The sequence below is a fragment of the Xenopus tropicalis genome, chromosome 7 (assembly GCF_000004195.4).
Source record: "Xenopus tropicalis strain Nigerian chromosome 7, UCB_Xtro_10.0, whole genome shotgun sequence".
In the NCBI taxonomy this organism is placed as follows: domain Eukaryota; kingdom Metazoa; phylum Chordata; class Amphibia; order Anura; family Pipidae; genus Xenopus; species Xenopus tropicalis.
This window is the reverse complement of record NC_030683.2, coordinates 55,804,196-56,047,326: the sequence shown is the minus strand read 5'-3', so window position 1 is coordinate 56,047,326 and position 243,131 is coordinate 55,804,196. Positions and strand designations below refer to the sequence as shown.

General features: G+C 39.9%; 3 protein-coding genes across 5 annotated transcripts; 1 reads left to right on the top strand and 2 right to left on the bottom strand.

Annotated features, from left to right (window-relative positions):
- Nucleotides 1–8,480: 8,480 nt before the first annotated feature.
- clstn1 (calsyntenin 1) lies at nucleotides 8,481–153,066 on the bottom strand. The gene is made up of 17 exons (XM_002940310.5): nucleotides 152,508–153,066; nucleotides 143,671–143,793; nucleotides 132,302–132,497; nucleotides 126,616–126,824; nucleotides 125,188–125,337; nucleotides 124,903–125,088; nucleotides 106,665–106,913; nucleotides 104,823–104,941; nucleotides 88,352–88,514; nucleotides 81,149–81,306; nucleotides 78,288–78,436; nucleotides 76,417–76,634; nucleotides 54,092–54,262; nucleotides 37,854–37,999; nucleotides 20,842–20,977; nucleotides 11,487–11,671; nucleotides 8,481–10,008 (listed from the first exon to the last, which is right to left on the bottom strand). Exons 1-17 carry the CDS (start codon nucleotides 152,734–152,736, stop codon nucleotides 9,829–9,831), a joined length of 2,967 nt encoding a protein of 988 aa, XP_002940356.2. The 5' UTR covers nucleotides 152,737–153,066; the 3' UTR covers nucleotides 8,481–9,828.
- A 4,860-nt stretch (nucleotides 153,067–157,926) lies between these two features.
- med19 (mediator complex subunit 19) lies at nucleotides 157,927–193,013 on the bottom strand. 2 transcript variants are annotated; one of them, NM_001101806.1, is given in 6 exon segments: nucleotides 157,927–158,218; nucleotides 158,333–158,430; nucleotides 160,553–160,646; nucleotides 168,655–168,788; nucleotides 183,895–184,017; nucleotides 192,683–192,928. In NM_001101806.1, coding segments are annotated over 6 exon segments (750 nt in total). In that variant the 5' UTR covers nucleotides 192,927–192,928; the 3' UTR covers nucleotides 157,927–158,161.
- A 133-nt stretch (nucleotides 193,014–193,146) lies between these two features.
- On the top strand, nucleotides 193,147–240,553 carry tmx2 (thioredoxin related transmembrane protein 2). 2 transcript variants are annotated; one of them, XM_012966413.3, is made up of 8 exons: nucleotides 193,147–193,470; nucleotides 198,568–198,628; nucleotides 200,092–200,205; nucleotides 223,109–223,185; nucleotides 223,342–223,448; nucleotides 223,891–223,956; nucleotides 226,986–227,115; nucleotides 227,254–228,382. In XM_012966413.3, the coding sequence occupies exons 1-8, from the start codon at nucleotides 193,282–193,284 to the stop codon at nucleotides 227,353–227,355; spliced, it is 846 nt and encodes a 281-aa protein (XP_012821867.1). In that variant the 5' UTR covers nucleotides 193,147–193,281; the 3' UTR covers nucleotides 227,356–228,382. The 2 variants fall into 2 exon arrangements, with proteins under 2 accessions (XP_012821867.1, NP_001005010.1); NM_001005010.1 differs by lacking the exon at nucleotides 227,254–228,382 and adding an exon at nucleotides 240,061–240,553 and having other exon boundaries at nucleotides 193,169–193,470.
- The last annotated feature ends 2,578 nt before the right edge of the window (nucleotides 240,554–243,131 follow it).

Here is a 243,131-nt window from a genome sequence, read left to right as displayed (position 1 = left end):
TTCTTGTCACAGGGAAATGGACATTAAGCCAGTAACATAGGATGTCCGGGACACTGGACAATACAGGCTTTCTACCCAGGTAAACTTCAGGATACCCCCTTCCCTGATCTTAGCTAGTCGCCACCCCCCTTCTGTAATACCAAATAGGAGTCCACACACACAATAATGACACGACATAGCTTCCCCGTGCACCGTACTAGGTTAACCCACCGACGTTAAGATACCCCACACGCAATCGCAATCCGTGTGATTATCCCCACTCCAGCATGCACACCGCTCAGCTGGAATGTAACTATTAACCCCTCTTATGCCTGCACATAAGAGTCCTCCCGTCACTGACCTTCACGGGCACAACCTCGGACTGTTCACAGATACCAGTTATAGGGAAGCAACAGAAAACATAAATCAGGCAATAGATACCATGTGCAGGTTCAAGGAACAGGCTAGAGGAACCTGTCTTTGCTGGCTGCCAGGAAGCCACTGGGGACAACAGAGTAATCAACAATGGGATATGGGGATGACACGATAAGAAACTAAAATCTAGGTTCCTACCGTGTCCTGGAGGTGATCAGTCTCCATCCTGTCCCGTGTTAATTGTTCTGAATCCTTATGTTTGGCTTAAAGGCAGACAGGACCTGCAGCCTCACATTGGGCTCAAATTGTCAAGGACACAATTAGTCCTCACGGTATCTATTCCTGTCCGAATTAGTTCAGCAAAGCTTGTGGGTGCGCACCGGAAGAATCATACTGACACCAGGTTCAGTATTCCTTACAGGTTTCATCAGTAATGGATGGTGGTAATTTCTTAGAATTTTTTCTTATTTCCAAATTAAATGAAAATTAATTGCAACATTTCCGAAACAGGCTGTACTGGGATCAAGGTCGCTACAAAACCTTATTAGCTCATTCAGAGGTACTCCTTAATGTTGCAATTAATTTAGATGACCGGTTTAAAAATATAAGTATTACGATATTAAAACATTTACTTCTAAAGACGATAACAAAGACACAACACAGTAATTCACTCAACAGTATCGCAACAAGAGACCCGTGCTACCTAATGAGGCTAGAGGCTTACCAAAAACTCCTCATTACCTTTGGGTTTACCAAAAACGTATTATCCCTCGTCAGGGATATTTCCATATTAATAGCTTACCAAAAGCTATTTGCGCGCGCCCTAAACCTTAACCCTATATTGACAATACAGCATTAAGCATACACGGAGGGCAAGAAAAAAAATCGTCAAGAAGACTTACCACTCCATGCCACCTGCTGTATCTTGACACAAAAACTGTTAGGGTTTTACCAATTATTAGGACCACGGGCTCTCTTGTTGGTACACTGTCACGTGATACTGATCCGGGAACTTGCACAGAGAGACACAGAGAAGTAGTGAATCTCCTAACAAATCCCGTTTATTGATGGTTTTGCCACAGATCATATACATGTAGATAAAGTTATTCCATTATGCTTACGTAACATGGGGTGGGCACATATGCCTTGCAGTTATTAGCAGAAAACAGGAATTCATTTAGAGTAGCTGCTGAAACTTACTTTGGTTTATTAGCCTTGAGCATTTGCTGAGATCATCAAGGACAAAATAACAGAGACAGGATGGTCAAGGTAATCATAACAACTGAAGTAGCACAGACCGCCTTAGAATTGCGCATACATATGTTAACCCTTCACCAAGTACATACAAGCACCTTTACCAGATAGTATTGGTTGTCAGCAGAATGTAAACTCCAGTCAGAACCTGGGGAAGGCTGCTAATTGTGAGCACACAATATGAGAGAGGAAGGAGAAGCCATACTGCTGCAGCAGTGCAACACCCAACAGCTATGGAAGCACCTGGTGTAATAAAGAGCACAAATACACACTCACAAATAAAATATAAGAAATCACACAGCAAAAGGAGCACATGCACCTTACCAGATAGCAGTGAGTAGCCATTAGGATGGAACTCCCACCAGAACCCAGACTGCCTTCAGCTGAGGTACATAATTATCTCATCAGTATCCATGCTTCCCTTAGACACAGGACTCATACTCACCGGATTCAGGCTTAGCTGACATTAGCCTATATCCATACCCATGGCTCTTTAGTTTAAATCATTTCACAGGGTTATGACCTGTGTCCCTGTCGTGGCCCTCGGCTCGTGTGTCCGCTGGCCCGCTTGCCTTTGTTCTGGCCTTTTGGGGATTGCGCGGTGCTGGTCCTTGCCATTGCCTTGATTGTGTGGCCTTTGGTCCTTGTGTTATCCCTTGTAATGGCCTTTGGCTCATGCAGCCGTGGGTTTTGGTTTGGCCCTTTGCTTGCATGGCTGCAGGTCTTTGCTGTTGTGGACTTAATGGTCTCGATGCTTGTGGTTGCTGGCCTTTTCCAGGGGGATTGGGTCATGTGTTAGCGGGTCTCGATATAGCCTTTGGTGCTTGTGGATGCTTTCTTTTGCTCTGCCCTTTTGTGCCAAGGCTTTGCCTTGTTAATGGCCTTTTGTTGTCTTTTGGCCGGTGAGGCTTTTGGGTGTGGCTATGGCCATTGGCAAGCATGGTGGTCTGCCTTGTGGCAGTTCTTGAGAAGGCTAGGGTCATTACCGCTTGGGGCTTCAATGCTTGCTTGTAGGGTTGTCTTTTGCTGACTTGCACCAAAAGTTGGCATGCTTGGAGCTGGGTGCTCAAGCATAGATTCACATTTAGTATTTGGCAACAATTGGTTGATTTGGTGCTATTGCTTGTGTGCTAGCAATCTTTCTCTCTGGTGGTTTTGTGTAACACTTGTTTTGTGTTTATTGCCTGGCTTCTTTGCCAGTGGCTACATACTCTATGACTGATTGGTTCCAATGGTGTGCAGAATGGTTAGTTGATTTAGCATCAGCAGTTGCTTGCACAGTACTTGTACCTGTTGCTAGTTCATTAGCTTTTTAAGTTTGTTCCCCAATTTGGTTGGGCTTAGTGGGCTTTGTGTCCCTACACTGTGGGAAATCTGCACTTGCGTGTTGCATCAGCTGTGTTTTGGTGATGTTCTGGTAGGTGTTCACGGTTGTCTACTCTTTTGTGAGCTGTGGAGTAGATGCTTGCAGATGCCAAGCTTTATTTAGTAATGCCACAGGCTTGTGCTTAGGGTCAGATACATAGCCCCAGCACTAGTGGGTTTATGTATCCAAGTTGTTGTCAGTTTCTAGTGAGGATTACCAGGCCTACTAGCTGTGCAAGAGTAGTTATACTAGTGAGCTGGTTTATGCCAGGTAGTCGCTGCTAGTGAGTGCCTGTGTCTTGTGAAAGGCCGTATGTTCTGTGAGAGAACCCCTGTCGCAGGGAATTTTGTGCTTTGTTTTACTGAGTTTTATCAGCACCCCTGTCTCATCTATGGGATGTTGGCTTTGTTGTTTTGGCTTTTCTAGCTTCTGTTGGGTTTTGTACCTCTTGTTTTCCACCCCTTACTGTTTTTGGGGGCATGGCTTGGTAGATCCCATGTGCACTTACATGGAGGGATACAGAAGAATTAATCTTACCCTCTTATCGTAAATTGAATTTCTTCTAGTCCCAACGTGTCAGTATGGGGTTTCCCATCCCAATTTTGCTTCCTGCACTGCTATGGCAAAAGTAGTGGTGAGGAGGAAGTCAGGTGGTCTTAGAGCAGGATTCATTTTTATTGGCTATGGTATAGGTCCTACCTCCTGTCTGGGAGGGGCAATGCTGCCCCATGTGTACTGACATGTGGGGACTAAAAGAAATGGAATTTTCAACAAGAAGTAAAATTCTCTTTATCTTTACTGGAAAAAAAGTGAGGCACAATCTCATGAGCCTCAGGAGCACACAAATAAGAAAAGCAAACTAACTCTGGACTGTTTTGTCCTCTGAGGCCCCCTTTCAAGTCGCTGGCAGAGAAACAGGTTAGCGAGCAGCAAAGGAGGAAGCTGGCGTTCTAGCTATTACATTAGGTATTTGTTCACTAGTCTTTATATATTACATTTTTGCCTATACTGGAAACATTTTTTTATTGTGTACGGGTTATCTTTTTATGCAGGTTTTTTTTACAATAAACTATTCCTTTACCCAGCAAGTGGCAAGATCAAAGAGTCCTTTGAAATGGTTCCCGCTCTGCCACCTGTTCCTACGCCACCACCCGCCGCCTCCCTCCCATCAAACACAAACCCTGGAAGGGGGTGCACAGGTTGCTGACTGTGTGGTTGGGGGCGGAATTTTTTGTTAGCAGGAGCTCCCTATATTTATGCAAACTTTAAAAAAAAAAGCACTCCAAAAAATAAAGCTTTGAAAGGAGGAATAAATAGTATACCAAGGAAGGAGTATACACTGGGAGATATTCCAAGTATGTTTCAAGAAGAAAAAGAGCAGGTTAACAAGGGGATTTAAACCATCACGCAGTAGGCGCTGTATTAAGGTGTCCAGTAGTTTCAAGTTTATCTGTTTTAGAAAAGTTAATATATCAATTGTAATAGTACAGCAGTAATATATTTGATTTCATGCTTGCGTTATGGTATACAGTATGTAAGCTGCACACTGAAAACATTAAAAGAGAGAATTAGAGAACATATTAGTCATTAGGCAGTTTTTTTAATGCAACAAGAAAAGAGGGGAAAGAGGGGGCCATCTATCCAGCTCATAATTGGAAAGAGAAGTTTTTTTGGATATTTTATTTGCAGATGCCACAGGGCTTAAATCATTTAAACAATAACTTTGTATAATAAGTCACATCAAAGACATGATTCAAAGAATCCTACAGTATGTGATATTTTGTGATATTTTATGATATTGATTATTGTGTATTAACTAAACTCTTAATAGTGCTATAGTGCAATATACATGGTATTGCAGGTATAAGTGTAACTGTAAAAGCTGTATTAATACTACCCTGCTGGCCCTGTTGCCATTATACATTTAGTTAAATAATTGTACCACCTAAACTATCATAGGGAGTTATTCCTATTGGATGTTTTTTAATTGGTGTGTTTCTTTTTAATACTGTTGTGTCCAGCACTGCCTATGACAAAGTGCCATATGGGCACAAAACACATAAGGCAAGGAAGTGCGGGGTTCGTATGGGATTAATAAAAATAAAAAAAATAATACAAATAATCTTTGTTTTATTTTTTGGAGTGCTTTTTCTTTGAAAGTTTGCTGTGACTCCCCTGTGATACAGGGACTGTGTTTGCACTCCATCACTTTTTGATGTGTAAATATCCCTCAGTTTAAAAAAATAAATAAATTCCCTATATTTGTTTGTGAAAATGTATCCATGGAGGAATAAGAACAATTTATATTTATCATTATAGGGGCCCTGATTTTTTTTTTTAAAGAATTGCCACATGCTTTCTTTTTTTTTATCAATCAAAAAAAATCCCATCAAAAACTGACAGACTTGAGAACCAGAAATTTATTGTAGTCCATAGAATGTTCTATTTGGCTTCTTCCAATATTTAAATTTAAAATGCTAGATTCAATACTACAGTCAGCATAAGAATGTTTAGAATACATTAAAAGTTTGAACTTAAATTTAGTCAACATACAGTAATAACTGTGATATTAATAAGGACAGAACTACACATTAACATAAACATGACAATTTCCAGACATATATTACATTTTCCAACATTTCAGCTTGTCATCTACATTCTCAAAACCACTTCACTCATTTCTTATATTAAATTTAACAAATGACATCTCTGGTGTAAAATGAAACCAAATCAGCTTATCTGCAGGCTCTGTATGAGAACTTCTAAACAGTGGAGATAATACATTTCTTACATAAGCGGACAGAGTAATTGGATTACAATTAAACATGCAGATTAGCTTGTCTTTGTTCCAAATTTAAAATGAGTCCTACTTGCTTCATAGTATCAGTGGTGGCAACACCACATTTAGCAAGCAAACAATTACACCACTGCTCTTAAGATGACGCTAATATATATCTTTATATGCTGCTGACACACAGTCCCTGCCCAAGTGGCGTTTATAATCTAAAGTCTTGTTAGATGTATTGATGAGTGCATGTTCCCAAAAGCAGTAATATAAGAAATAAAAAACCAGCACTCTGAATGGTTTTAATTCCAAAAGGTTTTTTTTTTTTATTAAACCATAACCGTGTGCATCTACAAATTGAATTTGTATTTTAACCATTTGAAATTCTGGTGCTTAATTTAATATACATATAAAGTTAATACTATGCCCCCTACTGTAAAATATATGGATATTATAAGTCACGGAGGATTGTTATTCCCATATAAAGACACAAGGCCAGTCATGGAACTCCAAGGTGACTTCTAATATCCTTTTAATATTTTTTGCTTAAAGTGATTTTGTCATGATTTTTATGGTGTCGTTTTTATTACTAAATTACACTAAGTACATTGCAAATAATTAATTCTACTATTTACAATTTTATTCTTCAACCAATAAATGATCCTGAGCTTTCAGAAAGAGTCAGCATTCACAATGGAACTGTGCTTTTAGATATTGTTTCTCCTACTCATATCATATTGTTTCTGCTTTTAGAAGTTGTTTCCACTACTCATATCAACCACTAGGTGGAGATTGAGAGAATTTTTCACAAAATGTCATGGATCTGTTATATTTTTACCTTCCCATTGTCCTGCTGATAGGCTGCTTGGGGTGGTGGTGGATACCACTCCAACTTGCAGTGCAGAGTGACTGAAGCATATTAGAGCACAAGTCACATGGCTGAGGGTGCTTGGGAAAGTAACACAAATGTCCAGACAATATCAAAATTAATTTCAAAATTAAATATAAAAAAAAAAAAAATCTGTTAGCTCTTTTTAAAAACAGATATCAATGCAGGACAATTAATTTTCCCCTGACAGAATCCCTTTAAAATTGACTTTTATGGGATCAAAGATATTTTACTGGCAATGAGTGGCTCGTGTATTATATATATATAACTTTGACAAAGGCTGGTGTTTATATATATATATATATATATATATATATATATATATAAAGGGTGGCACACCGCTTCAATCCTTGTCCGGGGTGCTCGGTAAGAGTTTAAATATTGAAAAAAAGACCAGCAACACCGGATCTATTGCAAACAATTAATTATGTATTAAAAAAATGCATGAACAGCCAACGTTACGTTTCGATCCGACGGGGACCGAAACGTAACGTTGGTTGTTCATGCATTTTTTTAATACATAATTAATTGTTTGCAATAGATCCGGTGTTGCTGGTCTTTTTTTCATGTATTAAAAAAATGCATGAACAACCAACGTTACGTTTCGGTCCCCGTCGGATCGAAACGTAACGTTGGCTGTTCATGCATTTTTTTAATACATAATTGTTTGCAATAGATCCGGTGTTGCTGGTCTTTTTTTCAATATATATATATAATAGTTGCATAAATGTTCACAGCTTTTACAACAATGCAAAACTGTAGTATTCATACCTTATATGAGTTAAGCAAACCACACTGAATTAACCAGAAAGTTAAAGGGATACGGTCATGATTTTTATGGTGTACTTTTTATTTCTAAATGACACCGTTTGCATAGCAAATAATTCACTCTACCATTTTATTCTTGAAACAAAAAATGTATTTTTTTTATAGGTAAATATTGGTGTGTAGGCAGCCATCTCAAGCCATTGCGCCTGAGCTATCAGTAGGGGCCAGCACTACACACTAGTACTGCTTTCAGATAAGCTATTCCATGTAACTGGTGAGTCATGAGCCAGACTTTAGTGTTATTCTGATATCTACCACTTATGGCACAATAAGTGTCAGAGAGCTGTTATTTTGCTACCTTCCCATTGTTCTGCTGCTGCTGCTGGCTGGGTGGAAAGGGAGGAAAATGAAGACCATGGCTAGCCCCATGTAAATTTTCTAAATTACATATTAAAAAATCAGTTTGCGCTTTAAAAAATAGATGTCAATGCAGGATTCTTCTACCAACTGATGCATTTTGTAAAAAAAAAAAAAAAAGAAAACAATAAAAACAACATTTTCTAATGATAGTATTCCTTTAGCAATCATTTTCTAGGTGATGAAAGGATTCATTAAAATTTGCAACTAGGCTTTGGGCAACTACCCAAAGCATGCACTATAGAAAAACCTTTATTTTAGCAGAAATGACAATATCTTAATTTACCCAAAGAAACCTAAATGTAAACAATTCATTAGGTATATGGTACACAAAGAATTTTAATTACATCTATTCTGTAGAGTATAATCTCAGATATGAAAACAATTTAAATTGTACAGTCATTTTTTAATTCACCAAGAAGAATTTGCAGGTCATAGAATAGCAAGTATTACCCAAAACCAGAGATGTCCTTGGTGTGCCATGACACTCACAAATGTACTTTAGTATAAGTGGGCTTATTAGCAATATAGACACATTGCTATGGCTGTAACTAAAGTGCCATCATCCAAAAGCTAGAGCAGCAAACATACAAATAATTATTTGTAACACATGGTTCAGAGGTTGAGTTATTGCAGTAAAATTATGCCCCAGCAACCTTTAGAATGAGAGTAGCTGTTTAAAAAGCCTTCTCTAAACTCCTACGCACGCACATAATTTACGACGCCAGTGAGCTTGGCAAATTGTGGAATGTACAGACCATTGTATATACACAGGTTAACACTTGCTTGGCATTACACTCACACTCTTTTTTAAAAACATGCACAACTATTAATGTGCACATAGGCTTCAAGCAATTAGAAAGAAGAATATTGGTTATGTGCATGGATTTCATGCTTGCTATGACAGTAAATCATATAATTCAGCAGAACTCTTAAAACTGAGGCTGAAGGGGCATGTCATCAGATAATCTCCATGCTGCGAGTCCATGTCCTATTTACATAAAATAAATCAGGTTTTAATTATTTTAGTTTTGCTACAAAAGATACTAAAATGCTTATTCTCTGCACACTCAAACAATCTGGCATGCACTAATTTGTTTGGAAAAAAACAAAATCACTTGTCTATACTAAGTCCATATGCTTCTATTAAAGGGCCAGTAACACAAAAAAATCAAACAATTTTGTATATTGTTTATTATCTTGCACTGGTTAAAAAGTGTATGTGCTATAGACGGCCAATTATAGCTTACATAACCAAGCTACTATGTAGCCATAGAGCTGCCATTAAAGTTTAAATGGTGTTGTAGGGCCAACATTTACCTAGCAGATAAAAGTGAGCTTTTAGAATACAGTGGTTTAAGTTAATCAGTGGAGAGAAACTGGCTCTGTATACAGCCAAAGTATGAAAATCGTTCTCATGTTAAATTAGACTGTTGCTATTTGTAGTTGTTGGTCAAACAGATTTGAACAACACAAATTTAAATGTAAAAACAAAATAAATATATATATATATCCAATGTTCAGAATCTGCACACACAGGGCTTAGGAGCACTTTAAAGAAGTTTATTTAGTGACACAGTTCTTTAAACTGCTCCTAGGCCCTGTGTGTGCGGATTCTGAACACTGGATATCTACTTAGACGTTTTAAGAACAGCGCCCAGGCATAACAGTTCCTAATGACGTGAGTGACGACACCTCTCTCATATATAAACATTTTCCACTTCATGAAGTTACTGGTCTTTTAATTTATGCATCTTCAAAAGCCAGTAAGTAATGGAGAATAGCATGTGCCCCTCTTGTATTGAAACACTGGTAAGAGAGGAATAATATTTAAAATGGATGGACCACTGTTAACCTTAACACAAAAATAACAAAACCATGGGTATATTTCCATACATAGTTAATAGGAAAGCATGCCACAAGCCTCTGGAATGGTTGTTTACACTGTTAACAATTGGAATATTAGTGTTCATTGTGGCTCCAGGGTAACAAAGATTAAAAGGTTAAGGTGGAGTCATCCCATTCAAGCTGTTGCTGCTTATTTATATTCTGTTGATCGCCTTCTTGTTCCTCATCTTCTTCTTCACTGCACTCAGATTCTGCACTTGTGATATCATCATCATCTCCTTCTTCACTGTCCTCCTCCTCCCCACTGCTTTGCTGTCCTTCATATGTCTGCAGAATGAAGACAAAGGGTTACACAAATGTATATCTTTTTTAATTTAGGTATCAGGAGATATCTGTTAAACAATATGTCAATGCTGGGTTTGCTTACAAAATAGAGAAATGATGCATGGTGGGTGTAATTATATTATTTACAGTATATAGCACCATTGAAGCACAATACTGGAATGTATTTTAAATGACAATACTATGAGTTTGTGCCAGTATGGTTTAACATGAAATATGCTAAAGACTGCGGTAGTCTAACTTTCCGTGTAAGATTAATAGTTCACCCCCACTACTGTGTTATTGTTGAAAAAAGCACATTTTTCACAAATTGAACAGTAAAAAAAAAAACACTATTTGCTTTACCACCAGCACAAGATTTTTAGATTACATGCACGTGAGATGTTAGATGATTAGTTTATCCTACTATTGGGCCTCTGTGATCTGCAGACTCTATAAAGAAATGCAATCCCTTTACTAACCGCACAATTTGTACTACTGTTTTGTTGACATATGCAATTGCCTAAAAAGGTGGGCAGACTTGATACTGGGGTTGCAGTGGATTTTATCTACTTAAATTTTTCTAAACTATTTAATATGGTACCACACTGTTTACCGATTAAATTAGGGAATATTGGCCTTGAACATAACTACTAATATGTATAATACAATAATAATATAAAAGTGATGCAAGGGCACCCATTCCAATTAGAAGAAAGGAGGTTCCATCTAAATATTCTGAATTCAGGATTTTTACTGTGAAGTTGTGGAATTCCCTCCCTCAACCAGTCCTGCTAGCTGATACATTATAAAGCTTTAAGAAGGGGTTGGGTGGCTTTTTAGCAAGTGAGGGAATAAAGGGTTATGGGAGATAGCTCTTAGTACAAGTTGATCCAGGGACTGGTCCGATTGCCATCTTGGAGTCAGGAAGGATTTTTTCCCCCTCTGCAGCAATTTAGAGCAACTTTAGATGGGGTTTTTTTTTTTTTTTTTGCCTTCCTTTGGATCAACAACCAGTTATGCAGGTTATATATAGGCATTAAGGTTGAACTTACGTCGTCTTTTCAACCTAACTTACTATGTTACTATGTGATGCTAAAAAGAACTTTCTAATTTGGCTAATGTTGTTAGTTGAGTAACTCTGGGGTCTGTCCTTGATTGATTCATTTAGTTCATAAATTACCTAGAATTACCTACGGTAGAATTATAAATACTGTATCTAGTTTTGCTGATGATACTAGTTTTTCTAACTTTTTTTTGTATTTATATACTATACAATGTTTCCCTTTGTAAGGTAAAAGTGCCCCCCAGTAAAGAGAACAAATATTGACAGCAAATGAAGTGGGAAATATTGAACCTGATGGTTGGGAGGGTCAATATGATCCATTATGTTAATATGTATTATGTGGTAATAAATTGTACTAGGGTAGAATGCTTATCTCCATTTTTAGTTATCTTCCAGAAAGAGTCAGTGCATAACATACCTCCATTGGGTTGACTGTTATTGTAAGTGCTGAATCATCCCAGTCCATCTCATTTTCCTTGCCTCCTTCTTGGTCCCTTAACGCACGCTGATGGGTCACACGGATACGAAAGACTCCCAGTATAATCATGAAGACAAGGAAACTGACACAAACTACAATTACAATAGTAGCAGCGCTGGGGACAACTGTGGGAAAAAAAAAAAAAAAACTTTCTTTAGTTATTTGTGCACCATGTCAACATCATGATTCCAATATTTTCCATTTAAAATATTTGAACTTTTGCATTTTACACACTTATAAATAGGAATGTACCAAATCTAGGATTCGGTTTGGGATCCGGCCATGACTTTTTCATCAGGATTCAAATTCAGCAAGATCCATGTGTCTGGTCAAACTAAATCTGAAAAATCACATGACTTTTTGTCACAAACACAGAAGTTAAAAAATTTCCACCGTGTGCAAATCATGCAGTTCTCTTTAACTCTCCTATTTGAATATGGAGATTAAGATTCGGTATTTGAATCTTTCACAAAGTATTCAGGGTTCGGCCCAATCACAAAATAGTAGATTCAGTGCATTCAGTTTTCTGCTACAAACAAAAATGTTAAAAATGTAAAGATTTGCCAAGATTTTGCATGTTAACTCTTATAACAATTTTATTAAAACTTTAAACAAGGTTTTATATAACACTCATTCAGTTATATTATTTATCCTTCCTCAAAATATATGATGCAGAAAAAAAATATTTTGAGCCTCCTAAAACTGTCATTATAACAGAGATACAGCTTTTATTTCAGTCCAGCCTCTGAAGGGAAGGTCTCTTCATTCTCCCACAGGAAATGGTCACAGCCAGAACTGTCAACCTCTCCTATAATTCCGGGAGTTACCCGATTTTGGCACCTCTCCCCCAGTCTCCCGGCACCCCATATAATTCTCACTTCTGGTCACTTATCTGATACTGACACTATGTCATAGGATGCAGGGAGTTACAGAAACAAACACCACCACTGTTCTGTCTATGAAGATTCTCATTCATCCAGGTCATGATATACATCTAGTAGAATTAAATGTCAAACAACTGGACTTTTATAAGTTTTTTGGAAAATGTTTCACCACTCATCAAAGCAGCTTCTTCAGTTTAAATGACTGGTAGGGAATTCCCCGGCATTTAAACCCCTGAGGGTAGTACAGTCTGTAGGGAGTGTGTGGGGGGTCATAATATTATATCTCATAATTTACTGTAGATAATGTTTAACACAAGGAGAACACTACACAACTGTGCAAACAGTTGTGTCATTATATGGTAAATAGCTTACAAATTACATTGTCAGGGGGGTTGCATGCATTTGTTTATGTGTTAACAACAGTATAAAACATCAAAGCCACTTTTTGTGGAGGTGTGATTTTCCCAGGGAAAAGGTGGATAAGAGACCCTGGATGTTTGGACTTGCAGACAGTTAGGATTGAGGGACAGCCTTGTAACATCTGATGCTGGTTCCCTATGCTTCTATTTTTATGTGACTGTATTTATGCTGTATATTGTTCATTGAACGAGCAATAAATATACTTATTTTTCTATAAATATTGCGCGCCTAAAGATTATCATCATGCCCCTAGACAGACAAGTGAGTCGGCACTTGTATTAACAGTTTTATACTGCTAAATTGGTAAGCAGTACCCAGTAACCACTTCCGACACAGTCACATACATCCAATCACAATGGTTCCATTGAACGTTTGTGAAGATTCTCATTCATATAGATCATGTTATATCTGTAGTTATTCCCATTCTGAATTGAGAAAGCCAGTTGGATGACTGGTGAAACGTCTTCAAGAAACACACAGCAAGTCCAGTTGATGTGACTTATTACTACAGAGGTTCCATAGAACTTATTCAGTTAGGTGTTGGCTGAAACTCACAGGTGTAAGAAGTTATGATCCAGTCACAATGGTATGTCAGTGATGCAGGTGTTAATCTTTCAAAGTACTTGACTGTACGTGTGAATTGTTGAGAAACTGCTGGGATAAGGATGTCAAAGCGGCATTGTAAGTTGTTGATAAGCTGTGTCGCAGGCCCCCTACTCTGTTCAGGGATGGTTTTTTCAGTCTGACATAAATGGCCACTTTCACGCCTCTTTCAAACCATCTGTCTTCTCGGCCCAAATTAAATTATTTCAACCATGGAAATGTAATTTAATCTTTATTAAATCAACAACCACAATATTGATGATTTTATTCACATTTGTTAAGAGTCATTTAACTATTTGACACAGTTTGCCATTGTGTGCTTCAGATGATCATTTACTCTATGTCAAATTAAAATTTGTATATATGCAATTAAATATTAACAAGTGTGAATTAAATCATTAATTTGCAGGTAAGAATATGGGACTAATATTTCGTGTCAGGGCTTTATTTTAATAAAGGGGGAAAGCGCTAATTACATTTCAGTGGCTGAAAGAAAAAATGACAAAACCAAAGAAAAATAATGTAATTTGGGGGTGATATGAGGAACAAGCACTGAAGTTGGAGGGAGGAGAATGAAGGTACAAGGACTGAGGGACGAAGGAGGAGAGAGGAGGAGGGAGATGTGAAGGAGGAGATCTAAGGGACAAATGTGGAGGGGGAAGAAAGGAGGCACCAGCACAGAGCCAGGCACAGGAGAGTTTATTAACGCTTGCAGCATCAACCCTGTCCTATCTGACACTGTAGTTTGCCGAATGCCAATGAGTCTCTTGCACAGCCTGGGAAAGGATGTACCATAAAGTGGGACTAATAGGATTTGGGGGAATTTCTCAATAAATCTGCCCAAAAACACATCTTTTTTTAAGCACAATCCTTCTATATTTAGAGGAGTATAATGCACTGGCACATCCTTGTTTTTCACAAAATATGTCCCCTTCAGTTTAACAATCGTGACTTTAACGCTGTAGCAGCCAAAGCAGATGAAAGAGACTGAAAGAGCAGGTGGGGGCAGTTACATTCCCCCCAAACATTATAAAAAAATAAAAAGATGGACAAAAAGATATTCCACGTGCAGCACAGTGACGTGTTTTGACCACACCCACTCTGTGCTAATCAAATTGGAATGAAAAAATTCAAATTAAATAATTAAATTCTTTGTAATCAAATTAGTAATTGGCAAAAAGAAAGCCATAAAACTAATATAACTAAATCAGAAAATTATTAAATTATATCCCACTATAGTAATACCTAAATGAGCATTGGCCCGGGTGTATACACCCCATGCTGTCACCTGAAAGTTCACAGCCAATTCACACAAATAAGACGCAGTGAGGACTCACCAATGCTGATGAATGGTCTGGGTGCACAAAGCCCCGAACCCGTAGCCCAAAGGAGCTAAATCAATTCAACCAAAATGCAGCTTCAATAGCACACCGAACCGCCATGGCATATCATAAAACTTCAATCTTTATTCACATCCTTAAAACCATCACACCTGACGTGTTTTGTGCACAAGCGCACTTAGCCATAGGCGTACAACGAAGTGAAAAAACACAATTTAAATAGTCAATTAATTACTGACATCACACAATTAAAATCAAGAACAAAAGGAAAAAAAGGACAGCAAAAAAAGGTAAATTATACTGATATCCTAGCAAACTCACTTGGAGAGAACATAACAATTGATATCAAATATATGGGATACGTCGTGGCAGTAAAAGGGCTTAAATGCCAACGATGTGTCACATACGTCGTTGGCATTTAAAGGCTGCTCTCTGCAGCGGCGCCACAGCAGAGAGTTTCTAGTTATGACAGCCCCCTGGACAACGAGCCAGGGGGGCTTGTCATGTGGGTTCTGCGACACGATCGTCACAGGACCCCCCCAGGAAGCAGCAGACGCGATCGCATCGCGTCTGCTGCTTCCTGCTTCCCCACCTAGCGCTGGCCCACTGCAGTCTGGAGGAGAAGGCGATTGGGTCTTCAGGACAGGTAAGGTGTTTGGTTTTTTTTTTTGCATTTACACACTTACACACATTTATACACACTTACATACATTTACACTCACTTACAGCACACAATTTAGCAGTTTTTTTTTTTTTTCATTTTTCACACTTTTACACACTTATTTACACTCATATACACACTTACACACTGTCACACATGTATACACAAACACTGTTTTTTTTTTTTCATTTTACCACTTTGTTTTTAGTTTCTTTTACCTAAAAACTGTTTATTTTGACAGCGTGACTATTGGATCAGATATTCTGACCACTAATTACACTGTCATGTGACTTATTTTGTTGTTTCACTGATTTGCACAATTTTTGTGCATTTTATCCCTGTATAAGTGTTCCTAATCTGTTTTTAGCGTAGCTTTGCCAGGTGTAACTTTGGTGTACGCAAGAAATTGTGTGAGATAAATGCGGCAAATTGCAACATTTTTAGGCGATTTTCTGAAATGTCATAAAAACCAATAACTTTAGGAAAGCTCTGCAGATTGGTACTTTAGTGTAGAAAGGACTCTTTACCCTTGTTGGATTTGTCAGAATGTGTACTTTCCAAAAAGATATGGTTTTGTGGGGGTCTCTGTATAGTTAGGGGAAGTTTCGGCACATAATACACTGACAGGGGGCTCTGTGTGCAAAAGCTGAGCTGGCAGGTGAGAAATCCTTATGCGCTATTTTCATTTTGGGGTCAGTACATACCGCAGACTTTGGTATATCTATGCATATTGGGCATCAAACTGTTCAGTAGACCTTAGGTGTTCCTATTTAGGGTGATTTGTCTTTCACATTTCTTGATAAAGATCAGATAGAGATAAATGTGGCAAATTGCAAAATTTTTATGCGATTTTCTAAATGTCATATAAACCTGCAAACTTAGGAAAGCTTTACAGCTTGGTACTTTGGAGCAAAAAGAAATGTTTACCCATTATAGATTCGGGGGGGATGTGTACTTTCCAAAAATATATGGTTTTCTGGGGTGAGTGTACTTTTTTTGTAGCATTATCCCACATAAAGGATGTAAATGTGTTGATTTTGCAGGAGCTGAAATGACAGAAATGATAGATCATATGGGGGTATGTTCCCTACATGCCACATACTTAGGTAAACCTATACATATTGGGCATCAAACTGTTCAGTGGACCCCTGGCGTTCATATTTAGGGTGTTTTATTTGGTTACTTTATGACCTGTAGGAGATAAGATACTATAGACTGGAAGCTTTGAAGCGATTTTTAAAAAAAATCACAAATTTTGATAAAAACCAATAACTTTAGGAAAGCATTGCGACTTGATAGTTTGGAGTAGACAGACAGTTGTGTCTATTCTGTATTCCCCATTATCTGTTCTTTCCAAAAATGTACAATTTTCTGGGATAAACCTTCTGTTAGTGGAATTTTTGGCCTTGAAATCTAAAGTATGCAGCTTTCTGAAGCAGTGCTTTGGAAATTTGGTAGTGTACTGCTGGGAGTTTTTGACCTATATAAGTGACAAATCTCCATAAAACTATATATATTTGGTATTGGCACGTTCAGGAGACATGGGACTTTCCAAATCAGTTGTATATTTGTGCATAAAATAATTTTTGTTTCTAGTATGTGTGTTTATATTATGAAAAATTTGATTTTTTTTGCATTTTTAGACATTTAGAAGCCTTTATCTTGTTACAGAATTGGAATTACACCATATTTTGAAAGCAACAGAATTTGCAACAGTGTCTCATCCCCATTGCAACAGTTAATGCCCTTTTTTTTTATACAAGACAGCACTTTATTTGCTTTAGAAGCCACTGAATGACACAGCCTGGAATTGGCGTATGCCATCCCTCCGGCGATTTACATTTTCGCCGGTGGGATGGCAATCCGGGGAGATTAGTCGCCTGAGACACGGGAGATTTGTCGCGGGCGACTAATCTCCCCATGTGCCAGAGCCCTAAAAGTTATGTCTCACTGATAGGTCCTGAATATCAATATAAATAATCAACAATTTCCCAGTGCCTCATGGTCCCCATAATGTGCTCTCCCAATGCTCCTTACACCTACTCTGATGAAGCATCCAATGGTGGAGTGCATAAGGAGGGTGGAGTATGGGGACCATGAGGTATTTTTTTTGAAATTTTTTTGACAATTTGAGCCAATAAATGTTTGTTTGCTTCACTGGTAAAATTGTTGATTATTTGTATGATATAGACCCCCCTAATGTAAGCGAAGAAGAGAAGGCTCAGCTCCTGTTGCAAATAGAAAAGGCTGCTAGTTTGGGGCAAGTGATAATAATGGGGGATTTTAATTATCCTGATATTGACTGGAGCCATAGTACTGCCAGAACAGTAAATGGGAACAAGTTTATAAACTTGCTGCATGACAACTTTATGTCACAGGTTGTTCAGGAGCCAACCAGGAACCATGCTATATTGGATCTAGTATTCTCTAATGATCAAGAACGTATAGCAAATGTGCAAGTGGCTGAACCCCTGGGTAATAGTGACCATAATGTTATTTCATTTGATGTTTGGGCAACAAAGACCTTGAATTTTAGAAAAGCAAATTTTAGTTCCTTAAAGGAGAAGGAAAGGCTAATAAAGAGTTAATCCCAAGCTACAGGCATACCTTCAGTTGTCTCAATAGTGCCCTTAAGTCTCCCCATACTTCACCCGTTCAGAAGATCAGAAGCCAAACAGGAAAAAAAAACCGCTGAGCTGGGTAGAGAAGATTCCCATAATACAACGCTCCTTCAAGACTTGGCGACTTGTTACTGCAGGCGGCGCATGCGCACAAGGCAGGAGCGTCCGGTTGCCATGGCGACGCAGCGTTGCCGAACTCTGTGAGAAGCAGGTGGGGGAAGCGGGGGGGCAGGTGCTGCGAGCGGCGGAGGGTTTGTGGCAGGAGCAGGGGGGTTTGTGGAGCTTGGGGGGGTTTGTGGCAGGAGCGGGGAGCTGCGGAATCTTTGTGACAGGAGCGGGGAGTGGAGGGGGGGCTGGCTTGTGCTTTTCAGCCCATACAGACACGGTGGACAAGATGGCGGCGCCGTTCACTGAAACAAGTATGTAGGTTCTAGTATGTGTATCTCTGTAAATCTTTTATTAGGCAAGCCAGGAATATAGCGTTTTTACACAGCAATAGTAGTACTATTTAATAGTGTGCTTAATAGATTTTGACTTTCCTTCTCCTTTAAGGGCAGCGCTTCAGGGCATAGGCTGGGGCATTATGTTTTCTGATAAAAACACAGAGCAGAAATGGTTGTCAATTAAAATTATATTAAATTATTACTGTTCTCAATTTATTCCATTAATAAGTATATGTAGTGTTAAGAATTACCCTATTTGGCTTAATTCTGAGGTAAAGAAGTTAATAGGGAAAAAAAGGAAAGCTTTTAAGAAATATAAGTCAGAGGGGACAGAAGCTCCATTTAATTAATATAAACACTATATCAAATGTTGTAAAACAGCAATCTGGGAGGTAAAGATAGAAAATGAGGAGCGTATTGCAGCCGAGGCCAAGACTAACCCCAAAAAGATTTTTAAGTATATTAATAGTAAAAAGATGCAGGCTGAGCGTGTGTCCCACAAGATAAATGTAAACAAGACACCTGGGCCAGATGGAATACACCCTCGGGTACTGAGAGAGCTAGGGTCAGATTTACAGTGGCCTTTGTTTCTGATATTCTCAGACTCGCTTTCATCTGGTATGGTACCTAGGGATTGGGAGGAATGGATTGGCTAATGTCATGGATTGGAAGAATGGATTGGCTAATGTCATTCCTATATTATTATATGCCAGTAAGTTTGACATCCGTGGTGGGCAAGTTATTTGAAGGCTTGTTAAGGGATCATATACAAAATGATGTACTGGAGAATGGCATTATGAGCAGTAATCAGCATGGCTTTATGAAGGACAGGTCATGTCAGACCAATTTAATTGCTTTTTATGATGAGGTGAGTAAGAAGCTGGACAGTGGGAATGCAGTAGATATAATCTATTTGGATTTTGCCAAAGCATTTGATACCGTTCCCCACAAACGACTGCTTTCTAAACTAAGGTCTATTGGTCTTAGTGAAGTCGTTTGCACATGGATAGAAAACTGGCTACAGGATCGGTTACAGAGGGTGGTTGTTAATGGTACATTCTCTACTTAAATTAAGTTTCTTAATGGGGTCCCTCAGGGTTCTGTACTGGGTCCACTTTTGTTTAATTTGTTCATAAATGACTTAGGGGAGGGTATTATGAGTAATGTATCAGTGTTTGCAGATGACACAAAATTCTGCAGACCAGTCAATTCTATCCAGGATGTGACATCCTTGCGGCAGGATCTTGACCAACTGGCAATCTGGGTGGCTAAGTGGCAGGTCTTTCTGTGTAGGCACATGTAAAACCACTGGAACGCGCTGTAGTTTAAGCCTGGAGGGGAATCAGGGATCCTTAATAAGGGTTGCATGTAACTGTTAGTATTATGAGATTATTTTGCTTTCAAAGAAGACCAAGGCTCTAAATGGAATTTACTAATAGGGTAGGTAAAAGTATATGTCTGAATATTAGTGATCATGGTTCACAGTAATTAGGAAACCTGCAAATAATATATCAAGCAAAGACTTTTCAGGAATGTTGTAAAAAACTAATTCTGCAAAGATTTTGCAGCAGAAAAAGGAAATGCCACTTAAAGGAGAAGGAAAGGCTAATAAAGAGTTAAGTCTCCCCATACTTCACCCATTCAGAAGATCAGAAGCCAAAAAAACGCTGAGCTGGGTAGAGAAGATTCCCATAATGCCTCGCTTTTTCCAGGACTTGAGGACTCGTTTCTACAGGCAGCGCATAGACAGAGAGCAGAAGCGTCCGGTTGCCATGGCGACGCAGCGTTGCTGAGTTCTCTCACAAGCAGGAGGAGGAAAGGGGGGGGGGTGGGCTGGTGCTGCGAGGGAGATTGTTTGTGGCAGGAGCGGGGGGGTTTGTGGAGCTGCAGAAACTTTGTTACAGGAGCAGGGAGCCGGCTTGTGCTTTTCAGCCCATAGAGACACGCTGGATAAGATGGCGGCGCCGTTCACTGAAACAAGCATGTAAGTTCTAGTATGTGTATCTCTGTAATTCTTTCATTAGGCAAGCCAGGAATATAGCGATTTTACACAGCAATAGTAGTACTTTTTAATAAATGCTTAATAAATTTTGCCTTTCCTTCTCCTTTAAGTGAAAAAGATGTTGAACAATTGCTTGGCAGTTGGTAAATACATTTATGGAAATGCATCTGAAAGTAAAAAGGTTGCATTATCAGCAGAAAATTAGAGGCAAAACTATTAACAGGCATGAGACTAACCATACTACAATCAGGCAAATAGGAAAAATCATTTTTTTGTTAAATTGGATAACATTTATAAGGGGTGGATCATTAATTGTCTTACCTGATGAAGCATGAGGGTTAGCTATGTTGTGACCAGTCAAGTCTCCAAAAAGGGGATGCATTGGATGAACAAATTGGGGTTGAGCCATAATATGATTTGGAACCTCAACATGGCTGGCAGTGTGGATGACATTCACCTGGCATGGGGGCAATACAAAATGAGCTGAATAATGATAATAGGTGTTAACTGAAACAGTGGCTAACCATTACCAAACCCATGATTAACATTGCTGTATTTCCTACTTTTTTTTACTGATTACAGCTAAAAGAAAACAACAAAACCTGTTGTGAATGGACATCAAAAATTAAAGGAACAGTTAGTAACAACTAAAAGAATAAAAATTGTTGAAAACAATTAAAATATAATGTATTGTTGCCCTGCACTGGTAAAAGTTGTGTGTTTGCTTCAGAAAGAATACTATAGTATAGCAACATTAATAAGCTGCTGTGTAGCCATGGGGGCTGCCATTCTAGCAGGAAAAAAGGAGAAAAGGCACGGGTTACATAACCAAACAACAGACAAGTTCTGTAGAATACAATACGAATCTATACGTCTTACCTGTTATCTGCTATGTAACCTGTGCCTTTTTCTCCTTTTTTCAGTTTGAATGGCTGCCCAGCATCTTATTTATATAACCTATATAAGTGTTTCTGAAGCAAACACAAAACTTTTACCCATGCAGGGCAATAGTACATAATAAGGGGATTTTCGACTCACTGGAAAATCCTTCTCTCATAGGCCCGAACTGCCTGTGCAGACATCAGGAGTTTTGTCTTCATTCACCTCTGGAGGCAGGACAAAGTTCCATTCTATATATCGGTTGGCTTCACCTTCTACCTTCAGTTTGGTTGTTAAGCTCAGTTGGTGGATACGATACAGACAGAGAGGAGACTGAGAGACAACAGAGTAAATAGCAAGAAGAGAGGTCCCTGTGCCCATACTAAATCAGCCTGGTTATTTAAAGCTCAGTTTCTCACTCTACTGTGCATGTGCACCCAATTAAAGAACTAAGAAGCTCTAGAAGCCTAAAAAAAGGTCCAAATCTGTGTACCACATTTGGTTCGGCCAGTCTGGAGCTATTAGGATGGTAGTGGTGGTGCTGTTCTTTACTTTCCTGATTATTCTGGGTAGAAAGGCCAATGGTGGAAAGGCATACACCATCCTGAAGTTCCACAGGATGACCAGGGCATCTGCAAATGCTGCACCCAGGTCCCTTGTTCTTGGCATTGCATTTGGATACCAGGTTGTCCCTGTCTGGAGTTCCCCATCTGCAGACTAGCTGGTGGAACACCTCGGTGTTGAGGGACCATTCCCCATGGTCAATTTTCATTCTTCTTAAATAGTCCGTTTTACAGTTCTCCAGAGACTATGGAGATGCTGGGTACAGTGCGCTCTGCCCAAGTAAGAATTCGGGATACCTCTTGCATGGCTAGGCCGATTTGTGTGCCCCCCTGGTTGTTGACATATGCCACTGCTGTGGCATTGTCTGATTGTACCCTGACTGGGTGTGACCTGAGGAGCATGGACCAGCCCTCCAATGCCAAAGCCATTGCCTGAAGTTCTAGGTTGTTGAAGGGTAGAGTGCTCTTCTTCTGAGACCAAATCCCTTAAGAGGTGGGTTTTGGTAAACTGCCCCCCAGCGTCTTAGGCTTGCGTTCGTGGTCACAACTGTATGTTGGAGGTCTTTGTAGTTCCAGTTCCAATGTTTCAGAAAGTTACGATGTAAAGGTCATAGATGGAATCTGGCAGATGGGATCGCCTCCAATGCAGAAACTATAAAGCTCAACAGACGTAGACAGTCCTCGGCCGAGACCATCACCTTGGCTAGGAAGGACTGGGTCGTGGTTATTAACCAGTGCACTTTGTCCTGTGGCAAGGGTGCTGGAGTTGAATTGCAGTCCTAGGAAGAGTATGGTCTGACTTGGGCTGAGTGAGCTCTTGCAGTGGTTTTGTTATGGACTGTATATATAGGAGCCCGAAACTACCAGGGAATAACCTGTTAAGTGAGGCAGGAGAGCCCTGCTGACCCCAGTGTTCACGATGCCCTTTTGGGGCCCCAGGCTTTCTGCAGCAGGATAGACAGGGATCCTTACTCACGGCCAAGGTTATTTTCCAAAAGGCGGTACAGGAGGGATCAGATGGAATCAAAGTCAAAGTCAGGCAAAGGTCAGTGGCAGGCAGCAAGGATTGTAATCAAAAGGTCAGGCAAGTCAAAAACCAAGTAGTCAATCAATACAGAGCTTAGCAAGGAACGTAGGAAGACAGAACCAGCTTAGGCGATTCAAAACAAACAAGAAACCAGTTTTAAATTAAAATTTGGCAGCAAAAGTGACGTCACGACACAGCGATGCACATAACTGGGGAGCGCGCCTAAATGGAGGAGCCCGGGAACCGGTGTGCATAGATGTAAGTACGTGTGCCGCATGCCCGGGCCTCCTTACAGGTTTATTAGTCAACCATGTTTGTACCTGAAAGCAAGTTTGTATGTAGATACGGGATGACAAGGACCCCCAAGGGTCTGAGGTAGGCAATTATTGGGGTGAGCACCTTAGTAAATATGTGTGGAGAAGTATATAGGCCAAAGGGTACTGCTGTAAATTGATAGTGACTGTTGTTAATGGCAAATCTGAGAAATCTCTGAGAATCTTAATGCAGAAGTCATAAAGATCTGTGGTACTATGGCTGCTATCACTGACCGGACGGATTCCATCTTGAATTTTTTATTTGAGACCACAGGGTTCATAGGACCTCCTTCTTACAAACTAAAAAGATATTCAAATAGAAGCCTTTGTACGCTCTGTGTCTGGGGCCTCTGTTAACACGCCAGTCAACAAGAGAGTTTTGACTGCCTGTGGGAGTAGGTGAGTCCCTGTAGAAGAAAGGATAAATCTCCTTGGTAAGAGAGGCAGGGAAATGGTATCTTTTAGTTTTAAAAAATAATGCTCAGTACCCAGTCACGTGTGTTTCCCATATCCTGAAAAATGCCTGTAATCTGCCCCCCACAAAGTGTGTGATGGTTTGTTGGTTCCAGTCAGGCAGAGGTAGTTTAAGAGGTGGTGGGTTTTTTGCTGTTCCAGCCCTGTTAGTTCCATGATGATTTGACACTATTTTGATTTTTGTCAGTTAGGGGGCCCCGGAGTTAATACGAGAGGAGAGAAAATATGTCTCCTCCTGGAGTATCTGTTGGTTGTGTCTTTTTCTGGAGGTAAAAAGGTGACATTGGATATCATTTGCTTTAAATCGGGTCACAGCCATAAGGCGGGACTTTCCACTACCTTCTTGGTTGTAGTTTGAGCAGCTAGCTTTACCACCTCCATTGCATCGTCTGCTGTTTGGAGCTGCTGCCTTGAGGAAGGTGTATATCGGACCAATTCCTGTGCCCAATGTTTAGCTGTACAAGCTAGGCCTGCATATGCAGGTCTAAGTATGGCTGCTGCCTATACATAAGACCTTCCAAATACCAACTCCATGCCTCGGTCTAATGGATCTTTAAAATATGCTTCTGCCGAATCCACCTGGGGCTTTGTCCTACTTTTTTTTGGTGTTCATCTTGTAGCAGATAGGTCTTAAAAAAGACTCTGTTTAAAAGCAATACGTTGCTCTGGTTGCCCTCATTCAGTCTCTATTGCCAGTGTTATAGAGTTAAAAATTGGGAAGCCCCTAATAGCTTATCTGGTTTGGAAAGTGCTACTGTTTCATCCTACAATGCTACATGAGTCTGCATCATGTCTCTGAGCAGTTTCTGGATGTCTCAGGGTTAGCTGAGGAGGTCTTGGTGGTCAGATATGTCAGCTGCAGTGACATTTTCCTCCTCCTCTGAGTCTGCCGCTAGGCCTTCCTCAGAATCTGAGGGGGAAGTGGAAGTGGCTGGGGCTTTACGTCTTTTTTGTTCTTGTGCCGCCTGCATATGTGGTGGTAGGACAGAGTTCATTATCCACTGTAGAAATTCCTCAAACTGTGGCATACCTGAGCTGGTTCTTGGGATATTGGACCTTAGTCCAATGGCATTGGGGTGGTGGGCTCTGCCAAGGATGGTTGCGTGGCAGGTGGTAGTGGAAGTGTATTATTCACAGAGTATTAAATTGGGACCCTTTTGTAGTTGTGTCCAGGGTGGTTGTGGAGATAGGACAGGTGCTTCCTGTAAAGCTGAAGTCCTTCTTGTAGTTTTACGATCAGAGCAATAATTTCTCTCCAGTTTTTTAAGTAGCGCATGTCTTACATTAAGGCAGCGTATCTGTTTTTTTTTTCCTTTTTTCTGTCCGAACAACAGCTTTCAGTCCTTTCAGTGAGTCAGCTTCCTCCATTATAATACTCACAGGGTTACTAGTCTGCAGTGTCAATGTGGTTGATTGTATGGCAAATGTGGTAAACCTGCTGTGAAGAGGGAGAGCCTGTGGCCACCGTTGCTGTTAGCATTCTAAGAACGTTTAGCAAGGTGCAGTGTGATCGTGTTATGCAAATCTGTTCCTTGGCAGAAAACCTACTGCACACAAAACTTCCTGAAACGTTTCCTGGCAACTAGGATATGTGCACGGCTCATTTAATAAACCAAACTCCTACTGTGAAATGACATATCGAGAATAACTTCACTCTCTGGCCACTGACGCACCCCTTGAGGCAGTGCAATAGCAGATATTTAGAGCCTTCTCCTAGTTGTAACCACCACAGGGCAGAACACTGAAACTCCTCAACTCCACATTAAGCAGCTCTGCATGCTTTGGAGGTTGTGCGCCCAGGCTCACACGTGCCAGGATTACTGTTTGAGCAGGTCTGCATGCTCTAGTAATCTTTCAATGTCAGTATGTATCCAGCAGGAGTAGTCAGACCAAATATCATTAATGGACAGCCCTGCGTGTCCTGGAAGGCTGCATATGTGCTCAGATAATTCCACAGAAGAACAGCTCTGCGTGTCCAACTAGTCTGGAAATTTTGCACTATGGTCCTGGAGTCTTCTTCGTGAAATCACCAGATTGAAAATGATAATAAAAAGAGAGAAACCATATTAAGCAATAAATATTGTCCTTCAACTCTGAGGCAGGGCAAAGAACCAATGGTAGAAGGTGGATCTGACTGACATATACAGTACGAGGGACCAGGAGTCATCAACTTTCTGTCCTGCCTCCAGAGGTGAATGAAGAAAAAAAAACCCAACGTCTGCACTGACAGGAGGTCCGCTAGAGAAATATTAAAGGAGAAGGAAAGGAATTTTTGCATTTTACTGCCAATAGATTCGCCACATTAGTGCCACCTAGAACACTACATTTATTCTGTAGAGAGCATTACCATACCTGAGTAAAGAGCCCTATAAGCTTTCTCTGTTTGTTTAAGATTGCAGCTGCCTTGGTTCTCATAGTTTCCTGCTTACAGCTTAGCCGTTAAAGAGCTCAGATCACACATTCCTAAGGGTGGGGGGAGTGAGTTTTATGAATTCTTATGGGAGGGAAGAGCAGGAGGGAGGAGAGAACTGTGCACACTCTGGCCCCAGGAATGAAGGATTTTTCTGAGAGAGGAAGTCAGATACCCTAAGAACATGTTTACAAAAAAAAGGAGGAGAATTCCTGTGTTTCTTTTTATTGAGGACCATGATAGTGCAACTTTTCTGTGAGTGTTTATCGCTGTATTTTCATAGACCATTCTGATAAAGCTTACTTCGTTTTTACCTTTCCTTATCCTTTAATTATTTTGATACATTTTCATTTTTTGGTGTAACTGTTCCTTTAAGGCAACTTGTTACAACTGACAAGCTCACATTTAACCGTGGATATATTCAGACTTCAATATCTATCATTTTTAAGTCCCATTTCCATAAGGATGGAAATAAAACAGTGTTAAAATTGTGTAATCAAATTACACAAAATCTGGGCTCCATTATGGAAAATGGGGTTGCAAGAGTAAACTGTGTCTATGCACTACTTAAAGACCTTATCCATACACTTTGCATTTAAAACAAATTATGTACTCATCGTATGTTGGTTTCTAGCACTGATATTCCTTTGTCTAGATACATACACACATTCATACACTTTTTAGAGGTGTACACACAAGTATACACAAACATGCACACATATAATTTCTTTTTTTTTTTTTAGTTCCTTATTTTATCATTTTGTCTTTTGTTTTTCCCCTAAAAAAATCTTTATTTCACAGTGTGTTATTTTGTTATTTCATTGATTTGCCAAATTGTAATTCATTTTTTAAAAATGTTATTGCAGTTACACTTGCATGGTTGTTTTTTCACTGTTTTGGATTTGTCAGAATGTGTACTTTTCAAAAATATATGATTTTCTGGGGGTCTTTTGGCACATAATATGCAGTTGGGGGCTCTGTTTGCAGAAGCTGAGTTGGCAGGTGAAAAAATTCATATGCGCTCAGGGCCAGAACTAGGGGTAGGCAGAAGAGGCAGCTGCCTAGGGCACAACTATTGGGGGGCGTCAGGAAGGAGCTTCTCCTGGCTACCCCTGGTATGCTCTCTTTAGTCATTGTGGGGACAATGATCCATCGCGACACCCCCTCCCCCAACCCTGCTGCGTGTGCTTTGGCGCACATGCGCAGTCACGGGGATGGGGGGGCAGCTTGGCCACCCCTGTATGCGCTACTTTCATTTGGGGTCCGTACATAACCACATACTTTGGTAGATCGATGCATATTGGGCATCAAACTGTTCAGCAGACCTCTGGTGTTCATATTTAGGGTAATTTGACATTGTATGTAAAAAACTGTGTAAAATAAATGTGGCAAATTGCAACATTTTCAGAAATGTCGTCAAAACTGCTAAGTTTAGGACAGCTTTTGGTTTGGTAGTTTGGTGTAGAAAGATGTTCTTACCCATGTTTGATTTGTCAGAATGTGTACTTTTCAAAAATATATGGTTTTCTGGGGGTCTCCGTACAGTTAAGGGGTGTTACGGCACATAATATGCAGTCTGGGCTCTGTTAGTAGAAACTGAGTTGGCAGGCTAGAAAATTCACATGCATTACTTTAATTTGGTCTGTACATAACCACATACTTAAGTAAATCTATGCATATTGGGCATCAAACTGTTCAGTAAATCATTGGCTTTCATATTTGGAGTGATTTACATTTGTATGTAAGAAATTGTGTAAGATAAATGTGGCAAATTGCACCATTTTTAGGTGATTTTCAGAAAGGCCATAAAAAGATGCTAACTTCAGGAAAGCTGTGCAGATTGGTATTTTGGTGTAGAAAGGTGTCTTTACCCACATTAGGTTTGTCAGAATGTGTACTTTCCAAAACTATAGGGTTTTCAGGGGTTTCTGTTACTTTCTACAGTTAGTTGGTATTATAACACATAATTTGTAAGTAAGGGGTTTTGTTTGCAGAAACTGGCTGACGAGAAAATTCATAAACACTATTTTCATAGTTTTGATAATTTTTCGTGGCATTACGCCCATAAAATGCAGTAAATGTGTTGATTTTGCAGTAACTGAAATAACAGAAATTATACACCATATGGGGATATTTTAATTTTTTACCCCTACATGCCATATGCTTAGTAACATAGTAACATAGTAAGTTGGGTTGAAAAAAGACATACGTCCATCAAGTTCAACCATAATGCCTATATATAACCTGCCTAACTACTAGTTGATCCAGAGGAAGGCAAAAAAACCCCATCTGAAGCCTCTCTAATTTGCCACAGAGGGGAAAAAATTCCTTCCTGACTTCAAGATGGCGATCGGACCAGTCCCTGGATCAACTAGTACTAAGAGCTATCTCCCATAACCCTGTATTCCCTCACTTGCTAAGAATCCAGCCCCTTCTTAAAGTTATATAATGTATCAGCCAGCACGACTGATTCGGGGAGGGAATTCCAGAACTTCACAGCTCTCACTGTAAAAAATCCTTTCCGAATGTTTAAATGGAACCTCCCTTCTTCTAAACGAAGTGGGTGCCCTCGTGTCCGTTGGAAGGACCTACTGGTAAATAAAACATTAGAAAGGTTATTATATGATCCCTTTATATATTTATACATAGTTATCATGTCACCTCTTAAGCGCCTCTTCTCCAGTGTAAACAGACCCAACTTGGCCAGTCTTTCTTCATAACTGAGACTTTCCATACCCTTTACCAGCTTAGTTGCCCTTCTCTGGACCCTCTCTAACTCAATAATGTCCCGTTTGAGCACTGGAGACCAAAACGGAACAGCATATTCTAGATGGGGCCTTACCAGCGCTCTGTAAAGGGGAAGAATAACCCCCTCCTCCCGTGAATCTATACCCCTTTTAATACAGCTCAAAACCTTGTTTGCCCTTGCAGCTGCTGCCTGGCATTGCTTGCTACAGCCAAGTTTATTATCTACAAGGACTCCAAGGTCCTTCTCCATTAGGGATTTGCCTAGTGCAGTCCCATTAAGGGTATACGGGGCTTGCATATTTTTACATCCCAGGTGCATGACCTTACATTTATCCACATTAAATCTCATCTGCCACTTAGCTGCCCAGATTGCCAGTTGGTCAAGATCCTGCTGCAGGGATGTCACATCCTGGATAGAATTGACTGGTCTGCAGAGTTTTGTGTCATCTGCAAACACTGATACATTACTCATAATACCCTCCCCTAAGTCATTTATGAACAAATTAAACAAAAGTGGACCCAGTACAGAACCCTGAGGGACCCCACTGAGAACCTTACTCCAAGTAGAGAATGTACCATTAACAACCACCCTCTGTACCCGATCCTGTAGCCAGTTTTCTATCCATGTGCAAACGACTTCACTAAGACAAAATCCAAATAGATTATATCTACTGCATCCCCACTGTCCAGCTTCTTACTTACCTCATCATAAAAAGCAATTAAATTGGTCTGACATGACCTGTCCTTCATAAAGCCATGCTGATTACTGCTCATAATGGCATTCTCCACTACATAATTTTGAATGTGATCCCTTAACAAGCCTTCAAATAACTTGCCCACCACGGATGTCAAACTTACAGGCCTATAGTTGCCAGGCTGAGATCTTACTCCCTTTTTAAATATGGGAATGACATTCGCCTTCTTCCAATCCCTAGGTACCATACCTGATGAAAGAGAGTCTGAGAATATCAGAAACAAGGGCCACTGCAATTCTGCCCCTAGCTCTCTCAGTACCCGAGGGTGTATTCCATCTGGCCCAGGTGCCTTGTTTACATTTATCGTGTGTAACCCTTTAAGCACCATATCCTGTGCCAACCACTGTGTAGTTGGAGCTGAGGCAACAGTGCAGCTATTGGGTGGGACTTGGCACTCTGGCTCCTCTACTGTATACACAGAAGAAAAGAACTGGTTAAGCACATCTTCCTTTTCTGTATCCGCTGTAACCATATTGTTATTATAACTCAATGGGGCCACACCCTCAACCTGCATCTTTTAAGGTACACCTATGCACATTGGGCATCAAACTGTTTAATGGACCCCCAGCATTCATATTTAGGGTGTTTTATCTTGGTACCTAATGATATGTGGGAGATAAGATGCTTTAGATATATTGTTTTCTCAGGTAAACTAAAAGTACCCCCTAGGAAAGGCCCCAAAAGTGAAAGAGCGCAAAAAATTCAAAAACAGTCTGGCAATAAAAGTTCCACTTTGGCCAAATTGGCTGGCAGTTAAAGGGTTAAATTAACTTTTAGTATGGTGTAGAGAGTAATAGAGGTGAACAACCCCTTTAAAGGTGAAGCTCCCCTTTAACTAAGCTGCATGCAATATTAATTCATATTGATGTATAAACAATCCTATTGAGTTTATTTAATGCTTAAATTATTTTAGTAGACGTGAGGTATTGTGATCCAAAATGACAGGCAGGACCCATTATCTGGAAACCCCAGGTCCAGTGTTGGACTGGGATGACCAGGGGCCCATCAGAAAACCCTAGACCATGTGGCCCACTCTCCAAACTATTTTTCATTCTCTCCTGACTCAACCTCTATATTTTCCTAGTCTTTTATATTTACATACTATAATCTATTCTTCTGTATACTTAGTCTCTGTGTTCCCATAAAGAAATAGGGAATGACCATAAATTAGGTCAAATGGAAAGAGGCAGGAGGGCCCACAGACACCTGGGCCCACCGGGAGTTTTCCTGGTATCCCTGTGGGCCAGTCCAACACTGCCAGGTCCCAAGTATTCCGGATAATAGGTCCTATAACTGTAAATATATTGGCACCTTTGTACTTGCCCCTGAGCTTTCTTAAGTAGATCTAAGTTTAAAAGTTAAACCTTCTGGTCTAAATGAAACCTGCCAAAATGCTATATAGCAGTTCAGTTTAATTTGCCGAGTAACTTGCACATAAACCCACCCCTTTACTATTCCGATATTGTATCTCAAATTTAACCACAAATGTTTCATCCACATGTGACTTGTGCACTTGTACAAATTCTTGCTATCACCCCAATGCTTTGACTTTGCTCAGAAGTCCTTCCATATTTATGTAGTTTCTTTTACCACAGTAACTAGTTTGGGTGAGTTTTCTGTCACATGATAGTATCTAGTTGTCCTACATTTCTTAACTTTGTCCCTTTTTCTTCTATCCTCATTTTTTTACAGATGTATGTACTACAACTAATATAAGAACATTGTATATCTATGTAAAGCTAAAATTGTAGTTGAAAAAAAAAAAACTTAACTTAATACTGTCATGGGAAATATACTCTGAGTATAATCGCCAGTGAAGAAATTGCTGTGCATTTCCAGACCAAAACCCAAAGTGAATGGCAGAGGTTTAGGGGTCACTCAGATTGCTTTTCATTTAAAGAGATTCTGCCATGATTTTTATGGTGAACTTTGTATTTCTAAATTAAATGGTTTAAATTGCAAATAATACACTTTACCATCTGAAATTTTATTCTTGAACAAATGTATTTTTCCCTGTAATGCTGGTGTGTAGGCAGCCATCTCAGGTCACTTTGTTGATTCAGAGCTTTTAGTAGTAGCCAGCACTATACAATATACAGTAACTGCTTTTGATGTACTCTCAATTCGACCCTAGTCACATAATCCTTCTTGGGTGCTATTCTCATGTCTACCACTAGGTGGGACAAGTGAGCACATTTAGCAATGCAAACGATTTATAGCTTCACTTTGATCTTAACAATGCTGAAATCTTACCCAGGTTTCAGGAAACCTGCTTTTTGGAAGGGTAAGTGGGTCTGGGGTGTCACAAATCATTGCCTCTCATTGTATTAAAGTATTTGGGCTAAAGATCCCACAATACTTAATGATTTTGGGTACCACTAAACTCTGTCTCTCACTGTAGTATATGTATTTCGGGTACCACTACTTCTTACCCCTAACTGTACAATTTAGGATTTGGAGTTATTGTTAATAGAAATCAATGTGCCATTAGTAACAAGTACATACGGTCTGTATATTTCCTTTACTATACAAACTAATTGAGGCTAATGGCACATGGGGCAGTTTTTCCACAGTGTATTTTAGCTGACAGAGAATTGTCTGAAGTCATCCTAAAGTACAGGGATGCAGTATAGGCAGTTTTTCCTAGTTACCCACTCACTATCATTTAGGACAGAACCATCAGTGCCATTTGCCCTTGAAGGTCCTAACAGTCCAGGCAGCTAAATATTTTAGTAGAGGCATCAGGAAGCTACTATCTTGTTACCTTCCTATTGCTCTACTGATCAGCTGCTGGGGGAAAGGAGGGGGGTGATATCACTCCAACTCGAAGCCTAACAGTAAATGGTGAAGTTTATCAGAGCACAAGTCCCATGGCCTTGAGCACCTGGGGAAATATGAAATCTGTTTGCACTTTTACAAAACAGGTTTTTAGTGCAGGATTCTACTAAAGCTGCACTATTAACTGATATGGGTTTATTTTTTTATAATTGTTTTCAGCGACAGTATTCCTTTTACATTATTAGGAGAGATGATAGGGCCATTTTACATACCTCCCAACATTTAAAAAAATGTGAAGAGGGACAAAAAGAAATGCTGCATGTAGTGGCAATTTTTTTGACCACACCCATTTTTGCAACCACATCCCCAAAATACCAATCCCATTTAAAAAAATCTGGCAGGTTATTTAAATTTGAACACATTTCTGGGGGTTTTTGGGTCTTGTTTATGTGTTATTACAGTTTTGCTAAAAAAGGTGAAATTGTCCTTTAAGCTGTATCTAAGTGCAGGTGTTGCTTGTTAACTTTTCTGGGCTATCTGCCAAAAATTACTTACTGTATATACTCGAGTATAAGCCTAGTTTTTCAGCACCCAAAATGTGCTGAAAAAGTCACCCTCGTCTTATACTTGCGTCGGGTGCCATGGGTCCCTCCAGACAAGCACCCTCTCTCCTTTGTGTGCAAATTAGGCCACCTGCAACCAGACCCCTCCAGTGCCCTGGCTCGCTCTTAAATTCATCTTCATCTACCATCCTCACCTATCTCATTGTGCACTAGACATTGCACTTTATATTCTATATAAACTATATATAGTTTTGAAGGATTTTAACTCTTTGTGTTTTAGCTTGGTTGCTGATTGAGCTAAGGGGGTAGTACTCGTAAGTTATCATTGTTGATACCATATTGTTTTTGTTGACCCTCTTCTCCACATACAGAGCTAATTTACTGTTGATGCCTCATTTAGTGTAATTTTCTAGGTATTTATTTTGATTATTAAAACTTAGCAGTAGCTGCTGCATTTCCCACCCTAGGCTTATACTCGAGTCAATACTTTTTTCCAGTTTTCTTAGGTAAAATTAGGTACCTCGGCTTATATTCGGGTCGGCTTATACTCGACTATATACGGTAATTATGAGAAACATTGTATTTTTTTTAGCATTCAGTGCAGCAGATCAAAAAGAAATGAGGGGCCTTTCAGTAAGTATCTGGACTGTGGGTTGAGCTATCAAATTCGGGACTATCCTGTGAAAATCGGGACAGTTGGGAGGTATGATTTTGGCTGCTGCTGACTGCCAGTAGAAAAATGCAGTGTGTGACTTGGGCCCTTATAGAAGTTGCCTAACACTGCTAGTACAGGTTATTAAAATTTTCTAATGCACATTTTCAGTCAGAGAATAGTAAGCTACATGATTTCATTAGATTCCCTTCTAGCTACAATCTGCTGTCAAAAAAACAATGGTACAGTGAATTCCAAGAACAATATCCTCACATTCTAAATACATTATTCAGTGAATGAAAGTGAGAACTTTAGTGTCAAATTTAATATATACAGGAATGGGTAATGACTCCTGACAACAGAAAGCTGTCACAGCTTCCTAAAGGTAAAATTAGCATAGATGTTGTCTGCAATGCTGAATTCATGCTCCACCTACTGGAATATGTGAGAGTAGCATTCAACATTAGAATAAAACAGGGAAATTTTAATTGAATAGCTAAGGCAGTAGCTGCCTAAAAGAATTTGCATAATGCTGTGCTTAGGGCTAAGACAAGGAGCTATAAGTCAGCACAACTTTTAAAAAAACCCAGTTATGACAACTAATCTGGCGATTTAGCTTCCATAGATTAGTATACAAATCGCCCAGTGTGTTTTCACCCTTAACACTGGAATGGATACAAGTTTATAAACTAGTAGCATGACAATTGTATGTCACAGGTTTTCCAGGAGCCAACTAAAAACCATGCTGTACTGTATCTAGTGATCGCTAAAAACTAATTAACTACCCCAGAACGTATAGCAAATGTCAAGTGCTAGAACTCTTGGGTAATAGTGACCATCATGTCATCGAATTTAATGTTTAGTGCAAAAATGTTTGGTACACTGAGGCAACAAAGACTCTGAATTTCAAAAAGCTAGTTTTAGCTTCTTAAGGACAGTACTTCAGACCACAGATTTGGGTATTATGTTTTTTTGCTAAAAACATATCAAAAATGGTTGGCAATTAAAGTGATATTAATTTATTACTGTTTACAATATATTCCCTTAAGAAGTAAATGTAAGAGTGTTAATGACCACTCTATGTGGCTTAATTCAGAAGTAAATAAGTTAAGGGGAAACAAAGGAAGGCATTTAAAATCTAAAGTCAGAGGGGACCGAAGCTGCGCTCAATTAATATAAACACTATGACAAATGTTGTAAAACAGCAATTAGAAAGGCAAAGATAGAAAATGAGGACTGCATTGCGGCAGAGGCTAAGACTAAGCCCTCCAAATTTGTCAAGTATAGAGAAGGTAAAAAACTAGGTAAGTTTTATCAGAAAGGTCTATGTAAATATAGCCATAAACACTCACAGAAAAGCTGCACTGAGTCCTTTATCAAATGAAACAAAGGATTTCTGGTCTTTTTTTTTTTTGTTAACATGCTGTTCGGTATTATACTTCCTCTCCTTCAGAGTTAAGGCACAAGTCTGCGCAGCTCTCTCCCTCACTTTTTTTTGCTCCCCCTCACATAAGAATTCACAAGAATTCACTCCCCCATAAGAAAATGTGATCTGAGCAACCAGTGGCTAGAACTGCAGCAAAATTACAGAGACCAAGCTAAAATGGCAGCTACTTTCTTAAGCAAATAGAGGGAGCTTCTAGGGCTGTTTATTCAGGTATGGTAAAACTTTCTGCAGAATAAATATAGTGTTCTAGATGGCTAATGTGGCAAATCTACTGGCAGTAAAATGCCAAAATGACTTTCCTTCTCCTTTAATAGTGAAAAGATGTGGGTTAAAAATGTGGCTCCATTACTGGTAATAATGTGGTTATATTAGATACAATAAGCAAATGCTCTAAATTAGTTATTTTCTGAGAACAATGATGGTTCCTCTCAAACTAGTCAGTGGTTGACATGGTACATACAGGCTTACTCAAAATTAATGTAAACAAGGCAATAGGGCCAGATGGAAAACACTCTCGGGTACTGAGAAAGCTTAGTACAGTTTTTGCCAGGCCTCTGATTTTCTCACTTTCACATGGTATGGTAGCTATAGATTGGAGAAATCTGATTTAGTCTCTATATTTACAAGAGGATTACTATCTCAGCCTGGCATTTAAAGGTCAGAAAGTTTGACATCTGTGGTGGGTAAGCTATTTGAAGGCTTGTTAAGGTATTACTTTCAAAATTATAGTCTGAAGAATGGCATTATGAGCAGAAATTTGTATGGCTTTGTAAAGGATAATTTATGTCAGACAAATTTGATTGCTTTCAATAATGAGGTTAGTAAGAAGTTGGACAGTGGGGTAGTAGTAGAAGTTATTTGTTTGGAGTTTTCCAAATAATTTGAAACCAAGCCCCACAAATGACTACTTTTAAAGATAATGCCTGCTGGTCTTAGTAATCTTGTTTTTACATGGATAGTAAACTGGCTACAGAATTGTATACAGAGGGTAGGTGTTAATGGTAATGGTTTTCTATTTGAAGTAAGGTTCTTAGTGGGGTCTCACAGGGTTCTGCATTAAGCCAACATTAATTTGTTCATTAATAATTTAGGAGAAGGTATTGTAAGTAATGTATCAGTATTTTTAGATAACATAAAAACTATAGAGCCCAATTAATTCGATCCAGCATGTGGCTGGATCTTGACAAACTGACAATCTGGGCAGCTAAGTGGCAGATGAGATTTAATGTCGATAACTGTAAGGTCATGCACCTGGGATTTAAAAATGTATACGTCACTTATACTCTTAATGGGACTGCACTAGGCAAATCCACAATAGAAAAGGACCTGGGAGTCTTTGTAGATAATAAACGTGACTGTAGCAAGCAATGCCAGGCTGCAGCTGGAGGGACAAACAAGGTTCTGAGCTGTATTAAAAAGGGCATATATCATGGAAGGAGGGCTCATTCTTTCAGTTAATGGAGTACTGGTGATGCCCCATATATAGAATATGCAATGCAGTTTTGGTCTCCAGTGCTTACATGAGATATTATTGAATTAGAGAGGGTCCAAAGAAGAGAAACTAACCTGGCAATGGGTATGGAAGGTCTCAATTATGAAGAAAGTCTGGCCAAGTTGGGTTTGTTTACAGTGGAAAAGATTCGCTTAAGAGGGGATATGATAAATATGTATAAATCTACCAGGGATCATATCTATTAGATATCTATATATTAGACGACAGGAGGGTATTTTTACAGTGAAGTGGAATTCTCTCCCTGTACAATCTATTGTACTGCCAGATACATTTGATAGCTTCAAGAAGTGGTTGAAAATAGCTGTTAGTCTAGTTAAACTGGACTACCTTTTTTAACCTAATTTACTATGTTACTGTGATACTATATAATATATATACATAAATATAATATATTATTATTATTATTATTATTATATATTTGTGAAAATAAAAAGTCAAACTGTAGAATTATTTGCAAGATAGTGTAATACAAAATAAAAAATGACACCATCAAAATCACTAAAGCAAAATCCCTTAAATAAATTCCTCTTGTAAGCAAGGAAAAACCTATGGTTTAATAGAAGGGTTAGTATCAAAGCTGGAAGGAAAATGTGATTTAAGGCATTCAAGATAACTGGATCTCCTGAAATAAGTTTTGTTTTTTTGTATTTTTAAATACAAGGATGTCAGCAGAGCATGCAAAAAAGCAATCAGGCCAGCATCCCAGTACCTAATCATAAGAGAGTAGCACAGCAGAGTTAGCAGCCACCATGTCTGGCCTCTTTGTGTAAAGGTCAGCTTTGGAACCTGCTTCAACATGGTCACAAATACAGAGAGAATTAAAATGTGTTGATTTGCATGATAAAATAACCTTTTTAAAATAACCTTGTGATTTATAACAAGATTTATATCTAGTGGGTGCATAATGGCGCAGTGCCAGCCAAGCTCCATGTGCGCCTAAAAGCGCAGGCTGACAGCATTGAATGGAATGAGAGACAAGAGACACAACACCTTTTGCACATGATAAATGCTAGTGCTTGCTGCTGGGCACATATGTTTCACCTCACCCAGGGCCAGAACTAGGGGTACACATAAGAGGTAAGTGCTTGGCGCTCTCCCATTGTTGCACCATAGGCATGTTGTTCTTTTGCCTACCCCTAGTTCTGGCCCTGGTTATAAGCAAATATTCCAGGCACACCACATTCTTACACAGTAAGGTAGGTGTTCTCACCTCAACATGGAACTCATTACTAATGTATCGGCCATTTAGTTCAGAGCAGATCAGCTTAAACTTCCTGTCAAACAGAGAGACCGTATTCCAATTCCTGTAGCGAATTAGATGCAGTAATTCTTCATAATTTTCCATAGAATCAATACCTGCAAAAGAAACAAGATTTTTTTTTGTATTTTTTTTTTTTTTTTTTTAAGTACAATCATCGTATAAAATAGGAGTAAAAACATAGGTCTTCTGATCTGTCTGTGGTAGCACTGCATGATGCAGGTTCAGTATGCATTTACATAACTGTAACTATCTGCACACAGCCTTCAAATTCCAGAAAGAACTGATTAAATAACTTTAATTTTTTATTTTATTTATGACGTATGCGATTTATTAAGAATTCTAAAGCTTCAATATACATTTAGCCAATAAAAGGGCAACCATATGGGTGTTTGTGCTTCGCCCCTGTCCTGCGTCAGCGCGGCCATGTGTGTGCTTCGCTCAGGAGGACACACGACTTCCCCCCCCCCCGCGCCGCCCCAGCAAACAAACTCGGCGCGCATCCTGCCCCCCCCCCGTGCGCCATCCCACAAGCGCACACACTTGGCGCGCACACACATGCCCGTGCCGAGTGTGTGTACTTGTTGGGCGCCGCACGGGGGGGGGGGGACAGGATGCGCATCGAGTTTGTTTGCTGGGGAGGTGCGGGTGCAGGAGCCGGTAGGACAAATGCAGAAACATACAATATATCGCCCAATCTGCAGTTAACTTCGTTATAGTTTTCATGCACTTTGTCAGTGGTTCACCATCATGGCCTCTTCCAGGTATAATATATATATATATATATTTATATATATATATATATTTATATTTATTTATTGCAACTTTGGTGTGAGTGTGAAAGCCACAAGGCTTGGATATAGGATACTGGAGATGGCTCAAAATTTATAAGAATAGAATGAAATTATTGTATTTGATGCGCCGGTTGGACAAGGATGCATGGTGATATTGCTGCCTATACTGTCTCCTATGCAGTTCTGCAATGCAGTTCCTATTGGGCATAGGTATTACAGTTCATGTTGTGGTGCTAACAGCCGCATGTATTATCATAACGTATCTTAGGTCTGAATGTAAACTTAAATGAGATATTAACCTTTACAACCTTGCATATGGTTATCTTATGTTGGATGCCTCATTTTCCAGCCCATACCTTGTGTTTATTAATATGGTAGTCATGTAAGCACTTGTGAGTGTCCTTTTATTAAATAATTTGATTATTGAAACTTAGCAGTAGCGGCTGCATTTCCCACCCTATGCTTATACTTGAGTCAATAAGTTTTTCCAGTTTTCTTAGGTAAAATTAGGTACCTCGGCTTATACTCGGATCGGCTTATACTCGAGTATATATAGTCCCTTTGCTAAATGTATATTGAAGCAGTAGAATTCTTAATGAATCACATAAGTCAGTGTAGGACTGGCCAGAAGGGATGACTTTGACGTAGTTGGCCAGCTTGAAGTATATTGCAATATATGGACAAACAATCCCTGTTTTGCTTAAAGGGGATGGCATTTCTTTCTAGCTTAATGCACAGAATGTCTTAATGACTTATATATATTAATAATGGGTGAGTGCAGAGGATCTCTTGTTGTCTATATGTATTTTGTGTTCACAACCTCATTGCACCCCCGCCTAATGGTTTAAAATGTAGTGGTTGAGCACAACTTTCCCTTTTTTGCTATATTAATATATATATATATATATATATATATATATATATATATATGTATTACTCCTTCTGAAAAATTGACTTATTAAGCGCATGGAAGCCAATTTGCAGATCGGTGCATGTACTGTCATGTAAAAGAAGAGTACCCACCTCCCCCTCAGCTGGATTCAAAAGCAAGAGCTTGGTGGCAACTTAAATATTGGAAGGTAAAATATTAAAGGTAAAATCACTATTAAAATATTAAAGGTAAAAATATTAAAGGTAAAATCACTATTAAACTACTATTTAAAATTTTACTCTTGAATTTATAATTTTTTTTTAGTTGTACACTGGCTAAGGACACTTGGGAAAGTAAGAAAATGTCTATCCCCGTGTCAAATTTCAAAATTAAATATAAAAAAATCTGTTTGCTCTGTTGAATTTCAATGCAGGACGCTGAATTCCTGTGACAGAATCCCTTTAAGATTTACAGGCACACAAGGGACACCCCCTGTTACCAAAGGTTATATTTATGTAATTAAGTATATTTATTCTTCAATGCATATGTACATAAGTATTCCAGGTTATGAGGATTCATTAACATGTGTTTAATAAAATATACATTAATTGAAAAATTATTAACAATCTACTGTAATATTAAACAAATAATAATTAAGTAATATTACCCGAAACGATATTTTCTCTACACAATGTTGCATTGTTTTCTTAAATAAGGTAGTACTCATGGAAAAAATCATGTTTGCAGAAAAGAGTCAAGCATTTTATAGATATGATACATGCATTTTGTAAAGATACGATACATGCAAATCTTCCAAAGGTAACCGTTTTCCCACTCACTGTGGCCATGAGAACCCTTATGATTGGTCACAGGCAGATTGCTTGTGTCTTAAATGCACTACAGTTTTAAAGCTTTAAATACAAATATATATATATATATATATATATCGAACCAAGGGTGGCACACCGCTTCAATCCTTGTCCCAGGTGCACGGTAAAAGAATTTAAATATTGAAGAAAAGACCAGCAACACCGGATCTATTGCAAACAATCAATTATATATTGAAAAATACATGAACAGCCAACTATATAATATATATATTATTTCTAAAGACAACTTATTAAATAAATCTGCATATTGCCATCAAATGGATTTGTGTAAATATGGAAAAATTTATTGTACTGTGTTTGCAAAGGTCCATCAAGTTCCACCCCTCCAAATGAACCCCAGTGCACATATGATGAAAGTTTCTGCTGTCCCCTAAAAGATTTCAGTTTGTTTTTCAATTGAGTGGTACAGTTTATAGGTCACATTAAAGGTGGAAAAAGTTCTGAAATGATTTATCTTTGTCTCATTTTTGTACAGCACAGGAACCTGACATTTTACCAGGGGTGTGTAGCCTTTTTATATCCACTGTAGGTGAATTGTTTTATAGCCCGATTACATTGGTAACTTATGCACCAAAAACTTAGCAAACAGCCTTTTTTAAAACCTTCTTGAAAGTAAATCATTATTCAGGTCCTTTAATTATAATGCACCTACACTCCATTGGAGTTGTAAGCTATTTACAATACAATGACATAGCTATTGTAAATACATTTGCAAACTTCATTACCTATATTATCAGATATATATAATATAATGCAGATATAATATAAAGGCATGACCCCCCACACACTCCCTACAACTTTAACTAAGCAAACTGTAGAGAATTACTTTAAAAAAAAAATCAAGGTTCAGTTTCCTCTCCTATTACCCTTTGGGAAGCACACAAGACCTTAATTAGAGGTGAAATCATAAAAATATTGTCTACTGAGAAAATGCATACGCTCCAGAAAATTATAGAAATAGAATAAAAACTCTACAACACAGTTCAATGGACCAAGCAAACATTTTATACCCATAGCAAAAAGGTAGGAACACTTCGAGCTAGAAAGTTAAGCTGCTTATCATACACCACCACCCACTACAATTAGAACTAAACAGGAGTTCTTACAAGCAATCCATTAGAAATCCTTCAAGTATTCTCTGCATATTACTCCTCACAGTATGCATAACCAGACACTTTTCCTTCATCAATAGCTAATAAATTATTCTCCACCTTGCAACTCCCAAAAATTATCTATTACACAATCAGAAAACTTAAGACACCTAAATCACCACAGATGAGGTAACAAAAGCAATAAAAAAACATGAAAACAGCTTCATCTCCTGGCCCTGATGACTTCTCAAGTTATTTATATTACAAGAAAACTGGTTTCTCAACTGACTTCACTTAACAAACATGTTTAATTTGATCAGATCGGGCGATATATGCAATGACGAATACTTAAAAGCTCAACTAACATTTATACTGAAACAAATCAATTTAGAGCAAACAGGTTTTAAAAAGACAAACCACATACAATATTAGAAGAACTTTACAGCATACTACAAGCAACAAATCAAATCAAAAGGGTTGCTAGCTGTAGATATTCATAAAGTGTCTAACTCCATCTCATTGGCTTACCTCTACTATATTTTGGAAAAATGGGGAATTGGGCCATGCTTCCTTAAATCTTGAAAATATTTTATTGCTACCCTACAGTGATACCGAAAGGCGTTCATATATGGCAGATCATATTAATATAGAAAGAGGAACCAAGCAGGGTTGCCCCTTATCTCCAGTCTTATTTGTGCTTGCCATAGAACCCCTTGCTGAACTTATCAAGCAGGACAGCAACATCTCTGGACTACAAGTAGGACAACAAACCCACAAACAATGCCTATATGCTGATGATATTCTCATGATAATTTCTTAACCACTAACCTCACTAACTAATTTAATTTACCAATTAGACAGCTTTGCCAAAATTTCAGGATTAACGATAAATCACACTAAATTGGAAGCCCTTAACATTACATTTCCACAACCCACCATAAAATTACTGAAACTGAACTTTTTTCAAATGGCAAGACATTGCTATCCAGTGGAAACTGGAGCCTATAAAGTTTTAACACGTTGGTATATGGTTTACTCCCGCTTAAACAGAATAAACCCCCAATAAAATGGAAAATGTTTTAGGGGATGTGGCCAAAAGGGCTCTGTAATGCATATATGGTGGGAATGTCTGAAGGTTCTGGACCCAGATTTATAATATAATACTTTCAGTAACACAAACTAACCTTAAGAAAGATCCCCTGAACGTTTTACTCAACATGAAGATACTTAATATCAATAACCACACCAGAACACCAATAAGGTTTATTTCTCTTCGGCCCTGCAACTCAGAAATAAAAGGGCTGCTTTACCTTTTTCTTTCTTCTCTCTTCACAGATTTCAGATACTTATGAAGTAAATTGTTAACAAAAAGCAAATAAAAATCATTGAAAAGAAAGCTGAAGTAAATTGTTATTTGATGGCTGGACAGTCACCTGCAATTTTTTTTTTTTTTTTAATTTGAAAGTTTTTATTGATTTTTATAACAGAAGAAATAGAACAATCAACTTATTTGTCCAACATTTAGACAGCTTTTCTTACTTTTATATAATAAAGGCTTCAAAATTGATAACATATTGACTTTGTGCATCTTTTTTCCTTTTGTTTTCACGATTATTTCTCATTTCTATCGGGCTGTGGTTGATTGAGTAGAAAGGGTAATAGGGTAAGTTGGGTAGAAATGGGGGTATAGGGTTAGTGGTGTAAGAGGTAGGGGGTGACGGGGTAGAAGGAGGGTTAAAAGTTACCGGTTCTCAGTCAGTTTCTATGCGGTGCTTTCTGTCTGCTGGCTCTCCAGGTACTAGGCCCATGGATACCACTCCAGTTCTTCTTCGTAGCTCCTGTCCTGGAGTCTTTCTCTGACTGATTCCATGGCTTTGATCCAATTTATTTTAGTCACGTGCATTTTTTAATGTCACATATCAGAAAGTGGCCCTCCAGAACAAATGCCTCCAAACTTGGATAGAAATAATTGTTGTTTGGTCAAAACTTGAGGGCCATCTGGACAAATAAAATGTTCCTCCATGTAAGAAGATGCTGCCCCAGCTATTACAGAGGAGGTAACTGCTGTTTTGCTGGCATCCTAGTCAGGGCCAGACTAGCCAACGTGGCTATTGGGAAAACAATGCCAGTGAGCTCATCTGCCTTAAACTGTGTTTCTCCTTTACTATGGCACACATAACCCTCTTTTTATATATATTTTTTTTAACTTTTTATATTTTTCAGAACATTCATCTAAGCAAAGGAAGGCGGAGCAAGAAAAGCAGCATAGGCATACTCAGTAGTTTTATTGGTATGTCTGGAGTTAATGTGCTCATAATCTATTAATGCAGAGATCTTACTGGTATGTCTGGGGTTAATGTGCTCATTGTCCATTTTCTGTAGTGGTCATATTGGCATATGTGGGCAATTATGATTAAAGGGAGTGTAAAAGTGCAAGTGGACAAATATTTTTGGGTGGGACTAGAGCCTTATGTTCCCCCTAGTCCATTTTGTTGAGATGATCCATGCAGATGGTGCATGTGTTTGGAGGGCCTCTGGGGTGAAGCTCTTTTTTTTTTTTTTGAAAGGTGTATTTTATTAACTTTTCATACAAACAAAACACAAAACATCACATTTAACAATGCAATGAGGAAGACGCATTAGTCTTTCTTTTCCAGGTCTACCTTAAGGATTTGTTACCAATATTGAGTGGGTAGGTATGACATTACAGAGTGTGTAGCTGGCAGTAATTCCCGCATGTTGGATCCATCACCCTACTGAACATGTGTATTCAGGGTGTGGGAGAACAGGTTGGGAGGACGTTGGGGGGCTTATTATGTAACTGGGAGCAGGATCGTTCAGTTACCCTCTAGATCACACCAAGGGCCCCAGACTTTGTCAAATTTGTCAGGTGCGCCCCTAATTTCGTACGTGAGTTTATACAGAGGGGCAACCACATTCACTAAATTCTTCCAGGCTGTAATGGTGGGCAGGGTAGGGCCCATCCAATGCATAGCGACTGTTTTTTTTTGCATAGAACAATAATATTCTGTAGCGTGTCCGGGAGCTGTTTTGGGCAATTATGTTGTCTAGGACTCCTAGCAAGCAGGTTTCAGGTGCAGTCACATTGGGGAAGGCTAGGTTGTTTGATAGGTATTTAGTGACTGCTGACCAGAACTTAGCGATGTGGGGGCATGAACCGATCATATGAAAGAAGTTAGCAAGGCTTGCTGCACATCTCGGGCACTGATCTGTTGGGGTACGGCCCATCTGGCGCAGCCTTAATGGTGTGATATAGAGGTGATGAAAGGTTTTATACTGTATTAATCTGTCTTTAGTAGATATGAGACAGTTATACATAGAGTCTGTTGCCTCTTCCCAGTCATCTTGGGTGAGTGCTGGTATTTGGGAGGTCCACCATATTTGTGCGGAATTAAAGGGTTTGGGGCCTACTGAAAGTAAGTTTTGGTATAGATTTGAGGTGAGCTTTGCTGAGTTGTTAGAATGAAGGATTACCTCCACTGTTAATGAAGTGAGCTGTGGGGTGAGAGTGTCAAATTGGTCCCTGAACGCTGACCGCAGTTGCAGATATTTGTAAAAAGGGAGAGCAGGTTGTTGAGCTTTCTCTCGGATCTGTGCGTATGTTGGGAAGGTTGAGTGTTCTGTTAGATCTCCCAGATATTTGATATTGTGGCGAGGCCAATATATGTAGTTGTGTAGTGACCTAAGTTGTGGTAAGTATTGGTTACCCCAGAGAGGCAGCCTAGACGTAAGTAAGGGTGGCGGGTGTTTGAGTAGAGTGAGTGCGATGGTCCAAGCTTTATGCGGGATAGTTAAGGTTGTTGGTAGTGGGCCTGTGTCTTTAAGGTGTCGATATGGAAAGTTACTCAGTCCTTCCAGTGAGCCTAGTATTGTTGCCTGAAGCTGCATATTTGGATTATAAGGGTCATGAATAAAACACCAGTGTAGGTAGTGTATCTGCGAGGCTAGGTAGTAATGGTAAAAGTGAGGGAGGGCTAAGCCTCCTTCAGTTAGGGGAGCGCAAAGTTTCATCCAGGCCATTCTAGGGGGCCGATTGTTCCAGACAAATGGCAGGATAATCTGATTAAGCGTCTTAAAAAAGGTTTTAGGGATAAAGACCGGGGCGTTGTGTAGTATATATAGAAATTTGGGAAGATATATCATTTTTATTATATTTATGCGGCCCCAGAGTAAGGGGTCTAGGTTGAGTGACATGTATTTAGTAAAATCCACAGTTATCCAGACCCCCAAGTATTTAAATTGGTTGGCCCACTTCAGAGGTATATTGGGTACTACGGGTTGTGGTTGAAGCGGATCTACAGGACAAAGGATTGATTTATCCCAGTTGATTCGCAGACCGGAATAGTGGCCAAAGTTGTCCACTAGTTGCAACAGAGAGGTCAGCGAATCCCTGGGATCTGCAAGATATATTAGTAGGTCATCTGCATATAGTGATACTTTTTCCTTGATATTGCTGTACATAAGGCCCTTAATACCCGGGGTGTTTCTGATCAGTATGGCTAGGGGCTCTATTGCTAGGGAAAATAATATTGGTGAGAGGGGACAGCCTTGAAGAGTCCCTCTTTCCAGAGAGAATGGGAGAGATGTAATCCCATTTGCTCTGACTCTTGCTGTGGGACGTTGGTATAACAGCTTGATCCACTTTAAAAATGATTGGCCAAAGCCGAAGTTGGACAGGACCTCCCATAGGTATCCCCATTCAATTGAGTCAAAAGCTTTGGCGGAGTCAAGGGAGGCCACAGCTCTGGTGCCCGTCTCTAAGTGAGGGATTTGTAGGTTGGTAAAGAGTCTCCTTAGATTAATGTCAGTGGATCTCCCGGGCATAAAGCCTGATTGATCAGGATGTACAAGGTCAGGGACCACCCGTTGGAGCCTCACCGCCAGAATTTTGGCATCTGTGTTGATTAGAGAAATGGGGCGGTATGAGGAGCAGAGGGAAGGATCTTTAAGGGAAGGATCTTTAAGGGAAGGATCTTTACCCGGCTTCGGAATGACCACTATTAGCGCCTCAGCAAAGGAGGCGGGTGGGGTGAAGCTCTTCAGTGGCCCCAGATGCCAGTTGGACACTGTACCAAGATGCTATTGTACATAAAGAAATGGCCCTCCGGACCAGCAAAGGGGTAACGACTCTGTACTCACCGACCAAACATGGCAAACCGCTCACTCTACTGAAATAATGGAAACATTTTTAACCTCCACCACAAGAAAGGTTCAGAGCTGTACAATTGGCTAACTATATACAACATCAAGCAAAGCAATGTGAACACAATACCCTAAGAACATCAAGCCTGGAAGCTGTATGTCGACAATTCCCGCTACAATCGGCAACCCTCAGCTCAGTGTACAAAATTATCACTTGAGAAAAGAAATCATTTTTAAAAATTACTATTAGTTGCTTAAAAAGTGCTTGTGCGTGGGAGATGGCCTTCCCATAATTTGGAGCTTTTAGGATAATGGGTCTCCAAATAAGGCACAACAAATCTATATTCTTACTATTATTAAAATAACAGTGCTACATGTGCTTTTGACATTTAAACCCATGCTTTCAAGTCCAGACTTTCCTCCCATAGGGACTTAACTGATACTCCTCAGGGTCTGACTGAGCCAGCAGGAAAAAAATGGTAGGCCCCGGCCCTAACGGGCCCTGCCGATCAAGACTACAATATTACTTTCAGAAAGAATAATAAAATCCATCAGTATCCTTCTCAAACCCCTCATCAACATATTAAATTGCCTTCCTGCACTCTTTTTAGGACTTTCTTGACTTCTTTAAAAACAAAATAGGAGTTGATCTACAAGCAGATCCCTACCTGTACTAATACAAAGTATCCCATTCCTTCTAACCAAACACATTTCTGATTATCGCCTATTGTCCTCAATGCATTTCCCAAATTTTTGCCATTTCGCACATCACTAATCTCCATTATTACTCTGCGCAGACCTGAGGGTCATCCCTGTGGGATGATTTTTGTGTCTTTTTTGTTAGGTAAAAGGGGAGAACTGGAGTTGATTACATGTGTAGAAATGAAACATGCGACTGGGCACTGAACCCGTTTGAGCACTGGAGACCAGAACTGATCAGCATATTCTAGATAGGGCCTTACCAGCGCTCTGTAAAGGGGAAGAATAACACCCTCCTCCCATGAATCTATACCCCTTTTAATACAGCTTAAAACCTTGTTTGCCCTTGCAGCTGCTGCCTGGCATTGCTTGCTACAGCCAAGTTTATTATCTACAAGGACTCCAAGGTCCTTCTCCTTTATGGATTTGCCTAGTGCAGTCCCATTAAGGGTATAAGTGGCTTGCATATTTTTACATCCCAGGTGCATGACCTTACATTTATCCACATTAAATCTCATCTGCCACTTAGCCGCCCAGTTTGCCAGTTGGTCAAGATCCTGCTGCAAGGATGCCACATCCTGGATAGAATTGACTGGTCTGCAGAGTTTTGTGTCATCTACAAACACTGAAACATTGCTTGTAATACCCTCCCCTAAGTCATTTATGAACAAATTAAATAAAAGTGGACCCAGTACAGAAACCTGAGGGACCCCACCGAGAACCTTATGTAGGGGTTTTATAAAATAGGCCCCACAGGATGGATACCCCTAGGATAGGCCCCGGGAGGGTAATGGTTAAGGTACAATGGGTATAGCCTGGTATATCTATAGTTAATGGGGAGTATCCCCGCAGTTCGGGTTATGGCCACAGGGTGGTGCATAGGCCTATAAAATGGGAAACAGCCATGTGCTGTTAGCCATCTTAGTTTGGGAGTCTCTAGAGAGAGGAGCTCCCCTGTTAGTAGAGATAGTAGCTTCTCTGTGTTAGATCACTCTAGGAGTGAGATGTAGGGAGTGGTAGGTAAGAATGGCCCGCCATTTCCCCTCCAGGAGTGTAGAGGGATTAAGATCCCACCAGCATTACATCAGCTGGGAGTTTAGGGCACACAGTGTGTAGGTAAGGGAGAGATAGTCTCCAAGAGAAAGGAGGACCCTGCTAAAGAGTTCCTGGGTGTAGTACCGGGGGTGAGTCTTTGTGGAGGGTCTGCCTGGCGAGAGTACCGGGGAGAGCCCTAAGAGAGGGTCTCCTGGCGTGTAGTACCGGGGGGACCTCCTAGATGAGATCATTCTGGCGTGAGTACCCTGGGTACCTTTGAGAGAGGTTCTTTGTGCTATGATGTAACCTGTGGATGTGCCCTGACTGTCTGAGATACACTCCTGGAGAGGTCTGCCCAATAAAGATCAATCTGTTCATTGCAATCTGCTGTATTCCGTGTGTGTACCCAGGACCACTACAAGCTGGTAAGGAATTACCCCAGGGAGGGGTAAATTGGCCAGAAGCCACTGGATCCCATTGAGGGGTTAATACACCACATCAAGTCCCAGGGTGAGAGTTGTAGTTCTCCCATAGCAGAGCCCTGGGTGGAGGCACGCCATTTATCAGAGAAATCCCTGCCCCCATAGTAAGCGGGGCTCAGGACTCCTGAAAGCGCCAAGTAAAGTGACATATCAGCAGGTAGTGCCACAAGCGTTTGTAAAGTGGGCTACACTTACTCCAAGTAGAGAATGTACCATTAACAACCACCCTCTGTACCCGATCCTGTAGCCAGTTTTCTATCCATGTGCAAACGACTTCACTAAGACCAACAGACCTTAGTTTAGAAAGCAGTCGTTTGTGGGGAACGGTATCAAATGCTTTGGCAAAATCCAAATAGATTATATCTACTGCATCCCCACTGTCCAGCTTCTTACTTACCTCATCATAAAAAGCAATTAAATTGGTCTGACATGACCTGTCCTTCATAAAGCCATGCTGATTACTGCTCATAATGCCATTCTCCAGTACATCGTTTTGTATGTGATCCCTTAACAAGCCTTCAAATAACTTGCCCACCACGGATGTCAAACTTACAGGCCTATAATTGCCGGGCTGAGATCTTACTCCCTTTTTAAATATAGGGATGACATTTGCCTTCTTCCAATCCCTAGGTACCATACCTGATGAAAGCGAGTCTGAGAATATCAAAAACAAGGGCCACTGTAATTCTGACCCTAGCTCTCCATCTCCATGTATTCCATCTGGCCCAGGTGCCTTGTTTACATTTATCGTGTGTAACCCTTTAAGCACCATATCCTGTGTCAACCACTGTGTAGTTGGAGGCAACAGTGCAGCTATTGGGTGGGACTTGGCACTCTGGCTACTCTACTGTATACACAGAAGAAAAGAACTGGTTAAGCACATCTGCCTTTTCTGTATCCGCTGTAACCATATTGTTACTATAACTCAATGGGGCCACACCCTCAACCTGCATCTTTTTACTATTAATATACTTAAACTTTTTGGGGTTAGTCTTGGCCTCTGCCGCAATGTGCTCCTCATTTTCTATCCTTGCCTTCCGGATTGCTGTTTTACAACACTTGTTATATTGTTTATATTCATTAAACGCAGCTACTGTCCCCTCTGACTTATATTTCTTAAAAGCTTTCCTTTTTTTCCCTATTAACTTCTTTACCTCAGTGTTAAGCCACATAGGGTGATTCTTAACACTTTTCTTTTCACTTTTTCTTATTAATGGAATAAATTGAGAACAGTAATGATTTAATATAATTTTAAATGACAACTCCTCTGTGTTTTTATCAGAAAACATAATGCCCCAATCTATGCCCTGAAGCGCTACCCTTAAGGAGCTAAAATTTGCTTTTCTAAAATTCATTGTCTTTGTTGCCCCAGTGTAAATTTTTTTCCTGCACCAAACATCAAATGAAATAACATTATGGTCACTATTACCCAGGGGTTCAACCACTTGCACATTTGCTATATGTTCTGGGTCATTAGAGATCCCTAGATCCAATATAGCATGGTTCCTGGTTGGCTCCTCAACAACCTGTGACAAAGTTGTCATGCAGCAAGTTTATAAACTTGTTGCCATTTACTGTCCTGGCAGTACTATGGTTCCAGTCAATATCAGGATAATTAAAATCCCCCATTATCACTTGCCCCAAACTAGCAGCCTTTTCTATTTGCAACAGGAGCTGAGCCTCCTCCTCCTCCTCACTTACATTAGGGGGTCTATAGCATACCCCTACAATTAGTTTGGTAGATTCTTTACTATCTGTGAGAAGCTCAACCCATAAGGATTCAGCTCCCTCTGTTACCCCCATCACTACCTCTTTAATATTTGCTTTTAATTCCTGCTTAACAAACAGACACACTCCTCCTCCTTTTCTATTGCCCCTGTCCCTCTGAAACAATGTATAACCCCCAATATTAGCTGCCATAGACTGTGTTAGCCACTTTGCAAGTCTCTTGCTTACCTGAAAAAGATTATATAATATATATGTACAAATGTAAAGAACTTGAAGGACTGCAAATAAATAAAATGTGTTGAATATTTTGGGAATTATGCGAAAAATCAAATGTTTACTTGATAGGCTGTATAGTGATGGTATTATCATAGAGGAACTGTGTGAGTTTTTGACAGTCAAAAATCCGTGAAAACCAATGTTATACACTTTACCTAAAGTGCATAAAGATCCAATTTGTCCGCCAGGACGCCCTATAGTGTCGGGGGTAGATTCAGTGTTCTGCCCCTTAGCTATTATGTTGGACAAAGTTCTTTGATACAAATGTTACCATCGTATATAAGAGATATTGAGCATTTTTTGCAACGCTTACGTTCCCAGGAAGGTCTGAGGGAGGGGAATATAATTCTGGCAACATCCTCAAGCCCACACCAAGATGGAATCGAGGCATGTGAATGGATACTTAGGAAGCAGGCTCCTTATTCTGATGAGCAAATTTCCTTTTTTATCCAAGTTTTGGAGATTATATTGAGATGTAACTATTTCACTTATATGGATCAGTTTTATCTTCAGCTACGTGGAACTGCGATGGGATCTAACGCCGCTCCGTCATATGCCAATGCCTTTATGGCTAGGTTAGAAGATCAGTACATATATCATGATGTGGACTTTGCTGAACACTGTTTAGCTTGGTGGAGGTACATTGATGATGTCTTTGTACTCTGGCGGGGTGACGTTGGCTCCCTGAAACGGTTCCACAGTAGACTGAATGATATACATCCTTTTATCCTTGTCACTTACTCATGATCTCCAACAAATTCACTTTTTGGATGTGCGTATTTATAGAAATGTTGAAGGTTGTTTGTGTACCTCTTTATTTACTAAACCAACAGATCGAAATCAAATTTTGCACTTTAAAAGTGAACATCGACCACCTACAAAAAATTTAATTCTGGTGAGCCAATTATCTAGAGTTAAGAGGTTGGTGAGTGACACAGGGGAACGTGAAATACAGGAAGATAGGATGTGCAAAAAGTTTCGAGAAAGGGGATATCCCGAGAAGGTGATCAGTAAAGCACAGTATAGAGTTCAACATTCATCTAAGAGGAGAAAACAGGGACGTGGGCGGATACCTTTTGTCACACAGTACTCTGACTATAGTTAAAGTGTTTCTCAAATATTACGTAAACATTGGTATATTCTTAAAAGGGCATATCCATCGGTACAGGAATTTGAGGCACCCCCTTTGATCTCGTATCGTAGGGGGAGAACTATTGGTTCCTCAGTTACTTCCACTGTACTTAAAACTAAAAGTAAGCAAGGCCACACATTTTTGGGAGTGAAAACTAAGGTTATGTATGTTTGAATTGCACACAATGCCCATATGTTTTAAAAGGTAATAATTTTACACATCCGCATACAGGGCAGAAGGTGCAATTACGGGGGCATTTCACTTGTGTAACAAAATATGTAGTGTACATGTTGACCTGTCCGTGTGGCCTCATTTATGTAGGTGAGACCACACAGATGGTAAAATCACCTATTTCACAACATCGGTCGGCTATTTACTTAGGAAATACTACACTACTGGTTTCTAAACATTTTTGTGAGAGGGGTCACACATCCGAACAGCTTAGGTTCATGGTACTGGAATCTATACCCCCTTTAAAAAGAGGGGGTGATAGAGAACAAAGGGAAGTGTGGTGGATTAATAAACTACAATCGCTATTCCCTGTAGGATTAAACAAGGATTATGATTTGTTCCTCTTTCTGTAATTTATATATGCTCTGTAGAGATCTATACATACTAATAATGCCTTGTGATAGTAATGCATTATTCAAGATTTAAGGATGATTGCTATGGTAATATTTATTCTATGATGTAATTTCCTGTGTATCCCTTTAAATGTGATTCACTGGGTTGATCACAATATTACAGGCTTGATAAAGGGCATGTGTTTTATCCGAAACGTCGCATATGTGATTCTTTTTAGTACACTTTTTTGCAAATAATCCGTGTGCCGCATCTTTTTCAAATTTATCTATTGTGGAGGGATGTGACCGCGTCCTGTTGCAGAGCACCGGGATTCACATTATGGATGAGTGCAGTGACAGTGTTCTTTGAGGTATATATATGTGTTGTTTTTATAATGCTTCAGCTATAATGCTGACCTTATAGTGATGTTCATTTGGTTTCTCCAGAAAAGCTTTGGAAAAATAGCCCACATATGCCTTATCTTTAACTCTGTTGATTGTGTAGGATGGAAACATGCAGTGCTGCATGTCCATCTTTCCTAAATTTGTGATGAACGTCTTGATGAAATTAGTAAAAAAAGTTTTGATGAAATGTCTGTAAATCAAGATTCCGCATTTCAACACCTTATTTGCCACATAAGGTAACAAGACAAAACATTTTAAATATGAAAACCAGAAGTATGTTAAACAGTTTGATGCCCAATGTGCATAGATTTACCAAAATATGTGGCATTTAGAAAATAAACCTTGTGCATACTAATTTAATACATTTAATTCATTTTTAGCCACTTCAATAAAACACTGCCTGTTTCAGTATGTAAAAGCTGCAAAAACATCCACTGACACCAAAATACCTATATTTTTTGGAAAGTACACATTCTCCTGAATCCAGATTGCAGTTTCTCCTTCCTCTATAGTTATGCCACTGCTGTCAAGAAATTTATCCCACATGTTCTTAGCGGTTAAAGCCTTAAACCTAGCCTTGAAGGTCTCAGTGCTGGCATTTTACTTACCTTCCTACCAGCGTCCTAGGCATCCATTGATAACATTCCTGTCCGCACATGCTCAGCAGAGTAAACCCAGCGAGATACTCTACTGCACATACGCAAACTGCCAAAGGAATGAAGGTATGCGTCAGCAAGTCCCAATTTTTTGAATGCTAAGAAGGCCATTTGTGCTGACCTCTTGGGCATTACCTAAACTATGTGAAAAGCAAAGGCTCTGAAGGATAAACTGCCTGTTAATTTTTATGCCTGACACTTCAGCCTCTGACTGCTGAACAACCTGGCTGCTATCCATATCTAAATCAGGAACTCCTTCACAGATAAGTGATTTTTAATAATGTATGATAGTTTCAATGTAATAATGTATAATGTTTCTATAAGGAGAGGAGAGAAAGTATTAGCAGACAATGTTTTTTGTAGAATAATTTAACATCACATTAAAAGTTTGCAAAATATTCTGACCTGTGAGGCTAATGCCATAATTAGAGCTGCTTATCTCAATTCTTGTTTGCTGTAGATGAGTCACGTCCAGCTGAAGGCTCTCCTCCCCTGGGTTCAGCTCTTCTCCCATCACAACAACCTCACAAGTGTCCAAGTCGTGCACAATTTCTTCAGAGACTAGCGATTCTTGAACTAATGAGAGTTAAGCCAATTAATCCAAAAATGAAAACTTTAGAGTTCAAATAGTCATATTTAAATTTTTAATTGCTATTTAGCCTAAATTAGGGAAAATTGCTAGAAATGTTGCATTTTATACATTTAACCTACTGTATCAGACCAGTTTCAGCAGCCCTTTAACAGGAGCCACTGCTTGAAAACTGTATACAGTAACTCCCCATCTTGGATTTGGTAAGGCCATGTTTTGAGTGTCAGTAACACTGCATATGCTCAGTGTTCTCTGAGCAGCTGAGAAGCTCAACATAGGGGTCATCAAAAACCATCAAGTAAAGTTAGGTTCATTTGTCACAGGAGTTGTTGCTGCAGGCCTGAAAGCAATTTTAGGCTCTCTGATTGCCTCATTTTTAATAGATATCGGACCATTGGCGAGGTTTCAGAAAATTCTCACCCAAATATGAGTATTTTCAATCCATCATTTAAAAATCACCTGGCTGTTTTAAATGATTCCCACAGGCAACAATGCAGGTAGATGTTACAAATCATTTAAATAGTAGTACAGGGACAGGTCACTCAGTATAAGTTACCTTCTGTAAAAGGGGTTTGCACTGTTCCCATGTAGAGAATTAAAAAAATAAAATTAATAACATGGGAGATTTAAACGCACACATATCACATATTTCAAAAGTGGTAACATTTTTGGTCACAACCCCATTGAAACCCACATGAACTCAGGATAAGATCATAAATTGCATGCATAAATAAATAAAATAGGCCACAGGGGGCATTCACCGCACTTATTAAAAATACTCCTGAGGGAGAGACAGAAGTTGATTGTTAAAAAAGTCCTGCTAGCTCACAAAGGATCAGCTAACACAACTCATTTGCCCTTATAACAATTTGCCTCCATTTTGTTCTATTGTCCAAAAATTAGCTAGTCAGTGGCCTACAAGCATTTAGTTTGCTGCATAAGAGTACCAGCCTTTTCATTCATTCGGGTGCAGGCACAGGTAGGAGCGAATGTACGCCATATGCTCAGTGTGGCATCAGCTTAAACCTTGGGAATGCACTAGGCCTGCCCACAAAGCATCCTAAGGACAGGGGATTTTGGTCCACAGGACCTTTTTATTCTCCAGAACATTACTTCATATCTTGGAGTCTTTCAGTTTCAGCTCCTGGATTAGGTTGGGCACTGGCATGCAATTGTTGGTATACCATTACTGCCTGTGTTTTAATGACCTTCCTGTATTGCTGTCAGAGCATTTGGTGGCAAGTGCTTGTCCCCACCCCCCATCTCTGTGCCCTTCTGGCCTGTCTGGTGGCAGGGGTGTATGTGGCCCCTACACCTCTTTTTATTTTTACAGATGGTTAAGGGAGGCAGCAGTTAGCTTAGGGTCAGACAGTAAGGAGGCATAATTATTTAAGGGCCTGAGCCTTACTGCCTTCTGTTACTTTCTATTTGTCCCTAATGCAGGGGATATATGTTTTGTTTCAATGGAGGAAAGGTTCAGAATTTCCTTAGGTTACATAAGCAACCAATTTTAACCCTTCCAAGTAAAGCCAGCACACACAAATCTATACTGACCTATCTATGCACTCACATACATAAACCATACCAACATCAATACTAACTGTAGGTTTTAGTATCACTACAGCCTTGAATACTATGCTTGTTCAAGAACTCATCCAAGCCCCTCTAAAGGTGGCCATACACGGACCGATTTTTTACTTACAAACGACCGATTCCCGAACGATCCGATGCTATCGTTAAGTTATCGTATAGTTGGTGGTGTACGAACGATTGTCGGCCCACTAAACAAGCCGACATTATCGTCCCCAAAATCGATCGGCCAGGTTTAAAAATTTTGGTCGTTTAACGATAAAATCTGCCAGTTGGTGTGAGTGTCAGACATTTGTCTTTCAACGATTGTTCTCTGCGCATGTCACGATTGCCAGCAGCAGAAGTCAACGACATCGATCGTACGTAGATGTACGATCGTAGGTATTTTACGATAATGATGCGACAAAATCTTTCCCGAATTATCGTTGCCCGTGGATGGCATATCGTATGGGAACTCGATCGCCATACGATCGTTTGTCGATATAATCGTTCATCGCACAACGAGCGAAATCGCCTCGTGTATGGCCACCTTTAAAGGCATTAACAGAATCTGCCATCACATCATCACTAGGAAGGGCATTCCCCAACCTCACTGCCCTCACCGTGAAAAACCACCTACACTGAGCTGTATTAAAAGGGGTATAGGAGGGGGTTATTCGTCCCCTTTACAAAGCGCTGGTAAAGCCCCATCAAGAATATGCTGTTCAGTTTTGATCTCCAGGCAACTAAGCTGATAAAGGGTATGTATAGTCTCAGTTATGAAGAAAGACTGGCCAAGTTGGGTCTGTTTACACTGGAGAAGAGGCGCTTAAGAGGTGACATGATAACTATGTATAAATATATAAAGGGATCATATAATAACCTCTCTAATGTCTTATTTACCAGTAGGTCCTTCCAACGGACACGAGGGCACCCACTCCGTTTAGAAGAAGGGAGGTTCCATTTAAATATTCAAAAAGGTTTTTTTTACTGTGAGAGCTGTGAAGTTGTGGAATTCCCTCCCCGAATCAGTCGTGCTTGCTGATACATTATATAGCTTTAAGAAGGGGCTGAATGGATTCTTAGCAAGTGAGGGAATACAGGGTTATGGGAGATAGCTATTAGTACAAGTTGATCCAGGGACTGGTCTGATTGCCATCTTGGAGTCAGGAAGGAATTTTCCCCTCTGCGGCAAATTAGAGAGGCTTCAGATGGGGTTTTTTGCCTTCCTCTGGATCAACTAGAAGTTAGGCAGGTTATATATAGGCATTATGGTTGAACGTGATGGACGTATGTTACTGCTTCAAATGAAAGTACTCCTCTAATCTAAAGGGGTGGCCTCTGGTGCGCTGATTGTTTTTATAGGAAAAAGGAACACCCCCTATCTGCCTATAATCTTCTCTAATGGACTTGTACAAAGTAATCATGTCCCCTAGCAAACACCTTTTTTCCAGAGGAAACAACCCCAACCTTGATAGTCTAACCTCATAGCCACCCCAAAGGCCCCCACTGCAGTTTTTATTCTGGTAGTTTTAGAATCTTGTTACAAAGATGCCAGGGGGAGAGTGGGGTTGGTCTTTGGGGAGGGTTCTTCTGATGGGAGCAGATGGGAGGGGGTCATACTCGTGAATACTGCCATGGAGTTTGTCCAGGAAATTAAGTTTGTGGTAATTATGACACAATCTCTCCTTTTTTGGTATTAGATATACTTAGGGGCATATTTATTACAGCCTGTAAGCGAACATCACTGGTGATGTTGCGTTTAGCAACCAATCAACAATAAAAATTTAACAGTCACCTACAAGTTAGAAAAAAAAAAGTAAAGATCTAATTGGTTGCTTTGGGCAACATCACCAGTGATGTTTGCTTACACACTATAATAAATACAGCCATGGTACTTCCTTTATGCTAAATGCAAAGAAATACCCAAAACAGTATGTGCCACTTCCCACAGTATGATGTCTCCATTGTATTGTATTCAGAGAGCAGCACAGGCAGTTTAGGTGTTTATAGTAAATAATGCTACAGAAAAACAATATTATCAGAAATGAAAAACTAAGCAGTTCTGCAATCAAAACTGTCCAATAATAACACCAAAGTCCATTGTTATGTTACATATATGGTAAAACAATATCAAAAGCTACCTTTTATAAATCAAACACTACATTCCGCAGCATATAGTTGCACTGTGTTTTGAGATGCTGTCGCAAATTATGTGTATATTCAGCTGTGCAGCTTTTCAGTACCAGTTTCAGCTCTCATCAACTGCTCTCTCAGATTTCAACCACATTTATACGCTACCACAGTTACCCACAGGAAAGATGGTATATGTGGTATGCAGGATTGCAGAATATGTCAATGTTTGTGTTACCTACATGCCTTCTTACATATTTCCTTTGGGGTATAAATAAAAAAGTATATTGTCCCTAAAGATTAAGTGCCATCTGAGCAAACTCTCTAGGCAACTTGTCTCTAAGCTAAGGATAGAATACCCATGTATACTTTGTTAGTGGTATTCTAAAGGACCATGATGTGTTTTTATTCAGAAACACCTGGATATGATAGTTTTTGAAGTCTGATTTCTGTTGAAATAGACAACTGCTCAAATTTTGCTTTTTTATATATCTTATCTAGTCATTTTTGAGGGATAAGTATTATAGGAGCATTAAGTAAATGCCATTCCGGAGGTAAGTCAGAGGCTTATTCTGTGTCACCTATTTCCCAATATAGAAGGCCTGGGCTGGGGTTTCAGATGCTTTATGGTAGGGATGTACCAATCCCGAACCAAATCCTAATTAACATATGGTAATATGTGAAAAATTGCCACGCACAATTTTTTCGACCTGATCATTTAACCCTTTCCGAATGCTAATTTATGCTAATTCGGATTTGGATCTGCCAGGACTGTGGATTCGGCCAAAACCGAATCCTTAAAAAGAGCCTGGATTTGACCGAATCCCGAACCGAGTCCGGGAATTCGGTGCATCCCTACTTTATGGCCCAGGATCTGTGAGCACATCTGTAAAATTGTTGAAATGTTGTGCACATTCCAAGAAAATGTAGAGGATTGGGCCAATGTCTGACAGAGGTTGCTTGCTGATGGATATAGTATAGATAGATTAGTTTCAAATTTTGGGGGGTGTAGTACCATCTAGTTAACAACTTGTAATTTAATTATTGTATCATACAACAACTTGAACTGAACATCAAGCTGCATATCCCTAAATACCACTCCGACCTAAAGTAGGAGAGTTGTTAGGTTAGGCCTCCTTCTATTTCCTAAATGTTATAGAGCAGAAATAGCATATTTTGTTGGAGAAGTGCTACTAAACAATTGTTCAAAAGGAGTTACAGTAGATCCCTGCTCAAGCATCTGCTTCTGACTGAGAATATGAAGAAATGTTGATCATATTGGAATTTCTGAAGTTTATAATTTGGTCTAGCACGTCTTAATACACGTAATGCAGCCAATTGGCCTTGTTCGATCCCCTTTGCTAGATTCCCTGCTGCTTTTTTCCTATTGGTAGTCTTAATTCTAAGGGGGGGTAATGATTCCATACAAATTTGGTAATAGCCCATTGGAAGGCTTGCATCCAAAAATTGGTAGCGGAAAGCACTAAAACAAGTATAACAGACGAAGCATGATATTCATCTTAATGAGGTTTATCCTATCTAGTCAGAATAGTGTTTATTTAGACCACTTTGGTAAGTCTTTTTTAAATTAGTGAGTAATGCTTTGCAGTTAAGTTCAGCCCAATTCTCATAGTTTTTTTTTTTTTTAAATGGATATTCCTAAGTAAGTGAAATGCCTATTTGCTCGACTGTATGGAAAGTTTTGGGAAAGCCCTTAAGGTGGCCAAACATGTGGTCTTTCCTGTCCACTAATGTTAAAGGAGAAGGAAATGTTAGGCACCCCCAAGTGACTTAAATCGCTTGCCTTTAACCCCGGGCTGGTGCCCCTGTTAAGAGAGAACTGCACTAGCCGGGGGTAGGAGCGAGCGGTTCCTTCTTCCGCGTTGGCGTGCTGCGCATGCACATTAGAGCGAAAAGCCGAACTTTAACAACAAAGTCGGATTTTCATTTTAATGCGCATGCGCCGGCCCAGGGAATTTGCCGCAGAAGAAACGTGGAAGAAGCAGGCGCTCACTACAGGTACCCCGGGCTGGTGCGGTTTTCTCCTAACAGGGGCACCAGCCCGAGGTAAAGGTAAGCTATTTAAGTCACTTGGGGATGCCTAACATTTTGGCACCCCCAAGCCTTTCCTTTTCCATTAAGAGCTGAATCGTCAGTATGCAGGTAGAAACAAGAGAATTGTACCCTATCTGACAATTATGCATTAACACACAGCCAATGTTGGGTGCCTTTAAAATTTTCAGACTTGCCTGACTAATGAGACGACAGATATCCAAAGCTTTTGCTGCTTTTTTTTTGCCTAAAAAATGTTATTGTAATTGTGAATAGCGCATTCACTAACCACACTGTGCGATCCCTTTTGTATGTTATTTTGGTGATTGCATTTTTGGTTTATATTTAGGGTGTTTTATGATAGTGTGTTATAAAATGTGGGGCATATAATGGGGTAAACTGAAAGCTTTGAGACAATTTTCACAGATTACATTAAAACCACTAAATTTAGCATAGCTTTGCCGTTTGGTGATTTGACCATTTTAGATTCGGCAGAACGTGTATTTTCTGAAAACATGAGGTTTTCTGTGGTTAGCTTACTTATTTGCCACTTTTACCACACATAAATTAGGTAGTATAAATTCCAGATACTTTGGTAATCCTATACACAATAGGTATTAAACTGATCAGTGGACCCTTGGCATTTATATTTAGGAAGTTTTAACTTGTTACCTAATGCTATGTGGGAGAAGATGCTTGAAATTTGAAGCTTTGAGAGGTATTTTATTAAAACCAGCAATTTTGGGAAAGCAGTTACTCAGTAGTTTGGTACTTTGGTCTTTACTTCAGAATGTTTTTTCTTGGTACCTAATCCTTTGTGGAAGATACTAACTTGCAAAGTGATTTTTCAGAATCTTCATAATTTTTAAATAAAAAATTAATTTATTTTTAATAATCAAAACTGCAAAGTTCAGAAAAGTCTTGATGTTTGGAACTTAGAAATAGAAAGACATGATTCCCCATTTTTGATCCCACAGGATGTGTACTTTTAAAAAAAAAAAAAAAATTGCATGGGGTAAACCTACTGTTTCAGGATTTTTGGCTTTGGAATCTAAACTATACTGCTGTAAGTTTTTGATCTATAGGAGGGAGAAATCTCCATAAAAACTACATATATCTGGTATTGGCACGTTCAAGAGACATGACGGTATTCAAATCAGTTGAATTTTTATGCATTAAAAAAAATATATTTTTCTGGTATAAATCCCTATAGCATTCAAAATCGCAGTTTTTTGGTATTTAAAGTTCTAAATCTTGTTCTAGAAGTGGAAATACACAAAAACTCAGGCAGATTAAGAAAGCTCGGGTTCTCATGAAAAAAAAGATGCAGATTTTTACTAGGTAAACTGGAACTCCCTCCATGAAAGGCCCCTAAAGTGAGGGAGCACAAAATGTTCAAAAAATATCTGACACTTAGTGGAAACAAAATGTGAAAACTTCTTGTAGAGGATCCCATTAGATTTTATTTTTGGAAAATCATGGTGTAGCACTAACATGTGCCCCCGTTTAATTCTTGACCCCCAGGCTCATGTCTTTGATATATGTGTTTTATTTTTCTTTTGGTTTTCGCCTCATTCTTATCCTTTTTCTCCTCTCTTACCACAGCAAGGATCATCATAACCAGACAATTCTATTGCTATGCTATAACTGCTTTCATATAACTTCCAAGTATTTCTTTTGTGATGTGCCATGTAACTAGCCATTCTTAGTTACTTATGTTTTAATACTACATGTCATTTAAACTATTAAACAATACAAATAGTTAAAAAACAAACTTGCCAATATCATGTTTAAGGCATGATACTGTAAACACAGACCCACTTTCCTCAGTATAACAATGCACTATGCATATAGAGCATTTGAAGAAGGAATCATTAATGTGGACCCTTAAATAAAGGTTACCCTATAACCACCTTTTTATTGCAGACCATAAAACTCCTTGATAATTACATTTTATTTAAAAGTTTTGATGTCACAAGCTTTAATACTTCAGTAACATATGCTAATATACAACAAAACACATAGGCACTTTAACATGTACAGTCTGGTGCACAGTACAGGGGGATCTACGGAAGAGCACTGGGGCCACCAAAAAATGCGTCCCCTGAAACCACGCATGAATCAAGACGTGGATAACATCGTAAAGAAATGTTTCAAAAAAAGGCTATAGTGGTAAGTTTTAAATGCTTAAAACTAAGAAGGTGGTAAAAAACACTAAGAATGAGCTCCTGATCTAAGAGAATCCCATTTGTAACAGTATATGATACCAATGCAAAGACACACAAACGGTTAATATTAAAAGCTTGAGGGAATATTACAATCAGACCCCAAGAATGCCAATTGGTTTACACAAACTCCCATGTTTTTGGATAGACAGGGGAAGAAATATTATGGAACATTTAAAAGGGTAGTTCATCTTTAAGTTAACTTTTAGTATGTTAGAGAATCTGCAATTTTAGCAACTTTTCAACTGGTCTTCATTTTTTATTTTGCATAGTTTTCTATGATTTCTTCTGATTCTTTCTGGCTTTCAAATGGGGGTCACTAACCCCGGAGTCAAAAAACTTGCTAAAATTTTATATTTTTTATTACTTTTTAATTATCATCATCATTCTAACTAGGCCATCTCCTCTGCATAATGCAGCTCATTCAAAGCAGTGCCTGAATGCTAGGGTAATTTGGACCACAGCAACCATAGAACTTCTGAAATTCCAAACAGAAAAGCTGCTGAACAAAATAAATAAATAATTAAAAAATCACAAATAATAACAAATTAAACCGAAGTGCAAACTATCTCAATATAGCACCCTCAACAACATACTAAAAGTTCATCTAAAGGTGAACAACCCTTTTAACCCTAAGTGCCAGCAGAATTTTACATTTCGGTTACCCACAGTGCCAGACGTTTTGTAAACATTCTGTGCTCTCTTCATTTTAGTGGCATTTGCTGCATACTTCTCAACATTTTTTGCTGCAAAAATTTTTTGACCATGCCCATTTTTGCGACCACTCCCCCTAAATGCCACTCCCATTTGACTACATTTGGCAAGTTATTTAAAGTTTGAACACTTTTCTGGGGGTTTTGGGGTCTTGTTGTATGTGTTATCACAGTTTTGTTAAAAAAGCTGAAATTGCCCTTTAAGCTGCAAGTCTCAGTTCCCCCAAGAGACCTGTTTAGCCTATTAGTTACAATTGTATCTAAGTGCAGGTGTAGCGTGTTAACTTTCTGGGCGCAAAGCATTACAGCAGAATACGGCATACTTTAGATTCCACAGCCAAAAATCCTGGAACATTAGGTTTACCCCAGGAAACCATATATTTTTTAAAAGTACACATTCTGCCAAATCCAAAATGGGTTATCACATTTTTCAACTCATAAGTACAGGGGTAAAAACGCACAAAAAAAATACTCTGACCCCACAAAACCATATATTTTTGGAAAGTACACATTCAAGGTGAATTTAAAATGGGTCCCATGTCTTTCTACTCCAAACTACAGAGTCGCAATGCTTTCCCTAAATTGGAGGTTTTGATAAAATACCTGAAAATCGCCTCTAATCTTCCACTTTCAAGCACCTATCTTCCACATAGTATTAATTACCAAGAAAAAACATCCTAAATTTGAAAGCCAAGGTTCCACTTAACAGTTTGATGCCCATTGTACATAGGATCACCAAAGTATCTGGCATTTAGAGACCCCAAAAAGAAGTTAGTGCATACATATTTCATGGCATATAAATGGCATATAAATCAGGGGGTGTATTTTTTGGTAGTAGAAATATAGTGGTAAAAGTTGAAAATAAGTAAGTTGACCCCAGAAAACCTCATTTTCAGAAAATACATATTCTGCCGCATGTAAAATGGGTAAATATGTCTTTGTACGGCAAAGCAAAGCTAAATGTAGCAATTTTTATGTAATTTCTGAAAATTGTCTCTAAGCTTGCATTTTCCCTATTCTATATCCTACATTTTGTAACCAACATAAAACATTCTAATTATGAACGCCAGTGGCCTACTGAACAGTTTGATACCCAATATGCATAGATATACCAAACTATGTGGCGTACAGAGGCACCCAAATGAAAATAGTGCATATGAATTTTCAGGTCTGACGCGCTGGCCACAGCAATATAAGCACCTGCTATGTTTATTATGTGCCATAAAACCCACTTAAAATACGGTGACCCTAGAAAACCATATATTTTCCAAAAGTACACATTCTGACAAAACAAAAATGGGTAAATACATCTTTCTACTGCAAACTACCAAACTATAAAGCTATGCTAAACATAACGGTTTTTATGAAATTTCTGAAAATTGCATTTTACCCCATTATATACCCCACATAATGTTTCATCATAAATCTTTCTGAATATGAACTTCAGGGGTCTACTGAACAGTTTCATGCCCAATATGCGCAGATTTACCAAACTATATGGTGTACAGAGACACTTAAATCGATATAGAGCAGACAAAATTTGCATGGGCAGAGACAAGTAACAAACGACAATGTGAAATACAATAAAATCTCTAAAATCCAAAAAAAACACTACAATCATTTTTTTTTTGCCTACTGTAATCTACCGTCAGAATCACAGTTTGAGTATTTTGGCTTGGGCAAATTAGTCTTACGGACAAAATCAAGCGAACAACACCTATGCAGAACTGAAAAAGCAATAAAATGGCTAAAAATGTCATAAAAACACCAAAATAACATATAAAAGGTATTGCGCAGTGCGGTTAGCAAATATGCTATCTGCAATGGCGATAAAACATTTTTTTCAGGCAAAAAAATGCAATAAAAAAATATATATATCCAGTGTGCAAGTGTGTGCTTATACTTGCCAAAATGCGTGTTGTGTGCTTGTGCAAGTAAGTTTTTTCTGAGGGTAAAGAAAAGGAAACATTACTTGTTGGATTCTCATACAAGATTAAATAACACTGCTACTGGTACATACCCCTGGCCCAAGTATGGACACTGCAGTAGAATAATCAGAGGTGTGAAGTAAACATCTGCCTTCTTCTTTTGCCAGCTTTCAAATGGGGTTCACTGACCCCAGCAGTCATTAAACTTTGGCTCTCTAAGGGCTCTGGCACACGGGGAGATTAGTCGCCCGCGACAAATCTCCCTGTTCGCGGGCGACTAATCTTCCCAGATTGCCATCCCACCGGCGAAAATGTAAGTCGCCGGTGGGATGGCACACGCTGCGCAGGCGATTTCGGCAGGGAACTACCTTGTCCCTGCACATTTTAATTCGTATAGACATTATTTTGGGGAAATAAAGTCCGCAAGCAACGCTGACATGCAGGATTTTTCTTGCCAAGGCTGCAGACACTTCTGTATTCGGGAGTAACCATATTAGTCTAAACAAACAAAGAAAAGGGAGCACTTCAAGGGTGTTATCTTAACCCTTTAAGTGCCAGCAGAGTTTCACATTTTGGTTCCCCCTGTGCCAGATGTTTTGTAAACATTCAGTGCTCTATCATTATAGGGGCATTTACTGGGGGAAGGGTAAAGTTTAGGTAGGCAAACTATACATTGTTTTTTTTCAGGAGAGCCAGAGCTTTTGTGTATTTCCACTTCTGGAACAAGATTTAGAGCTTGAAATACAAAAAAAAAAAAAAAAAAAAGAAAAATTTATATTTTTAATGATATAGGGATTTATACCAGAAACAAATTTTATTTTATGGACAAAAATTCAACTGATTTGGAAAGCCCCATGTCTCCTGAATGTGCCAATGCCTGATATGTATAGTTTTATGAAGATTTCTGACTTCTATAGATCAAAAACTCCCAGCATTAAATTAACAAATTTTCAAAACATTACAGCAGAATACGGCATACTTTAGATTTCAAAGCCAAAAATCCTGAAACATTAGGTTTACCCCACGAAACCATATATTTCCGAAAATACACATTCTGACAAAACAAAAATGGGTAAATACATCTTTCTACCACAAACTACCAAACTACAAAGCTATGCTAAAAAGAATGGTTTTTATAAAATTTCTGAAAATCGTCACAAAGCTTGCATTTTGCCCCATTATGTACCTCCCATTTCGTAACGTACCAACATAAAATATGAATGCCAGGGATCTACTGAACAGTTTGATGTCCAATATGCATAGATTTACCAAACTACGTTGTGTACAAAGCGAGCCAAATTGAAATACAGCAGAAAAAATGTCCATGTGCAAAGACAAGTAACAAAGAACAATGTGAAATGCAATAAACTTTCTAAAATCACCCAAACAATCATTAAAATCAATGTTTGTTTTTTTCCTAGTGATATCTGCAGTCAGAATCAAAGTTTGAGTATTCTGGCTTGGGCAAATTAGTTTTACAGACAAAGTCAAGCGAACAACAACTATGCATAACTGAAAATGAAATAAAATGGCTACAAATGCAATAAAATGCCTAAAAATGCACCAAAATCACAGAAAATGTAATAAAAACACCATTGCACAATACCAAATTGCAAAGCTTTCCTAAAGTTATTGGTTTTTATCACAATTTGAACGCCAGGGGTCCACTGATCATTTTGATGCCCAATATGTATAGGTTTACCTAAGTATGTGGCATGTAGGGTCCCAATGTGAACATACCCCCATATGATCTGTCAGTCATTTCAGCTCCTGCAAAATCAACACATTTACATTATTTTATGTGGGATAAAGCTAGTAAACAGTACACTCACCCCAGAAAGCCATATATTTTTAGAAAGTACACATTCCCCTGAATCTAAAATGGGTACCTCTGTCTTTCTACTTCATAGTACCAAGCCACAAAGGTTTCCTAAATTTGGCGATTTTAAGGACATTTCAAAATATCAACTCAAAGTTTCCATTTTGCAGCATCTTATCACCCACATAGTATTGGTTTTTATCAAAATTTGAACACCAGGGGTCCACTGAATAGTTTGATACCCAATATGTATAGGTTTACCTAAGTATGTGGCATGTAGGGGCCCCAATGTAACATAGTAAGTTAGGTTGATAAAAAGACGTTCGTCCATCACATCCAACCATAATGCCTATATATAACCTGCCTAACTTCTAGTTGATCCAGAGGAAGGCAAAAAACCCCATCTGAAGCCTCTCTAATTTGCTGCAGAGGGGAAAAAATTCCTTCCTGACTCCAAGATGGCAATCGGACCAGTCCCTGGATCAACTTACATAGTAACATAGTAAGTTGGGTTGAAAAAAGACATACGTCCATCAAGTTCAACCATAATGCCTATACCTAACCTGCCTAACTACAAGTTGATCCAGAGGAAGGCAAAAAACCCCATCTGAAACCTCTCTAATTTGCCTCAGAGGGGAAAAAATTCCTTCCTGACTCCAAGATGGCAATCGGACCAGTCCCTGGATCAACTTGTACTAAGAGCTATCTCCCATAACCGTGTATTCCCTCACTTGCTAAGAATCCATCCAGCCCCTTCTTAAAGCTATATAATGTATCAGCCAGTACGACTGATTCGGGGAGGGAATTCCACAACTTCACAGCTCTCACTGTAAAAAATCCTTTCCAAATATTTAAATGGAACCTCCCTTCTTCTAAACGGAGTGGGTGCCCTCGTGTCCGTTGGAAGGACCTACTGGTAAATAAAACATTAGAGAGGTTATTATATGATCCCCTTATATATTTATACATAGTTATCATGTCACCTCTTAAGCGCCTCTTCTCCAGTGTAAACAGACCCAACTTGGCCAGTCTTTCTTCATAACTGAGACTTTCCATACCCTTTACCAGCTTAGTTGCCCTTCTCTGGACCCTCTCTAACTCAATAATGTCCCGTTTGAGCACTGGAGACCAAAACTGAACAGCATATTCTAGATGGGGCCTTACCAGCGCTCTGTAAAGGGGAAGAATAACCCCCTCCTCCCGTGAATCTATACCCCTTTTAATACAGCTCAAAACCTTGTTTGCCCTTGCAGCTGCTGCCTGGCATTGCTTGCTACAGCCAAGTTTATTATCTACAAGGACTCCAAGGTCCTTCTCCATTATGGATTTGCCTAGTGCAGTCCCATTAAGGGTATACGGGGCTTGCATATTTTTACATCCCAGGTGCATGACCTTACATTTATCCACATTAAATCTCATCTGCCACTTAGCTGCCCAGATTGCCAGTTGGTCAAGATCCTGCTGCAGGGATGTCACATCCTGGATAGAATTGACTGGTCTGCAGAGTTTTGTGTCATCTGCAAACACTGATACATTACTCATAATACCCTCCCCTAAGTCATTTATGAACAAATTAAACAAAAGTGGACCCAGTACAGAACCCTGAGGGACCCCACTGAGAACCTTACTCCAAGTAGAGAATGTGCCATTAACAACCACCCTCTGTACCCGATCCTGTAGCCAGTTTTCTATCCATGTGCAAACGACTTCACTAAGACCAATAGACCTTAGCTTAGAAAGCAGTCGTTTGTGGGGAACGGTATCAAATGCTTTGGCAAAATCCAAATAGATTATATCTACTGCATCCCCACTGTCCAGCTTCTTACTTACCTCATCATAAAAAGCAATTAAATTGGTCTGACATGACCTGTCCTTCATAAAGCCATGCTGATTACTGCTCATAATGCCATTCTCCACTACATAATTTTGAATGTGATCCCTTAACAAGCCTTCAAATAACTTGCCCACCACGGATGTCAAACTTACAGGCCTATAATTGCCAGGCTGAGATCTTACTCCCTTTTTAAATATGGGAGTGACATTCGCCTTCTTCCAATCCCTAGGTACCATACCTGATGAGAGCGAGTCTGAGAATATCAGAAACAAGGGCCACTGCAATTCTGCCCCTAGCTCTCTCAGTACCCGAGGGTGTATTCCATCTGGCCCCGGTGCCTTGTTTACATTTATCGTGTGTAACCCTTTAAGCACCATATCCTGTGCCAACCACTGTATAGTTGGAGCTGAGGCAACAGTGAAGCTATTGGGTGGGACTTGGCCCACTGGCTCCTCTACTGTATACACAGAAGAAAAGAACTGGTTAAGCACATCTGCCTTTTCTGTATCCGCTGTAACCATATTGTTATTATAACTCAATGGGGCCACACCCTCAACCTGCATCTTTTTACTATTAATATACTTAAAAAACTTTTTGGGGTTAGTCTTGGCCTCGGCCGCGATGCGCTCCTCATTTTCTATCTTTGCCTTCCGGATTGCTGTTTTACAACACTTGTTATAGTGTTTATATTCATTAAACGCAGCTACTGTCCCCTCTGACTTATATTTCTTAAAAGCTTTCCTTTTTTTCCCTATTAACTTCTTTACCTCAGAGTTAAGCCACATAGGGTGATTCTTAACACTTCTACTTTTTCTTATTAATGGAATGAATTGAGAACAGTAATGATTTAATATCATTTTAAATGCCAACCATTTCTGCTCTGTATTTTTATCAGAAAACATAATGCCCCAATCTATGCCCTGAAGCGCTGCCCTTAAGGAGCTAAAATTTGCCTTCCTAAAATTCAGTGTCTTTGTTGCCCCCGTGTAAATTTGTTTCCTGCACCAAACATCAAATGAAATAACATTATGGTCACTATTACCCAGGGGTTCAACCACTTGCACATTTGCTATACGTTCTGGGTCATTAGAGATCACTAGATCCAATATAGCATGGTTCCTGGTTGGCTCCTCAACAACCTGTGACATAAAATTGTCGTGCAGCAAGTTTATAAACTTGTTCCCATTTACTGTCCTGGCAGTACTATTGCCCCAGTCAATATCAGGGTAATTAAAATCCCCCATTATTATCACTTGCCCCAACCTAGCAGCCTTTTCTATTTGCAACAGGAGCTGGGCATCCTCCTCTTCGCTTACATTAGGGGGTCTATAGCATACCCCTACAATTAGTTTGGTAGATTCTTTACTATCTGTGAGAAGCTCAACCCATAAGGATTCAGCTCCCTCTGTTCCCCCCATAACTTCCTCCTTAATATTTGCTTTTAAGTCGTGCTTAATGAACAGACACACTCCTCCTCCTTTTCTATTGCCCCTGTCCCTCCGAAACAATGTATACCCCCCAATATTAACTGCCCAGTCATGAGACTCATTCAACCAAGTTTCAGCAACACCAATCACATCATATTTCCGCTCCAATGCCAGTACCTCCAGCTCTCCCATTTTACCAGTCAGACTCCTTGCATTGGTAAACATACATTTAATACTGGTTCCGGCGTGAGAATGACGTGTAAACAACTTATGGGCCTCCCTGCCATTATCAGTATCCCGAAGCAAGTCTCCTCCCCCAATTTCCCTTACTATGCCCACTACCTCATCTATCCTGTCTACCACAGAATTTCCCGCTGCACCCTCCCCCCCCACTCCTAGTTTAAAATCTCCTCCAACCCTCTAGCCATCTTTTCCCCCAAAGCAGCTGCCCCATCATCATTGAGGTGTAGCCCATCCCTGGCAAAGAGCCTGTAGCCGATTGAGAAATCAGCCCAGTTCTGGAGAAACCCAAAGCCCTCCTCCCTGCACCAATCTCTCAGCCACGCATTAATCTCCCTGAGCTCCCGCTGCCTTCTTAATGTTGCTCGTGGCACAGGTAATATCTCTGAGAAAATTACCTTGGAAGTCCTCGCCCTCAACTTTGCACCTAGCTTTTTAAAATCGTTCTTGAGGACTTCCCCCCCTCCTCTAACTTTGTCATTGGTACCTATGTGTACCAAGACCGCCGGGTCTTCCCCAGCCCCTCCCAACAATTTGTCCACTCGTTCCACCACATGCCGAACCCTAGCACCAGGCAAGCAACACACAGTTCGGCATGCAGGGTCTTTGCGACAAATTACCCTATCCACCTTTCTAATAATTGAATCCCCTACAACTATAACCTGCCTTCCCTTCCTAGCACTACTCCCCCCACCTGTATTAGAGGTGCCGGCTCCCAGGGTGCTCTGAGAGTCAGCCTGCTCCATACATGCTAGCTCAGAGCTGCCTTCCCCAGCATCTTCACCTAACGCGGCAAATCTGTTGGTTTGTACAAGCTTTGAACCAGCCCCCCTACCCTTGTGTCCCCTACTTCCCCTCTTAACTGTTACAAATTTGTCTCCCTCATTAACCTCCACTGTCCCTTTCCCCCCCCCCACTACACCGGCCCCTGCCAGTGGTTGCTCAGTGAGCCTCCTGTTCTCCCCCATGCTTGCAGCTGCCCTCAGTGCTGCCAGTTCCCCCCTTAGATTCTGCACCTCAGATTCCAAGAGGAAAACCCACCTGCATCTCTCACAAGTAAATGCTGCATGGAACTGCTGCTCCAGGACCACATACATGCGACAAGATGCACACTGAGTAACACCAGCAATCATACTGCAACTCATATTGCAACTGGGTACTTACAGTCTCCCGAGTGCAATCCCTTGTATAGTGCCTTTTAAGTTTCAAACGCCTTTTTTGTTTTTAACGCCTGCTATACACTTAAATCTATATGCAACACTTTAGATTACATGCAACTCTCGCTAGCAGCTCCCAAACTCGCTGTTCAGTCAGAAACTTATTGAGGTTCAAACCAAACAGCCAAATGTCTGTTGAGAATTTACCAGATTTACTCCACCCCCTTAATTAGTATGCTCAATCAGCCAGGTAGCACTTACAAGTCACACAGCAGTTAGTTAATTGCACTTACTTTCTCCTTTCAACCAGCACTCCCAGCATGCACAGTAAACCCCAAACGCCTTTTTTGTTTTTAACGCCTGCTATACACTTAAATTTACATGCAACACTTTAGATTACATGCAACTCTCGCTAGCAGCTCCCAAACTCGCTGTGCAGTCAGAAACTTATTGAGGTTCAAAAACTTGTACTAAGAGCTATCTCCCATAACCCCGTATTCCCTCACTTTCTAAGAAGCCATACAGCCCCTCCTTAAAGCTACGTAATGTATCAGCCAGCACAACTGAATATTTAAACGGAATCTCCCTTCTTCTAAACAGAGTAGGTGCCCTTGTGTACGTTGGAAGGACCTACTGGTAAATAAGACATTAGAGAGATTATTAAATGTTCCCCTTATATATTTATACTTAGTTATCATGTCACCTCTTAAGGGCCTCTTCTCCAGTGTACTTGGCCAGTCTTTTTTCATAACTGAGACTTTCCATACCCTTTACCAGCTTAGCTGTCCTTCTCTGGACCCTCTCTAATTCAAAAATGTCCCGTTTGAGCACTGGAGACCAAAACTGAACAGCATATTCTAGATGGGGCCCTTCCAGCACTCTGTAGCAAGCTGCTGCCTGGCATTGCTTGCTACAGCCAAGTTTATTATCTACAAGCACTCCAAGGTCCTTTTCCTTTATGGATTTGCCTAGTGCAGTCCCATTAAGGGTATAAGTGGCTTGCATATTTTTACATCCCAGGTGCATGACCTTGCATTTATCCACATTAAATCTCATCTGCCACTTAGCCGTCCAGATTGCCAGTCGGTCAAGATCCTGCTGCAAGGATGCCACATCCTGGATAGAATTGACTGGTCTGCAGAGTTTTGTGTCATCTGCAAATACTGATACATTACTTATAATACCCTCCCCTAAGACATTTATGAACAAGTTAAACAAAAGTGGACCCAGTACAGAACCCTGAGGGACCCCACTGAGAACCTTATTCCTAGTAGAGAATGTACCAATAACAACCACCCTCTGTACCCGATCCTGTATCCAGTTTTCTATCCATGTGCAAACGACTTCACTAAGACCAATAGACCTTAGTTTAGAAAGCAGTCGTTTGTGGGAAACGGTATCAAATGCTTTGGCAAAATCCAAATAGATTATATCTACTGCATCCCCACTGTCCAGCTTCTTACTGACCTCATCATAAAAAGCAATTAAATTGGTCTGACATGACCTGTCCTTCATAAAGCCATGCTGATTACTGCTCATAATGCCATTCTCCAGTACATAATTTTGTATGTGATCCCTTAACAAGCCTTCAAATAACTTGCCCGCCACGGATGTCAAACTTACAGACCTATAATTGCCAGGCAGAGATCTTACTCCCTTTTTAAATATAGGAATGACATTCGCCTTCTTCTAGTCCCTAGGTACCATACCTGATGAAAGAGAGTCTGAGAATATCAGAAACAAGGGCCACTGTAATTCTGCCCCTAGCTCCCTCATTACCCGAGGGTGTATTCCATCTGGCCCAGGTGCCTTGTTTACATTTATCTTGTGTAACCCTTTAAGCACCATATCCTGTGTCAACCACTGTGTAATTGGAGCTGAGGCAACAGTGCAGCTATTGGGTGGGACTTGGCACTCTGTACTGTACCTCTACTGTATACACAGAAGAAAAGAACTGGTTAAGCACATCTGCCTTTTCTGTATCCGCTGTAACCATATTGTTACTATAACTCAATGGGGCCACACCCTCAACCTGCATCTTTTTACTATTAATATACTTAAAAATCTTTTTGGGGTTAGTCTTGGCCTCTGCCGCAATGCACTCCTCATTTTCTATCTTTGCCTTCTGGATTGCTGTTTTACAACACTTATTATAGTGTTTATATTCATTAAACACAGCTACTGTCCCCTCTGACTTATATTTCTTAAAAGCTTTCCTTTTTTTCCCTATTAACTTCTTTACCTCAGTGTTAAGCCACATAGGGTGATTCTTAACACTTCTACTTTTTATTATTAATGGAATAAATTGAGAACAGTAATTATTTAATATTTTAAATGACAACCATTTCTGCTCTGTGTTTTTATCAGAAAACATAATGCCCCAATCTATGCCCTGAAGTGCTGCCCTTAAGGAGCTAAAATTTGCATTCTTAAAATTCAGCGTCTTCGTTGCCCCAGTGTAAATTTGTTTCCTGCACCAAACATCAAATGAAATAACATTATGGTCACTATTACCCAGGGGTTCAACCACTTGCACATTTGCTATACGTTCTGGGTCATTAGAGAACACTAAATCCAATATAGCATGGCTCCTGGTTGGCTCCTCAACAACCTGTGACAAAGTTGTCATGCAGCAAGTTTATAAACTTGTTCCCATTTACTGTCCTGTCAGTACTATGGCTCCAGTCAATATCAGGATAATTAAAATCCCCCATTATTATCACTTGCCCCAAACTAGCAGCCTTTTCTATTTGCAACAGGAGCTGAGCCTCCTCCTCCTCAATTACATTAGGGGGTCTATAGCATACCCCTACAATTAGTTTGGTAGATTCTTTACTATCTGTGAGAAGCTCAACCCATAAGGATGCAGCTCCCTCTGTTACCCCCATCACTTCCTCTTTAATATTTGCTTTTAATTCTTGCTTAACGAACAGACACACTCCTCCTCCTTTTCTACTGCCCCTGTCCCTCCGAACAAGTTAAACAAAAGTGGACCCAGTACAGAACCCTGAGGGAATGTACCATTAACAACCACCATCTGTAACCGATCCTGTAGCCAGTTTTCTATCCATGTGGACATACCCCATATGATCTGTTATTTCAGCTTCTGCAAAATCAACACATTTACATCCTTTATGTGGGATAATGCTACAAAAAAGTACACTCACCCCAAAAAGCCAATACACCATCCCCTGAATCTAAAATGTGTACCCATTTCTTTTTACTCCAAAGTGCCAAGCCACAAAACTTTCCTGAGTTTGACGATTTTTATGAAATTTCCAAAAATCCCCTCAAAACTTCAAATATGCAGCATCTTATTTTCTACAGGTCATTAGGTACCAAGATAAAACACCCTAAATATGAACACCATAGGTCTACTGAACAGTTTGATGCCCACTGTTTATCAAAGCACATGGCACTTAGAGACCCCCAAATATACCTTGTGCACACTAATTTCATGGCTTACCTTTACCTAATTCACAAACACATGGCAGGTTTATGAGGGGTAGGAGCTGTAGAAATGTAGGGTGACTCCTGAAAACCATATACAGGTATGGGACCCATTATCCAGAATGCTCAGGACCAAGGGTATTCTGGATAAGGGGTCTTTCCGTAATTTGGAACTCCGTATCTTAAGTCTACTAAAAAATCAATAAAACATTAATTAAACCCAATAGGATTGTTTTGCATCCAATAAGGATTATTTATATCTTAGTTGGGATCAATTACAAGGTACTGTTCTATTTATACAGAGAAAAAGGAAATCAGTTTAAAATTCTGAATTATTCTAGTAAAATGGAGTCTATGGGAGATGGGCTTTCCGTAATTCGGAGCTTTCTGGATAACGGGTTTCCGGATAAGGGATCCCATACCTGTACCGTATTTTCCGGCGTACAAGACGACTGGGCGTATAAGACGACCCCCAACTTTAATTCAGCCAACTTAAATTTTAAGCCAAGGACCAGTTTAATATCCCAAGGCAGTGTGCATAGTGAGTCAATGGCGCGTCTCAGACTTGCCAGGTCTGTCACAGGCAGCATTCGATATTGTTTTACTCTGTATCATAAGAATGGGCTTGGAGTTATTTTTACACAGTTCCAACAAAGGACTTGTTTGATAACTTAACTATGGACAATTTGGTTGAGTAAAGGTTAGCCCTTTTTACAATCTAAAATAATCTAACAATTATTTGTTATGTAACATTGTTTTATGTTATAAAAACCAAGTAAAATTAAAAGTAAAACATGTTATTTGCATAAGTATTCATTTCTATGCTTTGACATTTAAAAAACTTCCAATAATACTGTATGTTCTCAACTGGATTTAAATCAAGGAAATAACAGGGCTATTTTAGGACATTTACTACTTGTTTTTGAAGCATAGTTTTGCCTTGTGTTTGGTATCACATTATTACTGAAAACTGGGCTTTCGCCCATTCTTCTCTATGATGTTTAAAACTTTTTTACATGGTGACCAACTCTTAGGGAGATGGCACAGAGGGAAATTAGTCGCCCGCAGTTGAATCTGCGCTACTGCGGGTGACAAATCCCCCCACTGTTTAACATTGCGATCACTTAGCAATTGCAGAGGTCTGGCTTAATCGTGTGAAAATGCCTCCCTTCACATTTTCCTGCGATTAAGTCTGATACCTGTGAGTGCTAAGTTTTACTTGTGGCGATCGTCGTGTTATTCAATGGCATGTTGTTCTTGGAAACCACAGTAGTGCAGATTTAACCGTGGGCACAGTAGTGCAGATTTAAATGCAAAATAATTAATAAGGAATTATTTTAATTTACAATGCAACTCATTTGAACTCACAAACTATGTAGTCTGTCTAAGCTAATCTTTCCTATAACAAATACTGAAGTCCTTATTGACACAAATATCATACTTGCAGTGCATTAAAGTAAAAAAAAATCAGACAGAACAAAATATTAGTGTAGAATTTATTTAGCAAAATTACAAAATAAGTCAGTTATCTAAATACTTTTCCAAAGCAATGTGTCCGAACCAGGATGCACATTATATAGTCAGCTCAACTCACCTGTAGGATCTTCTCCATCACTTTCTATCTCTCTTGTAATTGTGCTGATTATATGCAACTCAGGGAACAGAGGCACCCCTCCATTACTCTCAAATTCTGAGGCAGAACGAGCAAAGTGGTCTATGCCTTTTATACTGATCCTGGGCTCCTCTGGCTGCAAGACTATGATATAACCTTCTACATCTGGTATGGTAATGCATGTCTCCTCATTGAAGCATCTACATAAAAATATAAATAAGGGTCACAAAGGCACATTTCGTAATAATATACTATTTAAACTGCTGATTTAGAAGTTATACAATTTTAATAATGTATTTATTTTTATTTTTTTTGCATATTGCTTATTGTCCCACTTCTAGTGTTCTGACGCATGTTACCATAGGGCAACTTGCTTTTGCAAGTTGTCTCATAGATTTTTTGGTATCATTAAACAATTGTAATTTGTTAGGGACACATTTTTGCAACAGCATCTTATGTTATACCATTCTTTGGCTTCAGAAATAAAGAGTCTCTCAAGATAAGACTAAAGGTACAGGTTTATCTATTCAAAACCCAAAAGTGAAAGAGTAAACTTAAACTCCTGTGAAAAGATGTGACATTTACAATTATCACACTGCTTAGTCCTTCTTGATTTTGCAACAACACACTGACTTCAAAAACACTCAATGTTTAAACACTGAGTAACAAATACCAGTATAACAAATAGTGCAGAGCCCTTCTGCCAACCCAATAGTGTACAGAATTCAATGAAGGCCACGGCCTTAAAGAATAAGTAAACCTTTTTTTTTTCTATCAGTAAAATTACTCTAAACAGCCTCCAGAATTACCTACCTTTGTCCCAGCATTCTCTCTGACCTGGTTCCGCAGTTAGAAGTTGATAGTTTTTCTTTGCTTTCTTGTGCAGAGTGAAGCCCCGCCCCCACTTCCTGTTCAGTTCTCTCTTCAATTCGACTACCTGTAGTCCACCTGGAGAGCCTTCTGTGCATGCCTGGAGGCAGCAAGAGCCAGTTTGTGCATTAGCAGGGTTTTTTTTTTTTTATGAGAGACCTGAACAGGAAGTGGGGGCGGGGCTTCACTCCGCACAAGTTACTGATAGAAAAAAAAAGGTTTACTTATTCTTTAAGAACGCTTTATGCGAATTATGTGTTGGCGAAAGACTAATTGATTTTAGCAGAATTTTAATGACAAAATTTGGCATAATAAGATTTTAGGGGGTGACCTAGTTTAATTGTACGAATATTCTCCTCACTTTTAATCTTTCTCATTTGATCTTATCTCTGTTTTCAAGTAATTAAATGAATTTTTGTTGAAGCATTGGCACTTTTCACAATGCAAAGCAAATTAATTTTTGATTACGTAAGAAGATTCTTAATTCATAGACTGACTATTCTATCAATTTTTTTATTACCTAATTAGTGATTCATTCGCAAGTTAATGAATTGACTTAAATGGGAATTATCATTAGTACTAGCACTTTACTGAATGCTGTACACTACTCGGTTGGCAGAAGGGATTTGCACTATTTGTGTGTTGTTGCTTAATCGACAACGACTAAGCAGTGTCATAATTTTAAATTTCACATCTTTATTTTTTAGTCAAATACTAAGCACTTTCTATGCCAGCTGTTGTTGCAAAATTCACAGGGGGTTAAGTGACTCTATTCACTGACTATATTCATATTAGTTTTGTGGATTGCCAAGCACAATCTTGTGGGAGCTACAGCAAGCATGTATATGATTAAACCAGCGTTGGCATTTTTTTCCCACAATAATTCCCACAATAATTAAAAACATTCTAGCTTGACTCTGCCTTGAACTTTAAGTGCATTATTTCTGTGTGTTTGGTATAACTTAAAAAGAACATATATATACCTTACACTGGTGGTGATTGTAAACCGCCTCATTCCAGGAGTGGGAAACTGGCGTGAATTGACATAGGAAACTTGCTGCATTGCCTGGTCACATTTATCAATTTCATTTCCTTCCAATGTCACATCAGAACGACTGGTGTTTAAGTTGATCTATGACATTATATAGAAAAGAAACATTATATATATATATATATATATATATTTTTTTTTTTTTTTTTAAATGAAGCATTTCAAAGACTTAGCAGACCAGTGCCATTTTATTAGTTGAATAAAGCTAGTATGCCATTTTCCAATTAACTTTTTCAATGCTAGTCAATATAGACTATTTGTACATGCTTTATGTCAAGCTTGGTATAGTGGCAGTATCCTGCAATACATAAGAGCTAATTTTCTATAAATAATAGTGCAAGTGCCGGAGTGCTAAGGAGCACAAATGTATGCCACTTATAGCCCATACACTAAAGACAATTACCACTAACCATATAAAGCGCAAACTTTCTCCATACATGGCAGTGGATTGAAAACAATGCACAAAGAAGGGGGATGCCAAAGGGAACCGCATACAGAAATGGCAAAAATGTTTGTGCTCCAATCCTAAATGAGTTGTGTAAGAGAGAGAGGTGTGATGTCTATAAGAAGCATTAGGGGTTAGCATGGTGCTTTGGACTTTTATGGGTCAGTGACATTATGAGGCATACCCTTTTGACTAGCTTTTGGCAAAATACAGCTTTTTTAAAAAAAAAAAAAAAAAATTCAAATTTTAACACAAATCAAAGTCTCATATAAACCACATTTTTCTAACTAAAAATAGAATTTTCCTAGCCTTTATATTTCAGAATTATTTTATATTTCAGAATTAGCTAAGTAAATTAATACCACATATTCAAAGAGTACCAAAAATTAGAATACAATAATAAAAACATGCAATGCAGGTAGGGACTGTGAAAAAGGGTCAGAATCCTGTCTTTTATCAGGAGTGGTCTTATATGTTAATTTGGCTTGAGGCTGCCAAGAGGATTTGAATGTCCTGCTTCAACTATAACATTGAGACCTCAAGGACTAACACCAGGAGCACTCCTGCTATGAAACAAGTTGTCAACTTTGCCTTAGGCGGCAGTGCACAACAGGTTACTAGGGGCAACAAAAATCCACTCCTGCTACCTTTAAGAGGCAAGTTCCATTGTCTAAACTGAAAAAATGGCTTGTCTAGTGCAGTCTGTGCAATTGCAATCTTTGGAAGATCATTTATACCTGGTAAGAGAACTGGCTTAACAATAAATTACAAAGAGTAGTGGTTAATGGAAAAAGTTTAACTGTTGGAGCAGTGTTACAAGAGTGGCATAGGAATTTGTCTTTGCTATCTGTAAAAATATATAAAGGGACCAAATAATAAACTCCCTGTTGCTTTATCTACACAAGGGTATACATTCCGATAAGAAGAAGGGAGGTTTCATCTTAATATTCCAATAATAAATAATTAAATTAAGAGCTCTGAAGTTGTGGAATTTGCTCCCTGAATCAGCTGTATTGGCAGATACATTAGATAGATTTAAGAAGCTGTTGAATGGCTTTTTAGCAAGTGAGGAAATATGGGATACTGAAAATAGCTCTTAGCACAAAGATTATCCAAGGACTGGTCTAAGTACCATCTTGGAATCAGAAAGTAAATTTAAAAACATATCATTAGGATCCTCTAGTAGGCTTTTTAGAATGCCATCCCATGAGAACACTTACCATAGCCGGTCTGCCTGTAAACTTTTTAATGTTTATTTCTGACTGCACAGCAATGTAGTTTATCTTCTCTCTGAGGTTTTAAATACTAACTCCTGAAAGTTCCAGTTACACTGAAAAAGCTTTCATGAACAGATTGTATATTTTGAGTTTTATGTCTGGGGTGTGTTTTTTTCCTGGTTGTCTTCCTGTGTGTTTGTTTGTGCCTGTCTTTGTCTCTGTGCCTCTGTGTTTGTATACAAGCTCTGTGCATTAGCCAGCATGCCGCAGAGGTTACTACTTTTCCCTCTGATACTTACAGGTAAGGAAGCTTTAGATCTAAGGTTACTATTAGGTTTTCCTTGTAACAGAGGAATCTCTTTAGCTGGTAAACTGTATGCCCCCCTCACTCATCCCCCATGACCCCTTGCTAATCCCACTGCCAGGTCTACACTAGCTCTCCCATAATACTCTAGCTCAACCCCCCCCACACCTTCCCCCGCAACTGACTGCTAAGTCTGCTTAACTGAACAAACTATGATGTCATGTTTGGGGCCATTTTTGAAAGGGGAAATGAATGTCACACTTTTCACTTTTGTCCTTGATAAATGCCCTAATGTGGGCTGAAACATTGGATACACAAGTATGCTAAATAAAAAATACTGATTCACACGAAATGTGCCATATGAACCTTTTTATAATATAAATTGACCAAGCACTGGTGATTGTGCAAGACCAGATTGAGTATGACACTTTCGAAAGTTATAACTACAGGGAACAGCACTCAGGTCTTGATAAATAAGTTTTATTTAACTAGCAGCCCTAGGGCTACAAGACCTGTTTAGTGCTGTACTTTGAACTTAAATTGATGTTAAAAGTTCATACTGTGCTTTATAACATATAGGTAATTATCTGACTTGAACAGCATGCTGCATGTTATCACTGGCCAGTGCTGCCTTCTGGGTGTGCTCCAATCAGGGGACCCATGGCAAAGGGGCCAAAGACCCAAAAGTACAGATTTGTGGGTCACAAATGTGTCAAAGCTTGTAGGGAGTGGGCCGAGATTACGAAGACCATGGGTGGGATTTATTTACTCTTATAAATATGCCTAATCGTGTTCCAAGCAGTTGTGCACAATTTGTGCTGCCTTACCTTTACAGCTTCCCCAATTCCATCCACAGTGTGCAATTCCAATCCCTCTTTGCAGGTATATAAACAATCTATAACTTTTTTGTTCTCCAGTTTCCCTGAATGGATCATTAGTCCTGCAAGGTTTCCACTGAAGAATTGACCCATCTGTCTTTCATCACCTTCAGAAAATAAAAGGAAAAAAAATGAAGCATTACATTGTTACATAATTCCATCAAGTTCAACCCTTCCAAGTAAACGCAGCACACGCAACCTATACTTACCAATCTATACACTTGCATACATAAACTATATATATACAAACATTAATACTAATGTAGATAATCAGTATCACAGTAGCCTTGGATATTATGCTTCTTCAAGAACTCATCCAGGCCCCTCTAAAAGGCATTAAAAGAATCTGCCATTACAACATCACTAGGTAGGGAATTCCACAACCTCACTGCCCTCACCGTAAAAAACCACCTACGCTGTTTCAAATGGAAGCTCTGTTCCTCTAATCTAAACGGGTGGCCTCTAGTGCATTGATTGTTTTTATGGGAAAAAAGAACATTCCCTATCTGCCTATAATCCCCTCTAATGTACTTGTACAGAGTAATCATGTCCTCTCGCAAGCGCCTCTTTTCCAGAGAAAACAACCCCAACCTCGACAGTCTAACCTCATAGCTTAAATCTTCCTTCCCCTTTACCAGTTTAGTTGCACGTCTCTGCACTCTCTCCAGCTCATTATTATCCTTCTTAAGGACTGGAGTCCAAAACTGCACTGCATACTCAAGGTGAGGCCTTACAAGAGACCTATAAAGAGGTAAAATTATGTTTTCATCCCTTGAGTCAATGCGCTTTTTTTTATATAAGACAGCACTTTATTTGCTTTAGTAGCCACCGAATGACACTGCCTGGAATAAGACAACTTATTATCTACAAAAAACCCCAGATCCTTCTCCATTAAGGATACCCCCAACAAACTACCATTTAGTAGATAGCGCACGTTTATATTATTTCTACCAAAGTGCATAACCTCATTTTCCAGTTTGCTGCCCAGTTTTCCAGTAAAGCGGCAGAATCCTGCACAATTTAGTCTCATTGGCAAAAATAGAAACAGTACTTTCTATGCCCACCTCCAGGTCATTAATAAACAAGTTAAAAAGCAAAGGACCAAGGACTGACCCCTGTGGTACTCCACTAACCACATTAGTGCAATTAGAAAATGTTATATTTACCACCACTCTTTGTAATCTATCCTTCAGCCAGTTCTCTATCCAATTACAAATATTATGTTCTAGGTCAATATTCCTCAATTTTATCATTAACCTTCTGTGAGGCACTGTATCCAAGTAGATGACATCAACTGCCATTCCAGCATCGAGGTTCCTGCTCACCTCCTCATAAAGGCGACTAAATTAGTCTAGCAAGATCTGTTACGCATAAAACCATGCTGGCACAAACTTATAGTATTGTGAACTGCAATGTATTCAAGTACTCTATCCCTTATTACCCCTTCCAAAAGCTTTCCTACTACCGATGTCAGACTAAGAGGCTAAGAACAGGATCCCTTTTTAAATAACGGCACCACATTAGCAATTCGCCAGTCTCTCGGCACCATACCAGACCTCAAAAAATCCTGAAAAATTAAGTAAAGAGGCTTGGTAATCACAGCGCTAAATTTGTTTAATACCCAGGGATGAAAACCATCCAGTCCTGGACCTTTGTTTACCTTTACATGTTCAAGTCTCTTTTGAATTTCCTCCCGAGTGACCCATGCGTCAGTAGCCAAATTACTAGAACTGGGCATATTAAAAGGGAAGCCTTCATTAGCTGGCTCCTCAGATGTATAGACAGATGAAAAATAAGAGTTCAAAATTTCTGCTTTTTTCCCTGTTCTCATCAACCAACTTACCCTCCCCCCCCCTTATAATAAGGTTCCCACCCCTTCTTGCTTCATTTTTTTACTATTTACATAATTAAAAAATAATTTTGGATTATTTTTACTCCTAACTGCAATACCTAACTGCAAATCTCTATTTTAGCTTGCCTGATTTTTTGCATGCTTTATTTGCTTCCTTGTAGTTTCCACTGTCCCAGCTCATTTGAATGCTTTAAAAGCATGTTTTTTCTTACCAACCTCAACACTAACACTTTTATTCAACCATAAAGGTTTTGCTTTTCGATGCCTCTCCTTGCTTACCAGGGAAATATACTGATCTGTATACTTGCAAAGCAATGTTTTAAAGATGTTCCATTTTCCTACTGAGGAGGAAAGACTAAAATGTGCACTTTAAAGGAGAAGGAAAGCCCAGCGTACCTGTAGCAAACGCTTCCTCGTTTCTCCTGTAGCAAGATCCCTGGGCCGGCGCATGCGCATTAGAGTGAAAAACTGACTTTCTTGTTAAAGTTCGGCTTTTCACTCTAATGCGCAATGCGCCAACATGGGCTGGTGCTGTTTTCTCCTAACAGGGGCACCAGCCCAGAGTACAATGTAGGCGATTAAAGTCACTTGGGGGTGTGTAACATTTTGGCACCCCCAAGTGACTTAGGCTTTCCTTCTCCTTTAAAGTGCACATTTTAGTCTTTCCTCCTCAGTGGACCTGCAATTTATTTGCTATTGACTCGGTTATTTTAGTGCCATCCCACTATTCCTAAAAACTATAAATTAACAACTTAGCAGCATGTACTAACAACCCACAAGACCAAACATCACTTTCACAGTGAATTCTTTATTTCATTCTCCTTTAAATGGGCGTTATTGGAGAATATAGCATACCTCCCAATATTTGAAAAAAAAAAAAAAAAAAGTAATGGTGAAATGGTGAAATTTTTTTGCCATGCCCATTTGTGCAACCATACCACCTAAATACCACTCCCATTTTACAAAATTTGGCAGCCTATTTAAAGTTTGAACACATTTCTGGGGGTTTTGGGGTCTTGTTTTATCTGTTATTACAGTTTTGCTAAAAAAGGTGAAATTGCCCTTTAACATACAAGTCTCAGTTCCTCTAAAACAGGGGTCCCCAACCGCCGGGCTGCGGTCTGCTTTGAAGAGGGCCGCCTCTGTTCCCGGGCGCAGCGAATATGCGCCGTACATGAAGCGTTGCGCTTATAAACGCACAAATAAATGCCCTGCTCGTAGAACAACAGGGTAAATGCGCTGCGCGTTTAAAGGCGCGGATTAACGCGCCACACATATAATGACGCGGATAAGCGCCACGCATATAATGACGCGGATAAGCGCCGCGCATATAAAGTCCCGCCCCCCACTGGTCCTTGGAAAAATTTTCCTGCTTCACACTGGTCCCTGGGGGAAAAAAGTTTGGGGACCACTGCTCTAAAAGACCTGTTTATCGTATTAGTTACAATTGTATTCAAGTGCAGGTGTTGCCTGTTAAGTAAAAACCTACTTATCTAATTAAGCTTGAGAAACTTTGATCTCCTGCACTGAATGCCAAAAAAGATACAATGGGATATGAGGGACTTTTCAATAAGAATCCAGGACTGCAGGCTGAGCTGTTAAAATCAGGACCGCAAAATTCCCGCAAAAATCTGGAAAGTTGGAAGGTAAGATTTAGTAATAATTATTGAGGCTGTTAACATAGATGGAGGGTCATATTTTTGTTTGAGAAGGGTAAAGTTGTCATACTTAGGATTACCAACTGATGAGCCTGCAGCATAAATGCAAACTTGTGATGCTTAAAGGAACAGTAACACCAAAGTATGAAAGTGTATAAAAGTAACGAGAAAGGGAAGTTTGGGAACAAACTTCATGTTGGTTTGAAAAATGTGAAGTCACTGAATTAAATCTGATCTGTTGTTGGCTCTGCCCACTTTTTCTAACCTTGGACCACAAAAACTGTGCAAAGTTTGGGTTTTAATAGTGTCTGAATGACAGCAATTCACTTCCCCTGGAAGTCAACGAGTGACATCTGATTGGCGGTTGGTGGCTCCACCCACTTTTTCTAACATGGAACTGCAGTTACCCAGTGATTAACTGCAAAGCTTAGGGACCCTAGGATTAATAGTTAAAAAAAACGGCAGCAGTTTAAATTTAAACCAATAAAACCCAAAAGGCAAATTGTGATTGGTGGTTGGTGGTGTGGGTGTGCCCTCTTTTTCTAACCTTGAGTTGAAGTCACTCAGTGACAAACAGTGGGCACCCTGGCATAAATAGTGTGAGAATTACAACATTTTACATTTAAACCAATAACATTTAATGGATGAAATCTGATTGGCTGTTATTGGGACAACCCACTTTCTTATTTTTGAACTGCAGTCCCCCAGTGACCAACTTTGCAACGTTTGGGGACTCAGGCATAAAAATTGTGGGACTAACAGCATTTTACATTTCACCATTTTAAATAGGTGAAATGAGATTAGCTGTTGGTGGCTCCGTCCATGTTTTCTAATTGTGAACAGCAAATAACCAGTGACAAACTTTGGAAAATTTAACAACCCTGGAATTAATACTTAAATAATGGCATCAGTTTAAATATAACCCAATGAAATTTAATGGGTGGAAATGGATTTGCTGTTGGTGGCTCCACCCACTTTTTCTAATCCTGAATATGTGGTCAGCCAGTGACTGACTGTGCAATTTTTGGGAACCCTGACATAAATAGTGTGAGAAAGGCAGCATTTTAAATTTAAAGAAAACAAAATTCAATAGGTGAAGTCTGATTGGCATTTGACATTTGATTGGCTTTTTTTGGGCCCTCCCACTTTGGGGTCATCCAACAAATGTTGCTGTTTAAGCTGAAGTTGAAGAACAGTATGTTGGGTTTTTCAACCCAACATAATAACCTTGTACCGACTACAACCAAAGTACAACTACACTCACCAAAAGGATTATTAGGAACACCTGTTCAATTTCTCATTAATGCAATTATCTAATCAACGAATCACATGGCAGTTGTTTCAATGCATTTAGGGGTGTGGTCCTGGTCAAGACAATCTCCTGAACTCCAAACTGAATGTCAGAATGGGAAAGAAAGATGATTTAAGCAATTTTGAGCGTGGCATGGTTGTTGGTGCCAGACGGGCCGGTCTGAGTATTTCAAAATCTGCTCAGTTACTGGGATTTTCACGCACAACCATTTCTAGGGTTTACAAAGAATGGTGTGAAAAGGGAAAAACATCCAGTATGCGGCAGTCCTGTGGGCGAAAATGCCTTGTTGATGCTAGAGGTCAGAGGAGAATGGGCCGACTGATTCAAGCTGATAGAAGAGCAACTTTGACTGAAATAACCACTCGTTACAACCGAGGTATGCAGCAAAGCATTATGAAGCCACAACACGCACAACCTTGAGGCGGATGGGCTACAACAGCAGAAGACCCCACCGGGTACCACTCATCTCCACTACAAATAAGAAAAAGAGGCTACAATTTGCACAAGCTCACCAAAATTGGACAGTTGAAGACTGGAATAATGTTGCCTGGTCTGATGAGTCTCGATTTCTGTTGAGACATTCAAATGGTAGAGTCAGAATTTGGCGTAAACAGAATGAGAACATGGATCCATCATGCCTTGTTACCACTGTGCAGGATGGTGATGGTGGTATAATGGTGTGGGGGATGTTTTCTTGGCACACTTTAGGCCCCTTAGTGCCAATTGGGCATCGTTTAAATGCCACGGCCTACCTGAGCATTGTTTCTGACCATGTCCATCCCTTTATAACCACCATGTACCCATCCTCTGATGGCTACTTCCAGCAGGATAATGCACCATGTCACAAAGCTCGAACCATTTCAAATTGGTTTCTTGAACATGACAATGAGTTCACTGTACTAAAATGGCCCCCACAGTCACCAGATCTCAACCCAATAGAGCATCTTTGGGATGTGGTGGAACGGGAGCTTCGTGTCCTGGATGTGCATCCCACAAATCTCCATCAACTGCAAGATGCTATCCTATCAATATTGGCCAACATTTCTAAAGAATGCTTTCAGCACCTTGTTGAATCAATGCCACGTAGAATTAAGGCAGTTCTGAAGGCGAAAGGGGGTCAAACACCGTATTAGTATGGTGTTCCTAATAATCCTTTTGGTGTGTGTATACACATAATCAATCCCTGGCTACTGGCATAGGGGCACCCATCACACTACAACCTTTAGTAGATAAAAGATGTGTTTTGAAAACACTCCTGACAAACGGAGGCTAACGTTAGTGAAGTTAAAAGAGGGGAAAACTCACACTTTATTAAGTATGCCCCATTACAGTATGTTAAAAAAACAAAAGTATGACAGGCACTTATGTAACAGTTCTCTAAACAGTCAAGGAACGCCAAACCTTTCCCCATGCCAGAAGTCTGGCATCAGAGAGAGACACCACAGGAGAAGGATGAGTTAGAGGACCCACAACTGTAGAATTTCTGTTGGTTGCACTGTACTCTGTTCTCAGCTATTTCTTTTCTTGATTAAGTTGGACAACCATCAGTCAACTGACATCATATTACTAACTCTAAAGCCCATCTCCTAAAATCTGTATTATTTTTCCAGTCTACTTACCCCTTTTGTAGATTTTATCTCCCAAACCTCATATATCTGCCATCTTTACTTCCCACCCATTGTCCATGCACCATAACTAGGATCCAGAAGCATGTACTGGGATTTAGGAAGATTGAACTGCACATGATATATCACCCTGTCTGCAGGAAATTTGCAGATGTCACCCTACTTGTAAGGCAGTGATAGTGTCATCTGGGGAATCAATATTGCTTAGCAGGGCTAGAACTAGGGGTAGGCAGAAGAGGCACCTGCCTAGGTGCAATGGCAGAGGGGCACCAGGCAGGTGCCTCTCCTTTCACTTACCACTAGTTCTGTGTCCTTTCCCCCCCCCACCGCATCACCCCCCCTCCTGTGCCCCCAGCAACTCCGATGTGTGTTCCCTCACTTGCACATAAATGCATGCCCACAGAGGAAGGGGGGGGCGAGCCAATCTGGCCAGGTTACCTAGCAATTAGTTACAGCTTTTAAAATGTCTTTGCTAATGAAGCACTGTTTAATTACACCATTCCGTGTCCTTTTTATCATAGTAAACTAAAATCTAGTATAATTAATTATCTAAAACCATTCAGATGCATATTTTAAAAAAAAAGTAATATTCTTTATTTCATGGAGAGGACTATTTCTAAACATGCACCAGGCCATACATTTTTTATATTTTCGTTCAAATCCAGTTACTTAATAAAAGTTATAAAAAGTATAAAAATGTCTTACCTTCCCAACAGGCACCAACAACCAGTTGGCTGTATATTGGATAAGGATGCATAGGATAATCTTCAGTTACTGCAGAAGGCTCAAATAAGACACCATCTACATATAGTGTGACAGTGGTAAGCTCTACATTAAGAACATAGTGGTGCCACTCCTTGTCACATGCCTGTCAAAACAGGGAAAAGGTGATAGAAAAGCTTTTATAAAGATTGATTGTAAAACATATAAACTCTTGTTTCACCTAAAGGTAAAAAGTAACATGGAAAAAAACAAACCTCCACTTCCCTTTGTGATATTAGGCCTAATCAATGATTGATACTATGACAGACAAACCAATACATTAATCCACTAAAGATAAATGAATGCTTCCACTCAGGGCTGTTCTCAAACCTGCAGATAAACGCAGGTGCCTGCACCTGAAGCAACTGCATTATATATAATATATATATTCAGAACGTAATGGAGATCCGCACATCACAGGGCTTATAGGTGATAAAGAACACTTTATTTGTGGGAAACCGTGGGGCAATATTGTGACATCATTAATTAGAATAATAAAGAACGGTGTGAAGTGAAACTAAGAAGGATCTCAGTTAAAGGAACAGTAACAACAAAAAGTAAATTTTAAAGTAAATGAAATATAATGTACTGTTGCCCTGCACTGGTAAAAGTTGTGTGTTTGCTACAGTAACTCTACTATATAATAAGCTGGTGTAGCCAGGGCAGGGCAGCAGTACATTATATTGGAAGTTATTTTATACACTTGAATTTTTTGGTGTTACTGTTCCTTTAAGGACATATACATGGTAACCAAATATCCAATACTGAAACAAACTATGAACAAAGAATAGTAATACAGTGTAGCAATCGTAAGAGCCAAGCAGAAACTGATACAAAAATGACAGGTGAGTGAAAATCAGCAAGCTTATCAGACACAACAGTAGTAACAAATTAAAAGAGTGACATTGATAGAGACTTGTAAGTAGTAAGGGGAGCCGAATTCGATAATGCGCAACCGGACCACTGTAGAGACCATGGCAGAGGAATGAAGAAAGCCAGAACTACCATTCCCAGCAGCACTTCTCAAAGGAATATGCATTACTGCATTGCAGGATCTTGTAACGCAGGACTCCAGAGAGCCCAAAACAGGTGTTTAGCCAGTGAACTGTCAGTCCAGTCCAGTCCAAGCATATATGTATAGGTGCAGCTATTCGTCAAGTCATAATAACATACGTATCAGGTAAAAGTCACTAATAGAACAGAAGCCTCTTATACTGCTGTGTTTTTATTATTTGTTATAAGTTTCTGGAGGAGTGGGATACTCGGCCATGTCAATCCACCAATATGTTTCTTATCGGGGAAATATGACATAAAGTCTGTCCATTGAACTCTACCAGTGTAGTGAGGCATTTAATGAAAATATTCTGGATATCAGCGGACCACCACAAGCGCACTATTGAAAGGTTGAATTTATGTTGTATAACATTAATCAGATCTCCATAAAGTAGAAAAAAAGAGGGTGTGTATACACATTCATAATTACTAAAGAGAAAAAGAAATGAGAACCTAAAGAGAAGGTTAACACTATTCAGAATAGTCCTGTCACAGATAAGGCTCAAGATACTCCAGAAAAGGAGGGGCTCAAAGCCAAGAGGTAGCACCAGGTTATTAAGTATATATAGATATCAACATATCAAAATATACACAGGTTAAAGAAATAATACATGTACAATCTATTCACATAAATATTTCATAGAGGCCCAAGTCATAATTGTTTTAAAACTTAAAGAACATAAAACAAAACACAGGTCAGTGGCAGAGTAAAGTACATATGAGAATATTTTTCAAATGCTATGGTTGGTATAATAGTCGTCTTGACCATGTGACAAGCTACCTTTCCTAAATTGTAATCTTATATCACACATATAATTAACAGTGAATGTCCATTACACAAACGTCTACATAGAAGGTTTAGGTTCTTAAAGGACATGTCAACCCCCCAACCAAAAATTTTAGCAGAGACAAGCCTCACAGCACTGTTTAAATACCTGCCACTCCTGTCCCTCAGAAGCAAACACTGAAGCTGCAGCGATCCCTTGGAGTTTCTCTCACTGCAGAGCTGGGTAACTCCCTCTCCCCCCTCCCTTCAGAATCTCCTTGTCAGCCTGGCGTGGTGCACATGCCCAGTTCCAAGCCGTTTTTATGAGCATGTGCATTTGAGATCAATCTCTTCTGTACACAGCAGACGATTGACCTCTAACCACGCCCACAGTCAATCCCCCAATGAGCCGATCACATAGTATAGCAACTGCCTAACTCTGCCTTTGTAAACAAGAGCTCTCTGCTCCCTCTCTTGGAACAGATCTACTGAGTGCAGGCAGGAAAATGTAACCTTTTCACCGCTGAATCTGATCTGCAGGCATTTATAAGTGAGTCTTGCAAGCTTAAACAGTGTTTGCTGAATGTACACTTCATTCCTGTTTAATTTTATTATTGTTTAATGCCCTAAGTTTCAATTTAAGGAAAAATCTGTCCTTACAGCTTTGTTTAAAAAAGAAGCTTGAAAAAAAATCCTTGAAGAGGTCAGACAGGAGGGGCAAGGACTGTAATCTATGTAACATACACGCGCGCTCTCAATGACGTCACCCGGCAAAATTTCCGCCACAGTCTAGCAGTCTATCTTATCTGCCAGGAGATTCATAACCTCAGTCCAAAACTTGGCTACCTGTGGACAGGACCAGACCCTGTGTAGAAAGTTTGCCTCCTCGATCCCACAACTAAAGCATTTTGCTTCCGGATTGCGCATTTGTGCAACCATTTGAACTGTATGCATTTACCCCACATAGAGAATAATTAATAGCAACCTCTATCTGTTGCTTCATCCCAGTCCTCTTCTGTGAAGTCTGGGATATGGGACAACCACTTATGATAGGCCTTTTGAAAGGGTGGAGGGGTTGTTTGCAAAAGGATTTTATAAAGCACTGATGTGGGTTTAACTGGGGCGGGAAAGTGCAGTTTCAAATTGTGGTTGAGAAATCTCTATATTTACTCCACCAAATTTTGCTTGGAAAACCTGCCTGAGTTGGAATACCAGTGACCTCTGCCAGTCTCTCTTTAAAGAATTCATAAATACCCAACGTGGAACCATGAAGCAGATCTTGCAGACACCTAACCTGCTTTCGTGCCAATATAGAAAATCTGGAAATTTGTAAAAATGGGAAAGGCAAAAATTTGCCCATAATGGTACATTAGGATTTAAAATTGAAGAGTGCTGTGGGTATAGTTTAAGTGCAAAGTTCCAGGCTTTCATTGGGGTTGTCATTACAGCTGGGAGTTTTTTATAGTCTGCAATTGGTCTGTATGGAAGGTGACTAAGGCCTTCTAGTGACCCTACTGCCAACACCTGGGGAATCATGTTCAGATTATAGGAGTCAGGGTTAAACCACCATTTAACATAATGCAGCTGACTAGCTATAAAAGCCGTGGCAGTTTATCCATCTGTGGGTCCATTTAAGTGGTGAAGTCACCCATATAGCAGGTGGGTACAGTTGGAAGATCAGGTAGTTTTTTGCCAATAGTGTCAAGTAGAGTTATGGTAATCGGTGGTGGAACATATAAATTAACTATAATTAGAGAGGAATTGCCTATAGTGCAGTGTACAATAACAAATCTACCATAGTAGTCAGTTTCAAGTGTAAGTAGATTAAAAGGAATTGACCTCTTCATTAGGATCGAGGCCCCCCTGGCATATGTAGTATAGATAGAGTGGAAGGCATAACCCACCCAGCACATCTTTAGAGCTTGAAAACAGCACCAGCCCGGGGGTACCTGGAGCGGATCGCTTCCTACTTCTGTTGGCTGAAATGCCAGTGGTCGGCGCATGCGTGGTAAAGTGAAAAGCCGACTTAAATGTTTAAGTTCGGCTTTTCACTCTACTGCGCATGAGCGCGCAGCAAATAACAAAGGATGAAGCGATCGCTGCTACCCCGGGCTGGTGCTGTTTTCTGCGAACAGGGGCACCAGCCTGGGGTAAAAGAAAGGCGGTTAAAATCACTGGGGGGTGCCTAACATTTTGGCACCCCCAAGTGACTTTTACTTTATTTCTCCTTTAACTCAGGTATGGTAATGCTTTCTGCAGAATAAATATAGTGTTATAGGTGGCACTAATGTGTCAAATCTATCTCAACTGTATTCTTTAGCACTCTATTACTAGAGAGACCTACAAGACCTTTTATATGGGATAACAAGAGATGAAAAATTAAGGATAATGCAGTTACATAGAATAAAGTAAAAAATGGGAGTCCAAAAAGTTAGATTTTTTACAAAGCAGCGAGGCACCCAAATCCCACTGATACAAGGGGGAAAGTATGCCTCTCCCGCAGGTAGATAAATAATCCAATCTTCTACACTGAACTTCCCTGTCAAGCTTCATTTGGAAAACAGCACCAAACTTCAAACTATGCAGTCAATAAAAATATACCAGAGATAACATAGTAACATAGTAAGTTGGGTTGAAAAAAAGACATACGTCCATCAAGTTCAACCATAATGCCTATACCTAACCTGCCTAACTACAAGTTGATCCAGAGGAAGGCAAAAAACCCCATCTGAAGCCTCTCTAATTTGCCTCAGAGGGGAAAAAATTCCTTCCTGACTCCAAGATGGCAATCGGACCAGTCCCTGGATCAACTTGTACTAAGAGCTATCTCCCATAACCGTGTATTCCCTCACTTGCTAAGAATCCATCCAGACCCTTCTTAAAGCTATATAATGTATCAGCCAGTACGACTGGTTCGGGGAGGGAATTCCACAACTTCACAGCTCTCACTGTAAAAAATCCTTTCCGAATATTTAAATGGAACCTCCCTTCTTCTAAACGGAGTGGGTGCCCTCGTGTCCGTTGGAAGGACCTACTGGTAAATAAAACATTAGAGAGGTTATTATATGATCCCCTTATATATTTATACATAGTTATCATGTCACCTCTTAAGCGCCTCTTCTCCAGTGTAAACAGACCCAACTTGGCCAGTCTTTCTTCATAACTGCGGCTTTCCATACCCTTTACCAGCTTAGTTGCCCTTCTCTGGACCCTCTCTAACTCAATAATGTCCCGTTTGAGCACTGGAGACCAAAACTGAACAGCATATTCTAGATGGGGCCTTACCAGCGCTCTGTAAAGGGGAAGAATAACCCCCTCCTCCCGTGAATCTATACCCCTTTTAATACAGCTCAAAACCTTGTTTGCCCTTGCAGCTGCTGCCTGGCATTGCTTGCTACAGCCAAGTTTATTATCTACAAGGACTCCAAGATCCTTCTCCATTATGGATTTGCCTAGTGCAGTCCCATTAAGGGTATACGGGGCTTGCATATTTTTACATCCCAGGTGCATGACCTTACATTTATCCACATTAAATCTCATCTGCCACTTAGCTGCCCAGATTGCCAGTTGGTCAAGATCCTGCTGCAGGGATGTCACATCCTGGATAGAATTGACTGGTCTGCAGAGTTTTGTGTCATCTGCAAACACTGATACATTACTCATAATACCCTCCCCTAAGTCATTTATGAACAAATTAAACAAAAGTGGACCCAGTACAGAACCCTGAGGGACCCCACTGAGAACCTTACTCCAAGTAGAGAATGTGCCATTAACAACCACCCTCTGTACCCGATCCTGTAGCCAGTTTTCTATCCATGTGCAAACGACTTCACTAAGACCAATAGACCTTAGCTTAGAAAGCAGTCGTTTGTGGGGAACGGTATCAAATGCTTTGGCAAAATCCAAATAGATTATATCTACTGCATCCCCACTGTCCAGCTTCTTACTTACCTCATCATAAAAAGCAATTAAATTGGTCTGACATGACCTGTCCTTCATAAAGCCATGCTGATTACTGCTCATAATGGCATTCTCTACTACATAATTTTGAATGTGATCCCTTAACAAGCCTTCAAATAACTTGCCCACCACGGATGTCAAACTTACAGGCCTATAATTGCCAGGCTGAGATCTTACTCCCTTTTTAAATATGGGAGTGACATTCGCCTTCTTCCAATCCCTAGGTACCATACCTGATGAGAGCGAGTCTGAGAATATCAGAAACAAGGGCCACTGCAATTCTGCCCCTAGCTCTCTCAGTACCCGAGGGTGTATTCCATCTGGCCCAGGTGCCTTGTTTACATTTATCGTGTGTAACCCTTTAAGCACCATATCCTGTGCCAACCACTGTGTAGTTGGAGCTGAGGCAACAGTGAAGCTATTGGGTGAGACTTGGCCCACTGGCTCCTCTACTGTATACACAGAAGAAAAGAACTGGTTAAGCACATCTGCCTTTTCTGTATCCGCTGTAACCATATTGTTATTATAACTCAATGGGGCCACACCCTCAACCTGCATCTTTTTACTATTAATATACTTAAAAAACTTTTTGGGGTTAGTCTTGGCCTCGGCCGCGATGCGCTCCTCATTTTCTATCTTTGCCTTCCGGATTGCTGTTTTACAACACTTGTTATAGTGTTTATATTCATTAAACGCAGCTACTGTCCCCTCTGACTTATATTTCTTAAAAGCTTTCCTTTTTTCCCTATTAACTTCTTTACCTCAGAGTTAAGCCACATGGGGTGATTCTTAACACTTCTGCTTTTTCTTATTAATGGAATGAATTGAGAACAGTAATGATTTAATATCATTTTAAATGACAACCATTTCTGCTCTGTATTTTTATCAGAAAACATAATGCCCCAATCTATGCCCTGAAGCGCTGCCCTTAAGGAGCTAAAATTTGCCTTCCTAAAATTCAGTGTCTTTGTTGCCCCCGTGTAAATTTGTTTCCTGCACCAAACATCAAATGAAATAACATTATGGTCACTATTACCCAGGGGTTCAACCACTTGCACATTTGCTATACGTTCTGGGTTATTAGAGATCACTAGATCTAGTATAGCATGGTTCCTGGTTGGCTCCTTAACAACCTGTGACATAAAGTTGTCGTGCAGCAAGTTTATAAACTTGTTCCCATTTACTGTCCTGGCAGTACTATTGCCCCAGTCAATATCAGGGTAATTAAAATCCCCCATTATTATCACTTGCCCCAACCTAGCAGCCTTTTCTATTTGCAACAGGAGCTGGGCCTCCTCCTCTTCGCTTACATTAGGGGGTCTATAGCATACCCCTACAATTAGCTTGGTAGATTCTTTACTATCTGTGAGAAGCTCAACCCATAAGGATTCAGCTCCCTCTGTTACCCCCATAACTTCCTCCTTAATATTTGCTTTTAAGTCGTGCTTAATGAACAGACACACTCCTCCTCCTTTCCTATTGCCCCTGTCCCTCCGAAACAATGTATACCCCCCAATATTAACAGCCCAGTCATGAGACTCATTCAACCAAGTTTCAGCAACACCAATCACATTATATTTCCGCTCCAACGCCAGTACCTCCAGCTCTCCCATTTTACCAGTCAGACTCCTTGCATTGGTAAACATACATTTAATACTGGTTCCGGCGTGAGAATGACGTGTAAACAACTTATGGGCCTCCCTGCCATTATCAGTATACCGAAGCAAGTCTCCTCCCCCAATTTCCCTTACTATGCCCACTACCTCATCTATCCTGTCTACCACAGAATTTCCCGCTGCACCCTCCCCCCCCACTCCTAGTTAAAAATCTCCTCCAACCCTCTAGCCATCTTTTCCCCCAAAGCAGCTGCCCCATCATCATTGAGGTGCAGCCCATCCCTGGCAAAGAGCCTGTAACCGATTGAGAAATCAGCCCAGTTCTGGAGAAACCCAAAGCCCTCCTCCCTGCACCAATCTCTCAGCCACGCATTAATCTCCCTGAGCTCCCGCTGCCTTCTTAATGTTGCTCGTGGCACAGGTAATATCTCTGAGAAAATTACCTTGGAAGTCCTCGCCCTCAACTTTGCACCTAGCTTTTTAAAATCGTTCTTGAGGACTTCCCCCCCTCCTCTAACTTTGTCATTGGTACCTATGTGTACCAAGACCGCCGGGTCTTCCCCAGCCCCTCCCAACAATCTGTCCACTCGTTCCACCACATGCCGAACCCTAGCACCAGGCAAGCAACACACAGTTCGGCATGTAGGGTCTTTGCGACAAATTACCCTATCCACCTTTCTAATAATTGAATCCCCTACAACTATAACCTGCCTTCCCTTCCTAGCACTACTCCCCCCACCTGTATTAGAGGTGCCGGCTCCCAGGGTGCTCTGAGAGTCAGCCTGCTCCATACACGCCAGCTCAGAGCTGCCTTCCCCAGCATCTTCACCTAACGCGGCAAATCTGTTGGTTTGTACAAGCTTTGAACCAGCCCCCCTACCCTTGTGTCCCCTACTGCCCCTCTTAACTGTTACAAATTTGTCTCCCTCATTAACCTCCACTGTCCCTTCTCCCCCCCCCCCACTACACCGGCCCCTGCCAGTGGTTGCTCAGTGAGCCTCCTGTTCTCCCCCATGTTTGCAGCTGCCCTCAGTGCTGCCAGTTCCCCCCTTAGATTCTGCACCTCAGATTCCAAGAGGAAAACCCACCTGCATCTCTCACAAGTAAATGCTGCATGGAACTGCTGCTCCAGGACCACATACATGCGACAAGATGCACACTGAGTAACACCAGCAATCATACTGCAACTCATATTGCAACTGGGTACTTACAGTCTCCCGAGTGCAATCCCTTGTATAGTGCCTTTTAAGTTTCAAACGCCTTTTTTGTTTTAAACGCCTGCTATACACTTAAATTTACATGCAACACTTTAGATTACATGCAACACTCGCTAGCAGCTCCCAAACTCGCTGTGCAGTCAGCGAGTTTATAAACATAAAACATGTTATATCTCTGGGCCATCATAATATATAAATATCACCTCGTATCGAGGTATTCAATGGTGGAAAAACCAAGGAATTTTATATCAATTGACAGGTGGGGCACAACCAATAATTAGTAAATATTTTACAGAAATATGTTAAACCCCCCCCCCCCCCCCATTGAACTCTATCATGCAGTATATTTTGTTCAGCACTTATGGGGCTGGATTTATAGCATTTGTTTTTGGTGCTCACTGCAGGGATATCACTCTTAACTCATTTGTGAAAAAGTTTATGATGTCATATTAAGCCATACCCTTAATCCATATGCCTCCTCCTCCCCTGTAGATAACACAACAACCCCGAACACATATTTACACATTTTAGGGACCCCCTAACAACTATTGCCAAATGCTAACAAACTCCCAGAATAAAGGTCCCAGGTTCACTTCCCACAGGCGGCATATGGCAGGCAGAGTATGGCACTCACAGGTAAGGTACAGCAGGCAGAGCTGAAGCCCTATGGGAATCCAGCAAATTAATTGTAGGTGTATGCTATAGTATTCGGAAACAATCATGCTGAAAAAACGCTTGCCGAAAATAGTGGCATACGCTCCTACCTGTGCCTGCATCCGAACGAATGAAATGTACTCGGGTGCAGGCACATGTAGCCGATATCCGCCGAAAATATTAAGTCTCACATTTTTTGGTAGATATCAGCTACATATGTGTCTGCCCCTGAGCGTATTTCATTCATTCGGGTGAAGGCACAAGGTAGGCTAAATTTACAGTAGTGGGGCATATTCCCAGTAAGCGTTTTTCGGCTTTCCGAAAATACACCCGTGTGGCATTAGCCTTAGGCTAATGCCAGACAACGTGTAGGGCGGATATTTTCGGCAAGCAGAAAAATGCTTGCCGAAAATAGTGCCATACGTTCTTACCTGTGCCTGCACCCGAACGAATGAAATACACTCGGGTGCAGGCACATGTAGCCGATGTCCGCTGAAAATATTAAGTCTCGCATTTTTTGGTACATATCGGCTACATGTAGGAGGTGTAAAGAGGAATTTTCGGCAAGCGTTTTTCCGCTTGCAGAAAATATCCGCCCTACGCCTCGTCTGACATCAGTCTTAGAGTTCTCCTGTAAACTGACTAGCTAGGCTTAAGCTTCTTCATTATCCAGCTGAGTCTATTCAGGCCCGCCTGGTCAGCCTGTAGCACTTACTCTGCTATAGCTAGTCCATGTATTCTTATGAAACGGCCATTTATTCTGTTATCGATTAGCTTGCATACATATAGAGTGACTACTAAAGGCAAATTGTAGTTTTATGGGACTATGCAAGTGGATACGCTTAAGTTATTGTTTAACTACAATTCCCTGCATCACCTGCCAGTTCACTTGGCATGTATGTTACCAATTGTTGAGCCTTTGTGCCAAATAACTTGATTGCTGCTGCTCAAAAAAAAACCAAGTGATATGTGGCTTGTTTCATGTTTTTCTCATAAATAACCAAGAAATAAAGTTGTAGGTGTTTGTTAGCGACTCAGGTGAGTGAGATGGAAAGTATCAACAATGTTAGGGTGAACTGGGTTGAATTCTTAGAGCTTCTTTAAAGTATTTTCCAGGTTTTCTATCAGATAGGAAAGGTAGGCGGGGGGGGGGGGGTTGAACATTAGATGTCAGTCAAAAATGGTTGGACAACTCCAAGACAGAAAGTGAGGAGTGCATTGCAGCAGAGACTAAGACTAACCCCCAAAAATAAGTTTTTTAAGTATATTAATAGTAAAACGTTGCAGGTTGAAGTGTGGCTTCATTGAATTATGGTAACAATATGGCTGTAACTGATACAGAAAAGGCAAATGTGCAAAATCTGTTCTTTTCTTCAGTGTAGCTGAAGACCAATAGCTGCACTGTTGGCTCATCTCACTCTAGTCAGTGGCTGGCTACAGTGAGCAAGGCATCAGGGCCAGAATGGATACACCCTAGGGTACTGAGAGAGGTAAGTTTACTTTTAGCCAGGCCTCTATTACTGACTCACTTTCAGTAAAGTGACAGCACTGGTTTAGTGGGTCCCTGGGGTGTACGGAAATGTTCCTTTAGTTTCATTGAATGTAAATATCAACCACAATGTCAAAGGACCGTGTAAATGCTGTGGGCATGAAGGAAAACCACTTAGATAATAAACTCAATTCTGAATCTGATAGGTTACATGTACTTAGATTAAAGACTACTAGCTGTGAGTCTTTCTGTTCCTCCCCGTGGAACGGGGTGTATATGCCCACCCCCGCCTTTTTTAGGAGTAAACGAGTGTTTACTCCTAAAAAAGATGGTGTGGGTTCAGGAGACTGTAATTCGGACCAATTAGCTGCAAAACAACTCGGTCTCGGGGGTCGATTCCCCCTTTCTCTAAAAGAGGTGTCATTAGCTCATTTGGCTTGAACGAACATGTCTTATTCTCCTTTTTATTTACCTTAGTGATTCCTTCTGTGTCCATTCACGTAACCGTCTGTGTACTGTTTTATTAGATCAAAATTGTTACACTAATACTTTTCCCTTGAGCTTATGACATAGCCTGTAATGGTCTCAGGTTGGTGTTTTGTGATCCTCACACAATTTTGCGAACTAGCCATTGCTTTCCTTTGTACTTCACATCTCCATAATGATACCCTGTTTCTAATATGTTGATACTAATATTGCAGGATACTAATAAATCTTTATTTGCCCATTTATCTTTTTGTATAAACATGAGAAGCCCACTTGGAAAGATTGGTGAGAGCTGCAGTTCAGCATGTATATTTATATACAGTATAATTGCACATAGTATGACACTTAATTTTATTAATTTTTTTTCACTATTTTTTGTTTAGTAAGAATATGTGTGCCTATAGTTTTTTGTGCTGGTTCTTTAAAGGGATGTTGTCATGATTTTTATGGTTTACTTTTTATTTCTAAATTACACTGTTTACATAGAAAATAATTCACTCCACCATTTTAAATTTTATTCTTGAACCAAGAATTTTTTTTTTTGGTTGTAATATTGGTGGTGTAGGCAGCCATCTCAGTGCTTTGTGCCTGAGCCTGAGTTTTCAGAAAGAGCCAGTACTACACATTAGAACTGCTTTCAGGTAACCTATTGTTTCTCCTACTCTTATGTAACTGAAGGAGTCCCAAGCTGGACTTGGATTTCTTACTATTGAGTGATATTCTGATATCTATTGGGAGCTGCTATTTTGCTACCTTCCCATTGTTCTGCTGGGAGGGGGGTGATATCACTCCAACTTGCATGTCAGCCGTAAAGTGTGAGTGAAGTTTATCAGAACACATGGCTGTGGCACCCTGGAAAATAAAGAATATGACTAGCCCCATGTGAAATTTCAAAATGAAATATAAAAAAAATTGTCTTTTTGAAAAACGGATTTCAATGCAGGATTCTGCTGAAGAAGCTCTATTAACGGATGCATTTTGAAAAAAACATGTTTTCCCATGACAGTATTCCTTTAATATTTCACAATGTTACACTTGGTGGGGTGTGTGGTTCACACTGTGATGTCAGTTCTGGCACCACATCTGGTTTATCTGTGGGGGTTTTCACTTGTTATGTAACTTCGTAAAAGGCTGGAGTTACAACCGAAATGTCAGTTCATCTTTTCAATAAAATTACTAAATTCACTTAAGTCCTGCCAGTGCGGCATCTTTTTAAGACTCAATAACTCTAATACTGCACCCAGGCCATACATTTACGTTTTAAACGAGATGAAGTTGGAACTGTACTTGCAATTATTTTAGGATAGAGGAGGTCTATTGTCTTTTTACAGATACTTGGGGGAGGGGGGGGTACAATGAAGCCATAAAAAGATGGGATGAAGAAGCCACAGTCAATTATAATCAAATGTAGTGTGATGAAACATTCTAATTAAAAGTTCTGACACCAAACTTAAAGGGGTTGTTCACCTATGAGTTAACTTGTAGTATTATGTAGACAGTGATATTCTGAGACAATTTGCTATTGATCTTCATTTTTTATTATTTGTAGTTTTTTAATTATTTCATTTTCAGTTCAGCACCTCTCCAGTTTGGAATTTCAGCAGCTATTTGGTTGCTAGAGCCCAAGTTACCTTGGCAACCATGGAGTGGTTTGGATAAGAGAATGGTATCTGAATAGGAAAGGGCCTGAATAGAAAAGAAAGTAACAAAAAATAACAATATCAATATACTGTAGCCTCACAGAGAAATCATTTTTGGGCTGCCGGGGTCATTGACCCCTGTTTAAAAACTGCAAAGAGTTGGAAGATAAAAGCAAATAATTAAAAAACTATAACAAATAAATAATGAAGACAAAAAAAGTTGCTTAGAATTGGTCATTCTATAAGAGACTAAAACTTAACTTAAATGTGAACCACCCTTTTAAGATGATATAAGAAAAGCCTATAAGAAAAGAAAGTTCATCTGAGTTGCAACAGTTACATTTAGATATATTAAGATTAGATCTTATATCCTGTACCTGTTTACTGGTTCCTTCTATCATGTATATAATTCCCACTCGCCCATTCACTCACACACTTAAAAATACTTGGGGGCAGATTAATCAATGCAAGTTTACAGCTTAATACAGGCATGGGACCAGTTATCCAGAATGCTCGGGACCTGGGGTTTTCCGGATAAGGGATCTTTCCGTAATTTGGATCTCCATAACTTAAGTCTGCTAAAAGTCATTTAAATATCAAATAAACCTAATAGGCTTGTTTTGCCTCCAATGCAAATTAATTATATCTTAGTTTGAATCAAGTACAAGGTACTGTTTTATTATTACAGAGAAAAAGGAAATAATTTAAAAAAATCTGAGTTATTTGTTTATAATGGGAGATGGCCTTTCTGTGATTCGGAACTTTCTGGATAACGGGTTTCTGGATCCCACACCTGTACATAAATACTCACCCACCCTCTATTCGTTCCTATAGGATTTGTAGAGTCGTGTTTATTTATGGGTTGCAGTTTTTATGAATCAAGCTGTAAACTTACATCTTTCTAATTCTGCCCCTAATTAAAAAAAATTAATATATATAATATATATACAAAACAGAAGTCACCAGCACTCCTTAAGTGTGCAAAAATTCATCTATAATGAAAAGATTAAAACCAGCAAATAAAATACACGTGAAGTTTCGGGACTCGCATCCCTTTCTCAAACATGATATATACTCCCAAACCAATTACCGTATATACTCGAGTATAAGCCGATCCGAATATAAGCCGAGGTACCTAATTTTTCCTAAGAAAACTGAAAAAACGTATTGACTCGAGTATAAGCCTAGGCATCCATTTCTTTTAACACACCTGCGCGCAGTTTCTATGTGGTCTGCCCAGATATTCCCATAGGATGTTCTCTTCAGCACCAGGCACTTTCAATGTAGGCACTGTAAGGTGACAATACTGATGGCTTAAAGCGATTACATTGCTAACTTGTATGTTGTTTTCTAACCAAGCTATCTGCAGTAAATTGAGAGAATTCAATTTGGAGCAAAAAGGAGGGTTTTTCACCTTCGATTATTTTTTTTCTGTTTAAGAAAAGAGAAGCTTTGGTAATAACAAAAGGAGGCTGAGCACAAAGGAAATGAGGCTGCTCTATTGACCAATGATCTTCTGAACACAAGCATCCTACTAACAGGCTGGTTGCACTGCCCCTCTGCGAATGTATACTAGCCACGTATTATCAATCCAACCGGGAATCCGGTGCGCGCTCACGCACGGACGGAACGGATCGTGCGCGCGTGACGGATGGACAGTTGGAGAAATTAGATGGGGCTGCCTTTACTACTTGCCTCGAGTATAAGCCGAGGGTTCCTTTTTAAGCACATTTTAAGTGCTGGAAAACTCTGCTTATACTCGAGTATATACAGTAACATTTCTTATATCCATAAGTCCCTTTGATCCTGCTTAAAGCACCACCTACCAGCTTCATATTAAAGAAACATGACCAAAATGTTTATCAATGTTGAATTACAACTCACAATCAAGTAAAAATAACATAATGAATAACATAATAAAATAAAACTGTAATTTACACAGTGTAATAGGCATTAATTACACAGCTTTTTAAAATACAGGCCACTTTAGCTGCACCTTATGAACTGTAACTTTTTCTATTCTCCCCCCAGGGAGGGGATTGCCAACGCACCTGCCTGGCTGAGGTACTGAAGTTCAGGACTGAATAGCTACTGCACATTCCTTTCATCTCCTGCTTAATATGCATATCTTTTATCCGACTGCCTGACAAGATTCAGCCAATCAGATCAATTTTTAGTTAGGACTTTCCTAAGGACTTTTAATTATATGCTGGGGGTTGCTGTGCAATCCACAGGGGAGAAGGAGGCATATGGATTTAAGGGTATTTCTTATTATGACTTGATAAACTTTTTTCACACGAGTGATAGGTTATATACCTGCAGCAATCACCATCCATCTGCCTTTTTGATTTGCTACCACCATTAATGTGAATATGGTCTTAAAAGTTATTGTGATAACATGAATGCGGTATAAATCAGGTGTGGTCAAGACTAGCTTCCATTATTGGCCCTCCACCACGTTTGCCAGAAAAAATTCAGTCCTTGCCACTACAGAAGCCAGACAGCACTAAATGTAAATGGTATCGTGTTGAAGGCTTTGAGCTCTGGGGATAACAAACTGAGTAACTCTAGCTAAAGTTTCTATGTGGCTATAAAAGCAAAATAAGTACTGTCTTAAAAGTTAAAACATAATTATGCCTTTTTAAAAGATCCCTTGTAAGGCCTCACCTAGCATATCTAGTGAAGTTTTAGGCCGCAGTCCTTAAAAAGAACACTACTGAACTGAAAAAATTTTAGATATGCAACTAGACAGGTAAAAGGAATAACATTATTAAAGTATCAGGACGGACATTCAAAATTGGGGTTCAGGACATTATCACTCTTTAGAAGGATGTCAGAGGACATAAAAGTCATGTAACAGGAATCTTTTCTCCCTTCAGGGATCAAAGAACCAGAGGCCACACTTTTAGATTTAAGGAACTGAATTTTCATTTGAAGCAGGGGAGGTGATTTTTTCATTGTGAGAGCAGTGAAGCTATGGAATGCCCTGCCAAATGATGTTGTGATGGCAGATTCTACAGAAACCAAAAAAATACCAATATCCAAAAAATAGTGTTATTGTTTTAGATAACCATGATCTAAGAAATTTGACTTGGATTATTGTACAGTTTTATAGAGCTAAACTAGGCACCCAAACAGGAAACCTACCTGTAGGGTTCATAGTCTCTGCAAAATATCTGAGGATATTTCCAAATGGAGTGCTGTAGTTACTTTTGGACCTCTTCACAGGGGCAAGCTCAGAAGTATATACGGTCCAATGGGGTTCCTATCTGACCAATTTTATTATTTTTAAACCTCAACAAATGCTGCAAAGTGAGTGTGGGAGCCTTTTCCATCAAAAAGGAGTTATACAAGGTATTGCACTTGGGAGATGGCAATAAGTACCCGATGTAAAAATGAGTTTCAGCAGGTTTAGGTGCAACAGGCTTTTTAAAAATGATACATTGACCAGTAAATTATAATCTACTTTAAAAGTTTATTTATTTTGAAGTAAAACTTTTTTTTCCTAATAAGAAATAATGCAGCCATCTCACCTGGTTAAGTTTCCAATTGAATTCTGCAGGTTTATAGATCTCCTCTGAAGCCACCTGGTGAAGGAGAAAACCTAGCTTGCAGTTGTGTATGTAGAGAAAATAGTGATGCTGACTTATTTCTATTGAAAAGAAGAAGAGAATAAAATAACAAAACATTTTTAAAATATAACCTAATAAAATAGGGTCACGTCACCTAAATAATAACAAAGCATCAGTACATATGTTTTTGGTATGCAAATCTACTCCAAAGAATAATTTGGAACACTGTTAACTACAAATTCCCAAACACTGATGCCAAGTGCACACGTGCATAGGATCTATTCAGGCCCAGATTGGCAATCTGTGGATTCTGGCAAATGCCAGAGAGGCTGCTATAAAACGCCATAGACATTCACTATTTTTTGGCCTGGTAGGGGCTGTTTGGGCCTCTCGGTACTTGGAATGCTAGGGTCCAATTTGAATCCCAATCCAGTCCTGGATCTATTATCTGGAAAGGTTTGGGTGCTAGAATACTCTGGATAAGGTTTTTTTTTCACAATTTAGGTCATACCATAAATCTACAAAAGAGTATTTAAAAATTATATTATTCAAAATTTGCCACCAATTTGGATTTATGCTAGCTTAGTTACAATCGAGTACAAAGTACTAGATTGAACCAAGAATAATTAAGAGGAAACGAAAAAGAAAGTGGTGGGAAACACCACCAAACCTTGGTAGTAATAACAATACTTTAGGGCTAGAGGTATCAGTAAAATACAGTTAATGTATCGAAAAATACCGCCAAGGATTAGTTAAAAAAATATTTTAAGATTAACTAAACCAAACTGAGTTGTTTTGCCACCAATATGGATTTAGGCAGCTTAGTGTGGACAAGATACTGTTTTCCTTTTTTAAAACAAAAGAAAATCATTATTAAAGATTAGAACTATTTGCTTAAAATGGACTTGGGAGATGGCCTTCTTGTAATATTAAGCTGTGTGGATAATGGGTTTCCTGATAAGGGATCCCATAACCTATACTTTTGCTTGGGTACCCCTTATGGAAACACTACCATTTTAAGCCCTAATGTCTGTGTTTTACTTTAGCTTTTATATGCTAAAACAAAGAGCACATTTATATATTAGGTTACATCAGGCATTGAATGGACAGAGCTATTATTTACTCGTCCCCTTCATTCTACAACAGAACCTGCATTTTCTCCATGTCCAGTGTCCAAGAAGACCAAGAACACCACAAAACAGTGGCTTAATGTATAATATCATGGGCAGCATGGTAGCTCAGGGTAAAGTACTTCTGCTTTACTACACAGGTGTTATGAGATTTATTCTGGGTTATTAGTTACTTTGCATGTAAACCTGTATGTTCAACATCCATTGATTTACAGTACCTTGCAGAATTATAACAACAACAATAATGTTAATACTTTGGTTTCCTCCACTCAAAACACATACTGGCAGGTTAATTTGCTCCTCATAAAATTGCCCATTGTGTGAATGTAATAGGACCTTAGGCTGTAAGCTCCACTGGGTCAGGTACTGATGTGAATAATGTAGAATATCTGTAAATCTCTGTGTAAATGTGTCAGGACTATATAAATACCAGGAAATCAATATATAAGAAATCTGTTGGTTAAATTTGTGTTCAGAACATATTAGTTTTCCTCTATGTATAAACATTAAGCTTGCTTGAGGTAAGTTTCTAGAGGCCAAAAACAGAATGAACTGCTTTTTTATAGTTGTTTAAAAAAATGTTAAAAGAACTCAAGTATAAATGCAAATGTAGAGAAGAAATATGATTTTTTTTCCCCCACCAATGATGCATCTACTGTATAACCCAAAATACCTGTTTTGCCAGAAAAGCACAACACTGATTCCTTCTCTTTGCCACCAGTTCCATGTCGCATCCAAACAGAAATCACAAAGGGCTCATCAAAGTTCAAAGTCACAAATTCATCTGGAATCTTTACTGCCTGAGTGCCATTGAATTCAAATACCTGGTCACTCTCATGACCATTATCCGTGGGAAGCCCTAAGGTCCAGTTTGTGGTCATGCTGGGAGATGGAAGCAGTTCTACTACATCAGAGGAAGACCCTGCAAGCAAAATTAGAATATGCAAAAAACAAATTACTTTTCAAATGTAATATTTCCCTCTTACCAGTTATGTGCCAGTTGCACATAACATGCCTGTCTACCTTACTATGCTTTCCCAATGTGACAATCTCTTGCCCTCTTATGCCTGTGCCAAGCACTCCTCTCACTCCCCCATCCTCACATGGCAACTATCCCTTTTATTTTCCCGAGTCACTACCCCGCCCCCCCCCCTTGATTCATCCGCCCCCCCCCACGCCATGTCTTACAATAAACAGCAACTTGTTTTATGTAATGCTGTATGATTGTGCTCTGTACAGCATATACATTTTTAAAGACATTTATAACAAACACCCCGTGCTAATTATTTTATTAGGGTGGTAGGAATGGACCAATAATAGTATGTGCAAATGTTTTTTGTACAATCTCCCTTATATTCAATTGTGAGGGTTTATTAAAGAAAGTTTGGGAATGGACCAATATTAACATGTGCAAATGTTCTTTACAGTCTCCCATATATTCAACAGTAAACGTGGCCCATATACGGTACAATCCGCTGGTTTGGCAAGGTCCCCAAAAGGCCAGATCTTTTCCCGATCTTCTCCCAATATGCCCACCTAAGGTGGGGGATATTGGAATAATTTGATAATTTGACCCTGGGGCCAAACTATCTAATAACTGTGGGTATATAAGCTGTCGGACAGAGGACCGCATCAATAAGCCAATGTGGTTCCAGATCTCGCGGGAAATTCAAACCTGCCTGATTGAGATCTGCCCGATTTTGTGCCAGATATCAGTCGGGTAGGCCGGGGGGGTGGGTGCCCATACAGGAGCACATAAGCTGCCAAATCGGTCTGAAGGACCCGAATCAGCAGCTGAAATCAGCCCATGTATTGCCACCTTTAGAGTTTGTCCTCAGGTGTTGTCCCTGAGGTTGTGCTGAATATCTGCTGAGACATAGCAGATGTTTACTATTAAGTACCTTTATATAAGGATCTTTGCATTTAGCAAACAAATATTATTTTCTTTAAATCGGGCTAAAAGCAGCGTGAGCTAAAAGCTTTGAATATTAAGATTTTTCTTCCCTATACAATAAGTCTTCTGTGTATGTTTTTTTACACATATCTTCCATGCCACTACAAACCTATAGGTAGTTTTTGCCCTGCCCACACAAGGAGGTAGGGTCAGTATTTTTGTCCTTCTGGAAAGGGTGGAAGGATGTCTGTTGTCACATTTTTGTTTAATACATCATTATAGAAAGAAAGCCCAATTTGGCTCCTTGTGAATTTTACCTCTGTACAGAGGAATAATTCCCAGGTAATGGAGAAGAAACTGACTGAAGCCCCATAATGTACAATATGTGTTTGGATACATAATGTATGACTTTTTAGCATGTATCTGCAAGCATGATGCTTGGAGTTCATATGCAAGGTGGATTAAACTTGTTGCTTTTTATTTCCTGTCAGTGTTTGCATGTGAGGTCGCACACTTTTTAGCTCCAGTGTCTGCATATTTGATGCGTGACCTTTTGCATGACTGTGCCTGTGCCTGCTTTTTGTCGCAGATTCTGGCTTTGATTATGGGTGTTTACATGCATTGAAACATGGCTTTTGAGTCATATGCAACGCAACTTATTTTTGGGGCAACATGACCGCATGTGCTGCATCTAGCTTGTTAACTTACTAGATGGCTCACTTCAGGTGCAGTACCTTGGAGACTTACATTTTAGTTGCCAGTATTTTAATGAGCTGTGGCAGTTTTGAACCATGGTTTACAAGCATGGATGCTGGTCTTTTGGTTCCCTTATCCCAATGCATGGTGTCTGATCTTGGCTCCAGTCTACATATGCAGTGGCTGACAAAATTTTACATAATCTACTCAGTGATGTATAATACTATGCAAGTGCCAGGTCCTGTAATTAAGGGTTTGGGCACACTCAAGCTGGCCTGGCAGATCCTAGACAATGTCAGCCCCCATTTTTATAGCTTGCGACAGGTGTCATCTCTCATCTACAGGATCTGTGGGTTATGGCAGCCTTTGTGTATAGAACATTAACAGTATTCTTCATCAACACTGGTTCATAAAAGGTTGCCATAAATTGCTGTAGCTATAGGACACTTCATATTTATTTATTTATATGTGACATTATGACATTGTCTTTCACTTTTAAAGTTATTTTTATTCTCTGTTGCAGGTATGGTTAACAGCCAATGGGTTAGCCACGCATTTTACTGAACCTTGCATTAGGTTGCATTAGATTTTTGGGTTCTGACACACCTAGTTTAGGTTTTATGTGTGTCTCCTTTTTGTCATTTACAGGGGTGTGTATTATGGCTTGAGTTAGAGGATGTATTATTTACCTCGTAGCATATGCCATCTTCTTGTACTTTGATTTTGTGAAATTGTGCTTTATAGGGCATCACTTTTTGGTGCCATTTTATATTTTTGTTTTGTAAAATTGGTTGCAAATATTTTTAAGTAATCAAAAATTATTATTATAAAGTTATTATGATTTCCACCCCTTAAAAGGCATAGATTGGCATACCCCACAGACATGGAAATTAAATAAAACTGGGAATTTTTCTTAAATCTTTAAATTCCATTTCTTCCTAGTCCTGACGTACAAGTTTTTTCCCATCCCAGGAACATTAAAGATAGTTTTCTGTACTGCTATGAAATATATATAACAGTAGAGAGTAGGAAATCAGGTGGTTTTTATTGGCTAAACTACTTCCCTGACCTCCTTCACTAACGGATTAGACCTTATAAGGACAGACCCACCTATACACCTGCCATTTCCCTGCCCACTCTGCCCATTTCCCTTTAACAACTTCTTCTCCCACCATCTTCTACTGTGCATGCATCAGTCCAGGAGTTTTGCAGAAAGAAGAAAGCAGAAAGAAGAAACAGTGGACTGCTCTGTGACACTTGTGAAAAAGCAGCCTGGGTCAGTGCTGTTTTCTGCTAACAGGAGCACTGACCTGGAGTATCAGGTAAGTGATTGCAATCACTGGGTGTGCCTAACATTTGCCACCCTCCAGTGATCTAGGCCTTCCTTCTCCTTTAACTCAGAAGTAAGTCAATATTCCCATTAACTTCCTTACTTCAGAATTAAGCCACACAAAGCGATCCTTAATGCCATTACTTTTTTTTGTAACTTATATTTTATTAGTTTTCACAAATTTTTACAAAATAGCAAAATAAAAAAAAAACAGCAGATATGTTACCATTCAAGTGAACATTAATATATGAGGGGGGGGGGGGAAGAAAGGGGGGGAAAGAAAAAGAGAAAGAAAGGGAAAAAGGATTAAAGGAGAACAGGTATTTAACTCAGGTACTCTAAGATTTTCTTGATTAATTCTAGAATCTTTTAACCCTTCAGATATACAGCTCGTATTTTTTACAGAAAAAAGAATATATCATGTAATCAGTATATGAAATACTTAGACATATTTTTCAGCTTTCGGTCTCATCGGGTATCAGTTTCTTGGTTTGGGGGGTTTAGTATTTTCCCTCTTAGGTTGTCTGGGCGGAGGTGCTGGGAGGTTTTGCCAGTAGCTCATATGGGGCCCAGATGTCCATGTACTTTGTCATCTTATTTTGCAGTTGAGCTATTGTATTTTCAAAGCTCATGTTTCTGATCAATCTTTTGTGGACTTCTGCAATTGATGGGGCTATTGTTTTTCTCCAGCTTGCCGCTATCGCTATGCGTGCTGCCGTCAAAATATGGTTTAGCAGTTTTTGGGCACATTTTGGGGTGTCCTTTAGCGGTTTTCCCAGGAGGAATGTTAAAGGGTCCCTGGGTATCACTCTTCTGGTGACCTGTTCCATTATTTCACGTACCTCTTCCCAAAATTGGGTAATATGGGGACAGGTCCAGAACAGGTGGTGTAATGTGCCTAAGTCTTGGCAGCCTCTCCAGCATGTATTGGGGACCGAGGGGGAAAATTTATTTACTCTTACTGGGGTTTGATACCATCGCATTATAATCTTGTAAATGCTCTCTTTTTGCTTCACACAGGTAACCATTTGCTTTGCATTATTCCAGATAGAGTCCCATACTTCTGGCTCTATGGTTAAGTTTAGGTCCCGTTCCCATTGCTGCATATATTTATGGCTTGGGGTTTCCATATCTGGAGGGGAAAGTAGGATCTTGTAGATATTTGATAGTAAGGCCTTTTGAGGCCAGCCCTTTTTAACCAGGGTTTCAAATGGGGATAGGTATGGACCCTCTCTCACTCTTACAAACCGATTTATGAAGTGTCTTATTTGTAGATACTCATAAAATTTAACCTTTATTTCAGGATTCTTATCTGATATGTTTTCATACTGCAGGCATTGTGCTGTATTAGGGGTTACCAAATCTAGTATTTTAAAGAAGCCTTTAGCTTTCCAATTATAGTAAAAAGATTTCTGGGTTCCTGGGGGGAATAGCGGGTTATGGAACACCGGGGCTAATAATGAATTTTCTGGTGCCAACTTATGCTTGTGTTTGAGTCTCCTCCAAATTTGTAGTACTGTTTTTGTTGAGCATAAGGTTGTTTTGGGGGGATTTATATGAGGGCATGGGTTAAAGAGTAGGGCTCCCATATGCATAGGCTGTAGATGGTCATTTTCAATCTGAGACCATAGGGGCATATTATTTGGGGTTGTCCATACTGAGATATGTCGTAAGTGGGCTGCATCATGATATTTTTGTATAGATGGAACACCCAATCCTCCTTGGAGTCTGCTAGTTACTAGGATCGACCTCAGGATCCTAGGGCGTTTATTGCCCCATATATATTTATAGAATGTTGCTTGTATGTTGTTTAGTATTTTAGCAGGGACTAAAATTGGTAGAGTCTCGAATAAGTATAAAAATTTTGGTAGAATATTCATTTTGATGGCTGCGATGCGTCCAAACCAAGAGATTGGATAGTTCAACCATTTTTGTAAAGATACTTTTGTTTGCTGTATAAGGGGGGGGGAAGTTCTGTTTATAAAGATCTGTGTATTTAGGGGTAATCCGCACACCCAGGTAAGTAATATAATCGTTTTTCCATTTGTATCGAAATTTGGATTGTAAAGCCTCTTTCATTCTTGTTGGCATGCATAGGGGGAGAGCTTCTGACTTATCAATATTGAGTTTGTAGCCAGAGAGCCTACCATATATATTTAGTGTGTCATGGAGTATGGGCAGTGATATTTGGGGGTTTGAAAGGGATAGTAAGACATCGTCTGCAAAGAGGGCTATTTTATATTCCTTCTTTGCGATTGTTATCCCTTTAATGTCTGGTTGGTTTCTAATGTATGCTGCTGCTAAGGGCTCGATGCTTATAGCATATAGAAGCGGTGATAGTGGGCAGCCCTGTCTAGTTCCATTGCTGATTGGTATGTTTTTTCCTGTTGCACCTGGTATTTTGAGGGTGGTGGTTGGGTTAGAGTATATCGATTTAATAGCCATAAGGAAAGACCCCCTAAATCCCATGTGGGTTAATAAATTAAATAGGTATGGCCAGCTTAATCGATCGAACGCCTTTTCCGCATCTAAGCCCAGGAGAAGCGCAGGTTTATTTTGGCGTTGAATAATTTCTAGTATGTTAGTAGTACGTCTTGTATTATCTCCCGCTTGCCTACCCAAAATAAAGCCCACTTGGTCATCATGTATTAACTTAGGGGCAATTGTTGTTAATCTATTGGCTAATATTTTTGTGAATAATTTTAGATCTGAATTTAATAGAGCTATGGGCCTGTAGCTGCTACATAGACTGGGGTCTTTTCCCTCTTTAGGTAGTAATGTGAGGTGGGATGTAAGCATAGTGGTTGGGATTGGGGTCCCTTTTAGGAATTCGTTATACAATTTTAAGAGGTGGGGTAGGAAAATTTTTTGGAAGGTTTTATAGTAGACATACGGGAATCCGTCTGGTCCCGGGGTTTTCCCATTTGGTAGAGTTTTTAGCGTGGTTAAGATCTCTTCTGTGGAGATTTCTGCATTCAAGAGTTTGATATCTTCTGTATTCAATTTGGGTAGGTTGGCATTCGATAGAAATTCTTGTAGTGCGATTGTTGGGGTTTGTGTATGGCTGGATCCTGTTAAATTTAGATTATATAAATCTGTGTAGTATTTCTGGAAATGGTTTGCAATATGTTCAGGGTGATGGGTAATATTTCCTGAGGGGGATTTAATCTTGACAATAGTTGTATGGGCTTTACGCTCTCTTAATTTGTTGGCAAGTAGCGTATAGGGTTTGTCCCCTTGCTGATAAAAAGTTTGTTGTGACCATTTCAGGGTTTTATCTATCTCTTTCATTCTATATTTTTGTAGTTCCTCTTTAGTTTGTTGCAATTTTTGCCAGATTGTTGGGGATTTTGTTGCTTGGTGTTGTAATTGGAGGTCTTGTACCCTTTTAGTGAGTTGCACTAGTGTGGATTGCTGATCTTTTCGTTTAGCTGAAGCTATCGATATTAGGTTCCCCCTAATGGTTGCCTTATGTGCTTCCCACAGTATAGCTGTATTTGAAGCTGTCTGAGAGTTGATATGGAAATATTCTTTAAGAGCTTCTTCTATTTGTGAGCATGTTTGGGTATCTGCAAGAAGTGTTTCATTTAACCTCCAGTGGGGTTGTTTGTGGGGTGGGGGGCCTATCTTTATATCCAATATCACAGGCGCATGGTCTGACCACGAGATAGGTAGTATTTGTGAACAGAAATCTAGATTTAAGCATAAGTGGGAGAGAAAGAAATAATCCAGTCTAGAGTATATTTGGTGTGGGTTCGAATAAAAGGTAAATTGCCTATCTCTTGGATGATTTATACGCCAAGCGTCTTGGAGGACGTGTTGTCTCATCAATTGACGGAATTCTTTGGACATTAGGGTAGAGGTCTTATCTGGGGATGGGTGCGTTCTGTCCCTATCTTGGGATAGTACTAAATTGAAATCTCCTCCTAAGATTGTATAAGGAGCTAAGAGATGCTGGTTTTTTTCTAGGACTTTCCTTAGGAAGCGAATCTGATGTTTATTTGGGGAGTAAATATTGACCAATGAAATTGGGGTGCCTGCCAAGGTGCCCCTTATGATTAAGTAGTGCCCCTTTGGGTCTTTGTATATTGTTTCTGCTATGAATGGGCAATTTTTATGAATTAAAATTGCTACCCCCGCCTTTTTATGGGGGCCTGATGCATATATAGTGGTAGGGTAAAATTTGGACGTGAGGTGGGCCGAGGTTTGGCTTGGAAAATGTGTTTCCTGTACATAAGCTATATCTGCAGCTGCATTTTTTAGTTCCTTAAAAAGCAAACATCTCTTAGCTATTGAGTTGAGCCCTTTAGCATTTATAGACAGGATTTTAACCATCAATAATCAGTAGTCTTAAAGCTATAGAGGCTTCATTAGTTATGCATCCCAATCTAAGTATCTGATTATTGTATTCATGGATATATGATATAACAGTATCACCTTGGATATGGTGAGAGTATGATAGAGGGGGTAAAACGGTTATCAGAGAGTACCTTTCCAACATTAAAGTATAAAACATAACAGTATATAACAAAAACATTTTTGTAATCTCCAGAGTGGAGTTGCGAATTTAAAGTTATCGCTAATGTTTTACTGTGTAGCTTGTATGTGATCTACCGGACTCTGGAGTTTTTCGGAGGCCTTCTTGGCGTCCTAGGTGGGGGTCGCAGTGTCCAGTTCGCAGGATAGCAAATAGGATAGTGAAGTTCTTTAAAGTTCACTAAGGTAGTAGTTACGGAGAGGTCGTTCGCCTTGGGGCCCGGTCGGTCCGTGAGCTTTCGGCTCGTTGAATAGGGATATTGTGCGGATGGGGTGTTTAAGTCCAAGTTGATTCCCTCGGAGGTGTTGGTGCTTGTGAAGCGGTGGGTGATCGTCGGGCTGCAGCTTGAACTTTAGTCCATATCGGTTGTGGTCTGGGTCTGGTTGGGCCATGTAGTGCTGCTTGATCCTTGCTTGCGGCGTTGATGCCTAATCTAGATAGAAAGCTTTTATTGTTGCTTGGATCTTGTAAAGTGTATTGTTTGCCATCTTTGTTGACCATTAAGCGGAAGGGAAAGCCCCATCTGTAGGGGATATTATTGTCTCGCAGAGCCTGTGTCACCGGTCTCAGTTCCCTCCGCCTCGCCAGGGTTGTTGGGGAAAGGTCTGAAAAGATGGATATTTTATTATTCCGGAAGGTTAAGTCTTGTTGTTGTCGGCTTTTTGCAAGTATAGTTTCCTTGGATTCATAGTAATGAAAGCAGATCACCACGTCTCTTGGTGGATTGGATGGCGGTGGTTTGGCTGCTAATGAGCGGTGTGCTCTGTCTAGTCGGCAGGTTTCATCTGTTAGATCTGGGCATAGAGACAGAAATAAATCTCGTAGGTATTGTTGGAGGAGTTGTGGGCCCACTTCTTCTGGGATCCCTCTTATCCTCAAGTTCTGTCGTCTGGATCTATTTTCCAGATCCTCACACAGCAATTTGAGTTGATATATCTCCTCTTTCATGGCCGTATTATCATCTTCTAGCGTGGCATAGCGTTGGGCCAGGTCATCTGTTATTGATTCCACTTTATCTGTTCTCTCACCTAGCTCGTCTATCTCAGCTCGTAGGTGCTGTATTGCTTCCGATAGGGTTTTTGTGATTGAGCTAGTGAGTGTTTGTTGGAGATTCTGGAGCTGTTCAGTCAATATCTGAGCTGTGACTGGTTGTGTTTGAGAGTCCAGTATTTCTGGTGTAAGAGTGAGTGCAGGTTGTGACTGACCTGGTGATTGTGGGTTTGGTGCCTCCAGACCGCTTGAAGAGGACATTGGAGATAATGGGGCTGGTTCCCGTTCTATCTCGACGCCATCTTGGATCGGTTCGGGTCTGTTGGATTGCGAGGCTTTTTGCAGGTATGGGGACATGGTACCCGCTTGTTCTTTGTTTCTCCTTTTCCCCATGTCGCACTTGTATTTCTGTGCCCGAATCATACAATATCACCTTATTATAGCTCGTTTTTCGGGCGTTTTAGGGCCTAAGCGAACGGAGCTCTCTTTAAGTACCAAAGACCAAAGTACTTAGCTCCATACTAAGCAGCAGGGGATGTCACCACTTAGGTGGGAGTAAGAAGAGCAAGGGGGCTGGGCGCATCTAGTTGCAGGGAAACAAGCTCAGGTCTCACATTAATTTTTTATTATGATGAGCTGTATCATATTTGCATAATATAAAATGTAATAATTACATTTACATTATACATGTAATAATTAAATTATATACTATGCACTATTTGCACCACCACCCCCACCCCTGGGCCTTGGAAAAATTGTCTTGCTTGAAACCGGTCCGTGGTGCAAAAAAGGTTGGGGACCACTGAGCTACAGTATGTGGCAGATGAAATTAAGTGCTAGCACAGACTGGATTTTTTTTTTAGCCTTCCTTTATCTGGTATTGTACCTATAGACTGGAGGAAAACTAATGTAACTGAAATATTTTAAAAGGGAATTAGAATTTCAAACTGGCAATAATAGGCCTATAAGTTTGGCACATGTGTTATTGGCAAGTTATATGACAGTCTGTCAAAGGATCACATTCAGAGTTATAAAATCAGTAATGCAATATCAGCAAGGCTTTATGAAGGATAGGCTACCTCAGAAAAATTTGTAAATCGGTATTTATGATGAGGTTTGTAAGAAGCTGGACAGTAGGATTGCAGTAGATGTGATCTATTTGGTGTTTGATACAGTGCCACGCAAACAACTGCTTTTTAAACTAAGGTCTATTGTTTGTACATGGGCAGGAAACTGTCTAAGGAATAGCGTACAGAAGATAGTTGTTAGCAGTAATTCTGTACTTGGAGTAGGGTTCAATCATTCCCATTGAGTATGTGGCATCCTTACAGCAGGACTGGCTGGGTGGCTAAGTGGCAGAGGAGATTCAATGTTGATTAAAGTATGGCCATGCACCTAGGATGTAGAACATGCAAGCCACTTATACCCTTTATGTCATTAGACAAATTCATAATGGATAAGGTTTGTAAATTAATAACTTAGCTGTAACAAGCAGTACAAGTCAGCAGCAGCAATGTCGCCCAAGGTTTTGAGCTGTATTAAAAGGGGAATAGATCTGCAGGAGGAGATTCTTCCACTATACAAAGCACTAATAAAGCCTCATATATGCAGTGCAGTTTTGGTCTCCAGTTCTGAAATGGGATATTATTAAATGAGAAAGTTCAAAAAAAGGGGAAACTAATCTGGTAATGTGTATGGAAAGTGTCTGTTATGAAAAAGAAAATTGACTAAGTTGCAGGTCAGCAGGTTTTTTTAAATATGAGTTAGCAAAACACCATTCTTTTAATTTGGAATATTAGTCCAAATATTCATCACAGAATTTTGTGTGTTCTTCAGGGCTCGTACAGACGGACATTTCGCCCTGCACTCTCCTGCGGAGGTATTCTCCTGCTTTCCACTGCAGGGGAACACAGGGTGAAACACAGCCCTTTCTTCCCTATCGTGCTGTATTCACACATGCACATCTAAGTGCTTACATGCACCCTCTGTTAGTGCAGCGGGATAGGAAAGAACGGGCTGTGTCTGCTAACTGATCATCACAGAATTGTGTGTGTTCTTCAGGGTTCATACAGATGGGCATTTTGCCCTGCATTCTCCTGTGGGGGCGTTCTCCTGCTGTCCACTGCAGGGAAACACAAGGTGAAATACAGCCCTTTCTTCCCTATCGTGCTGTATTCACACAGGCACACCTAAATGCTTACATGCACCCTCTGTACAGCACGATAGGGAAGAATGGGCTGTGTCTGCTCCTGCCAACCCCCTGCGGTAGAACGCAGGAAGGATCTACCACAGGGGAACGCAGCAACAGCCCTAAGGCTAATGAAATGCTAATAATAGCTGCTCGGGTGCAGGCACTTGTAGCCGATATCTGCCGAAAATGCAAAGTCTCATGTTTTTTTGGCAAATATCTGCTACATGTGCCTGCACCCAAGCATATTCAATGCATTGGAGTGCATGCACAGGTATGGGGACTTTTAAGCGTATGTAGCGTATTCTTGGCAAGCGGTTTTCGGCTTATCAAAACACTAGGCTACATATGCTATGTGTGTCATTAGCCTAAAGGTTATATGTCCTTTACTGTTTGGGCTGATAATATACACTTAAATTATTACACACAGGTCTAGATGGCAATAAAGTGTAAGCATGCCTTGTTTGATTGTAATTAGTGTCTGTGTAAATAGTCTGAGTTTCTCAGCTCTTGACCATTTTGCATTTCATCCAGGCCTGCACTGATTTTGCTGGTTACTAAAGGCATGAGGAAAGCAAAATAACTGTCAAAATATCTATGAGCATAAAAGTTTAACTTTATAAAACAAATGGATGATATAAAAAGATATGCAAAGATTTGAAAAATGCCAATAAGTTCTGTTCAAACCCTAGAAAATTAGGGATTATCTGAGGCATTCCAAGAAAGATTTCAGACACAAGCGGCAGGAAAATTTGTCAGGATGCAAAGAAAAACCCAAAAGCAACTTTTACTGAAATACAGGTTTCTCTGTAAGAGTGATGTGGCTGTTTCAGCATTCTCAGTATGGCGATGCTTACAATATGCTTAATGGCACCACCTAGAGAAGTCGCAAAGCTTCATTAACAAAATATATTGAGTGATAATACCATTCCGAAACTTTACAGCCACAACCATAAATGTTGTGTTTGGAGAGCAGTCAATAAGGCCTATGTACAGAAGTACATTATCAATATCGTGAAGCATGTAGGTGGATCTCTGCAGGTTTATGGAGCATGTACACTAATGGGTGTATTTATTAACATTGGAAACAAACATCACCAGTAATAATTCTCATAGCAACCAATCAGATATTTGCTTTTGTCTTTTAACTTGTAGGTGACTGTTCAAATCCGCGTGTTGATTGGCTGCTACGGGCAACATCACCGGTGATGTTGGACAAATTACATTAAATTGCTGTGTACAGGGTGCATTTGGACATTCAAACATGACACTGATCCAAAACATAAGGTTGATTTTAGCTTTCACTGGCTGCAGCAGAAAAAAAGTGAAGTGGCCCCCCAGTCTCCTGACATCACCATCAAAAAGCCACTTTTGGGAGATCCCAGACATGTATTTTCTGTTAGACAGCCAAATAATTCAAGTCAGGTCATCACTTACACTAAGTGCCATGATAGACGGGGAGATTAGTCGTCTGCGACAAATCTCCCTTGTTGCGGGCATCTAATCTCCCCGATATGCCATCCCACCAGCTTGAATGTAAATCGCTGGTGGGATGGCATATGGGGCGCAGCGATTTCCCAAAATCGTGGAAGTTGCCTTGATAGGCGCTGCATATGCCATCCCACAGGCGATTTACATTCAAGCCGGAGGGATGGCATATCGGGGAGATTAGTCGCCCGCAACAAGGGAGATTTGTCATGGGCGACTAATCTCCCCGTCTACCACGGCCCTTAAGAAGGCATGAAATTAAATCAAATCCAACAATTAAATCAGCAATCCACTTAGAAGACCTCTGTGTAAATAAACCCCTCCCCTAGCTAAAGCCTATCATTATAGATAAAAAGCAGGTCATTATACAAGGCTTTGGAAGAGAAACGCAAGCTGAGCAGGCTCAAGCCCAAGTCCAGCAAGTTCGACCTGAGAGAAGGAAGTCTGATACTAAAGAACTTGTGTACAGAATAAAAGGAGAGAAATGCTGTGTTTTTGACAGAGGACTTAGAGTAGCATTACTGTGTGTTTATGGCTGTATTTACATAGACATTTTTTTTTTATAAAGCTTAGTTTAAACATCTCCTTCTTTAAACTATTGCTGAAACCCTTTTCAACAATAGCTCAAAGAAGAAGGAGATGTTAAAACTCCATGGCTTATAGGGTATACTGTCCCATTAAGAACTAAGGGTACACAAACTTTTTAACAGGTCAATTTTATTACCTTTTTTTATTGATATCGTTTTTAATAATTATAATTGTGATTTTCAAGTGTTAAAATAACAAGGATTAGCATATTGGATACTTACTTATTGTTCCTACATGGCTAGCTCATCTCAGTTTACAGAATGAGTCCCTGCCATTTTGGTTTAAGAATAAACAATAATAGTTGTCAGTCATATTGACTGGGGCAGATTCTTTTATAGTGTGTCACTACAAAACAGGATAAGACATCTAAGATGGAGACATTTATAAAAAAAAGTATTGGCATGTGTTAGTTATTCAAATGCTAACATTCGATAAGTTCAAAGTTATATATTGTTAATACGAAATGTTTTTTTTGGTGATAAAATGCATTAATGCGTTTAAAACTAAGGCAGTTTGACATGGCTTGCGCACTACCTGCAATAATATTGCTCTTTCCGCAACCGCGTGGATTCCTCCCACAACCCAAAAACATACGGGCAGATTAACTGGCTTCTGATAAAATTGACCACAATGTGTGTGAATGTGAACCTGCCTGCTCCACAGACACAGGGGCTGATGTGAATTATGTATTGCCCAAAAATGTTTGACACTATATAAATACCAGGAAATAGAGAAATAAAAGCTTAATGTAAATTTACAGATCCTGTATTGTTTGTACCAATACACAATATTCACTTTAATTCACATAGGTTCATTGGTACAATAGAAGGAGAAGGCGGGGCAGCATGTGGGCAAGAACCTTTTTCAGTACTACTTCAAAAAGAGGCCACAGTAGATTATCTACTACAGGTATCTGACCCCCTTATCCAGAAACCCATTATCCAGAAAGTGCCGAATTACAGGCCATCTCCCATAGACTCCATTTTAATCAAATAATTCACATTTTAAAAAATGGTTTCCTTTTTCTCTGTAATAATAAAACAGTACCTTGTACTTGATCTATACTAAGATATAATTAATCTTTATTGGTGGCAAACCAATTCTATCGGGTTTAATTACTGTTTAAACAATTTTTTTTAGCAGACTTAAGGTAGGAGATCCGAATTACGGAAAGATCCCTTATTCGGAAAACCCCAGGTCCCGAGCTTTCTGGATAACAGGTCCCATACCTGTACTCCAGGTAGTAATGCTTACACAGAATTTTTTTAGGAGACAAATCAGCATGAAAGAAAAATTTGAGAGTACATATCCAAAGAGATCAGAATTCAAACAAGAAAAATAAAACTAATAATTATCATAATCTTAATTGTCTCCTATTGATTAACACCTGCTGAAATATAATCAGTGCTGGAAGGAGAGTCTGGTACGCTCCCAACTCCCGGCCCGGCATGTAATTATATCCGGCCCTCAAGATCATTTTATTATTATTGTTTTTAATGCCCCGGCAATATGAAGCAACACACAATAAACTACAGATCCCATAATGCAGCGCTTCAGCTGCCTTGCCGGACACTTTCCGCGTTAATTAAGGGGAGCGGGGGTGCAGAGACCAGTAGTGAGGTCCTCTGCGGCCGTACCCTACGAGTGTGACTGGTATCTGATGTGTGATAGCGGCTCTTACCAACACCATTCCCGCAGGTACGCGCTTGGCTTCTGATAGCCGGCGGCTAAAAGATTGGTAGCAGCAGTCTTTCTGAGCCGAGCAAGCTGTGGGCAGCAAATGGGGTCGCTAGGATTTAGACTTCGCACACCATACTAGCTGCAGTATTGACAGTATTTACCGCAGCTAGTATGGTGTGCGCAGTACGAATATCCTCTGAACTAACATTAATAATCTGGCTGCGGACTCGATCGTCCTTGTAAATAACTTGTATATATTTATGAAATTGGTACCTACACCTGGCATTACCAAATCATGCTCTTTAATTAATTGAACTATATGAACTATATAACCGAGAGTGAACGGTTATTACAATGAATTCAACGGTCCAAATTGAGTATGTTTGCGTGTGTTTTTAACTTCTATCGTTGATCAATTAATTTAGAACTCACTTGACTATTTTAAATAATTAACTATTTTAATGATTAATCAATAACGGTTAAGTATTATGATGAAGCAAAGACAACAGAATTTTAGTGTGTTCAATAAATGTTTATCCTGTTCGGCCCGCAACCTAAAGTGTGTTTTGGATTTTGGCCCCCTGTGCAATTGAGTTTGACACACCTGCCCTAGGCAATGAGCCAAGAGGGCTGGCAAGTCAGGCCTTCGACTTGATTGTCACATGGCCCAACATCTAACCCTAGACACAGTCACACTCCTGTCTGCTGTTAGTGCTTCCTACTCCAGCCCCTCTGAGCCCACCCACGCACTTCCTGCTGCAAAGGCTCTGCGATCCTGGGACCCTCAGTACAGACAAGGACCGCTCACAAAAACAGTAAGTGACCTTTTTATTTTATTTTTTTTACCTATATACACACACATTCATGCATTTACACATAAAACACACCTTTTAGTAAATGTATTTTTTTCCTGCTTTTCTGACTTTGTTTTTTGCTTTTGTACATATTTACTCACTTACATACACATATACATACATTTACCCACTTTTTAGAGATGTACACACAAGTATACACAAACAGGCACAAATATTTATTTTTTTCCTTTTTTTGTTTAGTTCCCTATTTTATCATTTTGTCTTTTGTTTTTCCCCATAAAGCTATATTTTTCACAGTGTGATTTTGGAGCAGGTATTATGATCATCAACCACGCTGTAAAATAATTAATTTTGCTATTTCATTGATTTGCCTAATTGTATTTCATTTTTTAAATTTTATTGCAGTTTTACACTTGCATTGTTGTTTGTTGCATTTATTTTAGCGTAGCTTTGCCATTTGGTAGTTTGGTGTATAAAGACGTCTTCACCTGTTTCGGATTTGTCAGAATGTGTACTTTTCAAAAATATATGTTTTTCTGGGGGTCTCTGTATAGTTAGGAAGTCTTATGGCACATAATATGCAGTTGGGGTCTCTGTTTGCAGACGCTGAGTTGGCAGATTAAAATATTCATATGGACTACTTTCATTTGGGGTCCATACATAAACTCATACTTAGGTATACCTATGCATATTGGATATCAAAACTGTTGAGCAGACCTGTGGCGTTAATATTTGGGGTGATTTGCCATTGTATGTAAACACCTGTGTTAGATAAAAAAAAAAAAAGGCAAATTGCAACATTTTTAGGTGATTTTCAGAAATGTCATCAAATTCAGGAAAGCTTTGTTGTTTGGTAGTTTAGTATAGAAAGGCGTCTTTACCCATGTGTACTTTCCAAAAATATATGGTTTTCTGGGGGTCTCTGTACAGGGGGTCTTATGACACATTATACAAAGGGGGCTCTGTTTGCGAAACTGAGTTGGCAGGCTAGAAAATTCACATGCATTACTTTCATTTGGAGTCTGTACATAACCACACACAAGTAAATCTACGCATATTGGGCATCAAACTGTGCAGTAGACCTTTGGCATTCATATTTGGGGTGATTTACGTTTGTATGTAAGAAACTGTGCAAGATAAATGTGGCAAATTGCAACTTTTTTAGGTGATTTTTAGGAATGTCATAAAAAATGCTAACGTTAAGAACAATTTGCAGATTGATACTTTGGTGTAGAAAGGTATCTTTACCCATGTTAGGTTTTTCAGAATGGGTACTTTCCAAAAATATATGGTTTTCTGGTGTTTCTGTACAGTAAGGAGTAAGATACAGTAAGATGTCACAAAATGAAAGCTTTGAGGTGATTTTCGGAAATCTCCTCAAAATCGCCAATTTTAGGAAAGCTTTGCGGCTTGGTACTTTGAAGTAGAAAGACACAGGTACTTATTTTAGATTCGGAGGAATGTGTACTTTTCAAAAATGTATGGTTTTCTGAGGTAAAACCTCATTTTTTGTGGCTTTATTCCACATAAAATGCAGTAAATGTGTTGATTTTGCAGTAACTGAAATGACAGAAATGATGCACCACATGGGGGTATTTTTGTTTTGTGGCCCCTACCAAAGCACATTGGGTACCAAGGTGTTTATTGGACCTCTGGCATTCATATTATGGTGTTTTATCTTGGTACTTAATGATATGTAGGAGAAAAGAAGCTGGAGATTTGAAGCTTTGAAATGATTTTTCAAAATGTCACAATTTTTCAAAAACTTTTTTTTTTCAGCAAATTCAGCAAAGCATTGCAACTTGGTAATTTGAAGAAAAAAAGACAGTTGTGCCCATTCTGGATTCAACAGAATCTGTTTGTTCCAAAAATGTATAGTTTTCTAGGGTTAAACTACTTTAAGTGGAATATTTGGCCTTGAAATCTATGTAGATTTCTGGAGCAGTGCTTTGGAAAGTTAATATTGTACTGCTGGGACTTTTTGACCTATAAAATTGAGAAATCTCCATAAAACTATACATATTTGGTATTGACACGCTCAAGAGACATAATAAGAGCGAGTAGAGCAGGAACGGACTGTCTGTGAGCTCGCTAAGCCCCGCCCACTCTATGAATATTCACTTCACTTTACGTAGGTGAGGAGGTTGTCATTGAAGTCTATGAGGGCCAGCGGCTCTGAGCTGATATACTGAAGAGTCTAAACCGGAAGCTGGCATAAGGTCTGGGTAGAGCACAGTTTTCAAGCAGTTATGGACATATTTGAACCCAAAAGTATTAAAATAAAAGCACTTCCTTCTATTTTACAGTTTTTTACATGGTTTAGTGCATTGTAAAATATTACTGACAATCTCAGGGAACATCAATGGGTTTAGCAGCTGCACCTTTATTTGCTAATTTATGTGCACATTTCTTGAAAAGAACAGATATAAAGACTACAGCTTAATATATTTAAGATAACGATTTCTAGGGTAACAATTAGATGAAGCAAAATATCATGAGGTAGCCACAGATCTTAGCAACAGATTTACTAAAAACAGGTTACAATAGAAAAGAACAGCTAATGAACTTGATAGGATCTTTAAAAAAAATCAATTTTAGAGCAGAGGATGCTTAATAAGCCATAAGCATTTAATATTTCTTTGAATATAGATTATAATAATAATGTAATATGTGAATTTAAATGAAAACAAAAATATACTACTTACCACAAAGTTTGTGAATTGACTTTTCAGAGTATGTATCCCTGTCACATCCTTTACCAATATGACTTGTTTCCAATTGTACATGTGCTGTAATTGAGGTAATGGGTTCATCACAAGTTTCCAGGTGCATCCCAGGGAACAGTGATAAAGAACCAGAACCAGGCTCATATTCTATTCTTTTATTCCATCCTGTATGATAAAAATGTAATAAAAAATTTATAATAGGAAGAAGAATTTATTAGTGATAAATGACAGAAAACAAATAACTTTAGAAAGTAAATTGCTCACCTTGCCAACTGACTTTGCATGTTGGTTTAACGCTTACTTTTACCAGTATGTCTTCTGCTGCCCTTTTCTTTCCACAGTCATAGGCAGTAACAGTAAGTTTGTACTGATGTTCCTTTTCATAAATCAATTTCTCGGTGTTCTTAATAAAACCTGATTTGTTTCAGCAAAGTAGGAAAACCAAATTAGAGTGTGGGTGAGGGTATTGTTAAATACACAAGCTAGACACTACAAATCAACAACAAGTATGCTGTTCAATAAACCATTTATAAACTTACACGCAACATCAAATTTAATACAAAGTAGTTTAGAAGAGTATCAAAAACAATATATATTTTTGTAAACATACAATGGGTCCTGGCTCAATTACCGTATTTTTCGGACCATAAGACGCACCGGACCATAAGACGCACCAGTTTTTAGAGAAGGGAAATGAAGAAAAAAAGATTCTGAAACAAATAGTGTCCTAAAATATTTTATGTGCATTAAAACCCAACCCGTACCAGCAGCACCCAACATATTGCCCCCCCATCTGTACCAGCAGCACCCAACATATTGCCCCCCACCTGTACCAGCAGCACCCAACATATTGCCCCCATCTGTACCAGCAGCAGCAATCAGGAATTGCCCCCATTTCCTGTAAAAGCAGCCTACCTGCTCAGGCCTCAGGATGGTTTTCCGCGCCGCACCACAGCGCCTCTGTCCCTCTGGCTGCCTTAGTTTGATATAGCCTACAGATATACTTTAAGAAAAGGTTTTTTACTTGCCCGTGTGGTCTCCGTGCAGGGCCCTCCTCTATTTACCGGCGCTTAGCTCTGGCACTGTGCACATGCACAATGACGCGCATGCGTATGGGCATGCGCGTCATTGTGCATGCGCACAGCGCCAGAGCTAAGCGCCGGTAAATAGAGGAGGGCCCTGCACGGAGACCACACGGGCAAGTAAAAACATTTTTTCAAAGTATATCTGTAGGCTATATTCGGACCATAAGATGCAGGGACTTTTTCCCCCCACTTCTGGGGGAAAAAAAGTGCGTCTTATGGTCCGAAAAATACGGTAACAATAATAACTTCTGCCAATGTGTCACCCCTATTAAATTATAAACATAGGTCTCAAAACCCTTAAAAAAAAGGTACAAAAGTGTCGGAAAGAACACAGTTCTAAAGTGTCAACTGCCAAACTGTAAAAGTGTCTTAAAGGACATGTAAACCCTGCACACAAAAATTTAATCAGTGAACAGCCTCTTTGAAATCTTTCAATATCCGCCACACTGGTTGTCCAGAAAGCTTAGGTTGTCCTGAAAACTAAAAGTCCCCCCAAGGAAAGGCCCCTTAAGCAAAACAGTGCAAAATATTCAAAAACTGTCTGGCAGTAGTTCTGCTTTGACCAAAATGGCTGGAAGTGAAAGGGTTAAAGATGAGAGCTTCTTACCATCCTTATCAATGGTGAAAGGCACATCAGGTGTTACAATCTCATAGCTGCAGATCTGACTAAATTGCGGAGAGCAATCAGCATCTACAGCTTCTACCCTTAATATATTATCATACTTTTTCCCTTCTCGGACAGTAACTTTGTAGGATTTTTCTTTGAAGACTGGTGCATACTCGTTCACATCATTTACTTGTATGTGTACTGATGCCCTGTAATAAACAAATAATTCAAATTAGACTATTACAAAATAAATGTTCATTATTTTTTAATATATCAGTATTCCTGTCTAAAGTTTAAATTACAGTTAGTGGGTTCCATACAGCTCACACAGATTCATCTCACTTTATTAATCACTTGATTAATGCTTTTAGAGATTTTAACATTACGACCTCAGATTACTCTTACACTCTCTGAATTAGAGAATCTTAGCTATAAGTATCTATTACACTTATGCTATGATTTATTGAAAAATGTAATTTCACACACTGACTACATTATAAAACCTGCAGATCAGCAGGAAAATCATTTACATTTAAAAAAACACTATAAAAGTTGTATGATATTCTGCCTGGATCTGAACCAGGGACATAAAGGTTAATGTGCAGTTCTCCAACACTTGACCCAAGATTGCTTGGGTGTTTTGTTTCCAGGTTCCTGTTTTGTTATACATTGTTTCGGACTCTTGTTCTGTCCCTAATATTGAGATCCTGGTTTTGTACTTGGCCTATTTCCGATTTTTGAGATTGCCTCAAGAATGGCTTTTGTACAGTGTCTTTGGATTTTTATGTAGTAACTAGTGACGAGTGAAATTTTTTGCCAGGCATGGATTCTTAGTGGCACCTGAGAAGCTGAGGGCCAGGCCAAATGTTATAATCATTAATCACAAATCCCGACATAAACCCACCAAGTTAGTTAAATATATATACATCTGAGGAGCCAGATAATGAAGGCTTCCCTTGTAATATGCCCAGTTCTAGTAATTTAGCTACTGACGCGTGGGTCACTCGGGAGGAAATTCAAAAGAGACTTGAACATGTAAAGGTAAACAAAGGTCCAGGGCCGGATGGGATTCATCCCAGGGTATTAAATGAGCTGAGCGCTGTGATTGCCAAACCTCTTCACTTAATTTTTCAGGATTCATTGAGGTCTGGCATGGTGCCAAGAAACTGGCGGATTGCTAATGTGGTGCCGTTATTTAAAAAGGGATCCCGTTCTCAGCCTGAAAACTATAGGCCTGTTAGTCTGACATCAGTAGTAGGAAAACTTTTGGAAGGGGTAATAAGGGATAGGGTACTTGAATACATTGCAGTTCACAATACTATTAGTTTGTGCCAGCATGGTTTTATGCGTAACAGATCTTGCCAGACTAATTTAGTTGCCTTTTATGAGGAGGTGAGTAGGAACCTTGATGCTGGAATGGCAGTTGATGTCATCTACTTGGACTTTGCTAAAGCGTTTGATACAGTACCTCACAGAAGGTTAATGATCAAATTAAGGAATATTGGCCTAGAACATAATATTTGTAATTGGATAGAGAACTGGCTGAAGGATAGAGTACAAAGAGTGGTTGTAAATGGAACATTTTCTAATTGGACCAGTGTGGTTAGTGGAGTACCGCAGGGGTCAGTCCTTGGGCCTTTGCTGTTTAACTTGTTTATTAATGACCTGGAGGTGGACATAGACAGTACTGTTTCTATTTTTGCTGATGACACTAAATTGTGCAAAACTATAAGTTCCATGCAGGATGCTGCCGCTTTGCAGAGCGATTTGACAAAATTAGATAACTGGGCAGCAAACTGGAAAATGAGGTTCAATGTTGATAAGTGCAAAGTTATGCACTTTGGTAGAAATAATATAAACGCAAACTATCTACTGAATGGTAGTGTGTTGGGGGTATCCTTAATGGAGAAGGATCTAGGGGTTTTTGTTGATAACAAGTTGTCTAATGCCAGGCAGTGTCATTCTGTGGCTACTAAAGCAAATAAAGTGCTGTCTTGTATAAAAAAGGGCATTGACTCAAGGGATGAGAACATAATTTTGCCCCTTTATAGGTCCCTGGTAAGGCCTCACCTTGAGTATGCAGTGCAGTTTTGGGCTCCAGTCCTTAAGAAGGATATTAATGAGCTGGAGAGAGTGCAGAGACGTGCAACTAAACTGGTAAAGGGGATGGAAGATTTAAACTATGAGGTGAGACTGTCGAGGTTGGGGTTGTTTTCTCTGGAAAAGAGGCGCTTGCGAGGGGACATGATTACTCTGTACAAGTACATTAGAGGGGATTATAGGCAGTTGGGGGATGTTCTTTTTTCCCATAAAAACAATCAACGCACCAGAGGTCACCCCTTTAGATTAGAGGAAAGGAGCTTCCATTTGAAGCAGCGTAGGTGGTTTTTCACGGTGAGGGCAGTGAGGTTATGGAATGCCCTTCCTAGTGATGTGGTAATGGCAGATTCTGTTAATGCCTTTAAGAGGGGCCTGGATGAGTTCTTGATCAATCAGAATATCCAAGGCTATTGTGATACTAATATCTACAGTTAGTACTAGTGGTTGTATTTATAGTTTATGTATGTGAGTGTATAGATTGGTAGGTGTGGGTTAGGTGTGCTGGGTTTACTTGGATGGGTTGAACTTGATGGACACAGGTCTTTTTTCAACCCTATGTAACTATGTAACTATCCTGGTTTTGTACTTGGCCTATTTCCGATTTTTGAGATTGCCTCAAGAATGGCTTTTGTACAGTGTCTTTGGATTTTTATGTAGTAACTAGTGATGAGTGAAATTTTTTGCCAGGCATGGATTCTTAGTGGCACCTGAGAAGCTGAGGGCCAGGCCAAATGTTATAATCATTAATCACAAATCCCGACATAAACCCACCAAGTTAGTTAAATATATTGCAGTAAAAAGCACTCCACTTCTTCATATGGAGAAGAACACTATATCCTATAGGAGGGGCGAGTTCTACTGCTTTATTCATGCTGAGGTTTTTTCCTCGAAAACTCAAACTTTTTAAACATGGGGCTGGTTCATGGTGCCTCAAACTGTTGGGGGGCCGGACTGTAGTCCTCAAACTACGCCCCCCTCTGCGTCCTCAAACTACGGCCCACTTTTTGCTGTGTCCTCTGGCTCCCTGCTTCCCTGCTCCTTGCTGTGTCCTCTGGCTCCCCCACTCCCTGCTGCGCCTGCAGACAGGTAGTAGCCAAGGGTTAGTACGCAGTGGGGGCCAGGTAAATTACTTTGGGGGACCGGATCCGGATTAACAGATTAATTTAGTAGTAAGTAGACAGGCAAGGGACACATATAAATAATCAAATAAGGAGGAATGAATTAAAAGTATCAATAAAAAAAAAAGAGTAGCACAGAGGTGTGCAGGAAAGAAGTTATGTAGTGCAATAGAGGATCATTATTGTATGAACATAAAGCTGAAAATGAAAGAAAGCATTACTGCTTTCTTTCATTTTCAGCTTTACGCACTGTGTTAAGAAATCTGTGAAATCTGACCTTGCGTGGTCATGTGGTAAGAGCAGATAACACCATTAAACTACACTGCCAGATTCTGTCAGGAAAGCATTTAAAGGAACAGTTACACACAAAAAAGTTAATAACTTATTCACCCCAAAACATCTTTAATAACAGGCCTAGCCTTCTCCCCTTTGTATTTTTTGAATGCTTCAGGTAGAATTTTAACTGCAAACTGCTCCATAGCAATTGGGTCAAAAAGGCAACGGGTGCTTGAATTCCTGTGAACATTGAAGTTGACTTCGCATCGGATGACCTTTTAAGCTTTTTATCCGTGCCTGCACCTTGCAACCTCTGATTGACAAGCGCCAAGGGACCAATCACAGTCTGGCATGTTCTTAAAGCTGAAAAAACCTTTGTCCAATTTAAATATAAATAAATCAATTTGAGGAAAATTATCTGAAGGACATATAGGCACATTTTGATGAAGAACACAATTCTGCTAAGACCTGAGTAGTGTCATTATCTATTTAACTATTTAAGATTTCTTGATATCAATAAATGGTAAATCAGTCTTCCAGGCCCTAGACATACCTCCCAATATTTCATTAAGAGAAAGAGGGACAAAAATATGTGACGCGGGTAGTGTGGCAAAAAAATTTTGGCCACGCCTGTTTTGTGACTATGCCCCAGATGTGCCAGTATAATCACTAAATAAAAAGAATAAAGGACATATTAACTTCAAAGGTGCCAGTATGACTACAATAAATTGATTAAGTGCATATTAAACCCAGAAATGCCAGTAAAATTACTAAATGAAACTGATAAAGGGCATATCTACTTCAGACATGCCAACAGTTCTGTGCATTTTCCAAAGTTATAAATAGGGCCAATTCCAGTGGTACATAAATATGTTATTTCCTTCCATTCTTAATCAGTTGAAAGCAAAACAATATTAATGTACCACTAGAATTTCTAGCCATATTAACAAGGCCAGCCTAAGGTTCACAAACTTACAAGGGCCCCTTTTAAATGTCTGCTATATTTTATGAACTGGATCAGCAATACCACTGTTTTCTATTCTGCATGCTGTGCTCTGCCAGAGATTCCTAGGAGTCAGAGATATGTGTTAGAGGTGAAAAGGTGAAACTGTCCAGCACATAAATAAAAAAAGAAATCCAAATAGAAAAAATGCAATGGCACTCAAGAGCTATAACTGGGACTAGCCCTTTAGATACTTTATTATGGAAGTGCAACGTTTCGGGGCAAAACAACCCCTTTGTCAAGCATGACTTGACAAAGGGGTTGTTTTGCCCCGAAACGTTGCACTTCCATAATAAAGTATCTAAAGGGCTAGTCCCAGTTATAGCTCTTGAGTGCCATTGCATTTTTTCTATTTGGATTCCTTGGGAGGGTGCCGATCCCCCTGCAGTGAGCACCGAGCGTAAACTTTTTGAGGAGAGTTAAGGGTGTGCGTATAAGGTCTCTTGTTGCAGCACATAAATAAAGACAGCAGCCTCTTCTGCCTGATAAAAGACAATTAAACGGCAATGCTGAGAAGCGGGACATCTAACAATGAATCCGGGACAGCGGGCAGTGCTATAAATATCGGGACTGTCCCGCTGAAAGTGGGACGGTTGGGAGGTATGCTGTATATCAAAATAAAAGGTACTCAAGCTTTCATGCTTCAAAGCCTTCTAAGGCTCAATAGCAAAAAAGGGAAAGTTGTGCTTACCATTAAATTTTAAATCATTAGGTGGGGGTGCAACACAAAATTCATAAAAACAGAAACAAGAGATCCTCTGCACTCATCCATTATCAATATATAGAAGACATGAAGACACTGGCTTTCTAAAGCTCCTTTTTGGTACTCTACATTTAGTCAGGCACCCCAGACCACAACATTTGACAGAATTTGACAACACTTTGACAGAAAAAGTAAAAATATTGCATTTAATATACCACTATATATACCACTATAATATATGGCACTAAAGCTGAATAAAAATCAACTATTGCACTTCTTTTCTGAAAAACACCACACTTACATTGTGTGTCACGTTGACAGGATGGCACAGACAGGTGTGGCAACATATCAGTGGTGTCAGTTGGTTACTATTAACTTCAATGGCAAGCAGCCTGAATATGTTATGCGACAGCAATCATCTAATTTCCTTAAATGTTTTCTCTCCTTGCTCAAAACCCAGATTTTGGTTCCATTTATGACACTTACTTGTGAGATTTCTTTACAGAGGAGCTATCAGGTCCTTTGCCACAGTCATAAGCTTGAATCGAGAAGGTGTAGTCCTTCTGTATCTCACAGTCCAGCTGCTTGGTAGAACGAATTAGACCTTCCCCAGTAGATCTGTCAACGACCAATGCCTCAAAAGGGACATCCTGGTCATGAATCTTAAATCCACAAATTTCACCTGGAGTGATCAAAAATTATGTTAAAAAAAAAAAAAAAAAGCTGTGGTGTAACTATACAGAATTATACATAAGGATGCCAAATATACCAAAGGAAAAAAAAAAAAAATGACCAGGCAGCTAAGATTTGCAAGCGTCTCTGGACACAAGTATTGTGCTTTAATTATTAAAGGTGATATTTTATCAAGCTCTCTATTATTTTGTATTTATACATGCCATTATGCAAAATGACTAAAAAATTATTAAATTCACAATTGAAGGATTTACAAGGAGAAAGCTAAATTAAAACATTGAGCCAAAGTAGGTGTTTTTTGCTGGTTGATCTATCACTGACAAGCAAATGAACATATGTATAAATTTCTAAAAGATATATGTCAAGAAAGAAGCATATGTAAGCTATAGCTACATCACTATAAAGATGACCCACAAATTGCATAGATTAAACATGAGATATTTATCTTGCCCTACATCCCAGCCTTGCTAGCAATACCCTTAAAAATTTAAAAAGCATACTGCCCAATAGTCCTCCTATTGTTTAGTAAAAACGCCACACTTTTGGCTCACCTAATCAAATATTTACTCAGTCCCACTTCACATTTTCTAGAACAGGCAGCCATCTCTAAAAAGCTATTCTCCCTTCCTTTTCCTCCTTGCTTCATACTGCACATGTGTTTCAGAGAAGCAAGCAGGGATCTGGGAATTTAGATATGCAGTAAGTACTTAAAAAGAATGCCTTTAGACTTACTTTTAATTTATATTAACCTTTCATTGTCCTTTAAGTATATGAATATCATATATTTAAAAATGGTGGGTGCTTGCCATGTGTGAACTGAGATTTAAAATAGTCCCTAGCATTTCATGTACACCGAGGGCCAGGCAGCCCAGCACAGGCTCAAAATAAATTACACATCTATGGCAGCATACAACACCCCATCTAGCATTTGTACGATTATCTGCTACTGCTACTCTGGGTTAAGAGTCAAGGCTTAGAGTTGTGTTACATTATATTTTTCTCAAATTTCCGAGAATCATTTTTAATGGTTTTTAATGTATGGTGGGAATTGTCACTAACAGCATGGGTAAGGGCTGAAAAAGATGTCACAGTGCCACATGAGTTAAGATCTACTGTTGATAAGTAGGATGTTATGGCAGCATTAATGTCAATTACTATAATGTCCAGCACATCATAGTGTAAGATAAATGGGCAATATTATCACCATAATATAATACAATGAAATAAGTAGATCCTGCACCCAAAACAATATAAAATCAAAAGGAGACTCCAAATACATTACACGGGAAAAGCTTTGATGCAACAAGTGCATTATACAGTAAAAAGCAATGGGTACTGACATCCCCGGTACATCACATATATTGAAATAAATGGACTCAACAGGTGATGAGCGAATATTTTTTTTGCCAGGCATGGTTTCACAGCAAAATTCCACATTTTCAGCATGCGAAACAGAACATGCTTAAAAAAAAGTTGTGGTCGTGTCAAAATAGGCACGATTGCATCTAAATGGATGCGGTCAAGTTAAAAGAGACATGGTAATGTGAAACTGGGCGCGGTCACATCAAAATGGGCACAGTCACTTCAAATTGGGCTTCAAAAGTTGCTCACACGAACAAAAGTCATATTTTGGAAATTTTTCACTGAGGCGAAACAGGACAGATTTGCTCATCACTAAATATAACTACACAGAGGAGAAACAAAACCTTTTAAGTGTCTTAAGTAAAGGTATGCAATGTAGATGTTAATTCGGCTGGCTACTGCACACTGCAGAACAAAATGTAAACAGCAGCTTTGCTCTGTTTTTGTTAAAGGCCATGTAAACCCTACACACAAAAATGTAATCTGTAAACAGCCTCTTTAAATAATATTTTAATACCTGCCACTCAGGTTGTCCAGAGGTTAATACGAAGGCTGCAGCATCCCCTTAATCACTTAGATTTCCTTTTCCTCCTGTAACCCACTAGCGCCCCTACCTCAGAAGTTTGCTTTGACAGTTTGCTCCCGGGCATGCTCACTTTTTCTCAGCTCAGATTGCTAAACAAACCCTCCATTCTAGCAGCCAATGTAGAGATGGCATTGCTGGTTCCCACAGAAACTCATTTTAAGTTCTCTGCTCCTCTCCTCAGCTTAGCTTAACCATTACAGTGCTCAAACAAAGTAGAACTTTAATCAACAACGGTTCAAATTGCGAACCACACTAAAACCAGGGGCATCCTGTTTTATACCAACTGCTTCTGCATTACACTCTATGCATTTGCAACTGCACGCCATAAGATGTTAGTTATTGAAAAGTTTATTGTTGAATGTTGTTTGCTTTTAAGTACATGGTTTAGAACACTGAAGGTCAAACGGTTGTACAATGGAAAGCTGAGGATAGAGCATGCAATTAGTGAACAGAAGTGACCCATTTCTATTATAAATGTGAGAGGACTCAACTCTCCAAATAAATACAATCAGGTGCTCGATGATGCACACAAGGCAAATGTAGATGACTTATTTTGCCAAGAAACTTACTTTACAAAAAAAAGTTCCTCCTACTTTCTATAACAAAGCCTTCCATATTACTTATGCAAGCAATAAAACTAAAGGAGTGCCAATTCTAATAAACTACAGAATTCAATTCAAAGAATTGCAAGCTGTCCCCACAGGCAGATACTTGATGCCAATATGTAAATTGGGAAGCTCTATTAACCAATGCATTTTTGAAAAAAACATGTTTTCCCACAACAGCTTTCCTTTAACCCTTTTACTGCCAGCTGTTTTGGTTAAAGCGGAACTTGCCAGACAGTTTTTGAACATTCTGCACTGTTAGTTTACCTAGGAAAACAATATAGTTTTTTCAGGACAACCTAAACTTTCAAAATATGGTAAAATTTTTGCGTAATTCCAATTCTGTAACAAGATATAGGCTTCTAAATGTCTAAAAAATGAAAACAACAATCATATTTCCATAATATAAACACATATACCAGAAACAAAAATTATTTTATGCACGAAAATACAACAGATTTGTAAAGTCTGATGTCTCCTGAACGGGCCAATACCAAATATATATAGTTTTATGGCGATTTCTCACTTGTATAGGTCAAAAACTCCCAGCAGTACACTACCAGCACTGCTCCAGAAAGCCACATACTTTAGGTTTCAAGGCCAAAAATTCCACTAACAGAAGGTTTATCCCAGAAAATTATATATTTTCATCTGGATGAATGAATACAATTTCATCTTTAATTTAGGTTTGCTAAATCATCTACCTATAAAATATGCTGACTTGTATACTGCTATAATCCATCGGCGTAACTTTAGGGGCCTGGGACCCCTACAAAAAAAGTTCCACCATAAAAATGCTTTTATTTGTATAGTGCCCGGAAGAAGCCCACCAAGGGGTGAAACAAGCATTGGCATCATGGAGGCATTTTGGAAAAAGAAATCCATCGCTGGCCGCATATATTTTGTCAGCATGAACTAACAAGCACTGAAGAATGACCACTGCCTGTAGGTCCCCCTAACACCATGAGAGGCTTTTGGGGCAAAATTCTATGGTTTGTGAGTAAAGTTGCATGACTAATACACGCATAATTCAAATTAGTGATGCACTTGGGAAGCTCTATGCACCTGATATCATTCTTTGGGGTCTCTCTAATTTAAAGGAACAGTAACACCAAAAAATGAAAGTGTATAAAAGTAACTAAAATATAATGTGCTGCTGCCCTGCACTGGTAAAAGTTGTGTGTTTACTTCAGAAAGTCTACTATAATTTATATAAATAAAGCTGCTGTGTAGCCATGGGGGCAGCCATTCAAAGGAGAAAAGGCACAGGCACGTAGCAGATAACAGATAAAACACTATTGTATTCCACAGAGCTTATCTGTTATCTGCTATGTAACCTGTGCCTTTTCTCCTTTTTTCCAGCTTGAATGGCTGCCCCCGTGGCTACACAGCAGCTTATTATATAAATTATAGTAGTGTTACTGTAGCGCAAACACCAGTTTTACCAGTGCATTATATTTTTATTACTTTAAAGCTCTTTCATTTTTTAGTGTTACTGTTCCTTTAATAATATACTGTTTCAGCACTGGAGATTAAAACTGCACTACACAACTGCACTACACATTCTAGATGGGGGCCTTAGCAATACTTTGTCAAGGGGTAAAATGTCCCTTTCCTCCCATGAATCTATACCCCTTTTAATATAAGATAAGCGGTGCAACACCTGGATTTGTAAGCAACTGATGTGTGCACATTGTTAAGCTGACTTACTCCATGCTTTTGGGGGTGTTATGTGCTTGATAACTGAGAAGTGAAACAGTGCTGAACTTTTCTTAAAACGGTGGTGTGCTCATTGCTCATTGCAAGTTTAGAGTGTCAGACTAAGGAAGGCAAGAAACCAAGTTTGTATCAGAAGTCAAGCAATAAGCCTTATCACTTTTTTTTTTCGCTTTGCCCTATATACCCTGTTTCCCCGAAAATAGGACATCTTCTGAAAGTAAGGCACCCCCCCCTGATTTTTCACCCCCCTCGGAAAATAAGGCACCCCCCGAAAATAAGACACCCACCTAGGGCTGGGCGATAAATCTGTACTGTATTCTTCTTCATGGAAAAATAAGACATCCCCTGAAAATAAGACCTAGTGCATATTTTGGAGCTTAAAAAAATATAAGACAGTGTCTTATTTTCGGGGAAACAGGTTATGAATGGTAATATTATTATGTTTAAAAATTACTTAGAATGCTACAATTTCTGTATGATACATATTACCGACATTATGATATTATGTTACTGTTCATTTAAGTGTTTCTTTTACAGTGCAACCAATGCTAATTTTTCCAGTAGTTCTTCAAAAAAAACCAGACTTTTCATACCCTTTACCACCTTATTACTTGCCATTCTTTGGGGTCTCTCTAATTTAATAATATACTCAGCACTGGAGATTAAAACTGCACTACACATTCTAGATGGGGGCCTTAGCAATACTTTGTCAAGGGGTAAAATGTCTCTTTCCTCCCATGAATCTATACCCCTTTTAATATATTTTAAAACCTTGTGTGCCAGTGCAGCTACTGACTGGCATTGCTTGCTGCAGACAAATTTACTATCCCTAAGTAGCCCAAGGCCTATTAGGGATTTGCTTAATATTTCCATTTAGGGCTAAACTCCCCAATCACTTTTAACAGATGGCATTGGATCAACAAAAGGGGCGTGATTTATACAAAATTCAGATGTGTAAACTACTTGTAATTTATTTAATCCGATGCAACGTGAACGGTGGATGTGAATGCAGCATGCTGCGTCCAACGTGATATTGTCACATACTGTTGGAACAACTTTTTCTCACATTGAAATACATTAACTATCACGTATAGACGCAGGAACAAAACACTCCATCTGACTTTATCTGATCCGACTTTACATTACAGCCTATGGAGATCAGATCCACAATCACTTTTCATGGATAGCATTGGATTGACAAAACGTACGCGAGTGATACAAAATTCAGATATTTAAACTACATGTAATTATTTCCATCCGATGCAACGCGACCACTGGATGTGAATGCAGCATGCTGCATCTGAAGTAATATTGTCGCATCCAGTTTTGCCACATTTGCTGATTTTTGCACCCCTCTACCCTGCAATTTCATTTCAATGTATGTCTCCTGCCACATTTGCTGATTTTTTGCATTTTCTATATCTGCTTTTCCTGCTTGGCTTTGATCAGTGACACTCATTATCATACCCCCCAGTGTAATAGCATTTCCTGGCTCTGTGTAAGGGTAAATCATTATCTGATAACAGGCAATAGGTGTGAATCTGGGTGTGTTAGCTGTCTACTCTAGCCAATTGGGCCCTCCTCTCAGAACCATGTGACTCTTTTGATCTATTTCCTTGAGATCACTCTGGGAGCAGCTTGGCTGGGGGGGAGCAGCTTGGCAGTATAGCAAGTTAAAGTATAGCAAATTTAAGTATACTTTAATGAGTTAGACAGAGTTGGAACAGCAGTGAACATACTCCATCTGGGACTTCGCCTAAAAATGACTACACTCACTTCATTCCTGTTCACTGTATGCATGTTGCTCCCTAAGGTAGTCTCTTCCTTTAACCCTCCTTCTGCCTGTCCATACTCCATCCACATATCCTCCTCCCTGCTCCCATCTACATACTCCGGCTCCTTTACCCTCTATAACTACCTACGTCACCTCTGTCCCCCGGTTACTGTCCGTATGCGGAGGCGCAATCATTTCAAATCCTCTGCTCACGTCTTCTCACTACTCTTCCTACTATTGCTGGCTGCAGGGGATGTCTCCCCAAACCCCGGGCCCTGCCCCATACCTACTTATATCCTAAAACCTATCGCTCTGCTATTTCTAACCTTATTTAGGTTCCCACTCTTCCCTCCTCCTGCCTTCCGTTTTCCTGTGCCCTTCTTAATGTCCGTTCCTTGACTAACAAAGCTACACTAATCCACGATCTGTTCTGTTCTAAATCATTTCATCTCCTCGCTCTAACAGAAACCTGGCTCTTACAGGATGACACCGCCACTGAAGCTGTGCTCTCTCATGGCGGTCTGTCTTTCTCACACACACCCCGGACCACTGGACGCGGTGGGGGAGTTGGAGTTCTCCTCTCCTCCCGCTGTCGGTTTGCACCTATTCCCCCAGCTTTTTCTTTTAACCCATTTGAGGTGCACGCACTTCAGATCTTCCATCCTCTCTCTGTACGGGTGGCTGTCATTTACAGACCCCCATCAGCCTCCTCCCCTGCTACCTTCCTCTCTGATTTTGAAACCTGGCTCTCCTTCTTCCTCTCCACTGACGGCCCTGCAATCATCCTTGGGGACTTCAACTCCCACATTGATGATCCCTCGCAACCCTGGCCATCACGTTTTCTCCGCCTAACCTCCTCCTTTGAACTCCAGCAGTGGACAAATGCTCCGACTCATAAGGATGGCCACTTTCTGGATTTAGTCTTTACTAAAAAGCTGTCCCTGTCCGATTTTAACAGTGTCCCCTTCCCCTTCTCTGACCATCACCTGGTTTCATTTTATATCTCTCACTCTCCTTCCCCCACTGTATTAATTAGAAATACACGCAACGTGGATCTCCCGGCCTTAGCTTCCTCTTTCAGGTCCAGTCTCTCCTCCTTTGATGAGATGTCGGACCCTGATACCCTGGTTAACAAGTACAACAGTATACTTGCCTCCACCATTGACCTATTTGCACCCCATCAGCCTAAGCGTACTCGGGCTCAAAACCCACGCCCGTGGCTGAATGTGCACACCAAATTCTTACGCTCCTGGATGAGGTCTGCGGAACGTATGTGGAGGAAATCCCGTACGCAAGCAGACTTTATACATTATAAATTCCTATTGGCCTGCCTCAATTCTGCCCTGTTGAAGGCTAAACAGGAATACTATAACACCCTCATAAACCACAATAAATCCAACCCGCGACGCCTGTTTTCTATTTTCAATACCCTTCTGCGTCCCTCGCAGACTCCATTACCTCACCCTATGCACTCTCCCCAGGACTTTGCTGAGTTCTTCATGAACAAAGTGGAGTCCATCCGCAATCAGATTCCCCCCTCTACTAATACAGACCAGCTCCTCCTTCCTCAGCCCCCCTCTGCATGTCTTAATTCTTTTGGTCCCGTAACTGTCTTCGAGGTCTCCCGGCTTCTTTTATCTGTTCCCCTCACCACTTGCTCTCTTGACCCTATGCCTTCCTCTCTGCTCAAACACTGCATTCCTGAACTTACTCCGGCTCTTACTCACATCTTTAACTCTTCTCTGACCTCTGGAAGCTTCCCCTCTTCCTTCAAACAGGCCTGTGTCAAGCCCATCCTAAAAAAGGCCACGCTGGACCAGTCCTGTCTCTCTAACTACCGCCCTGTCTCTCTTCTACCGCTTGCCTCCAAAATCTTAGAGTGTATTGTCTTCTCCCGTATCACTAACTTTCTCAATGACCATAATTTACTAGACCCTCTGCAATCTGGTTTTCGGCCTGCGCACTCTACTGAGACAGCGTTGTGCAGAGTTACAAACGATCTTCAGGTTGCCAAAGCCAAAGGTCACTTTTCCGTACTAATCCTCCTAGATCTATCGGCTGCGTTTGATACGGTTGACCACTCCCTCCTGATGCAAATTCTGCATTCGATTGGTCTCCGCAGTCAGGCTGCATCCTGGATCTCTTCTTATCTCTCTAACCGTTCATTCACTGTCTCCTATGCTAATAAAACCTCATCTCCAGTTCCTCTTAATGTGGGGGTACCTCAAGGCTCTGTACTTGGGCCATTGTTGTTCTCCCTCTACACGCTGTCTTTGGGAGATCTCATCCGTTCATTTGGCTTCAAATACCATCTGTATGCTGATGATATCCAAATTTATCTGTCGACCCCTTCATTAACAGCTGAAACTGAGACTCAAATCTCTAACTGCCTCCTGGCCATCTCTAACTGGATGAACCATCGCCACCTCAAACTCAACCTAACAAAAACTGAACTAATGATTTTTCTGCCTAAGCCTGGTCCTACCCCCCCCTTTTCTATCTCTATTGATGGCACCCTCATCAACCCCGTCGATTCGGCGCATTGTTTGGGGGTGATCTTTGACTCCAGTCTCTTGTTTTCTAACCACTGTCAAAACCGGTCACTTTTTCTTACACAGTATTGCCAAAATCCGTCCCTTTCTTTCTACTGTAACAGCTAAGCTGCTCATGCATGCTCTCATCCTGTCACGACTGGATTACTGCAACCTTCTATTAACCGGCCTCCCTAACTCCCATCTTTCCCCCCTACAGTCTATATTAAACACTGCTGCCAGAATTCTCCTCCTCTCATCCAGGAGAGTTCAGGCCCTTCCCCTGCTAAAGTCCTGATCGTGGCTTCCTATCAAACAAAGAATATCCTACAAACTTCTTCTCCTAACCTTTAAAGCCCTCCATTCCTCTGCCCCTCACTACATCTCTTCCCTTGTGTCTCCGTATGTTCCCGGCCGACTCCTTCGTTCCTCGCAGAGCAATCGTTTGGTTGCGCCCCCCACTACTACTGCGGTTTCCCGTCTTAAACCTTTCTGCCTGGCTGCCCCCTACATTTGGAATGCCCTCCCTGATTTCCTCAGGAGAGAATCCTCCCCCAGTCTTTTTAAAACTAAGGTTAAAGACTACCTTTTGGAGCACTCGCCCAGCACCTGATCTGGGAACAGGCACTTATATTGTAGTGTCACCCACTGTGTCCTACAGCACTTATATTTGCCTATTTGTGTCTGTTAGTTACCCTCCCATATAGATTGTAAGCTCTACGGGGCAGGGACCTCCTTCCTCTTGTGTCCTCGACCCTTAACTTATTGCTGCTGTATTTATCTGTATTTATTATTATACTTTGTATTTATCTATTATCTTAACACCCTGTTTGTATTAATGTTTTCTACTGTACAGCGCTGCGTACATAAGTAGCACTTTATAAATAAAGATATACATACATACATACAGTTGGAGCGACTTTTTTTCACATTGTATTTACATTGACTATCATGTGTAGACACAGGAATAAAACAATCTGTTTTTTTCTGATCTGACTTTACATTACAGCCTATGGAGATCGGATTTTATAGGATCTTAAAAATCTTGTGATGTTGCATGGAGGATCAGATCAAGGGCCTGCTGCATCCACATCCAGGAAATTAAGTGGGTTGCATAGTTTTAGGTCAACTGCAAACACTGATATGCTTACTTAGAAGTAGGATTGCAATCTGTCCAGTTTTACCTGGACAGCTCGAATTTTGCAAAGGTTGTGAGGGTCGAAGCTGCATGCTCGGTCTTCCAAATTAGGAAATGCGGACAGGACTTTCCTTGATTGATGCGGCAATCAGCCAATCACCACATCACAGTCTAGCAACAATGTCATCCACCTCCTGCCCAGAGTACGGCAAACTTAAAAGGTGGCAACTCTACTGAAAATGCCCTCCCATAAGTCACTGAAATTATTAAAAAAAATTTACCTCAAAATAAATTTAGCTATAGGTCATTTTGATGAAATTTTGCCTTAAAGTCTGCTTTTACTAGTAAGTGGTATCTGAACATCTATTTTGCAGCTACCCAGCTGGCACTTTTCAGACAGTTTTTTGTCTCGCTGACATCAGTTGAACAGGGGCAAATTAAATTTTACATTTTTTTTGCCTTAGTTCCAGGCATTCAGCCTCTGACTTGCGCACATCAGGAAGGTTTCACTGAGTGCTGTCAATCCATCTTGCTTCTGCTAGACTGATTGCTAAATCTTTCACCAGAACTGTGCTAACCTGTCGTCCAATTAATGAATTCTTTTTTGCTGCCTGCTCATGCTTGCTTCAGAGTGCTCCTCTCTTTTGCAAGACTGATACAGGCCCTGGATCTTTTGCGTTCAAGGGCTATCAGATCAGGGAATGTTTCATTCTTGCCCACCAATGCTAGTGGTGTAAGCTACTAAAGGGCTTAAAATCTCAATATCAAACTTCAAATTAAAATCTATTAATAATCTATCTATTGCTCTTACAAAAAAGATTTCAGTGGCTCTGTGAAGATCGGTGTTAATTGATGGTGTTTTGAAAAAATAAAATTACTATGACAGTAATATGCCATTTCCCCCTGCTAAATGCAGCACTAAGCACTCTGACCTTCTCCAAAAAAAAAATGCCTCCATAAATATTTCATGCTATTCTGCGACAAATTTTTTTTACCAGCAGCAATTTTCACCACAATGGCTGAAAGTTCAACCCCTCCAAATGATTTTGTGTTGGTAGGGTATGCAAATTAGTTTCTTATGCAGAGAAGAAACAGGTACACACCCAACAATGAACCACCTAAGTTAGCACCCTGTTACTTACAATCCCCCATCATAGATCAACTCCTCCATCATCTAGGTCATACAGGATGTAAATATGTCCAGCAACAGCTTGTTCTCACTTACTGTCACATGTGCTTATATGGCCAATCAGTATGTGTTTTTAAAAAATAAATTACAGTTTAACCCTAATTCCATATAGTTAACATCATAAGGGAAACCTGAAAACCAGACAAGTTTGAAGAAAGTGGAAAACATATTTAACAGAGCACATACCATATCCTAACAAAGAAACCTTAAAATAGCAACATTAATCACTGCTGCTGAAATTAATGACGCTTTTCATACCTGCATATTGGAGAGGCGAATCTTTATCCAATGCAATCAGTGGAGGGTCCAACAAAACAGCATTATCATTTTCTGTTACAATACCATGGTAAGCGGTTTCTATCCATGGTTTATGTTTATTTACTAAAAAGAAACAGAAGATAAACAGAGTTGTCAAAAGGTTTTTTTTAAACATAGCAAACCTTTAATGATATCATTTCACAAACAACAGATATTATAAGGCAATGATAATTGCAGTACTCATTAGGTTTTTTTTCCCCTACATTTTACTCCAATTTTCCTGGAATGAAGAGTGCCTTGTTAATGATGGCTTAGTTTTATGTAAGGTTTTAGCATACTCAAGAAGCATGAGATATGTAGATATGGCTAGTAGGAGCGGCTATGTGCTTCACTTACAAAAAATAGGGGTGAAAACAGTCAGGGTGATTTAGTCCACTTGATTTTTTTAAAAAAAAACCTGAGTCATGATGACTAAAAACACAGTCGCTAGCTAACCTCCATGTAAAATATACAAGTTGCAGCGACTATGTGGAAAAAGTCACCAGTACATTAGTCGCTGCAACTGGATTTTAAAAATTGCAGCGACTAATCTTCCCAACTGTCTTCACCCTCAGTTTTACATCACAGTGTTGCTAATCCAACAATATAGTAAATGACATTAGCGTTTTTGTATAAATATGACATAAAACGTGAACTGTTTTTCACTCAAATCCCAAAATTATATGAGAACCCAATTAAACAAATTAGTCTACAATAATATCCTGACATATATTGAGGAAAATCCAAAAGCTATTTGTGTGTGGCTAAAGTATAGAAAACTCTAGGATACTAATTGAAGAGGAAATTAAAGTCAGTCTTTTAAATAAATGTGATGATAATGTGATTGTGGGAAGCCCTGCAATACCTATAGAAAAGGACCTTCACTATCCAAGTCCTATCCAAAACACCGCAGGTTTGAGGAATTGTATCATTTTTCCTACAAAAAACTGAATGTAACTGCAAGAAATGAACAACACAATGTGTGAATCCTTTAGTACCGTAATTGTTGAAAAATCCAATTATGGCTTGAGTGTATGTGTTTTGATTCCCAGGAATTGAACACAGTTGTAATAAGAGAACATTAGCTTCCTGTATTGGAGGAAATCCCAAAAACTCCACAAAGTGAAATACTTTTCAGAGCTGGACTCAAGTTCCCAGTCTTTACAGTTGCCTAAGGCTGATGTCCGGTGTGGCGTATTCTCGGCAAGCCGAAAAACACTTGCCGAGAATACGCCCCACTACAGTAAATGCGTCCTACCTGTGCCTGCACCCGAATGAATGATACACGCTCGGGTGCAGGCACATGTAGCCGAAATCTGCATAAAATGCAAAGTCTCACGTTTTTATGTGTATTTCGGCTACATGTGCCTGCACCGGAGCGTATCTCATTAATTCCGGTGCAGGCACAGGTAGGAGGTGTAGGGCGTATTCTTGGCAAGCGTTTTTCGGCTTGCCGAGAATACGCCATGTCTAACATAAGCCTAAGATTGAAATCTGCTTTATAGGTTTTTCATTGTAAAGCAACTGTGGGTGATATGATGATATTGATCTAGGCAGAGACAAATGTACAACTCAAGAGACTAAGGGGATAATGTAATTAAAGGCACTAAGTTTGCCTGGGAGCAGTAACCCATAGAAACCAATCAGCAGGTAGAATTTACTGGTCACCTGTTTAAAAGTAAACATCTTATTGGTTGCTATGGGTTACTGCTCTTGGGCAAACTTAGTGCGTCTTATTACATATGGGGGTAAGACAAGTGTTGGGAAGCAAATGCAAAACTGGTCTAAAAATATAGAGAGGCTATAACAGTCCCAAACAAAGTTGAAGCTATAAGACAGATGCCTACTCCAGAATGTAAATTGGATGTAGAGAGATTAGAAAGTGATTTTCTTAGGCAAATTCATCCCATATCCTTCAGAAAACTTATTATAAATAATGCAATAACGACTTTTAATGAAGAACATTAGCAAGCATTCAACAACTTGAACCCATTGCTGACAGAATCTCCAGTCCTTAAATATTTTGTAAATTTACCAGTAACAATCTTTGTTGATGCTTCTTAAAGCACTGTTGGAGCTGTGCTTCTTCAAATAACAGGCAAGTGGCATATGCTTCAAAGGCCCTGATGATTTGAGTAGAAAAAGAGATGCTATCAATAGTCATCAGTTTGTGTATGGAAAATAAGTTACAGTTAATACAGATCATATACCACCAGAGGGTATTATGAAGAAACCACAGTGCTCCAGCTAGAATTTAGATATTGTTAAAGGGGAACTATCGTGAAAATGAAAGTGTGAATGGACAGATATGGTGAAAATAACATTCTCAAATTTATTTGTTTACCAAAAATGCTTATGTTTTTAAATAAAAGGAATAATATTACGGACTGATAAGAGCTCTTCCCCCAAATCATTGCTAAATGGGAGTGGCTTGCTGTCACAAAACCAGTAGCAAAGTCCTGCCTTCCCACTACTGAATTGCAATGCAGAATACCAGAGTACTTCTGAACTGTTTGATACCCAATGTGTATAGGATAACATGGAACATGAAAACCACAAATGTACACTATGCATTCATAGTTTATGGCATATATTTCTGCTGCTTTAAGAAACAACATGTTCTGCCAAATTCAAAATGCATAAAGATGTCTTTGTACCACAAAGTACCAAACGGCAATGCTACACTAAATTTTCTTAAACTTAACTTCTAAAAATTGTCTCAAAGCTTGCTTGTTACCCCAACACATCACCCACATTCCAGAATGAACCAACATAAACACCATAAATATGAAAGCTAGGGTTCTACTGAACAGTTTAACGTCCCACATGCATAAAATTACATCCAATAAATTTAGATTTAAAATCCAATAAAACCACTTAAATCAATGTATTTTTTCGTCTAGTCTAATTAGTGGTCAAAATTGCAGTTTTACAGGTGCAGACAAGTGAACATCTATACAGAAGTGAAAATTTAATAAAAATGGCTGATCAGACAACAAAACAGCTAAAAATGCAAAATAACCAAAAATGTTATATACTTACCAAAATAACATGCAAAAAGTATTTTGATTAGCAAATACACTGTTTGCACTGGCATTAAAACATTTGTCTCATACACAATACAACACTTCACAAACTGCTTATTGTGAGCAAGTGTGTGAGTGCTGTAAGTGTATCAAACCTGAACCTGTAAAAATGTGAGAGTATAAATTAAAGTATGTGTTAGTGTAAAAAGCGGGTCTGTGAGTGTGTATGTAAAACACGGCAGGCAAGGCAGGAGGGCTTCAACAGCAGATGGAAGTTGGCATTAATGGCATGTGGAGAAGGTTATGGCAAGAGCCACAACAAGTACAGTTTCCACATGTCTGCTGCTGCCTAGGGGCACCTGCATGGTTGGGCTTAAGGACCCACCCGATTATGCCCATTGCCTAGGGCAGTGATCCCCAACCAGTGGCTCGGGGGCAACATGTTGCTCCCCAACCCCTTGGATGTTGCTCTCAGTGCCCCCAAACCAGGGAGTTATTTTTGAATTCCTGACTTGGGGGCAAGTTTTGGTTGAATAAAAACAAGATTTCCTACCAAATAAAGCCCCTGTAAGCTGATAGGGTGCATAGAGGCCCCTAATAGCCAATCACAGCCCTTATTTGGCTCCTCCATGAACTTTTATGGTGCTTGTGTTGCTCCCCAAGTCTTTTTACATTTGACTGTGGCTCACCAGTAAGAAAGGTTGGGGATCCCTGGCCTAGGGGCTGGGGAACGAGAAGGAGTGGCTTTAAAAGCCCCCCTCCACTCAGAAGTGCTGCAGAATGCAGAACCTACAACGTGTGGCACAGAGAATTTGATCCACAGAAAGTAGATTATATGTTCTGCAGCACTTAAATGGTTAAAGAAAGGTAAACACTAAGTAAGCTTTATCAGAAAGGTAGCCACTTGATGACCAAATAGATAAGGTCATGCATCAGTGACCTGAGTGGCTTACCGAGTTGGTAGTCCCAGGCGATCATAGTTCATGGCGTCATTTGGGTCAAGGTCATAATATGCCTTTAGTGGATCTCCAGACAGAAATGGAGCTATTAGACCAGCCCATTTGTCTGGGGGTCACCCCTCTCGCTCGGCAGTCCTATCAAATTTGGTTAGGAAAGCTTTAGCATCATCAGTGGGGATCAACTTTTGATGTATTACCTCAGCCAATAACTTTGCTTGCTCTTTCAACACAAGTAGCTGAGCCTCTGTGGACTGCTGCTGCATTACTATACCCTGTTGAAGCTGAACTGCAGCCCTTGCCATTTGCTGCAACAGTTCCTCCATCTTAGAGAAAATAGGTTACTGTCTCTTTAAATGTCAGGCAGCAGCGGACGAAAAATAGCTTGTGGTCAGCAAACAAAAGTTGGTATAATTTGGTTGGTATAATTTAGCAACAAAAATGCCCCAAAACAATAAATTAGGCTTACTTTAGGCGACAATAAGACGGCAGCTCAAATCCATCAGTTTATTCACGGCTATATGCGTGCTGCGCGCATTAATTAGTGACTTTATGCATGGTGCGCGTGTTAAATCGTAGCTTTATGGGCGTGCGTTTTTGTGCACGCCACGTATCCTACACAGCCGGGACCATAGGCGGCCCAGTGGATGGCAGCCCAGCGGTTGGGGACCCCTGAACTGGGAGATGAGCTGAGAGACATTAGACCAAGAGCAGAAACAATAGGGCCACTTTACCGTATATGTAAATAGTGGCCTCTATTAGCAAGTTGGTGGGACACCTGGGTCTATAATATGTTTGCAGGTAGGTGTAAGATACCAGCGATACATTACTTTATAAGCTGCTTCCTTAACTCCTATACTAGGAGGAAGCTTTTATATGGAAGACCGAACTTTCTCCCATATTTCCAAGGTAAGAGGAGATCCAAGGCAGGGCTGTGGAGTCGGAGGCAATTTTGGGTACCTGGAGTCGGAGTCGGGAAAAAATGAACCGACTCCGATTCCTACTAAATTTAAATGGGAATAAAAAAAAAATAAAGCAAGTTTAAATGTCCCAATTCACAAACAGTCTTAATTACTTCTCTGCTATAAGAATAAAGCCCAATGCACGCAGTGCATAAACTAACACGTTGAGTGACCATGAAGCATGCTTTTCATTGACTGTATGCTTCACTAAATGGGACGTAACGCACAGTTAAGGTGCGGCAGCTCCACTGCGTTGTGTTCCTCAGTTACAGGGAACACAATGCCCACTGTGAACCTAGCCTAAAGGTCCCCATACACGGGCCGATAGTAGCTGCCAATATCGGTCCCTTGGACCGATACAGCAGCTAATCGGCCCGTGTATGGGCAGAACCGAGTGGCCTGGCCGACCGATATCTGGCCTGAAATTGACCAGATCTCAATCGGCCAGGTTAGAAAATCCAGTCGGATCGGGGAACGCATCGGCTCGTTGATGCGGTCCCCGAACCGACTGCCCCATGGCCGCAAATGTAATTCGATCGTTTGGCCCCAGGAACAAACGATCGGATTATTTTTTTATTTAGCTACTTGCTACCCGATATCGCCCACCCGTAGGTGGGGATATCGGGTGAAGATCTGCTCGCTTGGCGACATCGCCAAGCGAGCGGATCTTATAGTGTATGGGGACCTTAACTCTCATTGATAACTAATTAAGTAAAAAAAAATTGCAGGACTAGAAATACTTGTATACGTGAAGGGAATGTTAGCTTCAACTTTAAACATGACTATGGGATTCTAGGGAAATCATTAGGAGTAGGAGTATAGATAAAATTGTCTATCAGTTTATTATCAGTTCAGTTGTGTTTTAAGTGCCCCTTCCCCCCTGCCCCTTCCTGGATGTATAAAATACATTAGCATATTAAAAACAGAGGAGTCGGAGTCGGAAGTATCAGAAACTGAGAAGACGGAGTCAGAGAATTTATCTACCGACTCCACAGCCCTGATCCAAGGTCTATTTCCCCAACTTTCATATAGGAGTGTGAGGCCCCTGAGGCATTTATCAAATGAGAATAGATCACTGATGTGGTATTATTTGACTGAAAGGCATTACAACAGCAAAGTTTGTATGATAATGTAGCTTGGTGTGGGGACCAAGAGTTATAAAAATGTACATTTTGTCTGTATCAGAATATTTCAAATTAAGGATGGCATAAGATTCCTGTAATAAGGTTAAAGATTTCAGTGTGTGAGGAGTTAGTAATTCATGCAAATATAGACCTTGAGTCTACCACAAAGGCTTGATGGTTTAAACTGGATATAAAACTTGGATTTTTCTACTGATTTTCAAAGCTGTAAGAAGCTTTTAGTGGAGGGCCAATAATAGAAACCAGATTTGACCACTCCCTTTTTTTAAAACCACACACACTTCAATCCACACCCACGTTATCATGGTTATCATAACAGTGGTAGCACAGCAAAAACCAAAATGGTTGGTGCACACTGCAGGGATATCCCCCTTCATTCATTTGTGAAAGAAGTTTATTTTGTCATATTAAGACATACCCTAAAATCCATATGCCGCCTCCTCCTCCCCCGCAACAGTTGGTATTAAAATCAAATAACCTTTATTTGCACATCTAAAAAACACAGCTTGAGGTCTTACGCTTTTCGTGACAGCGCACTTCCTCAGAGACCTCTCTCCATTTCTTGCACATAGGAAATATATACCCATGATCCCGCCCATAAAAATTACCATATCCAATGGCTTCTGTTACAAACATATACATATTCCATGAACTACTTAGATGTGCCTATTAAGTAGTTAATTGTTCACAAAGTTAAAAAATTATTAGTGATGTCACAGGCAGTTCGTTCCTGCTCTACTTGCTCCTCTCTCAGTGACAGTATCCCTTTAAGTATGCCTTTCTATTTAAATCTTCCATAGCCTAAAATCCATATGCAAATATGGAATTTAGGTTGATGCATCCCCAGATAAAATGTCCCTATGCAGTACGAACTAAAGAGTAAAGTTTCAAGCTTTTTGTATTTTTATTTCAAAATATATATATAAGCCATGTCTGATCTATATCACTATATATAATTTTTTGCATTTTTTTTCAAATATTATATTGATTCCAGAGTATTAATACTTTTATATCACATATCTCTGCAACAAACTGCTGTTAAGGTGTCAACACAAGGGCAGATTTTAGCTGCCGATTCTAGCCCTTTAGACTAATTTGGCAGCTTATCTGCCCATGTATGGGGACCCTTGACAGGCCTCCCTGATTGATATCTGGCAAAAAAAAATTGACTAGGGATTGATCCGGCAGGCTTAATTTTCCCGTCAGATTGGGGAACACATCAGCTTATTGATGCAGCCCTTGGTCCAATGGCTGCTATGGCTGTTCAATCAATTGACCCCAGGGCCAAACCAAACCGATTTAGCCTAATATCGCCCACCCAAGTGGGCATATCGGGGAGAGATTCATTCATTTGGCAAATCCCTTACCAGAAGTGATATTGGTGCAAAGTTTATCTATTTATTTACAACCCTGAAATTGAGTTTAAAAAAATGGAAAATGAGGTTCAGTGTTGAAGTGAAAAGTTATGCACTTTGGTAGAAATAATATAAACACAAGCTATCTATGAAATGGTAGTGTGTTGTGGGTATCCTTAATTGAAAGAAAGATCTGGGGATTTTTGTAGATAACAAGTTGTGTAATTCCAGGCAGTCATTCAGTGGCTACCAATGCACATAAAGTACTGTCTTGCATAAAAAAGTGCATTAATAAAACAATCTTGCCTCTTTATAGGCCACTGGTAAGACCTCATCTTAAGTATGCAGTGCAGTTTTGGGCTCCAGTTCTTAAGAAGGATATTAATGAGCTAGAGAGGATGCAAGACATGTTGGTAACTGGTAAAACAACTGGTAAAAGGGATGGAAGATTTAAACTATAACGTTAGAATGTCACAGTTGGGTTGTTTTCTCTGGGAAAAAGGTATCTGCAAGGGGACATGATTACTCTGTACAAGTACATTAGAGGGGATTATTGACAGATAGGGAGTGTTATTTTTTTTCCCATAAAAATGATCAGTGCACCATTTTACTCAATAATTAATATCCTATAGGAATGAATAGAGAGTGGGTAAAATTTTCTGTTGCGAGCTCTAATTTCACACTTTAGACCAAAGCTCATGCATAGCCAGGCCAAAGCATGGTAGCCTAAGGGCAAGGGCACGTGCTGCGTATATCTGCTTCTCTCAGCTCTGTATATAATAATTATATGACCTCTATTTGCAAGATTAAGTCCTCTCATACCACTATACACAGGCAAGGAATGTTACATTTTGGGACTGCATAGCATACAAAGGGGCACTGCCAAAAGGATTGCTGCATGGGGATAGGGCAGCCTTGCAATGAATCTTGGTTCTGTGCTACATGTTTGGTACTTTCAATCGACAATTTTTAGGATACCCATGAACACAACTGTAAGTCTTTCATTCCAGATTAAAATATATAACACCCATGATCTGGGGACCATGATTTATTTTGTTCAGTTTTTACTTCATTCACCATTCTATATAATTAATGCTTTAAGGGTGAAACAACATCGTTACCCGAGCTTTTGTAAATACTGTGTAGTCAGCAATGACCCTGTTATTGTGGTACCCCAAGCATAATGTACAACATAGCATCAGAGCCAGGCCCATGGGACTCCAGTCAGACATTACACTATTGCGTTCCGTTACATCTATGAATTTATGGTTACAACAAAATATAAGTCATCAGAGCACGTAAAATAATCAGCCCCCGTCCTCTGCTCCGTAATCCAGTTTCAAATTAAAAACCTCACCTTGAACACCCCAAATACCGTGCACAAATCCGACAAGGAGTAAAAGGCAAGCCGGAGGATGCCACATTCCAGCCATCACCTCGTTACTCCCTCTGTATTGGCAGCGATTTACAAATTGTAATTTTGTTTCTAATTGTTTGCTTGTCCACGTCTTTGCTGGTCCACCTTGCTTCAAGCTCCCTCGGGAAACGATACCATGCCTGAATATTATACGATTAAAGCTCACCATATACACAGAACTGACAAAATAAAGATGGCGAACGTAGCTGTTGAAAAGTCTCAGCTTCTACCACCACTGCTACGGTGTCCATTTTAGGCCATCTGGCTGAAAATCTAAAGCGCGTCCTGCTTATTCCCCTAAAATCTCAGTATTGCTACGAAATCCTTATCGCACCTTCCACACTGCTGATAACACTTATACGTTCTCCTTTTACTTTGTGCTGACAGGTCCCACCTGCCCCATTCATCCTCCTCCTTGCGATGTATGTTATGTTATCTACTTTTTCCTGACAGGTCCTAGCTCATCCATTCATCCTCCTCTCTGTGATGTCAGCCTTTGTCCCACCTCAACGCCTCTATAGCCTCAGTCATGCTACATGTGATTTCAGCTAGTGAATCCCTCATTTCTGCTTTAAATACATTTTAACTAAATGTGTCTTGGCTGTAATACTACCTGCACTTAATATTATTCACACTCCTTTGCAATGCATTTAAAGCAATATATTTAATAAAGCAATACCTATATAAAAGGAATCAATAATACAGTGCTGTTAGCAAACCAAAGAGATCTTTTTGCTTTTAATCAGGATACTGTCATGTTTCGAAAAATGCCTCTTTGCTAGCAGCACTGTATAATCATTACAATTTGTACCACATTGCTTTACTAAATGTATTCATTTAAATGTGGTATTATAGCCAGGATCTAGCCAAATTAAAATGTATTTGGAGCAGAGAAAAGGGATTTACATATAGCTGAAAATGCAGAACTGTCTTAAAGGACAAGGGAAGGCTAAGTCAATTTGGGATGCCAAAATGTTAGGCACCACAAAGTGACTTTTACCACTTACCCTGTACCCCGGGCTGGTGCCCCTGTTAGGAGAAAACAGCACCAGCCCGGGGTACCTGCGAGCGAGCACTTCCTCCTTCCTGCTTCGTTTTGCAAGGACTACACGACAGGCGCATGCGCAGTAGAGTGAAAAGCCGACTTCTCTGTTAAAGTTCTACTGCGCGCGCGAATACGGAAGGAGGAAGTGCTGCAGGTACCCCGGGCTGGTGCTGTTCTCTCCTAACAGGGGCACCAGCCCAAGGGTAAAAGGTAGGCAATTTAAGTCACTTGGGGGTGCCTAACATTTTGGCACCCCCAAGTGACTTTGCCTTTCCTTCTCCTTTAAGGTGGCCATACCCTAAGATGGGTGATATCAGGCTACAACAATGGGCATAGGGGCGATTGGAATGAGGACCGCATCGGCTCACTGATGCACACTAAGGGGCATATTCATAAAGTACGACTGAATCCGAATACAAAAAAAAGTTTTCATACTGTGCGTATTTTTTGCGACTTTTTCGTACCTTGCGTCAATTTGCTTGACAATTTGTGCTAAAAATCGTTTTTGTCGAGCCGAGTACGAAAGTTTCGGATTCATTCAAGCTTCGGTATTGTGACTTTCCCTGGGCCAGGTTGGAGCTGCAGAGCACCATTGAGTCCTATGGGACGCTTCCAAAAACATGCACAGAAGGATCAAAGTTAGAAAGGTTTTCCCGCCGTTTCCGATCGTTCGGATACAAAAACTTTGTGACTTTCAGGTCGCCAATACGATATTATTGTGACTATTACAATTTTTCCGTAAGCATATTCGTGAAATTTCTGATCATCAGAAATTCTCATATCTAATCCAAATTTTACCCATTTCGGAATTCAAACTCGTACTTTGATGAATCTGCCCCTAAAGGTGGTCATATGCTATAACATCTGCTCTTTGGTGAGGTCATCCATCTAGTGAATCTTTCCCACTGTATACCCTCCTAAGGTGGGCAATATTGTTCTAATCTGATTGATTACAGTGATAGGAATTTTCGGACAGAGCTGCTTCAACAGGAAAATCAAATCTGTCCGATTTTCAGGCAGATATCAATAATGGAAGCCCATATATGGGCAGATAAGCTGCCGAATTAGTCTACAGGAGTCGAATCGGCAGCTTTAATCTGCCCATGTGTGGCCAATTTAAGTAAAGCAGATTCATGACTGAAGCTACTAAGTTTATGGCAGAATGCGGATAGAGAATAAATAAGTTATGAAGTTAATTGTATGTTTAAAGGAGAAGGAAAGGCAAAGTCACTTGGGGGTGCCAAAATGTTAGGCACCCCCAAGTGACTTTAATCGCTTACTTCGTACCCCGGGCTGGTGCCCCTTTACGGAGAAAACAGCACCAGCCCGGGGTACCTGGAGCACAGCGCTTCCTCCTTCCTGCTTCCCTTTCCGAAAATGCCAGCAGTCGGCCCATGCGCAGTAGAGTGAAAAGCCATCTTTTCTGTTAAAGTTCAGCTTTCCACTCTACTGCACATGCGCACTGCAGGGAACCAGGAAGGAGAAAGCAATCGCTGCTACCCCGGGCTGGTGCTGTTCTCTCCGAGCAGGGGCACCAGCCCGGGGTAAAAGGTAGGCGATTAAATTCACTTGGGGGTGGCACTCCCAAGTGACTTTGCCTTTCTTTTTCCTTTAAAACTAAAGTAAGAGGGCCTTATGTATAACTTCACAGCTGGGGTATTGTACTTGAGGTATTGGAGTTATAGAGGTTTTCATAGTACTTAGCAAATGTTCAAGCTATTAAGTGAGGTTCATAGATCATTCAGCCCTCCTTAGATTGAATGCGGGGCACAGCTGTAGAGGTTTGCTGTTGTTTGGCTAAGAAGGCCAGTGTTATACTGTTTTTGTCCCTTTTATCAAAGATTGGTTGGGAGCTGTATAGTGGGGCTTTTTTTGCTATAGCAGTGGATTCCCTGGCTAAGGCTGCTTCTGCTCACCTCACCTCTTCATAGGTATTTACGGATGGGTTACTATAGTGCAGTTGTTGTGCCTGTGTTAGTGTTTTCAGCAGTAGTAACATGCCTCTTTTGCTGCTGTTCTGACCTGAACAACTGAGGTCATTAGGGAGCCAGGAGCAGCTGCCTTGGAGGTGTCCCACACCATTTCCGGTGGGGCTGACCCCGAGTTTATGTCCCAATATTCTAGGTAGGCTTCTATGTGTGGTTCTAGTATTTCGGGGTGTTTGAGCCACAGAGGGCTCAACTGCCACAGCTTATCTGTGGGGTAGGGGAGCCAACGATCTATAAGTTGAAGGGGGGAGTGGTCTGATAAGGATTGGGGTAGATAAGAAGTGTATTCAGTGAGGTTAGGGCCAGGTCTATCCTAGAGAAGGATTTATGGGGGCTGGACGCCAAGCGTTGGTGAAGCCTAGGGTGTTTGCCCATTGTGTTAGGTTTACATTGTAAGTTAGGTTGAAAAAAGACGTACATCCATCACTTTCAACCATAATGCCTATAGATAACCTGCTTAACTGCTAGTTGATCCAGAGGAAGGCAAAAAACCCCATCTGAAGCCTCTCTAATTTGCCGCAGAGGGGCCCAAGATGGCAATCGGACCAGTCCTTGGATCAACTTGTACTAAGAGCTATCTCCCATAACCCTGTACTCTCTCACTTGCTAAAAAGCCATCCAGCCCCTTCTTAAAGCTATATAATGTATCAGCCAGTACGACTGATGTGGGGAGAGAATTCCACAACTTTCTCGTGTCAGTTGGAAGGACCTACTAGTAAATAAAGCATTAGAGAGATTATTATATGATCCCCTTATATATTTATACATATACTTGATGGACGTATGTCTTTTTTCAACCCAACTTACTATGTTACTATGTTATTATGTCACCTCTTAAGCGCCTCTTCTCCAGTGTAAACAGACCCAACTTGGCCAGTCTTTCTTCATAACTGAGACTTTCCATACCCTTTACCAGCTTAGTTGCCCTTCACTGGACCCGCTTTAATTTAATAATGTCCCGTTTGATCACTGGAGACAAAAACTGAACAGCATATTCTAGATGGGGCCTTACCAGCGCTCTATATAGGGGAAGAATAACCCCCTCCTCCCGTGAATCTATACCCCTTTTAATACAGCTCAAAACCTTGTTTGCCCTTGCAGCTGCTGCCTGGCATTGCTTGCTACAGCCAAGTTTATTATCTACAAGGACTCCAAGGTCCTTCTCCATTATGGATTTGCCAAGTGCAGTCCCATCAAGGGTATAAGTGGCTTACATATTTTTACATCCCATGTGCATAACTTTACAATTATCCACATTTTTTTGGGGGGGCTTTTTGAACAGTATATTGGAAATCCATTCCTTACCTGGGTAAAAAAGGGGTTTACACAAGTAAGACACTTATCTCAGACGCCCACATTATATATATATATATATATTCATTCGCAAATCTTAAAGAATACCCCTCAGTAGCTTGTGACTCTCATATTTACAAGCAAGGCACTTATGCACAAACGGTGATTCGTGCTATTCCACCACAGGAAATTGATAATCCAATAGACCGTCTATTTTATTTAGCCACAATTAAACCTTCCAAGTCCATCCTTTATAAAGTCTAGAAAACTCCATTATCCAAAAGGGATTTTGGAAGAGGCGTGGGAAAATGGTTACAACAAATCCCTAATCTTAGCCCTATATTTTAGATCTCTATCATTTCTCAATTCAAGCCATTTTCATGTTATGTTTTGGATATACTATATAGGGGTTATTTTTCCACAGAATTACATAAGAAAGTGGGTTGGTCTTTCATTGTCTATGGTCCTGTCCTTCGATCAAACAATTTTGGGAATCAGTCATTTTCTATTGTAAAGATACATTACATGTTCAGATAGATCTTACTCTTTTATGGGCTATTTTTGGAGATACAGCAAAAATTTCAAAGGCAGACAAGAAATTAGCAAACATAATTTCAGCAGTCAGTAGAAAAGACATACTGCATTGTTGGATCTTACCCCAACCTCCACCATTTAATATGATGCTTACCAAACTTGATTTTGCCTATCGTATGGATTGGCTGGAAGTTACTCTTAATAGACAACGCCAAGCTGAAACCTTTTTTGATACCAGGGTAAAATACGTGCAAACATTATCCCCTACATGACAAAAAATACTTTATACATTCAGGCTCATCACTTGGTATATGTCTAAAGGAGTTAGCAGAGAGAAACCCTTTAATAAATTTAACTTAAATACACAAGGATATTGACCAAAGCTCCGACGTAATGGTAGTTGAAACAGCGGCTCGATGAGGAAAGTCAGAGAAAGAGTGTGTAGACCCAACTCAGTTCATGTACATAACCCTGTTTATCAATGCAATGGCATGTTATATTTTATGTATATGTATTTTATTGGTGCAAATAAAAACATAAAAAAAAAATAAAAAAAAACAGCTAAGCAGTTTCATGCTTAAAATAGGGAGAAGCTTGTAAGGAAAAAAAAAAAAGCTTACATTTCAAAATATTTGAGAAATAGGAAATAACTAAACAATGTCCTCTGAAGGTGGGTGAATTTTATTAATAAAAAAAATTAAATACAAAACAGAGAAATCTGAAGAAGAAGTGTCTTAACGCAATCCACTTTGTGAACTCCCTGCTCCAGGATGCTCTGGACTATGGCGACTCTGAAAATAGAAGCATAAAAAAAGAAGTAAAGTATCAAAAATACCTAAGGACTGAAACAAAGGTGTATAACATTTCTTTTAATATATTATGCATAAGATGCACATAGGTCTTACTTTCTTTTTCTTCTTATCTTTTTTCTTCCTTCTTCGCTCTGGGTCATCTTCTCTTTGTTTCTTTTTCTTCTTTCTGTGATCAGAATCTGATGGTGTCTCTAAAATACAGAACATACACACAGACATTATATATATCCTTGAGAAAGGTCCTAATGAGGTTCCAGCACATTTTTGTATGGTACCGCCATACGGCAGCAGCATTGAGATTTCTTGTAATAGAGTCTGTTGCCCCCCCACGTCGGGGAGGCAACAGACTCTTACAGCTCTAAAAAAGAGAAAAGTTTTGGATTCACAATTTGCAAACATTGCATCCAAGGGGGCTTAACAGAGAGTATGATTTGTATACCTTTATTTAAGAAATCTTTTTCCAATATGATGGCTATGTGGGCATCCACACATGATTCTTTTGCTTACTACAACTGCATAGGATGTTGTATATATGACTTTTTATTTTGACAATTGTCAACCAGGGTATTAGTATATGGTATAACTTTTTCTTTTTTAGGTAATATTAACACCGTTTTCTTTTTGCTTTATGCTCCGTTCGACGGTATGAGAGATAACCCTGGTATATGGATACTTTATATGTATGTAACTCACAAAATTCCCTTTAACATCTAGTAACTTGATTGGGGGAGTGGTCAATGGGCTTGCCCCTATTTATACCCTGTGTGCTATGTGTTCTTTATCTTGTTACTTGACAAAGAGGCGGGAGCCTCGAAACCTTGCATTTTTTCTGCATAATGCAGTAAACTTTTCTTTTCTTTCATCATATTTCATATTATATATAGATATAATACATATAATATATCTTATGAATGTTTGTACAAAAAACGTGACCAAATGTGTTTTCAACTGAGTGCAGGTATTTTCCCTCACTGCCTGAAGGGTTGTTCATTCATTTTTTTTCTTGGTATGTAGTCATGCAATTTTTTATTGATGGAGTGCTGAAATAGTTTTTCAAAGCCAAACAGCCAAAAAATGTTTGCTCTGCACGCTTACAAATTTAGTAATATTGTTATTTTTATTACTTATCTTACTATTCAGCCCCTCTTATTCATGTTTCAGTCTTTCATTTAACCCACTGCCTGGTTTCTAAGGTATACAAGACCCTAGCAACCAGATTAGCTACTGAAATTCTAAACTGAAGAGCTGCTGAAGAAAAAAAGGTTAAATTACCAAAAAATAAAAACCAATTGCAAATGGTCTTAGAATATCAATGTCAACATCATATAAAAAGTTAAAGGTGAACCACCCCTTTAATGTTAGCTCTTCCATTCCTTCTACCCCTTTCAACTCTGCCCAGTAACTCAGTTTTTAAGAGGGCCAAATAGCAGACATGGATGCATCGTTTTTGACTAACGCAATGATGAGCATGTTTGTACAAACTATATCACCAAATGTGTCTTCCTTTTTTAAACCGAGTGCAGGTGTTTTACCTCACTGCTTTTTCTTAGTATGCATTTATGCCATTTTTATATTTATGGAGTGCTGGCTATGGAAGGGATAAAACAGATTCTCAACTTTTGTGTTTATATGACAAAAAGTCGTGATTTAAGGATTCAGGATTTAAGGATTCAGGATTTAAGGATTTTGACTCTTTATTTTGCCTAGAAAAGTACAGAAGAACATGCACAAGGTGTATGATATGGACTGGAGACAATTGCCTGGTGGTAAAGGGGTTAAAGGGATTCTGCACAGAAGTTTTTTTTATATTTAATTTTGAAATTTGGCATGGAGCTGGAAATGTTGCTAATTTCAAGTCATGTGACTTGTGCTCTGATGAACTTCAACCCCTCTCTACTGCTACATTGCAGTGTCACTCCCCAGCAGCTGATCAGCAGAACAATGGGAAAGTAGCAAGATAGCTGCTACCTTATTACTGTATTGCTAAAAATGCTCCCATGCCCATACCTAATGGTATATATGATAGCACTCAATGTTAAAAATCCAAGTCTGGCTCACCCAATTCATGACTCAAATCAACATGATTGTTGATTCAAGGCTAACAATTTAAATGGTGAATTATTTGCAATGTAAGTAGTGTAATTTAGAAATAAAAGTACATAACATTTATCACAGAATCCCTTTAATGTTCCCACTCAGTCAGGTAATTTAGTGCTAGCGGAAAGCAGAGCCCAGTAGGGGCAAGACTATTGTTTTGTTTGCCACAATTGAAAGTCTGTGTCTGAAAGTTCTATCAACTTTCTATGATCTAACCTGGAGGTGCGGGTTCCTGGGTTCTGCTTTGTTTGTGTTTTTTATTTTTCTTCTTTGGTGGTTGAATATGCATCAAACGACACTGTTCTGGAAGCTGAAAAACAAAGAAAGTGTTTAATGTTTTTTAAAAAACATTTACTTTTTTGCATTTCAGTTGATGGATGTGGGGATGAGAGTTCCTATCAGGCACAGTGAAGAGCCTGTGCAGTTGATGGCCCTCTTTGGACATAAGTTGGCATAAACAGCCATTTAAATGATAACTGACCACACCCCAAAGGAACAGTAACGCCAAAAAATTAAAAAGTGAATGGAAGTAATTAAAATATAATGTACTGTTACCCTGCATTGTTAAAAATTGGTGTATTTGTTTCAAAAACACTATTAGAGTTTATATAAATATGCTGTTGTTTAACCATGGGGGTAGATATTTAGTTTGAAAAGGAGAAAAGACACAGGTTACATAGCAAATAAGCTCTGTAGAACACGGTTGGTTTTGATTCCTGTGTTATGATTAAATCCATTGTAGTCTGCAGAACTTATCTTCTATTTAATCTGTACCATTTACCCTATTTCAATTTGAATGGCTACCAACATGGCTATGTATTTATTTAAAACATAGCAGTGTTTCCGAAGCAAACACATCAGTTTTGCCAGTGCAGGGAAACAGATGATTATATTTTAATTACTTTCAAGCACTTATTTTTTGATGCTGCTTTTCCTTTAAGCGGCTGCCTCATTATACTTGGTTAGAACCCACTGTTAAAGAGTCCCATGTAGATAGTGGGGTATATACGTTACAGAGTAGTTATTCTGTAACTACTCAGGTGGTAAATATAATGTACTGTATGATAAATAGTTAACTGTATATATTCTAAATATTATCTTTTGTTTAAATAATGAAGCAGTTGTTACAAAACAAATGATTATGTACCTACAAAGGTTCAATATTTTATTACATGAATATCATTTACATTTATGAACTCTGGCAAGAGTATTATTCCTTTAGGAACTCTAAACACAAAAAAACTTACTAGTGCGGGACAACAGTACATAATATATTAATTATTTTGATACATTTGCACTTTCGGTGTTATTGTTCCTTTAAAGGACAAGGAAAGGCTAAATCACTTGTGGGTGCCAAAATGTTAGGCTCCCCCAAGTGACTTTAATCGCTTATCTTGTACCCCGGGCTGGTGCCCCTGTTAGGAGAACACAGCACCAGGCCGGGGTACCTGTAGCGATGCGCTTCCTTCTTCCTGCTTCGTTTAGCAGTGACTATACGATAGGCGCATGCACAGTAGAGTGAAAAGCCGACTTCTCTGTTTAAGTTCGGCTTTTCACTCTACTGTGCATGCGCTCGCACGTAAGCAGGAAGCGCTGCAGGTACCCCGGGCTGGTGCTGTTCTCTCCAAACAGGGGCACCAGCCCGGGGTAAAAGGTAGGCGATTTAAGTCACTTGGGGGTGCCTAACATTTTGGCACCGCCAAGTGACTCTGACATTGCATGTCCTTTAAGCAGTGACAGTTGAGGGTGGAGGAGTTAGGCTTTAGCAAGCACACAGTGAATAGGCTGGAGCAGGTTTAAAACATCCTCTCGCCAATTAGCTTAAAATATCTATGGATGAAACTTGTTCTAAGGTATTTTCCTTTATGTAAAGAGGAGTGTTGCTAAATTGCCAAAAGACAAGGGGACTCAGCCCACAGCCAGAAGTACTGTATGTGCCATATTTCTAAGGCAAAGACAATTTCAAGCTCCTCAGAGGTCATAACCGGTAGTACAGGTACAGTAAATATTTAATTATTCACCCCACTGAATACTAATACATTGAAGCAATTTTGAGATTGTCAGCAAGCATCAAATTGCAGATCAAAGCTCCCTTTCTAGTGGTGCCTCTTGTGTTGCAACTAAGATTAGAGCATGCGAAATAAGGCAAAAGAATATATTTAAAATATTTTTTTAAGGCAACACTGTTAAAGATTGTGTGTTGTATGATTATATGTATAGAAATGCTCTAGATTTACCCTGATGTGAACAGGTTTCCTTGCTGCACTACAAACCTGTTCAAAATATAGTAATAGTAGCATCCTTCTCTCCCTCAGACCGAGACCACAATTCTGTGAATGCTTATTACAATGCAGTTAAAGCATTTCTGTTATGAAAAGAGAGTCCAATCACAGGTGGGGAGGTTTTTGCACATGCGCAGACAACTCTTAGCAGCCATCTTGGAAAAGCAACGTATTATGGCAGCACGAAGTGCAACTAATGTGATATACTTTGCTGGATAGAACAGAGGTAAAGTAGGCATTATATCTCTGAAATAAGGATTAGGCAGAGGAAAAGTGCCTCTAAGATGCAGAACTGTTACAAAAAAAGGGTTGCCCTTGTCCTTTACTACTTCTAGACCTGGAGGTCTTGCAGCATCCCATTTAAAAAAAAAAAAATGATGAATCTTTCCTGGAAGCCTGAGAGGTCTTTCAGAGAGCAATACCAACTTGGCTTAAAGGAAAAAAATGGTGGCATCATTGCGGGTGCCTGATTGTATTCACTTATCCAATACTCTGGACTAGTGCTCCTATAAGCAAAAAACTGGCTGTGCATGTGTCAGCCCCTTGATTGCAGGGAAAGAAGACTGAAGAGGATCGCTATACACGGAGGTGGCAGGAGGGACCCAGGAAACGGAGCAGCATCTTCTTCCTGTGAGTGGTAAGTGGGCGATGCGTGGGGGGGGGGGGGCGGCAAGAGACAACAGGCACGTAGTAGCAATGTGCTTGTTGTTTCCTATGGGGCCCCTGGGTGATCACGCCCCAGGGGCCACTCGTTCCCAGCCTCTGCTCGTTGCTTAGGGGCTGGGGAACAAGCAGGGAGTGAAGGGGTGGCTTTAGAAACCACTCCTCCGCTCCCAAACCCGGAAGTGCAGCACAATGTAGAATTTACGTTGTGGCACTTCAGTACTCTTATCCACAGAAAGTAGATCCAACGTAGTGTGGCACTCAAAGGGTTTATAGAAGTGTTGGTGTTGACACTGGTAAGAAAAAAACATGCTTAGAGGCATGACAGCTGGAACTTCCATCAGGTACAAGAAGGCCAATAAAGCATGCAAAAAAGCAATCAGATAACCTAATTTAGAGATGGAGAAGGGTGCTGCAATGAGGAGTGAAATTAATCTAAAATTATTTTTAAATATACAAATTGTAAAAAAATGAACCAAAAAAGGATGGAACCCTTATTAATCAGAGGAAGGTCAGCGAAACACCAAAAAAAATAGAGATTCTGAGCGGTTATTTTTTGTCTGTACACAGCTGAGGAACCAGCTAATGAAGGTTTCCAAACCAAAACCTGAAAGACATGGAAGAAAACGTAAAACTACCATTCGAATGGATAGAATAGTCAAACACCACATTGACTGGCCTAACGAGAAATGGCACAACTTTTTGGGGACTGATGAAAGCAAGATTGTTCTTTTTGGATCTAGTGGCCACAGACAGTTTTTAAGACAACCCCCAAACACTAAATTCAAGCCACAGTACACCGTGAAGAGAGTGAAGCATAGTGGTGCAAGCATGATATAGGGATGTTTCCTCATACTGTGATGTTGGGCCTATTTATTGCATAACAGGGATCATGAATCAGTTTGAATACATCAAAATATTTGAAGAGGTCATGTTGCCCTTATGCCAAAGAGGAAATGCCCTTAAATTGGTGTTTCAACAAGACAACAACCCCAAACACACCAGTAAATGATTAACATCTTGGTTCCAGACCAACAAGATTGACGTTATGAAGTAGCCAGTCCAATCCCTGGACCTTAATCCAATAGAAAACTTGTGGGGTGACAAAAATGCTGGGATACCTTTTCACAGGTGCCAGAAGGATTTCTGTGGTTTTATTGCATTTTTATCGCTGTATAAGTGTTCCTGATCTGTTTTTAGCATAGCTTTGCCATGTGTAACTTTGGTGTAGAAAAATAACTTTACCTATTTTGAATTCATCAGAACGTGTACTTTCCAAAAATATACAGTTTTCTGGGGTCTCCGTATAGTTAGGGGGTGTTAAGGCACATAATACGCTGTCAGGGTGCTCTGTATGCAAAAGCGGAGATGGCAGGCGAGAAATCCATATGCGCTATTTTCATTTTGGGGTCAGTACATACCGCAGACTTTGGTATATCTATGCATTTTGGGCATCAAACTGTTCAGTAGACCTTAGTTGTTCCTATTTGGGGTGATTTGCCTCTGTATGCAAGAAATTGTGTGAGATAAATGCAGCAAATTGCAACATTTTTAGGCGATTTTCTGAAATGTCATAAAAATCGGCAGGAAACAGGAAAAGCTTTGTGCTTGGTACTTTGGAGTAAAAAGAAATGTGTACCCATTATAGATTCGGGGGAGTGTACTTTTTTGTAGCATTATCCCACATAAAGGATGTAATTGTGTTGCAGGAGCTGAAATGACAGATCATATGGGGGTATGTTCCCATTGGGGCCCCTACATGCCACATACTTAGGTAAACCTATACATATTGGGCATCAAACTGTTCAGTGGACCCCAGGCATTCAAATTTAGGGTGTTTTATCTTGGTATCTAATGATATGCGGGAGATAAGGTTCTGCAAAGTGGAAGCTTTGAGGGGATTTTTGGAAAAAATTTCTAACTTTAGAAAAGCTTTGCAGCTTGGTACTTTGGAGTAGAAAAACATGGGTATCCATTTTAGATTCGGGGGAATGTGTACTTTCCAAAAATATATGACTTTCTGGGGTGAGCGTACTTTTTACTAGCTTTATCCCACATATAATGATGTAAATGTGTTGATTTTGCTGGAGCTGAAATGACAGAAATGATAGATCATATGGGGGTATGTTCACATTGGGGCCCCTACATGCCACATACTTAGGTAAACCTATACATATTGGAATTACACCAAAACTCTACCATATTTTGAAAGCTTAGGTTGTCCTGAAAAAAACAATGTATTGTTTTCCTGGGTAAACTAAAAGTCCCCCCGAGGAAAGGCCCCTAAAGTGAAACAGTGCAAAATGTTCAAAAACTGTCTGGCAGTACAAGTTCCGCTTTGTCCAAAACCCCTGGCAGTGAAAGGGTTAACAGATGTTTGAATACATTTTGATAGTTTAAAAACAACTTCGGTATGTACAGTATTTAGCAGAATTAAGTCTTTTTTTCCTTGAGGTGTAAATAGACTGCCGAGTCTTGTCCTGAGGAGTTGGCCACAAATTTAGCAATGTTCCTCAGGCTAACATCTTAGCTCCCTTAGTTGGAAACATAGTACACCACATTCAGAGCTCCATGGACTTTGTCAAAAAAGTCCAGGAGTTAAATCTGGATATCAATGAAACAATGGTGTCCTCTGATGTTACATCTCTGTTCACATGCATACCCACTACCGAGGCAATTGAAACAGTGAGGAAACGGCTGAAACAAGACACCCCCCCCTCAGCAGCAGAACAAAGCTGAACCCAGAACACGTTTGTTCCTTACTGGACCTAAGTCTGAATACTGGTCTATGCTGTCCAGTGCAGTGCAGTGAAGAGTGCTCTGACATATACACTGGGGAGACAAAACAACCTCTCTGTAAGAGAATGGCCCAACATAGGAGGGCTAACTCCTCAGGACAAGACTCAACAGTCTATTTACACCTCAAGGAAAAAGGACACTCTTGAGGACGGTGATGTGCATATTTTGGACAGAGAGGACAGATGGTTTTAAAGAGGTGTGAAAGAGGACATTTATGCATGCCTGGAAAAACCATCCCTAAACAGAGGGATTACCCCGGCAGTATCACAACAGTTTACACTGAACCCCTCTGTAACTGCTCAGGGGTCCAGGTGAAGTCAGACAATTTATTGGGGGTCACGGGAGTTTGCCCCAATTTTAAACCCTTCACACTGCTCTGCCTTGTCATTGCTTGATACAATGGTTGCATATGTTTTAACGTAAAGTACACAATTCATGTAACGTCACACTACGCATCCAGGGTAGGAGGAGTGAGTTTTATGAATTCTTATGGAAGGGGGGAGGAGGAGAGGGGAGAAATGAGAGAACTGCGCAGACACTGGCACCTAGAATGAAGGATTTTTCTGAGAAGAAATCAGATACCCCAAGAACATGTTTACAAAAAAGGAGACAAGAAATCCGCAGTTTCTTTTGATAGAGTGCAGCTTTTCTGTGAGTGCTTATGGCTTTATTTACATAGACCTTTCTGAAAAAGCTTACTTAGTTTTTACCTTTCCTTCTCCTTTAAAACACAAGTGCTTTAATGAGAGGGAAGTGTGCATCTTGCCCTTATTACATGTGACGAAACTGTGACTGTGGCACATTTTTCCCAAAAACATTGTGGTGTGCCCCCCCTCCCCCACTGGTGTCTCACCTGACAGGTAACCCCAGCAGCGCTGCATAAAAATAGCCATTTCTGTCATCGAGAGGGTATTTGTCAGGTGAAATATTTTTCACATTTTGGCATTGCCCCACTAGGTAGAGGATACTTGGTTCTTGTCTGTACAGTTACCCTGGCAGCTGTTTCTCTGTGTACAGTCAGGGAGATCTAGTGAGCAGGCCTCTTATGTCTTGGAAGAGATATTCCTGCTGAGGAACAGCAGGTACAGGCAAGAGGTCAGAATTTTTTTTTGTCACTTTTGATTATTATTGACTGGCAGGTTTAGAGGGGGCGTAATCTCCCAAAACCTCAAAGTGATACTGACATGAAAAAACTACTTTTGAAAATATTAATGTATATAAAAAGTTGCCTATGGGTCATTTTGACCATTTTTCACCGATAGGGCTCCTTTTGTAAGTAAGTGTTACTTAAAGTTCCTGAACCTGACTGTTCCTTTTCAACCTGTCAGTTATAGCTTCTAATGCTAACGGACTTCTGCTGCACAAATGCCCCCTGATAGAGGAACATGGGGATCAGATAGGTAATGTAAAAGCATCAGGAATTATGTTTTGGCAAAATTATAAAGATGATTCACAGACAATGTAATGATTTATTTAAAAGACAGTTTTATTTTAAGCGTCAATATCTCTTTAAAGGAACAGTAACACAAAAAATAACTTTTAACATGTCCCTTCTAAATACTTTATTAAGATATGTAGCATTTAAAAAAATGCAATATTCTACGTGATTTCAGAATAAATTACATTACCAATGCTTTACTGTGCAGAGCTTGAAAAGGCAATCCGGTAACTGCTAGACTTTCGGTTTAATCTGGAAGTTAATATGCTGCATTCTTCAGAGTCTATTTTGAGTGATTTTTCGCTATTAGCAGATGGGGCATGGAGAGGAAATCAGAGACGTAAAAAAACACAACTGCTATGGAAATTTCTATATGATTTATTTAATAATCAAAGTGTATAGAAAGGATATTTTGAAGGGAAAAAAATTGTGTTACAGTTCCTTTAAAAAAAGAAATCCACCCATGTTGGCAAGGCCACATGAGAATAGACAGTGCTTGTATTGCTATTGTATACTGAAATGATGATTCTGTACAGAGTTGCAAAGTAGCCTGAATTTACCTCATGAGGCAACTTTGGGCTACTTTAGAAAGCGTAAGCAACACGTTTTCCCCCCACTGGTGTTACATATTACTGCTGATGGGAAGTTTTGTCACCCACAGTAGCACAGGCAACAAAATGTACGGTCACTGCCATTTTCCTTAACTGGAAACTACCTTTTCTACTACAATTAATATCTGACTGTTTAGCAAGTAGTCAGATTTTAAGAACTCTGCACAAAAAGTGTCTAAAAGTTAAAGACTATTATCACAATAATTATATAAAATGTTGAAGTAACTATTATCACTATATATTAGATTAAAAAATTTTGCATCATACCAAAGCTTTGTAGGTACTGCCTGGCCAAAGCAAGTATAAAGAAAACTATATACCTGAACAATGTGCATCTCTATAAAAAAATAAATAAATATATGTTGAATAAAAACAGCCTATATGTAAAACCCAGTTTTATCTAAATAAACTATTCATAAAAATATTTATTAATTGGTTTATGTTACCTAACTAATGCTTTATTCCCCCCACCCTTTTTGTCTGTTATTCCCTGAGCACCAAAAAAAAAAAAAACATTATACTCACTGGTCCAGTGTGCAGTCTGAATCCAGTCAACAAGGCACCTGTTAGTGGAGTGAAGGAGTTTCCACAGATCGGTGGCTTTTCAATCAGTGAACGTAGACTGCTGTTATCCTGAGCGCCTGGAGTATCAATCATACCTACAAAAAGTAGACACAGAAATGCCACTTTCGTTAATTAGTTTTATTACATACTCTGCTTTCTAGTCCAAACTATAACATTGCTATTTTATTTGTTAATTTTTATTTTACTTACAAATTATTATTTCAGTCAAGGATGAGGATATAAAAGAACAAGGCCACAGGCCTTAGTTTGGTCAATTTGCTATGGGACCAAAATGTAAATATAAATATATATATATATATATCTTTATCTATATAAAATCTACAGTTTGGTCATTTCCCTATGGGGCTAAATGAACGGATAAAAAAGGTAAAAGCAGACTAAAATGTGTCCTTTTGTAGTACATAAAGCAAAGCCAGAGAACTTAAAGAAGAAAGAAAGCAGTTTTCAATCAACTACACTAAAATGTTCCTTAGAAGCCCCCTCCTGAAACGCTGTTTTATTTTTTTAAATATAATTACATAATTATCGCACCAATGCATAGAAGTTCGGCTTCTTTCCAGAGTTTGTGGCCGCCATTTTATTTATTTGAGACCACGTCACTTCCCTCTGTCTATGCTTCATACTGCACATGCACCTCCTAGTGACCCCACACACGCTCTCCCAGTAGATAATGTAAACAATTAGTTATGCAGGATTAGTACAGACCTCAGTCGCTTCTGTTCAGGGTGTTGCTATAGTAATGCTCTGTGCAGAAGCGTAACTGTGATTGGCGATGCGAGCCGACAGGAGGGGCAGAGAGGTCAATGATAAGGCTCGGGAATGTCATGTGACCCAAGCGTCATCAATACAGCAGGGGACTGAAAGCTGGCTACTGCGCATGTTTGGGGCGCATTAAGAAAGGAATGCGCATGCGTGCGCCAAAAATAAACTTCATTAAGAAAGAGAAGCTTTCTGTGCATTGTACTACAGGTAGAAAGTTTTTTTAGCAAATGAAGGAGCACTGTGCAGAAACCAATGAACACTAGAATTAATCATTAACAGTAAGTATATGTTCACCTGATTGCACCTTTAATTTTTTTTTACCTTTAGTTGTCCTTTAAGGAAGCAAGTTTCTTTTTCAGTACACACCGTTTATGAGCTAGAGTTTGTTGCTACTTCTGCTCTCTCCCTGCAGCTCTTCCTCCACTCTTGCCCCCTCCCATTTTATTTTCTGGCTTGGCTCGAAATTGCATAACACAGCTTGCTTCTTTTTTCTTACTCCTTTCCAACCACTCTCCATGCTACAGTCCCGCTTTACTTTCGTGTCAGGTCTCAGTCTTCCTGGCCTTCCATGTTACATAGGGTTGAAAAATAGACCAGAGTCCATCAAGTTCAACCCTTCCAAGTGAACCCAGCACACACATAAACCTATTCTGACTTATCTATACACCCACATACATGAATTATATATACCAACATCAATAATAATTGTAGATTGGGGGCGGGGCCTTGGTCCTTGATGGAGTAACAGAAGTTCTACGAAGCTCCTGCACACCCGGGGGATTTATCTATAGTTACAGCCTTAGCAAACCCATGACTGACCACCATAAATAGACTTTAACTCTGTGGTCAACATGGTCAAATGATGCAAGAAACAATCTATGACCCTCACAGCCTTCTACGGCAAAGAAACAACCAGAACAGGTGCCGGACCCCGAGGACAGCCAACATGGTGCCTCACAACAGAATATGGACGAAGGCCCAGCAACTTCACCTCCCACAATACGGGACTGCGATCTAAACTCTGGCACCAATGACCACTAAATTGCTCGAAGAGCTTTTTGCCACATTACGAACAGACCTCCAAACGGAGCCATAAAATAACTAACTTAGAACGGAACTGCGCTTCATTGGAAAGCACACAAACTAAGATGTCAGAACTGGGAATAGAACACATAATGATCTGGTAGACCACAACTATTCGCTGGAAGACCAGATCACCAACTTGCAACTCAAACTAGCAGACCTAGAGGACTGCAAAAGCCGGAAGAACTTGCAGTTCTGGGGAATCCCAGAGGACGTGAAGCAAGATGGCCTAGTGGACAATATATGGGGGAATTCATCAGCAAAATGCTTCCCAAAATAGAAAAAAAACGCACTAGCAATTGACCGGGTATATAGGCCCCCAAAGCAGCTCCACGGGATGTCATTGCATGTATACATTTCTACCAAACAAAAGAACAGTTCATGAGAGAGGACAGAACATCTATCAGCAGCTATCAGATAGCTACAAGGAGGTAAAAATCTTTGCAAACCTGTCGGCATTATCAATACAGAGAAGAAGAGAATTCCACCCTATCGCAAGAGCCCAATGCAAACATAATAATCTGTACAACTGGGCATGTTTCACCAAAATGATTATTTTCAAAGACAACAAGGCACACGTGACACAATTACCTCCGGCAGCAACCCGCACTGCTTTGAAACTGCACTGAAACTTTAAACACTTTAAAAGTTTATTACAGGTAGGGGGGGGGGGGGTTATTGCTTTCCAAGAGACAGACAGTTTAACTGATAAGGGAGGGCATGTCAAAAGGTCTAGCATGTACAGGATGGTGAAACTGCATACCCCCAGATGGCATAATGCCCCCTGGTGTGCAGAAAATAGTTTTCCCTCCCCACACCGAGATATGGTTTCTCATAATTGGGGTTACTGCCATTTGCGACAGAGATTCACATAGGAATTCACTACACAATTGTACAAGAACGCTCTGATTGGGTCGCTGCATGGACAACTCGCCTCAATATACACCCACCATGAAATGTATTTCAATTAACGCACAGGGATTGAATTCCCCATACAAAAGCCCTAAACTTTGGAAAGAGATAAACGCCCAAAAGGCAGACCTAATATGGGTACAGGAAATCCACTTTCAGGACCCCCTTCTGCTACACATCATTCCTACCCGGCTATACATACGGACGCAACCAAAACCAAAAAAGCTGGTGTAGCACTTATAGCGGAATATGATCTTAATTTATCCATGGTGTCAGAGTGGAGCGACCCAGAAGGTCCTTATTTTGGTATATAAACTAAAAGAAAAACTATACACCTTGGTAAATATCTAAACACTAAATAAAAATCAGATCCACTTTCTCACAGCAGTAAGTAACAGCAAGTCAATTACAGTAGGACCTATTTCATGGTCAGACCAAGCACCGGTAACTATTACAGTAGATACAGGAACAATGATACACAAAAACTACACATTGTTAGCAGACCCCTAATTTAAGGCACAGATAGGTACAGCCATTTTTTTTTAATCCAATGCAACACAGCAGTAAAAAAACAAAGATCCCAAAAACAAAAGGAACTTTGGGATGAGTTTTAAACACTCACAGCCCTTAACAAACGAACCCCTTCACATCAGAGGGCAGCTCGAAGTTATTAGAAATCATATGTACTGGATCTAGCGATCTTTAACAACCCACAACATATAGAAAATGTGCATGTAGTAGAACCCCTAGGTAATACTGTTAACTGCTTCCTTTTTGGGATGGCATTGCGGGGAGATAAATCCCCCGCACCAACGAAGATTAGTTGCGTGGCGACTAATATTCCCATATGCCACTGCCCTTACAGTTAATCAAACTTTGTAATTTAGCACCAAAAACATTTGAAGAACTAAACCCCAACAGTTAAACAAACACCAATGGCTTTAAATAAGTATATTTTATTAACTTTTTTTGTTGATTTGAAAAAAATTGCTTCATCCAGCCATCATGAAAAAAACCTAATTTGTGTGTAAACAATTTTGCCTGTGACCAAGAGATTTGAAATAACAACAAGTACTCACTGGACTTAAATTGTGTTAACTATTAAAGGACTAACACGATCTGGCAGAAAAGCTGATGCTGCCACTTTAAAGACTGAACACAAGCAGGAGAGATCAGAAAAGGAACTTGAAGCAACACGCGCAGATTCTGGGTAAGCTCAAAACAGAGATGGTGGAAGTGGAAGTTCAACCGAAACTTACAAGACTACCAGACAGGTTGCGCCTACATGTTTGGGGAAATGCCGAGTGGGCAGTGTTCCAGCCAGAAATGGACCAGACTGCCAGGCCACCCCAAGAGATTGCCAAATATGTCACCACTCTGATTCATCCCTTAAGTATACAAGCAGCGAAGAGGAAGTCACAAAGAGCCCTTCACTCTAGGCAGCAAATTTTCTAACAGGACAGCCACACAGAGAGAAAAAGGCAAGCATACTGTATGCAACCCACAAGCCCCAATTGCCAGGAAACCTATCCATCAGAATCTGGTGGAAGAGGTAACAAATCTAGTAATCAATATCTCACCAAATCTGCTGGATCCTAGTGAATGCTGTCTTCTAAATAAAGGGTTGAGTTTTGTTACAGCCTATGATAATAATTTTATTGACTGGGAAACACAATTTAATATGTGCTCTAATGCAAAAATTGTGTACTGAAAAGATTAAACACAAGTGCTTTAGCCACATTAGGTTTAAAGAAACAAAGTAATTATATCCCATCAATAGAAAATGCCTCTGCAGAAATGTTTGATAAATTGGTGACAAACAAGGTTAAACATCTGTGGGAACCATCTTGGAGAAAACCTAAAAAATTTTAAAAAAAAAGAAAAGATGGGACTAAAAATTCTTAAAGAAAACACTAATATAATTATTAAAAAGGTGTATAAATGATGGCCAATAGTGGTCATGGATAAAAACGCTTACATTGGCCACAAGCCAATTAAAAAAAAAAATCTAACCTAACCATTACTATTGATTAAGTCTCCATATGGGAGTTGGTAGAAAGTTTAGTCCTAGGAGCTGAATCAAATGGTACTATTACATAAGATATTAAAGAGATACTGACACGAGAAATTAAATCTTTTTTTACATCATAACACTGTCTTTGCATGCCATTTATAATTTTTCAATTAAAGTATTGTGCATATGAGGTTTACTTGATTAAATGTCCTTTGGGTATGCATATGTGGGTTAAACCATTAGGCCAGTGAGAACCCGCATAGGTGAGCACAGAGGCTATACAAAAGGAATTTTGATCCTAAAAAAATCCGAATCCTTATTAGCCAAACACTTCTATGAAGTAAAGCACCATATCTCACAGTTAAAGGAATATTGCCATGGGAAAACACATTTTATTTTTTAAAAATAACGCAAAAACAAGGACATTGCCTTGCATACTGTATTGGACTGATTGGCTCAAGTGTACTAAGGGGGTAAAGAAAGAAGACGGGCACTTGCTGTGTGAGACTATTTAACAGTGGTTGTTAAACTATTTCTTATCACTTGAAAAATGACCCGATACATGTCATGATAAGCAACTATAAAAATTGCAGACTGAAGTACTGCTGCTTTGTATTAGCCCACATATTTCCCTCAGACTGATGGGGTGGTAGAGGGGGTTTTAGGTTCATAAAAAAAAAAATAAAAAAAAAAAAATATATATATATATAAGGGATTTTTTTCCCCTGCCAATTCATCCATTATTGAAGGAGGACAAAGGCACAGTGGGATTAGCCATCTAAAAAGACATTGGTACTATTATATATATATATATATATATATATATCTATATATATATATATATATATATATATCAATCCAAATGGTGTCCGCACTCCAAGGCTCAATATTCTGCGGGGTGCATAGCCAAAATTATGTATATATAGAAAATAATCATCTGTGGCCAGCACACCCTTCAATGTTTTATCAAAAATTTATTGAAAATATATTGTTAAAACCGACGTTTCGGTCCTCATTAGGACCTTTCTCAAGGATAAAAAACAATAGTGCATCACATCACATCAAAATACCATTATACTCTAGCATGTGAAAATAAGTGCCCAATCTCCAACAATTATATTGTTTTAACAATATATTTTCTTGTTAAAAAGAATCAGAGGTTTCTCAAGGATAAAACAATAGTGTCCACACCAAAAGTAAATATCATCTCAATTTCAACAAGTGGAAAGAGTGCCCAATCCCCATCATCAAACCATTATACAATTAGCCAATACTATTGTGTATGTGCGAATTCAAACGGGCCAATGTCTGGCCATTAACAGTGCATAATTATGTTTTAAAAACATTTTTTTCCAGTGTATATAAATTCAATATATAATCGCATCATAAAATTAGTGTTACATCCAATAAAACCTTGTACATAGTGTAATAACCTATTTGCCATAAGGTTTCACCTGTGAGATCGTATATTGCACTTTATAATTGTATTTTTTAGCGTTGCACTTTTTTTTTTTATATCTATTTATCAATTTTATTTTTACAGGTTGATTAATACCGTATATACTCGAGTATAAGCCGAGGGAAATGCAGCCGTTACTGCAAGTTGAAGTGATGTCACCCCCCTCCCAGCAGCCAATTAGCAGAACAATGTGAAAGCATCAAGATAGCAGCTCCCAGTATATATCAGAATAGAACTCAATAGTAAGAAATCCAAGTCCGGCTTGGGACTCCCCCAGTTACATGGGAGTAGGAGCGCGTGCATCGGTTGCATTTCACAGCGAATCCATATATATCCGCAGCTAACCCTAAGTGCAAGCCAATAATATGCTTTATATTGTTCCACCCAGCCTGTTCCCAGCTTCCCATTGTGCATTGTTTCCTTTCCTTTGTGTCAACTTTGCCCTGTGATTGGCCACAAGTGAAGGACATATCTGAAGCCCGTGGCCTGGATAACATGGAAAGGGGTGCAGATTACACAAGTTAACACAACCTCTAACATAGTGCCAATGGGGACAATTTTTATTGGAATCTTATCTTTAATAAAATGGGAACTCTCTCAAATATACACACAAACCCTTGTTGTGTATACACACACATACCCCTTGAAGCGTAAGATGCCGCCGGTGCCCTGGCGATGCTCATACCCATAGAAGCCGTTGCAGCCGAAGCGGCGCTTAAGATGGCGGCGCCGATGCAGCCGAAGCGGCGTACGATGCCGCCGCCGGTGCGCGTCACATCGGTGCCCTGTCGAGAAGCCTATGCAGCCGATGAGGCATACCTGTATCCAAGGAGCGATGACGCGGCAGCACGCACGTTAGGTCGTCCACAGGGGCGCGCATCGGTTGTATTACCGTATATACGCGAGTATAAGCCGAGGTTCACTTTTTAAGCACATTTTCAGTGCTGAAAAACTCTGCTTATACTCGAGTATATACGGTAACAATATTGTTGACATTGGGTTACAATGCGTCTTGAAAAATGAGGTTGAGCAGTGGCAATGGACGTAGATAGTATTTAATGTCTTAAGAGAGGGTAGAAGTGTCTCGGTGAGGATCAAGGAGGGTCATTTGTGTCGTTCATAGGTTGGTGATTAAGTTCTTGAGTTTTGAAGGTTGTCCAGGGTTCCCAGATTTCTTGGTGTTTATCCAGTGAGTCTGATAGGGTAGCTGCAAGGTAATGCATAGATTGTATATATTCCATGCAGGATTTTAATTGGGAGATAGATCGGTGTGGAGCTAGCCAGTTCAGAGCAATAACCCAACATGCTGCGGCTACAAGTTGTAGGGTCAGTTTGTTTTGGGTTTTTGTAGTTTTAGTAGGTAATGAAAATAGTGCTAGATCTTTGTCCACGGCAACTTCTGTTAGCAGTACCTGAGAAATGAGTTTTAATATTTGGGACCAGAATCTTTCTACTGTTGGGCAGGACCACCAAGAGTGGAAGTAGTTTCCTTGCATGTAACAACCCCTAAAGCATAATGGTGAAAAGGCAGGGTTAAACTTGTTTTTTAAAGTTGGCGTGACATACCATCTGGAAAGAAGTTTGTATGTTGTTTCTTTGATACTTATATTGGGGGAGATCTTTTTTGCAGAAATCCATATTCTTACCCATTTTTGGTAAGGAAGTGGGGAGTGAAGATCTGTATCCCATTCTCTCATGTATTTGCATAGGTTATCTGGGGGCTCTGCCCTTAAGTGACAATATATCTGGGTTATTGACCCTGAGAGACATGTGGGAGACTTGCACTGGAGTTCAAAGCTAGATATCTCTGTTGTTGGGCTGTTAGGTTTTTGTGAGAGGTAAAAGTGATGAATTTGTGTGTATCAGTAGTGTTCTGAAGCTGGAATGTTATGGTTTTCCTTGAGGTATACTAATGACTTCAGTCCTCTGGGAGTGATGAGGTCTGCTAGTTTATTAAAGTTATTTTGCGACCACCAAGATAAATTTTTTGCTGTTAGTCCTGGTATAAAGTCTGGGTTCCCTACTAGTGGTTGTAGATTGCTGTTCGTTTGGTGTGTTAAAATTTTTGGTTTTAGCAGGGTCCAGATCTTTAGGTGGTGTGAGATAATGGGGTTTGATATGTGGTATGATTGTATGTTTTGTGTGGTTGTCCATAATAAAGCTGATGTATGTAGAGGGGAGATGGAAGCATTCTCAAAGTCGACCCAGGGAACTGTATTTGGTTGTGCGTGCCATTGAATGAGTTGGGTAAGTCTGGCTGCTCGTGTAATATGTAAGAAAGTGGGGGACGTTTTGTCCTCCTTGAGTGTAAGTTCTGAATAGTGTATCCTTGTTTATTCTGTGTCTTTTGTTGTTCCAAATGAAGTTCAGGGTTTCTCTTTGGAATGAGAAAATTTCTTTAACCTGAATTGGGATAGGGAGAGCCCTAAATAGATATAGGGGTTTGGGTAAAACAACCATTCGGATTGTAGCTATATGCCCAAACAGAGATCTGCAATCTAGTCCAGTCAGCAAGTCTTTCACGTAGTTGTTTAAGGATGGGGGGGGGGGTAATTTGCTGCATATAACGACTCATATGTCTTAATATTTTTGTTTCCATTGGAAAGGGAAGGTAAGTTCCAATAGTTTCTTTTGTGAAGCGGGGATGTTAATTGGTAGCACTTCTGTTTTGGATATATTGACCTTCAATCCTGAAATGTGGTAAAATCGGTCTAGAATTTGGAACAGGTTACAGAGACCAGTCAGGGGATAAGATATTGTCATATATATATCGTCTGCATATAGGCTAATTTTGTATTCTTTGGAGCCTTTAGTATATCAAGAGATATCTACATTTGATCTTATCATTTGTGCCAAAGGCTCCATTGCTAGTGCAAAAAGTAATGGCGACAAAGGGCACCCCTGACGGGTTCCCCTTTTAATCTGTATGGGGATGGTTTATGGAATAGCCTTATGTTTGCTGTTGGATTGTTATACAATACTCTAAGTCCTTCTAAGAAGGCCCCAGATATATTGTAGCAGGGTATAACATTAAATAGATAGGGCCAGTTATGGAGTCTAAAGCTTTGTACACATCTAACATCAATACGAGTATGGGAGACTTGGAGGCATTAGTGTCTGTTATTATATTTAGCAATCGTCTCATCACATCTGTTGTTTGTCATCCCAGAATGAAGCCTGACTGATCTGGGTGTATCAGTTTAGGCATTAGTTTGTTGAGTCTAGAGCCCAATATTTTGGAAAAATAATGGAGTTTGATATCTACATTTAATACAGAAATAAGGCAGTAATTTTGTATGTTTGTTGCATCTTTATTTGGTTTCGGGAGGAGGGATAAGTTTGCTTGGAGCATGTCGGAGGGGAGTGGATGGCCTTGCATCATATCATTATATCATTAAAGAGGATAGTCAAATGTGGGATTAAAAATTCTTTAAACTTTTTATAATAGCTCGCTGGAAGGCCATCTGGTCCAGGGCTGGAATTAGATCTTAAGATTTTAATAGCTAGGGTGACTTCCTCTTCTGTAATCGGGTTATTGAGTAAAGTTCTTTCATTTTGGGTCAGTTTTGGGAGGGGTATTGCCCCCAGAAAGGTATCTCTTTTGTCGCGGGTTGTTTGGGGGGGGGAGGAATAAAAATTGTGGAATTCTTGTATTATGTCCTCTGGGTTAACTAGTTTTGCTCCTTTAGAATTGTTTATGTGAGAAATTTGTTTAAAGCCCTGATCTTTTCTTGGTTTTTGGGACAATAGTTGGTTGGGTTTATCTTTAAGGTGGAATAACTTATGTTTGGACCACCTTATTAATTTTTCTGCCTTATTTATCAAAAGTCTTTGTAATTCTGACCTTATTTCAGTCAGTTTCTGAGAAATGTTGGGTTCAGTTGATGTTTTGTGTTTTGCCTCCAAGTTTCTCAATTCTCTTTCAAGTTTAACAATAGCTTCAATTCTTTTTTTCTTTTTGTGGGATGCCAACCTGATAAACGACCCCCTTATGACCACTTTATGTGCTGCCCAAATTGTGCCCATGGAGAGTTCTTCATCTAGGTTCATGAGCCAGTATTCCTGTAAATCGTCAGTTATGGATGTGGTTATAGTGAAATCTGATAGTAATGATTCGTTTAGACGCCAGGAGTGCATAGGTTGTGGTGTGTGAGTTAACTGTATTGTTAAGCTGGTTGGTGCGTGGTCGGACCAAGTTATGTTGAGAATAGAGGCATCTTTAACATTAGGAAGCATTAACTGTGGAAGTAAAATTATATCTATTCTTGAATAAGAGTAATGTACTGGGGAGAAAAAGGTGTAGTCTATATCGAATGGTTGTAAGGCTCTCCAGGTATCTACTAAGGATGTTTCTTGCATAAGTTGTTTTAAAAATTTCGGGGGGTTTAGTGTTGGGTAAGTTGTATGTTGTGAGCGGTCAAGTCGTGGGTCGAGTACCAGGTTGAAGTCCCCCATGACAACAACAGTCCCTTGAGAATGCAATGATAACAAATCAAATACCATTTAGTAATATGTACCGGCTTTCAGTATCCAAGATGGAATGGGTGAGTATAAATTGGACGTGGGGGCGAAAAGCTATGGCTACCCCTCTAGCTTTAGTATGGTAAGTTGTGGCATATATTTGTTGATAACATCTATGTATATAGGGGGGAGGTCCTTTGTCGGACCAGTGCGTTTCTTGCAATGCCACTATGTCCGCCTGTATTTTGTGGAAATATTGGCCTGCCATTCTTCGTTTTACCGAGGAATTCAGCCCCTTAACGTTATGGGATATAAACTTTAGTTCCATGGGGTTGGCTTAAAAATATTTGCTCTATAGAAGAGTAAACTAAACAGTAATAACAGATAGATAATTGGGCGGAATAACTCTGTGGGTTTGTTTGCAGGGGCCAGGTTATGGCTGGATTATATAGCGTAGTATTACCCATGTCTACCGGAAAAACAACTAAATTATATATAACAACATAAGTGTGACCTCTGGAGTTGTTGGAGGTCTTAACCATAAAAAACAAAATAATAACCATAACAAACCAATATAATGTATACAGTAAGCTATGCATTATACGAATAGGAAGATTCCTATCCTGAGGTAGTGTTACTCAGGAGGATCTGTAGCTTTCCTTTGGTAAGGTATAAATAATCAATCGGGTGATCCTTGTGAGGGTAGGGTGAGACGTCTTAGAAGGAAAACGGGTCCTCGGTCTCTCCCGCATCTGACCTCATGAACGGGCCCACAAGAGTCGGTCCGGTATCATAAACAGGTAGTTGTGAAGCGGTTTAGGGCGGTAGTGGTGGGAGGCTGTAAATTAGGAGTTTGATGGTATTATCATCCTGGAGCTTGGGTGTGGTGTTTGGGGGGATCCGTTTAGTTGTGTAACTTTAGGTGTTGCGTTTCGTTGTCACCTTTTCCCATATGGGTTGTAGCGGAGTCGCTTTGGTTTTGGCCAGTTTGGGGGGGTGAAGGAAAATCAGATAGTCCCAGCTTAGTAAGGAAGGCTTCACCATCTGAGGGATCTGTAAGCGTATGCGGGACCCCATTTTTAACTACTGTAAGACGGAATGAGAATCCCCAATGGTACTTAAAGCCCGCTTTGGTTAGACAGCTCGTAATAGGACGGAGGCCTCTCAGTTTCTGTAGGGTAATAGGAGATAGATCTTGGTACATTTGGATGGATTCGCCGTCAATCTCTACTGCCTCATGTGTTCCAGCAGATCTCAATAGGTCCTCTTTAGTTTCAAAGTAGTGTAGCCGCACTACTACGTCCCTGGGAGGTTCCCCATGTTGTGGTTTTGGACTTAGTGATCTATGGACTCTATCAATGAGCAGTAGTTATGAGGCATATTCAGGCAGGAGTTTGGCAAATAGTAGATCTAATAGCTTGCGTAAGTCAGTGTAGGATTCAGGTACATTTCTAGTCCGAATGTTATTTCTGCAGGACCGGTTCTCTAGGTCCTCAGTATGGTCAGATAGAGCATGTACTGACCTTTCCAGTGATGCCACTTGTTGCTGTAGAGTGTAGAGCGTTGTGCGTCGCTATGAAGTCGTCATGCTTGGAAGGTGTTGGTGATCTTTTGTAGAAGCCTGTCGAGGCTAGTATCTAGGTCGGATTTTGTCAGGCAGTTGCTGTGGTCTTCCCGTATAGTTTGAGAAGGGGAATCGCTGCCATCTTGGACTTTCTGCACGTCCTGTTGTTGCTGTTTAAAAAAGTTTCCTGCCTCATATTGAGGTTGAGATTTGGAGGTTGCCATCTCTTTATAATGTGAGGTGATTATAGTCCGTCGGCTCTTATAAAAATATATTGCTTAAAGTAGCAAAACGATCGCTTGAGTGAGGTACAGAGCGGGAGCCCAGCGAACCTGCAACTTCAGATGTGTGCGGTCAGCTCCGCCCCTAGCATTGCACTTTTAATTATGTCTTAAATGTCTTATGTCTTAAATAAACTTTTGACAAATTTTAAAGGGTGTGCCGGCCACGGAATATTTATTGCTAAATACTCAAACTTTGGCTGTGCACCCCGCAAAGTTATAAGCTTTGGAGTGCAGACACTACAAGGACTGAGATTATATATTATATATATATATATAATATACCCAAATTCTCTAACCCTATAGCGGAGCAGGTTGCTTGTGCTTTTCGACACGATCCCGCTGCCCGTCTTTTTGTGGCAACGTTCAAAACACCACAAATTTCCCATTGACTTTGACAGGGAAGATGTTCAAACTGCTGCCACTCTTACAGCTTTGAAGCTACATCCCCCAAACTTGAAAAACATAATCATGGGGTCACCCTGAATGAAACAGCAACATTTGTTGGATGACCCAAAGTGGGCAGAGCCAACAACAGCCAATCAAATTTCACCCATTGACTTTAATGGGGAAACCGAAACTGCTGCCAATTTTTGAGGCTACACTCCTGAAACTTGAATCACACGGTGTCAGCCTGAATAAAAATAGGATGATTGTTGGATGCCCAAAAGTGGGCATTTTTACCTATTGACTTGACGGAAATTCAACCTGCTGCCATTCTCACAGTATTAACACCAGGGTCCCCAAATCCCAGTTGGTCAATAGGGGACTGTAGTTTTAGTATTGGAAAAGTGGACGGAGCCACCAATAGCAAATCAGATTTCACCTATTGAATTTTATTGGTTTGATCCCAGGGTTCCCAAACTTTGCACCATCAGTCACTGGGTGACTACGTACTCAAGATTAGAAAAAGTGGGCTGGGCCACCAAAAGCCAATCACATTTCTTTCATTGTTTTCAGTGGGGAAATCGTAACCGCTGCCATTTTCACATGTATAATGTCAGGGTCCCCAAACTTTGCCCAGTTTGTCATTGGGTGACTCCACGTTTTAGAAAAGTCTTCATATGTTTAAATTTAAACTGCTGCCATTCTTTAAATATTAATACTAAAGGTCCCCAAACGTTGCAAAACTAGTCACCAGGTAACTGCGGTTCAGAGTTAGGAAAAGTGGGTGGAGCCACCAACAGAGAATCAGATTTTACCTATTTATTTTCAATCTGGAAATTCAACCTGCTGCCATTCTCACAGTACTAACACCAGGGTCACTGGGGACTGCATTTTTAGGTTTTAAAAAGTGGGTGGGGCCACAAACAGCCAATCAGACTTCATTTATTAACTTTTTTTTTGGTTTAAAATACTGCCTTTCTCGCACAATTTATGTCAGGGTTCCCAAACTTTGCACTGTCTGACCATGTATTCAGGGTTAGAAAAAGTGTGCGGAGCCACCACCAGCCAATCACATTTCACCTATTTACTTTCAATGGCGAAGTGTACAATGCTGTCAGTCCCACAATTTTTATGCCCGAGTCCCCAAACTTTGCCAAGTTGGACACTGGGGGACTGCAGCTCAAAAATAGGAAAAGTGGGTTGGGCCACTAAGAGCCAATCATATTTCATCCATTGAATTTTATTGGCTTAAATTTAAAATGCTGTCATTCTCACACTATTTATGCCAGGGTGCCCGCTGTTTGTCACTGGGTGACTTCAACTCAAGGTTAGAAAAAGTGGGCACATCCACCAACCACAATTTACCTATTGACTTTTATCGGTTTAAATTTAAACTGCTGCCGTTCTTTAACTATTAATACTAGGGTCCCTAAACTCTGCATAGTTAGTCACTGGGTAACTGCAGTTCCAGGTTAAAAAGTGGGCGGAGCCACCAACAGCCAATCAGATGTGACTCATTGACTTTCAGTGGGAAATTTAATTTGCTGCTATTCAGACACTATTACAAAACTTTGCACAGTGGCTCTTACTATATAACTGTGGTCCAAGGTTAGAAAAAGTGGGCCGAGCCAACAACAGATCAGATTTCATTCAACATGAAGTTTGTTCGCAAACTCCCTTTATAGTTTGGATTGATACTGTGAATAGGCTGTGACTTTAAATCTAGTAATAAGAATAGGGTTTTGAGCCTCCAAATTGTATTAATACAGAGGGTTGTACCATATCCTGTGTCAAATAATGACTAGGTTGGGCTGAGCCATCAGTGTCCCTATCAGGTGGGTCTGGATGCAATAGCTGATGTTAAGCAGGGCCCACTAACTCTTGTATTGAGCTTTGGTTGTTCTTTTTTTGATGTAATCTGTGTGTTCACTGTATACACCACCCCCTTTAATGTATAGTTCTGTGGAACATGTTGGGGCTTTATAAATATGTGTTTTTTAATGTAATTGAAACAATAAAATTAGCTGCTAGCCCAGTCAGGAGTGGGTGAGTTGTACTGTAAACAGAATTATAACTGTGTATGTTGCATCAAACAAGGCTTTGTTAACATAAACTAGGCAAAAATCTCCTTTTATCCCTTCATCACCATTTAACTTCCACAAAGCTACTTATTCTAAATGCCTTTTTGTTTTCTTTTTCAATGGTCAGCTGTAAAAACATGTTAAAAAGGCTAATACCACCTCCCTTTTTTTTTTACCTGGCAGATCTGGAAGAAAGTTGCTGAGTTTCTCTTTCATTTTTTTTCCACAGAATTTACTGAAGGAATGTTCCAAGTTGTAGTGCAAGATAAGATTGACACTGCCAGTGAGATCTGAAAGTCCTGAGGAATAAACAGACACAACTTTAAATATTTACACACAAAACTGAGAAAAAAATATTGCTGCCAATTTATTTTCAAAATCAGTGTACCTAACAGATTAGAATTACATTCTGGAGGTGGGTCAAAATTTTATAAAAGTTCTATATATAGCCACCCTTGACAGGGTTTGCTCTTACGAGTAAAAAAAAAAAAAAACCCCCAAAAAAAACAAAAATTAAAGCAGATCTAGTCAACGTCTGGGCAGCTGTTGTAGGCTAATTAATCCAGTTGATAAAGCCCCAAGGGGCAAAATGCATTACAGATACATTTACTAACCCATCCTTTACCTTGTTTCATTGTGAAGTGATAAATTCCGGGGCTTAAGAAACAGTGGTTGCACAGATTCTCTGGAAAGCAGAAGGATTTCAAATCCCAATATCACTTCACTATGAAACAGGTTTAGGAAGGAACTGCATTACAATGCGAGTCTAACAGAGTTAGGAAATAGTTTTTTACAAATATCAAATCTGTAGAATTAGGTATGTCTGCATCTAAATAGTTTCATGCAAAATAAACAAAGTAAAACATACAGGTCATAATCCTTGTTCAACAACCCCCCGCCCCCCCCCAGTTGTAAAGTTTTTAATCCATTAATGCAGTAATATGGTCCCCACTAGTTGTCTCCCCATTTCCTCAAATAACAATGCATTTAATAAATTGTGTGAGAAAAAAAAATGTAGTTTTATTACATAAACCAAAATCCAGTCTAAATCCAATAGTTACAATATCTTTACAGTCATATATTAAAGTGATACTGACACACAAAAAAAAACTACTTTTTAAAATATGAATGTACATAAAAAGTTACCTATAGGTCATGTTGATCATTTTTCACTGATAGGGCCGCTTTTGTTAATAATTGCTATTTGAAGTCCCTTAACCTGACTGTTTTGCAAACCTGACTGTCCCTTCTCAGCCTGTCAGTTATAGCTTCTAGTGCCAACGAACTCCTGCTGCAGAAATAAGGCAGCCCCCTCATAGAGGAACATGGGGGATTAGATAATATAAAAGCAGTGGGCAAATACTTGTAGGGCAAAATGATAAATGGCATGCAAAGACACGGTTATGATATATATAAAAAAAAAAAACAGTTACATTTCTGGTGTCCATATCTCTTTAAAGGAGAAGGAAAGGTACAATCATTGGAGGGGTTCTAAAATGTTAGGCACCACCCCCCCCCCCCGTGATTGTAATCGCTTACCTTATACCCCAGCCCTGGGTAGTTGTGAGAGTGATCCTCTTTCTTCTTCTAATAGGTGCACCACTCCGGGGTATAAGGCAAGCGATTACAATCACTGGGGGTGTGCCTAACATTTTAGAACCCCTCCAATGATTTTACCTTTCCTTCTGCTTTAAAGATAGAGGGGGATTTTCTGGCTGAACTGTGGTACATCAATAACACCATGACAGTTATATTAGATAGTTTAGTTGTTATAAGCCTTTATACATCAATCCCAAAACAAGGTGGTATGGGGGCTTCTTGAAAAAAAAATAAAAAATAGCCCCAGCACTAGGCTGAACCCACTGGGAGCGAGATCCCGGTGCAGGATCCCATTGGTTTAGAAATAGTCCTGCAATCTGAGCAGCAGTTACCAAGACTGCCACACTGGATGATCGAAGGGCTGCTGTAAATTTGCTGCCAGTGATAGGTGTCAGATTCTTGGAAGAGGGTGGAAAGGTGAGCTGTATACAGGGAAGCAAAAAGTACTAAAACACTTTTCTCATTAAACATGAGGTTGGCACTTATTATACATAATGCTTTATATCTGGAGTCATTTGACATCAAGCTGGCACTGCTACATGTTCTGGGGCATAAACATGTACCTTGCTATATGTATTTGGGCATTTAAAATCAAGTTGGCACTTGTATACTGTTAAAAGATAACTGCCACCAGTAAAAGTGTTGTGTATCTTAGGCTTTCTACTGAGCAAAGTTTACAGTTAAGAAGAATAAAAAGATTTTTTTCAAAATTAAGTTCATTACAAATAATTGTCGGCAGCAACAAAATGTAATCGCCATTTACTCCTGATATACTCCTCACTCCCAACTAAGCCTGTTCTGATGGTCCATTTTAATCTAATCCCCCTGGAAGAGCCAGTCGCACTGATATTTTTCCTTCACCTCAAAGATGACCCAACCTTAACCAGAAGCATGTAACATAGTAACATAGTAAGTTGGGTTGAAAAAAGACATACGTCCATCAAGTTCAACCATAATGCCTATACCTAACCTGCCTAACTACAAGTTGATCCAGAGGAAGGCAAAAAACCCCATCTGAAACCTCTCTAATTTGCCTCAGAGGGGAAAAAATTCCTTCCTGACTCCAAGATGGCAATCGGACCAGTCCCTGGATCAACTTGTACTAAGAGCTATCTCCCATAACCGTGTATTCCCTCACTTGCTAAGAATCCATCCAGCCCCTTCTTAAAGCTATATAATGTATCAGCCAGTACGACTGATTCGGGGAGGGAATTCCACAACTTCACAGCTCTCACTGTAAAAAATCCTTTCCGAATATTTAAATGGAACCTCCCTTCTTCTAAACGGAGTGGGTGCCCTCGTGTCCGTTGGAAGGACCTACTGGTAAATAAAACATTAGAGAGGTTATTATATGATCCCCTTATATATTTATACATAGTTATCATGTCACCTCTTAAGCGCCTCTTCTCCAGTGTAAACAGACCCAACTTGGCCAGTCTTTCTTCATAACTGAGACTTTCCATACCCTTTACCAGCTTAGTTGCCCTTCTCTGGACCCTCTCTAGCTCAATAATGTCCCGTTTGAGCACTGGAGACCAAAACTGAACAGCATATTCTAGATGGGGCCTTACCAGTGCTCTGTAAAGGGGAAGAATAACCCCCTCCTCCCGTGAATCTATACCCCTTTTAATACAGCTCAGAACCTTGTTTGCCCTTGCAGCTGCTGCCTGGCATTGCTTGCTACAGCCAAGTTTATTATCTACAAGGACTCCAAGATCCTTCTCCATTATGGATTTGCCTAGTGCAGTCCCATTAAGGTTATACGGGGCTTGCATATTTTTACATCCCAGGTGCATGACCTTACATTTATCCACATTAAATCTCATCTGCCACTTAGCTGCCCAGATTGCCAGTTGGTCAAGATCCTGCTGCAGGGATGTCACATCCTGGATAGAATTGACTGGTCTGCAGAGTTTTGTGTCATCTGCAAACACTGATACATTACTCATAATACCCTCCCCTAAGTCATTTATGAACAAATTAAACAAAAGTGGACCCAGTACAGAACCCTGAGGGACCCCACTGAGAACCTTACTCCAAGTAGAGAATGTGCCATTAACAACCACCCTCTGTACCCGATCCTGTAGCCAGTTTTCTATCCATGTGCAAACGACTTCACTAAGACCAATAGACCTTAGCTTAGAAAGCAGTCGTTTGTGGGGAACGGTATCAAATGCTTTGGCAAAATCCAAATAGATTATATCTACTGCATCCCCACTGTCCAGCTTCTTACTTACCTCATCATAAAAAGCAATTAAATTGGTCTGACATGACCTGTCCTTCATAAAGCCATGCTGATTACTGCTCATAATGCCATTCTCCACTACATAATTTTGAATGTGATCCCTTAACAAGCCTTCAAATAACTTGCCCACCACGGATGTCAAACTTACAGGCCTATAATTGCCAGGCTGAGATCTTATTCCCTTTTTAAATATGGGAGTGACATTCGCCTTCTTCCAATCACTAGGTACCATACCTGATGAAAGAGAGTCTGAGAATATCAGAAACAAGGGCCACTGCAATTCTGCCCCTAGCTCTCTCAGTACCCGAGGGTGTATTCCATCTGGCCCAGGTGCCTTGTTTACATTTATCGTGTGTAACCCTTTAAGCACCATATCCTGTGCCAACCACTGTGTAGTTGGAGCTGAGGCAACAGTGAAGCTATTGGGTGAGACTTGGCCCACTGGCTCCTCTACTGTATACACAGAAGAAAAGAACTGGTTAAGCACATCTGCCTTTTCTGTATCCGCTGTAACCATATTGTTATTATAACTCAATGGGGCCACACCCTCAACCTGCATCTTTTTACTATTAATATACTTAAAAAACTTTTTGGGGTTAGTCTTGGCCTCGGCCGCGATGCGCTCCTCATTTTCTATCTTTGCCTTCCGGATTGCTGTTTTACAACACTTGTTATAGTGTTTATATTCATTAAACGCAGCTACTGTCCCCTCTGACTTATATTTCTTAAAAGCTTTCCTTTTTTTCCCTAGTAACTTCTTTACCTCAGAGTTAAGCCACATGGGGTGATTCTTAACACTTCTACTTTTTCTTATTAATGGAATGAATTGAGAACAGTAATGATTTAATATCATTTTAAATGACAACCATTTCTGCTCTGTATTTTTATCAGAAAACATAATGCCCCAATCTATGCCCTGAAGCGCTGCCCTTAAGGAGCTAATATTTGCCTTCCTAAAATTCAGTGTCTTTGTTGCCCCCGTGTAAATTTGTTACTCGCAATGAATTATGAGGCTTGCAGTTCAATTGTGTAATTCCTCTATCAAAGTAGTATATTAGCGCTTTTGATGTTTTATCTATATATTTAACCCTCCCCTTCAAATCTTACACTATAAAAGGGTGTTAAAAAGGTGCCAAAATATAGACCAACCTACTGCTTGTCAGGTATATAATATTAATAGTTAAGCAATGACTCATTGAGAACACCTTTATGTTTTTTAGCAATTTTAACAATGTATAATAATTATGTAACTTTTTTTATTGTAATGAAATTAAATCAATTGTCACTGATATTGTTTAAAAATGAATGTATGGTTTGTATGTTGTTTCTAAAGATAAAAAAACTTAAATGATGATGTGTCCATTGTCTTTTTTTTTATTATTGTCATAATGTGACTAATTTAAAAATAACAGTGTTTATTTAGGCAACATTTGTGAATATAAAATTAAATAAAATTACCCATGCCACTGTTATAGAATGCTCGGTTAGGCTGATGTCCAATGGAGAGATTAGTCACTCATGGTTAAATCTCCACTACCACAGGGAACTGATCTACATGAAATGACTTTCCACTGGCAACAAAGTGAAAGGCATATGTATCACTTCATTTTTCCAAAGTCGTTTCCTCCTACGGGCAACTTCGGAAAACCTCCAGCAATTCACTTTATTTCAAGTGGAAAGGCATTTTAGGAAGGTTAGTTACTCGCGGTAGCTGATATTAACAGAGGGACAACTGCTCTTGACATCAGCCTCATAAAAATAAATAGCTAGAATCTTAGCCATAAAGTAGGCCAAGAATACTGTTGACAAGGGGTATCGGATAGGATAGTGAGAAAATACTGCATTTTAAAGATAGAGATAGAGGCTACCAAATAGCCAATCTTAGCCCTTATTTGGCACCTCCATGAACGTTTATGATGCTTGTGTTGCTCTCCAAGTCTTTTTACACTTGACTGTGGCTCACGAGTAAAGGTCCCCATACACCATAAGATCCGCTTTACGGGTGGGCGATATCGGGAGAATCCAATATAATTCTTCTTCTCGTAACCTTCAAAGTCCTCCATTCCTCTGCTCCTCACTACATCTCTTCCCTTGTGTCTCCGTACGTCCCTGGCCGACTCCTTCGTTCCTCGCAGAGCAATCGCTTGGCTGCGCCCCCCACTACAACTGCTGTTTCCCGCCTTAAACCTTTCTGCCTTGCTGCCCCTTACATCTGGAATGCCCTCCCTGATTTCCTCCGGAGAGAATCCTCCCCCAGTCTTTTTAAAACCAAACTAAAAGACTACCTTTTGGAGCACTCGCCCAGCACCTGATCTGGGAATCAGCACTTATATTGTACTGTCACCCACTGTGACCTACAGCACTTATATTTGCCTATTTGTGTCTGTAAGTTACCCTCCCATATAGATTGTAAGCTCTACGGGGCAGGGACCTCCATCCTCTTGTGTCTTTGACTCTTAACTTATTGCAACTGTTACTGTATCTTGTATTTATTTGTATTTATTGTTATACTTTGTATTTATCTATTATTATCTTAATAACCCCTTGTTTGTATTAATGTATTCTACTGTACAGCGCTGCGTACGTAAGTAGCGCTTTATAAATAAAAATATACATACATACATACATAATTCGATAGTTTGGCCCTGGGGCCAAACGATCGAATTAAAATGGCAGAAAAGTCTGTCCGGGGACCGCATCAACAAGCCAATGCGGTCCCCGATCCAACTAGATTTTCTAACCTGCCCGATCGAGATCTGCCCGATTTCAGGCCAGATATCGGCCGGGCAGGCCCATTGGGAGTGCCCATACATGGCCCGATTAGCTGCCGAATCGCTCCAAGGGACCGATATCGGCAGCTACCTTAAGAAAGGTTGGGGACCCCTGCTCAAGATTCACAAAACGCTTCCTTTATTCTTGTGCGTTTACTGTCACAGTATTCCTTTCTTGGCCTTATAATTTACAGCCTACAGCTACTACAATGCATACCTCTCTGCAAACAACAGAAACTTAACTGTGGTGCACAGAGATGATGAAGGTGAGGGGACCTAAGATTCAGGATATGTGGAAAGGCCTAAATCAGGGGTGGCCAGACTTTTTGACTGGGGAATGCGTAAGTGCGTACATACGCATTCACGCAGCACTTCCGCATCTCTGGCTTTGTCGCAGTCCACCAGAAATCCAGGGGGGATCGACCGGTGGACCGCAATCGACATATTGGCAACCCCTGGCCTAAATGAACGCTGGGATGACAAGTGCTACAGAAGAGACACACCTACTTTCAGATTCTGAAAATGCCTGGTTTGAAAAACAATTAGAAATGAGAAATAAGTGTTTTACATTAAAAATTAATGCAGTTTGGTACAGGTGATTTTGTATTTATTTGAATTATAACAGTGAGAAAGATGGAAGGGTTTATAGCTCATGACAGTTCTCTTTTAAGTGTTATGGGGGGCATTATACATGAACTTGGTATTGCACTTATATACAGGTAGGGGATTCCTTATCCGGAAATTTCCAATTACATAAAGGCCATCTCCCATAGACTCCATTATAAGCAATTTGTTTTTAAATTATTTCCTTTTTCTCTGTAATAATAAAACAGTACTTGTACTTGATCCCAACTAAGTTAGAATTAATCCTTATTGGAGGCAAAACAATCCTATTGGGTTTATTCAATATTAAAGGATTTTTAGCAGACTTAAGTTATGGAGATCCAAATTACAAAAAGATCCCTTATCCAGACAACACCAGGTCTCAAGCATTCTGGATAACAGGTCCCATGAAGGAAGCACTGCATTTAGTTATTGCTTTGTGTATTAGCAGGCAATAAAACCAGAGTTTGTTTGCGGTCAAAGTGTATTATAACAGTGGGTGTGGCTTATAATTCTGGGCAGTAGTGATGTATGGGCCGGCCCAATACCTGCGGGTCAGCCGGGTTCAAGCTGACCTAGGCACATAATCTGCGGGTTCGGGCCGAGCTTTTCCGCTCGCAACCTTACACTGCCAGCAGCTCTCTTCAGGCTTCTCTATTTATAGGCGCGCTCCCAGAAGGCCTGCCTCTTTTGTGACATCATTGTGGGGCAGGCACGGGTCTCTAAATAGAGCAGGGGTCGGGAACCTTTTTGGCTGAGAGAGCCATAAACACCACATATTTTAAAATGTAATTCTGTGAGAGCCATACAATATGTTTGGCCGCGGATCCTGTGGGTCAAGGTAAGGTGGGTCCCAAGGATGCCTGATGCGGATCCGATGCAGAGGAGGGCGTGGCCTGCGCTCGGTGGATAGAAGACGTGTTCTAAGGTTTAGAACACGTCTTCTATCCACCGAGCACAGTCCACGCCCCCCATTATTTTTTTTATTAAAGATTTGGCAGCGAGCCAGATGCAGCCATCAAAAGAGCCACATCTGGCTCCCGAGCCATAGGTTCCCTACCCCTGAAATAGAGGAAGGAAGCTGGGTCTGGCTCCACTTTTTTCCACTTTAATTTAAGCACTTAATGTAAGTTCAAGTCATCATATTTGACACCAAATACACATATTTAGAAAAAGAAAGACAAATAATAATAAGTTTACCACACAAAAGGTGTAGTAATAAGCAACTCTTTGAGATGGTTTTTGAATCACATTGGATAACGCTAGCAGAAAAGGGCAGGATCCAAATGAAATGGCAGGTAAAAAACCCAGTGGACCCAGCCAACCCAGAAACAATGCACTGGCGCTCCCCCAATTGGCACTCCCTGGGGTGCCAGTTTGAGTGCCAACCCAATAGGTCTGGCACAGCCCAGTCCGATGTTGGAAAAGGGTATCTACAAAAATGCTATTAATAATTAAAATGTTTCCTCTTCTAATGACTAAATGTAAATCCCTTGTAGATGCTTAAAATAGACTGACATACAAAAAAAAAGAAGATTCAAGATTCTTAGTAAAATCGTGTTGCGTTTACCAGCCCAGACATGGATTTAGCCATCAGAAGGCAAAACAACATGTCAGCAAGACCACAGACACCATTCTCCTGATGCTCCAGCAAGACAAGGCCCAGCGGTTCAGATTTTGCCACATAGCAGACATTTAGCACACGTTTAGTACGGGTCCTATGCACCCATGCTTGTTAACACTCACCTGGAAGTTCACCAAGAATATAGAAGGGCCCCGCTGCAGGTCTTCGGGAGCTATCCTCTCCAGAAGAACTAGAAGAAAGTGGCGGAGGGATCGGCAGCGGAGGACCAGGTACTGTTGGAGTTGAAGTCTGTGTCTTTCCTGACACAAACGCACCAGTACATGTTGGAACAACAGAGGGGGGCCCTGGAGCAGAAGGGATAGATGAGGGCTCAGAAGCTGCAAATAGACCAGAAAATCCCTCCATTACTTTGCAACTGAAACCAACCACATCAGCCCTTCTACTATTCAACCAATGAACCTAAACCTTATGTTAAGCCCCTCCTAAACGTTTAAGCGTCATTGAAGAGACGAATATGAACGTCACTTCCACATACCAGCCTATCGCATGTGCTGTTTGTGCTTGCTTGCTATCAATTGGTTAAACGCCTGACACTACTCCTTCTGGATTAGCTGTTGTCTATTTCCGGATTTACGTCCTACTGTGCTGATCTTTATTGGCTGTTTTTTTGTTGGGTTGGACCTCACTCTTTTTAGCAGTTCGATATAGTTAATGTAATTGGATGAGTCTCCTTCCCAGATAATCAGCGTTACTTGTGGCAATGGCTGTGCTTGCACCCCTTCTCGCGTTTTTATATGCAGTTCCTGGGCTTTTGCGCTGGGTATCGCAGCCCTATTACCTTCTTTCTGCGTTATTGTCTGTATCTTTTCTTCTGGTTAGAAAGGTACCCCCGGTGTGTAGCGTCTTACCAACACAGCGTGAGGACGGAAATCCATGCGACTTTGATTGGGTATGTACTTTCAAGGTGACTCTTACATTGAATGGTTTAATGCATCGAAAACTGTTATATCATGAATTTCCATGTTTCTTCAGATTTGTTCTATTATAATTATCATGCCTGAAATGCTGAGAATGATGGCTTTTTATTAGTGGTATTTTACGTACATTCTGATTGAAAAGTGATTTATTGCTGAATTTTGATGTATTTGGTTTGTACATTTAAGGGTCAGATATGATTGATCTACTTAATTGTTTGATAGGCCGAAAAAGCTGATAAAACCTTACGTAAGTGTTTCGTTTTTCATCCTTTGAACTCTGCGTATAGTCCTCTAAAATGTATTTAATTAGGACCCTGAGATGTAGAGGCGGACAAGCATAATGGCTGAGGTTATAGCCCCTAACTGGATGACTGTTTATGGCTAACATTTGAAAGCCTAGTATAACACTAGTAAACACTTTTTTTTTTTTTTTTTTACCAATAATAAGTTAATCTCCATGCAGTATGGTTTGCAGGTTAATAAATCTATGTTTCAAGTAGGGGCTGATACCTCATTGCAGGGTCATAGATAAAGACATATATATCTTGTATTTATTTACAAATGCACAATAGAAACACTTGGCATGGATCAATTCTTCGCCTTCCTGTTAATAGAACGTGCACATTGAGTACCTAATGGACCCCTACTACCCGGAGCAAACCTGCAATCTCTGATCAGGAGATTATTAAACTACAGGGGTCGAGGGGTGTTGGGGTCTTTTTTGGGACTTAGTTTTGTTTTTTCCCATTTTTTTTCCCCTTCATACCTTGCAACGGACCTACAACTCTTGCCACAGCCAAGTTTATTTATTTACAAGGTCCTTTTCCATTATGGTTTGCCTAGTGCAGTACTATTAAAGGTATAAGTGGCTTGCCTATTTTTACGCCCCAGGTGCATGACCTTAAATTTATCAAAAATCTCATCTTCCAATTATATAGTCATCTGCAAACACTGATGCATTACTAATGCTTATGCTGTATCCACACCATCTTTTCATATATATGAAAGGGTGACTACCGATCCATTAGTTTCATGTTAAGTTCAACCAATCATATATTTTTCTTTTAACGCTTTAATTGCCAGCTGATTTAGTCAAAGCGGAACCGTTTTTGAACATTTTGAGCTCTTTCAATTTGGGGTCTTTCCTAGAGGGTACTTTTAGTTTACCTGCGAAAACAATATATGGGGTTTTTTTTTGGGACAACCTAAGCTTTGAAAATGTGATAGAATTTTTGTGTAATTCCATTTCTGTAACAAGATATAGGCCTCTAAATGTCGAAAAAATTAAGAAAAATAATATAAAAACATATATCAGAAACACAAATTTTATTTATGCACGAACATACAACTAATTTGGAAAGTTCAATGTCTCTTGAACACGTCATTACAAAATATGTATAGTTTTTATGTAGATTTCTCGCTTGTATAGGTCAAAAAGTCCCAGCCATACACTACTTACTTTCCAAAGCATCCAGAAACCATACTTTAGATTTCAAGGCCAAATATTCCACTTAGAGTTTGTTTACCCTAGAAAACTTTACATATTTGGAATGATGAATCCAGAATAAGCACACATGTATTTCTACTCCAGTACCAGTTTTTATAAAAAATTGTGACATTTTGAAAAATAATTTCAAAGCTTCCATGCTACAGTTTCTTATCTCCCACATTTCATTAGGTACCAAGATAAAGCACCCTAAATATGAATGCCAGGGGTCCACTAGACCGTTTAATACCCAATGTGCATTGGTTTACATATGTATGTGGCATGTAGGGGCCCCAAAATTAAAATACCTCCATATGGTGTATCATTTCTGTCATTTCAGTTACTGCAAAATCAGCACATTTACTGCATTTTATGGGGGGTAAAGCTAAAAAAAAAAAAGTACATTAACCCCAGATACCATTTTTGGAAAGTACACATTCCTTTGAATTTGGTATCCGTGGGTACCCGTGTCTTTCTACTCCAAAGTACCAAGCTGCAAAGCATTTCTAAAATTGGTCATTTTGAAGAAACTTCCAAAAATCACCTCAAAACTTTGCACCATTGTTTCTCTCACAGGCATTACGTAACCATATAAAACACCTTAAATTTGAACACCAACACCAGAGGTCTACCGAACAGTTTGATGTCCAATATACATAGGTTTATGAAAGAACATGGCACTTACAGACCCCAAAATAAACCTTGTGCACACTAATTTCATGGGTTACATTTACCTAATTCATAAACACACAGGCAGTTGTGTGTGTGTTGTTAAAGAGGCAAAAATGTAGGGCAACCCCATAAAACCATATTTTTTGGAAAAAAACATGGGTTAGGACATCTTTCTACGCCAAACAGTTTTCCTAAACTTAGCGGTTTTGATGACATTTTTAAAACTGGCCCAGAAATGTTGCAATTTGCTGCATTTATCTCTCACAATTTTTTTTTACATACAATGGCAAATTACCCTAAATATGAACACCAGAGGTCTACTGAACATTTTGATGGCCAATATGCATACATATACCAAAGTACGTGATTATGTACAGAACCCAAATAAAAATAGTGCATATGATTTTTTTTTTTCACCTGCCAACTTCGCTTCTGCAAACAAACCCCTGACTGCATATTATGTGCCTTAACACCACCCCCCTAACTGCACAGAGACCCCCAGAAAACCATATATTTCGGGAAAAGGCAAATTTAGACAAATCCGAAAGAGGCGAAAACGTCTTTTTACACCAAACTACGAAATGGCAAAGCTACACTTAAAGAAATGCAACGAACAACAATGCAAGTGTAAAACTGCAATAAAATCGCAAAAATTAAATACAATTAGGCAGATCAATGAAATAACAAAATTATTATTTTACAGCGTGGTTAGTTATCAGAATACCTGATCCAATGATCACGCTGCGAAATAAATAGTTTTTAGGGGAAAAAACAAAAGACAAAATGATAAAATAAAGAACTAAAAAAGAAAAAAAGAAAAGGTGTGTCTGTGTATACTTGTGTATACACCTCTAAAAAGTGTGTGTGTTTAAATATGTACAAATGCACATACATGCTTGGAAGGAAAAGCGTTAAAATTTTTTTACTTTTTTTACTTTTTTTTTTTTTTTTTTATCAGTCTAAATTGTTATCTTTTGGACTTTTCCTCCAAATTTGGAGGAACTGGAAGGGTTAACCCAGTAGAGAGCACAGAGCAACTGTCAGAACTTACAAACAGCTATGATGGGGAAGCAGGGCAGAATGGCTCTGAGGGGGAAGCAGGGCATGGCATAGGGAATGTAACCATGTGGAAGGTGTACTAATAAAGTTTTAAGTTAGCCCTCACAAACGAGGGGTTATTGAGGTACTGATGTACTTTAAGTGTATAGGATTGGTCCCATAGGGCATTTCATAATAAAAAAAAAAAAAAACCTGCCTCAGCCATGGATTTGCATTAACTCATTAAAGGAACAGTAACACCAAAAAATGAAAGTTTTCTAAAGTAATGGAAATATAATGCACTGTTGCCCTGCACTGGTAAAACTGGGGTGTTTGCTTCAGGAACACTACTATAGTTTTATATAAATAAGCTGCTGTGTAGCCATGGGGGCAGCCATTCAAGCTGGAAAAAAAGGAGAAAAGGCACAGGTTACATAGCAGATAACAGATAAGACACCATTGTATTCTACAGGGTTTATCTGTTAGCTGCTATATAACCTGTGCCTTTTCTTCTTTTGAATGGCTGCCCCCATGGCTACACAGCAGGGTTTATATAAACTCTAGTAATTGTTCTGAAGCAAACACACAACTTTTACCAGTGTAGGGCAGCAGTACATTATAGTTTAATTTCTTTAAAATATATACATTTTTTGGTGTTACTTTTCCTTTAAATGAGTGACTCTCTGTCACTACATTTTTATAATCAATGCCTAACACATTTTCAGTCCCTGTACTATTTGTTTGTTCGGGGGCTCACCGTCCTTCCCACTACAGATAAGAAACTGATTTATATTTCAATTAGCACTCACGCTCACCCAATTCAATAATAGGTTTGGGTGCTTATGCCCCAAATCTTTCACTTATCACTTTTTTTCTCTTTGTTCTGGGGAGTATATGCTCATATGTAAATTCAAAATGCAGGGTGTTCACTCACCGCTTCATTTTGGTGAAGGCACTAAGGCTAGTGCAACACTGGACTACTTCATTCAGGCTGAGGAACAGCACCTGCTGGCATCCACTTGTGCATGCCTCTGGACTGACCGGCAGAGTGGCCTGGGTGCAGATAAATGGAGTGGATTTTAGAATGCATTTTTGCTCCAAAATCTGAGAAACAGCTCAGTGTGACAATAGGGAAATACATCATATCGCAAAGGGTGCTCTCCCCCCCAATGGTGTATTAACTGTCAATAAAAATATGATTCCTTCATGTAGTGGGACAGATTACTGAAGGATAGTGAAAATAAGGCTCCAGCAGATTCTTGGCTTGCAGATAAACGCAGGCTGAGAATCTGCCCCTATGCTTTAAAAAGCTTATTAATGTATCTGCACCTGGAGCCATTGCGTCGGCCCAGGTGCAGGCACACAGAGTATTACGGCATTTAACTGCATATTTGAGTTTAGGGGTGGATTCTCAGCAATGTTTATCCACATGCCGAGATTCTGCCCCATGTGGCAAGAGCCTAAAGGTAAAAAGGTAGATAAGGAGCACTGAACGAATTGCTCTATTTATAGAGGAAGTAAGGCAGGAAGTTCAGTGAACAAAAATGTATAAATAGTGCTTTATTATGGCCCTAAAAATTTTAAAATTATGGATTTTAATAGGAATAGGCAGATTGCAATTTAATTTAGTCCTGTTTTTTTTGTTCTGAGTTTTAGGAAAGGTGTTTGTAGGTGTATATTGTCTTTTAATAACATAATTATTTCCAGTACTTCACAGAATTTAAGCAGAATTTTTATTTGATTTGGTCTTTTTTTTTTTTTTTCCCCTCCCTCCAAGGATATCTAGTATGTTACAGTGGCTCTTGTATGCAAGGACTGTTAAGTTAAGTACACTGTACTGTTCTTTTTGCTAATATGCTTTCTGCTGTTTCAGAGGGAAGTGGAGATCCTGATGTTCCTCAGCGCCATCGTCATGATGAAGAACAGACGCAGCAGTCAGTTTAATTTATTTCATGCTTTAAATTTATCGTGGCAATATATGTGGCTCTCTCCATTGAATGTCCTTTCTACTTGCATAAGACTATTGTTGCATCATTTTAAAAAATGGAAAACATTTAAAAGTGCAAATTCCTAACTGCCACCCCTTCCAATAACACCTTGTAGGCTAACTGGATGATTTTCTACAACCCCTAGCAGTACACTTAAAGAGCTGCAAGATACCCATGAATGGTCTTAAACCAATGCCTCGTTTTTCTTGTTACCCTTCTTTGTCTTGTAAACAGAACTATTTGAAAAACAATGACTGTGTCACTGCCCTTGTAAAATCGCTGGGGGGGTTGCCAAAATGTTAGGCAGCCCCCAGTGATTGTAATCGCTTACCTCAGTGCTGTCCAACTTCTGTGGTACCAAGGGCTGGAATTTTTGCTGGCCTACGTGGTGTAGGGCCGATAACGGAAGTCAGTTTTGACTACTCACCTTTTTTTAAACTGCACCCATGTTATCACAGGAGCTGTTAAGACCATACCCACATTAATGGTGGTAGCGCAGCAAAAACGCAAGTGGTTGGTGCTCACTGTAGGGATATCACCCTTCATTCATATGTGAAAGAATTATATTATGTCATATTAAGACACAGCCTTAAATCCATATGCCTCTTCCTTCACTGTGGATAGCATGGCAACCTCAGCACATAATTACATGCCTTAGGGACTATATAATGACTATTTCCAAATGCTAACAAACGTCTAGAACAAACGCCTGCCAGGTTCACCTCCCACAGGCAGGGTAGGGCAGGGCAGGCAGAGTATGGCGCACGCAGGCAGGGTAGGGCAGGCAGAGTATGGCAGACAGAGTAATGCCTGTGTGTGCCATATTTTGCCTGTGCCATACTCTGCCTGCCCTATGCTGCCTGTGGGAGGTCAACCTGGCAAGGGTTTGTTGAGTGTGGATTGCCATACTCTGCCTGCCCTACCCCGTTTTAAAAACACCTTACCACTGTGCTAGTAATTATTTGTGTGTAAGCCCATATTTGTTTTAAGTACGCCACTTTCCCAGCCCAGATTGTTATGAGACACTTTACTAATAGTTGTTTGTTCTTCTGGTTTTTTTTTTTTTTATATTAAAATTGTTTTAGCACTAAAAGTCTCCGAAAAAAATAGTTAAATATTTTTTCAAGATCTACTATGCACAGGACCACCTGAGTTGGCTCCTGTGATGCCGCCACCATGTTTATCTTAAAGTGCCTCAGTGGCCCAGGGAGGCGCGTCACTCGTGTGGAGAGATGCAGTTGCACTCTCTTCACTTGCAGAGCTGAATTTCCATTTTAAAAACTGCAGGGGGTAAATCAGCTGATACATTAACTGCTATTTTGTTTAAAATACTTAACACAAAAGAACAATGCTTTAATTCTCTTTAAAAGTTGTATTTCTTATTGGGGCTCTCCATGTTTTTATTGCAGTTACTGTGGAGCAGCACATTGGAAATATATTCATGTTTAGTAAAGTTGCCAATACAATCTTATTCTTCCGCCTGGACCTGCGTATGGGACTTTTGTATATCACACTCTGCATAGGTGAGAATGCTTTGTTTGATGTAAAATATCCCTTTGCATGTGGGGTGGTGGGGTATGAATAGTGTGGGCTAACAGGCTAGGTAATTGCACCTAGACTAGGGGTCATACTTATTGCAGCAGTGATCCCCAACCAGTGGCTCATGAGCAACATGTTGCTTATCAACCCCTTGGATGTTGCTCTCAGTGCCCTCAAACCAGGTAATTATTTTTGAATTCCAGACTTAGTGGCAAGTTTTGGTTGAATTTACTATATATGTATGTATGTATAACTTTATTTATAAATTATATAGGTACACAGCACTGTACAATCTAACAATACACACAGTTGCACACAGGGAGTGCAAGTGTTATTATAAATAAGTATAAATAAACAGAGATGTGGTGTGCGATACAGTAGGAAAGAGGTCCCTGCCCCATAGAGCTTACAATCTAAGTGAAACATACAGGCAAATTGGAAGCTAGGAGTGCGCATACAGCCAAATTGGAAGCTAGGAGTGCGCAAGGTATGTGCATTTGCGCTTAAGCGCAAGACTAGACAAAATAATGTTTTAGTGCTCCAGAAGGTAGCATTTGAGTTTTTTCTTAGATAGTGTGTGAGTGTTCCAGAGGTAAGGGATAGTATTCAGGGATAGTGTTCCAGAGGTAAGGAGTAGTGAGATAGAAAGGTTTAAGACTAGAGAGCAGTGGATGGTGCAGAAAGGCGGAGGCTCTGAGAGGAGCCGAGGAGACGACCAGGAACGTACAGGGAGACCAGTGAAGGTATATAGTGAGGAGCAGAGAAGGGCTTTGAACGTTGGCAGAAGGATTTTGTATACTATCCTTTGCTTAACCAGCAGCCATGTTAGAGAGCTGCCGGTGGAACAGGTTCTCTCTTAGGAGAGAGCAGAAGAATCCTGGCAGCAGAGTTTATTGATTGCAGGGGGGAGAGGTGGGAGTCTGGCAGGCCAGTTAGTAGGAGATTGCAGTAATCTAAGCGGGATAAGAGCATAGATTAGTGTTTTAGCTGTTACTTGTGAAAGAAAGGGGAGTATCTTCACAATATTGTAGAGGAATAAGCGGCAGGTTTTGGCAGTGTTATAATTATGGTTAGAGAAGGAGAATGACTGGTCAAAGATGACCCCAAGGCAGCATGCTGAATTAACAGGGTTAATGGTCATGCCGTCAATAGTAATGGTGAAAAGAGAAGAAGGGCTAGGTTTGGGCGGAAAAGACCAGATCTAGGAAATGACCATCTTTATGGGAAGCTGTATTAGTCCACTGCTGGAGATCAAAGGAGTAGGTTAGAAATAGAGATGGCCAGGACTGAGAAGGGTCATCTATATGGCAATTGAAATCACCCAAAATAATTGCAGGGGTGTCACAACATAGAAAAAGAGAGCCAGGATTCAAAGTCAGAGAGGAATGTAGCCAAGGATTTTGTAGGAGGTATAGAGGTTAACTTAAAATGGCAATGAGGGGAGAGCAGAAAGCCTACCTCTCCCCCACGGCCAGTAATGCGGGGACTATGAGTGAAGAGACTGCCATAAGAGCTGCCTCAGTAGCATTATCATTCTGAGAAAGACTGGTCTCTGTTAGGGCAAACGGGTGAAAAGACCAGAACAGATCATGAATAAAAGTGGCTTTGTTAGTAACAGAGCGAGTATTAAGAAGAGCACAAGAGAATGGGAGATAAGAGGAGAGAGTGGGAATTTGAATAAGGTTAGAAAGATTAGTAGATTGTGAGGGTTTTACTAGAAGTGATGCATTGTGTGGGCGATAGGTATATGGCAGGGACCAGGAGATCACTTGCGGCAAGTAATAGCAGTAGGGAGAGGAGGTGGGAGAATGATTTGAAATTGCTTTTGTGAGGTATTAGTTGGAGGTGCTAGATTTTTTAAAAAGTTATAAAGATTATAAGACCAGCAGTGTGTTGAATGAAGCAGAGAGGAAGATATCACTATGGAGTTGGGACAGTCAGCTGGAAGGCTATGGAATCAGAGCTGAGTGCAGCCAGTTAACTTACAAATTAAATCACTCGGCTACCAAATAAAGCCTTCTGATAGTGTGCATAGAGGTTTCCTAATAGCCAATCTTAGTCCTTATTTGGCATCTCCATGAACTTTTATGATGCTTGTGTTGCTCTCCAAGTCTTTTTACACTTTACTGTGGCTTACGAGTAAGAGGTTGGGGACCCCTGTATTACAGCGTGTAAGCTAACATCAATGGTAGTGTTGCCTATAGCCGCTAATTAGCAGTTAGAATTTAACAATCAACTACAATTTAGAAAAGAAAAGCAAAGATCTGATTGATTGCTATGAGCAACATCATCTTGGATGTTGGCTTACACACTGTACTTAATATGTCCCTATGTGTAATGCATAGTATAAATTGTACTTTGCCTGGAAACTATTTGCAATGAAATATAAACAAAATAATTCCTGTAAGAAAATACGATCTGTTTCTGTAAAAGCCCAAAAAAACTGTTTTGTCTTTTTTATTATTTTTTTTTTTAATATTAAGTGAGGTTAATGTTCAATTCCGCAGGCAGATTGCCTGATAATTAAAGGACATGTAAACCCCACACACAAAAATTTAATCGGTGAACAGCCTCTTTGAAATCTTTCAATACCTGCCACACTGGTTGTCCAGAGGTTAATAGTAACATCCCCTTAATCACTTAGATTTGCTTCTCCTCCTGTAACCCACTCGGCCCCCTCCCTCAGGAATTTGCTTTGGCTGTTGGCTTTTGGGCATGCTCAGTTGTTCTCAGCTCAGATTACTAAACACGCCCCCCAGTCTAGCAGCCAGTGAAGAGATGGCATTGCTGAAACTCAGCTCTAGCTGTCTGCTTCAATTTTTTTCTCCTAACCTCCTCTCCTGAGCTCAGCTCAAACAAAGCAGAACTTTTATCAGAGACAGTTCTGCCTGTGTGAGCCTGTATTCTTGATGAAATGTATGGAGAGAGAGAGATATATGTTTGCAAATTTAAATGTGTCCAATTATGTATCAGAGGAAAATGGCCACCAGGTGAAAGCTGCTATTTGCTTTAGGAAAATGTGATGGTGCTAGCAAACAGAGGGGATATATGCAGTACACATTATGCCATTTTGGTGGGGGAGATGTGCCCAACTGATATACATTGTAGGCAAATGTAGGCTTTACATGTCCTTTAAAGAGCATGTTTTTCTAAACTTATTTATGCAAAACGCAGAAGAGAAATGGTTGTCGTTTAAAATAATATTAAATCATTACTTTTCTCAATTTATTCCATTAATAAGTAAATGTAGAAGTTCATAGTGGGGGAAAAAAGGAAAGCTTTTAAGAAATATAAGTCAGAGGGGACAGAAGCTGCATTTAATGTATATAAACACTATTAACAAGTGTTGTAACAGCAATCTGTTAGGCAAAGATAGAAAATGAGGAGCACATAGCAGCAGAACTAAAATAAAACTTACCCCAAAACCCCAAAGTATATTAATAGTAAAAAGATGTAGGTTGAGAGTGTGCTAAACCAATTATTTTCTTCAGTGTATACAGTAGAGGAGCCAAAGTGCCAAAACTCGCCCAATAGCTGCCTTGTTGGCTCAGCTCAAATTAGTCAGTGATTGACACAGGATATGGTGCATAAAGGTTTACTCAACATTAATGTGAACAAGGCACCGGGGCCAGATGGAATATACCCTCGGGTACTGAGAGAACTAGGTTGGTTTAGTTTTACAATGGCCTTTTTTCTGATATTCTCTGGTTCATTTTCATCTGGTATGGTACCTATGGATTGAAGGAAAGCTGATGTCATTCCTATATTTAAAAAGGGATTGAGATCTCAACCTGGCAATTATAGCCCAGTAAGTTTGACCTCTGTGGTGGGCCAAGTTATTTGAAGGGTTGTTAAGGGATCACATACAAAATGATGTACTGGAGAATGGCATTATGAGCAGTAATCAGCATGGCGTTATGAAGGACAGGGCATGTCAGACCAATCTACTGTACAGCGCTGCGTACATAAGTAGCGCTTTATAAATAAAATTATACATACATACAATTGAATTACTTTTTATGATGAGGTTAGTTAGATGTTGGACAGTAGGGATGCAGTAGATGTGACCTGTTTGGATTTTACCAAAGCATTTGATACCGTGCCCCACAAATGACTACATTTGCACATGGATAGGAAACTGGCTACAGGATCGGGTACAGAGGGTGATTGTTAATGGTACATTCTCTACTTGGAGTAAGGTTCTCAGGGTTGTCATTTAGCATATTTACAAACCTACTAGCTTTTTCTGACTTAGCCACCCCATTACTTCAGTCAATGTCTGATAATTGAAGTCCCCCATATAAAAACTACTTGACCTTGTTGTGAAGCCTCCTCCATTTGCAATAGTAGCTGGGCCTCATCCTCCTCACTTAAACAGGGTGGTTTATAGCATACACCAATGATAATTTTCTTTGTAACCTTTAGCCCTGCTGAAATCTCTACCTAAAGGGATGCCACGTTGTCTCTGGTAATTTCTTTAGCACATGGCTTTAAAACTTACTTAAAGGAGACATATTTGATAAATGGGAAAAACCCTAATTTTGTAGCCAATTATAAATAATATATGGTGCTGGTTTCACTTTGTGCTAAAAATTAATCCTATCTGTAACAATGGCCCCTTTTATTGGAGCTCCTGATAGATCATATCACTTCTCTGTCAGAGTTTGAAATGAGGGGTGGGCGTGTCCTAATGGTCCCTGCCAGAAGCACAGTAGGAGGGGGAGAGCCAATCGCAACCCTGCAGTCACACAAGCAAAGACAGGCTTCAGTTCCCTATCAGGTCAGCCTAGCTGCTGATTGGTTCCTATCTTACAGTGCAGTGTACTGAGGGCTGCCGGCTCCCCAGCTCATCCAGAGAATTCAGCCAGCAGGAAGTGAAATGGATGGGCGGGGCTAGTGGGGTTTGGGGCGAATTTCTCAGTCCAAATCAGTCCAAACCACAACTTTTTTAGCACAATCCTTCTATATCTAGAGGAGTATAATTCCCTGGTACATTGTTAATTTTTATAGGATATGTCTCCTTTAACATAAAGACAAACCCCTCCACCCTTTTTAATCCCTCTGTCCCTCCTAAAAAGTGTGTAACCATTTAATTTCACAGCCCAGTCGCATGTGCCGAATCCAGGATTCAATACAGTGTTCGGCCAGGATTCAGCCTTTTTCGGATTCGGCTGAATCCACGGTCCTGGCTGAACCGAATCCTAATTGGTATAAGCCATGTTGCGACATTTAACCCTTCCAAATCCTAATAAGTATATACAAATTAGGATTAGGTTTGGTATTCGGCCAAATCCCTTAACATGGATTCAGGGGTTCAGCCGAACCTGAGAAACTGGGTTTGGTGCATCCCTAGTTATTAATGAACAAATTAATTAAAAGTGAACCCAATACAGAACCCTACCCCAAGTAGAGAAAGTATTATTGACAACCACCCTATGTACACAATCTATTAGCCAGTTTCCTATCTATACACAAGATTGCAAAGCAGCCATTTATAGGGCACCGTATGAAATGCTTTGGCAAATTCCAAATAGATCACATCTACTACAATCTGACTTCTTATTTACATTATCATAAAAGGTAAGTCTGATATGACCTATCTTCCATAAATCCATGCTGATTACTATTCAGAATACCATTTTCCAAAACATAATCTTCAATGTGAACTCTCAAATAATTTACTTACCAGAGGTGTAAAATGTATGGGCATATAATTGTCAGGCTAAGATCATAATCCCTTTTTTTCAAAAGAGTGAGATTGAAAAAAAATCTGAGAGCTTAGTTCAGTCTTAGCCTGACATTTTTTACTAAGTATCTAAGGGAATGTTCCATCAGGCTGTGGTGCCGCCTTCACATTAATGTTAAGGTAATGTTACATAGTGGTTTCCTTAACACTCATACATTTTATCAGTAAGGCTATTAAAGGAACAGTAACACAAAAATATTTAAATACCTTATAAGTCACAAAACATCTCTAACATTAGGTCTAGCCTTTCCCCCCTTGCCTTTTTTAAATGCTTCATGTAGAATTTAATGACAAACTGCTCCATAGCAGCACGGCGAAAAGGCGGCGGGTGCTTGAATTCCTGTGTGCACTGACCTGGATGTTGTCTTCATGTCGAAGGACCTTCGGCACCTAAGCTTTTTATCAGCGCTTGTAGTTTAAATTTATGATCGCAACATTACCCCCCAAACTGTCTGAAGAAATAGAAACATAAATTTAAACTGCATACACTAATAAAAAGCTTAAGTGCCGAAGGTCCTCCGATACGAAGACAACTTCCGGGTCACTGCACAATGGAATTCAAGCACCCATCGCCTTTTCGCCGTGCTGCTATGGAGCAGTTTGTCACTAAAATTCTACATATTTTTGTGTTACTGTTCCTTTAATTGAGAACAGTTATTATTTGTTAGAATTTTTAATGACAACAATTTCTGATCTGTTTCTTTAGTGGAAAATCTAACACCCCATTATATCCAAGGAAGTTCTGATGTTAAGGAACTAAAATTTCCTGAAATCTAGAGTCTTTGTTGATCTATGGTAAATTTCCTTTTTGTAGCAAAAATTAAATGAGATAGCATGGTCACTTTTCCCAGGGGTTATAGTACTTTGCTTATTTTAGTGATGAGCGAATCTGTCCCATTTCGCTGAAAAATTGTCACTAGCTAGGGGGTGTATAGCATACACCTACAATTATATTTTTTTCCCCAAATACCCAGTCCCACAGCAATAAGAGGCTAATTGGGATAAATCACCCAATGTGGATTAGGCAATCTCACGGCTTTTCAAGTATACCACTTTGCCTACAGAAAAATCGTCAGCATTCAAAGATCAAATGGACAAGTGCATCAAAACTAAACCTCAGGCATGGCAATGTTAATGCTGCAGCCATTTTTTAGGCATCCACTGTGGCTGCGGAAGTGCCACTCGAAAACTGCTAATGCATTACTCCCAAGACTCCTACAAGCAGAACTGCATTGTTGCCACTCTCAACTTTTTAAGTGATGATGGCATGGAAATCTTCTTCCAAATATGGTGGTGTCATGCTGGCTCCGCATTGATCAGGAGGCAATGCTTCAAGGGCAAGCTGTTTTCTCTCTCTCCTTCTCGGGCAAACATGTTTTCGGTCCTGAAATAAAGCTGAAGTAACAAGGGAGTAAGAGTGCATTCCTATTGCAGGGTAGAAAAGATCACCCCATGGGGTACATCTCAGGTCTCCTTTCATCCCTGCAGGAATCAAAACCCCCTAGACAAGGGGGGGCTAGATTTTTATGGGAAAGCTAGTGTAGACGGGGCAGTGGGATTAGCAAAGGGTCATGGGGGAGGAGTGAGGGGAGCATATCATTTATCAGATAAAGTGCTTCCATTGTTACAAGTAGTAATCTCTGCTGCATGCTGGCTAATGCACGGAGCTTGTCGGGTAAGTTAGAGGAGCTGCATGCTATTGCATGTATTGAAAATTTTGATTGGGATGAAAAATGTGACTGGGCTGTGAATTTAAATGGTTACACACTTTTTAGGAGGGACAGGGGGATTAAAAAGGGTGGATGGGTTTGTCTTTATGTAAAGTCAGATTTAAAGCCATGTGCTAAAGACAAAGAAAAACTAAAGACCAAAGAAATTGTGGAATGCCTTTGGGTAGAAATTTCAGCAGGGCTAAAGTTTACAAAGAAAATTACCATTGGTGTATGCTATAAGCTACCCTGTATAAGGGGGATGAGGACCAGCTACTATTGCAAATGGAGGAGGCTTCACAACTAGGTCAAGTTGTTATTATGGGGGACTTTAATTATCCGGACATTGACTGGAGTAATCGGGTGGTCAAGTAAGAAAAAGCTAGTAGGTTTGTAAATATGTTAAATGACAACTTTTTATTTCAGGCAGTTCAAGAACCTTCTAGGAATGACTCTATTTTGGACCTGGTAATATCTAATAATACTGAACTCATCTCTAACATTTGTGTGGGTGAGCATTTGGAGAACAGTTATCACACATGGTCTCTTTTGAGAGAATGCTGCAGAGACGGCTCTATAAGGGATTAACTAAAACACTCTTTTAGTCGTGCAGACTTTGCCAGTATAAGGGCATCTCTGCAATGTGTCAGCTGGGAAAGGCTTTTCATAGGGTTAGACACAGAAGGAAAATGGAATATCTTTAACCCTTTTACTGCCAGCCATTTTGGTCAAAGCGGAACTTGTATTGCCAGACAGTTTTTGAACATTTTGCACTGTTTCACTTTAGGGGCCTTTCCTCGGGGGGACTTTTAGTTTACCAAGGAAAACAATATATCGTTTTTTTCAGAACAACCTAAGCTTTCAAAATATGGTAGAATTTTTGTGTAATTCCAATTCTGTAACAAGATATAGGCTTCTAAATGTCTAAAAATGCAAAAAAAATCAAATTTTCCATAATATAATCACACATACTAGAAACAAAAATTATTTTATGTACGAATATACAACTGATTTGGAAAGTCCCATGTCTCCTGAACGTGCCAATACCAAATATATATAGTTTTATGGAGATTTCTCACTTGTATAGGTCAAAAACTCCCAGCAGTACACTACCAAATTCCCAAAGCACTGCTCCAAAAAAACTGCATACTTTGGATTTCAAGGCCAAAATTCCACTAACAGAAGGTTTATCCCAGAAAATTGTACATTTTTGGAAAGAACAGATTCTGGGGAATACAGAATAGGCACAACTGTCTGTCTACTCCAAACTATCAAGTCAATGCTTTCCTAAAGTTATTGGTGTTTATCAAAATTTGTGATTTTTTTTAAAAATCGCTTCAAAGCTTCCAGTCTATAGTATCTTATCTCCTACAGGTCATAAAGTAACCAAATAAAACACCCTGAATTTGAACGCCAGGGGTCCACTGAACAGTTTTATGCCCAATATGTATAGGTTTACCTAAGTATGTGGCATGTAGGGGCCCCAATGTGAACATACCCCATATGAACTGTCATTTCAGCTTCTGCAAAATCAACACATTTACATCATTATATGTGGGATAAAGCTAGTAAAAAGTATGCTCACCCCAGAAAGTCATATATTTTTGGAAAGTACACATTCCCCCGAATCTAAAATGGGTACCCATGTCTTTCTACTCCAAAGTACCAAGCCGCACAGCTTTTCTAAAGTTAGCAATTTTGATGACATTTCCAAAAATCCCCTCAAAGCTTCCACTTTGAAGCATCTTATCTCCCACATAGCATTAGGTACCAAGATATAAACACCCTGAATTTGAACACCAGGGGTCCACTGAACAGTTTGATGCCCAATATGTATAGGTTTACCTAAGTATGTGGCATGTAGGGGCCCGAATGTGAACATACCCCCATATATACTGTCATTTCTGTCATTTCAGCTCCTGCAAAATCAACACATTTACATCATTATATGTGAGATAAAGCTACAAAAAAGTACGCTCACCCCAGAAAGCCATATATTTTTGGAAAGTACACATTCCCCCAAATCTAAAATGGGTACCCATGTCTTTCTACTCCAAAGTACCAAGCCGCACAGCTTTTCTAAAGTTAGCAATTTTGATGACATTTCCAAAAATCCCCTCAAAGCTTCCACTTTGCAGCATCTTATCTCCCACATAGTGTTAGGTACCAAGATAAAACACCCTAAATTTGAACGCCAGGGGTCCACTGAACAGTTTGATGCCCAATATGTATAGGTTTACCTAAGTATGTGGCATGTAGGGGCCTCAATGGGAACATACCCCCATATGATCTATCATTTCAGCTCCTGCAAAATCAACACATTTACATCCTTTATGTGGGATAATGCTACAAAAAAAGTACATTCACCCCAGAAAGCCATATATTTTTGGAAAATACACATCCCCCCGAATCTATAATGGGTAAATATTTCTTATTGCTACAAAGTACCAAGCTGTAAAGCTTTCCTAAGTTTGCAGATTTATATGACATTTCGAAAATCGCATAAAAATGTTGCAATTTGCTGCATTTATCTCTCACAATTTCTTGATAAAGATCAGATAAAGACAAATCACCCCAAAAAGGAACACCAGAGGTCTACTGAACAGTTTGATGCCCAATATGCATAGATATACCAAAGTCTGCGGTATGTACTGAACCCAAAATGAAAATAGCGCATAAGGATTTCTCGCCTGCCAGCTCAGCTTTTGCACACAGAGCCCCCTGTCAGTGTATTATGTGCCAAAACTTCCCCTAACCATACAGTGACCCCCACAAAACCATATATTTTTGGAAAGTACACATTCTGACAAATCCAACAAGGGTAAAGAGTCCTTTCTACACCAAAGTACCAATCTGCAGAGCTTTCCTAAAGTTATTGGTTTTTATGACATTTCAGAAAATCGCCTAAAAATGTTGCAATTTGCCGCATTTATCTCACACAATTTCTTGCGTACAAAGGCAAGTCACCCCAAATAGGAACACCAGAGGCCTACTGAACAGTTTGATGCCCAATATGCATAGATATACCAAAGTCTGCGGTATGTACTGACCCCACAATAAAAATAGCGCATAAGGATTTCTCGCCTGCCAGCTCAGCTTTTGCACACAGAGCCCCCTGTCAGTGTATTATGTGCAGTAACCCCCCCTAACTATACAGTGACCCCCAGAAAACCATATATTTTTGGAAAGTACACATTCTGATGAATTCAAAATAGGTAAAGTTATTTTTGTACACCAAAGTTACACCTGGCAAAGCTACGCTAAAAACAGATCAGGAACACTTATATAGGGATAAAATGTGATAAAACCACAAAAATTGTGCAAATCAGTGAAACAACAAAATAAGTTACATGACAGTGTAATTAGTGGCCAGAATATCTGAGGGGAGAGGAATAAGTTACAGAAGGCTTCCCTTTCAATATGCCAAGTTCTAGTAATATAGCTACTGACCCATGGGTCACTCTGGAGGAAATTCAAAAGAGACTTGAACAGGTAAAGGTAAACAAAAGGCCAGGACCGGATGGTATTCATCCAAGGATATTAAACGAGGGTAGTGCTGTGATTGCCAAGCCTCTTCACTTAATTTTTCAGGATTCATTGAGGTCTGGCATGGTGCCGAGAAACTGGCGAATTACTAATGTGATGCCATTATTTAAAAAAGGAACCTATTCTCGGCCTGAAAACTATAGGCCTGTTAGTCTGACATCAGTAGTGGGAAAATTTTGGAAGGGGTAATAAGGGATAGGGTACTTGAATACATTGCAGTTTAAGTTTGTGCCAGCATGGTTTTATGTGTAACAGATCTTTCCAGACTAATTTAGTTGCCTTTTATGAGGAGGTGAGCAGGAAACTTGATGCTGGAATGGCAGTGGATATCATCTACTTGGACTTTGCTAAAGTGTTTGATACAGTACTGCACAGAAGGTTATTGATATAATTGAGGAATATGGCCTAGAACATATTTGTAATTGGATAGAAAAATGGCTGAAGGATAGATTACAAAGAGTGGTGGTAAATGGAACATTTTCTAATTAGACCAGCATTGTGGAGTACCGCAGGGGTCAGTCCTAGGTCCTTTGCTTTTTAACTTGTTTATTAACGACCTGGAGGTGGACATAGAAAGTACTGTTTCTATTTTTGCTGATGACAACTAAACTGGACAGCAAACTGGAAAATAATGTTCAGTGTGGACAAGTGCAAAGTTATGCACTTTGGTAGAAATAATATAAACGCTAGCTATCTACTAAATGGTAGTTTGTTGGGGGTCTCCTTAATGGGGAAGGATCTTGGGGTTTTTGTAGATAACAAGTTGTCTAATTTCTAATGGAATTTGGTGGCTATTAAAGCAAATAAAATTCTGTCTTGTATAAAAAAGGCATTGACTCAAGGGATGAAAACATAATTTTGCCTCTTAATAGGTCTCTGGTAAGGCCTCACCTTGAGTATACAGTGCAGTTCAGGGCAACAGTCCTTAAGAATGATATTAATGAGCTGGAGAGAGTTCAACTAAACTGGTAAAGGGGATGGAAGATTTAAGCTATGAGGTTAGACTGTCAAGGTTGGGGTTGTTTACTATGGGGGGAAAAGGCACTTGCGAGGGGACATGATTACTCTGTACAAGTACATCAGAGGTGATTATAGCCAGATAGGGGATGTTCTTTTTTTCCCCATAAAAATGATCAACGCACCAGAGGCCACCCCTTTAGATTAGAGGAACGAAGCTTCCATTTGAAGCAGCATAGGTGCTTTTTCGCAGTGAGGGCAGTGAGGTTGTGGAATGCCCTTCCTAGTGATGTTGTAATGGCAGATTCTGTTAATTTAAGAGGGGCCTGGATGAGTTCTTGAAGAAGTATCCAAGGTTATTGTGATTCTAATATCTACAGTTAGTATTAGTGGTTGTATATATAGTTTATGTATGTGAGTGTATAGATTGGTAAGTATAGGTTTGTGTGTGCTGGGTTTACTTGGAAGGGTTGAACTTGATGGACTCTGGTCTTTTTTCAACCCTATGTAACTATGTAAAACCAGAACCAATCCTCTACATATTCTTACCCAAACAGCTACAGAACCAGTTGGCCCTCTTGCCAAAAGCAAGGTAGGAAGCCAGGGCCACAGAGGCATGAAGGTCCCTCCACACAGCAAGAGGCAGTGGCTATAGTGGGCAGACACCTGCAATTCTACCAGGTGTGGTAAGACTCCATCCAAGACAAATGGGTAGTTAAACTTGTCCAAGAAGGATACAAGTTACCTTTCCCTCTCCTCCCAAAAAGCCTTTGTGCACTTATTGGTCCACTGCAATCCAATAAAGAGAAGAGCGCTTCATTCCTGTATTCACGATTTTTCAGTTCCCCTGCAGCACAGCTTCTATGGGTAATATATCAACTTATTTCTGGTAGACAAGCAGGGGTCCGACACAGACTAGTCCTGAACCTAAAACCGCTAAACAAGTTAGTCAGAAAACACTCATTTTTGTGATAACTGTAATGGAGCCTGGGCATTTCATGAAACCTGGGGTTGATCTTCAATACCAAGACAATATCCCTCCCAGAGGACAAAGTTGCCAACCATCAGATTTCAACTTCCAGGCTCCTCTTAAAGTAACCGCAATAGATTACCTCAGATTCTTGGGGCTCATGGTTTCCTCCCTGGAGGCAATACCATACTCTCAATTTCACATGTGACCCCTACACACAGCATTTCTTCAGGAGTGGGACAAGAACCACAAATTGTCCCAAACCATAAACATCAATACCACAGTCAAGTCCCAGATCAGATGGTGGACAAGTGAGATGGAGAACTTATCTTGTCAAGGCCCTTGGTCCCAGGAGGAGGAGAGCCTCCACATCAACATTCTAGAGCTCAGGTCCGTTCACAGTGCCATATACTATTAGTTCCACATTGTCTGGTTCATTCCAGTGCAAATTCATTTAGACCATGCCACTACGGTGGCCTACATCGAACAGGGTAGAACCCAGAGCAGAACCACAAAGGCAGAAGTTACCAAAATGTTTCATTGAGCAGAGGCCATCATACCTGCAATCTCGGCTATTTAAATCCCGGAGTAGACAGCTAGGAGGCCAACTACATCAGCAGGAATACGGAAGACCAAGCGGAGTGGTCCATCGGGAGGTCTTCAAGCCATGGTGACAAAAATAGTCTCTAGAAATAGATCTTATGACACAAAAATGCAAAGCTTCCCAGGTACTGCGCCCCCTCCAAGGATCCGGAAGTGGACACCATCGATGCCCTGGTCATTCAATGGGCATTTCAGCTAGTATACATCTTCCCTCCCTTTCCTATCCTACCAAGTGTAATCAGGAAGATAAAGATGGAGTAATATGCAGACCTAATTAACATTTCAGTTAGCCCTTCAGCGAGATCTACTTCACAGGGACCAGTTGTTCACCACAATCTACAAGTGCTACAGCTGTTGGCATGGATCTTGAGGCCCAGCTCTGGAGAAAAAAAGTCTTTACTGAAGAGGTAATTGCCACCCTTCTTAGTGCAAGAAAACAATCCATGTCCAAAGCCTACTACAGTACCTGAAAGGTGTCCCTTTTCTGCTACTCTGGTTTACAGTAGCAGCACTGTTCACTTCCACAGTTCCAGTGACAATACTTCCAGGTCTTCTATTTTACCAGCCAGGCTTTTTGCATTTGGAAACATAAATTTTATATTGGCACCAGCTTGTAACTTGTTTCAATACAATTTCTAGTCCTATCTGTTGTTACCAGTACCCCATACCTCCATCTCCACCCCATTTTTTCTTACTCTGTTCACCACAGGTAGAGTGCTTGTAACAGATTACAGTATATACCTTCCTAATTATTAAATCCACTATAACTAGTACCTGCATTTCCAGCACTCCTTCCCCCACCTTTATTGGAGAAGCTATACATGCTATATCAGAGCTGTCAAGATGCACATTTGAGTGACACCAACAAACCAACTGAAGCTCATCCTGAAGCGGTTTACTGCTGAATCCCAAGTGCACTTCCTTTTATAACTCCTTTATACTTTCAAATGTTTTTTTGGATTCTGAGGGAGGTTGACTTATGAAATATGAAGTTTTTCTTTAATTTGAAAAAACTTATTTGTTAAGGTAACTCAAATCTCTAAAGCTTAAAAACCTGAAGACAACAAAATCACATCATTCAACACCGCAAAATCACATTCTGCCTATCATTTTCAATTCAATTTGTTCTCAAAAATTAAATTAAAAACTAGCTAGAGTTTTGCTAATATGACTCCTATTGAGAACTTCACCAGCTTTTAGATGTTGAATTTTATAATTAAATTTCAAGTTTTCTGAGCTAGGGTTTAGTTCTTCTTTCTATTACAGTGCTGTCCAACTGGCGGCCCGCGGGCCGCATGCGGCCCGCGACCCCCCTCTGTGTGGCCCCCCACCTGTCTGGCTGCTTTGATGGCTTACTCTTGTGTAAGCTTTAAATGGTATTAGTACTGTGATTAACTGCCCCCCTGCATGGTTCTCACCTCAGATTCAGGCTGTAATCAGGCTGTATTGTTTAAATATGTAATACCCTGTGTTGTTCACACCTTTTAGTTTCTGCATTGTTCACCCCCTGCAGTGTTCACACCTCAGGCTCAGGCTGTAATCACCCCCATTGTTCCCCTGTTCACACCTCAGGAGGAGTAGAAACCCACAAATAATCCCTGCATACTACAAAAAGAACATATACTGAGGTGGTAATGCAATTAAAAAGTTTTTTAATATATAGTTATTGTGCAGACTGTAGGAGCAGTGCCAGCATTGTGTCACTGTATGCTGCCTGTGTGTGCCATACACACAGGCAGCATAGGGCAAGCAGAGTATGGCACACACAGGAAGAGTAGGGCAGGCAGAGTATGGCACACACAGGCAGGGTAGGGAAGGCAGAGTATGGCACACACAGGCAGGGTAGGGCAGGCAGAGTATGGCACACACAGGCCAAGTTTGGCACAAACCAGCCAAGAATGGCACACACAGTGAAAGTATGGCACGCAGGCAGGGTAGGGAAGGCAGAGTATGGCACACACAGGCAGAGTAGGGCAGGCAGAGTATGGCACACACAGGCTAAGTTTGGCACAAACCAGCCAAGACTGGCACACACAGTGAAAATATGGCACACGCAGGCAGGGTAGGGAAGGCAGAGTATGGCACACACAGGCAGGGTAGGGAAGGCAGAGTATGGCACACACAGGTAGGGTAGGGAAGGCAGAGTATGGCACACACAGGCAAGGTAGGGAAGGCAGAGTATGGCACACACAGGCAGGGTAGGGAAGGCAGAGTATGGCACACACAGGCAGGGTAGGGCAGGCAGAGTATGGCACACACAGGCCAAGTATGGCACAAACCAGCCAAGAATTGCACACACAGTGAAAGTATGGCGCGCAGGCAGGGTAGGGCAGGCAGAGTATGGCACACACAGGCAGGGTAGGGAAGGCAGAGTATGGCACACACAAAGGCAGGGTAGGGCAGGCAGAGTATGGCAGGTTTTTGCTGTACTACAACCATTAATATGGGTATGGTCATGTGATAACATGGGTGTGGTTTCAAGTGGGTGCGGTTTCAAAAAGGGGAGTGGTCAAAACTGGCTTCCATTATCGGCCCTCCACCACGTAGGTCGGAAAAATTCCGGCCCTCGGTACAACAGAAGTTGGACAGCACTGTTCTATTATATCCAATTCCTCTCCTCTTCTATTCCTCCTTCTCTCCTTTTCCTTCCATAATTAATTCTGTATGCAACACTAACTACTTACATACTCTCACCGCTCACTTTCCACTCCCTATTTTAAACATCTTCTATTCCCTTCCTACTAACTTCTTATCTACACTAATTGCTACTCTCTCTTGTAAACATCCTATCTGTCCTGTTCTGTGTTACTTACCCTCTCCATACTTTATCTGTCTCTTATCACTTTCCCTTCTCTTCCCCATGTATTGACTTTCTTAATATTACATTCTATATTTCTCCCTTATTATCTATTCTATTATCTCTGCTGTTTATCTTACTATTCTCTGATTCTGTGTCATTTCCATTCTGACATTGGTGACATCTAGGAAGTGCAGAACCGAAAGTAAAAGTAATTGCCCCACTTCTATCAAAAAGCAGAAAAAGGCCTAAGGCGTAGAGGAGGGGCTGGCAATATATGAGTGACAGCTGTTTTTTTTTTATATACCTAATAAAAAGTTAAAAAAAAAAAAAAAAAAAAAGAGTTTAGGTTTCTTGTTTTAATTTAAAAAGTATTCTTATTGTCCAGTTTGTTATGTCTGAGTGACAGGTCCCTTGAAGGGGACAAAAATGGGCCTTTGCACAAGGGATAGCATCCAGTAAATCTGTCATCAGATCAAACACTCTTAATAGCTTCTAAAAGAGAATCATAAAAATCTTATTGAAGGCTTAGGATACAATCCAACCATGCTGCTTCAACATGGACAAGAACTCGTTCCCCTTTATATACCAGCAGAGGAAGAGAGGAGGCATTCAGAAGCTAGTTTTCCAGGTATTGAATAACATAAATGCCTTGTGCTTTGAGAGAGGTGCTTGGGGCAGAAGTTATCCCAAAAGTCAGCGCTCTAAACTGAAGAGGACAAAGGAAACCATTCAGAAAAGCTATCGGCATAAACTGGCGACTTTCTGGATAACAGAGTTATGAAGAGAGGCATCCTTCAGATATATCGTGATCCTTATATTCCTCTACTGAAGATTGGCTGTAGTCGATCTGATCGTATCTATTCTATGCTTTTTCTGCTTTATAAACTGATTCACAAGTTTCTGACGTATAACGAGTGAAACAACAATCTTGTTTGGGGATTAGGAAAATATGAGAATAAATTTTCTTCCTCCAAAGGAGTTAATAACTTTAATTTTTAGAAAATCTTAAACAGCTTTTTTAGTGGCTTCCTGTTTTGCCTGCACTTTCTTTATTTTGTTTATGCAAAATCTTTATCTTGGTAGAGAATGAAAAGTTATGAAATAGCCAACTTTGATTATCTTCAACACTCAAGAATCTCAAGGTGTCCTCATCCATGCCGAAATCCCCTGCTTCTTTCTGACTTATGGCGTGCGAACTCTGTGGACTTTGTGCCAGGGTAAGTGAAAGCACCCTTTTGTCTATAGATACAAGCCAGACAACAAAGTGCAATTTGGGACATAGAGTCGGATGCAGCTGCGCTGTGTCTCATCCATGTGCACACAACAGTGTCCGTTCATCAAAATAGACATAACTAGACATTCCTTGGGTCATGCAGGATCATCCTTTATTCATCAACAATCTGGCACTCTGTAAGACATAAATTTAGATTATCTCCCTACTTTTCTATATATCTTACCTGGTTAAACAACAAAAACTTCCCAATGAGAAGAAATAATATAATCCTTCAGGACTGGCAGAATCAGAACCTACAAATTATTAGAGACATCAGGAAAGACATGTCAATCTTACTAGCCTAATAAAACATTATCTAAAAATGTTGTATCCATTCACTTTCTAATGATCTTACAAACAATCTTTGCAGTGATGTTACAAATAACACACTTCACTACACAGAGATTACAACATCTAACAGATATTGATAAAAACAGCCCCGAAACGAATGATGGAGAGAACAACCACACAAGCTTACCACATAATTAGAACCACACTACGAATCCCACCAAATGAATAACTAAATGGACTTCAGTCATTCCCGATACCGATACAAACAAAATACTTCAATTACACTTATGTGTTATGCAAGCACTATTCGCCAGCAAATACCAACCAACAGCCCTGGAAATTTTAACTCATACCAGCTGGAAGGTCTTGCATTGGTATCCTGCCCACTGATAACTGAAATGTCAGGAATCACATGCTGACCTTAAACACTGCCTATGATTATGTCCTTACATGCAAACATTCTGGGGAGTGGATTACGAATACTGAAAGTCTCAGGAGAACTGGTACAATTCACAATAACCCAGGCTATTTTTGGGACACCCCCACAATTGGTCAGGCTCACATAATCCAAAAGAGGTGTGGCTGGGCTAGCTGCAGCGGCCCGGAAAACAATACTTTATCACCGGTTTAAAACAACGTCCTCACAGCTACTACTAGTTAAACAAAAACTTAATTTAATTTTCCTTATGAATTGGCTCGAAACATAGGGTTGAAAAAAGACCAGAGTCCATCAAGTTCAACCCTTCCAAGTAAACCCAGCACACGCAACCTATACTTACCAATCTATAAGCATACATAAACTGTATATACAGCCATTAATACTAACTGTAGATATTAGTATCACAATAGCCTTGGATACTATGCTTGTTCAAGAACTCATCCAGGCCCCTCTTAAAGGCAGTAACATTACTAGGAAGGGCATTCCACAGCCTCGCTGCCCTCACCGTGAAAAACCACCTATGCTGCTTCAAATGGAAGCTCCGTTCCTGGAACACCCCCTACCTGCCTATAATCCCCTCTAATGTACTTGCACAGAGTAATCATGTCCCCTCGCAAGCGCCTCTTTTCCAGAGATAACAACCCCAACCTCGACAGTCTAACCTCATAGCTTAAATCTTCCATCCCCTTTACCAGTTTAGTTGCACGTATCTGAACTCTGTCCCAGCTCGTTAATATCCTTCTTAAGGACTGGAGCCCAAAACTGCACTGCATACTCAAGGTGAGGCCTTTCCAGGGACTTATAAAGAGGCAAAATTATGTTTTCATCCATTGAGTCAATGCCCTTTTTTTTTTATACAAGACAGCACTTTATTTGCTTTAGTAGCCACCGAATGACATTGCCAGGAATTAGACAACTTGTTATCTATAAAAACCCCCAGATCCTTCTCCATTAAGGATACCCCCAACACCCTCCCATTTCGTAGATAGCTTGTGTTTATATTATTTTAACCAAAGCGCATAACTTTGCACTTGTCCACATTGAACCTCGTTTTCCAGTTTGCTGCCCAGTTTTCCACAATTTTGCACAATTTACTGTCGTCGGCAAAAATAGAAATACTTCCTATGCCCACCTCCAGGTCGTTAATAAACAAGTTAAAAAGCAAAGGACCAAGGACTGATCCCTGCGGTACACCACTAACAACACTGGTCCAATTAGAAAATGTTCCATTTGCCACCACTCTTTGTAATATATCCTTTAGCCAGTTCTCTATCCAATTATAAATATGATGTTCTAGGCCAATATTCCTCAATTTTATCATTAACCTTCTGTGCAGTACTGTATCAAATGCTTTAGCAGAGTCCAAATAGATGACATCAACTGCCATTCCAGCATCGAGGTTTCTGCTCACCTCCTCATAAAAGGCGACTAAATTGGTCTGGCAAGATCTGTTATGCATAAAACCATGCTGGCACAAACTTATAGTATTGTGAATTGCAATGTATTCAAGTACCCTATTCTTTATTACCCCTTGCAAAAGCTTTCCTACCACTGACTTCAGACTAACAGGCCTGTAGTTTTCATGCTGAGAACGGGATCCCTTTTTCAATAACGGCACCACATTAGCAATTCGCCAGTCTCTTTGCACTATGCCAGACCTCAAGGAATCCTGAATGATTACATGAGGTACATGAAGAGGTTGGGCAATCACAACGCTAAGCTTGTTTAATACCCTGGGATGAATACCATCTGGTCCTGGACCTTTGTTTACCTTTACATGTTCAAGTCTCCTTTAAATCTCCTCCTGAGTGACCCATGTGTCAGTAGCTATATTACTAGAACTGGGCATATTAAAATGGAAGCCTTCATTAGCTGGCGCCTCAGATATATAGACAGATGAAAAATAAGAGTTCAAAAGTTATGCTTTTTCCCTGTTCTCATCAACCAACTTACCCCCCCCCATGATAATAAGGTTCCAACCCCTTCTTGCTTACATTTTTTTTACTATTCACATAATTAAAGAATAATTTTGGATTATTTTAACTAGTTTAGTTTAGCTTTTTTTGCATGCTTTATTTGCTTCCTTGTACCTGATGAAAGTTTTTGCTGTCCCAGCTAACTTGAATGCTTTAAAAGTACGTTTTTTCTTACCAACCTCAACACAAACACTTTTTTCAGCCATAAAGGTTTTGTTTTTCGATGCCTCTTCTTAATTACAAGGGGAATATACTGATCTGTATCCTTGGAAAGCAATGTTTTAAAGATGTTTGTTTTCCTTCTGTGTCTAACCCTATGAAAAGGTTTTCCCAGTTGACACCTTACAATATACACTTTTAGACACACTACCTGTTGCTACACAGAACTATTACTAAACAATCCAATAATACAGGAAACTAATAGATACATTCAACAACTGCACCAAAAAGAAGGATGGATGCAGTGCTTAGTCCCCCCCCCCCCCTTTGGAGTTACTGATTTAACCAGGAGATGATCACATGAGTGAGTGAGTGAGTGATATTGCACAAGAAATGATAGTATCCCAGTTATGATGGTGATTGACAGTACTGTTTGTTCCTTTTTGTTTCTGTGTTTGGAAATGAAAAATCTGATTAAAACATTTAATTAAAAAAAAAAAAAAATATATATATATATATATATATATATATATATATATGATATGTGTATGTGCTTAGCCGTAAGTCAGATGCTGTTGCGCCAAATATTTTTGCTAGGGATACACCTTACCTATCGGTTTGGTATTTGGCCAAACCCTCTTTAATGGATTTGGCTAAATAGCAAATTATCTGCAGGGTAAAGGTGGAAATTGCCCACTGCTTCTGTGGTTATATATCAGCCCTTGAGTCTTTTCTTGGGATACTGTCTTTGAAAGACTTGGTGTAGTTGTAGGACTGTGAAGGAAACTTTCTGAAGGAGGAATGAAAATAATATATCCTCCTTTAAAATTAGGTTTGCCTGGCTCAAAGGTGATGGAGATAAGAATTTTCTTTAAGGCCAAACTGCTGACTAGACTAGACTTTTTTAGCCAAAGGGTTAAAAGGGCCATGGATCTTGCTCCTAGTTTTAAGCGTTTAATAGCTACCTTTTTTTATAAAAGCTGTGGCTAGTTTTAAAGGGTACAGCATATCAAGTAATTCATACCTGGATGTTCCTCAAGAGAACTGACCCAAAACTCAACAGACCCGAAGACAGGCAGCAAAAACTAACTTATAGGCATTAGAACCTGCCATATAAGTTGTTCTTAATGCACACTCAGCTCAGTTATCCTTATGATCTTTAATAACTGACTCTTTCACATGAATGGTAGTTCTCTTGGCCAACCTATCCAGAGGAAAATCTACCACAGGAGGATCCTCCAATACACCCACATCCTGTGAATCAAAGAAACATTGACTTAAACATTTTTGAAGTCTCAGGTGTTTTTCTGGGATGTTTCAATCCTTCATTAATCTTCTAAATAAAAGGGTGGTACAGAAAATATGAGATTATGAGTGCACCCCTTTTGGAAACAACAAGTGTTGTTGCCACTTAAATGTCAGACAGCAGCACCCCAAGAAGCCTTCCTTTGAAACTTCTCCGCATGTGACATCGCCGATAGCACCACAACCGCCTTGCACCCAACATCACTAGTCCTCCTGTTCCAAGCCTGGTATGTGATGTTTTCTTGCATTGCCACTGCTTCTCACGAAAGGAGGTTCTTCACTATGCTGTCTATGCTATCTGCTTTATCTGTAACAGTGCCACAAATTATCAAGCTCAATGATGAGACACACGTAAGCCTAAGGGAAATCTTTCTTTCCCCCTGAACAACCCATCATGAAGTGGTTATTTTTTGAACAGCAGTAAAATGAAGCCCCTACCTGTTAACTTTTACAAAAGTACCCTTTAGCAACTATGAGCAGATACTTTTATTAACAGTTGTTTTTATTTACCAAATTACTACAAAGTCCTTGTAGAAAGCACACAGATATAGCAAGTTTATACATGAATTATGTGTGGCCCTACATCACTAGTTTTAATTTCTCCCATTGTCCTACTTTACCCCTTCAATTTTAAAGCAATTTTTTTGTCAGAATACCTATTTTATCATTAGGACTTGTAGAAAACAACAAGTTTTGAATAACAACACTTTAGTTATCAGACAATCTGCCTGTGGTTTCATAAATTTATATAACGCTGTATATACTTGAATATTTTTTTTCAAAGGAAACCAAAGTATTAGAGTTACTTGGAGTGCCTATCAGAATTTTATATATACAGTAGTAAAAAGTATTTGAGTAAAATCATGTTACAGTTAATCTAAATCTAGATGATGTGCCTAAGGAATTCTATGATTTTTTTTTCCCTTTATACTCGGTTGTGCTGTATGATGATATTTAACATTGTGTCCTGTTTTTTTTTGTCCATGTAGATAGATCTACAAACATAAGAAATGTTTCTATCCTGATAAAATAAATCATTGAAGGCTGTCTTGTGCTCTTTTTTTTTTTTCCCTAACCCTGTATTAAACCTTCTTCTTTTTGTCTTCTTCCTAGTTTTCCTCATGACATGTAAACCACCCCTTTATCTAGGTCCAGAACACATCAAGTATTTTAGTGACAAAACATTAGAGGTAAAGTTGTTAAATGCTGTTCATTTCTGTTTGTGTGGGAATGTTGAGATATGTTTGTTTTAAGACACTCAGTGACAAACTAACACTTTAGGAGTAGCTACTATTTTATAACTTTTTTGGAGTGTTTTTGATTTGTATAGTTTTTTATACTTTCAGGAGGAGTTGCAATCTGATGGTCGTGTGTCATGGATCATAGAATTCTTTGCAAATTGGTCATCAGAATGTCAGTCATTTGCACCAATATATGCTGAGCTGTCTTTGAAGTAAGTATTTGGGCATCTGTTACGTCACAGTAAAACTGTTTCTGTCACTGGAAGTGCAGGCTAGTAAAAGCCTACACTCTGGTTTGGAGTAACAATATTTTGTCAAGAAAATGCTCCTTGCAAGCACATCACCGGTTTTGTTGGCCAAAGCAACCAATCGCATCTTTGCTTTTTTTCCAACTTGTAGGTGACCATTCAATTCTAATTGCTGATTGGTTGCTACGGGCAATACCACTGGTGATGTTTGTCTCTAATGTTAATAAATACGTCCATAAGCATGTGAATAATGATGAGTGAAGTGTTCTAGCTCGCTCACTAAGCACATGCCTTTGACTGTTGGTCTGCACCTTCAATGGAGGAAGCAATTAAGGTACCCTTTAAGCACATTGCAATTTTAATCATGCATTTTCTGTTTATTTAACTATTACTCTCTCTTTTACAGGTATAATTGTGCAGGGTTAAAATTTGGAAAAGTTGATATAGGGAGATATCCTGAAGTCAGCTCTAGGTGAGCACTAAACATTTTAACTTTTTACCTGCACTATCGACTTGTAAAAAAATGGCATATGCAATTCCTTAAAATAGTATTTTGACAGATGTCGGGTTCTCTAATTTTACCAAAAAGTGAGTTTTTATTTATTTTATTTCTCCATTAAATTCATGAAGGCTAACGCATTTTGTGCGTCATTGCACTTAAGCATAGACACATATACTAAATAAGGAACCGCATTCATACAGTATAGGGGGAAATACATCAGACCACTCCCCGATATCCAAAGTCTCAACTGAGATTATTACATGTTATAAGATAAAGAAACAGAAAAGTCCGACTATCCTATAAGTTAATAAATAGCTCATATACAGCCGATAATATACACATTAATTATAAAGTTAATAAATAGTAATTTATGAATACATGATCCAAATGATTATTGGTAAAAAAAAAAAAAAGGTAAAATTTAAACAGTTGAGTATTAAAAATACATGATTCAAACAAAGCAACTAACGTCAAAAATGGAGTTCAAACTATTAGGGGAACAAGTTACCGGGTAAGAAAATCTATTTTGCCTCAGTACGCAAAAGTTTCTTCTGTAAGTCACCTCCCCTTTCTAAGTAGAAAACTCTATCAATTGCTTGTATTTGTAAATTTGAAACATCACCATCATTACATAGTAAAATATGCTTAGATACAGGGCTAGTATTATTTTTAGATACAATATGTCCATTCAGCTCTTTAAGGAATGTGTTGTGCAGCCAACGTATTGCATGTTACAATTTAGACAGGTAATTAAATAAACCTCGTAACGTATTACAATAAAAAAAAGGTCTGGTCTGTATAGTGTAAGCCTTGCCTGTCACAGTACTGGTAAATTTCACATAAGCACAAGTTTTACTTCGAAAAGCTCCACAAGGATATGTACATTTAGTATTCAACCAGGTAGCATTTAGCATTCAACCAGGTAAGCCTTCTGTCTTAGATTTAAAGAGTCTTGGTGATTAGATATTTCACAAAGTTGGAGTCTTACGTGCAGCAAATTGACACCATGACGTTAAAATAATTGAAAGATTTTCAACTTATCTTCCAAGGCTTTATATGATGCGCAATTAGCGCTTCTGGCAAAGGGTCTGTCTTTTTCCCCCACTAGAGACTTCAATACGCTACAGACCTTAATAAACGTAAATTGTTTTGTTTGTGAACTCACTTTAAAGAAATACTTTTTAACTGATAATGTGGGGGTTACTAATTTTGTGGAACCTGTAACTACTAGTATAAATCAGTCATCCACGCCACAGACCACATCATCTGATTATTTGGACTTTTCAAGATATCATTGGCTGTATAAGAGCTATTTATTAACTTTACAGGATGTTCGGACTTTGTTTCTTTATCTTATAACATGTATTAATCTCAGTTGTGACGTTTGGATATCGAAGAGTGGTCTGGCGTATTTCCCCCTACACTGTATAAATATGGTTTCTGATTTAGTATATGTGCTTATGATAAAGTGTGATGATGCACAAAATGCATCAGGCTTAATGATTTTAATGGAGAAATAGTTTTTTGCTTTTATGAACATCCTTTTGGTCATTTGGTGCGTGGAACTCCTTTTTCGGATTGCTCAATGGTGGATGGTCCCTAATATAAATAACACAGTGGTGGTCCTAGAGGCTCCTACAGTATGCTTGTTTGAAGCCCTGTCCAAACTCCCGTAGCGAGGAATTTCCTCCTATTATGTAAGAACATCTTCTATGGTTACATGTTGTGTAGGCCTTCCAGAAATCTCAGAAGTTGGCCATGGCCCTTCTGAGGGTGTTCTTCCCCAGATCTAGAGGACATTGAATGCAAAACCTATGACTTACTGCAACAAGAGGTGCACCCCGCTCTATCCCCAACATGCTATTTAGGTTCCTGCAGCTTTGTCATCAATATTTTTCCATGAGGGATATATTAAGATAAAATTCCCTGCAAGGCCTTTAAGGTTAGCCAAAACAACCCTTGAGACTTACCTTCACGGACAAGACCTGACTAAATCCCTCTCCTGGTTTTACATTATATTGTCTGCTTCTGCCCCCTCTCCTCTACAAAAAACTAAGATTAAATGGCAGAGAGACATTCCCGTGCTAGATGGGATGTGGTCTATTGCTCTCAAACTGGTTGCAGATATATTTGTTTCCATGAGGGATATATACAGATAAAATTTCTAAATAGAGCATACTTGACCCCCTACCGCCAGGCAAAAATCTATGATAATGTGTTCGACCAATTTCCCAAGTGCAGAAATGAGGTAGGCACCGTGTTCCATGTTTTCTGGTCCTGCCCAGCAATCCAGAGATTCTGGGGGAAAATTTTAGTTTCTCACTCAAAAGCTTGCACTCCCAAATATTCGCTCTCCAGAACTCTATTCAATGTTTCCAACATACTGCTTCTCACCTGCGTTTGGCGCTTATATGAGGCACTTAAGAAAGAACAGGATGTGTTCCTTATTATGCTTCCCTGTGGTGGAATGCCCTAAGCTTGTTTATTCCAAATAAGCACTGTTTTTTCCAAACCTGGCTTTTGAGGAATTTTCAAATCTCCGTCCCTCAGCAACTCCTTCGCAGTATACTTACTACTTCCTGCTTCCTTGGCAGAGAGCTGAATGATCACTCATAGCACCTGTACTAGTTATTTTATGCTGATTACACATAACCTTTATGCTGGCTCTCAGAGAATTGTGGGAGTTATATACCATCCTAGACACTGTACTACAATTGTATATCGTTCAGCATTAATGGTGCTTCCCAGATGTGCAAGGTACATGTGCCATAGTTTTCAGAACTATTCCTGATCCCATGAAGTTTTTAATGAAGTGCCACCTGAGGGCCCAAATGATCATGCTGGCACTTTCAGGCATTTCATGTTTAGTACAATGAGAAATGAGAAGGTGTATTTTAGGAAACTTTTAGCATTTTTCTGAAAGATATATGGTGGGCAGTATACCCAGAAAATGCTCTCTGCGCCATACTTCTCAATCTAACTGCTAATTGGTCTTCCAGGTACAGCATTAGTCCATCTCCACTGTCCAAGCAGCTACCTACCCTTATTTTGTTTCAAGGCGGGAGAGAAATTTTCAGGAGACCTCAAGTGGATAAGAAAGGGCGGGCTGTGTCTTGGAGCTTCACACAGGTATAAAATGGCATCAAATAGTTCCTTCACAAATTTTACAATGTTTTCATCTTTGCTGCAATATCCAGTCATTTCTAATATGTTATAGCCATATTGTTATACCCACTATATATTATATTCTTCTTTTCTCCGTTTCAGTTCATCACATACAAAGAAGACTGCAAAAGTGCAGTCCAATCCTGGCATAAAGTCAACCTTTTCTGTGCTACCAATTTTAGAAATCAAAATCATGGCATTTAGAATCTATGTGTACCTGATCATAAATACCACAATCTGCAGTGCTTCTGGGTCTAAAAGTTCTTTGTTTGATTTTAAAGACGGTAACTTATCTCTGTTCAGTTTAAATCCATTGATCATAGCCAGAATTAGCTCCAAGAAGGAATGGTACTAGGAGCCAGTGGCAATAGACATGTTTTGTTGACATATTTTGGGTTTTCCTTCTATCTCTAGCCCCCAGAATCACCTTGTCACTGTTGCAGTGCGCAACTATGAGCCTGTGACAGTCTGTGGTGCGCTATTGGTCCTTTGTTGATGTAGTCTTCCTGGGGGGCAGAAAGGATTACAAATTAATGCACGCTTTTTGCCCATCCTTACCAAATGCAAAAGTTTTTTTTTTTCCCTCAGTGTGACTAGGGCATTGGGTAGTTCTTTTTACATGTGAAAATATATACGTGTATAGATCTTACGTGGCAATTCACATATAAACAGTAAGTTAAATTAAGAAGTTAAATTAAGTCAACTTTTTTTAATGAACCTTTCTAACTGCTAGATGATTCAGAGAAAGGCAAAAAACTCTTCTGAAACCAAGTAAAATTCTTTCCTGACTACAGAATAATTTTACCAGTACCATAACTTGTTCCTAGTTAAAGGTGCTTAAATTAATTTTTTTGTTTGTTTCTTTTACAGAAACTATTCACAGGATTTAGTCCAACACACCAACCTATATACTGTGCAGTTTTTTTTTGCCAACATCCATTAGCAAAATATCAATTAGCTCAAGCATGGAATTTATCCAGTATAAAAAAATCTTAGTAGTTTGGTGTCCTAAGAGGCTATACTTGTTATCCTGTTGAGAAACCACCATAATATGCATCAATTATGTGTTTGTCCATAAACATTGCCATAGTTTACTGCTGGTTCTTTAGTTCTTTTTAAACGTACAAATGTTGTTGATTTTTATAATAAACACAACTGTATAGTGTTGTTCATTTTATAGTCTATAGTCCTGGGGTGGGATTTTGAGGTTTTAAGTGTACAGTGCCATGATGAACAGTTGGGTCATTTTCATGGCCAAACCATGGGAGATAAAAATCTGTAAAATTAAAGTCCTTTTCAAATTAAACATGAAACCCAAACTAATTTTTTTATTACCACATCCATACCCATTATAAAATGATTTAAAAATCCCAGCTGTCAATCGTATATTGCCTTCCTCACCTCAATGGCTAAGGCATAGAGGCGGGGCAGACGGTTACTTTAACTTTCAATTCAGAACTTCTTAGATGTTGCTACTCTCCTCATATTCAGTCTCCCTCCCCAACTAATAATTTTGTAACCAGTGCATAGGCATGAGCATCAGGTCCCCCCATACTGGCAGAAACAAGATTTTGGCAAGATACAAAGCTTGCTTTAATAAGTGTCCACAAAATGGCGACTGTCTTCAATGGCTGCAATTGTGAATTCCAAGGCTAAAGAAAATAACATTAAAACCATTTTTATAGTGTAAGTGAAGTTTAATTTACTTGACAAACACAATAGAAAACCATTTGGAATTATTTCATAGGGTGACAGGTCCCCTTTAAAGTGGACCTGTCACCCAGACATAAAAAGCTGTATAATAAAAGTCCTTTTCAAATTAAACATGAAACCCAAATTCATTTTTATATTAACATATCCAAACCCATTATAAAGGCATTTAAAAATCCGAGCTGTCAATCATATATTGCTTGCCCCGCCTCTATGCCTTAGGCAAAGAGGCGGGGCAGACAATAACTTTAGCTTTCCATTCAGCACTACCTAGATGTCACTGCACATCCCACTTTCCCCCTCCCTGGGAGGGCATCTGGTCCTCCATTCTGGAACATAAACAAGATTTTGGCATGATAAAAGGTTTGCCTTCATAACAATGGTGCCTGTCTGCTTGCTTTGATTGAGTAATTCCAAGATGGAAGGAAACCAGATTTATATTATTTATATAGAGTAAGTAAAGTTTATTTTGCTTAACTAACAATATAGAAAATAATTTGGAGTTATGTGTTGGGGTGACAGGTCCCCTTTAAGTAAGGAAAAAGATTGTGTGCAGATTCTTAGTTTGTTCTTTAGATTTCATTGGTTAACAAAGCTGTTTGGGAGTTACTGGGCACAGAGAACAAGTGTGTGGATGCACTTGATGCCATGACTTTCCTGGTGGGTTCTAAACTAACACATGGTACAAATAGCCTTACGCGTTTCGTACCTCACAGTACTTAATCATAGTCTATGATTTTTGTGATTTTACTTTATTTTTTCGTGAGCAACTACCTTTTTTCACCGAAATCCTGGAAAACCTTTTTTCTATGTGATTTACCCAAGATGGCTCCCTTAAGCTGAAGGTCTGGGGCATAAGCACCTGGGCCCACCTATACTACGGGTGAGATCCTGATTTAACATTTTACTTATGAGCATATGTCCCTCTTTGTAATTATTTTTTTATATCTTAGTTGGGATCAAATACAAGGTACTGTTTGATTTCCTTTTTCTCTGTAAAAATACATTTTAAAAATCTGAATTATTTGATTAAAATGGAGTCTATGGGAGACGGCCTTTCTGTAATTCAGAGCTTTCTGGATATCAGGGTTTCCGGATAAGGGAATCCCATACCTGTATATGATATGGGAATTAACTGTGGTTGTGCCATCAAAAGCTGTGCTCCTTGAATTTGTAATTTCTTGTGAGATTCAATACCTGTTATGTGCAATATGTTCTTCTTCGTTGTACCTACATCATGCACAAATGGCTACTGAAACATTCCTATTTTAGCTATAGCAACTCATTCGCAGCAATTCTTATCCCAGCAGTTCATGGGATTTTCCATTTCCTCAACGCTGTTAAGTACCACTATCCCACCATGTGGGAATTGTGTAGAAGGGTATTTTACTCACTACTTTCCCTTTATGTAGGGTAAGAGTATATAGTGCTATTTGCTTCATTTATAACAAGTTGGGTTTAAAAAAGACATACGTCCATCACGTTCAACCATAATGCCTATTTATAACCTGCCTAACTTCTAGTTGATCCAGAGGAAGGCAAAAAACCCCATCTGAAGCCTCTATAATTTGCCGCAGAGGGGAAAAAATTCCTTCCTGACTCCAAGATGGCAATCGGACCAGTCCCTGGATCAACTTGTACTAAGAGCTATCTCCCATACCCCTGTATTCCCTCACTTGTACTGAGAGCTATCTACCATAACCCTGTATTCCCTCACTTGTTAAGAATCCATCCAGCCCCTTCTTAAAGCTATATAATGTATCAGCCAGCACAACTGATTCGGGGAGGGAATTCCACAACTTCACAGCTCTCACAGTAAAAAATCCTTTATGAATGTTTAAACGGAACCTCCCTTCTTCTAAACGGAGTGGGTGCCCTCGTGTCCGTTGGAAGGACCTACTGGTAAATAAAACATTAGAAAGGTTATTATATGATCCCCTTATATATTTATACATAGTTATCATGTCACCTCTTAAGCGCCTCTTCTCCAGTGTAAACAAACCCAACTTGGCCAGTCTTTCTTTATAAGTGAGACTTTCCATACCCTTTACCAGCTTAGTTGCCCTTCTCTGGACCCTCTCTAACTTAATCATGTCCCGTTTGAGCACTGAAGACCATAATCTATACCCCTTTTTAAAGGTAGAATTTTTTATTGTTTTTCCATCAACAAAAGCAAAAATAAAATCAAAAAGAAAAATAAATAAGAACAAATAAACACGTTAATGTTGCTATACATAAGGTTACAATTAGGCAGTGGTTGTGTGTTCTGGCTTAAGGATTAAGGGCAGATTATTTGTCTAGAGGGTGGGCTCCATTGGCATCACTGAACCCCAGGGTCCATGTTGCACCAAACACCCCATATTTTCTCAAATTTGTCTGCTGCTCCTCATGTTTCGTACGTGAGCTTTATAAGCGGCAGGGCATTGTCTATTAGTTGTCTCCAAAAGTTCACTGTGGGTAGGTTGTTGCCCATCCAATGCATAATCACTGTCTTTTTAGCATAAAACATAAGAGTGCGAAATCTGATTCTAGCTGCATTGGTGAAGAGGATATCATCAATGACCCCTAGTAAACAGACCACTGGGTTCACTATCTGGGGGGTGCCTATTTCCTGGGCCATAGTGCTCATTACCTCCCTCCAAAATCTGTTTATGGGGGGACACGACCAGATCATATGTATGAAGTTGGCCCCAGAGGTGTTGCATCGGGGGCAGAGATCATCCTGCCTTTTACCCATTCTCAGTAGCTTCAAGGGGGTTATGTAAATTTGGTGTAGGGATTTGTATTGGATGAGCCTGTCCTTGATTGAGATTAGGTATTCATAGGCTGTATCTGTGGCTTCCTCCCATTGGTCCTCTTGTAGGTCAGGAATTGCTTGCACCCAAAGTTGGTGGGCATGAGCAAATGGTGCTGGCCGACTTACCATTATGTTTTTGTATAAATTGGATAGGAGTTTTTTGGGTGAAGGGGAGTATAATGTATCCTCAAGAGAGGTAGTTACCTTTACGGGAGAGAGGGAGTGGAATTGGGCTTGAAATGCATGTCGTAATTGGAGGTACCTGTATAGCTGTATTCGTTGGTTAGGTCTCCCTTCTTTTAGAGTCTGAAGGTTTGGAAACAGGTTCTCAGGGAGGAGGTCATCAAGTTTTTTAAAGCCCATGCGGGCCCAGTATTCAACATCGGGTAAGTCATAGAGATGTGGGAGGAAAGAGTTTTTCCAAAGGGGAAGGTGCGGTGAGGGGAATGGCAAAGGGTGGCCCAAGATTTTTAGTGCAGCAGCCCATGTTTTGTGTGGGGTCTTCAGTGTATCAGGGAGGATAGCCATGTCAGATACTTTCCTATAGGAGTATGAGCCCAACCCTTCAATTGAGTGGAGGATAGAGGCTTGCAGTTGCATGTTGGGGTTGTATGGGTTGGGTGAGAGACACCAATGTAAATAGTATATTTGTGAGGCCAGGTAGTAGAAGTAGAAGTGAGGGAGCCCCAGCCCACCTTTGTCTATGGGGGATGTCAGCCTTTCCCAGGAGATACGAGGCACCTTCCTTGCCCATATAAATGGATTGATTATCTTGTTGAGTTTCTTAAATAGAGAGTGGGGGATTGTAAAGGGAGAATTGTGAAAAACGTAGAGAAATTTTGGTAAATACAGGTCCTTTTCAAAAAATTAGCATATTGTGATAAAGTTAATTATTTTCTGTAATGTACTGATAAACATTAGACTTTCATATATTTTAGATTCATTACACACAACTGAAGTAGTTCAAGCCTTTTCTTGTTTTAATATTGATGATTGTGGCATACAGCTCATGAAAACCCAAAATTCCTATCTCAAAAAATTAGCATATCATGAAAAGGTTTTCTAAACGAGCTATTAACCTAATCATCTGAATCAACAAATTAACTCTAAAAACCTGCAAAAGATTCCTGAGGCTTTTAAAAACTCCCAGCCTGGTTCATTACTCAAAACCGCAATCATGGGTAAGACTGCCGACCTGACTGCTGTCCAGAAGGCCATCATTGACACCCTCAAGCAAGAGGGTAAGACACAGAAAGAAATTTCTGAACAAATAGGCTGTTCCCAGAGTGCTGTATCAAGGCACCTCAGTGGGAAGTCTGTGGGAAGGAAAAAGTGTGGCAGAAAACGCTGCACAACGAGAAGAGGTGACTGGGCCCTGAGGAAGATTGCGAGAGAAGGACCGATTCCTGACCTTGGGGGACCTGCGGAAGCAGTGGACTGAGTCTGGAGTAGAAACATCCAGAGCCACCGTGTACAGGCGTGTGCAGGAAATGGGCTACAGGTGCTGCATTCCCCAGGTCAAGCCACTTTTGAACCAGAAACAGCGGCAGAAGCGCCTGACCTGGGCTACAGAGAAGCAGCACTGGACTGTTGCTCAGTGGTCCAAAGTATGTCATTCGGAAATCAAGGTGCCAGATTCTGGAGGAAGACTGGGGAGAGGGAAATGCCAAAATGCCTGAAGTCCAGTGTCAAGTACCCACAGTCAGTGATGGTCTGGGGTGCCATGTCAGCTGCTGGTGTTGGTCCACTGTGTTTTATCAAGGGCAGGATCAATGCAGCTAGCTATCAGGAGATTTTGGAGCACTTCATGCTTCCATCTGCTGAAAAGCTTTATGGAGATGAAGATTTCATTTTTCAGCACGACCTGGCACCTGCTCACAGTGCCAAAACCACTGGTAAATGGTTTACTGCCCATGGTATTACTGTGCTCAATTGGCCTGCCAACTCTCCTGACCTGAACCCCATAGAGAATCTGTGGGATATTGTGAAGAGAAAGTTGAGAGACACAAGACCCAACACTCTGGATGAGCTTAAGGCCGCTATTGAAGCATCCTGGGCCTCCATAACACCTGAGCAGTGCCACAGGCTGATTGCCTCCATGCCACGCCGCATTGAAGCAATCATTTCTGCAAAAGGATTCCCGGCCAAGTATTGAGTGCATAACTGAACATAATTATTTGAAGGTTGACTTTTTTTGTATTAAAAACACTTTTCTTTTATTGGGCGGATGAAATATGCTAATTTTTTGAGATAGGAATTTTGGGTTTTCATGAGCTGTATGCCACAATCATCAATATTAAAACAAGAAAAGGCTTGAACTACTTCAGTTGTGTGTAATGAATCTAAAATATATGAAAGAATAATGTTTATCAGTACATTACAGAAAATAATGAACTTTATCACAATATGCTAATTTTTTGAAAAGGACCTGTATATCATTTTAACAATATTCACTCGACCCCACAATGAGAGTGGTAATTTCTCCCAATTCTTGAGTGCCAGAGAGAGTGAGGTCATTAGAGGGTCTAGAATTGAGTTGCATATATGTCTTGGGGTCTGCATGTATTTGTATCCCCAGATACTTAAATGATGTAACCACCTTAAGGGGTGTGTTTAGGGCGACCTGTGCTTCTGGAGGTGGGTCAATGTGGTAAAGTTGGGATTTTTCCCAGTTGACTTTCAGTCCCGAGTATATGCCAAAGTTCTGAATGACCTCTAATAGAGTGGACAGTGAGCTTGCTGGGTCGGCTAAGTATATTAAGATGTCGTCCGCAAAGAGCGACACCTTTTCTGTTATATTAGCAAAGTTGAGTCCCTTGATACCTGGGTTGTTGCGTATTATGATAGCTAGGGGCTCAATAGCAAGGGCAAAAAGAATGGGGGAAAGGGGGCACCCCTGCCTGGTTCCTCTATGTAGAGGGAAGTGAGGGGAGGTAATGTTGTTTACCCGGACCCTAGCTACAGGGTTCTTGTAGAGTAGCTTCAGCCATTTAATGAATTGGTTCCCAAAACCAAATCTCCGCAGGACCTCCCACAAGTAGTCCCACTCCACTGAATCAAAGGCCTTTTCTGAGTCGAGTGAGGCCACTGCCCTGGTTCCGCTGTTGCTATGTGTAATTTGGAGGTTTGTGAATAGTCGACGGAGGTTGAAGTCCGTCGCCCTACCCGGCATAAAGCCTGATTGGTCAGGGTGAATTAGGTCTTGTATAGTTTGGGGGAGCCTAGTGACTTACACCTTTGCTAGTTTTTTTGCATCTGTGTTGATTAGCGATATCGGGCGGTATGAGCTGCAGAGAGTGGGATCTCGGCCGGCTTTGGGGATTACCACTATCAGTGCTTCTGCAAATGATGGTGGCAGGGAGCCGGAGTCCCGGACGGCCTGGAATGTGTTTAATAGGTGGGGTGACACTAGGTCATTTATGGATTTATACCAATCTGGGGGGAGTCCGTCTATCCCTGGTGTTTTGTTGGAGGGAAGAGATTGTATTGCCCCTGTGATCTCCTCGGGTGTGATGGGAGCATTTAGCCAGGCTCTCTCAGAGGGGCCCAGTTTGGGTATGGGTATTGAGTCTAAGTAGTGGTGTAACTGTGGGGATGTGTAGGTAGCGGTGGAGCTATACAGGTTTTGGTAATAGGCAAATGTTTCTGCTATCAAGTGAGGGTCATGGACCACTTCCCCTCTGACAGTTTGGATGCGTGGTACAGCTGTGGAGGCTTGTTGCTGTTTAGTTAGTATTGCTAGTGTTTTGCTGTTCTTGTCCCCTTTGTCAAATATGCGTTGCGTGTTGTATAGAAGGGCTTTTTTGGCTACTGCTGTGGATTCCCTGGCAAGGGCAGCCTCTGCTCTTCTCACTTCCTAATATGTATCTGTTGATGGGTTTGTAAAGTGATTATGTTGGGTCTCTGTGAGGCGTTGCTCTGCTTTAGTAACTAGTTGCCTAGCCTCTTTCCTGGCCTGCAAAATTGATGTGGTGAGAAGGCCTCTTATGTTTGCTTTTAAAGCATCCCAGACTATGCCCTGCGGTGCTGATCCTGCGTTGTGTTCCCAGTACTCTACATATGCTGCCCTGTTGGAGTCTGCTATGTCGGGGTGTTTAAGCCAAAGGGGGCTTAAGCGCCAGTGTCTGTCCGTGGAGCTAGGCAGCCATTGCAGCCGTAAGAGGTCGGAATGGTTTGATAAGTGCTGGGGCAAATAGATTTGTTCTACTAGTGGGAGTATGTCTGACGTGGCTAGGGCAAAATCAATCCTAGAGAAAGTTTTGCGAGGTAGGGAGTGGCACGAGTATGTGCTATCATCAGGATGTTTCCAGCGCCAGACATCTGTTAAGCCTAGGGAGTTTGCCCAGTGAGTGAGGTTGGTGGGCCCTTCAGTTGTGGAATTTAGTCTGTCCTTGGCCAGGTCCATAACTTGGTTCATATCTCCCATAATACAGAGAGGGGCTGGAGGCAGGTCAGACAGTTTTTTCCCTATGTGTTGGAGTAAGGTGGTTGTAAATGGGGGTGGCATATACACGTTAGCTACCGTGAGCGGTTTGTTTGCGAGTAGGCATGCTAGTAGTATATATCTGCCATAATGGTCAGATATTATTTGAGTCAGTTCAAAGGGGATGTTTTTCCTGACCAGGACTGAGACTCCTCTAGAGTGGGTAGAGAATGAGGCGTGGTAGGTCCAGCCTACCCATGGCTTTTTAAGAGCCAAGGTTTTTTGCCCCACTAAATGTGTTTCCTGGAGGAGTAAAATAGACGGAGAGTACCTCTTAAGGTATATCCACATCAGGCTCTTTTTGTATTTGGAGTTTAAGCCCCGGATATTCCAGGACATAATATTGTAGGTAGCCATTTATGTGGTCTTAAAAGTGATACGGTACCAGGGATACTTGGCCTTTTCTGCGTCCTGCCCCTGATAACACCTTAGACATATATTATAGCATGTATAGCAATAACTGAAAATATAGTAACATGTAAAAACAATTTCCCCATAACTCCCTTTCCCGCCCTACCCACCCCCCAAACCTGGGTGGGTCTTGTACCCATAACTGAAACACCAAACGGTTTTTGGTGGCGTACCACTTAGTATTGCTTGTGAGATATCACTGTGGTGATATTAGGTTCACTGTGTTAGCTGTACAACCCAGCATGTAGGCGCCGTCCCCGTATTTTACCAGGTAGGTGTGTGGGTGGTGCAACCTTGCCTTTCTGTGGATGTTGCGGCCGGTGCATGGAAGTTAGGGAGCCGGATGTAGTTTGAATTTGTGCCTCCTTCTCTCCTTTGGAAGTAACATAGGTATCGTTCCACACTGTGTGGTAGATCCTGAAAAGAGATCCACCGCCAAAAGCAGCTAGTGTAGCAACTGCCAGTTTGTATCCGATATGTCGGTTAGTAGATAGCGGTCCAGAGTCTTCACTGGTGGAGGTGCGCTGAGAAGCGCGGTCAGGAGCATTAGTCGGTTCCAATACAGGTGTGGGCTGCGTCATCCATGGCTTGTAGTTTGCTAGTTGTCGCTCAAAGAGCTTTTTGTTGCAGAGTTAAAGGTGCCTCGGGCTCCTAGGAGGGTGCCGATTGTTTGGTCCCTTTTGCTCCAGCCACTTGTCCACTTCTGTCGGGTCAGTGAAGAACTGTGATCATCCTGGATTCTTAGGCGTGCAGGGTAGAGCATACTGTATTGGATGTTTGCGTCTCTCAGCCGACGTTTGACTCCTTGGAAGCTAGCTCTTTGCTTTTGCAGGGTAGGAGAAAAGTCAGGGTAGAGAGAAACTTGCGTGCCATTGTGCAGTATTGGGCCTTTTTGGAGGATGGTGTCTCTGTCCCGAAAGTTAAAGACCCTTAGGATAAATGGGCGGGCAGGGGCCCCAGGGGGGGGGAGGATCTATACCCCTTTTAATACAGCTCAAAACCTTGTCTGCCCTTGCAACTGCTGCCTGGCATTGCTTGCTAGAGCCAAGTTTATTATCTACAAGGACTCCAAGGTCCTTCTCCAATATGGATTTGCCTAGTGCAGTCCCATTAAGGGTATAAGTGGCTTACATATTTTTACATCCCAGGTGCATGACCTTACATTTATCCACATTAAATCTCATCTGCCACTTAGCCGCCCAGATTGCCAGTTGGTCAAGATTCTGCTGCAGGGATGTCACATCCTGGATAGAATTGACTGGTCTGCAGAGTTTTGTGTCATCTGCAAACACTGATACATTACTCATAATACCCTCCCCCAAGTCATTTATGAACAAATTAAACAAAAGTGGACCCAGTACAGAACCCTGAGGGACCCCACTGAGAACCTTATTCCAAATAGAGAATGTACCATTAACAACCACCCTCTGTACCCGTTCCTGTAGCCAGTTTTCTATCCGTGTGCTTCACTAAGACCAATAGACCTTAGTTTAGAAAGCAGTCGTTTGTGGGGAACGGTATCAAATGCTTTGGCAAAATCCAAATAGATTATATCTACTGCATTCCCACTGTCCAGCTTCTTACTGACCTCATCATAAAAAGCAATTAAATTGGTCTGACATGACCTGTCCTTTATAAAGCCATGCTGATTACTGCTCATAATGCCATTCTCCAGTACATAATTTTGTATGTGATCCCTTCACAAGTTTTCAAATAACTTGCCCACCACGGATGTCAAACTTACAGGCCTATAATTGCCAGGCTGAGATCTAAATCCCTTTTTAAATATAGGAATGACATTCGCCTTCTTCCAATCCCTAGGTACCATACCTGATGAAAGCGAGTCTGAGAATATCAGAAACGAGGGCCAGTGTAAATCTGACCCTAGCTTTCTCAGTACCCGAGGGTGTATTGCATCTGGCCCAGGTGCCTTGTTTACATTTATCAGTCTCCACTGTTTGTGGTGGGGGTGCGTTAATAATTGTAAGGAGAAGTATACTGGGGAGTGGTCTGATATTGCTCGGGGTAGAAATTTGATCTCTCTTACCTTGGGCAAAAGGTCTGGCGAGACCAGTACTAAATCTATCTTGGATAGGGTATGATGCGTGGTTGAGTGGCATGTAAATTCTTTGTTGTGTGGGTACTTCCACATCCTATTATCAGTTAGGTTGTATGCTTTGAGCCAGTCCGCAAGTTTGGAGGGATAGGTTGTAGAGGGATGAAGTTTGTCTAACACTGGATCTAGGCAAGTGTTAAAATCACCTGCTATGCAGACAGGGGATGGGGGTAGTTTCTGGTGGGGGGGTTTCTGAGAATGGTGGTGGGATGTACAGATTGACTAAGGTCATAGGAGTGCCTGCTACCATGCAAGAAATTATCTGGTACCTGTCGGTGAAGAATCCTCCTATTTAGTTGTAAAGTTATGGAAGGCACATAAAACGTCTTTTGGCTTGGTAGGGTGTATGCCAGTTACCCTGTGTAGTCTATCGATTTGTATATCCGTTCCATTATCTTGGCCCAGCAGTTTGTTAAAAAGATTGTCGTTGTTCTGTATTGGCAACATTGTCAGGGACCCAGCGAATGCGAAGATTGCAGCGGCAGCTCCTGTTTTCTTGATCGTCTAATAGGTGGTGTAAGTTGAATATAGGTCACTGAGTTTTCAGTAACGGTTTGGGAGAGGTAAGAATGACGCTCTTCTAAATCATGGATCTTAGCATGTAATGCTTGCATCTCGGTTTAGATTACCTGCGTCTCCTGTTCTCTCTTTGATGTCCGCCAATATTTTTGATAGGTCTTCCTTTTGTGGAAGAGCTGTACTCAAATTCAGTAGATCAGTGTTACATGTGAGAATAATAGAGGCCGAGGTGAAGCATCCACTGGGCTAGGAGAATGTTCTATATCAGAGGCCTCATCTGCCATCTTTGATCCCAAGTCTGTACCTGGTGACGGAGGGTTTTAATGAAGACATGGTTGATTTCTTTGTCCTTTCTTGTGGAATTTGTCATCTAGTAGGAAACAGGAGCTGCTTTCTTCTAACTCTATCCAGTTTTCAAAGGAGCTCACTGACCCCACCAGCCAAAAAATATTGCTCTGTGAGGCTACAGTTTTATTGTTATTGTTACTATTTATAACTTATTTCTGTTGAGGTCCCTCTCCTACTCATATACCAGTCTCTCATTCAAACCACTCCCTGGTCGCTAAGGTAATTTGGATCCTAGCAACCAGATAAGTGCTACAATTCCAAACTACAGAGCTGCTGAACAAAGAGTAAAATAACTAAAACAAATAAAATGAAGACCAATTGCAAATTGTCTCAAAATATTACTCTCTACATTATACTCAAAAGTGTACAACCCCTTTAAGCACACCTTAAAAGTGTGCTGTAGTTTGCAATGCAATAACCGTCTAATGAATATTAAATTGCAAAATGTGAATTATTATTTATGTAACGTTTTCTTCTAATTATGACTTATTACATTTCCTCCTTTGTTTTGCCTTTATCTTACAGGAAAATGTTATTCGTGAGTTTAATCTAAACGAGCTTTATCAAAAAGCAAAGAAAATTCGAAAGCATCAAGAAGACACTATAAATGAGAATGAATACAATGACAGCAAGAAGGATCAGTAATTAAAATATATGATTCACTATATTCATTATATTATTAATGGGGAGGTATATGAGAACAGGAGTTGTTTCTGCTTTTCATTGGACACGTGCTATCCCTTCCCTTGTTCTGTACATCATGCATTTATCTACCTTTCTCTGGGCTCCTTTTCCACATTGTTAATTATTAACATGGCACCTAGAAATTATGTAGATTAATTTCAATTGTAACAAATTTATAGTGATTTTAATGCAGTATGAACATATGAATTGTCCTAAGAATGCAAAATTGTTATAAACCTAAACTAAATAAAACATTGTATTTCATTTTTGTAACTCAAGTATTAAGCTAAATAGGATGGTTATTGCTAATAAATTTATACTGGTTACAATTGTAGAAAGGTCTGTATAATGATTTTATACAGCTAAAAAGCCTATATTGTGGTCCACTTACTTTAGAATGATCAGAGCGGATCATTGAATAAACATGAGGGCTCTTACACATTTGGGAAAGCATCAGTAATAGTAACTAGTAGCAGTAGTAATTTAGGGATAAGACTGTAAGTTTCTAGCATTTATCCAGGTACAACATGGTATTATAGTAGATGATGTTGAAAAAAAGTTATTTTCCTCCAACTGAAACCTACTTATCTGCTATTTGATCCAGAGAAAGGCATGAGGGGAGAGGGGTAACCTAGTAAGTTGGGTTGAAAAAAGACATACGTCCATCATGTTCAACCACAATGCCTATATATAACCTGCCTAACTGCTAGTTGATCCAGAGGAAGGCAAAAAACCCCATCTGAAGCCTCTCTAATTTGCCGCAGAGGGGAAAAAATTCCTTCCTGACTCCAAGATGGCAATCATCATAGTTATCATGTCGCCTCTTAAGCGCCTCTTCTCCAGAGACTTTCCATACCCTTTACCAGCTTAGTTGCCCTTCTCTGGACCCTCTCTAACTCAATAATGTCCCGTTTGAGCACTGGAGACCAAAACTGAACAGCATATTCTAGATGGGGCCTTACCAGCGCTCTGGGAAGAATAACCCCCTCCTCCCGTGAATCTATACCCCTTTTAATACAGCTCAAAACCTTGTTTGCCCTTGCAGCTGCTGCCTGGCATTGCTTGCTACAGCCAAGTTTATTATCTACAAGGACTCCAAGGTCCTTCTCCATTATGGATTTGCCTAGTGCAGTCCCATTAAGGGTATAAGTGGCTTACATATTTTTACATCCCATGTGCATGACTTTACATTTATCCACATTAAATCTCATCTGCCGCCCAGTTTGCCAGTTGGTCAAGATCCTGCTGCAAGGATGCCACATCCTGGATAGAATTGACTGGTCTGCAGAGTTTTGTGTCATCTGCAAACACTGATACATTACTTATAATACCCTCCCCTAAGTCATTTATGAACAAGTTAAACAAAAGTGGACCCAGTACAGAACCCTGAGGGACCCCACTGAGAACCTGATTCCAAGTAGAGAATGTACCATTAACAACCACCCTCTGTACCCGATCCTGTATAATGCTTTTAATACCAACCCACAAGTCATTAATAAACAAATTCACTCTTAGCCTCCTTAAAGGAATACTGTCTTGGGAAAACACACTTTTTTCAAAACACATCCGTTAATAAAGCTTCTCAAGCAAAATCCCAGGGTGCCACAGCCATGTGACCTGTGTTCTGTTAAACTTCAGTCACTCATTTGTTTGTTCAAGAATACAATTTTAATTCATAGAGTAAATTATTTACTATGCAAACAGTGTAATTAAGAAATAAAAAGTACACCATAAAAATCATGACAGAATACATTTAAGAACTCTACTCCAGGGAGAGATCTTTGTGCAAAGTATGGGCCCAAGTACCATTGGCAACAACTCTCTGTACTGGATCCTCTCATATATATGTACAAAAAAAGGGGAACAGGAGCTTGAGGGTATTAATACCTGCAGTGATTAGTTCTCTAAAAGGCTGGGCAAGCTTTTTCACAGACTGTTGGCAGTATGGAAGAAATCTTAGAGAAGCTTAAAAGAAAAGCTGTCCGGAAATGCTCACGGATGTTCCTGGAAGTTGAACATATCATAATTTCTTTATATAGCTTCAGCAAATAACTTGCCAAATAGCTTGACATTCATTTATAATCAAGAGGGATCCTACAATACTTTAACAAACAGAGTAAGAATAAGATAAGAGGGCCATACTCTTGGCATGATCAGTTTTGGGAAGAAACTATCATCTACCAGTACTAAACCGACAGTTACTGCAAGCAGCTGACCCACCCTAGCTGAAGAGGACACAACAAGCAGGGCACGAAACTACAGAAATGCAAGAACTGGAGCAGTTTCTGGTTTAAGAAAATAAGTGAAATTAATGTGGAACTCTTCTGAACCAAATGTTGTTAAAGAGCCACACACAACACAGAAACCCCTAATATACTTATAATCTGTTTCTTCAGAAAGTATGAATATTATTTTTATATGCTGAAATCCAGCTACAAAACAGTTCTCTTTTTGCATCATTTGAAATCCTGGCGGGGAGGAGGGACTAAAACATTGATGTTACAAAGTATAACAATTTCTCTACAGTTTACAAACAGCATGCAGAAAGATTGCACTGTTCCTTTCCTCACTGACATCACATGAAGGGGACTGTCTACTTAAAAAATAAAAAAAATGTTGTCAGCCAGATCAGCAAAGGAACAGGGTTTCAACCATATTATAACATTATAAATTATTAAAAGCTGCATATTTTTAATACTGCAGAGTGCTTGAAGAAGGAAAATTATTCAAAAACTGAAAAGAAATAAATAATGAATACTAATTTAAAAGTTGCTTAGAACTGGCCATTCTATAGCATACTAAAAGTTAAATTAAAGGTGAACCACCCCTTTAAGGTATAGATCTATATAATAGCCATTAGGCAGTGCCCACTATGGGTGTTAACATACTTCAGCCCCCTCCAAACTGTTAAA

What these genes read in the sequence shown, in the direction of transcription:
- med19 (XM_031904746.1), bottom strand. Translation starts at nt 192,926, where the DNA reads ATGGAGGGATTTTCTGGTCTATTTGCAGCTTCTGAGCCCTCATCTATC. An exon ending in TATTCTTGGTGAACTTCCAG is followed by an intron (nt 184,018 to 192,682) that starts GTGAGTGTTAAC and finishes TTTATTCCTCAG; the next exon opens with GACTTTCAGATCTCACTGGC. An exon ending in CTTTCTTCCAGATCTGCCAG is followed by an intron (nt 168,789 to 183,894) that starts GTAAAAAAAAAA and finishes TACTTTTTGTAG; the next exon opens with GTATGATTGATACTCCAGGC.
- tmx2 (NM_001005010.1), top strand. Translation starts at nt 193,282, where the DNA reads ATGGCTGTGCTTGCACCCCTTCTCGCGTTTTTATATGCAGTTCCTGGG. An exon ending in GTATATCACACTCTGCATAG is followed by an intron (nt 200,206 to 223,108) that starts GTGAGAATGCTT and finishes TCTTCTTCCTAG; the next exon opens with TTTTCCTCATGACATGTAAA. An exon ending in TATCCTGAAGTCAGCTCTAG is followed by an intron (nt 223,957 to 226,985) that starts GTGAGCACTAAA and finishes TTGGTCTTCCAG; the next exon opens with GTACAGCATTAGTCCATCTC.
- clstn1 (XM_002940310.5), bottom strand. Translation starts at nt 152,736, where the DNA reads ATGGTGAGCTTTAATCGTATAATATTCAGGCATGGTATCGTTTCCCGA. An exon ending in CGGTATTTGGGGTGTTCAAG is followed by an intron (nt 143,794 to 152,507) that starts GTGAGGTTTTTA and finishes GTTTCTTTTTAG; the next exon opens with TAAATAAACATAAACCATGG. An exon ending in ATGCAAAGTCAGTTGGCAAG is followed by an intron (nt 125,089 to 125,187) that starts GTGAGCAATTTA and finishes TTTATCATACAG; the next exon opens with GATGGAATAAAAGAATAGAA.